The 262,751-nt window shown below is 43.4% G+C and overlaps 1 protein-coding gene and 1 long non-coding RNA gene across 3 annotated transcripts; one reads left to right on the top strand and one right to left on the bottom strand.

Moving 5' to 3' along the window:
* Positions 1-31,001: 31,001 nt before the first annotated feature.
* Positions 31,002-224,818, bottom strand: DISP3 (dispatched RND transporter family member 3). Of its 2 annotated transcripts, XM_033922857.1 has the most exons (24): positions 224,661-224,818; positions 213,379-213,462; positions 209,392-209,449; positions 142,620-142,781; positions 101,635-102,592; positions 100,192-100,411; positions 98,801-98,937; positions 96,639-96,773; positions 85,117-85,277; positions 81,167-81,306; positions 73,028-73,167; positions 71,727-71,888; positions 64,759-64,920; positions 57,963-58,085; positions 55,892-56,028; positions 52,615-52,796; positions 52,243-52,373; positions 51,212-51,387; positions 50,192-50,318; positions 40,859-41,004; positions 38,381-38,540; positions 37,961-38,074; positions 37,605-37,771; positions 31,002-32,501 (listed from the first exon to the last, which is right to left on the bottom strand). In XM_033922857.1, the coding sequence occupies exons 4-24, from the start codon at positions 142,620-142,622 to the stop codon at positions 32,142-32,144; spliced, it is 4,041 nt and encodes a 1,346-aa protein (XP_033778748.1). In that variant the 5' UTR covers positions 142,623-142,781; positions 209,392-209,449; positions 213,379-213,462; positions 224,661-224,818; the 3' UTR covers positions 31,002-32,141. The 2 variants fall into 2 exon arrangements, with proteins under 2 accessions (XP_033778748.1, XP_033778749.1); XM_033922858.1 differs by lacking the exons at positions 37,605-37,771; positions 37,961-38,074; positions 38,381-38,540; positions 213,379-213,462.
* A 2,635-nt stretch (positions 224,819-227,453) lies between these two features.
* LOC117349433 lies at positions 227,454-261,843 on the top strand. Its single transcript, XR_004537160.1, has 3 exons — positions 227,454-227,495; positions 242,802-243,382; positions 261,332-261,843. It is a non-coding gene; the product is annotated as an uncharacterized LOC117349433 (long non-coding RNA).
* The last annotated feature ends 908 nt before the right edge of the window (positions 261,844-262,751 follow it).

Raw genomic sequence — 262,751 nt, 5'->3', positions numbered from 1 at the left:
CATGATTACAGCCCCTCACAGGGCAACACTAGCTCCTGCAGTCTCTGCCTTTCAGCTTCTCACAGGGTTTTGCCACCTCCTGCATTCCCAGCCTTACAGACTCCAGCACTGAAACAGACTCCAGGATTATAACCCCGCACAGGATAGCACTACCTCTGACAGACCCATCATTAATGTAGTTCCCAGAATAGCAGCCCAGCCAGAGTGTATATGGAGTTTCCACAAAAAATATTAAGACAGTTGCTACTACCGTATTTCCCCCAAAATAAGACCGGGTCTTATATTAATTTTTGCTCCAAAAGAAGCATTAGAGCTTATTATCAGGGGATATCTGTCGGGGTGGAGTTGGGGAATGTCAGGGGGATATCGGGGAGTGTCAGGGGTGGAGTCGAGGAGTGTTTGGTGGGGTTTGGGGGATGAAGGGGTCAGCGGCAGGAGGGAGCAGGCATCCCTACTGCCATGGACATTTGGGGGTAGGATTTGGGGGTCTATCTTAACTGGGGCTTATTCTTGTGGTAGGGCTTATATTATGAGCATCTTGAAAAATCATGCCAGGGCTTATTTTCTGGTTAGGTCTTATTTTCCGGTAAATATGGTAGCTCAGCAGACAGCAGGGGGACACTGCAGAGCAAAGGCTTCTGGGGTAGGCCGATGGCAGCAGGATCATGTCACTAATGTTGATGGTTGCTGGCTGCCTGATGTTTTGAAATTGTGGTGCCAGAGGAGGTATGTGAGGGCAGGGGAGACTCAGAGAGCCATACCTGACTCCGGGGTGGGGGCTGAGCTAGAGGGAGTGAGTCCAAAACCCTGACAAACTCCCTCCAGTCCAGGAAACCGTCTGGACACCCGGACGGTCTTCTAAAAAGAGGACATGTCTGGATAAATCCAGACACCTGGTAACCCTAACCAGGTAACTACTTAGTTACCTGGATAAATTCCTTTGAAATTTCTTCCCAGGCTGCCTCCGTTTCAGAGGCACCAAAGAAAGATAAACATTATTTTCTGCTGCTTCTTTCTTTTCTAAAGCAATATTACACAAATCTTTGTAGATTTATACTCTAGACATTTTGCCTGGAAAATTTCATTCCTTGGTCTATAATTTCACTCTTGGGGGCTGCAAATATCCTTCTTTGGACTTGCCTACCCTTGGCATCTCTGCTGTCTTTACAACTCTTCACACATTAGCAATGCTCACTGCAGTCCCACCCTTACAACCCTTTAGACTCCAGCACTGATGCAGTCCCCAGGATTACAGCCCATCATAGGATACCACTGCCTCCTGCAGTTCCCAGCCTTACAGCCCCTCACAGGGTAGCACTAGCTCCTGCACTCCTAGCCTTACAGCCCTTCACAGGGTAGCACTGGTTCCTGCAGTTCCAGCCCCTCAGACTCCAGCACCGATGAAATCCCTAGGATTACAGCCTTTCACAGGGTTGCACTAGCTCATGCATTTCCTTGGATTAGAGCAGTAGTCTCAAACTTAAACCCTTTGCAGGACCACATTTTGGATTTGTAGGTTCTTGGAGGTCCTCAGAAAAAAATAGTTAATGTCTTATTAAAGAAATGACAATTTTGCTTGCGGCAAAACTCTTTATAGTTTATAAATCTTTCCTTTTGGCTAAGTCTTAATAATAATATTGTCATTTATAGCTAAAGAGTTGAGAATTCTATTCAAATTTTCTTGTATTTGTTATAAATCAGTTTCGGGTTTGTTACCAGGTTATCTTGTGTCTCATTTTTCTTTGAGTCACGCCAAAAAGACCACACGTAGAGTGCACTTGTTTTCATATCCCTCCATAAAATCCTGTCGTTATAAGAAGTTCCTTGAGGGTACCCTCTCATTTCAAGCTGCTAAAATGAATGTATGGCTTGGAAAAATTATGTTAGAGGTCTCTTCCTATCTTGATTTTAAAAAATTGTTAAAGACTCAACTCTTTGATAGGCTGGTATCTTAATGCATTCTGCTTCATTTTTTCAATCAAGTTCCTTATATTCAACTTAATGTATTTTATCTGTTCTATGTATTACTTCTTTCCCTGAGTCAAAAATAATAGGGAGTGAGGAAAATGCTCTCAAAAATATACAGAAGTGAGAGGTCAAAGTCAATGACAAAAATATAACTAGAAATAAGACTTCTCAATATATAAATCAAATAATAAGACTTGAATATAAATGTTGAAAATATAATGCAATTTTTCACATACACTCAGATTTGTGTAATCCGATCAAGAGCCGTAGCTCCTATAGTCGAACCCACCGTCCCATCACTGTGTATGACTTTGATGTGAAAGATAGTAAGTGGGGCTACAAGCTCTACTGATTAATAACTTTGTTCTCAATGGCAATGAGAGGAGAAAACAACTCCTCCACTTAGCTTTAAGATGAATTAGCAGGTTCCATTGACATGGGTCATGTTTCGAGGGTCTGTTTCAAGGAACCCAAAGGAGAAATATTAGACTTCAAATGCCAGAGAAATGGGTGCTTGTGTGAATCGGACGACAACTTGTGTTCATAAGTTGAAACGATCTCTTCTAATTGTTCATGAACATTTATATTCAACTCTTATTATTTGATTTATATATTGAGAAGTCTTGTTTCTAGTTATATTTATACTTTTTTCCCTGCCATGCCGGTATTTTCTGCATTATATTATAAAAGCTTTGTGTCTTTATCTGTTTTTAAGTCCATTATTCTAATTTGTATTTTATCCGTATCCCATATATTAGCTCACCTTGTTGTGAACCGCCTAGAACTTTTTCGGTATAGCGGTATATAAGAATAAAATTATTATTATTATTATATGATCCAGAAACTGTTTTATTTTACTTTTGTGATTATGATAAACATGCCGAGGGCCTCAAAATAGTACCTGGCGGGCCGCGAGTTTGAGACCACTGGATTAGAGACCCTCAGAAGATAGCACTACCTCCTATAGTTCCTAGGATTACAGCCCCTCATAGGCTAGCACTAGCTCCCACAGTCCTCGCTTTACAGCCCCTCAGGCCCCTAGCATTGATGTAGTCCCCAGGGTAACAGCTTTGCACTGATTGGTAATATCTATTGCCTGCAGTACTGGCCATTTTGTTCAAGGTAATGATTCTGTAAAATGAATAAAAGTACTTTGCATTTGGCTGCTGATCTCTTTATTGTGGTTTCTATTGGAATAATGTCTTCCTCATTTTCTTTTTACCTCTCATTGCACTGATCCTCAGAGGCTTAAGTTGTGTGCAGAGAGTTAAATGGAAGCACAGGTGCCTGGAGGTCCACGTAAGGCCTGTAGAAGGGCCGGACAAGCCATCAACCACCTGGCATACCCTAGGCCAATGTCCTGGAAACTTTCTCGAGCCGTGGCACATTAAAGGTAGTGGTCGTGGCTCAAGGCACCTGGAAGTGTGTGGATATCGCCGTGATGACATCACGCGCATGCGTGACATCAATCATGTTGATGTCCACGTCTGTGTGAAGGCCCTTCAAGCGGGCCCTGAGACGCCAGTGGGGGGTGCCAGAAGGGAAGAGGGCCAGAGAGAAGGATAGGAGCTGGCGCCCACTGATTGCCACGAGAGGCAGGTCCTGTAGGCAGTCAGCTGGTGCTGGCGCCTCTCCTCCTCCCCAGTGTACCGCAACACACCTGAAATCTCAGGAGGCACGCTAGTGTGCCTTGGCACACAGTTTGAGATACGCTGCCCTAGGCAAAGGGCACCACCTCTTTTCTCCTGTCTCTCCCAGGGCCCCACAGAGCGCTTTGTTGTTCAGATAGGTTATGGTTGAATTGCGTGTGGGGTGAGTGGTGGGGGGATGAAGGGGCAGGAGCTACCAAAGTAATTACCACATAGATATACTGTATATACTCGAATTTAAGGCAGAGCTTACAGGAATGGAGCAGGGAGAGGGACAGCGACAGAACTCACGGGGATGGGACGGGGAAACTGAGTTCCTGCGGGGATGGGGACAAATTTGTCCCCGTGTCATTCTCTAGTTTTATGGCTTCTCAATTGCTTGTTTCCTGTCTTTACCAGCAGGTGTCACACTCACACTACTGTAACAGTGCCTCTCTCATGCTCACATACTTGTAAAAGTGAAGGATTTCAATTTTGGTAGTTTAAAGAAATAAAACAAAGGAAATAAGGTGATACTTTTTTTTATTGGACTAACTCAATGCATTTTATGATATACTTATGGCCCATTGGGCTCTTTTGCTAATCCCTCTACAAAGCAATTTGACAGCAGGGAAGCGACTGATGAGGCAGTTACATAAACAATGCTTCCTCCCAACTCTCTCACTTTGAATCATGCAGCACCTCCACTACTGTGTCCTGTGCAGTCCAGCTGAACATTAACCCTTTCAAGACCATAAGGATCGTAGGCCAATTTTTGTGGTTTTGACGACATTTTTATGGTAAAAAGGGCTTGCAGATGCCAAAAAATTGATTTTTTTTTGTGAAATATCATTATTTTTATTTAAAAAAATCACACTTCTGGCTTATGGACAGTGTGGCAAGTGAATCTTTTCGTCAATCTGGCAATGATGCTAATGAATGAATGTCGGAACCAGTTTGTTTACATAAAGGCAGTATCATATGGAATCCGTACATATCAAATTTAGAACTGTAGACTATCCCAATCAAAATTTATAGGATTTTAAAGTTATGGGACAAATATGTCCCTTGGTCCTGAAAGGGTTAAACTAGGATCTGGGGATTTTATCAGTGGCAGAACATATTCAGAGATACCTGAGTCTCACTCATTGGTAGGGTTACCAGACGTCCGGATTTCCTCAGACACGGGGGTCTGGACGGCTTTTCAAAACCTGGCACTTTGTCCGTGGCCATGGGTCTGGATTTTCGTTCCAGAAAATCTGGTCACCCCCACCCATTAGGAGTGTGGCACACTCATTTGAAAGCCTTTTTACTCTCACACGCTTTCAGCTCGATTTCCCACTCATCAGAACTTCAGTGCCAGTGGCTTCCGGTGACATCCCTGACCAAGATGGAGGGTTAGAGAATTTGCTCTGACTCTACGCAGCGTTGGCCTCCCTTTCTCCCCTGTTTTCAGCTCTATTGGAGCGCAGATTTAAGAGCCCGAGATTCATGCGAGTCCGAGATTTGTGGAGCCCGAGATTTGTGTGAGTCCCCCCAAAACCTACTATACCCACCTGTCTACAACTCCAATAGCCCTTATGGCTGCAGGTGGCATCTATATGGCAGCTGAGTAGGGTTTTTTTTTTTTTGGGGGGGGGTGTTTGGTGGGTACACATGTTCCACCATAAATGAAGTGGTTGGAGTGGCTTATGAGCCTGGGTTCTCATCTCTATGGCTCACTAGCTCACCCCCCAGGCTACTTAAGACACCTGCATGCAGCTCTACAAGGTTTTCCCATACCATTTGCTGATGTTCCAGAGAAAGGTATGTACATTTTTAGTCTGATCTTTATGGGGTGTGAGAGGGTCAGTGATCACTGGGGGAGTGTGTGTGGGTCTTTACTTTGTCTCAGCAGTGGTTATCTGGTCACTTTGGATGCCATTTGGCACTTATACCTATTTTCACATCGTCTAACTCACAACGTATAAGTTTTGTCCAGGAAGTCTCGTAAAACATTCGATTATCCCTGTAGGACAACTAAGGGCCTCTTCTATTAAAGGGCGCTAGCAGTTTCTAGTGCAGGGAGCCGTGCTGAATGGCCCACGCTGCTCCCGACACTCATAGAGTTCCTATGAGCATTGGGAGCAGCGCGGGCCATTCATCGCGGTTTTCTGCGCTAAAAACTGCTAGCGCAGTTTAATAGAATTGGGGGTAAGTGTAGGTCAGCCCACATCCTGCCCAAATACCACCCTAACCGCTCCTCCAGATACGCCTCTTTCAGCTCTGGGCGCACAGCGGCATTCAGAGGCCTAAAATATCCCTCAATACATCCAGAAATTCGATTTGACTATCGGCACTTGGACAACCTGTCATTTTGGTCGTCCAAGACTTGGGCAGGTTTTTAGATGTGTTTAAGGTTTATGAGCTCCATAATGTCCAGCTTTTGCATCTGTCATTGACCACTGAGAAAATGAGTGCATGGACTAGTCTGATCTTTATTTTAATTGTTATTTCCTTGCCTTTAAATACCTTATCAAGAGCCTTCATTATAGAGTCATTGATTGCTATTCTGCAGAGTATTTCTTCACTGCTAATTGCTCCCTTGTTTACCAAAGAGCCCAAAAGATTAAAACTCTTTACAACTTCTATTCTATCACCTTCAAGCTCAAAATCTTCATCATTTTCCTTATTCATAATCTTTGTTTTGTTTATATTCAGTCATAATTCTATGTTATGACTTTCAGCTTTAATTTTTCTCAGCAGATACAACATGTCTTCTTTACTAATGGCAATGAGCATCGTGTCATCTGCATAACGCAGGTTGTTTATATTTCAACCACCTACTTTAAAACCAGTGCTCTCTTCTTCCAAACTTGCTTTTCTGAAAATAGTTTTGCTATAAAGATTAAACAAATAGGGCGACAAGATGCGTCCTTGCCTTATGCCATGTTTTATTGGGAACCAATCAGTGTTGCCATATTCAGTTCTCACTGCAGCTTCTTGACTTTCATAGAGGCTCTTTATAAACTAAATTATATGTTTTGGCATTCCAATTTGCACTAGAGTTCTCCACAGTTTATCATGATCCACAATCAAAAGATTTGCTATAATCAATGAAGGCTTTTGATATTCTTTACTCTTCTCCAATATCCATCTAACATTGGCAATAATGTCTCTAGTTAAGAACATTAAGTTCCTCAACCTTTTCTGAAACCAACCTGAACTTCAGGTAGTTCTTGCTATTGTAAACCGTTTAGATACCTGTATGATAAACAGTATATCAAAAATAAAGAAACTTGAAATGTATGATTGTAACCTTTATTGTATTATTTTCCGCAATATTTTGCTGACATGCGGAAGTAATGAAATCATCTTATAGGTTGTTACAATCTTATGCATTGCCTTTCTTCAGTATAGGTATAAAAAGTGATCTTCTCCAATTGGTTGGCCAAATCTTTTCCTTCCAAATCTGTTGACATAGTTGAATGAGAGCCAAGATAGCACCTTCTGAGCCTTTAATTAATTCAGTTTGAATACTGTCAATGCTAGGTGACTTCTTGTTTGATATTTAACCTCTTTTTTTAATCTATCTGGTTCTTCAGCATCAGTGTACATTTTAATTTCCCCAATGTTTCCCCTCCAGAAGAGGAAGAAGGCCAAAAATTTGTCTTGGATATCAGAAGAAACTTGGAAAGTAGCAGAACAAAGAAGACAAGCAAAAGGGAAAAGTATCACAAATGAATTGAGTGTTTCAACATCAAGTTTGGCAAGATAAGGAACGATATTTTAAGGATATATGATAGAAAATTGAATCAGAGCGTGCATATGGTAAAAACCAGATTGGCTTATCAGGACGTTAAGAGATTGACGCAGACATTCCAACCTCGATTGGGAATGTTTAAAGATGCCAATGGAATGATACTGAACAATCCAGAAAGCATTAAAAATAAATGGAAAGAATATACGGAAAATTAATACAATGAAATCAAGGTGGGAAACATTGGGGAAATTGAAATGGACACTGACGCTGAAAATGTACCTGCATATTTGTACCAGATATATAAGTTCTATATAATGTGCAAATTATCTGTAATCCGCCTAAAGCTCCAATCTGATTCAGTGGGATATAAGACTACATATATGTAAATCATTTTGGTTGTACTCACAGATGGGCAATACATCAAATCCATGACATTTTACCTTTATCTTCCATGCTATGCACATAACTGATAATATTCTATAAGTTATGCACTCCACCTACATGTACCCAACTTGCAGTTGCACACTAAAGTATTTATGTGCTTGTGCTACCTTATAGATAGCAAACAGTTAAGTGCCACTATTCTGTGTACTTACTGTGCCCAGTTATAGACTAAGATGGTTAAGGGGCTGGAGGAGGAGTTGCCGTACAGCGAAAGATTAGAGAAACTGGGCCTCTTCTCCCTCGAACAGAGGAGATTGAGAGGGGGCATGATGAAACATTCAAGGTACTGAAGGAAATAGACTTAGTAGATAAAGACAGGTTGTTCACCCTCTCCAAGGTAGGGAGAACGAGAGGGCACTCTCTAAAGTTGAAAGGGGATAGATTCCGTACAAACGTAAGGAAGTTCTTCTTCACCCAGAGAGTGGTAGAAAACTGGAATGCTCTTCCGGAGTCTGTCATAGGGGAAAACACCCTTCAGGGATTCAAGACAAAGTTAGACAAGTTCCTGCTCAGCCAGAATGTACGCAAGTAAGGCTAGTCTCAGTTAGGACGCTGGTCTTTGACCAGAGGGCCGCCGCATGAGCGGACTGCTGGGCACGATGGAAATCTGGTCTGATCCAGTAGTGTCAATTCTTATGTTCTTATGCCTTTACTGTGCTTGAGTCAGCAGATCACATATAAGGAAAGCCTGGCATCCGGAGACTTGTGTTCCACTTTGTGCTTTCGGCTACTGATTTGTGACAAGCAGATGAGGGAACAGAGCCCCCCCCCCCCTTTCCCTTTGCAGCCTTGTCTTCCAAAGAGATTTATTATTCTCTTTTTTTTTTTTTCCCATAGTCTTCTCTTCCTTCTGACCCTGGATTCCTTAACAAATGTCCCCCACAGTCGCTCATCTTGAAGTCTGCTCTGATGATTCAGGCTTCAGTCCACTCATGGCTAACCTGCATGATGATCACAAGACTACCAAAAGTATTGGAAAACCAAGTTCAATAATCTTAATTAAACACTGAATTTTCTATCTTAAATTTTGAGCTATGAATTTTGTCACGGTATATGCACCCCAGGAAGCCTGCATGTTGTTATGAAGTACCCTATGATGGGTCATCCAACCAGTTCCTAATGCTGTCACCACACCTTTAGCTCTGTCATGCAACATTTGTATTACTCATAACATGCTGTAATGAATACAACCTATTTCATTCTTTTTTAAAAAAAATGTATTATTTATCAATTTTAAACATACAGAGGGGCATAATCGAAAGGAACGTCTAAGTCCGTTTTCATCTAAGTCGGAAGTCGTCCAAAGTACAAAACAGCCTAGGACACATTTTCGAAAAATACGTCCAAAATTTTTTTTGTTTCTAAAATCATCTAACTATACGTCCTGCAGATCTGATCGTCCAAGTCACTAAATCGTCCATCTTTATACCACATTTTCGTCCAACTTTTCGTCCAAGTCCAAAACGCCTAGAACAAGCCCTGTTGGATGTGGGAGGGGTCTGCAAAGTGATGGACTGAACACCCAGACATGCCACCTAAATAGTGGGGTACCTTACAGGGCACTGCTGTGAACTTTACAAAAAGGGTGCCATGTCTTCTTCTTACTACAGCTCCCTTATAGGTCATGGTGAGCCCCCCAAACCACTTCCAGAATCCCCTAGATCCATTTATCTACCACCCCAATAGCCCTTAAGGCAGCAGGAGCCACTTATATGGCAGTACAAAAGGGTTTTGGGGTGTATAGGGGAGCGAACATGTTTAAGTATCAATGCAGTGATTACAGGGGCTTATGGGCATGGGTCCTCCTCTCCATGGGTCCCTAACCCACCCCCAAGACGGCTTAAGCCGCCTCTGTGCTGGACAACTAGGCTTTCCTATGCCAGGCTGCCAGGTGATGATAGTCTGGAGGCTGAATTTTAAAGGTGTGATTACGATTTTTATGGGGTTGGGGGGTGGTCGGTGATCACTGGGGTAGTGTATGTGGGTCTGTATTATGTGTTTGCAGTGCTTTTCTGGTGACTTTAGGTGGGTTTTTGAGACTTAGACCATGTTTTAAATGGTCTAAGTCACAATGTCCAAGTTTCGTCTATGCCGGGCTGTATGCTGTACGACTAAGTCTAAGCCAGCCCACATCCCGCCCAACTCCCGCCCTCAACACTCCTCCTGAAATGCCCCATTTAGCTTTGGTCGTTCAGTGGCATTATGAAGGCCTAAGTCATTTAGAAATACGTCCAAAACCCGTTTTCATTATCGGCACTTGGATGTATTTTGACAATATTCATTCAAGTGACGACTTAGGCTGGTTTTTGGACGTTTTTCTCTTTCAATTATGAGCCCCACAGTATCAAGAATTAATCTTGTACTGAAAAGAAAGTATTAGCTAAGAACAAATAATACAAACTATATCTAGAAAGAAAATACATAAGCTAATCCATCTCCACTCCACATAATAATTGAGATCTTTAATAGCTAGAACGGAGAAAAACAAAAACTTGCAAAAATCTTAGGAAAACTGAAAGTTCCAACATCTGAGCTAGAATTTAATTTCAAAGAGTTCAAAAACTTCAAACCCCTTCGAGATGCTTTAGGCACAGAAATGTGGTTAAGTGTGAAGGTTCAAAAAATACATATTTCAGGGATTTATATTTAACTACACATTTACATGGGTATCTTAAATAAAATGTACCCCCTATAAGCAAAACTCCAGGTTTTAACATCAAGAATTGTCTTCTTTGCTTTTGAGTCTCACGCGAAACATCTGGGAAGATCTGAGTTTTTAAACCCAGAAACTAACCTACCGCATTTCATTCTTAAGCCATTATGTTTAAATATATTTATTGATTTTCAAATCATATAATCAAGAATACCTATTCTTAAGCCATTATTAAGATGGGCTTGGGAAAATCCACTGATTATTTCTAGGATCAGCAGCATAAAATCAGTTTTACTCTTTTGGGATCTTGCCAGATACTTGTGACCTGGGTTGCCACTGTTGGAAGCAGGATACTGGGCTTGATGGACCTTCAGCCTGTCCCAGCATTACAACTCTTATGTTCTTTCTCTATGGAAGTGGAATAAAACTCATTTCTGTCTGTTACTTTTGTACTATTTCTGCTGTGTATAAACCATAATGCTGCTGTCCAGTTAAGAACCCCACTGCAATGTAACAGCAAGCATTTAATAACTGTTAAGACATAGTACTCCATTAAGGTTATTATTATAGGTCTACTGAATAACATTTAATAGTTCTATAAATTGCAGGTTTATTTAACACAACTAATCAATTGAATGCATTAGTACATTACCTTGAGCTAAGCTGACACAAAGGAATTTATTTCAGAACATGCTTGGACTGCAGTATTTCCCAGAGTTCATTTTGTTTTCGCTAGAGTAATGAGAATAGTAACATTTTTAGGTCAGATGAAATAGAGCATCAGCGTGACAAGTCCAGCTACTCCTTCAGTTACTGAATAAAGAAGCAGTCGCAGAGCACATACCAACTGCTTCTAGATTACCTGGGGGAAATCATTAACCTACTAATTTGAAATCAATTTAAAACACATTTGCATAATCACATGAATATTGTAACTTGTTAATTTAGTAACTGCTATGCCAGAGCATCTTTTATTTTATTAGCTGGATATTCCAGGTGTATTTTATTTTTGATTTCCAACCGTATTGGTAGTTGCCTCTGTTGGGCTATAGCATCCCCAACTGTTAATATGACTTCCTTATTCTTTGCTCCCCATCCCCTGAAGTAAGCAGGCAGACTGCAAGGGTAGTTTGAAAAATTTGGTAAAAAAAAGCAACTTTTGCATGACGGAAGCAGCGTGAGAATGAGGGGAGCGTCGACCCTGTATTTATTTGGCTGGCAGGGCTTCTGTATCTCCACCAGCAAATGTAAAGGGGGTGCTGCAGGTCTGGAGGGAGTCCAAACCCCCAAAGCTCCCCCTGTCCCTGTGACTATACCACTGGTGGGCAGAGCCTGGGTTCTTTAATTAACACTTGGGGCCCATGGGTCTATTTTAGCAGGCAATAGAAAAGCTGCTAGTCACTCAGTACCCCCAACTGTTCAGATTGACTCGGACATGTCCACTTTTTAGAGGACTGTCCGGTCATCCAGATGACTTTTCCAAACTCGTCACTTTGTCCGGCTTTATGAAAAGCTGTTGAGATCGAGGCCGAGTCTGGAGGGCATCTTCGTATGTGCTGATGTAACACAGTGATGTCGTGCATGCATGTTACATCATCATGTCACATGATAAATGGCTTAGTAAATGATGGCAGATAAAAACCCTCCCTTTATATTACTGATTTAATTTATATTTTCCTTCTTCTTAGCTGTTTCTAGGCCAGAACCCAAAGCTCTGCCCATTACTGTGCTTAGGTTCCATCTACTGAAGTGTCCATCAAAGCTCACTCCAGCCCATCTAAACCATCGCAGCCCATCCTCAACCAAATGGACATATACAGACCGTGCAAATCTGCCCAGTACTGGCCTTAGTTTTTCAATATACTGTCTACCATTATTTTCTGATGCAAGATCCTCTGTGTTCATCCCACACTTTTTTGAGCAGATGTCCTCCAAACGCGACCCTGAAGAGATGAAGTTTGCGTGGGGCTGAGGGGCAGAATGGGGCGGGGCCATGCATCCTCTTTTTTCCAGATGCAAAATCTGGAAACCCTACACCAAGTACCCCTTGAAAAAAAGGCCTGTTGTATGCAAAATATTTCCACACTCTTGTCCTCCCCTGACATGTCTTGAAAATTTGATGTGGATAAGGCACTGAACATGAAAGCCATTAAAGATACAGAAACACACACAAGAGATTTTATAAGCCCATAAGCTTTCTTTTTCTATGGAAAATAAGCTACTGATCTTTTTCCCCCTCCTGCCCTCAGTATTTCTGCTATGAAAGTGGATCTGCTGCTTGTTAAAGATCAGGTGTTTTCTGAGTCAGACTGCAATATTCCTCTTACGCTCTGCCTTTTTATCAGTGCACAATTCAATAGATTTTAATCCTTCGATTACATTTCAGACAGAACAGTCTAATTCTTTCCTGGCGCTGCACTGATGATATTAAATCAGTAGGAAGTGAGCTGTGATATCTCATTCCATTTCAGACTGTGTTTTCTAATCTGAATACAATTATACTGCACAAAACAATATATATTAAAAGCAGATTATAGAGTTCACCTCCCACAGCAACGCCATCAAAGCTGATTAGATGTAAAGCACACCGTTGACTTTCGGGACATGGTATGATAATATTAACAACCCCATGCAATTAAATGAATTCATCGAAATTCTATATATATCAAGCAGAAGCAAAAGGCAAAGTTGTAACATTTTCAATAAATATAAATTGCAAATTTAGCATTTGTTTTTTCCTGGTCTCTGTTGCTAACATTTCTTTTCTTACCTATTTATTTAATTAAAACATTTATATTATGCTCTATCAACATTTCTAGGTGGATTCCAACAAACATACATCATTTATTGTGTCCATCAATACATTACTTACTTATGCTTTCTCAAAGGCTGTAATGAAATATCCTTCACCTTAGTTCCCTGGTCTTGGAGGAGTGGCTCAGAGGTTAGGGCTGCAGCTTTAACACCCTGCGGTTGCAGGTTCAAACCCAGCGCTGCTCCTTGTGACCCTGGGTAAGTCACTTAACACTCAATTGCCCCAGGTACGTTAGTCAGATTGTGAGTCAACCGGGACAGATAGGGAGACATACTTGAGTACCTGAATGTAAACCGCTTATGTTATAAGTGGCATATAAATACATAAATAAGACTAGGGAAACAGGGTGGAGAAGTAGAAGTCTTGATCTGAGAGACAATCAAACTGCGCAGAGTCACCATTCCCGGCGAACAACTTAATTTTAGGACAAAGGCTGGAAGGAAGGGGGGGGGGAGGGGCTCAAACTCAACACAGAAGGAAGGGGGCACTAACTGGGGACATAGGAAGGACGGAATAGAAAGAGAGAATTGTTGGGCATGAGTGTGTGAGTGAGAGATGGTGCACATGGAGGCCACACTATCAAAAGGATTTGAAGAGAATGGAGTCGATCCAGAGAATGGCCACTAGGATGGTCTCGGGACTTAAAGATCTCCCATATGAAGAACGTCTGAGCAGACTGCACTTGTACTCTCTCGAAGAGTGCAGAGAAAGGGGGGACATGATAGAAACATTCAAATATATCACGGGCCGCATTGAAGTGGAGGAAGAAATCTTTTTTCTTACGGGTCCCACGGCGACAAGAGGGCATCCGCTAAAACTTAAGGGGAGAAGATTTCATAGTGACACCAGGAAATCCTTCTTCACCGAAAGGGTGATTGATCGATGGAATGGTCTTCCACGTCAGGTAGTCGAGGCCAGTAACCTGCTCGACTTCAAGAGATGCTGGGACAAACAGGCGGGGTTACTACAGAGTTATACTTAAAAGATGGATTCTCAAAGGAGGGAGGGTTCTTGAGTGGGCAGACTTGTTGGGCCACCAGCCCTTTTCTCACCAGCCCTTTTCTGCCATCATACTCTATGTTTCTATGGGGTAAGGAAGAAAGGAAAATTGGGCAAAGAGAGAGGAATGAGGTAGCGATGCATGGGGAATAGAAGGATGAGAGGGAGAAATATTGGATATGGTAGTGGAGAGGAACCAGAGGGACAGATTGAAGGGGATGCAAGGGGGGAGAAATGTTGGACATAGTGATGGAGGGAGAGAAGTGGTATGGTGCTGGAGAGGGGTGATAGAAGGAGAAATGGGCATGGGGCTGGTGGGCAGTGGTGAAAAATGCTGCACATGATCCGGGGGATGAGTGAGTGATAAATGTTGGATGTGACAGTAGAGGGGATGGGAGAGATGCCTGGACCTCTCAAGACAGATGGACAGTGAGAGAGAGAGAGAAGGAGACTTGTTTCCTATAGGGGTGGAGGAGAGAGGAAGAAAAGTTGGACTCATGGAGGGACAGAGAGAAATGTTAGTTGGGGAAGGGAATGAGGTCCGGAGGAGAGGAAGCTTGCAGGAGGCAGAAAGTGTTGGACTTGTGGAGATAGAGAGAGTGAGAGATGGATAAGGAGGGAAGGGGAAATGTCACACTCAGGGGATGAGGCAGAGAGTAAAAAGTTGAACTCATGAGGGAGAGAGAGAGATGTTGGTTGGGGGAGGGCAGCTACTAAAATACAGTGGGCTTCGGCACAGAGCATATGAGAATAGACTTAAAGGTCTCTCAATATGTACTGTATACTTTGGAAGAAAGGTAGGAGAGAGGAGATATGATAGAGATGTTTAAATACCTATTTGGCATAAATGCGTAGAAGGCAAGTCTCTTTTCATTGAAAGCAATGGAATGAGGGGGCACAGGATGAAGATGAAAAGGGACAGACTCAGGAGCAACTTAAGCAAATACAATACTACTTCATGGAAAAGATGATGAATTTGTGGAAAAGTCTCCTGGTGGAGTTAATGGAGGTGAAGACTATATTTGAATTCAAGAAAGCTTGGGACAAGTACATAAGATCTCTAAAGGAGAAGAAGGGATAGGCCGAATGGTCTTTATCTGCCTTCATCTATGTTTCTATGATGCCAACTGGTCTCTAGAAAATTATTTGTGCCTCCCAGATGTGCCAAATAAAGCAGTGACTTTAAAACCATGCAGAATTTAAAATTTCAAATCATTTATTTAGAGTATTCTCCAAATAAAATAACATTGCAAGAACATTTGAAGGGTTATAGTTCAAATAAAGGTCACATGGCTACACTACAGGATACACTGCATGAACTATTGTGCTGTCACCAAGGGCTTTTGGTGCCAAAACCAAGATTTACATGTGATAGAATGTCAAATGTCCTACAACTCTTTCAATCACACAAAAATGTGCTTGCTGCTGCTTAACTCTCTTTCATTCCTGCTACTGCAAGACTTTCCCTCTCCCCACCCCAAAGGTTTATAACATCTTCTAAGAGCAACCTTTGGATACAGCTCTTCACAACATCAAAGAAGCAATAGAAAGACTGACAGTGTTAAAAAGAAGCTTGAGTTGGATAGGACTGCAGAATAGATAAACACACCATTCATATCCTGCAGCCAAACAAAGGTGGGGGAAGGGATAGGATTATCATAGAGCTCCAGAAAAAAAAAGAGGACGGATTGGGACCTCTGGGTTTTACTTCCATTGAAAGCAATAGAACAGGGGTCCCCAAAGTCCCTCCTTGAGGGCCGAATCCAGTCGGGTTTTCAGGATTTCCCCAATGAATATGCATTGAAAGCAGTGCATGCACATATATCTCATGCATATTCATTGGGGAAATCCTGAAAACCCGACTGGATTCGGTGCTCAAGGACGGATTTTGGGGACCCCTGCAATAGAAGGACAGATTGAAAAGTAACGGAAGTAAAACCCGGAGGTCTCAATCCATTCTCCTTTTTCTGGAGCCATATTGCAACCCTACACAGGTCACAAAATAGAAACATGCAAAAACTGCTCCCAGCCCACCGTCTTCTCTTATTTTCACTACCAAAGTGGGCAGAATGGGGAGGACCAGGGCAAGTGGCGCAGGATGCTGCTATAGTTTGGTTCGGTCCTGCTTCAGTGATGCTATAAGGACTGACCTAACCAACAGTCACCCCCTTCCCAGATACCTTCCACTTTCAGCAATTTTGCAAATATGTGATTTATATAGACAGTATCAATCACATATTTGCAAAATATAATCAATATAATCAATGTAAATTTTAGCAAAGTCTTCAGAAAGTGCCTCCAACCAATCAAGTGTTTCTAAGGCTGAGTTACTCTATTGGCATATTCGTCCTCATCCGATCTGCTTTGTGCTCTATGTTCTGTGCTTATCTTGTGATATGTTTGCTTCAAAATAAATATAAACTTTATAATTCAAATTAAATAATTATATTACTTAGCTTTGTTCTGCATCCAATTTGCGTAGATGCTATATTGATTCTTCATGAGTGTCGGGAAGGGACCTGTCAATTCGAAATGTTTTGCCCTATGGCTTTCTCAAGAAAAAGTCCCCCTTTCAATCTTATTCCACACCATTCCGAATCTAGATAAGGCAGTGAGTGAGCAGCTTGGATGCGGGCTAGCTGGTCTTTCTACAGATCCCTATGGCTGGTAAGTCATAAAATAAAATTCCCTATGGCAGTCAGCTAGGGCTTATTCCTATAAGAGAACTGACTACAATGGATCAGTCTTCCCTGCCTCACAGATAATAAGAATTGTCATTCCCTCTTGATTGAACAAGAATTCTGCCTGAAGTTTCTATTTTGCACATCCTTCAGCCCAGCCTCTGTAGTCTTATTTATTATTTTTCTTTTGCCAGTTTTCAGAAATGAACATTTTCCAGCATCAACAAGTTCCATACCCCCCTTCTTGACTGTAAGTAATGCATGAACTATGCCATCTGTGACTTAAGAAAAGTTAAACTCTACTCATGCGTTCTTTAGCTCAGAAAACATGATCTCTCAGCAATGAACATAAGAACATAAGCAGTGCCTCTGCTTGGTCAGACCTGAGGTCCATCATGCCCAGCAGCCGCTCATGCGGCGGCCCATCAGGTCCAGGACCCTTCTATTCCCTTTTCCTTCAGAAAATTGTCCAATTCCTTCTTGAACTCCAATACCGTACCTTGTCCTATCACTCCCTCTGGAAGCGCGTTCCAGGTGTCCACCACCCGTTGGGTGAAGAAGAACTTCCTAGCATTGGTTCTGAATCTGTCCCCTTTCAATTTTTCTGAATGCTCTCTCGTTTTTGTAGTTGTTGAAATTTTGAAGAATCTGTCCATCTCCACTTTCTCTATGCCCTTCGTGATCTTGTAAGTCTCTATCATATCCCCTCTAAGTCTCCGCTTCTTCAGCGAAAAGAACCCCAGTCTCTCCAATCTTTCAGCGTATGAAATGTTTTCCATACCTTTTAACAAACGTGTCGCTCTCTTCTGAACCCTCTCGAGTATCGCCATATCCTTCTTTAGGTACGGCGACCAATATTGGATGCAATACTCCAGATGCGGGCGCACCATCGCCCGATACGACGGCAGGATAACTTCTTTCGTTCTGCTTGTAATACCCTTCTTGATTATTCCTAATACCCTGCTGTGTCCTAGATTTTCTATTTCTCTGTGTGATAGTCACATTAAAGTCTAAAATTTGATTACATGTTCATTATAACAGTCAGTGCTTTTAAAAAAATGCCAGCTCACGCATGCTCGGAGGTGACTTGAGTGGAACAGGGAGGGGCTGGGTGGGGCTGAGGGATGGGGGTCATATGTCTGGATTTTACTCATCTAACCCTACATATGTGAGAAGTCTACAAAACCACCTAGTTTATATAAGTTCCATAGGCTTTTAGGTACCCTTATATAATAGACTCCACAATCCAAAATCCTGAAGGGAATAGACTTAGTAGATAAAGACAGACTGTTCACACTCTCCAAGGTAGGGAGAACAAGAGGGCATTCTCTAAAGTTGAAAGGGATAGATTCCGTACAAACGTAAGGAAGTTCTTCTTTAGCCAGAGAGTGGTGGAGAGCTGGAACGCTCTTCCGGAGTCTATTGTAGGAGAAAACACCCTACATGGTTTCAAGACTAAGCTGGACAAGTTCCTGCTAAACTGGGACGTACGCAGATGAGGCTGGACTCATTTAGAGCACTGGTCTTTGGCCTAGGGGCCGCCGTGTGAGCGGACTGTTGGGCACGATGGACCACCGGTCTGACCCAGCAGCGGCAATTCTTATGTTCTTATGTTCCAGCCCTAATAAAGCTCAAATGCCATCATACACATTTACACCTCCTCCCAAAAAAGTATATATGTGCATATACATGTCTACAAAATATAGGGCCCTGTCACTAATTTGTGCTAAGCACTAACTGGTGCTTACCACATGTTTACTTGTATTTATTGGGATTTATTAACTACTTTTATGAAGAGATTCACCCCAGGTGGCGTTAAATTCACCCACCTCAGGATGTGCCCAGGCGTCCAGCAATGGTTTTGAAATTGCAACACTTTACTTTTTGGTAGGTTTTGGAATCAGCGTGCTTTGTTTATTAGTTTGGAGGTTTGGAGGTGGAGAGTAGGCATTCCCTATGCTAATTGGAAGGAGTAGGACAGTTAAACAAGTTGTCCCCGAACCGATTATCCAGTCCCCAAATGGCACTACTACCAATAGACCATCTACTTCTGGCTTCCATATGAGAAAAAGAGTTAGGAGTGATTCAAGTGAACTCTTTGTTTCTCCTCTCAAAAGTCCCATCAGTCCCATTAATTTTGTCCAATGGGCTTTATATACTGATTGCTACTTGAAGTTTTTTTAATGATGTTGATGGATATCTATGTATTTGATAAAGTTTTTTATGTGTTCATAGATTTTACATCATTGCTCAAAGGAATCTCTATAAATTATATATTTTTTAGTGTCTTACATACTTTATTTTATTGGTTTTAATGTATATATTACCTATTCGTATTATTTTATTGGAGCATTTATCAATTGCTCATTAAATGATCTTTGTGACTGGTTATTATTGATTAATTGAAAATTTTTTTTATTGTTTAAGCATTTTTGAAAATAGATACATTTTATACCTAGTTTATGTGGTTTTATTGCATAAAATGCATTCCTAGCAATGATGTATATACCATATGTACTACATATTTTTATTCATAGGTTGGGAAAAGCATGACGTTTTTATTAAAGGTTATTAATCTAGTCTTTGCTGTTTTCCAAAATTGTTTTTATGTTTTATATGTCTATTGATTTGTTCATGTTTATATACATAACTTATAGACTCCTGATGCAGGCCGGGTAGTCCGAAACGTGTCATGTCGAGTCATTGAGTCATTGTATGAATCCGTACAACTTTGGATGAATAAAGGCATTTGGATCTATCAGATGAGTTGAAAGACACTTCTTTGGTGCACCATTCTGATTGGACAATTCCACTTTGGTTTTGCTCTTTCATATGATCAAGAACATCTTTGCTGGTGATCCTAGCTGTCCATAGGATTTCCTTTTACTATGTGTTATATCTATGGGTTAACAAATTACATAAGGACGCACAACATATAAAATGTTCATATAATGATTCAAAATGTTGTGTGAGGTGGCAAGTCAAATGCGTGCAAGACAAAAGCACGCAGACAATTTCACGAAGACAAGTCAGCGCAAGACAATTGCGTGAAATGACACTTTAGTGCAATGACAATTGCACGCATGACAATTCAGCGCAAGACAATTGAGCGCAAGACAACTCAGCACAAGCAAACCGTTGTGTGATCGTGGCACCGAGGTACCCCCCTCTTCAAACCCAGCATGCACCTAAAAAGAGGGAGAAAAATCATCGGACTAATGTAGCAGTATAGAATCGAAAGGTACAAATCAAAACTGCTTTTGATACTTTCACTGGTAAAAAAAAACAAAAACCAAACTCCTTCACAGAACAGCTCAGGTTTAGAAAAGGGCAAAGTCACCCGGAGGCACGTTCAAGGACTTGGCTGACAAAAGACGACTTGAGTTCCAACGCTGTCACGTCTTCTCCAATCTTCCCATCAGGGGAACAAACAATACAGCCTTGAAAAGTGCAGCCACGCTGTTAATAAGAATATTTTTGAAACTGTTTCATGGTAGTCGTATTATTAAATTTCAATTCACTGATTTTAACTCTACCTCATTCATTGTATTTGGTCTTTTACTACTGTTATGCTGTTAACAAAATAGTACGTTTATGATGAATAGCTGCTGTATACTATAAAGGTGGTTAATAAATCCCAATAAATAAACTAACCAATAAACTCCAATTCTTGTCAATTATCAGCACTGATTAGTCCTAATAATCAATTAAGTTGTGCACATACAGAATTTGGCCTAGATTGCACAAAATTTGGTATACACTTTCTTACTACCCAATACAGTATGGAATTTTTATGTTTTCAGGCGGACTTTTTCGGTCACCAGGCCGCGCAGTGGTATAAAACTATTAGTGATCTGGTTAAAAAAAAGCCTAAAAATGGTCTTAGGGATATTTGGAGCATTGAGATTAAGCATCAAATTTCAGCATCTCAGTGGCCACAAATTTGGTCTTGGAGAATAAGATGTACAATGTCGGCATCTATGAGGCAAACTTGGTTTTTTCTTTTACATAGAGCTTTTTGGACCCCTGCTAGATTACAAAAATTAAATAGTTCAAAGTCTAATAGATGCTGGCATTGTAATCTTGATGTAGGGACTTTGGATCATCTTTTGTATTACTGTCCCCATATCTTAGCCTTTTGGAATTCAATCTGGGATCAAATAAATTGTTTATTGGAAAATCATGCGCTATCTTATGATCCTGTGATATTTGGAATGTCAATGAGAAAAAAGAGTCAGATATCATCGTGTAACAATAAACTTCTATTGATCATGACAGGAGTTGCCATCCAACATATTACTAAAAACTGGAAAGACCACAGTAGACTTAGTTTCAATTTCAGGTGGAATTCGTTGTGTCACCTTTATAGAATGGAAAGCTCATTGGCGGTACAGAATGAAAAGTATAATAGTTTTATAAAAATATGGGAGCCATTAACATCTTTTTGTCATGATTAAATGCAATTTTTCTATTAATTATGCACCACTTAGTGTTGGGTGGGGGGAGGGTTTCTACTGGAGGGTTTATGATCTTACAATTAATAATGGGCTTAGAGGGAGGGAGGGGGGAGGGTTGCATTTATGTTTGTAAAATATACTGATAAGATGTTCAAGTGCTCTAATTAATATTGTTATTATGAATTTTGTACACTTGATGAAAGTTTAAAAATGAATAAAGAATTTTTTTTTTAAAAAAGGTATACACTTTCTATGCATGTAGGTTTTAGATGAATGTGGTTAAGTAAGTCTGTAAAAATCCTTTTGCATGTGTAAAAAACTAGATACAGAAAATGCTTTATAAAATTAATCCCAAAGGGTAGGTTTACCAGACGTCCGGATTTCCCCAGACATGGTCTCCTTTTCGAGGACATGTCCGGGCGGCTTTCCAAAACGCGGCACTTTGTCTGGGTTTTGAAAAGCTTCCAGCTAGCAGCGACGTCGGGAGGAGCATCTGCGCGTGCGCGGGTGCAACTCGGTGATGTCATGCGCACACACACGTGAATGTGATGTCATCGTGTCACACCAACAAACGCGCAGATGCCCTCCTGACAAGTGAGCAGGTTGAGGGAGCAAAGCTGGGGGCAGAAAGGGCGTGACTTGGGTGGAATGGGGCAGAACTGGGTGGGCCTGGGGGTGGGGCCATGGGTCCAGATTTTTGTTCACATATGTGGACACAATGACACCTCTTTTATAAAGACAATACACATATACATGCCTGTGTGCATTTTTTTTTTTTTTTTTAGTGCCTATTTGTGTAAAATGCTGTTTTATGCACAACACAGGTTTATAGAATAAGCCTCCTGTACTTTTAGGACGTTTGTTGCTCTGTGTTAGGCCGTAATGACAGTTCAGCTGCACATCATAGATCACAACAGGCTGACACTGTTTTAATTTTGCAGAACTCATTTCCCTCAGCAGGGTGTAAATGCTTCATGGTTATTTACAATCAAATAACAGGGCCATCCCTGGGCGCAGTGGCACAGGGCACATCTTTGAGGCTGTCGCCAATGACATATGGCGGTAGAAATGTTATTACTGCCCACTTGGTGAAGGTGGTAAATTCTCTACCTACGAGACAGGATAATGAAACTCAGTGCTCTGAATACAGACGCTTAGAAAGCTGAAACTGCACAGGCTGGAGATGCTTGGATTTAATCACCGGAGAAGCTTTAGTCACGAGCTGAAGCAGTAATTCTTAACACCAGTCCTTGGACCCCAGAAGCCAGTCATATTTTCAGCATATCCACAATGAATATGCATGAGATGGATTTTGGATGCAAAACATTGGATGCAAATCTAATCTCTTGTATGTTGATATCCTGAAAACCAGACCAGTTTGCAGCCCTCGCGGACTGGAACTATTCAACGCTACACTAAGGTTGTCGTTCCAGCTGCCTTTGGAGCAGCGGATTAAACTTTTCGCAATGAGAATCCTGTCTATCACTAACATAATCAGTGGTACTAAAACAGAGAGGACCAGGGTCCAGCGCTACACCAAGGGCAGTGTGAGCAGTAAGGTCTCACAGGGAATAACTATGAAGGGGTGCCAAAGCTAATCCTAAGATAAGTGTGGTTTATTTATTTATTAATTTATAATACTTATTTTGAGCACTTTAGAGCACTTTTTGCTTTTCCATTCTGTACTCAATGATTGATATCTCCACCTGTAATCTTGGTTATTGAGATCTTTGATGATTTACCAAGCAGGTATCTGAGAGTACAGTTTGATTATACCTCTTGAATCTAATAGCTGTTTCATTTTGATCTTTACATTTTTACTGAGCATCTAAGGGGGAAAGTTATCAATGTGGACTACCATTAAGCATGAGTTAGTGGTAAAATAACATATCTTAACATTAGCCAATATTTATAATGCCACCATGAACTGTATCTGGGCAGGCCTGGGCATAGGATGGGAGCAGAGGAGAAAGCTAGTCAGCTGCAATCATTTTTGATGCACGCCACCTAACTTGGCTGGCTTTTAGAAAGGTTAGGAACTATTTATATGTGCAAAAAGCTAGAAATAATGACCCCCATCCCCCTTTTCCGAAGCCACGTTGGGCTTTTATATCACCAGCCATGGCAGTATTAGCGCCGACGCTCATAGAATTTCTATGAGCGTCAGCGCTAATACTGCCGCAGCCGGCGATAAAAAAAAGTCTAATGCAGCTTTGTAAAAGGGGAGGGTGGGGTGGGGAGGGCGGATATTAGGAAAGTCACTATTTACTCATGCATTGACCTGTGGAATGCACAGATTTGAAAGGGGTGTGTTCTGGGCAGTTCGGGCAGATTTTTGAAGTATACGTCTGTTTCTTCTTTTGTAAGAGAAATACATGTACAGTATAGTAAAAATGTTCCCTTTTGCAATTATATCTGCTCCAGGGCATGCACAGCTTATTTGCACCTAAGATTTGGAAGAATAATTGTGGGATGGGGGGGGGGGAGCGGCTGAGCTCACTTTTTTGGTGTTCCAAGGGGGGAGGGGGCTGAGCTCACTTCTTTGGTGTTCCAAGGGGGGGGGGGGCTGAGCTCACTTCTTTGGTGTTCCAAGGGGGGGGGGGGCTGAGCTCACTTCTTTGGTGTTCCAAGGGGGGAGGGGGCTGAGCTCACTTCTTAGGTGTTCCAAGGGGGGGGGGGGCTGAGCTCACTTCTTAGGTGTTCCAAGGGGGGAGGGGGCTGAGCTCACTTCTTAGGTGTTCCAAGGGGGGAGGGGGCTGAACTCACTTCTTAGGTGTTCCAAGGGGGGAGGGGGCTGAGCTCACTTCTTAGGTGTTCCAAGGGGGGAGGGGGCTGAGCTCACTTCTTTGGTGTTCCAAGGGGGGAGGGGGCTGAGCTCACTTCTTTGGTGTTCCAAGGGGGGAGGGGGCTGAGCTCACTTCTTTGGTGTTCCAAGGGGGGAGGGGGCTGAGCTCACTTCTTAGGTGTTCCAAGGGGGAGGGGGCTGAGCTCACTTCTTTGGTGTTCCAAGGGGGGAGGGGGCTGATCTCACTTCTTTGGTGTTCCAAGGGGGGAGGGGGCTGAGCTCACTTCTTTGGTGTTCCAAACCACCTCACATAGCAAAATAATTGTGCTGTGAAGCATTACCCCCTTTATTTGCTCCCCTCAGACATGCTGCTTTGCAAAATCCACCGTTTATACTTGAGAATGCCGGTACTTAAACGCACAAGGACACAAGTACTGATGCTTTTATTGTGTGCATGTGTTTTTTGTAAAATGTCTGATTTCACTCTAAGACTTACCGATGACATTTATTCTCTCTGCAGCTTTATACGTATTATACAAAAGGTTGTATGTTTAGTAAGCCTTTTGCAAAATATGATGCAAACCACGAAGGTCCCAATTTGGAGTCCCTCTTTTCCAGCCCAGATGATTCTACACAAAATCAGGCTTCAGGTCTGGCTGACCAGCTAGCCTCCAACTGAAACAAAATTCCTGTAGCCCTGATGTTCACCAATCTCCCCCCCCTCCCCCCCCCGTGACACTTCAGTTTGTTTGAAAAAAGAAGAACTCCCCCCCAAATAAAACATGCTTATTCTAATCTGATCCCCTTGCCCCTTCCTTCTGGCACTTCATTTTGATAAAGAAAAAGCTGCAGGATCACCATTCCCCTTCTCACCCCTCCTGACTCCCTCCTGCCCACATCTGACTTCCTCAAACTCACCCCCTAATGGGAGCCAGTGGGAGGTATCCTTAATATTCATTTATTCACTCTCAGAACTTCACTGGTTCCTTCTCAGAGTGACGTGAATAAATGAATATTAACTGAGCCGGCTGTCAAAGTAAAATTACTGTGCAGCCAGCAGGAGTGAAGAGTGATTCCAGCAGATGATCCTGTTACGGGTGAGTTTGGAAAGGTTCAGGACTGTCTCTAGGAGCTAGATCAGTGTCTCGCAAACTTTTTTGAGCCGGGGCACACTAAACCTAATATCCCCGGCTCGAGACACCTGGAAGTGCGCTAGCATTGGTGTGATGACATCAGTGCGCTGATATCAGCGCATGCGCAAAGGCCCTTCAAATGGGTCTTGCGCCAAGAGGAGAGAAGGGCTGGCAGAGAGAAGAAGACAAGAGCCGGTGAGAAGAGCTGGAGAGAAGGGCCGGCAGAGAGAAGAGGTGCCGGCATTGGGAGATTGCTTACAGGACGTGCCCCTCTTCATGAGAGGCACGTCTAGTAGACAGTCAGCTGGCGCCGGCATCTCTCCTCTTCCCCAGTGTACCGCGGCATACCTGAAATCTCAGGAAGCACACTGGTGTGCCGTGGCACAAGTTTGCGATACACTGGGCTAGATTCTCAAAACTTTGCGATAAAAACTGATGGGCCGATGTCGCAGACATTATTATAGCAATTTCAAAAGTGCTGAGTCATTCTCAGAAAAATCTCACATGCAAATGAGGTTGGTGGAGAGTGGTGAAGGTTCACCAAATTTACATGAGATGAGTCGTTGGTGATAGTGATCGGCACATGTGCAGAATAGACCATGGTTGGTATGGGTGGATATCAGGGGCGGTGTATCAATCATAGGCGTGCCAGAGCTATTGGATGAAAGGAAGGGAGATGCAACATTGGCTTTCAACAAGCGAGCATAAGCCATGCCTTTTCTCCCCCCCAAAACTACGATAATTCATGTAACTCTTGTAATTTGTTTTTAATGTCAAATTTTATCATGAACCACAGCCAGAAACACAGAAGACGTGCCTATAATACACACGCTCAAGAAGCATGCTTTTGTCCATCCCCTTGTCCACCCCCTCAAAAAAAAAAAAAATAAAAGACTATCATTTATGTGAATCATGTAATTTTTATTTTGTTACACTAGCCACAGTCAAAACACACGACAAAGATGCACTTTTCACAGTAGTACCGGCACCCCCGTACCAGTCGCTGAGTTTTGCTCACCAAAAGCCGATGCTGCGCTTGGAAAATCACTCGCCAATGATGAAGCATCGACCAGAATGCTCATTTAAATACCGATGAGTCCATTTGCATGGCAGAATCGGAGACTGTAGGGAAGCGCTACAATACATGTACGCTAAACCGGCTGGAATCGTTGTAGACGACATTAAGTTTTGAGAATCTGGGCCTAGGTCTGGAATTATAGGTGCCTGCTCCCCCTCCACCCAACGTGTCACCTCACCTCTGGAACTGAGCAGTTTATTGGATGGTTTAACGTGATGAGGTGGGTGCATATAGGCTTTCTCTGCCTACCTCCCTCGTACTGAGTTGGCATGGGGTAGGCAATCTCATATATGTTCTCTTCTGTTCGTACATAGTAACATAGTACATGACGGGCAGATAAAGATCTGAACAATCCATCCAGTCTGCCCATAAGTTATATCCATTAAAAAATAAATGATTAGATTAACTTGTCTCTTCTTTGATATTTCTCAGCCATAGACTGTAAAGTCCACCTGGTATTGTCCTAGGTTACAACTGCTGAAGTTGCCATCTAATCAAGCCATTGTGACATCACTGCTGAGGTTGGCTCTTATTGATGGAATGAGGCATTATGACATCACATGCTCTGGTTACTAGACACATAGCAACAGTAAATGATGGCAGATAATGACCTGAATGGTCCATCCAGGCTGCCCATAAATTATACCCATTAAAAAAATACATGATTAGATTAACTTGTCTCTTCTTTGATATTTCTGGGCCGTAGACTGTAAAGTCTGGTATTGTCCTAGGTTCCAAATGCTGAAGTTGCCGTCCAAGCTCACTCCAGCCTGTACATGCTCTCATACACTCCCTTCTTTAGCACTTTGAAATTGGTACAGATGGTTGCTGGCACCCCTCATCATAAAATGTGCCAAGCAATCATCCTGCTGCTCCCTACCCTAAAGAAGGCACTGGGGAGATCATAGAGGTGCAGCATGAAATCAGGATGAAGTGGCATGGTGGGGGTGGGGGGTGCAGGAGAAGGGGGGGTGACACAGCAGTGGGGGGGGGGAGTCAGAGAGGTGTTCATTGCCATCAAAATGAAGTATTTGAGGGGCAGCAGGGGAATTAGGTGAGGTTTAAAATATTTTTTTAAAGAGAACTTAGTGCCGGGTTTTGAAAAGCGACCTGGATGTCCGGAGAAATCCGGACATCTGGTAACCCCATGTGTACAACCCCCCCAATCCACAGCCAATATTCTATAAATGATGCTGGTCTTTTGGTGCCTAAGCTAAGCAAAAAACACTGTTTAAATGACATTTTATATGGATTTTCAAGGTGCCTACCGGCGCTTACAATCTGGCGCTGGAATCACGCCTCTGTAGGTGCTTTACGGTGCCTAACACCACTGTAGGAGTGGCTAACACCTAACGTGGCATTAGGCACGATTCATGTCCAAGGTAGGTGCCAGAAATGTAGGCCTTGAAAACCCTAGCACACATTTCCGGTGCCTATCTTTGCCGGAGGCACGATTCTCTAAACCAGTGGTTCCCAAACCCTGTCCTGGAGGACCCCCAGCCAGTCGGGTTTTCAAGATATCCCTAATGAATATGCATGAGAGAGATTTGCATATCATGGAAGTGACAGGTATGCAAATCTCTCTCATGCATATTCATCAGGGATATCTTGAAAACCCGACTGGCTGGGGGTCCCCCAGGACAGGGTTTGGGAACCACTGCTCTAAACGGTGCCATCATGTGATTAACAGGTCTAAGGCGACTGCCGACCACGGCGCTGTTTAGGAAATCCAGGGATATGGCGCACGGGCATTATCTTATAGAACAGTGTCATGCACGTAGGCACCTAACTGTCAATTAATGACACACTCGACACGTGAGAGTGGTGTGTACCTATAGACACCATCTTAATGAATTGCCCCACTGTCCTTTTCTGAGACTTAGACATGGCCAGTGTGGACAGTTACAGTAACTACTGCATGTTTCACAATATAACAAACTGGTGATGCTAGAAATCTATTTCTCAGTGGCATTAATCTACCATTGAACCTATTCAATATGGACTCTCTAGAAGGAATAGTGGCTTCTACCCCCGTCGCCTGGAACAGAGATTTCATACTGTTTCCCTGCACAGCAGGTTCACATTGGGCTCAGACAACACTTCCATGAGAGATGCATGACTTGCGGGTTATTAGGATCAGTCATGCACCCGTTTACTTCAAGGGGAAAAGGGGGAGTGGCATTCTGTCTGCCTAATGACATTTCATAAGCAAGTTAAAAACACGATAAAAACCTGGTTATTTTAAAGATCAGTGTTAGCATAGGATGAGGTATTTTTAAATCTCAAAGACGGTTTTTGTATTTCACTGAAGTATTGTATTGATTGTGATTTGTTTAATGTGTTATATAGCTAGACCTTTTTTTATTGTATTTTATATGTTACTGTATTTTATATGCTACTGTCATATTATTTTATAGTATTTTTTATTTTATGACTGTAATACTGTAATTATGGGGCCTTTTTACTAATGCTTAGTGCATGCTAATTCCATTAGCGCACACTAAAATGCTAAAAAGATGAATGATGATGTTACGACGGTCTTATTTTGGTCGCGCCATCAGAAGACAGAGATCACTGGAGAAGGACATCATCGTTTGGGAAGCTTGAAGGAACTGGGTGAAGAGGGCAACCTGCAATCAGATGGCTGGACACGTTGAACACAACCATGGGGATGACACTGGAGGACCTTCATCAAGTCACTAGGACTCGAGCACGAGTCGATGGCACCTAACAACAACAACAAAATGCTAGGAAGCTCTTTCTTAACTTACCAAGTTCTCCCTATTATCAGAATCTTAGGTATTATTCTGGATTATAATTTAACAATGAAGAGTCAGAGACACTTTGGTGTGCAAATGTTTCCACACTTTATGGAAACGGCGTACCATAAGGTCGTATTTTGACGTTTCATCATTCAGATTGTTAGTCCAATCCCTGTTATAGGGGAAAACACCCTCCAGGGATTCAAGACAAAGTTAGACAAGTTCCTGCTGAACCAGAACGTACACAGGTAAGGCTAGACTCAATTAGGGCACTGGCCTTTGACCTAAGGGCTGCTACGTGAGCGGAATGCTGGGCACGATGGACCACTGGTCTGACCCAGCAGTGGCAATTCTTATGTTCTTATTCTTAGTCAATTAGATTATTGTAACATAGTTTACTTGGCTGGTGCTAAAAAATTTTTTCAAAGACTACTTATAATTCAGAATGCAGCTATACGCTTGATCTTTGGGTTACAAAAGTACGATCACATTACTCCATTTATTCATGAGCTGTCTTGGCTGCTGGCGGAGGCTCAGGTGATATTTAAATTCGGTTGCATCTGCTATAAATTACTGTTGGGTCTTATTCCCAGATGTTTAGTAGATTCTTCTACTTTTGTTAATGTAAAGCGTCCAAGATGATCAGTTACGTTCTTCTCATTCCCTTCTGTCAAAGGCTGTAAATATAAGAAATACCATCAACGTCTTTTAGCCTATCAAGCAGCTTCTTGGGATAAAGATTTAAATTCCCTGATCTCTAATGCTGGGTCATATCAACATTTCAGGAAAAACTTAAAAACCTATTTATTCACCAAATTTTTAGGCAATTGACTGTATCCATCTTGAATGTCTCTTTACTTTTGTAAACCGCATGGATCTTTACTGTTATGCAGTATAGAACAAGGCTTTTATGTTATGTTATGTAGTGTGTGCTATCAGAATTAATGCATGCTAAGCTTTAGTAAAAGGGCCTCTATGTGTGTTAAGCAGAATAGAAATGAGTGAATAAATAAATAAATAAAAATAAGATGGGCCAATATTCAAAGTGATTTCACCAGTCATGAGAGGCTCTTGGCTGGTTAAATCATTTGTATGGGGTTATCTGCTGATATTCAGCGCCAATTAACCAGTTAAAGCCTCTGAATATCATCACAGTCTGCTTTCTAGTGAGCAGCCCGGGGCAGAGTTGGCACTTATGTGTTTAAGGGCTGATATTCTGCACTTAGAGGGAAAGTTGTCATTGGTCAGGATTCACTAACCTGCCCGATCGGGCCCGATCTGGGCAGGTCCGACGAATTCATCAAACTCCAACATGCAGATGAGGGTGATTGGAGGAACGCCCCCATCTGCAGGCACGGATTGCGCTATAGCGATCCCGGTGCATGTGCAGACCATCTGTAGATCGTCTGAGCATGTGCGGGACCTCCATGCTGTCGGAGTTAGTTTTTTTTTTTTTCTTCTTCTATTTTTTTACACTGAGCGCAGAACCTGAAAAGTGCTGGACCTCAGGGCCGGCATTAGATTTTTTAAAAATAAGTGATCGAGGAACTTTTGGGGAGCCTGTGGTTTTAAACCGCTTAAGCCCACGGGTTAAAACTACGGATTTGCAGTGCGGGGAAGGGTGGGAGAGTTGGGGCAGGCAGGCAGGGTGTTCGGGTTCGGGGCTGGAAGAAAGGCATGTTCGGGGCAGGCAAGCAGGCACGTTCGGGGCCGCAGGAGGCATTTGGGGCAACAGGAGATCGGGGCTGACAGGGCAGAGAGCAGGGCTGCAGAAGGCAGGGCAGTCGCAAAGGGCTTCAACGACTGGTCCTCAGAAGTCGCTTTTTTTGATCGGCCAGCTCAGTCGGTGGTGCAGGGTTTTGTTTAGTGAATCACATCCCTGCCTACTTTGCATGCCATTGCCCTCATTTGCATGCGTGGTTCCGAGGATGGTCGGAAGACAGGTAAGTGAATTGGGCCGGGGTTGCAAATTGATTGGTACACGACTGGTTTGCTTTGTGAATCTAGCCCAATGTGTGCTGCTGTTAAGATGCAAAGTCTCATTGCGTAAAATAGGCCCCTGCGCTAAAATAGAACGACTTAACTGTAGCACGCATTGACAAATTACCCCCATTAACCACCGAGGTTAAGCAGACAAATTGGACTGCATAAATATTTATCCTGATTCACTTAGGCGGCTAAGTACTGAACATCACACTTAAATGGAAAAGAGATAGCCAGCTGCACAAACCTGGATATTAAATCCCGCTGCCTAACTTAGCCCTGCTGTGAATATCTGGAAATAATGCCTGTGGTGGGCCAAAAACCGTTGACTGTCACTGGCTCAATATTTACCCCATAGATTTTGTAAATGTATTTGCTTTGAGAATCGCATTAGGCAGGATTTTATATGCTGTGATCTGGCTTGAGCTCATATTGGGTAAACTGGAATAGAAATGCAAAAAAATCAGTACAATTCACAGAGCCTACCATTGCGTTCTCTCAGGCTTCCGCGGGTGCCATCATGATTATTGCAGTTGTCTGGATCTTACTGCCACTGAATATGTGGAACCGACGTTTCAGCCACTGTGCTTTGGCTTTCTTCAGGGTGAAGAAAGCCACAGCACGACGGCTGAAACGTCAGCTCCACCTACTCAGACGTGGCAAGACCTGGAAAACTGCAACGAGCGAACCTGCTGTGGTTGGAAAGTGTCACGGCTTTTCAAGTCAGAGTTAAAAGGGGGAAGAAAAGTCGGATCTCACTGCACACGTGGACGGGGTCAGGGCTGCATCACAAATGCGGCACTTACAGGTGAGCGAAGGAGTCAAAACATTGTGCCATATCTTCAGTACACAGAGGCCCTGAAGCCTGCTCATTGTCCCATTGTTTCAATACTCACATTCTAAAGAACAATATAGAAAATACTGTAAAATGTATCTGAAGTGGAAAATCTCTCTTCTTCTGCCCGTCGGAAAAAAGAGGTTTACAAAATGTCTGCCTACAAATGGCTGGCACTCTAGGGACTGCCACGGGGCAGTGGGAGTCTAAACCCACTTTTCAGTAGCACCAAGTAAAGACTAAAGCTGACAGCTGCAGTGAGAAAAACTCCCAGCAGGGCCTTGAGGAGAGAAGTCCTGCTGCGGGTGAAAGTACTCGGCCCCATGATACTGAGCAGGGCTGTGCTTACAGTCAGGGTGTACAAGACAGAAACGCCGGTGTTCAGCGCGACAATCTTCCCAAACTTGGCAAATGGCGCAATGATGCAGAAGAAGAGAGGGATAGTGGCACAAACCGTGGTCACCGCACTGGATACAATGGCAACGCCCACATGCCGAACAGCTTCCAGGGCACGCCACTGACGGCAGGAACTCGGATCCTTGCAACAGGGAAAGAAACAGACATCAGTATCAGTGAAAAGTATAAACTTGGGGGTTCAGAAAGATTTAACTAGACAGGAGGAGGCTCCTGCCTGATTAAATTACAGCACATGGGACACTCCCAGATTTTTTGTGGCACTTAATCACCATGCCTAATGACGCCTAACTTAAGTGCCGATCTGCGCGGTTGTCAATTAATTGCTAGGCATCCTTTATAGAATCACACCTAGCGGCATCTAAGCAGACTTAGACGTCACTAGGTATCCTAAAGGTAGGTTTTATCTGACCTAATTTAATGGCGATGCCTAGGTCTACCACGCCTATTCTCCTCACCTAACTACACCTACTTTCAAGTAGGCACCATTGGGTGTCTCAATTTAGATGTCGCTAGGTGCTGTGCGGATATCCGTGCACAACTATAATTATCAATTAAAATATTTTTTAAACGGTTTTTAATAGCATTGTCAATTACCAAGAAAAGAAAAAAAAAATTACCACCAAACCCCACTACACAACTTGTCAAAACATACGCCAAAAGTGGGGGGAAAATTATAAACGTCATCAGTGGAGTTTCTATAAAAGACATCTGTCTTATATGTGCCGACTGTTGATATTTTTTAATGCAAAAAATCTTATGAATAGGATGAAAAAAAGACCTCAGATGGCTCATGTTGTTACACATGGGATTGTATCAATCAACGGTCACATTTTTGTATTGAACGCCATTTTAAGTGTGGTACTGCACATACAGAGGACATATAGAATGATTAAAACAAGATATAATGATAGATTAAAGTTATAATTCAGTGACTGACCTGTATGAACAGCATTTCTATCTTCTGATCCCCCCGGCAAAGCAGAGTATGAAAAGTCTGTTGGTCATGTAAAGATGCAATTGCTACTTTGGAGCATATGCAATTCAAATGTCCATATGTTGCCTCTTATTGGGATAAGATATGGACAACAATTTCACATTTGTTGTCTATAACTGAGCCATTGTCTTATCCGATAATTATATTAGGAGGTATTGGGCTATAGTCTTCCTTTAATACCTATAAGATACAGTTGTTAAAGATCTTACTAATGCTAATGCTTAAAACTATTTTCATTAACTGGAAAGATTTTTTTAAATTAGAATACAATATGTGGTGGGATATGTTATGTCTATATAGTAAGTATGAGAAATTATATGTTTCAAGTTTCAAGTTTAATAAAATTTTGATTTGATTGCAAAATCTTATTTCAATGCGGGAGGGGCCTTAGGCACCTGGACCAATCAGGTCCTAGGATCCTGTGGATTGGGCAGGGTAGGGGCGGGCCAGCTGGCCGGACGTGCGAAGAGCTGTCCTGTCCAACTTGCTGGTAAGGTCAAGGGGGGTTCCGGGGTGGTGATGTTCGCTGGGGGGGGGGGTCCAGCAGGAGGGGTTAGGTACCCTCCTGCCAGCGATCTTATGGGGGGCCATTGGGGGGTCGGCAGGAGGGGTTGGGTACCCTCCTGCCGGTGATCTTAGGGGGGAGCCGTTGGGGGCGTCAGCAGGAGGGGTTGGGTACTGTCTTGCTGCGATCATCGGGGGGGGGGCCTTTGGGGGGTCGGCAGGAGGGGTTGGGCACCCTCCTGCCACGATCACTGGGGGGAGGGGAGACTTTTGCGACCTTAGCCGCAGCCACTATACTAATCACGGCAGGGAGATCCTTGCCACGATTAGGTACAGCGGCCGCGTCTAATTACCATGTAGGCCAGCATTTTGCTAGTCTACATTGTAAGCGTTTCCCGTTCTGCTAGGGAGATGCGTAGGTCCGCCTAGGTTCGCTTAAGGCTACCGCCCAATCGTCATAAGATCAGTAATTTATGTATTGTTTATATTATATATTTTTTATATTTTTATCTTAAATTATTCATCAATCAAGTTTTACTTAGCTTTATAGTTACTTTATTCGACTTGGGAGCGCCTCTACCAAGTCGCTCCCAAGGCGACTCCCAAGTCGAGTGAAGTAACTATAAAGCTAAGTAAAACTTGATTGATGAATAATTTAAGATAAAAATATAAAAAATATATAATATAAACAATATATAAACAATACATAAATTACTGATCCTATGACGATTGGGTCCGGTGATTATTATCATTAGAACTTATGGGACATTCTAAACCCTCTGAGGATCGTTTATAAAGGGCATTGCAGTAATCAATGCAAGAAATCACCAGTGAATGAGCTGTTAACGGGTATCTGAAGCATTATTTCTACTTGTTCATAAGATTTTTACATTAAAAAATATCAACAGTCATCACGTTTAAGATAGATGTCTTTTATAGAAACATCACTGGTGTAGTTTATAATTTTCCCCCCACTTTTGTCGTTTGCATGGTCAATTACCAATCCATTTAACCAATTTTTTAAAAAATTAAATTATTTGTGAATTTAGGTTAGATGTCATTAGGCCATCCATGATTATTAGGGCGCCATTTATAGAATCTGGCCCTTAGTGCCAGGGCAGTCTGGGAGTGGAGCCAGGAATTACGGGGGCAATGACAATATTCAGAGCTGGTGCCAAATAGGCCTGGATAGCTATGCAGGTATGCTACTAAAAATGAATCATACCCACATAACTTTCAGCAGCTGCCAGACTCATTTATTCAATGCTGGAACCCAAATAGGTTCTGGCATTAAACATCTGGCTCTAAGGAAACATCTGCAGACTGAATATTAAGATGCTAGATATGATCTCTGCCTGGATATAAGTGTAAAGCATTTTGAATGATATTTTATCTGGAAAATGGTATAGAAAATGCAATAAATAAATAAATATAGTGCTTTGACACCCCCCCCCCAACTGAAATCTGATTGCAAAGAGGAAATATCGCCACTTCTGATGTGAATATTTTGCTATCCCTGCTTTAATATATGGCTCCAGGATCTAAATTAAACTAAAACAGCTTGATATACTGGATCTTCAGCCAGAAAGGAGCTCGACTCGGTTAACAGTAACTAAAAAAAACTTTAAAAAGTAACAATCAGAAAATAACAAAAACTTTAAAAAGTTGCCAATCACTAGTTTCCAAAGTGTTTGGCAAATAAAATAGTTTTTAAAGATTTACGAAAAAGTTGAAAAGGCAGATAGGAGACAGTTCCAGAAGTGCAATGAGCGCAGAAAAAATATCATCACCACATCTGATGTAAGCATATTGTCCTCAGCCCAACTGGTTAAAAAAATGGTCCACGGGAAGTCATCATGCCATTGTATCGAGCGATGGTGCGTCCACATCTAGAATACTGCGTTCAATATTGGTCGCCGCACCTCAAGAAGGACATGGCGGTACTTGAGAGAGTCCAAAGGAGAGCAACGAAAATGGTAAGAGGGCTGGAACACTGCTCATACGCCGAGAGGCTGGATAGGCTGGGGCTCTTCTCTCTGGAGAAAAGGAGGCTCAGGGGAGATATGATAGAGACCTTCAAGATCATGAGGGGCATAGAGAGGGTGGATAGGGACAGATTCTTCAGACTGAAGGGGGCAACAAGTACGAGGGGGCATTCGGAGAAACTGAAGGGAGACAGGTTCAAAACAAATGCAAGGAAGTTCTTTTTCACCCAAAGGGTAGTGGACACTTGGAATGCGCTACCGGAAGAAGTGATCAGGCAGAGTACGGTACAAGGATTCAAAAAGGGATTGGATGGATTCCTGAGGGATAAAGGGATCGTGGGATACTGAGGGAGGAGCTGGGATGTAACACAAGTATAGGAAGTTACCCAGGTAATGAGTACAAACCAACCAGGTCGTGCATGTGCAAGACCGGAGGGCTAGGACTTCGATAGGAAGGCAGGACTTAAATGGGAAACCAAGGTGGCAAGGGAGCCCCTTCTGATGATTCAGACAGGTCTTGACCTGTTTGGGCCGCCGCGGGAGCGGACTGCTGGGCAGGATGGACCTGTGGTCTGACCCGGCAGAGGCACTGCTTATGTTCTTATGTTCTTATGTTCACTCTGGCACATTTTTCACTGAAGGGCTCACAGCTGCTCAGCAGTCACATACAAATCCAGGACAAACCGAAGCCAGGAAAGGCTGACACAGAGCACACAGAACAAGAAACTATTCTCTTCAGGCTGCTCACTATTGACATTGTTTGAGACTTTGATAATGTACTGCATGTTGTGCTCACACACGTGAATTTTGAAATTTGGCGTGCTAATAATTTTTGAGGTGGTTCCTTTGAGGGCTGCTGCAGTGTTTGTGATTTTACCTACTTTGGTCCTATAAGTGGAGGGTTTTTTTTTGCCATATGAAGCTGAACTGAGGCTTTTTCTCCACTTTTTCTGTTGCTTGACTGAGTGGATGTGTTTGCCGTGTGCGTGTACACAGTGCAGTGGGTATACCTTGCCTTGTCTTGGGGGGGGGGGGGGTCCCTTGCGGTTCCTGATAGGACTTAGTTTGAGAAGCTTGAGTGAGGAAAGAACCCCATCTTTGCCTGAAAAGGAGAGGGGGGATGAAGAAGGGACCCCACAGAGTGTCTGCATGGGGAAGAGGTGAGGAGGGGATCCTGCCTACATTTACAGTGAAGAGAGGACCACACCTGTGTCGGCAGAGGGAAAGAAGTTGTGGATGGGGAAGAGGCTCACTTGTGTCCAGACTCCAGAGGCATAGTAAGGGGGGAGGGGGGGCGCGGTCTACCATGGGCGCCGTCTTGGTGAGGGTGCAGGCACCCATCCTCCCCTCTACCCCTGCTCATTCCCCGCCCCAATGCCAGGCGTGTGTGCCGCTTCCCTTCCCCCATGCCACTGCAATGTTCCTGGCATGTCGCGCCAGTGTCATTTCTTCATCTGATGTCACTTCCTGGACCCGCACCTAGGGGTGCGACAGCAGCTTGGGGGTTGCTTCTCACACCAGGAACATTACAGAGGTATGGGGGAAGGGAAGCGGCGCGCAAGCTGCAGGAGGGAGCGGGGAAGAAGTGTGTGGAGGTGGGGGGGGGGTTGCGCCTCTCACCCTCACTACACCACTGTTTGTGTCTGCACAAAAGGAAGAAGGTGGGGAGGGGATACTGCCTATTTGTAAACAGGAGAGGACCTCGCCTATGTTCTGCAGCGGGAAAGCAGCTCAGCCTCACCTGTGTTTGATGGAGTGGGAGGTTCTCTCCGGCCAGCAGGTATCCTTCAACTAAATGGACACAATAATCCACGGAGGAGCCCACAAGGATAGAGAGAGAGATTGCTTCAACAGCCCCCATTTCCCACCCGGACCAGTACATGATGGCCACCACCAGGCACACGACACCTGTACACAGAATCAGCAGTCAGTATAAGAAACCCACCGGCAAAACCCACCTTAGCACCAACTAACAAGTAAGATTATAACAGTCTTGTCATGTAGAAACTGCCCCCGAAAGAAACTGCAGGATCGCACAAATGCAACCAAGGGCAGATATAATGACAGGAAAACAAAATAAAGGAACAGTTTTCATACCTAGAATAGTGAGAAGAACAGGCAGAAGGAGCATAAGATGAGTAGTAAAGACAGCTACGGCTGTCACACAGATGAGCAGGGAAAGAATCAGGCCATACAAGGCACTCTGCACACCTGCAGGAGAACAAGAGACAGTAGGGGGAGCTATAGAGCCGATGTCAGAGTTAGAGGTTTTCTAACACATAATTCATACACCGAGTCTCACCCATTCCTGACAGGGCACTGCTAAGAGGAAGAGCACAATAGTCTTTATCATCGCACTAATGAGGATGCTGATGGATAAGAACTGAGAGCATGTCTGTGAGAAGGAAGGATTAGATTATTCCAGAGGCTTAGGGATCATCTCTGTAAGGGGCATGGGCTAGTGGAGGCACTAAAGGAGTGAAAGGAATAGCTGACAGAACAAGAAGAGAGACCTGCCTATAATTTCCATGAAGATTTGTTTCCAGTGCTGGCAGGTCTGGAAGCCATGGAGTAAGGCTGAGCCTTCAGGAAGTAGGTGTAGTTCCTGCTGGAGAAATCTTTCCCACTTCAGGTAATCCTCATAGGTTTGAAAGGAAGATTTCCCTTTGTAGGTGGTCTGAAAAGAAATAGCAGAGGCTAAGCTGGATGGGGTATTCAAACACTCACTCTATCTACCACGGGTGCACAACCTCCGGACACCCAACCCTGGCAGCGGGAGAGATGCCCACTCTCTCCTGTCGCACTTGCACAATCCCCTGCCTCTGGCCCCCCTCCCCCCACCGCAGCAGGAGGGATGCCCACTCCCCCCTGCCATCACCTAACCCCCTGACAACTCCCCTGTGCCCTGATGACCCCCTGCCTACCACTGTCAGGGGTGGGTGTCCAAAGGTTGTACGAGCACAGCAGGAGAGAGTGGGAATCTCTCCTGCTGATCTTCAATTTGGGGATTTGGTTTTTTAAATTTTTTAGGGGGTGGGGGGGGGAAGCTGTAAAACTTTACTTTCCTGTCAGTGCCTGAGCCAATCAGTGCTCAGGCACTGATCAGAAAGTAGGACTACAACAGCTCAGACCTGTGAGCAAATTTTGGCCGCAACTGTGGCACAAGATTAGGGAATCACTCGGAGTCGGCGATTATAGAGAATCGCTCGGAGTGCTCATTTTAATATTAATGACCTCATTATACTACATTTTCATGGCAGTACTGGAGACAGAAAACTCAGAAAAGACCTCGGTTAGCCGTTTTGATAATCCGCAGCTAAAATATATGCACGCTAAACCGACTGGAACTGGTTTAGCGAGCACGTTAAAGGCACATTTTAGTTTTGAGACTCTTCCCGTCAGTTCTTTGCTGACAGCAAGCAGCCAGTCATACCTGCTGTTTGTGCCAGCCCTGAGCCTTCCCTCAGATGCACCTTTCTGGTCCTGCAAACAAGAAGTTGCTTCAAAGGGAAGGCTTGGGGATGGTATGAGCAGTGGGTATTAGTCACTGTTCACTGCCAGTGAAGAACTGAAGAATTTAAAAGGTACCAGGGGGTTGGGGGAGTGGAGACTCACGATTGTCTGGGGGAGAAGGGAAGAAGAGATGCCAGAGGTTTTCAGCTGATGGAGCTTGGGAATCCCCTGTGCCGGTGTTGGGTGGACCTGAGTCCAAAGGTGGGCCTGTACACAGGGGGGGGGGGGAGGATGGGGGGAGGGGAAGGTATTTGGGATTGCTAAAGGTATTTATCAATAATATTGCAATAATATATGCATACGCATTGTAATAGTTATGTGAGGAAGGGAGGGAGAAAAGGATTGGTAATTGATTAATTTTGTGCATTTTAAGTGCATTATGTATAATGCTCATGTTTAATATAGTTGTATTGCACTGTCAAAATTTGAAAATCAATAAAGAATTAAACAAAACAAAAAAAAAGGACAGGAGAGAGCTGTCTCTAAGGGCTAGACGCACTAAAGTCTCCAATCGTCGCTACACCAATCGTATTTGCCGACCTGATACACAAAACGGCTCACCTCGTGTTTTTCCCTGCGATCGCTCCTTCTCTGATCCAGCCATGCAAATAAGGTCTAACATGGCACAAAAAATAGTGATCGCTCCTACTGACTTGATAAAATGACTGATCTGCCTGTTGGGTTTTTAAAAATTTCTTCTTAATGGCAAAGTTGTTGTATGTGTTACACATGCACAATATCTGCCCAATTAAAAAAAAAAATTGCCGTCCCCACCAACGAAGATGTCCTCCCCGAAGGCACCCTTCCCGGATGAACCAGAATGGAGGCAGGAGGAATGCCCACTCTCTCCTGTCACCGTGAAACCCCTCCCTGCACCAGCCAAAATTGGCAGGAGGGATGCCCACTACCTCCTACCATCAAAAATCAGCAGGAGGGATGCCCACTCCTTCCTGCCACCAGATGCACTCCCTGGACCAGGCCCCTCCGAAATGTCCCCTCCCCTTCCAAAAAATGAATTGGCAGGAGGGATGTCTGGTCCCTCCTGCTCCGAGGCCTGCCACTCCAAAATGGTGGGCCTTCCCATTCCCGGTGCATCATGTGATGCATAGGAAGGAGTCTAAGGCCCTGATTGGCTCAGACTCCTAAAGCCCCAGAACCTTAATAGAAAATTCTACCTCCAAAAGCATTCCTCGCATGAAGAAACAATCCAGTCATCACCAGTGAGTACTATAGCACTTCTTAAAAAAAACTTGTTCCCTATATTCACCATGAACATTACACCATCTCTAAATATTGTATTCTCCCTCAAACATCACAGGGGTAATTTTACAATAATTTCTGCTGGCGAGACAGTATTTTACACACACAAAAGAAATCACTTTTTAAAAAATTAAATAAGTGTGAAAACGTATGTATATACAGTTCTCTTTCTCTGAAATATAATGAATTATAAACTCATGAGCATAACATTATGGAACTCACAGATTCAAAAGCCATAGATATCCAGCGAACTTTCCCATCGTTCACCCCCACAGTGCCATGTGACAGCTGCCCTGGAAGAAGGTTGGGTTCTGGAATGTTCTTACACTCAGGATGTAACATCTGCAGAAAGGAGGAAATGCTGTAACCTGAATCAAATGAGAGGGGAAAAAAGAGGGGAGATGGATGAGAGATTTTTGTTTATTGAAAGTTTCTCTACTGCTGTTAATGACTGGGGGAGTCAATTTAGAGTGGTTTATATGAGCTTTGTAATGATGTTACAATACATGAGCTTCTGTAAAGTGTTACAATACAGAGTTTGTGTTTCCTGGGAGACATTAAACCTTATCAATACATTATCAATACATTATTAAACCTTAATCAATACTTGTGCTTTTTTAAAAAATCTTTATTGATTTTCAAACTTCGACAGTGCAATACAATTAATCGAACATAAAATACTGCATAAAACGCACTATTAATTACACAAATAATACATAAAACAATCATTTTCTCCCACCCTCCTCCCAATTATTAATACAATATGACATATGATGTGATTACAATATTATAATTAAGTAATTTTAATCCTCAAAATACATTTCCCTCCCCCCACCCACCCACCCTGGATGTGTAAGGAAATCTAAGAAAAGGAGAGATCTATGACCCTTATTGCGAGGTAACAAATGTAGTCAATGGGCTCCACTCTTTATTAAATGAACTACTAAACCCCATACATTCCGCATTCATTCTCTCATATGTATATGTGGTATACACTTTTGCCCACCAAAATGTGTAATTTATTCTGTCGTGACTCTTCCATTTATGTGTGACCATTTGGATGGCTATTCCCGTCATGATCAAGAAAAGACTTGTGCTTTTGTAAAGGTGTCACAATACAGAGTTAGTGTTTTCTGAGTTGGTTCTCAATAAAGCCCTCTTAAACCATAATCAGTCCTCTTTCTTAAGAACATGAGAGCTGTCATATTGGGACAGACCGAAGGTCCATCAAGCCCAGTAGCCAACCCAGGTCCCAAGTACCTAGCTAGATCCCAAGTAGTAAAACAGATTCTATGCTGCTTATCCTAGGAAAAAGCAGTGGATTTCCCCAAGCCACTTTTCGTTTCATTTCATATCACTGAAATGAAACATGTCAAAGAAAAGTGTGGAATAACTTGTAAGTTTCATGGCTCCACATCATTTTCTTCTTGGTCAGGCTGAGAACTTTTCAGTGGCCCCCTCGTAAAAGACCTTACTTGGTGCTAACTGGCACCAATTATTAGTTATGTATGCAACTGTCCTTAGTCAATGTTTTAGAGCAGGGGTCTCAAAGTCCCTCCTTGAGGGCCGCAATCCAGTCGGGTTTTCAGGATTTCCTCAATGAATATGCATGAGATCTATGTGCATGCACTGCTTTCAATGCATATTCATTGGGGAAATCCTGAAAACCCGACTGGATTGTGGCCCTCGAGGAGGGACTTTGAGATCCCTGTTTTAGAAGCTGTGCACCTAAAATCAATAATAGCATGAACGACATTTGGCAGAACGCTCTAAATCACTATCCACTAATAATAATAAAGCATGGTCGATACTATTGGATTACTGCACTCAAGACCTTTGAACTAATAATATTTATTAGACCTTTACCTGCATAATATCATTCATCTAATTGATTTACTCATTTGCATTTCTCATTGGTGTTTAATATCTACTGCATTCTCAGGACTCATCAGTGACCCCTTCAACATTTATGATAATTGGTTTTACATAGCTTTTGTAATCTATGGTTTTCTATCTTTGCTTAAATTATGGTTTCCTATGCACATCCATTGCCCTACCAACTTTTCTGTCTTGCTATTTATTGTGGCTTGAAGACTGTATTGTATTATTTAATGCTTTGTGTTTGATACTGATATATTATCTTATTGTGGTGATGTACTTGAAAGGAGCTGTCACTTCTTTTCTTGTTGGGCTTTCTCGGAAGCCTGTTGTTGTTTATTTTATACCTATAAAATCAATAAAAATATTTTGAACTAGAATAATAGCATGCAACTTTTAGGGGGTGTGGACATGGGTCAGCATGTGTGGGTTAGAAGCGTGCCCAGGATAAGCCCATGCAAGTTATAGAGTTCTGTTGTTTATGTGTGTAACTGATATTATTTATGGACACGGAGTTATGCCTGCCTTTGAGGTGGTATAACTATACCATACCATAGTTTCTTATAGCCCGCAAAATTTCAACAGCATTCGATAGTGACCACATAAAGGGTATTTAATATCAACCCCATCATTTTCAATGAACTGTTAATATTTCAGGCTGCAGATAGCAGCTATTCATGACGGTTATCATTATCTGCTTTGAAGAAGCAGAATCAATATTCGGGCAAGAGCAGGACCCATAGGCAGCCTGCAGATACTGCGCATTTGCTGCAGGAAAGGCAGCTCAGCCCTAGAACAGCCTTAGTCTGCAGATTTACAGGGACCTGGGTCAAGGACTGATTCAATTATCACAAAGGAATCCCCTAAGACCTGAAGTCTGAGAAGGTATCAGTCAACCAGAGAGGCGCATATAAGCCCTGGACTTGTACAGTGCCACAAGCGCATTGATTATCATGATCACACTTCAAGCCCTCTTGACACTCAGCAATGACATAATTACGGCTCACTAGCCTGCTTCCAGACCATTCCACCCACAAAATAAATGATACCAGAACAAACACAACTTTAAGAAAAGAAGACTGTTACAATTTGCTTTCCTCTCTCCTGCCCTCCCAGAAAATAGGAGTCAACTCTATGGATGCTAGTGGCAAGCATTTTCAGTGTGTCCAGGGAATGGTAATTTGTATTGTGTTTGGAACTCCCAATCATTCCGAAATGGCACCTATGCCCCAATCTACTGCAGACATACGTACTTTTATTTCTGTCCTGATCTCACAGGGCGGAGAAAGAATCAGCACCTACAGATGATCCACTATATTAAATTGTAGCAATGAGACCTTTGCTATCTGCTTCAGATGATGGACAGTATAGCCCATAAATGACACCTTAACAGAAGCGCCTAAGTGCAAAATGCCATTTAAGTTTCCAAGTTTATTTGGGGTTGTTGTTTTTTTTTTTATTATACTGTCTATCCCATGTATCTAGACAGTTTACAGTATGGTTAATACAGTAAAAAATTAAAAATATAATCTATAACATTGGGGAAATTAATAGACAGACATGCATAAGCGGATTCCTTTGAGGGCGGATGTTCTGCGCTTCTCGAAGGTCACCTCTTTGGGATTACACAGAGGGGGTAATCTGTTGCTGCAGAAAGTTTCTCTCTTGGCTAGAAAATGTATTCTTTCCCTGTGGCGCCAGGAGCATGTGCCCAACATTACTATGTGGAGAAATGAAATGTTTACTTTGCTTAAATTTGAATATATGGATGTCAAGAGGGCCGGTCTTGGTCAATGAAGGAAATTTAAGGCTATCTGGGCTTGTCCCACCGGGCTAGAAGTTCTCTTCTGAACTTCTGACACTGGAGTGTTTGTGTGTGTGTGTGTGTGTGTGTTGTGGTGGTGGTGGTGGTGGTGGTGGTGGGGGGGGATAGGTTTCTTTCTGACTTTGTATGGATCTTTTAGGTCTCCGTGAAGGACGAACACGGATGATCTTATTTTGTCATGTTTGGTTGTATTATTGTGTTTTGTATATTCTGCTGTTTCAATAAAGAACTTTAAAATGAAAAAAAAAAAAAAAAATAGACAGACTTGACTGACTTGAATTCAGGAGGAAAGAGGGGAGAGGGAGGCAAAGTTACAACGAAAGTACATATGGAAAAGGGTATGGGGAAGGATAAATACAATAGGTGAGGGTATCTTTCTTTTCTTTAAGGGTGAGAAGATTAATCCATGATGAAAGCGTCTTGAAATAAAAATGTTTTTAGTTTAGATTTGAATAACGTTAAGGAAGATTCTTGTCCGAGTTCATGGGGCATCGAGCTTTTAAAAGAAATTTCAAGGTGCCTAAAAAAACAGCGCCAGAATCGTGCCATCGGAGGCGATTTATGATGCCTAACGCCACTGTAGGCATGGCTAACAGCAGAAGTTGCTTTAGGCACTGTAAAGCACCTCCGTAGGCGTGATTCATGCCAAAGGTAGGCACCGGACACATAGGCCTTGAAAACTCTAGCCTACATTTCCAGTGCCTACCATTCCCGAAGGTGCGATTCTCTACATGGCGCTATTGCGTGATTAGAAAGCAAATGATGTGGAACTAATGATCTTGATAAGAACTTTAATTTGAATACGGTGCAGAGATTGACAAAATAAATTTTCAATGATGCAAAATAACACAGTATATAAATTGTGGTATAGACCCGACACAACCTTCTTCCGGGGTCCTATGGCAATAAAATAAAATACAGAATAAATAAAGACCACAAAAATAATAACACTGCTAGGGGTGAGCAACCTTGAAAGAGACCTGGGGGTGGACACAACATTGAAAGCATCAGCACAATGTGCGACAGCCTCAAAGAAAGCGAACAGAATGTTGGGTATCATTAAAAAGGGTATCACGACCAGGACGAAGGAAGTCATCATGCCGCTGTATCGTGCAATGGTGCGCCCACATCTAGAGTACTGTGTCCAGTACTGGTCGCCGTACCTCAAGAAGGATATGGCAGTACTTGAGGGGGTCCAGAGGAGAGCAACTAAACTGGTAAATGGTATGGAAAACTTTTCATACGCTGACAGGTTGAAAATGCTGGGGCTGTTCTCCCTGGAAAAGCGGAGACTTAGAGGAGACATGATAGAAACCTTCAAAATCCTGAGGGGCATAGAGAAGGTGGACAGGGACAGATTCTTCAGACTGTGGGGAACCACAAGTACAAGGGGTCACTCGGAGAAATTGAGAGGGGACAGGTTTAGAACAAATGCGAGGAAGTTTTTTTACCCAGAGGGTGGTGGACACATGGAACGCGCTTCCGGAGGTTGTGATAGGCCAGAGCACATTACAGGGTTTCAAGGAAGGTTTAGATAGGTTCCTAAAGGATGAGGGGATTGAGGGTTACAGATAGATGTAGAGGTAGGTTACAGAAATGGTCAGGAACCACTTCACAGGTCACAGACCTGATGGGCCACCGTGGGAGCGGACCGCTGGGCGTGATGGACCTCTGGTCTGACCCGTGGTGGCAAGTTCTTATGTTCTTATAATAATATGGCGCCCTGAGCTAACTTTTTTTAGTGCATTCATCTTGGGACTTATCTCTCTTTATATATTTCATTTTTTTTGGGGGGGGGAGAGTAGGAGATGGTTTGGGAGGGCACCTGGCATAGGTGGCAGGAGGGAGTGGGCATCCCTCTTGCTGTTTTGCTGCTAAGGAGGGAGGTGGTAGGCATGGCAGAAAGGAGTGGGCTTCTTCTGCCATTTTTTCTCATGTGGGGGGGGGGGTCGCCATGTTAGGAAGAAATGGACATCCTTCCTGCCATTTTTGTTGCTGTAGTGGGGTGGGGGTGGGTTCCCGGTGCTGGTACCAGTGCCGGTTCATCAGGGGAACATCAGGGAGGGCCGTCAGTGAGGGTGGAGTGCTTCTTTTTTAATTTTTTTTTAATGGGGCAGATATTGTGCATGTGTAACGTGCACGGCATCTGTGCCCGTTAAAACAAAGGGCTAAACTATGGTTGGACAGGTAAGCGACTGGTCTAGACCAGTCACATTTTTTGGATCGCTAAAAGCGATTACCTTTTTTTTGTTCATCGGGCAGCCATGTTAGAGCATCAACTACTTTACTAGTTTACATGGCATTTCAATATTAATGAGCTTATTTGCATGGTGGATCGGAGAATGAGCAGAAAACCATGCGGTGAGCTGTTTTCAACCGTTTACTGATTCATATTATTTCTAAATGCCATTAATGAAAAATACACCAATATACTGTATGTTTTGTATGTAAAATTTTATTACTTTGCTGGCTGGAAAGAGTTCCTAGACTACCTGTAAGCAGCTTATTAGCAAGAGAGTCTATATAAAACTGATATGAAGGATCTGAAATGATCTGTGAGGAGAAGGTTGCACAGGAATCCCGTCACAAAAACTCAGAGTGAAAAAAAATCATTGTACATAGCCAACTACAAATAAAATGGGCATGAAAGTGAAATAAGATACAAGCCTTGAATCAAATTGCAAGCCCTCACATACAGCTTTGGAATCAGATTTGCTGCATAAAATCTGAACCAGCTGGTTGTTAAAGCCATGAAAATGCCTTCATACTGATAAGCTAATTTATAATAACCAGTGTATGCCAAGATTGTACATCCTAAGTGCTGGAGGAGGTATGGGCCTCACAGGAATAGATTACTCATGCAGCTGGCTCAGTTTTATCACCATAGTCAGACAATCAGGTGGAGATAATGTATGAGAAAATTGCCAGAAACAGCATTCATCACAAACTGGCACAAGTTTTTATGAAAAATAAAAAGAATGAGTGGTTGTCTGCCACCATAAGAAGAAACAGAAGCAACAGAGAAGTGTCTTTAGAGATTTAAATTACAGTTCTGAAGGGAATCCTCTAAAATGCTTGGAAATATACCTAACACAGTAAAGCAGTAAGTGACGTCAGAAAAAGGACCCGTACATTCCATCCAATCTGCCCAACAAGGTGGCCAGAGCTATGCCTGTCACTCTGTGCAGGCCCCAGTCACCCATGTTTAAATACTGATTGTCAAGTCTCCACCATGCCAATCATAAAGGCAGCCAAATATGATGAGGATGATACGTTGTTAAAATCGAGAACCCAACCATAATACTGACAATATTCAACTTACCAGTCAAGAAGTCGTCCCCTTCCCTCCCAAGCTGCACAGCACCCCCCACTCGCAGTATGTGACAATAAAATGATCTAGAGCAGTGGTTCCCAACCCTGTCCTGGAGGACCACCAGGCCAGTTTGGTTTTCAGGATAGCCCTAATGAATATGCATGGAGCAGATGCGCATGTCTGGCACCTCCATTATATGCATATCTCTCTCATACATATTCATTAGGGCTATCCTGAAAACCTGACTGGCCTGGTTGTCCTCCAGGACAGGGTTGGGAATCACTGATCTAGAACACTGGATTTGTCAAAGCTTCACCTGCCTTTTGCTATTTGCGGGACACAGACCATAGAAGCCTTGTTGGGCAGACTGGATGGACCGGGTGGGTCTTTATCCGCTTCCATTTACTGTGTTACTGTGTGTTAAAAAATATTCACCTCGTCAGCTTAAAAAACCTTCCGCCATCGTGACTCTTCTGTGTTCAAACTAAAGAACTTCAAAATAGTTTCAATAAATTTACCCCTCCTTTCACTAAACTGCGATAGCAGTTATTAGCGCAGGGAGCCACTCTGAATGCTCCGCGCTTCTCCCGACACTCATAGAGTTCCTATTAGCATCAGGAGCAGCGTGGAGCATTCAACGTAGGTCCTTGCGCTAATAACCGCTATTGCGGTTTAGTAAAAGGGGGGGTGGGGTTAATGATTTATCTGTGTTGCAAAAAATAGTTACTTAGATGATAACACACACAAAAAAAATGGTCCCACTGACGATGGTCAGCATTTTGTTAGAAGGGGCATCAGGGTTTACAGGAGAACTTATTCAAATTGGTACGATCATTGTTCTGTGCTCAAACCAGTCATTCTAGAAAGAGAAATTCATAGACTCATTTAGTTTATTTCAAGATTAAAGACAGAATGAGCTTTTAAGCAGCACAGGTTGGTATTTGATGAGAAAGTTTTAGTTATTGCGGCCCTGATTCTAGGAACAGTGCTCTAAGGTAGGCGGCGGTAGGCCTACCTTGTTAATAAATGGCGCAGTAATTGATGGTGTAATTTAAAACCAATTAAAAATTGATTTAAAAAAAAAAAAAGATGGAGGCCTAAGAGCGCCACCAAAATGGCTGCCATTCTCCTGTTAGCAGAGGCACTTTATGACACCTAAACCGGAAGTGGCTTTAGGCATCATAAAGCGCTTCCGTAGCTGCAATTCATGTGAAACGTAGGCCTTTATTTCCGGCACCTATCTTTCACCAAGCCACCATTCTGGAAATAGAGCCACTGCATGATTGACATGCGATTGGCGGCCGACAACGATGGTGCCATTTATAGAATCCGGCCCTGTGTTTCTTTTTTTTGCTGTTTTGTTTTTTCATTATGAATATGCTTTTTTATGATTACGAGTATGTGAAGTTTTTGGTATCCACCTGGGTAATTAGGTGAAGTATAAATCAGTTAACTAAATTATACTAAACTCCAACTATTTGCATTCCTACTGGTAAAATACTTGTCACCAAAGTATGGAGTGTACATTTCCTCTAGTCAGTAAATGATTAAAATACCACCATGTACATGCCTCCTCGCTTAGGATTACCAGAAGTCTGGGAAACCCCCGAACATGTCCTCTTTTTAGAGGACTGTCTGGGTGCCCGGGCGGACTCTCCAAAACCCAGTAGTTTGTCTGGGGTTTTTGAAAGCTCCAACCTCCCAGCTATGTCTGGAGGTTGGAAAACAAAGACAAGGCTTTGCCGGGGAGGGGGGGGGCATGTGTCCGGGTTTTTCCATACAAAAATCTGGTAACCCTATCCTTGCTGCCTACAACTAGAAGCCCGCTTAGAGAATGACTCCTCGTCCCCCATATGCTTCCTGTGCTGACATGAAGGCTGCCAATCAAGTGGAGAAGGCTTCCTCCAAGGCAAGGCAAATGATGGGTTGTATCCGTAGGGGTTTTGTCAGCAGGAGACCTGAAGTGATAATGCCACTGTACAGATCCATGATGAGACCTCATTTGGAGTATTGTGTTCAATTCTGGAGACCACACTACCGGAAAGATATGCGGCGAATTGAGTCGGTTCAGCGAATGGCCACCAGGATGGTCTCGGGGCTCAGGGATCTCATGTATGAAGAAAGGCTAAATAAATTGCAGCTGTACTCACTAGAGGAACGAAGAGAGAGGGGGGACATGATTGAGACGTTCAAATATGTTACGGGCCGTATCGAGGTGGAAGATGATATCTTCTGTCCTATAGGTCCTTCGACCACCAGAGGGCATCCGCTAAAAATAAGGGGAGGGAAATTTCATGGTGATTCCAGGAAATACTTCTTCACAGAAAGGGTGGTCGATCATTGGAACAGTCTACCTCTGCAGGTGATTGAGGCCAGCAGCGTGTCAGATTTTAAGAGAAAATGGGACATTCACATGGGATCTCTGAGGGAGTAAAATCAGGGGGGTGGATCATTAGAGTGGGCAGACTTGATGGGCTATAGCCCTTTTCTGCCGTCATATTCTATGTTTCTATGTTTCTATCTCACATTGGACACATACCTGAGGGTAAGCATTGAGCTCCTCCCGGCTTCACCAGTTCCATGTTACTTGCAATTGCTTTGCATACCCTGCACAGGTTACCAATTTCTTTAAAGAGGTCAAAGCTGTCATCATATATAACACTGCCCTTTTAGAGGGAGAAAAAGAAGACAATATGAGTCACAACAACTGCTAACCTCAACAAAGAGGACTAAAATAACCACTGACCATAGCATAATGCTCCAACCCCCACGATACTATACAACTATCCCTCCATGCATTCTGCCTGATCAGGTTGTCCTGGGTGAGGTGGCAACTATAATCCAGATACAGTGCAGCGCCTAATCTGGATTCACCCTCTGAATGTAAAATACAGAGATGGGATAGGTTACAAGAGAGAGAGAGAGAGAGAGATCTAAATTCACCATGGGATAGAACCAGAGTTACTACTCATACACACATACTGTCAAAAGGAAGTAAAACCACTGAGGAAGCGCATAACAATCAATGCTACAAACATAACAGGGTGGAGAAAAAAAAGCCTCAGAAGAGCGCGGCAGTTATAAACACAATCAATGCAGTGCTGCCATAAAGTCAATCATCGTAGTAAGATAGAGACAAGCCTTAACTTTTTAGCTGTCGTCGAAACATCCCTAGTAGCTGTTTAGCAGATCAAGAAACTGTTTTATTTTACATTTGTGATTACGATAAACATACCAAGGGCCTCAAAATAGGACCTGGCAGGCCGCGAGTTTGAGACCACTGGTTTAGCTATTCTGTGATAAACGGGTATATCAAATTTGAAATAAACCTGAAAGTACAATGGGTGGTTTTAGATATTACAAATACAACGTAATAAATGGGTATGCTTGCACACAGAGTACTAGCCACACGCAAGTACATTGCTGCCAGGATTCACACACATGGCTTTTCAGAATAGTAGAATTCTTTCAAGTAGCCACGCTTTTAAGTTTTTAAAAATCATTTGTTTGACTTCACAGTGCGTGTCTTGGTAAAAAGCATGAGGAAAGGTTTGTATACCACTTCTCCCAGGACATGGTTATCTGGATTCTTGGTGTGGTTGATTCCAAGGATGCCAAAAACAACAAAGACCATGGCTCCTGTGTCCACCAGAGGCCGTACGGCTGGCTTTCCACAGCCCGGAGTCACACAAGGGTTAAATCCTGATGTGAAAGACACTTTCTCCTTCAGGATGACTGCAACACAAAACCCAATAACATTTACAATCTGTAACTACAAAGAGAAGGACTCTCTGAAAAGAAAATATATAGGATTTTGTTCTCATATGGTGTCCAATGGAAAATTCTCCAGTAACTCAGACATTAGCACAGACTTAAGTATATGACTCTCACATATACCAAAACTATCACCTCTTTTCCCTCATTACAACCAATGACTCTCCCACCACATACAGCAACCAAAAACCTTAGCCCCCGTGCCCTTTCCCCTGAACTCCACTTACCCTGGGGCTTAGGAGCGAGGTTCATTCCTGTCAGAGTATCCGCAAAACTAACCCATTTGAAGAAATTGCCCCAAGAGTAGGGTTACCAGATTTTCCATCTGGAAAATTCAGACCCCCTAGACCCGCCCTCAGGCCTACCCAGTCCCACCCACCCCCCACCCCGTCATGACCCAGATCCCATCCCCAAACCCGCCCCAGCCACACCTCCAATCCCACCCCCGCTGCCTCTTCTCGTTGGGCAGCACATCCTCACATGCACGGGTGAGATGCAATGACATCATGCACACACATGTGTGACATCATCGAGTCATATCTGCGCATGCACGCATGCCCTCCTGCACGAAGGAAAGCTTTTCAAAACCCGGACAAAGGGCCGGGTTTTGAAAAGTCATCAGGACCCCTGGACATGTCCTCAAAAGGAGAATATGTCCAGGGAAATCCAGACATCTGGTAAATCTACCCAAGAGGAACCTGCTTTTAATCTTTACCCTATAGCACAGATTATAACTGTCCCCGTGATATAATTCAGGTCTAGTTCCTTTACCCACATTTTCCCCTGTTGTATTCAGTGGCCCTGCTGCTCAGTTACCTTTCTCTCTAGGAATATAGAAGGTGCCTCTGCTTGAACTGTTCGGTCCAGCGCTCAAAAGACAGCCAGGCGGGCTCACACATACTCGGCCATGGAAAGGGGGCTTATGTGATTGAGCAAAATACAAATTCCTATAATAAAGAAAAGTTATGTTACAAGTCATATCAGCTGAAATACCAGGCAGCCCTACCAGGTGTATCCTACCCAAATCAGCATATCAGGCATATCAGGCATATCAGCCACAGCACACAGGTCTAGGTAGCCATGAAGTATTTACAGACTTAGCAGAGGATCAAAGCAATTATGGTCAGTTTGTGACCTGAAGACGAATGAATCCTTAAGAAACATGTCTCTCGTTTTGTGAGTGATTACCGCGTCAGTTGCTGCTTTTCATCTGCCACATAGAAACTGAAGTCAAACTTCCAGCCCCGCCTGCTGTCACAGGTTGATGATGTAAGCAACCATTTCCTGGTGCACACCTTTTTGGATAGCCCTACGGTGGACACACAAGCAGTCAACTTCTTGGTGAAGTTACCGAAAGGAACGTTATACACCTAAACAATGAATTAATGAAAATATACGTTAAACCTACAGCATAGTTAATGGTGGCAGATAACAAGATGAAAGAGTTCTGAGGCATTCTTGCAAGGTTCCCTTCTCACCCAAGCCAACACTAATAGACCGGTCACCTTTTGGATTATTCCCATTGCATCACTGGTGTAGTAAGGGGGGGGTGGTCTGTCCCAGCTGCCGTCTTGGTGAGGGCGCAGACACCTGTCCTTCTTTCTGTACCCCTGCTTCTTCCTCACCCCCCGCCACACATGCGCACCGCTTCCCTTCCCCACAAACGTTATTTCTGTAACGTTTGTGGCACGGACAGCAGCCAGCAGCATCGGCTCTTCCTCTGATGTCACTTCCTGGAGCCATGCCTACAACTCCACCCAGACCCACACGCAAGGGCCCCATTCTAGCAGCAAGAGGGAAGGCCTTCCTAAAATGTCATTTCTTGCTGCCGCTGGAAGGAGGAGGCTGCTCAGCAGGAGATCCCAGCTCATTGGTAGGAGCACAGGAGATGGTCTGCAAAAGCAGGAATCTCCCACCTTTGCCAGGTCTGTGCATGCAATGTATCAGCTTTTCAGGTTGGCCTGGGTGAGGTGGCAACTGTAATCCAGAGGCTATTACCCTAATCTGGAATCACTCTGTGACTGTAAAATCTAGAGATGGGATAGGACATAGTGCAAAGCTAGATCTAAATTCACCATGGGACCAAACCAGAATTGTCATGTTATCAATGGCGTAATAAGTGGGGGGTGCGTGTTCTCCTCCCTGCCTCCCCGCTCCTTCCCGAACCCCCCACTGCTTGCGTGCACCCCTTCCCTTCTCTGCGCAAGCAGCATTAGGAACATGCTGCCCGCTTTGGGTGTCTCTCTCTGACAACACTTCCTGGCCTAGGAAGTGATGTCAGAGGGATAGCCAACACGACTTGGGCAGCAAGTTCGTGATGTTGCTTGTGCCTGGAAAATTAAAAAGGTATGGGGGGAAGGGGTGCCACTCACCCTCGCTATGCCACTGCATGTTATCTAGTTCAAGTTTTAGGCTTGTCCTGAATTTCTGGTGCATTATGGACCTGGAGCACCAATTATAATAATTAGATCTGTGTGCCAAATAAGGCAGGCTAGCGCATATCAATAAAAAAATAATTGAAGTTCAAAAGCAGGACTGGCTACAATGTCTCCCTCCTAAAACTAGGGAATTTGGCAACTGTGCAAACCAAATTTGTCTCTGAATTTATTGAAAATCATCAAAACTGGGGACAATCTAGAAACATCACTGCAATGTCAATGCTTTTCGGCCCGATGCACGAGGGATACTCAAAACGCTTCTGCACTTTTATTTTTTTTTTTTAACACTATTTATTAAATATCTTAATTAAGCAAAGTACATCAATTTTCCACATAATCACCCCATTTTGCTTGACTGACTAGTCACGTGACATTCTATGACATGCCCTCTCACCACTCCTCCCGCCCCCAACCATTTCCCACAAAAATATGAACGTACGGAAACTTTTTGAAGAACCCTCATACAAAAAAAAAAAAGCTGAATTCCCAAATTTAGATTCATAAACCCTCCCCCACTCCTGTTATATGCGTTAGCAGTTTTTTTAAATCACAGGCCATGGCGGTAAAAGTTCTGACAGGTATAGGAATTCTATGAGCGTCAGCGCTTTTATCGCCATGGCCAGTGATAAAAAAATGCTAATACGGCTTCATAAAAGGGGGGATCAGTTAGGTGCCTAACTATACCCCCTAAACTCAGCCATAGGCCCTCTTTTATCAAGCCCGATAGCACAAGCCGCTGTGGTAAATGCCCCGAAGCATATAGGGATTTAAAGGGCTTCAGAGCTTTTGCTATGTGGCACTCGCTACCTCGGCTTCATAAAAGAGGACCTAAGATTTCTATTGAAAATTCACCTAAATTTAGGTGCATAAAAGTTATCCTCCTAAATATAGGTCTATCATTCATTTGCCCATATTTTTTAACCCAATGTAGGTGCTTTGTGCTGAAAATCAATGCTGAGCTCCTAACTTTTTTCCTCATCCCTAAATCTGCCTCCGTTGCCAACCCACTTTTTAGCTTCCTAGACTTTGAAATTTAGTGAAATTGTGCACACAAATTTAGGAACATTCCTATTAAATTTTCAAAAAGGCCAATTTAGGGCCTAACTCTCAAACCCCCTCTTTTACAAAGCTGTGCGGCACAATGAAGCCCTATGGGCTTCAGGGCAGCTACTGCAGGTATTTATGTAGGTGGGTATATAGGCCATAGAGCTATGTGCTCAATCCATTAGATCGCTAGACAGTCTTTGGAACTTCAGAAAAGCCGTGAAAACCCTCCTCTTTACAAACCCAGCTCTTTGAAGACCCACGTCTACACCCCAGACGGATGGATCTCAAAGACACCATCTAATATACCAAACAAAATCTCGCTAAAACTCGCATGCCACCGCAAAAGTAACCTGAATTACTACCACATTCTCTAACAACAAAGATGCACCCACCTGCAAAGAATAGCTATTTTACCTCCATGTTATATCTACACTGAAAGTGCTGCAATTTAAACCGCCCTATGTCCACTGTCTGTATTTTTAAGTCTGCATGTTATGTCTATACTGTAAATGCTGTCTAAACCCCTTTGTCCATACTGTACATACTGTAAAGTCTGCATTTCTCACTAAAATTTGTCCTACCCATACTATGAATATATTCTTGTAACCCGTTGTGGGCTCCTTTTGGGGCAAAAATGCTGTCTGTAGCAAGTGCCAAGCTTTGGAATGCGCTGCCTGGTATTCTGCGATTTTGTGATGAGAGACTGAATTTTAAGAAAACGTTGTTAATGCTATTTGCTGCTGAAGCCTTACCATCCTGTAAATGTTTTTATGGGATTTTGTCTTTCCATCTTGTTGGATGAATTTGAAAAAAGGTTTTAATAATGATACTGTTAGTTAATGTTTTATTGTGTTTGTTCTGTCGAAACATGTTTTCGTATTTTTAATATGTATGCATGTAATTTTGTGAACTGCATTGTATTTATGCGGAATATAAATTTTTAAATAAATAAATGAATGAATGAATAAACAAACACAAACCTGGAATGATGGGATTTCCCCGTCTCTTGGGAGTACTGGTTGCCATGACATCGGGGTACTAGCATTGAGGGAGAGTCTGTACACAGTTGGATGATCTTTGACTTTGCATCTGGTGACATATACAGTACTTTGATGATCTGGAAAACAACATACATTTATTTTATAATGCATCCCCTGATCTCTTCAGTAAAAGGCAGGTGGGCAGGCAACCCTTAACATCGCACAGAACATGTATGGGACAGGGCACACAGGAATGCAAAAGATAGGTCAGGCAGGCAGCCACCTGCTTACCAAGGAATTACATGGCACAGGACAATAGGCAGACATAGTCTTTACCAGAGGATTGCTTGGGACAGGGAAGGCAAACAGTTAACCTCAACATCCCAACATCACCCAAGATTTGCATGGGACAGGGCAGACAGACAAGCAGGCAGGAACTGGCTTTACCTGGGACTAGAGGTCTGCACGGGAACGGGGATTGCGGGAATCCCGCGGGTCTTGCAGGGGTCCCGTGGGAATCCCCCCTAACCCACGGGACTTCCATAGGGACCCCCCTCTGGCCCACGGGACTCCCACGGGGACCCCCCTCTATCCAACGGGACTCCCACGGGGATGGAAGGCTTTGGAAGCAGGGTTCGTCCATATAATATAATGGACACGTTAGCCTTAGTAAAAAAGGGAGTTTATAAGTTAATTACCTGAACAGAAAACAAAAAAAGGGTTCCACCAAAGAGATTCCACAAGGAAAACAGCAGCGCAAACACAAAAGAAACTGTGGAATTGATGATCCTGTCAGAAGTAATTGCCGCTTTTTATGGGGATGGGCGGGGATGGAGGTAATTCCTTGTGGGGATGGGTGGGGACGGAGAGGATCCTGGTGGGGACGGGTGGGGATGGAGAGGATCCTAACGGGGACAGGTGGGGACGGAGAGAATCCTGATGGGGACAGGTGGGGATGGAGAGGATCCTGACGGGGACGGGTGGGGACAGAGAGGATCCTGGTGGGGACGGAGAGGATCCTGATGGGGACGGGTGGGGACAGAGAGGATCCTAAAGGGGATGGGTGGGGACGGAGAGAATCCTGGCGGGGACGGGTGGGGATGGAGAGGATCCTGGCGGGGATGGGCGGGAATGGGTGGGATTTCTGTCCCAGCACAACTCTCTACCTGGGACTAGGGTTACTAGATGTCTGGGAAATCCCAGACGTGTCCTCTTTATAGAGGACTGACCGGGTTCCCGGACAGACTTTCCACAACCCAGCAGTTTGGGTTTTGGAAAGCCCCGAGCTCCGGCTACGTCTGGATAGGGTTGCCAGATTTTCCTTTTGGAAAATCTGGGCCCTTAACCCTGCTCCCCAGGCCCATCCTAATCCCGCCCATCCCAAGCCCGCCCTAGCCCCGCCCCCCGATGCCTGCCTTGTCGGGCAGGAAGTCCGCGCATGCGCGAATGCTACGTGATGGTATCACATGCGTGTGCATGACGTCATCAGGTAGCGTCCGCGCATGCTTGGACTTCCTCCCTGCCCGACACAGCTTTTCAAAACCCGGACAAAGTGCCGGGTTTTGAAAAGCTGTCCGGGGAAATCCAGACGTCTGGAGGTCCTTCAACAAGCATGCGCAGTTGACATCAGATTGCATCTGCGCATGCTGGAGGCCCTCCAGACAGGGCCTGGAAGTCGGCATAAAAAAGATGAGGCAGAATGGGGCATGACTGGAGGCAGAACGGAGTGGGTTGGAGGTAGAATAAGGCAGGGGCTGGGGCAGAAAGTGGCGTGGCCATGCATCTGGTAACTCTACTTGGGACTGCATGGACAAGGCAGACATTGGCTGCGGAAGGGAATTATATGAGATAGGGCAGGCAGACAGGCAACAGATGCAGACTGGAGCTGCATGAGATGGGGCAGCGTTGGTTTTATTAGGGGGCTTGCAGGAGACAGGGTAGGCCGATAAGCACCGACATCGCCAGGAAATTACATAGGACAGACGAAGCAGACAGACCTTGGCTCCACCTAGTGGGCAGGAAGGTACAGAGCAGGTGGAAGGGAGCTTCACTTGCACCCGTGTGTACTCACCCTGTTCTCCTGTCTTGCTCGTGCTCACTGCATTGTCCCAGTGTGGGACAAATCCCCTCTTCTTTTTCTCCGAGGATGTCCGAATGTTGTTCTGGAGACTGTGAGGTTTCTCCTGAAATAAACCTAGCCCGCCCAAGGAATGTATTAATAGAATAACTGGAAAATAGGCGCCCGCCACCCGATGAGCACAATTACAGCATAGTAACACGGCACTGCAGCTTTAAGAGTACATTTAGGCCACACAAACAATATGTTCAACTTCTAGTGTTATCTCGAGAACTCTACCACCAGACACTTTGGGCTCCTTTTACTAAGGCTTTAACGCGCAGCATAGCGCAAGCTACATTGCCCTGCGCACTAGACCTTAACGCCAGCATTGAGCTGGCATTAGTTCTAGAAGCGTAGTGCGCGGTAATTTCCTGCGTGCGCTAAAAACGCTAGTGCACCTTAGTGAAAGGAGCCCTTTGTGGCCCTTTTACTAAAGGGTGTTAATCCCTCAATACACAGGCCCATATTCTATAAACAGCACCTTAAATTAGGCACCTAACTTAAGTGGAAAAAGTCATTTAAATAAGATTAAAAATCATTAAAAATATATATATATTGGTGCCGGCCTTCATCATAGCTACAGAGGTGCTTTAAGATGCCTAACACCACTGTAGGTGTGGCTAACTCTGGAAGCAGTGTTAGGCGTTGTGAAGCGCCTCCGTAGGGATACCGGATGTCCGGATTTCCCTGAACATGTCTTCCTTTTCGAGGACATGTCCAGGGGTCCGGACGGCTTTTCAAGACCAGGCACAGGAATTCACAAAGCAGAAGTGATGCAAATTTCCTAAAGCCGACACGGGAAATCAAAGACTGTCCACAAAAATGATAGGGGTGGGGGTTGGGGGGGGGGGGAACAAACACTCTGTACAATGTAGTTACGAAATGTCATATTGCCACCAGGCCAGCATCAGAATCCCAGAATTGCTGCTGTTATTTCTCGTCTGTAGTTTGATATTTTCCCTTTTATCATTTAGTTCAGGTTCATTATTGAATATTTTCCCGTTCTGTGTCTATAGAAAAATGACCTTGATGTCCGATTAAAATGAAAACTCTGTGGAGATGGTGATGTTCAAGATGCAGGCTTTATTTAAAAATATACAAATTCAAATTTTTTTGAATGCTATTTGGCCTCAAATTAATACATTGTTGGAAAATCATGTAGCGTATTATTTGGAATGATGATGAGGAAAAAAAGTCAAATTTCACCAGAGAATAACAAGCTTTTATTAGTCATGACAGGGGTTGCCATTCAGCATATAACCAACAACTGGAAGAATCATAGTAACCTTAGTTATACATTTTGGTGGAATACAATTTGTCATATATTCAAAATGGAAAGAGCAATAGCAATACAAAGAGGGACATATACTAAATTTATAAAAATATGGGGGCCATTGACAAAATATTGTAGTGAATAATCATCAGTTTTTCTCTTCTTCTTTTCTTTTTCTTCTTTATGGCACATCAGGAGGGGTGGGTAATGGAAATAATATTACATAATATGTTATAATATGTTATATAATGTGTATATGGTGATTGGAAAGCAGTTGAAGGGTGGGTGGTGGGGGAGGGGGTAAAAATATTATTAGAATTTTATGTAGTAGATATAAAAGTGATATTGTGTAATAATTTGTTGTAATTTAATATTTTGTGCACTTGATGTAAAATATGAAATTGAATAAAGAATATTTAAAAAAGAACAAAAAAAACAAATTCATAATCCACATAAAATATATCTAGGACCCAAATCGTTGGGAAATATGGACCCAACATGGTTCATGTTTCGACAATGTTGTCTTCCTCAGGGGTCCCTAAAAATCCTGGTATAAAAACACATGGATTAAAAACTGAAAACAATAGAGAATTGTAACTCTGCGCGGATGAGGATTCCTCAAAAAGCTTGTTTTCTTGATGTCCGATTACCGTACTCATTTGTTGTCCCCTGAAATTCTTTTGAGAAAATACCTTAAGGAAGTTCTGGGGATACCAAATTCAGAACAAATGATGTTATTTAACTGTTACTATGTTCCCAAGTGGCAGGAAAGTAATAAGAGAAAAAGGGGTAGACCAAATAGTTACTACAGATTTTGATCTTACGGGGCTTATAGAAGACTCCCAAGATTTAATACAAACCAGGTCTTCTCTTTTGATAGTTTGCTCCACAGAAATGGATAAGGCATTAATTATGAAAACATACTTCAAGAATAAAAATGCCATTTTCTGTGGAGCAAAGATTTCTATATTTCCGGACGTGGCCAAGTCAACACAACTTAGACATAGGGCCTTTTGGCTCTTAAGTCTAGGGTGTTGGCTTTGGATGCACTGCCACATACTTTCTTAAGTTTCCGTGCAAATTTTATTGAAATTTCAAGATAAGGATTTTCTTTTTTTTCTTTTTTTATAAATTCTTTATTCATTTACAATAAGTGTAACAATTTACAATAAGTGTAACAATAAGTGTAAATTTACAATAAGTGTAACAATATATCCAAACAAATTAAAAATAAATATAACAATTTCAATTTGAGCAATTTCTTAAATTACAGGAAGAAAGTAAAACGAGCTGATTATGTATTATGGAGGATAAAATTGGAATATTACACTGTATTTGATTTTTTGTGAATAATTTCTAAATGTTTTCTTATTTAGTATGCTTTATTTGGGTATCTCCTCTCTAAACGTGGACTAGATGGAATAATGTAAAAATTTAATTTAAATCTTTGAATATTTTTCCTGTATTTCCATATCTTGCATCCTTACGGAATGTAAAAGTACAAATATCTCAATTTTTTTAAAAAGACCTCGATGAATCAAAAGCTCAATGGAAATGTGAATAAACTGCTATGTCTTTATTGATGAATTTTTCTGTTTTAGTCACACTGGGGTTTGACTGGGATTACACGTGGTTTCTCTTCCTCACATGCAGGGCTGGTTCAAGGAACTGGGGTGCCCTAAGTCAACCCTTGCAATCTGGTATCTCTCTTCTCTCCTCCCTACCAGGGATCCGATGTATCCCCCCCCCCCCATCTCTCAAGTCTCCCCATCCTGCTGGACCAAGTGAGGCATTGGCTGAGGATATACTGAAGCCAAAATCCCAGTCAGGAATCTATCCCTCTAAAGTTTGAAGGCAGAATGTACTGGGACTTTAGTGTGATTTATCATCAGTGCCCTGGACCAGGGCCTTGCCTGATCCATAGGTTGAGCCGGCCCTGTCCACATGCAAACTTCCTCTGACACACACATATATACCAGAGGGGATATGATAGAAGTTTGTAAAAAAGTGGCACAGTGGAAGAGAATTTTAAAGGGGGGCATGAAAGTCTCCCATTGTGTGTTAATTAAGAAAATGCCTACAGAGTAGTCACTCAGTGGTATTCTAGCCTATTTTAATATTTGTTTTCCACTCTATCTTTAATATTCTAGGTAAATTATAACCCTTAGACATAAATTAATACAACCAATTCCATACACTCTGCTTAATAAGCCTTTTAAAACATTTTAAAGCTCCTTTTTAAATGCCTTCAAGATTTTTGACAATCGTGTTTCACATGGCAGACTATTCCACAATGCTAATCCCTTAACATAAAAATAGAATCTTTTTAATTCGTCTAGAAAACTAAATAAAAAGAAGGCACATCCAATTTATTCAAGAAAGAAGAACATAAGGATCTTGTACTGGCTGGTACAGATGAAGAAAGGAGGCAATCACTGGTAATATATGATTTACTACTATGAATATAGAAAAAGAAAAACAAATGTGGAACCAGATACTAAAAGTAAAACTTATTCCAACAATGTAAGCACAATGGTTGCATTGCATTAATGGTGACCAGACCCTACACGGGCCATGTTTCGACTTATCTAGCCTTCTTCAGGGGTCCTCAAAATGCAGTCACAAGCATTCAAAAAACAATAAATCTGTTAGATAAATGCTCTCATGGAAGTCATGGATTGAGAGCATTTATCTAACAGATTTATTGTTTTTTGAATGCTTGTGGTGCCATGCCTGCGCATGCACAGTGCCTGCCTCAGCTGATCACGGACCCACAAAGTTTATAGCGGATCCTCCCACCTCCGGTCACTGTGCGTATGTATGTGCCTACATATAAAATTAAAGACCACCCCCCACAGCTTCCAAAAACTCTAAGCCAACGTCGTCGTTCCCAAAAGCTCTAATTCAACGTCGTTGCTCCGGCAACTGATGCCCTATTACTTTAAAAAAAAACAATCCCAACAACTCCACCCTCAAATGAGAGAAACAGACACAAAATCTTCAAAAGGACAAACAGCAGAGGTGTTCACGCCACTCTCCTAACCAATAGTGAAGTAGAACAGGCGTGGTTTGAACTGGGAAATACGAAGGAGGAATAGGAGGAAAGGTTGAACAGTTCAAGGCAGAAGGACGGAAACCAATAAAGTTCACTCAGTGCTGCTGGACAGGGGAGGTAAAAGGAAGGGAAAAGGGCTACTGCAGGATAGGGGGAGCAGGGAAGGGGTACTGCTGGACAGGGAGGAAGTAAAAGGAAGGGAGAAAGGCTACTGCAGGACAGGGGGAGCAGGGAAGGGGTGCTGCTAGACAGGGGGGGGAATAAAAGGAAGGGAGAAGGGCTACTGCTGGACAGGGGGAGCAGGGAAGGGGTGCTGGTGAACATGGGGGAAGTTAAAAGGAAGGGAGAAGGGCTACTGCTAGACAGGGGGAGTAAGGACGGGTTCCTACTGGACAGGGGGGACAGACAGAAAGAAAGAAAGAAAGAAAACAGACAGCAGGTAGGGAGAGAGAAAGAAAGAAAGACAGACATAAAGAAAGAAAGGGGGCAGGGAGAGAGAAAGAAAGACAGACATACAGAAAGAAAGAAAGAGAAATAAATAAATAAATGCCTAAGTCTACACATCTATTCTAGCACCCATTAATGTAACGGGCTAAAAAAACTAGTTTATAATAAAATGACTACAAAGATTCACATTTTGGCAGACCAAAAATCAGTCTAATGGCCGAGTTTTGAAGTAATTGTAACCGACCTATCAACAATTTGGTACAATCAGCTAAAACAGAGTTGCAGTAATCGAATCTTGCTAAAATTAGTGTTTGGACCAACACCTGGAACCTCCGGTGCAACAGTAGAGGGATAGAAACAGGGCATTCTTTTATTTATGAGTCTACAATAAAGGTTTTAATATTTTCCACCATGCTTCTATGTCTGCTATCCATTACGGTTAAATAAGAAACAATTGTATAAACTGTCAAACAACACAAAAACACAAAGACAATCCATGAAACTATTGGCCAGCATGTTGAAAACAAATTATAGACTGTTTTCATGCACATTGTAATTAAGCTGTTCAATCTTTTTGCAGAGGATTTGTTCGAAGCACCAATATAGGAGGTTTCAAAAGCAATTTGGATGTGTTCCTAGAGGGAAAGACCATAAATATTATCAGCCAGGTAGACTTAGTAGAGTCATTGTTCATCCCTGGAAATTAACTATGGGAAACAGATGTGGTTTTGGGGATTTGCCTGGAACTTGCAAGCTGAACTGGCCACTATTGGAGACAGGATGCTGGGCTTGATGGACCTCAGTCTGATTCAGCAGGGCTTTTCTTATGTTATTATTTTCACCTGTCATGTCTCCCCAACCCTTGAGTCATTTTGGCTAGCAAATAGTGGGGAATGCAGACTCTTGGGCATAAAGGGATAAAGTAGGACTATATGGCACAGATCCAGATACTTGGCCACCATAATTACTGTAGGACATAGCTTGAATAGACTCCACTTTCTCAGCAGTAAATGGATACCCTGCTGGTTCCAAATTTGAGAGCCACGGAAGGAGGTATAAAGTAAATGAAAACTTGGAAGTGGTAGCAGCAGATGAATTGTAATAGGAACAATAAAGGAGATGTTACTACTCCAGGGATTCTGAGCTGCGATACCAAGGACATTCTGGAAAGTGGTAAAGACCCTCCTCTTCAACTAAAGTTACAACTGCAATCTACCCTTAAACTCCCTCTTCCTTCTACCCTTCCTTCTCCATTCTGAACCAGTACTTAAATTGCTGTATAATCCTTGTACTTAAACTACTGTATAATCTTTGTATTGCCTAATATCCTCCACTGTGAATGTTTGCTTGTAGGCCGTTCTGAGCTACTGGGAGGATGGGATAAAAATCGAAATAAATAAATAAGGCGGGATAGCAGAATGTGCAGTGCCAGAGGAAAACAATGGAGAACCAATGGTTTTAGTCTGCTTTTATGAGGCTATCTGTGCAGCCTGGATCCTCTTCTTATTGGATGTACAAAAAGGAAGAAACTGGGGGAGCTTTCTAGAAAGATCTGCTGACATTACCACTGATTTACTGCAGTGTTCAGCAGGCCATGAAAGTCTTCCAGACTGGCCTGGGGAAAGGAAGTAGAAATCAGATGCTGGACACCAGTGGATGAGGAGGGAAGTAAGGGATCAGTTACTGGACACCTTTGGGGAGAGGGAAAGGAGGGGAAGGAGAGATGATGGACACCTAGGAATGTAGGGAGAAGAAGGGATGCTAGACATGGGAATGGGAGATGCTGGACCGGGGAGTGAGATGTAGGGAAGATGATAGACAAAGACCAGACCACACACAACTGAAAATTTGCCTAGGGTGTCAGATACCCTTGGACTGCAGGTATAGTCTCATCTGAGAAAGTCCTAGTCAACACCGAGATTTTCAACTGAATAGAAAATAGCATTAATATCCTTGCAGGTAGGAATTCTCACCTGAACATGTAATGCAGGAAATTCCTTCTGCACTCAGATTGTACTTGAGATCCAGTAGCACCTGTATGTTGGTATCTGGTTTGAATAGAACAGGTGCTCGACTGGCTGGCTGGAGCCGACAAGCAAAGAATATGGAGAGAATTAGGATTGAAACAAAGAGCCCTGAAAGAAAAAAAGAATGCCAATGTATCCATTCTCCTTAGCGCACATCAAAGCCTTGCTGCTCAAAGGTGTATAGCTCTTGATTTAATTATTCATCACTATTTCACATTTTAATTGGAGGTTATGTTAAATACCAGGTGGGAATGGGAAGACTAAGGTTTGGGGAGAGCAAAATGGTCAATCAGATAGTAGAGGTGATCTGGTCTGGTGGAATTAGTAGGCCAGAATTGGCTAGACAGGCAGATATAGAGCAAGTTATTTCAATGTAATAATATTTTAAACTATAGTTTAACTCTTCCCAATTTGGACCTCATGGCATTGTATACAGGAAGGGCCTTTTTGTGTGGCTAACTTTGGGAGGTAGCTGGAGAAATTTCCCTTTTTAAATTCCATTTCCACCCTCCTACCCTTTCCACTGCTGTCTTGCTACATTTTTTGAGGGCACATAGCCACATAGAATTTAGTCAGATGGCCCTTGGACATTGCTAAAACCTTGGCTGGTCAGCATTGAAAAAATAAATATCCAAGTTGTCTAGAGTAGACAATAATAGAAGATAAAACTGACTTAATTGGTAAAGCCAACATATGAGAAGAACCTGCTAGACTGCCACGTGGCTCAGAGATATATAACTCTGAAGAGGGGGAGGTCACCCCCTCTTAAAATAAGAGTTTTTCATCCAATCATAGCTTGATATACAGTATTGTCAGGTTCGACTCAAGAAGGCAATTGTATTCATTGATTGATTCAAATTCATTCATTGATTCTAAATGATACTTTAGAAACTCTAAAACTTGAAACAAAAACTTTAAACAAAAAGGAGTTGCATCCAGATTGCACTGAAAATATAAAGATGCACTTAGCTCATATGCAAAATAACTTCTCAGGGTCCCGACGTGGCCCCGTTTCGGCGACTGCTTCAGGAGACCCCGCCACTCGAGAGTTAAAATTTTTGCACAATGTCGCAATAGTGGAAAGATTCAAACTGTGATCTAAAATGCAACAGCACAAAACAAGTGAAATGCATTAGGTACAGGCGTGGAAACTCAAAAAGCTACTGTATCTAAGCATAATTCAAAAGTATTACCAGCTGACAACAGGAAGGAAAGCACAAAAATAAGAATAGATACATACCGGTCAAAAGCTAAGAAAGTTCTGAGCAACAGAGAACGCCCGACACCCGCTCTGGTATGTATCTATTCTTATTTTTGTGCTTTCCTTCCTGTTGTCAGCTGGTAATACTTTTGAATTATGCTTAGATACAGTAGCTTTTTGAGTTTCCACGCCTGTACCTAATGCATTTCACTTGTTTTGTGCTGTTGCATTTTAGATCACAGTTTGAATCTTTCCACTATTGCGACATTGTGCAAAAATTTTAACTCTCGAGTGGCGGGGTCTCCTGAAGCAGTCGCCGAAACGGGGCCACGTCGGGACCCTGAGAAGTTATTTTGCATATGAGCTAAGTGCATCTTTATATTTTCAGTGCAATCTGGATGCAACTCCTTTTTGTTTAAAGTTTTTGTTTCAAGTTTTAGAGTTTCTAAAGTATCATTTAGAATCAATGAATGAATTTGAATCAATCAATGAATACAATTGCCTTCTTGAGTCGAACCTGACAATACTGTATATCAAGCTATGATTGGATGAAAAACTCTTATTTTAAGAGGGGGTGACCTCCCCCTCTTCAGAGTTATATATCTCTGAGCCACGTGGCAGTCTAGCAGGTTCTTCTCATATGTTGGCTTTACCAATTAAGTCAGTTTTTTCTATTACCTAATTATTTTTCTGACTTCACTTGTTACATTGTCCCTGGTTATTGGAAAAATAATAGAAGATATGCAATGGAAGCAATAGGGAGTCAACTGATAAGTATGGTAAAATCTGATTTTATCTGTCAATTTATTTTCCGTGAGTCCTGCCAGATCATCTCAGATGAATGGCTTATGTTCCCCTGCCAGCAGATGGAGCCATAGAAAAAGGAGCTGGAGGAATCAAACTTTCTCTGAAGATAAAGAAGTCAAATGTTATAGGTCAACTCAGTTGTTGACCACCTTTTGACTTGTTTGTAGGTTCCCGGCAGAGGGAAGGCCGCCAAGCAGCCTGATCAGAGCGCTGCCACTGTTTTTGGAGGCCTCGGAGATGCAGCACAAGGAGATGGGTGACAGATGATTGTAGTACATGAAAAAAAAAAATAATACATTCCCCGAAAATAAGCCCTAGTACGTTTTTTGCAGCACAAATTAATATAAGACCCTGTCTTATTTTCAGGGAAACACGGTAGCTCTCATGTGGATCTACAACTACTGGGAGCAGTGGGACGAGATTAAAGGTCCCGCGTGTCATTCCCAAGCACAGGTTTTGTATACCTGTTTAAAAGTTCAAGCTTGTCAGTTATCAGTCAATGGGTGAAAGAGTAGCTTAATGGTTAAAGCAATGGGCTGGGAAGCAGAGATCCCAAGTTCAAATTCCATAGTTGCTGCTTTAGCCAAGCCATTTAACCTTCCAATGGCCAGGGATGGTGTTGGCAACCTCACCCTGTTTAGGGTTTGTTATTGAAACTGTCAGGCTTCTATCGTGAAGTTGAATGGTGGGCGTTTCTACACTGATGATGGACAGTTTTGCATATTACAAATACAGGGTGCTCAGCTGAGCACTGACGTCACAGGAAATGAGAGTTTTTTCCTCTGAACCAGGTATCCTGCCGACTGCGTCGAGAGTTTGTATACATCTTGTTTTTTGAATTTCATAACAGTTTCACCTTGTGTTTTTGTTTAGGAAGGATTTATAACTGAATCTTACACACAGCGTTGCGGGTTCTCTGAAGAAGCCAACTAAGCCAATTCGGCGAAACGCGTCAGAACCCTGCCGGACCATCGCTGTATGGACATTTAAGTTAAGTCTGATTAAGTTCACTATTTTTGAAGCTTTTATGCATTGGATATTTATTCACTTTATGGACATATAATAATATTACACCGGTTTTTAAGAAACACTTTTAATCACCTTTCTACCAAAATCGGTGGTGCAATGATAGATTCCGTGAAAAATGCTTTAGGGGTTTGTTCCCCACGTTGAGCTTTTTCCTATCCATCCGTGGATTCTGAGCACCATTCGGGTTTAAAAGGTGTTAAAAATTTCTGTGCATTGTTCCCTTTTTGTTTTTTGTGGGGAGGCTTCTAGAGACTACATAAGCTATTTGCAGCTTGCTGTTTGTGAGCAAACTTTGTGAGCTGTTTGTGAGTCAAAAAAACCCATTATCAGTCAATACCAACGACTTCGGAAATACCCACCTATATCATCTTTTTATCTGTGATCTAGAATGTACTGTAATTTCTTCTACACTACACCCGATTTAACCGATCGAGTTGACATATATTACCTCTGTAAAATGCATTATCTTCTGTTATATGTATTATTTTCTGTAATAAGTATTATCTTCTGTGATATTGTAGTATCATAACTCATTACTGTTCCTGTAACTTTCTCTTATCCTGAAATGTAACTCTACTGGAATGTCCCAGATATTTTCTATATTGTAATCCGCCTAGAACCGCAAGGCACAGGCGGAATAGAAATCCCTAATGTAATGTAATGTAATGTAATATAGGAGTAGCTAATTTGCTAGCTCATTATCATATATAGACGTTTAAAAGATAATACTTATCATAATATCTGTAGGTTACTCTCAGGGGGGAAACATACTTATCCCTGGAGTACGAGATACTCACAGAATCAGTTTTTGTAGGGAAAGAAACTCATACTGCAGAAACTATTATGTTTTACCGTGCTTTGTTCACTATGTTTTGCCGTCTTTATCAATCTTTGCCATGCTATCTTTTACCATACTACGGGTTCCTTTCACTAAGCTGTAATAGCGTTTGTAGCGCACGCTAAACCCATGCTACGCAGCAAGAACTAACACCGGCTCAATGCCGGCGCTAGCGTCCGGTGCGTGCTAAAACCGCTAACGCAGCTTAGTAAAAGGAGCCCTTTGTCTGAGAACGCAGCACAGTGGTTAGAACTGCAGCCTCAGCACCCCGAGGCTGTGGGTGCAAACCCACGCTGCTCCTTGTGACCCTGGCAAGTCACCTATTCCCCCATTGCCTCAGGTACATTAAATAGATTGTGAGCCCACCAAGACAGACAAGGAAAAATGCTTGAGTACCTGAATAAAAATTCATGTAAACTGTTCTGTGCTCCTCTGGGAGAATGGTATAGAAAATTGAATAAATGAATAGTGTGAAAAGTTTCACCTCTGATAGAGCTGGTATTGTGACATCATAATGCCTCAGTCCACCAGTGCCTAAGAACCAACCTCATCAGTGATGTCACAATGGCTTGATTGTCCTTTACTTTTACCACATTTTGATTTCTAGAGTGGCGCAGTGGTTAAAGCTACAGCCTCAGCAACCTAAGGTTGTGGGTTCAAACCCACATTGCTCCTTGTGACCCTGGCAAGTCACCTATTCCCCCATTGCCTCAGGTACATTAAATAGACAGACAAGGAAAAATGCTTGAATACCTGAATAAAAATTCATGTAAACTGTTCTGTGCTCCTTTGGGAGAATGGTATAGAAAATTGAATAAATAAATAATGTGAAAAGTTTCACCTCTGATAGAGCTGGTATTGTGACATCATAATGCCTCAGTCCACCAGTGCCTAAGAACCAACCTCATCAGTGATGTCACAATGGCTTGATTGTCCTTTACTTTTACCACATTTTGATTTCTAGAGTGGCGCAGTGGTTAAAGCTACAGCCTCAGCAACCTAAGGTTGTGGGTTCAAACCCACATTGCTCCTTGTGACCCTGGCAAGTCACCTATTCCCCCATTGCCTCAGGTACATTAAATAGACAGACAAGGAAAAATGCTTGAATACCTGAATAAAAATTCATGTAAACTGTTCTGTGCTCCTTTGGGAGAATGGTATAGAAAATTGAATAAATAAATAATGTGAAAAGTTTCACCTCTGATAGAGCTGGTATTGTGACATCATAATGCCTCAGTCCACCAGTGCCTAAGAACCAACCTCATCAGTGATGTCACAATGGCTTGATTGTCCTTTACTTTTACTACATTTTGATTTCTAGAGTGGCGCAGTGGTTAACCCTTTCAGGACCATAAGGATCGTAGGCCAATTTTTGTGGTTTTGACGACATTTTTATGGTAAAAAGGGCTTGCAGATGCCAAAAAATTGATTTTTTTTGTGAAATATCATTATTTTTATTTAAAAAAATCACACTTCTGGCTTATGGACAGTGTGGCAAGTGAATCTTCTCGTCAATCTGGCAACGACGCTAATGAATGAATGTCGGAACCAGTTTGTTTACATAAAGGCAGTATCATATGGAATCCGTACATATCAAATTTAGAACTGTAGACTATCCCAATCAAAATTTATAGAACATAAGAACATAAGAACATAAGAAGTTGCCTCCGCTGAGGCAGACCATAGGTCCATCCTGCTCAGCGGTCCGCTCCCGCGGCGGCCCATCAGGCCCATTGACTGAGCAATGGTCTATACCTATCTATACCCCCCAATCCCTTTTTCTTCTAGGAATCTATCCAAACCTTCTTTGAAACCATTTAGTGTTTTCTTGTCTACAACAGCCTCTGGGAGCGCGTTCCATGTATCCACCACCCTCTGAGTGAAAAAGTACTTCCTAGCGTTTGTTCTAAACCTGTCCCCTTTCAATTTCCCCCAATGCCCCCTTGTGCTTGTGGTGCCCCTTAATTTGAAAAATCTGTCCCTGTCTACTTTTTCTATGCCCTTCAGGATCTTGAAGGTTTCTATCATGTCTCCTCTAAGTCTTCGCTTCTCCAGGGAGAAAAGTCCCAACTGCTTCAATCTGTCGGTATATGGGAGATTTTCCATTCCCCTTATCAGTTTGGTTGCTCTTCTTTGTACTCCCTCAAGTACCGCCATGTCTTTCTTGAGGTACGGCGACCAGTACTGGACACAGTACTCCAGATGCGGCCGTACCATTGCACGATACAGCGGCATGATAACTTCCTTCGTCCTGGTTGTAATACCCTTCTTAATGATACCCAGCATTCTGTTTGCTTTCCTAGAGGCTGTGGCGCATTGCGCCGATGCCTTCAGTGTTGCGTCTACCATCACTCCCAGGTCTCTCTCCAGGTTACTAACCCCTAGTGGTGTTCCCCCCATTTTGTATGTGAACATCGGGTTCTTTTTCCCCACGTGCATGACCTTGCATTTCCCCACGTTGAAGCTCATCTGCCATTTTTCGGCCCACTTTTCCAGCTGCGTTAGATCCTTTTGGAGATCCTCGCAGTCTTCCTTGGTTTGAGCCCTGCTGTATAGTTTGGTGTCATCTGCAAATTTAATGACTTCACACTTAGTTCCCGCCTCTAGGTCATTTATGTAGATATTGAACAAGAGCGGTCCCAGCACCGACCCCTGCGGAACTCCGCTCGTGACCCCTTTCCAGTCTGAGTAGTGGCCCTTTACGCCAACCCTCTGCTTCCTGTTTCCTGTATAGGATTTTAAAGTTATGGGACAAATATGTCCCTTGGTCCTGAAAGGGTTAAAGCTACAGCCTCAGCAACCTAAGGTTGTGGGTTCAAACCCAAGCTGCTCCTTGTGACCCTGGGCAAGTCACTTAATCCCCCCCCCATTGCCCCAGGTACATTAGATAGATTGTGAGCCCACCAAGACAGACAAGGAAAAATGCTTGAGTACCGGAATAAAAATTCATGTAAACTGTTCTGTGCTCCCCTGGGAGAACAGTATAGAAAACGGAATGAATAAATACATAAAAGCGACAGTATTGCTTCTTTTTCATACCTACAATAATCCAGCGACTCTTCACAGTTGACCAGAGAACCCAGTGTTGCAGTAGCTGCTGTAACTGTGTGATCACGAGCCCTCTACTGCTCCTCTCCTGCTGCTGCTGGAAACTCTCAGGCAAAACAGAGACCAATGGCACATCTCCCATCTCTGGGGTAACTACAGGACAAAGCAGAAGCAGAAAGTCAGGGGCTGAAGACAGAGCATATGCTGGAGACGGCTCAGTACAAGCTGGAGACGACATTTGACAGGCTGGGGGTGTGGGTTCGATATCAGAAGTGGCACATTCCAATTAAGAAATGAATTTATATCAGAAATTGATGGAAGAAAGGGTTCATAGACAATAGCGCGAAAGACAAAAGTGTGCGGCGATAATTGAGCGCAGCGCGCGCAGCCGCGTCACTCTAAATGACAGTTTTTAGGGGCTCCGACAGGGGGTTTTGTTGGGGAACCCACCCAGCTTACTTAATAGACATCGCGCCGGCGATATGGGGGGTTTGGGGGGTTGTAACCCTCCACATTTTACTGTAAACTGAACTTTTTCCCTAAAAACAGGGAAAAAGTGAAGTTTTCAGTAAAATGTGGGGGGTTACAACCCCCCATACCCCCCACAACGCGGCGCGATGTCTATTAAGTGGGCCCCCCCCATGCCCCCCCCGTCGGAGCGCTAAAAACAGTAATTTAGAGCGGCGCGGCGGCACGCGCTGTGCTCCATTGTCTGGGCGCGCCTTTATCCCGCGCACTTTTGACCTGACACCGAAGAAAGGGTTCATAAAAGTATGTTATAACTCAGAAGCAAATTAAAAGTGAGGCATGAACTTTCTGCATCCCAAAGTCTCAAGGAACTCGAAGGATCTGAAAAGACACTTTGAAGCGAGCAGAATTACAGCAGATTTGAACTTCTCTCATCTCCCACACCTTCCACTCGTTCTCAGTGCTACCAATGCGTATTTATTTATTCACTTTTCTATACCGCTCTCCCAGGGGAGCTCAGAACGGTTTACATGAATTTATTCAGGTACTCAAGCATTTTTCCCCGTCTGTCCTGGAGGGATCACAATCTATCTAGTGCACCTGGGGCAATGTGGGGATTAAGTGACTTGCCCAGGGTCACAAGGAGCAGCGTGGCTTTGAACCCACAACCTCAGAGTGCTGAGGCTGGAGCTTTAGCCACTGCGCCACATACTCCACTCCACACACTCTTCCATAATACTATAAATTCATGCCGACAGAGATATAGTGTGCTCATACCCTGAAACATCCTTTCTTTGACTGACGTCCACATTTGTGAAACATACCGGGTTCTTCCTCCACAGATAGCAGAGGGATATCATCATCTAGATACTGGATTCCTTCAGGGGCAGGTGTGGATGCTGAACCCCACAGTGGATCATCAGAAATGTACCTGCTGCTCTTAGTCCCACATTTCTCCCTACAGCTGCAAAGAGGAAATGATGGTAACCCAAATGTATGCAGAGGTAAAACAACGAAGGTGACTGACTGGTGTTCAATCTCATTTATTGATGAAAAGGTCTCGACATGATCACATTTCGGCCCCAAAAGGGCCTCCTTCAGGGGACTGAATTTATAAGGAGACAATGTTTGTGTCACTGCTCAGTCTTCAGTTCTCAAACCTATATTCCGAATTGAATAATCAGAACAATGACTATGTTGAAGTGAAACGGCGGTCAAAAATATTCCACAGTTGCTGCCTGCGATATACGCCGCTCACAGTGTGAAAGCGAAACCCAAATGTACAACATAAACATTTGTGCCATTGTGTTCAAAAAGAAGGAAAACAGGAGTCTGAAGATGGAGCCGATACCACAGCTCATGTGCTGAATGCTGGAGACTGAATTATATCCCTCATAGATTATGCTTAGAAGTTGGCCGTTGCCCAGGGTTTATCTGTAACATGATGGGTTTAAAATGGAAGATCTATCTATGTGAAAATAAATGCAGACACCTGACTGGACAGAGCAGAGAGAGTATTTGGTTTTCTCTCTCATTATTGTCTGTTTCTGACTGTCTTTGAAGCAATTACCTGATCCAGGAGCATAGTCTGTCTGTCTGTCCCTTGGGAAGTCTTCTAAGGACCTTTAATTGCTTCAGGAGAGAAAGAATCCAGGAAGCAGATATAAAGCATAAGAGAAAAGAAAACCCCCAACAGGCCAGTAAAGTAGACGACAGAACTGTGCAATCGCCCACTGGGACAGGAAAAGGTATCAGGTGAGATGCTTAGTGTGCTATGTTCTCATTTCTTACTAGGAATCTTAGTGGCACTAATAAAGCCCACACTTCCCAAATGTAAATTTGTTGTGAAAACCCTCAGAAGTACCACCTAAATACTCAAAAGTTGTAAGAACATTCAGTGGTCGGTTAGCACGGCGAACAGCTAAACGAAGGGATATCGGCCCTGAGAAAACCCTTCGGGTGAAACATGTTGGCATTATAATTAGAGAATGACACGGTGACAAAATTCATCACTGTTCCCGTCTCCGCGGATAACCGCGGGAAATAAACCCATGTCATTTTCTAGTGTCTATTTCAACCTCGGCCCTTCTACACCAGCATTCTTCAAAGCAAAGCTTGCGGGTCAGTGGTTGTGGCCATTCATACTCTGATTCTTATGGGAGCCAAGGATAATGAAGCCATTGTGATATCACTGATGTGATTGGTTCTTAGGCACCGGTGGAATGAGGCATTATGACATCACAATATCTGCTCTGGATACCAGAGACTGTCATTCTGTAGTGTCTGTTTCAACCTCAGTCCTTCTACACCAGCATTCTTCAAAGCAAAGCTTGTGGGTCAGTGGTTGTGGCCATTCATACTCTGATTCTTCCCTCTCTCCTTAAAGAATGACATGAAGATGGTTTCCCGCGGTTATCTGCGGGGATGGGAACGGTGATGAATTTTGTTACCGTGTCATTCTCTAATTATAATCCCCGAAATTTAGACCACAACACAAGCTAAGTACCTTAACATCTCTTATAAAATTAAGCGGTGAAAGTTTAACATTTGATAATTAATAATAAGACCCGGTGAGGAAGTAGTACGTAAAGCCTGATACAATGAAACTTTTGAGTATTTAGGTGGTACTTTCGTCTTTCCATCTTGTAGGATGAATTTAAAAGAAGGTTTTAATAATGATATCGTTAGTTCATGTTTTATTGTGTTTGTCTTGTTGAAACATGTTTAGCATTTTTTAAAATATGTATGCATACAATTTTGTAAACCGCATAGTTTAAAATTGCATTTGTTGCCGATAGAATTAAGGGCTCCTTTTACCGATAGAATTAAGGGCTCATTTTACTAAGCTGCGTTAGCGGTTTTAGCGCACGAGCATTTTAGCGCACGCTAAACCCGTGCTACACGGCTAGAACTAACGCCAGCTCAATGCTGGCATTAAGGTCTAGCACGGGCAGCAATTTAGCGCGCGCTATTCCACACGTTAAAGCCCTAACACGGCTTAGTAAAAGGAGCCCTAAGTTTGCGATTTTGACGTTACCTCATAAATCTCTATTTGAGCTGCAACCTCCGTATCTTTCGATTTTTGTTTTATTTTATGCTCCCCGTCAATTATTAAGATCATTGAATTGACAATAGAGTAGCTTTGCTCCCGCCATTTTGAAAGCTCACTTGGCATCAACTTGGAACGGAGCATTTTCTTATTTGGTTTCAATTTTATGGAACAGTTTACCATTAGAGTTGAGGAAAGAAGAATATTTAATAAAAGATAGCTAAAAGCCCATTATTTTCAATTCGCTTTCCCTTGTTCAGCTAACTGAAATCCTGTGTTATAATTTGTATTATGAAGTACAGTGGAACCTTGGTTTACGAGCATAATTCGTTCCAGAAGCATGCTCGTAAACCAAAGCACTCGTATATCAAAGTGAGTTTCCCCATAGGAACTAAGGGAAACTCGCTTGATACGTTTGACTGTATTTATATTGAGTATGCAAGTATATTTTAATCTTGTGGGTTTTTTCTTCTTCTTTCCTGTTTTTAATGGAGTTGATTTCATTATTTAAGATTATATTGTAAACTGCTTTGATCTCATTTGTAGCCAAAGGAGTATATTAAGAGTTTTTAATAAATATAAAGATATTATAATTCAGATTTTGCAAAGGACAGTAGTAGCTGCACAAGAGTCAGCACATTTACAAGGATATAGGACTCCTTTTACTAAGCTGCGTTAAGGGCTTTTGCGCTCTACATTACCACACGCGGTAATTTCCTGCGTACGCTAAAAACGCTAGTGCACCTTAGTAAAAGGAGCCCATAGTGTCAGGTAATTATACTTGAGCTCTTTCCTAGGATTCACTGCATAGCACTATTTTACGCTGGATGGTCTTTCCTAACATAAAAGGAGAGAGGGTTGATATTTCAAGGGTTCCGGGGAGATAACTTGAGAAATCTTACTGTTTCTAAACCCTCACTAGTCCAATATGTACCTGGTTTCAGGCCCATACCACCTAAATGTAGATAAGAGATGTATACCATTCTGCTACAGCATACCCTGCCCTTATATAAGCCTCAGACTTCCCTAGGGTGTGATGTGGATTGCTGTTTTGATTTCTGAGGGAAGCAGTGCTGTTTTTTAAGGCTCAGCCTTTAGGCCTAATTAGTTTATGTCCGGTGTGAAGCCTCATTTGAATTTTCAGTTAGCTATTTCAGTCCTGCATTAACATAGTTTGTGGCCCTTGCACATTCCCTACGGAAGTTTTTATGCCAATGATGTGGGTGGAGGAGGTTTGAGCATTCGTGCTCTACCGAAAATAAAACCTGAGGCTTTTGCTTCCGTGGGGATAGTGCTCTCAATTAAAACAGTGGAGTCAATATAGAATATTTATTATTATTTATTACCTAGTTTCACCAGATTAAATATAATATTTATTATCATATAAATTTTGGTTTCCACAATTATTTAGAGCACTATGCACATATGCACAGGTCAGGGGATGTCTCATGCTTAATTTACCCTGTTTGGGTTAAGACGGCTCACAACTCTTTTATAGGCTTGTGCTGATCATTGAGAGTCGTGACAACTGAGGAGCTACATATTATTTGCATTTATTGCTCATTTAAATTTAACACTTATATAGAGTGGGTCCCCCAATGTCATGCAAAATTTCATGAAGGGATTTTTTTTAATATTATATATTATATCCTTTCTCCGCTGGGTTTTGGTTCTTGGACACATCACTTCACCCTACACTACAACAGGAACCAAGCTATGGATATGATTATTACATTTACTATACTGCCTTTGTATAATGACAGACTAATATTAAAACACCAAAATTAACACTGAAAAGTAAAAGCATAAAACAAAAGATGATCAGACATAAGGAGACCAGAAAGTGTCGATACAAGTTCCAGCACAAGCCCCAGGCATGGCCGACTGCACTGTGCCACTTCCCACTGCCTGTAATTATTTCTGAAAAGCCAAATTAAATAAAAGAGTCTTTTAACGCCGCTCTAAATTTCAATAAAGAACTCTCTGTTCTAACAGACAAAAGCAGGGAACTCCACAAAGACAGAGCAAAAGAAAGAAAGGCACTATCTCTAGTTGAATCCAGTCTTGTGCGATAAAGTAAAGGGAGACACAAACACAGCTCAGAAGAATCCAAAATGAAATATAAAGTGCAAGAGCTGAAGACATATATGGTGGAGTTCCTGTAGGAAGTGCTTTGCATGTAGGTAATGACTAAAATCTTAAACTGTACACGGGGAGCAACGGGGAGCCAATCCTACAGATTAAGAAGCAGATGACATGGCATAATAATCGAACAGCTGTATTTTGAACTGACTGTAATCTCTTCAACTGAAAGTGTGAAATTCCTGCATAAGCAAGTCGAGATGCCTTGTTCTCATTTACTAACTGGTATTAATCGTTAATGTGTTTTAGACACTTAGGGCTCCGCTAGATTCACAAAGCAAACCGATTGTGTACCGATCAGTTTGCGACTCCTTTACTATCTAATTTCCCTCCGGCCTGATTCATTTACCTCTTCTGCGATCTACATCGAATCCGTGCATGCAAATGAGGTGAAACGCATGCAAAGTAGGCTGGGACGTGATTCACAACACCAAATTTCCGATCCAACTGGGCTGGACGATCACCTGAAGAAGTGACTGCTGGGGACCAGTCGAAAACGTCTTTCCAACTGGAAGCCCTGCTCTCTGCCCTGCAATCTCTCCTGCCTGCTCGCCCTGAATGCCACCCTGCTCTGCCCTGCTTCTTATCTCTTGCTGCTCGCCCTCATGCCGCCCTGCTCTGCCTCGATCTTCCCCGAATCTCTCCTGCTGCATCACCATTCTCTTGCCCTTCCCTGAAGCTCTCCTGCCGCATCGTCGTTCTCCTGCCCTTCCCCGAAGCTCTCCTGCCCTTCCCTGCCCAGCGAGCTCGTGGTTTTAACCCGCGGGTTTAAAGTGGGTTAAAACCACGGGCTCGCAGGGCTAAAAACTAACAAAAAAAGTTTTAAGCTAAAAAAAAAAAAAAGTTGCGTCTCAGACGGGCATGCGCAGACCATCTACAGATGGTCTGCGCATGCGCGGGGATCACTATAGAGCTATCCGTGCAGGCAGATGGGAGTGTTCCTCCGATCACCCCCATCTGCATATTTTTCATTCCTGAATGCATCGGATCTGCCCGGATCGGACCCGGATCAGGCCCCATCGGGCAGGTTAGTGAATCCCAGCCTTAGTTCAGGCCTTGACAAATATTTTTAGGATTTAGGAGGCAGCCCAAAATCTAAAAATCCAGCAGCTTCCTCCTTCCTCCGGAATGTAGTGGGGGGAGGGGGGAGGAGGAGTCTCTTCTAAGGTCTAATGCAGCACCTTTAGGGCCCAATTTAGCAAGGCTATTTTTCCATTCAAGTCTAAGGGAGAAGAAAGCTTAGAAAATCAGGCTCATACCTGGCAGAAATAGTGCCTGCAGCCTACCTCCCCACTCAGGCCTAGATTTTCAAAACTTTGTGTTAAAAACCTATGTGCCGCTGTCGCAGCCATTATAGTAGCGATTAAAATAAAAGCGAGTCATTCTTCCCAAAACGCTCATGCAAATGAGGTTGGCGGAGAGTAGCAAAGATTCACTAAATTTGCATGTGCCCATCGCTGGTGATAGCAATGGACACATGCGCAGAATAAACGCAAACCCCCCTAAAAATCCCCAGCAACAAATTGAGCCACCGAAGACAAGCAACCCTCCACCTGACAGCGGGAGAGATGCCCACTCTTTCCTGCCGCTAAACAACACCCCCTCCCGGCAGCGCGAGAGATACCTACTCTTTCCTGCCACCAAGCAACATCCCCTCAGTAGTGGGAAAGATGCTCAATCTCTCCTGCTGCCAAGCAACCCTCCCTCCCCCCATGCCTGCAACAACCCACCCTCCCCCTCCTTACCTTACTTGGATGGCTGGCCGGAGGGATGCCTATTCCCTCCAGCCAGCAGACCAGCCTCTTCATAATGGCAGGTCTTCCCCTCCCCGGTGCAAACTGGAATGCATTTGGGGAGAGGCCTGAGGCTCTGACTGGCCTAGGTTGTTTAAGGCCCCTCATATGGGAGGGTCTTTATGTGTTTGGGCCAATCAGGGCCTTAGGACCCTCCCCAGATGCACCGGCGAGGAACCTAAGACTCTGAATGGCCTGGACACCTAAGGCCCCACCCATAGGAAGGGCCTTAAATAACCTGGGCCAATCAGAGCCTTAGGCCCCTCCATGGTACATCTGGGGAGGGGCCTAAGGCTCTTATTGGCTTGCCTATGGGTGTGGCCTTAAACAACCTGGGCCCATCAGAGCCTCAAGCCCCTCCCTGGATGCACCATCTCTGGCGCATCCCAGGATGCACCAAGGGGAAGAAGGCCCGCCTGCTGCGTCTTCTTGCCGTGGTGTTTGCTCTTAGTGTTCTCCCTCTCTATTGTGTTGTGCGAGTCTGAGCCATACAATGCAAGAACTTTCACATTAGTTTCTGATTCTCAGCCCTCACAAGTCCAATGTGAGTGTTCCTGTATTGCGCAGGGCAGAAAGGATGCTGCTGCTGCTCCAATGGCAGCAGCAAACTGGGCCACAAAAATCTCATGCACTAGATGGAAATTTCTGGTCGCCATGGTGACCTGGTGCCAGGATTTGTTGAGCCTTGGTTTCTTTTGTAAATGGATCCCTTTGAAAATAATGGGGCTTGCATTAAATAATTTGTTAATTCACATAAATGTAAGTTAATGTGTACTAACGCGTATTAATAGGTTAACACAGTTAATAAATGAGGTGCTAAATTGGTAGTTCACATAAACAGAGAAATATCTGTTACACTTGGCTAGTATTCGACTTGAGCTATCAGTGAAAAGAATGAGCTTAACCCAAATAGATACATTCAGACCAAATGCATGTGCACTGTTCATTCAGAACTACCTGCAGCATGGGATCTTCCCAGCATGCACTATGCTACCCTGACCTTAGAAGAAGCCCTTCCCAGCATGCACTGTACAGAACTGACTGCAGCACAGGCCTTTCCCAGCATGCACTGTACAGGACTGACTGCAGCACAAGCCTTTCCCAGCATGCACTGTACAACACTGACTGCAGCACAGGCCCTTCCTAGCATGCACTAAACAGCACTGATTGCAGGAGGAGCTCTTTCCAGCAAGTATTGCACAGCACTGACTGTATATGGGTAGGGTTTCCAGATTTTCTGTCTGGAAAATCCAGATCCCTAGACCCGCTCCGAAGCCCGCCCAGTTCCACCCATCCCCGCCCCGGTTCCACCCTGTCACGCCACAAGCCCCGCCTCCAATCTCGATCTCACCCCCCCCACCCCACTGTCTTCTTTCATCAGGCAGGACATCCGCACATGTATGGATGCCCTCCTACATGAAGGAAAGCTTTTCAAAACCCGGACAAAGAGCCCATATACAGTCAGTGCTGGGTAGTACATGCTGGGAAGAGCCCTTATGCAGACAAGAGAGGCCCTTCCCAGCATGTATTACCCAGCACTGACTGTATATGTGCTCTTCCCAGCATGCACTGTGCAGCAATGACCACAGCAAGGGCCCTTCCCAGCATGCTGTTTAGCACTGACTGTAGGAGGGGCCCTTCCCAACATGCAGTAGCACTAACGGCAGAAAGGGCTCTTCCTAACATTCACTACACAGCATTGACTGTATCTGGGCTCCTCCCAGCATGCACTGTGCAGGACTGACTGCAGCAGGGGTCCTTCCTAGCAGGCAGTGCAGCATTCATTAATCAGCTCTGACTGCACTAATCAGTACCAACTGCAACAGGGGCTCTTCTCAGCATGCACTATGCAGCACTGATTAGCTTCAGGCAGAGGGAAAGTTACACAAGCAGGAAAAGAAAATGTTATAATAACTGAATGTTGAAACCAGTCCCTACTGGAAGCTCTCTGGAGTCCATTAAGGCAATATCTACTTCACCTGGCATAACAAGAACTCTCCAAAGGCAAAATATAGAGGCTCCAGATTCCAAGGGCTGCTGGCATAATAAAAAGGACTGCCAACCAGCAACAGGAGACGATAAGGGACATGAAGAGGCCAAAGTCATGGACCGCTGGAATCTGTAGAGCCAGAGAGAAAAAAGGACAGAGAAAATTCTAAAATGACAGGAAGTGGCTCGAGTGTCTCCCAGCGCCAAAACATTGTTCCTAGGCATTAGTCCGGAATAGGCTGCCCAGCTTGGAATAATAGCACAACAACTTTATTAATGGCTTTGAACAAGATTCCATTTATTTTGTGAGCCACAAGGTCTAGTTGCCCAAAATGAAATTTGAGTCAAGCTGGGAAATACTATGATATGGAATGGGATGATTCATCGCGGCTGTTTCATCATGGGACATTTCCGTGTGGATGCGATGACACGGCCGCACTGAATCGTCCTCTTCTTGATGGAGAGGTGCCGGATCGCGGACAGGGAGCAGAGGGGGAAGGAAGAATTCTAGGGGGTGTGGGATATCTGGACCCCTAGACCCGCCCCCCAGACCCACACAGTTCCACCCATCCCCACCCCCCAGACCCGCACAGTTCCACCCATCCTCGCCCCGCCCCGCCCTCTGCTGCCTGCTCTCGTCAGCAAGGAACACATCTGCGCATGTGATGACATCATGCACATGCGCGTGTACACGTGACATCATCGTGCAGCATACACGCGTGTGCGGATGCTCTCATGCCCGACAATGATTTGTTCCAAGCTTTTCAAAACCCGGACAAAGTGCTGAGTTTTGAAAAGCCATCTGGACCCCTGGACTTCTGGTAACCCTAGTGTGGCAGGCATTGCCCCCCCCCCCCCCAAATGCTGAATAAGAATGCAAGACCTGAGTCCCTTCATGCCACAGGGCCACTTGCACTCCTAGGAAGCGTGGAAGGGGCGAGAGCGGCATTGTTTGAAAAGGCTGTAAATATAATAAAAATTATGACTTATTAAAGAAGTTCTGACTTTTAATTTTAAATGTAGTGCCAAATTCCAATTGACGCAAACAAAAAAGAGTGGCCATGCAGTTAATAACGAGAAATTGGAAGAACTGGGACAGAGTGAACTTTTCCTTTTGGTGGGAAACTCTTTGCCAATACTATAGATACAAAAGAATGAATGCTGAACAACTGGGACATAATAAAAAATTTAAAGAAACATGGGGTCTATTTGTTAAAACTGATTAATCGAACAAGCTTCTTATTCCTAATTGATTTCACACACATCCAGGGAGGGAGGGAGGGGGGAAATGTACTTTGTATCAATATTTGTTTGGAAGTAAGTGCTGATTTAATGTATTATTTGATTGTATATTGTTAGCACTTTTTATTTGATTTGATAATTAATAAAGAATTATAGCGCCAAACACTTCTGACTGCAAATTTTAAATTAAGAAAGCACTGGAGATGATGTAGAGCAGTGGTCTCAAACTCGTGGCCCGGGGCCCACATGCGGCCCGCCAGGTACTATTTTGAGGCCCTCGGTATGTTTGTCATAATCACAAAAGTAAAATAAAACAGTTTCTTGATCATATGTCTCTTTAGCTATAAATGACAATATTATTATTACGACTTAGCCAAAAGGAAAGATTTATAAACTATAAAGAGTTTTACCTCATGCAAAATTGTAATTTCTTTAATAAGACATTAACTATATTTTCTGAGGCCCTCCAAGTACCTACACATCCAAAATAATAATAATAATAATAATAACTTTATTTTTGTATACCGCAGTACCAGAATAGTTCAGAGCGGTTTACATGACAAGAGACTGTACATCTACAGCGAAATTTACAAATAAGTCAGTCAATCAATATAACTTAGCGAGTCGGGAGCAGGCAAGAAGGAGATAGAGAGGTTATAAACAAGTCAATCGGCGTGGCTTAGGAAGTCGGGTGCAGGTAGGTGGGAGGTGCAGGTAGGGAGAAGGCAGGTAGGTGGGTAGTGCAGGAAGGTGGGAGGTACAAGGCATAGTTAAAAGTAGAGTTACAAGGAGGGCGGGAGTCAGAGATATTTGTCAAAGAGATAAGTTTTGATTGACTTCCTGAAAGTTTGGTAGGAGGGATAATTAGAGATGAGAGTGGCCCTGCAAAGGGTTTGAGTTTGAGACCACTGATCTAGGATAATTCAGCAATTCAGTGCTAAAACAGCCACGCTACAGTGGCCGAGATGAAACTGCCATCATGCACCGTTCTAGACCCTACTGTAATGTGATGTGATGAGTTTCCCAGTCCTCTGTTGATGGCACACCTAGCCAGTGAGATTTTCAGGTTATCCACAATAAGTCTGCATACCTTGAAGATACAGGGTATGAAAATTTCTCTCATGTATATTTAATGTGGATATTCTGGAAAACCAGAACAGAAAAGTGTGCCTCCGAGGCAGGGGTGGGAAACGCTACATCAGTGACAATGCAGCTTTAACCAACACTGGTGACATCACAGAGCGCTCTTTGGGGATTCTGATGCCCAATTACGTTAAGCTGTCTCATAATCCCCAATACTAGATTCGTCTTATCCATTTCAAGGACAATTTTAAAAGTCAATTCTGTACATAAAGTGGTTCTTTATGCGCAGAAATAGACACTTCTAAAGCTGTGGAGGAAGTTAAGCACATTCAGCCTCTACATAATTTTGCATAGATGCCCTCCAGATGCAGCCCCAAACAGAGAAGGCTTGTATGAGGCAACGGTTGGGGGGTAGAACAAGGCAGGGCTGTGGATGGAATAGGATGGGCTGGGGGCAGAACAGGGCGCGGCTGACCTCTTTTGTAATCCGCCTAGAACTGGAGGAGGGGCGTGTGGTGCAGTGGTTTAAACTACAGCCTCAGCACCCTGGGATTGTGGGTTCAAACTAGAGAATGACACAGTGACAAAATTCATCCCCGTCCCCGTCCCCGTCCCCGCGGATAACCGCGGGAAATAATCCCATGTCATTTTCTAGTGTCTATTTCAACCTCAGTCCTTCTACTCCAGCATTCTTCAAAGCAAAGCTTGCGGGTCAGCGGTTGTGGCCAATCATACTCTGATTCTTATGGGAGCCAAGGATAATGAAGCCATTGTGACATCACTGATGTGATTGGCTCTTAGGCACTGGTGGAATGAGGCATTATGACATCACAATATCTGCTCTGGATACCAGAGACTGTCATTCTGTAGTGTCTGTTTCAACCTCAGTCCTTCTACACCAGCATTCTTCAAAGCAAAGCTTGCGGGTCAGTGGTTGTGGCCATTCATACTCTGATCTTCCCTCTCTCCTTAATGAATGACATGAAGATGTTTTCCCGCGGTTATCCGCGGGGACGGGAACGGTGATGAATTTTGTCACCGTGTTATTCTTTAGTTCAAACCCCATGCTGCTCCTTGTGACCCTGGCCAAGTCACTTAATCCTCCATAGCCCCAGATACGTTAGATAGATTGTGAACCCACCGGGACAGAAAGGGAAAATGCTTGAATACCTGATTGTAAAAACCGCTTAGATAACCTTGATAGGCAGGATATAAAATCCTAATAAACTTGAAATAGAACTGCAAGGTTAAGGCGGGATAGAAGTCACTAATGTAATATAATCCTCTTTTCCCTGCAAAAATCTGGTAACCCTAGGTTTGGGGATACAGGGAAAGCCCTTCCATGGCCAGGTGTAATTTTAGGCAATGTGTAATTTTAGCAGTTATCTGGCCTTATTTGTTTTAAGGAGCAGGTCTCGGGCTGTCAGTTGCATGCTGTATTATATTGTGGTTTCTTGAGTTTTGTTTTAATTATGCATGTATTGCCGCCACCCGCAGAGATGCTGGATATGCGGGCTACAAGTGTTTTAAATAAATAAATGGCTTCATGTTTGTGGTTTAGGGATCAGTGAGAGCCCTCCCCCGGACAGGAGCATCAGCGTAAATGGTCACATACCTGTGAGAAGATATTTGCAGCATATGCCGCTGCGGTGGTTAAAGATGTAAAGAATGTCGCTTTCCCGGCGGTTTGAACAGTGTGAATCATCCGGGGCTGTGGGTCCCTGAAGTGTGTAGCTTGGCGATAGGTGTTAACGAAAACAAAGACATCATCCACACCTGGGGGGGGCAGAGAGCAGAGTCAAACACCGGAACCGATTCAATGGGTGTCACCTCCCACATTTGCTTCACAGTTGCATGAAAAGGGACCCGGAATCATGACCTTTGTGTATTTGTAAAATGTATTTTCTGTTTGATTTTGTACTCTTGTACGGTGTCAGGTCAAAAGAGCGCCGGGACAAAGGCGCGCCCAGACAATTGAGCGCAGCGCGGAGGTGCGCGCCGCTCAAAATTACTATTTTTAGGGCTCTGACGGAGGGGCGGGGGGGAACCCCCCCCCCACTTTACTTAATAGACATCGCGCCGCATTGTGGGGGCGTTGTGGGGGGGTTTGGGGGGAACCCCCCCCCACTTTACTTAATAGACATCGCGCCGAGTTGTGGGGGCGTTGGGGGGGGGTATGGGGGGTTGTAACCCCCCCCACTTTACTTAATAGACATCGCGCCGCGTTGTGGGGGCGTTGTGGGGGGTTTGGGGGGTTGTAACCCCCCACATTTTACTGAAAACTTCACTTTTTCCCAGTTTTTAGGGAAAAAGTTAAGTTTACAGTAAAATGTGGAGGGTTACAACCCCTCAAACCCCCCATAACGCCGGCGCGATGTCTATTAAGTAAAGTGGGGGGGTTCCCCAACAAAACCCCCCGTCGGAGCCCCTAAAAACAGTAATTTTGAGCGGCGTGCGCCTCCGCGCTGCGCTCAATTGTCCGGGCGCGCCTTTGTCTTTCGCGCCGTTGTCTATGAACCCTCTTGTACAGGTTATCTGCGGAGCTGCCATAATCTATGGGCCAATCTCATGGCCCATAGATTATATTACAGAATATATTACACCACAATACAAAAAAAAAAATATTGACAAGGACAGAGTGAGACTGTAAGAAGGGTGGTCTGTTCACAGCATAAAAGAGCGAAGGGTGTAAAAAGTGTAGTTACTTACCTGTAACATAGGTTCTCCGTGGACAGCAGGATAGTCAGCCACATATGGGTGTTGTCCCAACACCTCCCAATTTGCGGATAAGCTCTCCAATAGCTCAGAGAGATTTTTTTTTTTTCCTCTGAGCACGTGCAGTGCCCGGGCCCCACTGGGCATGCCCGAGCCCTACCCATTTCCCCCTGCTTCCCCCTAATCCCCAGGATGTTCCTAGCTGTGGCCGGGTCGGCCGTATGGGGAGGCGGGTGGGTTGTGTGGCTGACTATCCTGCTGTCCACGGAGAACCTACGTTACAGGTAAGTAACTACACTTTCTCCTAGGACAAGCAGGATGAGTCAGCCACATATGGGTGACTCCCTAGCCGAGGGATGTACCGACTGGACCTGCGCCTTAGTGCTTTGTGCATCCCTCGCCTGGCTGTGGAGGCCGAGCCGGGCAGGGTAATCAGGCAAAGCAGGTAAAGTTGTAGAAACAAGGTTTTAGATAAAGTGCTGTGTTAACTGAGCAATAATACTCACAGAACAATGAACTGGTCAATGACAATCAATGAACAGTGAGAAACCAACTGGTCAACAGTGACCATTCGTACTTGCATGTGAGAATTCATACTTGCCTATTCCACATTCAGTCTAGACAGGAGTGCTGGAAGACCTACTTAACTCACAGAACAGCGAAAACTGGTCAATGACAATCAATGAACAGTGAGAAAACCAACTGGTCAACGGTGACAATTCATAATTGGTCAATAGTGACAATTCGTACTTGCATATGAGAATTCATACTTGCCTATTCCACATTCAGACTAGACAGGATTGCTGGAAGACCTACTTAACTCACAGAACAGTGAAATTGGTCAATGACAATCAATGAACAGTGAGAAAACCAACTGGTCAACGGTGACAATTCATAACTGGTCAATAGTGACAATTCGTACTTGCATGTGAGAATTCATACTTGCCTATTCCACATTCAGTCTAGGAAGGAGTGCTGGAAGACCTACTTAATCAATATCTATAACACCCTACTTGAACAGTGTTTGTCGATATTTATAACACCCTACTTGATCAGTGTTTGTCAAGGCTGTGCTAGTGGTTGCTGTCCCTCCCGGGAGGGAAGAGCCACTTCCAAGACTGCTCAGCCGAATGCATTTGGAGCGTGGAATGCTATGTCGAGGCAGTAGTGCTTGGTGAAGGTGTGCATGGAGGACCAAGTGGCTGCATCGCAGATGTCCCCTATTGGTGTGTGGTGCAGAAGTGCCGTTGTGTTGGCTATGGTTCTGCGCTGGTGGGCGTTGGCTCCCACCTGCGGTTGATGCTGCGCTTTTCTATAGGTGAAGGGGATGCACTCTTATATCCAGCGCGAGCGCCTGCGTTTGGTGGCCGGAAGTCCTGGTCTGTTTTGGTCGTAGGAGACGAACAATTGAGGCTTGTCTAATCTGCTGCATAGTCAGGGCCCGCACATAGTCCAGGAGGTGTTGCTGAGGTGGCAGTGTGCCTCCCTGTGGGGAGATGTAGAGTGCCGGGAGGCACGCTGAAGCCACCTTCGGCAAGAATCGGGGGTGGGTTCTGGGTGCCACCCTGTTCTCATGAAGGAGTGTGTCGGTAGACACGATGGTCAGGGTTTTCCCAGCCAGGAATACGGGATCTGCCTCCCCCAAAGGTTTGAAGGGGTCGAGGTGAGATGATGCGGCACCAAGTTGAGGTCCCATCCGGGCGGTGGTGGTCTGGCCGGTGGGTGCAGATTGGACAGTCCCTTCATGAAATTTTGTGATTACTGGATGCCTCGACACTGGTTTGCTGTCTAGGCCAGCGTGGTATGCCGTGATTGCACTTAGGTGGACCTTGATGGAAGTGGGTTTTAGGTCCCCCTGAGATAAGCTCAGTATGTACTGCAGGATGTCCAGTATGGGGCAGTTGTAGGGGTCTCGCTGCATGTCTGTGCACTGGTAGTGGGACCTTCTCCCTTTCAACCCATAGCGTTTTCTGGTTGAAGGTCTTCTGGCTGCCATAAGAGTATGCTCCACGTCTTGTGGTAGGTTCATCCTCTCATCATCCATGCGGTCAGGGCTAAGGAACGCAGGTCGTGGTGGAGGGTAAGGTTCCCGCGTTGTGTAATGAGAACTGCACTGATCGGGAGAGGGGAGAGGTGGGTGAACCGCTATCCCTTGCCGGAACGGGAACCATGGTTGCAGGAGCCCGAACAGGGCAATCATGATCACCGTTGCTCTGTCCTGAAGAATCTTCTGCAGGACTTAGGGTGTTCCAACTCACAGACAGACCGTCGGGGCTGAGACGGCGATGGGTTGATCTCTTTGCGCAGAAGGTCGAGTATTTTGAGTTCGGTTCGGTTGCAAACAGGTCGATGCTCGGTGTGCCCCAGGTGCTGAAGATCTTCTTCATCGCCGCTGGGTTGAGACACCACTCATTGGGATCCAGCTGGTGGCTGAGTCTTTCTGCCAGGTCGTTCTGCTCCCACAGGAGGTAAGTTGCCTGGATGGGGCATTGAATGGAGTTGGAGAACTCCCACATGTGGCAAGCTTCCTTGCATAGCGAGGTCGACCCTGTCCCTCCATGTTTGTTGATATAGTGCAAGGCCACCTGGTTTTCTGTTTGGGTGAGGACTGCCCTGCCTGTTTGAAGGTTTCGAGGGCATTCCCTAAGGCCCTGAGCTCCAGTAGGTGGGTAGTCAGAGGTTGGGTACACTGGTCCCAGTGACGTCTGAGGTGCCCTTTCAGGGATCACATGAGTGCTGACGATGAGCTGCTGGCAGGGATGCACTGGGCCAGGGATGTCATGGCGTCGATCTGGTAGTCCCGTAGGACGGCCTTGGTCTGCGTGGTGTTGATGACTGCCCAGATGAACGATATCCCCTGGGTGGGTATCAGGTGGGATTTCATGTAGTTGATGAGGAACCCCAGTTCTTGGAGGAGGGTTATGGTGGTTGACGGGGCTGCCTGCTGTCGAGATAAGATAGGACGCGCACCCCTTGAAGGCGAGGATGTGCCACTGCCACGCACTTTGTGAACGCTCTTGGAGCCGTTGAGAGTTCAAGGGGCAGGACCTTGTACTGGAGGCGTCTGTCTTGGCTTTAGAAGCGACGATGCCTCCTGTGGGCTGGGTGCACGGGATACTAGCCAATACTCGGGCTGTAACAGGGCCAAGACTGTACCCAGAGAGTGCGTCTGGACCTTGTGTATGCATCTGTTGAGCTTACAGAGATCCAGGAACGAGCGTTGTCCTTGTCCATGGTGACGCGGGGGTTCCTGGAGTAGAAACCCCTTGGTGATCTCCTCTGTTCCTCACCGCCTCTATTGATTCTGCCGAAGCAGGTCCTCTCCTTGCTGCAGGAAAGTTGGGTCGTCAGATGGAGGGTGCCCCGCCCACTCGGGGAGGGAGGGCGGGAGTGGAGATGAATTCGGAATCCCTGCTTGATGATGCTGAGGGCCCCACTGGTCGATGGTGATCCTGGGCCAAGCCTTCGCAGACAATCTGATCCTGCTGGGCCGGAGGGTGATCAAGGTTCTGTTTTTGACTTGGGGAGAGGGCTGCCCTTGGATGCCCCTGCCCCTCGGGCGGTGCTTGTTTGCGTAGCAGTTATGTTACTGTTGCGAGCGCTGGGGCACAGACTGCTGCCAGTGTGGACTGGCTCAGTTGTGAACTGGAGTCTCTATTTTATTTTATTTATTTATTTCCTCTCACTGGCCTCTTGATAAAGCCGCATCTGGAACTGGAGCGCAGCAATTCGTGCGCTCAGCATTGTGCCCTCGAAGGTCTTTTTCCCCGTGGAAACCAGGGTTTTTTAGGTCCTTCCCTGACGGGGGTTGAAGGGAGGGGTCGTGCTGCCCTGTTTCTCTTAAGCTACCGCAATGTCCATGTATGGCTGCTGCGGGTTGTCGAATCCCTGGGCTGGGAAGATCTGGTACTTCAATCCCAGTCTCCTTGATGTTGGTTGCCCTGAGGAGGGAGTCAGCCAAATCTTGTCTCTGCAGTCCAGGAGGTTCTTGTGGACTGGAATTGCCACTGCCTGCGTGAAGTACTGGTACTGGTAGTTCAGGCCTTGTAGTACTCTGTCTTGGGTACTTGTTGTCCACCCACGTGGATCTTGAGAAAGGCTGTGAGTTTCTGGAGGGACTTAGGGTGAGTCCTCGTTTGTGGGTTATTTTTTTTTTTTTTAGTAAATATTTATTTATTTTTGTGGGTGGTGACTCGGGGCGTGGCTGGAGGCTGGTGTGTAGCTTGTTCCTCCGCTGCTTGGGTGCATGGCATGCCGCTGAACCGCACCATGTTGTTGTGCGTGGCTCCCTCTAAAGGGGGACATAGTGGGGAGTGTAGCCCGCTGAGAGAGGAGTGGGTCAGCAGGAGGATTAACTGTGGCTGCTGGTCCCACCCCTGGTGGTTCGCAGGTTCATGTGCTGCTCTACTTGACTGGTTGGGTGGCTCCATGTACACCACCGCCCTTCTCTGTCCTTCTTGAGAGGGGGGGAGAGCCTGCAGAGAAGGGGCAGGATGCACCCCTTCATCTGTGCCAGTGCTCCTGGCTGCGTTTCCCACTGTGCCTGGAGGCAGAGAAAGAGGAGTGATAATGCCTCTTGAGTGGGCTTCTGCTGCTGTACTGCCTATTGTATATTAAACTGTACAGCGCTGCATATGCCTTTCAGTGCTATAGAAATCATGAATAGTACAGAGTCCCTCATGCTAGCTGGAAAAGCACTCTGCCTAGGTTTTATGAAGAGCAAACAGCTTTTTAGACTGAGGAGTTTCAAACCCCCACCTTTGGAGAGGCAAGGTCTGACATGCCGCATCTCTGAAGATATCAGCACCCTGCTGAGAAAGGCAGACTCCTTGTTCCCAACATGAGAGGGGGCGGGGGGCGGGGTGGGAAAGGTGTGAATTGTAGACTCTGCAGGACCCCAAGAGGGAAAGAAACATCGAGTTGTTTTTTTTGGGGTTTTTTTCAGCATATCCTTTATAAGCTGAACTCTGGGGCAGCATGTCTCCTACTGGGGGGAGAGGTCTGCAGGTCCCCTCCAAGGGAAAGAAGCATGGGAGATTCTTTCTCCTTAAATTCAGATTCGGAGGAGGGTGGGGCAGAGCCCTCGGGGCTGCAACAGATTATCAGAGGTTTTCCCCAAAAACAAGCAGATAGGACTTACCTTTGAACCCCAATCGGCTCCCTGCAGAGGCTGGCTGTAAGAGGCAGCATGCCGTCTGGAGGGTGAAAGCCCCGATCTGTCGCTTGCAGAGGCTGTGGATTTACGCAACAGCATGCAAGACTCCTATCGGCTGCCCTGCAGAGGATGGCTGTAGGTGGCAACATGCAGGGATTCCTGGAGAGATCTCTCGGTCTGGCGAGACTCCTATTGGCTGCCCTGCAGAGGCTGGTTCTAAGCGGCAACATGCAGGGACTCCGGGAGATATTTCTCTACCGGGCCAAGTGCAGGCGGGGGGATTAGCTGAGCCAGGGCATCCTGGAGGCTCCTTGCCACTGTAGCTTGTGGATCCCCCGCTGCTGCATTCTGATGAGGATGGCTGCTGGAGGAAGATTCTCGGGCCTCACTTCTCTTCATGCCTGGCTGTAAGCAGTAACATGCAGGAACTCCTGGAGAGATCTCTCGGTCTGGTGAGACTCCTATCGGCTTCCTGCAGGAGCTGGCGGCTAGCGACAGCATGCAGGACCTCCGGGAGAGATTTCTCGACCGGGCAAGTTGCAGTCGGGGGGGTTGACTGAGCCAGGATGTCCTGGAGGCTCCTCACCGGATTCGTCTGTGGATCCCCCGCTGCTACGCTCCGATGAGGATGGCTGCTGGAGGAAGATTCTCGGGCCTCACTTCTCTTCATGAAGTCTCTCAGTGCCCTCTTCCTTAGCTTGCGTGCACGTGGTGACATGTGCGCACAATGCAAGCCACACAGAAACCTCGAGCGCCGGATCCAATCAGTGGGCGCACAATTCATGAGGATCCAGTGTGTTCATCCTCCTCCTGCATCCCAGTTGTTTCTTTAGATGATTCAGGCATCTTCAAGTTGATGAGTAGAAAAGTTGTAATGGAGAGCTGTAGAAAAATCCGACCGATGGGAACGGGCGGAAACTAAAGACTGGGGATTAGGGGGAAGCAGGGGGAAATGGGTAGGGCTCAGACATGCCCAGTGGGGCCCGGGCACTGCACGTGCTCAGAGGGAAAAAAAAAAAAATATCTCTGAGCTATTGGAGAGCTTATCCGCAAATTGGGAGGTGTTGGGACAACACCCATATGTGGCTGACTCATTCTGCTTGTCCTAGGAGAACTCACAGCACTTTCACACGTCAGCCTTTAAAGTTAATTTTTCCCATCTCTGTTTTCTGAGTCATGTTCCCTTTTCACAATCTCACACCCACACATTGTTTGAAGCACACCGACTAAAGGCTCGATATTCAGTGATTTAAGTAGCTAGAAGAGGCTCTTACCAACTTAAATCATAGCTCTTGCTGGACAGTCCACTGAATACTGGCACTAACCACTCACTAGCCATGCTGAAAGTGGGCAGGAGTAGGGTATTTCAGGGGCAGAGACTGGGAGAAGCTGGAACTCAATTTCCCTGCGAGTTTTGTCGCTGTCCCTGCCCCATTCCTGTAAGCTCTGCCTTAACTGCACAAGTCTCCATCAACTTATGATTTTAAAGAGTTTGAGGCTTGTACAGATGAGGATGGAACTTGCAGAAATGGGACAGGGAGAGGTAAAGAACTCTCCGGAATGGAAAAATGAGTTCCCGTGGAGACGGGGGAAAAATTTGTCCCCGTGCCATTCTCTAGCTGGGAGTTATGCGTGTGCTGGCAAAATTCGGTGCCAGTGTCCACATAGCTAACTGGGCCTATAGGACCACATAAATAGCAGTCCTAATTTTGTCTGGTTAGCTATGCGGGTGCCGGCATTAGAAAAGGTACAGAGAAAGTTGACAAAAATGATCAAGGGGATGGGATGACTTCCTTATAAGGAAAAGTTAAAGCAGCTAAGGCTTTTCAGCCTGGAGATATGATAGAGCTCTATAGAATACTGAGTAGATATGAATCGCTTGTTTACTCTTTCCAAAAAATATTAGACCTAGGGGGCATATAATGAAGCTACTAAGTAGTAGATTTAAAACAAACCAGAGAAAATATTTCTCCACTCAGTGTGTAATTAAACTCTGGAACTCATTGCCATAAGAATAATCATACTGGGTCAGACCAATGGTCTATCTATAGCTCAGTATCCTGTCAGAGAATGTAATCAAAGCAGTTAGCTTAGCAGGGTTTTTAAAAGGTTTGGATAATTTCCTAAAAGTCCATAAGCCACTTTTAAAATGGACTTGGGGAAATACACTGTTTATTCCTAGGATAAGCAGCATAAAACCACTCGATCCTGCCCCTTGTGTTTACCTAAATGAAACTAGCTGCTATGACCTGTAGCGGTAGTATCGCAGTACCACAGTGGTTCTTGGGGCAGGAGTGAGAGAGGTTTGCTCCTGTCTGAAGAACCATTAGACCACCAAGGCTGGTAAATGGGCCTGGGGAGGGCAGCTGCTGAAGCTTGTGGGGAAGGGGGTGGGCAAGAGTGGGATTGGGTGGCACTCAGAGGGCCAGATGGTGCTCATAGGGGCGGGAGGGATAATATGTAGATTCCTCTTAGGTAGGTCCCAGCTGAATCTCGGCTGGGACCTGGATAAGTTCCAGCAGCTGACATCAGTCCAATCAGGCCCGGAAATTCAGTGCCAGTGCCCACACTTGGACAGTCCCGTTCTCCAGGAACAAACTTGTTGTAGCACTTTTGTAATCTGGCACTATCTCTAGAGCTAAGTGATTTATGAAGGGTTACCAGATATCCGGATTTATCCGGACATGTCTGGGTGTCTGGATGGATTTAGAAAACCCAGCACTTTGTCCAGGTTTTGGATGGCCCTGGCTCTGCCAGAGCTCAGGCCACATCTGGGGGGGGGGGGGGGGGGGGGGGGGCCTCTGAGCATGCACGTATGTGAGGCGATGTGTGTGACATTGTGCCACATCCACACATACCCAGAGACCTTCCAGATGCGGGCCTAAGCTACGGGAATAAGAGCAGATGAGGTTGGACGGGGGTGAGGCTGGGGAGGAACAGAGCGGGGCTGAGGCAAAAGGGGGCAGGGCCACGTGGTCTCTTTTTTTTCCGTAAAAAATATGGTAGCCCTAACTTTATGACCGCTGTTTCAAGTTTCTTAAAAAAAAATTTAAAACCACTCAATCAGTTTTCTAAGCAGTGTACAATATAAAATTACATCATACACCATTTTTCACAGCCCATTCTCCACACAATTATGTAAGGAAGAGTTTGTACCCTACCATAAAGTTAGGGTTATCATAGGCTCCAGAAAAAGAAGGACGGATTGAGGTATCCAGGTTTTACTTCCATCACTTTCACTGGAAGTAAAACACAGATGCCTTCAATCCATCCTCCTTTTTTTGGAGCCATTTGGTACATAAAGTTGATCAGACTATGAGAAAGTAGAAAAATGCAGTCAAATTTTAGAAAAGCATAGCTATGAAATCCTGAGTGTGAGCAATTCTTGTGGGAAGGCACAATGTGACTAAACGTGTGAACTTTAAGTCAGGGGTGTCAAAGTCCCTCCTCGAGGGCCGCAATCCAGTCGGGTTTTCAGGATTTCCCCAATGAATATGCATGAAATCTATGTGCATGCACTGCTTTCAATGCATATTCATTGGAGAAATCCTGAAAACCCGACTGGATTGCAGCCCTCGAGGAGGGACTTTGACACCCCTGACTTAAATAAAGATTACAGACGCTGCTTTGGTTTCCTACCTTGTCACCTACCAGTGGTTCCCAACCCTGTCCTGGAGGAACACCAGGCCAATTGGGTTTTCAGGCTAGCCCTAATGAATATGCATGAAACAAATTTGCATGCCTATCACTTCCATCATATGCAAATCTCTCTCATGCATATTCATTAGGGCTAGCCTGAAAACCCGATTGTCCTGGTGTTCCTCCAGGACAGGGTTGGGAATCACTGACCTAGAGAACAAGAGATGGTGATTTCTAACCCAAAGATCTTAAAGAAAGACTGTTCAGTTACAGACTCGGGTTGATATTCAAAGCCAGTTAAGTTAAATTCATGTAAACCAGGGGTCTCAAAGTCCCTCCTTGAGGGCCGCAATCCAGTCGGGTTTTCAGGATTTCCCTAATGAATATGCATGAGATCTGTATGCACACACTGCTTTCAATGCATATTCATTGGAGAAATCCTGAAAACCCGACTGGATTGCGGCCTTCAAGGAGGGACTTTGAGATCCCTGAGTAAACCATTCTGAGCTTCCCTGGGAGAACAAGAGCCACAGGCAGGTCAGGTTTTCAGGATATCCACAATAAATATGCATGAGATGGATTTGCATTTCATGGAGGCAGTGCATGCAAATCCATCTCATACATATTCATTGTTGATATCCTGAAAACGTGATATGGAAAACTGAATAAATAAATAAGCAGTTAAGAGAACTTCCTACATGGAAGGCTACCTTAGTGGTAGTACTGTGAGACTGCTGCTAAGGGGTCATCACAGCCAGTTTGATTCCAGAGAGAAGACAAGGTGAGAGCAGGAAGGAACCGCTCCTGCCCAATACCACTAGACTAGCTGGTATTACCCCTAAGTAAATCCCGGAGGTGGCAGAGGGTCTGGAGGTGGGTGGAGGGGGATCTGAGCAAGGGTCTTGATTTTAAAACAGGGAAGTTCTTGTGACAGGCCCTATATCCAGGATCTGACCAATATTCACCCGGCCCAGAGAAATGTCATCTGTTCCCACTGAATATCAGTCGGGACCTCGATAAGTGCCAGTGGTCAGGCATGCCTGGATATGATTGCATATTCATTGTCAGTGCTCAGATGCAGCATTGAATAGCCAGGTTTAATTCAGCTTGTGGTTGTCAACCTTTAAAAACACACTGGCTGGTCACTGACTGGTGCTCTTCCTGATTTATTCTTTTCTGAAGTGTGTGCATTTGCCAGATTTCCTCTTTAAAAAAAGAGGATACTTGACCCACTCTGTTCCACCTCCAGCCCAGCCCTGTTACGCTCCTAGCCGAACCTCTTGTCTTCACCCCGAGGTCCGGAGGCCTCCTGCGTGCACGCAGATGTCGACACGATTACATCACATGCATGCACGCACGCGTGCATATAATGTCTGCGCATGTGAAGAAGGTCTCCAGACACAGTCCCGAGCTTGGGAACTTCCAAAACCCAGACAAACTGCCATGTTTTGGAAATCCCTCCGGACAGTCCTCTAAAAAGAGGGCATGTCCAGGTTTTTCCGGACGTCTGGTAATCCCAGGCATGTGCCAGAATTGAGAGTCCATGGGAAGCAAGGCAAGTGTATGATCACAACCTTCATGCTGCAGGTACCCACCTAAAAAAAGAGAGAAAAACAAGAGCTGCTTACCGATACCAACAATGACAAATGCAGCCACTCCATTGAGGATTCCAAGGTACTGAATTTCAAATATCACATGGTACAGGAAGAGAGACACCAGGCAACTGAGTCCAATGCTGGCAATCCCAAAGAAAGACAGGAATACTGCAGGAGAAAAGGGAATCAGTGAAAAAGTCCTAGATCCACCTAACCATAGGTAGTGAGTGACTCAGCTGTTTGAGGAGGCGAAAGTAGGGCAGGATGGGTTGGGGCTGGGGTGGGGCAAGTCTAGAGCATGGCAATAGGGTGATTTGCCCCTCAGTCTCTCCCTCCCCCCCCTAGTCCTTCTTTCTCTTTCCTCCCATTAGTCCCATCCCTCACTATCGTCCCACCTCATATCCTCACCCCTTAATTTTCCTATCTCTTTCTCGCCCTCCATCCTCCCTTCACTCACTCACTGATACCTCCATAGGGCCACTGCCTGCGTGAGTCCATGGCTAGAAGAACAAATGGGAAGGGTCCTTGATGCTGTCTCCCTGACTCTGGAGGTTGTGCGTATATTACACACGCACAACAGCTGCACCCTTTAGCTTAGCTGAACATGGGAGAGCAGCAGTGGTGGCAGGAATGGGATGGAGCTGATAGGCATGGGGAGGGGAGGAGCTGTGCCTAGCGCATGCTCTTCTGAGCAGGTGCCAGGCATTGTTCTTCCCCCTTTTACTGGGACTGTTCTGCACGAATCACATGCAAATAATTTGCAGGCTATTGTGCTGAGCATCACCCGATAAAGAAAAATCGCTGCCAACCTGGTGTAGGAGCCCTTGTGCATTAGGACCTCAATTTTTGTACAGATCTGGTCCCTGCAGCTCATCCCTCCCTGCCCAACCTAATTGTGCACAGAGCTCTGATTCCTAGAGTCCTCCTCAAGTCCTGGAGAATTCTGGCTCCCAGAAGTTCCCCTGCACAAGCTCTGGCTCCTGCAAGCCATCTGTCCTCAGTCCTTGACAAAGTCTGGCTTCTAGAGACCCCTCTCTCATCAGTCATCAGAATCCTGATTCCTGGAGACCTCGTCAGTACCTGCCTGGCAGATAGGAGAGCTGAAATAGGGCGTTTGCCCTGGGCTCCCATCAGTGATATGGTGAGGGAGGTTGGCACCTGAGATGGTGGTACCTAACATCACCATGCCATGTGCCCCCAATTCTTTCCTACCACTTGAGCACCCCCTTGCACCACACATACCTCTTTAAATGTTCATCAGCATGAGCAGCGTCTTCCACCCCCTGCTCATGACAGTGTTAGCTCCCTTCTGATGTCATGTCCTGGTCCTGTAACCAAGAAGTGATGTCACAAGGGAGCTGACGCTGGTATAAGCAGCAAGTAGAAGATGCTGTTCAAGCCATCGAACATTTAAAGAAGTATGCGGGGTGGGGCGGAGATGAGGAGAGGTGCTGGCACCCTCCATGAAGACGGCACCTGGGGCGGTCCTTCTCTCCGCCCCTTCCTTAGTACATCATTGGCTCCCATGCCCGAAAATGTCCCAAGCCCACCCAAAACTGAAGGTAGCATAGCCTACTGGCAAGCTCTGGGCCCCTACATGTCTAACACTGACCCCCAAGTTCCAGCTCCTAGAACAAGAGAATGACACGGTGACAAAATTCATTACCGTTCCTGTCTCTGTGGATAATCGCGTGAAAAATCCTGTGTCATTCTTTAGTGTCTGTCTCAAACCTCAGTCCTTCTACACCAGCATTCTTCAATGCAAGGCTTGAGGGTCAGTGGTCTGATTCTTAAGTGAGCCAAGTATAGGATAATGAAGCCATTGTGACATCACTGATGAGGTTGGCTCTTAGGCATTGGTGGAATGAGGCATTATGACATCACAATATCTGCTCTGGATACCAGAGACTGTCATTCTTTAGTGTCTATCTCAACCTCAGTCCTTCTACACCAGCATTCTTCAATGCAAGGCTTGAGGGTCAGAGGTTATGCCCATTCATGCTCTGATTCTTCCCTCTCTCCTTAAAGAATGACATGGAGATGGTTTCCCGCGGTTATCCGCGGGGACGGGAATGTGACGAATTTTGTCACTGTGTCATTCTCACCTGGTATCTCTTCCTGCAGAGCATTGGCAGTTAAGCTGTTAACTCTGCTCGTTGTCCTTAATCATTATCTTCTTATAAGCCAGGACCTACCTGAACAAGAAGTGAGGATGTATACCAATGCTGCGATGCAGCTGCTGCTGATGAATGCAAGTAGCATGTCATTACTGAAGGTCTGCCTGACTTCATAATCGAAGAGATCAGTCCCGCCATACAGCACATGCACTTTGCTAAGGGAAAAGAGTACAATGGGTAAATTCCAAAAAGTCTATCAAAACCAAACGCTTGCTTGGAAGTTATGACTCTAGGAAGGGAGAAAAAAAAGACAACAATTTGCAGGTGTCTACAAGGACCTGAGGTCCAGTGGTGTACCATGGGCGGGGCAGGGGAGCTTTGTAAACCGGCCAGATACACGATGATGGTCGGTATATTAAAATGTAAATAAACTCGGAAAATTAATTCTTAGTGTTAAGATCCCTGGGGATCACCCTCTGACAATTCAGATATAAGTATGCACACATGCCTCTATCTGCTTTGGGGGTGGGCAGTTTTCAAAACACTGATTTATGCCGTTAAAAGTTTTACCTATGGAAATTGACTTTCAAATAGCTCTCCCCTGGGGTGCCCAAGTAAATTAAATTCTGTTCACCCGCATTCTTAATCAGATCTTATATTATATCAGAGAGGAAACAACCGGCTATATAGTTGCAACATACATCTTTCAAGCGCTCAAAAACTGGTTTCTGGAGAAGACCGTCCCAAATATGAGTGGTTGTGTGAAGGAGTGGGGGATGGAAAGGAGGACCAATGCTGGCACCCCCACCAAGATGGTCCTCCCTTACTACATCACTGGCCATAGAGGTAGGGTCTCAGGCCCATACCCCACTCTAGCTACTATACTTAAGGTGGAATATATGAGCCTTCCAAACCCCAACTTAATCCCGCTGTACCTACATATAGGTGATACCTGCAGGCATAAGAGCTATTGGTGTGGTGTATATTTGGGTGCAGTAGGTTTTCAGTGAGGTTTGGGAAGGCTCACCATACAATTTAAGAGGGTTATAATGAGATGCGTACCTGGGACTTTTTAAGTGAAGTTCACTGCAGTGCCCCCTAGGGTGCTCCACTTCTCTGCTGGGATGTCTGTGTGGCCAGTCTACTGAAAATGCTGGCTCCTCTTACATCTCAGTGGTTTGTTTTGTGCGATTTTCTTTTGAACATGTGTTTTTGATGAAAATGGTTCAAAAAGATAGACACACTGAGTACAAACACATATGAGAAATGGCCATTTTCAAACAAAAAGATGGACATTTTCTTGTTTTGAAAATGGTTATGTTTGCTGTTGGATTTTTGTACGTATTCCGCAAAATGTCCACACTCGGATTTAGATGACATGTCGAAAATGCCCCTCCACACCACCTAATTTGGAAACAAGGGCAAGCGGTGTATAATACTTACACGTCGTAGAAGCTCTAATCGCTTACCTAGTGGATTCTTTTGCCAGCAGTGGTACGTATGTAACTACGAATTCCTGAAACTTCCGCTGCTGCTCCTCCCACCGGTCCTCCAGTGAGTAATAACTGGGCAGTGGTGCCCCAAAGAGGATCTCACTGCGCAGAAGAGTGCTTTGCATATTCTCTGCTGTCATCCCCTGATCCACAAACCAGTAAAACTCTGGATGGGTCATTGCCAGTTTCAGAGAACCTACAAGATAAGGGCAAGTACACCAACATCTTCCTATGAGAACTTAGGACAAAAGAACTCTGGATGTAGAAACCAAAATTGTTCAAATAATCAAAAGATTAGAGAGTGATGACTTTTCTAAGACCAAAAAACCCATAAGAGCCTTACAATGCTGCTAGCACCATATACTATACATTCTACAATGGTTGGTGCTTCATAAAATCTGAGGACAAGCTTACCATGACAACCAGAAATCAATATGAGGTACCCACAGGCATAGTTTAGAGGGTGTGCATGGGTTGGCTTCCCCCAAAATGTTAACAGTTTCTATGCTGAATTGGTCTCCCTTTTCTCTCACCCCAATATGGCTTCCTTGTGCTTTGCCCTCCCCCCAACCCACCCCAATTAAGATGGCACAATATACCTATGGTGACACCTATGACCCACCTGGCCAAACAGGACCAGCAGCAGAATCTGGCAGTGTCTACAACTTCTGGGGCCAAAGAAGAGGAGTGTGGGCCAAGAGGAGAAGGAAAAGCAGAAATGGGCAGGAGAGTGAGATGGAGGAAGAGGTGACATCAGCACCAGTACCGACCAAAGAGGAGGTGCGGTCAGTGGTCCGTGCAGCTAAAAATAGAAATGCCATGCTGGAAGGAGAAAGCTGCTGCCTACTAAACACAAGGTGAGTTTCAGAGTGAGAAGAAATGGGAGACTGCTGGAGGGTTTAGAGATAAGAGAAAGGTACGTTGTAGAGGCAGGGTGAAGGACTGAGAAAGAAAACGACTGGTATAGCCAGAGTGATAACAGAACTACAAGGAAATAGCCAACATGGGATGGCCACTGCCACCCCCAACTCTCCAGTTTGTTGAGAGAGCTCTGGGCCTGAGACACTGGCTTTTAGAACATAATAAATTATGTCAAGGTTTGAACTATGGCGCTCAGTGTCATTTCACTAAACCACTAACAAACTGTGCCATAGAAACCTACCTACTTTGAGGTACAATAACAACAAGTGTCAAAGACCTGGAGTGCTAGAATAATCACTCTGTAGCACTCCCCCAGATCTGAAGCACAATGCCAAAAGCAACTTCAGAGGCAGTTGGAAGCCATTTTGACTGTACTTGGAAAAGCCTTAATTTACAATTTTGATAAAACATATGAAATAAAACAAAATGTTCCTAATTCCCTTCTATATGGACTTTTTTTTTTACTCCTCCGATATCACCTTCCAACATGGAACTTACCCTCAATGTCAGCAAGGTCCTGTCCCATGCCATCATAGAATATCTTCCCTCCTTTTTCTGTGGGGAAGAAATATGTAAGGAGGGAGCTGGGTGGTGAGCAGTAAGAGTAGGGCCCCAAAGGAAGGTCTTTCAGGACCTCGTGAGGCTTCCAGCAAAACTCCCGAAAGCGGGGGTGGTCCATGATTTTCCTCTCAATATGGTGAATCGTTAGCAGACGCTCCTCTGTGAAGATGTTCCTTTCAGCATCGCCCTGGGCCAAGAAAATAAGCTCAAGGCGCCAGTGTGCATGAGTCTGGGCGCTGGCACTAACGGAAATGCCTGGGTAACTCCAGCGTGGGTGATGTAAGCTTTCATTGGCTCTCCTCTGACCGCTTGCCTTTAGCGTGGGGCTGCGCTTCTTCCTCACAGGGCTCGTTCTCTGATCGCCTGCTTGCAGCATAGTGCTGTGCCGACTCCTCATTGAGCTGCCTGGACGGGAGACGTTAAGGTGAAGTGCTTGCAGCCGCTCAGAGATCAATTGCTGCAGAGCTTCAGAAGTGAAGTCTGCAAGGTCACGTCGGTTCCGACCCCAGGAACCAAACTGGAACTTCAGTGCTAGGCTGAGGGCATCAAAGCGCTGTGATGCTTCGTGATCCCTGACCTCAAAGGCGCTGTAAGAGATGTCGATATCCAGAGGCGGGTAATGAAAAAACATCAGAGCTGCCAGGACAGTAGGAACTGCACAACCCAAGAAAAGTATCAAACCGGCAAAATACACATTTGTGAATATCCATCCAACTAAGCTCCAAAACCCAGTGATGGAGGCCACCTGCTTGGTAGGTTTGGAGAGACCTTTGTACATTCCACAGAACTGAGCAATCCCAGGGCTTTTCTCAGAGCTGAAAGTTACATCTTCTTCCTCCTCCTCAAACCAAGCATCTTGAAGCAAAGAGTTATTGTCCATATCCATGTCCGACACCTGCAGGATTACAATAGCAAAGATAAGAACACAAGCATTCAAAGGAATTCCAATCCCAGAGCGGTGTCCCTTTAAAACCCTAGTACCTCCATGCAGTGGTGTAGGGAGGGTAGGAGATGCCCGGGGTGGCACCCCACCATTCCCTCCTCTCCGCCCTCTTCTTTTGCACCCCCCATTCCATACCTCTTTAGATTTTTGCCAGCCCGAGCAGCTTCTCTGGCCTGCTGGCTGTGCTGGCATCGGCTTTCCCTCTGATGTCACTTCCTGGCCCTGCAACCCAGAAGTGATTTCAGAGGGAGCCAGGTCAGTGCGAGCAGCAGGTCAGAATAGTTGCTCACGCTGTCAAAGGTTTAAAGAGGTTTGGGAGGTGGGGAAGGGAGGTAATGAGCATGGCGGGCAGGTGGGGGGTGGGGAGGTGCTGGCACCCCTACCAAGATGGCACCCGGGGAGGTCCCTCCCCCCCCCCTTACTATAGCACTGCCTCCAAGACTCAGAAAAATTCAACATCAGCTAGGCCCAGAGGGAGAGGAGAAGCACTCACTGCCCCAGGCAGGCTGATATAGCACATCTCTGAGTTCAACATTCAGAGTTGCCACCCAGTTTCAGAAGGAAGACTTTGTGGCCAGTCCTGCTTTTGAATTTACATTCCAAAACTGTGTGGGATTTATAGTCCTTGATTCTACATTTTGAAATCAGCACTGTGGCCTTCTGGTAAAGTGCACCTAATCAGAAATCTAGGATTAGCTGTTAAACTCCCTCCTGGAATTGGGTTATTTGGCAGCTCTGAACACTGCTGCCCCAGAGTAAGAGAGAGATTGTGAAAGACAAGGCTAACCCCCAATCTCTTTCCTTCCCCCTCTTTCCCATCTCCATATATCCTAAGCAAAGAGCGCCTGCAGTGCTTCCAGTGAGCAGCAAAAGGCACACTGTTCTATTTAAGATTTAGGCTCGGTTGAGCCTAACAGACCATGACAAACTTATTACAAAGCCAGAGAAGACTCAGCAAAGACCCAGTTCCAGTACAGCATTTCTGAGAACAAATCAAACACTATTTCAACTTCTTGCATACCACGAAAAGGGAGAAATATTTAGAAGAACAGGAAACTATCTGCTGAAGGATTTGTTTAAGAAGAAGGGCAAATTTAGTTAACATAACATAACATAACTTTATTCTTCTATACTGCCTCAATCAGATAATTTCTAGGCGGTTTACAAAGAAGAGAGCTGGACAATCAGCGAAATACAAATAGTTAACAACATATTTCCTATATATACACAATGTAAAATTTTTGTTATCAATAAAGCTTCAGTTAAGAAATGAATTAATTTCTTTTCGAAATGCGCCATAGGACAGCACGGCTCCACTAATGTAATACCCAACCAGGACTGTTGCTTACTTGCTTGAAATGCAAGAGTCCTGTCCAAAAAAGATCTGTATCTGCAGCCAGTAATTTTAGGATAGGTGAATAAATTGCAATTCCTAGTTATCCTCGTAGGGCTGTATAGTACGAAATGGGATAGAAGGCAGCTTGGGGCCAGTCCCCAAACAAGCTTAAAGCAAATGCAAGAGAATTTAAATATTACTCATGCTTCCACTGGTAGCCAATGCAATAGTCGATAGTAGGGACTAACATGGTCATTTTTCTTCAACCCAAATATTAATCGGACAGCCGTGTTCTGAACTATTCTCAATTTTCTCAGGATTTTCTTAGGAACTCCCAAAATAAACAATGTTGCAATAATCCAGCTGGCACCCTGTGGATCTAATGAGCCACCAATAATTAGCTGAAGGACCAAGCAGTAGGAATTCTACCTAGTCAAAGCCCTAGCTCCTCTAATTAACACCATTACCAACAAGACAGGTCCTCAAGCTCCCACAGCTGGCTGGTCTGCAGAATTCTTTGCACATTACCAAAAGGATGTGCAGAGAATTGAGTCAGTTCAGCGAATGGCCACCAGGATGGTCTCAGGACTCAAGGATCTCCCGTATGAGGAACGGCTGGGTAAGTTGCAGCTTTACTCACTCGAGGAACGCAGAGAAAGGGGAGACATGATCGAGACGTTCAAATATATCATGGGTCGTATCGAGGTGGAAGAAGATATCTTCTTTCTTAAAGGACCCACGGCAACAAGAGGGCATCCGCTGAAAATCAGGGGTGGGAAATTTCATGGCGACACCAGAAAATATTTTTTCACCGAAAGGGTGGTTGACCGCTGGAATAATCTTCCACTACAGGTAATTGAGGCCAGCAGTGTGCCAGATTTTAAGAAAAGATGGGATTGGCACGTGGGATCTCTTCATGGAGGAAGTTAGAGGATGGGTCACTAGTGTGGGCAGACTAGATGGGCCATGGCCCTTTTCTGCCATAATTTTCTATGTTTCTATGTTAATTCTCTAGAAATATTGTTCCTAAAATATCACAATACATACTGTACTGTACATGATAATACACAAGACCTAAGGACCCAGCTACACAGCTTGTCTTTGCCACTTCAGCGATCATGTCTAACTATAACCTCAGCTATCACATCTCTCCATTCTTATACAAAGGTAGGATAATTCTAACATTTACACACCAATTGTGTGCATACATCATTAGAATAATGAAACATAGATGCACATATGTGCTTAAATGTATAATTCTGCCTAAGCACTATTTTGTAAATAGCTTACACAGGAGCCCTTTTACAAAAGCTTAGCATGCACTAGAAATCAAATGGGCTTCTTAGAACTTAGCATGTACTAATTTAATTAGCACCCTCTAAGCTTGAGTAAAAGGGCCCGGTAGCATGTATTTTACTGGTAGATGTGTACACTTAGGTGGAGTCTGGGTAGAGCGTAGACGGGACATACATTTAAGCACGTAATTTATAGACACAATAAGCAATGCAAGTATCTCCAATATTTAAGCACAAACACTTACATTAGTTCTAGAATAAACACCTATATGGGCACTCTAGAATTACTGTATATATGTGAATTTAAGCCCATTCAAATATAAGCTGAGATAACATTTTTCCACAAAGAAGGGGGGGGGGGGAGAATCTTAACTTGTATATAAGCCAAGGGTTTATATTATTTTCCCTCCCCCCCCCCGGGTGACCAGCATTTCTCTCCCTCTTCCCTGTCTTTCCTCCTCTCCCACAGTGACTGGTAACTATCTCTCTCTCCCCCCTATCTCCCTCCCTCTTGTGGTGACTAAAGCTTCCAATGCTAATCCAGTTAGACCTGCAGTGACCGACACTTCTCTCTTCTCTCCCCTCCCTACCCCTGCTGTTATCAGCCTGTCTCTCTGTTTCCTCCCACCTACCTCCCTGAAGTGACTGGAAGGTCTAGAGCAGGGGTGACCACACTTTTTGGGCTTGCGAGCTACTTTTAAAATGACCAAGTCAAAATGATCTACCAACAATAAAATTTAAAAAAAACACAAAGCACACTGTATGCATAGAATTGTTAATTATCATTCCTATTCCGGGGGTTTTTCAAAGAGGTCAAAGCAGATGACTCTATGCACTGTCACCTCAGTAACAACCGTACAAAAATAGACAAATACCCACCCCCCTCCCTTTTTACTAAACCACAATAGCAGTTTTAAGCGCAGGGAGCTGCGCTGAATGCCCAGTGCTGCTCTCGACGCTCATGTGCTAAAAACCGCTATTGCGGTTTAGTAAAAGGGGAGCATAGTGTAAAATATAGACAGCAGATATAAATTCAGACACATTTTGATCACTAAATTGAAAATAAAATCATTTTTCCTACCTTGTCTGGTGATTTCATGAGTCTCTGGTTGCACTTTCTTTTTCTGACTGTGCATCCAATCTTTCTTCCCTTCTTTTAGCCTGTATGCTTCCTCTCCTCCAGACCTCATTCCCTCTCCCAACTTTTCCTTCCTCTCTCCCTGCCCTTTCTTTCTCTCTGCCTCCCTTTCTTTTTTTTCTGTTTCTCTCTTCTTTCCTTCTGTCTCCCTGCCTGCCCTTTTTCTTTCTTTCTCCCTGCCCTCCCCCAAGCCACTGCCACTGCCACTGCCATTGGGGACCAGGACCCAAACCGCCACCAATAACAGACCCCAAACCACCACCAATAACAGGCCCGAAAGCCGACGCCACCCCAAGCTGTCCCTGCTTCAGCCAACCAGCACTCCTCTCCCCGACGTCAATTCTGCCGTCGGGGAGAGGAAGGCTGATCGGCTCAAGATCGCGATCGACCTATTGGGGGAAATGCTGCCGGGTCCTGCCTTCGCGGAAACAGAAAATAGGCAGGACCCGGCAGCAAGAAGATCAAATGCTTCTCTAACCTGTCTCCCGCCTTAGCCCTTAGCGAACGCTTGCTTCAGGGCTCTGGACATGTGCGCGCCGGCTTCCCTTCCCCCCCCCCGGACATAACTTCCGGTTTCGGAGGGACGAGAAGGGAAGCCGGCACGCACACGTTAGAGCCCGGAGCATAACTTCGCTGCGGGCTGAAATCTCCAAGCCGGGTTTTTTTTAATGTTCAGCGGCAGCAGCAGCAGCAGATGACAGCTGGGCGGACCGTCCAGCTAATAGGCCCTAGGGAGAACATTGGAGAGGAAGGCTGATCGGCCCGGTAGATCAGGACGGCAACACGAGTCTATCACGGAGCCCGGGATGGGCTTCGTGATCGACTCACGTTACCTTCCTGAGCTACCGGTCGATCGCGATCGACGTATTGGGCACCCCTGGTCTAGAGCAAGGGTGTCAAAGTCCGTCCTTGAGGGCCGCAATCTAGTTGGGTTTTCAGGATTTCCCCAATGAATATGCATGAGATCTATCTGCATGCACTGCTTTCATTGTATGCTAATAGATCTCATGCATATTCATTGAGGAAATCCTGAAAACCCGACTGGATTGCGGCCCTCGAGGAGGGACTTTGACACCCCTGGTCTAGAGGCTGATACTGACGCAGAAGTAACTATAAACAGGGACCAGTCAGGGGCACTGAGCATCTGTGAATGCTCAAGGTCTGCCAGCTCCCTGAGCATGCATAGATGCTAAAGGCCCTGACTGGCCCTGTTTGCAGCCATTTCTGTGTCAGTGTCAGTATCTAGGCTTGCTGTTAAGTAGAAATGGGCAGGGCAGAAGGGGAGGACAGATATATCGACTTGACTATAAGCCGAGATCCCAATTTATAGGCTTTTATTTTTTACCCCAAAATCTCAGCTTATTGTCAAGTATATATGTATTCCCAGAATGTCTATCTACATTCTCAGCTGACATGTGTCTCTCTGACCTCTTTTACCATGTCTCTCTGCATCCTCAGCTGTTACTTACACACAGCATGTCTCTCCACATTCTCAATGTACAGTTTCCTGGATCTTTTCACTTTGTATGTCTCTCTGCATCTTCAGCTGTCAAGTACGCCTCTGTATCCTCTCTCTCTCCATCCTGAATTGAAACCTTAATGTTCCAGTGCTTGATTTTCTGTTTTCTAGTCGCTAAATAGACCTGCAGTCCAATCTCTGGCACCTGCTCCCCACAGCAGAAAGTAGAAGTGAAAGAAGAGCCGAGGACACAGCACTTCATGTCCCTCTTCATCTCTAAAGAACGAGGTTCTTAGAAGCGGCCACATCCAGTAATATAAATGTTCCATCCTGAATCTTTTCGCACTCATTGCCATGCCCAATAACACAAATCTCAGAACAAAAAAAGAACTTCAGAAAATGTACAAGGTGCCCAGAATTTTTATTCAATAGGCACTTTACGCAGTACCCTCGGCAGGAGATTTTTGCCGCCTGTTTCAGAAAGTTTTTTTTTTTTGCTGTATCGACTATTGTATATTTGTAACCTGAGCATCATGGACACCCCCTGAGTAAGAAGTGTTTTTTGAAACCCGGCCCGTGTTGGGTCCGCACCCTTTTAACCAAGAACCATGTTTTGTCATCATATATTTTATATATTTTTTTTATGGACTTGAATAAAAATTCTGGCACCTTGCACATTTTCTGCAGTTCTTTTTCGTTCTGCTTGCTGTTCCTTCACTGCAGATTTGTTGGTTTCTTTTTGTTTTGCAATACAAACTTCCCATATTACACTTCTTCTGTATTCGCGGTTTCAGCAATCGCGATTTCGTTTATTCACGGTTTTTAGCTTGCTGGCTCCTCCCCCCAAATTACATCAGCTTGCATAGAGAAATCACTGATTCTACGGGTTTACATAGAAAATCGCTGATTCCCAGCACTTTCTTCACCTTGTTTTGCTTCTCCTTCAGGAACAGACCAGATCTCCCACCAAGTTATTCATGGTTTTACCATATTCATGATGGTTTTTAATAGAAAACAGCGAATAACATATGAAAAAGTTATTTGTGGTTTTTCTGTATTTGCATTTCTGTTAATCCCCTCTCACAGCGAATACGGAGGGAGAAGTGTATTGCTTTTCACACTTGCTGCCATATCCAGTAATACTGATTGCCCATTCTGATGCTTCTCATACTCACTTCTATTTCCAATTATACAGATATCCCATACTGATGCTTTTCAAACCCACTGTCACGTCCAGTTATACAAATTTATCATACACTCATACATTCAGGAATGCAGACTAGAGAATGACATGGGGGACAAAATTTTTCCCCATACCCACAGGAATTCATTTTCCGTCCGGGAGAGTTATTTTCCTGTCCCTGACCCATTCCCGCAAGCTCTGTCTTCATCAGCATCAAGCCTCAAACACTTTAAAATCATAAGTAGCAACATTCTAGAGCTCAGATTGTGATGTCATAATGCCTCATTCCACCAATGCCTAAGCTCCGTCCTCATCTGCATAAGCCTCAAAGACTTTAGAATCATAAGTAGCAACATTCTGGAGCTTAGATTGTGATGTCATAATGCCTCATTCCACCAATGCCTAAGCTCCGTCCTCATCTGCATAAGCCTCAAAGACTTTAGAATCATAAGTAGCAACATTCTGGAGCTTAGATTGTGATGTCATGATGCCTCATTCCACCAATGCCTAAGCTCCGTCCTCATCTGCACAAGCCTCAAAGACTTTAAAATCATAAGGGTTCGAGGCTTGTGCGGTTAAAGCAGAGCTTACAGGAATGGGGCAGGGACAGTGACAAAACTCGCGGGGACGGGGAAATTGAGTTCCTGCGGGGACAGGGACAAATTTGTCCCCGTGTCATTCTCTAATGCGGACTCCACATTCCGATGCTTTCCATATTTGATCCTATGTCCAGTAATTCAGATTCCCCATACTGATGCCTTTCATGCTCGCTCCTACGTGCAATAAGACAGATGTATTTAATCACCTGTTTCCTCTCCTCCCCCTCCCCCCTCTCCCCAACCCCTCCTACCCCTTCTCTTTCCTCACCCCCCCCCCTTTTTAAGTCGCCTTGAGCCTACCTAGGTATGAGCGACGCAGAAATAGAAGATTAGATTAGATTTCCCAAACTGATGCCGCCATGTCCAGTAATGCAAATTTCCCATTTTAATGCTTTTCACACTGGCTACCATATTCAGTAATACAGATTACTCATCCTGAAGCTTTTCATACTCACTATCATGTCCAGTAATGCATATTTCCCATACGGATGTTTCTCACATTCACCCCTATATCATATAATGTAGATTTCCCATATGGGTGCATTTCATACTCGCTGTCACATCCACCACCATGATTGTCCAGTTTACACAAATGCCCCCTATGAATGCTTTTCACACTTGCTCTCACTATCAGTAATGCAAAATCCCCATTCTGATGCTTTTCACACTCGCTGCCACATCCAGCTACACAAATTTCCCATTATGATGCTTTTTGGGGGTAGATTAGTCCTGAGGAAACAGAATGAGAAATGATCTAGGTAAGCTTGAGTGGTTTTCTGGTGTTCGGCAATTAAAATGTAACGCAAAAAGGTGCAGAATCACGTATTGGGGGGGGGGGGGGTGCAGAAATTGGAGGAAGCGATCTGCAGTGGAGGGGGATTTATTAGTTGTTAGGTCTGTGTCTAAGCTGGTAAAAACCTGAACGTGGCAAAGTTCTTACCCAGTCCTCCAAACTCATTTCCTCCAAATTAAGACTGGCATTTTTGTCTTTAATTAAAGAAATAGATATTTTTTTTTTTTTAGAAGCATTTGTCTCGCCTTCTGTCGAGGCTGGTGCATGTATTGTGCTGCCCGGTATTGTGCTATGGGGAGAGGCCGTGACCTTGTTCATGCCTCACAATGTGGATGAGGGATAAGAGGAGATCTGTAAATATTAAATCCCACATTTTTCCGCCAGTTCATAGTTTCCCATTTCAGGTTCTCGCTTCCAGAGCTGGATCAATTACCCGCCAGATGTAATCTTCGCAAGTGCTGAGCTGTGAAAGCGAAAGCTGCGAGGCTGCTACTGGCATCACGAGTGGTGCTTTTCTATACTAATTGAAAATGTCCGACAGCAACTCCTCTTCTTCTCACTGAAGTCTGCGTCGGGGGATGTGTTGGTGCCTGATATCTCTTGCCAAAGCTCCTGGCTGCAGAGACTTGTACTCCATGTTAGCGCAATTCAGTAGGCAACAGAGCACGGGGAAGATAAAGGGAAGCAGACGAACTGTTAACAGCTTTATTCCATTCATGGGTGAATGGAATAAAGTGCAGGAGGCTCGGCACAAATCACTAGTGTGGATTCTGTGCGCAGTTTTCTGCATTATTATAGCTGTCCTATGATCAAACTGTGGGCAAAGGATGGAATAGGCATCAGTGCCCTGCTCATTTAACTCCAATGGCAATTAGGGTATCAGCTATTAAACCCTAATGGAAAGATGCGCATTCACAACTGGAAGACTTAACACGAGGTTTTCTAACACTGGGACTTTAGTGCATATTCCGAGGTGGAGTAAAAGTTTAACTTGGGGAGTGACGTTTTCTTTTCTCGTGCCAGCAGGAAGTAGCCACAATTTATTTTTCTCTGTTTTGTCGAATGGGATTGGTGGACAAACTGAAAAAAAAAAAAAAATGGCAGGGAGATTCAGGAACTGAGATGGTCACATCACTGAATGCTGGATGAAGACAGAAGTGCCGTGGCTATCAAATGAAGGGTGAAGCTCACCTGCAGAAATGTTTATGAAGCCATGCTAAAAATATTTATGTACAGAGTAGCATTCCAGACACACCTGCCTGCATGCAATCGCCCTGTGGTGATCAAAATGGTGCACAAAATACTGATTCTGCTACTGGTATGTACATGTTTCCCTGGAAACTGGCATGCTCTCCTGCATTTCTGCACATAAGAGCATAACAGTTGCCATACCTGGGACAGACCAAAGGTCCATCAAGCCCAACCGTTTCCAATAGTGGCCAACCCAGGTCCCAAGTACCTAGCTAGATCCCAAGTAGTAAAAACGATTTTATGCTGTTTATTCTAGGAATAAGCAGTGGATTTTCCCAAGCCATCTCAATAATGGCCTATGGATGTCTCTTTTAGGAAATTATCCCCCCAAAATTTTAACCCTGCTAAGCTAACTGATTTCACCATATTATTGCAAAAAAAAATAAATCCAGAGTTTAATTACACATTGTGTGAAGAAATATTTACTCCGGTTTGTTTTAAATCTACTACTTAGTAGCTTCATCGCATGTCCCCTAGTCCTAGTATTTTTGGAAAGAGTGAACAAGCGATTCACATCTACCCTTTCCACTTCACTCATTATTTTATAGACCTCTATCATAGAGAGTTGCGTGGGGACAGAAATTCCACCCGTCCCTGCCAAAATCCCACCCATCTCCATGAGGAATCCCACCCAACCCCACCCGTCCCCGCGAGGAATCCCTCCGTTCCCACCCATCCCCATGAGGAATCCCCTCCGTCCCTACCTGTCCCTGCGAGAAATCCCCTCCATCCCCGCCCATCCCTATAAACTTCAGAAATAGTTATTTCATTTAATTATGCTACTGAATTAAAGGCTCTGGTAGAGACCCATTTACAAATAAGCAAAGAGACTTTATTAATTTGGAAATATTAATTGGGAAGAATACATACTTTGTAAACGGGTTTCTGCCAGAGCCTCTAATGTAAATATAAAATATAAATACTAAGCTGATGAGAACCCCCAAGCTGTCAGCTGAGGACTTCCTTTGCAGTTGGCCGGGGGTCCCTTTTGCCAAGCTTGGCAAGCAGCAGTAGCGTCCCTGAGTCACAGATGCTGGCACCTCAGTGGCTCATGGATGTTGCCAGCGACTGCTGTGCTTGGTGGAGGGGAGTTCTGGCCGTCTCTAGAGGAGGTCCTCTGCTGGTGGTGCTTGGGGATCCCCACCAGTCACAGCAAGGGTCAGCAAGTACTTCAACACTGTAGAAATGAAACCAGAAATGCATTTCCTTTTCTTTTGAACACAATACAAAGACATCTGCTATATACATTTCCCAAAGCTAACATATTTTAGTCAATAAATTTATTTTTTAACTTTGTTGTCTGGAGACTTATTGTTCCATAAAGTTAGTCCCAGTTTCTTTTTTCCGCTTTCCCATCTTCTGTAAATTTTTCTGTTGCTGTCCATTGGTTCCTCCTACCATGCTCCAGCATTTATCCCTTTCTCATCTTTCGTGCCTGCCCACCAGCCCCATGCCCAACATTTCTCCTTCTATCACTCCTCTCCAGCACCATGCCACATTTCTCCCTCCATTCCCTTCACCACTATGTCCAACATTCCTCTCTCTTGCATCCATTTCAATCTGTCCCACTGTTCCCTTTCTACCATAATATTTCTCCCTCTCATCTGTACCTCACTCCCTCTCTATGACCAAAAATTCTTCTTTCTTCCATTCCCGTGTACACAACCATCTCTTTCCCTCCCTTCCTCTCTCCCAAGTCCATGCCTTCTGTGTCCAAAAACGCATTCCCTCCCCCACCTCAGCATCTCTTTCCCTCCTTTCCTCTCTCCCAAGTTCATGCCTTCTGTGTCCAAAAACGCATTCCCTCCCTCACTTCAACATCTCTTTCCCAAGTTCATGCCTTGTGTCCAAAAACGCATTCCCTCCCCCCTTTTGTGTTCTGCCTCACAGCCCTCATCTGCAAGCAAATTACCAGCAAAATGGAGCTCGAGCCACGAGGCTCGTCTTCTATTTCCTGCCTGCACTGCCCCAGCACACATAGCCGACCGGAAGTCTTCCCCGATGTCAGCGCTGATGTCGGAGGGAGGGAGGGAGGGCTTTACTTAAGCCCTCCCTCCAATGTCAGTGCTGACATCGGGTAACACTTCCGGTCGGCTGTGTGCTGCGGCAGAGCAGGTAGAAAAAAGAAGACGAGCCTCGCGGCTCGAGTTGCATCGAACCTTGCAGGATCCCCGCAACCCTAGGAGGCGTCCCCACGGGATCCCTTGACCCTAGAGGGCGTCCCCACGGGATCCCCGTGACCTGAAGGGGGAACCCACGGGATCCCTGCAGCTCCTGCGGGATTCCCGTCGTCCCCGTTCCCGTGCAGCTCTCTACTCTATCATATCACCCCTGAGCTGTCTCTTCTCCAAGTTGAAGAGACCTAGCTGCTTTAGCCTTTCCTCATAGGGAAGTCGTCCCATCCCTAGATCTTTTCCTGGGCAGTGATTCCTAACACAGAACCCGGCATCACATAGCCATAGTTCAGATTCCTCTTTCCCACATGCATCACTTTGCACTTGCTCACATTAAACGTCATCTGCCATTTTGACACCCAGTCTTCCAGTCTCTCAAGGTCCTCTTGCAATGTTACAACTTTGAACACCTCTGTGTCTTCAGCAAATTTAATTATCTCACTAGTCATTCCCATCTCTAGATCATTGATAAATATGTTAAAAAGCAGCGGTCCCAGAACAGACCCCTGGGGAACCCCACTATTTACCCTTCTCCATTGAGAATAGTGACCATTTAAACCCACGCTCTGTTTTCTGTCTTTCATTCAGTTCTTAATCCATAATAGGACATTGCCTCCAATCTCATGACTTTCTAATTTCACCAGAAGTCTTTCACGAGGTACTTTGTCAAATGCCTTTTGAAAATCCAAATACACTGTATCAACCGGTTCACCTTTATCCATATTTGATTTCACAACAGTATCGGATACAATTTTTTCCTATGTCCATTAGGGATATGTGTGAGGAGCTTCAGACACAACTCTAGTACACGAATCAGTACATTTTCCTCCGAGTCTCTCTTTATTAATCTGTCAGTGGATCCTTCTCCTTCCTCCCCTTCCCCCACTCCCTCCTGAGACATCTTTGGCAGTAAATAGGAAAAATATGGATGGTAAAGCTATTTGTATCCTATTCATTTTGGAGAAAAAAAAATGTTCTGGTTGCACTTGTTCTATGAGAAGAAGATCAGAGGTGCAGACTGCTGTATTTTGACTCCTAATGCCAAAAGGGTAAACTAATTACACTGCCTTACAGAAAGGTAGAGAGCTTCCAGAGGTTGTGGTTAGAGCGGATGGCGTAGTTGGTTTTAAAGAAAGGTTTGGACCGGTTCCTGGAGGAAAAGTCCATAGTCTGTTATTGAGAATGACATGGGGGAAGCGACTGCTTGCCTTGGATCGGTAGTATGGAATATTGCTACTCCTTGGGTTTTGGCCAGGTACTAGACCTGGATTGGCCACCATGAGAACGGGCTACTGGGCTTGATGGACCATTGGCTATTCTTATGTTCTTAGTCTAAGCGGTTTACAATAATAATATATTAAAAACAAAAAAAAAATTAAAAACACATAACAAGGGAGGCAATAAACAAAAATAAAAATACAACCAACATACAAACAAAAATGGGTACAAAGGGGATAAAGAAAGGGAAGATTACAATAAAAACAAATAAAAGTTGGGGAAGGGAAGTCAGAGTGAAATTCTACCCAAACAAACGATTTAACCTAAGAAGTCGAAAAGTCAAGAGCGGAAAGCCAAAGAAAAATAGTATGGTTTCAATTGCGCCTTAAAAGTCGCAAAAGATTTTTTGATGCAGAGGTAGTAGGGTAAGGAATTCCAAAGGGTAGAAGCCATAACAGAGAAAGAGGAATTCCTATGAAAATCGAGAAATAATTGCCGGAATGAAGGGACAATCAGTAACTGTTGCTGAGATGAACGTAATGTTCTTTGTGGTGAATATGGGACCAGAAAACTGTACAGGAAAGAAGGAATACCACTAGATAGTATATGGTAAGAATGTTGTATTTGAAAGGAATACGATAAGACACCGGAAGAATATGTTCTGATTTTAAGTGGCGTAACGTGATCAAACTTAGAACAATGGTACATTAATCTGACTGCAGTGTTCTGAACTAACTGAATGACCCCTAGGCCGGTGGCATATATGAGCCCGGGGCCGATTATATTTTTTAATACCCCCTCCTCTATATAAAAAAATATATTTTTACTTATAATCCACAAGTCACACAACAAGGGTGCACCTAGGAAAAGGCAGCATTTTAAACACTGTGGTGAGCACTAGAACATCAATATACCCATTGTAAAACCAAACAAGCCAGACTAATACAGATCAGTCCTGTACAGTCACTGCTAACAGGAAACCATGTCTTTTTCATACACATAGAACACAGATACACTCTCATCCAGTATGGAATAAGATATCACAAACTAAAATTAGAAATATGTAGAGAAAAGTGAAACTATCTGCCAAGAAGCCAGATTCTGCATAGTGCAACACCACAGAATCAGAAACAGTGACAAATGTTCCCTAATACTGTGCAAAATATAAAGATAGATGTAAATTTGAAAAAAAAAATGAGAAATAACAATCGCCACTTTAGAAATTAACAAATGGAAATGAAACAAAATACCATTTTATTGGACTAATACATATTTCAGTTAGCTTTCAGAGGCCTCCTTCCTCATGTCCTGACCCGAGGAAGGGGATTTTGGTTTCTGAACATTTGTAAAAAAAAAAAGTATTCAAATTTAGGCCAATAAAAAGATTACCTTATTTACATTTTCTATTTATAAACATTTCTCAATACAGCTACAATATTACTTTATTCTAAAGCAACCCCTCAAAAAAAAATTTTTTCTACCTTTTGTCATCTCTGGTTTCTGCTTTCCTCATCTTCTCTTTCCTCATCCAGCATCTGCCTTCTTTCTCTGCCCCTTCACTGTCTGACCTCTCTTCCTTCCTTATAGCATCTTTTCCTCTTTCAATGCCTCTTCCATAAACTGTCTACCCCCTTCCATCTAGTCTGTGGTCCTTCTCTCCTTTATACATGATTTATTTCAGCTTCAAACCTTCTCCATTATTCTCTCTCCTCTCTGTCTCCTCCCCTCCCTCCATGCTCTCTTTTCTCCTTTCCTTTCTTCTATCTACCCCACCCCAATCCATGGTCTGGCACCTGTTTCCTTCCCTTCCCTCCCCACCCATGTCCTAGGATCTCTTTCATCTCTCTCCCCCTCCATGGTCTGGCATCTCCAATCCTTCTTTTCCTTCCCTCCTTCCCTTCCTTGTGGTCTGGCATCTCTCTCTCCTCTCCCTTCCCTGGTCTTCCTTCTCCTCTCTTCCCTCCCTCTCTCTCCTCCTCTCTTTCTCTCTGTTATCTCCCACCACCAAAAACTTGCTTTCCATTGTTGGCAATTGCAGCCTTCATAACTCGCTGCTCTGGCCGGCAATGAGCCTTCCTCTCTGTCTGTCCCTTCTTCCTGCTTCCACAAAGGCAGGACCGGGCATAGAGAAAGGCCTGATACCAGCAGAGCAGTGAGTTGTGAAGGCTGCGGCTGCTGCTGTCAGAAGGGATAGATGCCAGACCTGTGAGTATGACCCTATAGGCTGCACTCAGGGTGGACCGCCCCCTGCACCCTTGGAACACCACTGTCTACATTTAAATATGATTGCGGTAGTCTTTGCCAGGTGGGTTGTTTCCCATGCTAGTGCCCTCTACACATTTTGCACAGCTCAACACCGGCGCTAGTCTGGTGCTAATTGGCTCTAGCACCAGCGTTAAATTCTGAGCATCGGTCTGCTGGTGAGCAGGGGGTATCATATTTGGTGTCAGAGGTGGATCAAGTTCCCTACTACCAAAGCAGTATTTCTTTGTTGTTGTTAAATTTCTAATGTGGAGATGGGAAATCTAACCCATTCAGCGGCAGCAAGACAGCAAGTACACATTTCTGCAAAAGATGGCAGAAGAACAGCATGATTTACAGAGCAGATGGTGCAACAGAGTAGAAGTTCTTGCAAAAAATGGTCTCTGCCACATTAGATGTAGGGAGAAATATAATGCTTTTCTGGCTGTCACACAATCAACCTGCTTACAGAACCTTGGCCGATAAAGCAGATGTGACCAATCCTGACATAAAAGTTGCATAAATTGCCTAGAAATCAAGGTAGAAACTTATAAGTAAAACTGTAAAAATTGCACATGAAAAATTATCTCTGCAGCTAAGATGGTATATAAGTTCAATATGTCCATCTGAGGTAATGGACTAAGTGTTCTTCCAGTAGGGCTGTCAGAAGTTCCTCTGTAGAAAGAGTTTTTATACCTCTAGAACAGGGATGTCAAAGTCCCTCCTCGAGGGCCACAATCCAGTCAGGTTTTCAGGATTTCCCCAATAAATATGCATGAGATCTATTTGCATACAGAATGGCTATTTTGGAGCTATATGGTGACACCAAAACTGATATTGATCTACCAACTGCTCAGTCCCATGCAGTACCCAGGCTGGTGAAGCTGTTGACTGTCTTGCAGTTCCTTGCTATGGGAGCCTTCCAGCATGACCTAGGGCAGGGGTGGGGAATGAAGGCCACAATCCAGTCAGGGTTTCAAGATTTCCCCAATGACTATGCATGAGATCTATTTGCATACAATGGAGGCAATGCATGCAAACAGATCTCATGCATAGTCATTGGGGAAATCCTGAAAACCCAATTGGATTGTGGCCTTCGTTCCCCACCCCTGTCTTAGGGGGTTCCAACAAGTGTGGATCGTCCACAGTCTCTAGATATTTGATCCAGATACTGTGAGCCCTGAAAAAGTGCTAGGCAATATATCAAGTTCCTGGAGCAGGAAGCCCAAACTGCGGGAGATAAAACAGGACTTTTTCAAAATTGCTGATATGCCTAATGTCTTGGGCACCACTGATTACACCCATGTGCTATTCATCCCACCACTGGAAAGCAAAATGGCATATCGCAACCACAAGATAGGCTACTCCTTGAACATCCAGAAGGTCTGTGATGCTAAGCTGAGGATCCTGAATGTTGTATCCAAGTTCCCTGGGAGCTCTCATGACTCATTCATCCTCACAAACTCAGCCATTGGACTTAGGCAACCCACACACTACCTGGCCTCCTTCTGTAACCACTTCCCAACACCTGGATGAGCCTGACTCGTGCTGGGGTGTAAATCCTCTGGCATACAAGGGACAGGAGCACTACTGGGTAACATCATTACGCACTCCTCATCCTATCAAAGTTTTAGAAAACTTGTAAAAACAAACTTGTTTAACCGATTTGTAACGTAAGAACTCTTAAAGCCCTTTCTCTTTAGACTCTAACCGTCTTGTAACCTAAGAACTCTTAAGCCTTATCTCTGTATTCTGCTTACATGTATTTGATGACTTTACATTGTGCCTATTTTCGCTGATTGTCCAGCTCTTCTTATTGTAAACCGCCTCGAACTATTATGGCTTTGGCGGTATATAAGAATAAAATTATTATTATTGCTATTTTCCTTTGCAATAGCTTGTAACTGAAAGTATCCATAGAATTTCACACTCCTTTCTATAATGTGATATGGACTACCTCCTCAAATTAGGTTGTGTTTATCTCTTCAGATCTTTCACAAAACCTTAAAAACCACTATGTTTCATCACTTTTTAGGCTATAGCTCCAATGAATGTTAATGAATCTTCCTTTGTGAGCTAATTATGTAAACCAAAACGAGCTCCTATTTTTAGGCAATGATTCGGTATATAAGACTAAGAATTAGATTAGATTAGAGAGAATAAACCTGCCTTTTTTCCTGAAAGCATAATAGATCCTATCACCATCCTAATTGCTTAGGGTGAAGCCTGAAGGAGACTTATTAATACTTTGGGATCTTTTCCAGATAAGCCCCGCCACTAATGGAAAAAGTGCACGTGCCGAAAATTAAGCCCCGCCACCTTTTGCCAGCACACGCAACCTTAACCAGTGAAGTTCTCAGCACAACGCCCCCACAACTCGGCGCGAGCACCCAAAAAATATTATAAAAAAGAGGATATGAAACTTAACATTATAAAAAATAGGATAAACTGTCGACCATTTTTTTAAGGGCTCTGACGGGGCTCAGATCGCGCCTCTTTTTTATAATCTTTTTTGGGTGGCGGGGATTAACTTTTTGGCGGGGCTTATCTGGAAAAGATCCATACTTTGGACCTAGAACCATGAGATTAGCAAGCATGTTTCATTTAGGCAAAAAAAAAATTTATGACCAGTCAGTGACCATGTTTATTTGGAAGAAACATGATAATGCCTCAGAGCTGAGATATGATCCAGGCAGTGACAGATGGCTGCAACTGACAGATCACGCTAAATGCTGTTGGGAATTAATGTGCCTCAAGCAGAGAAATATCCCAGTTGGCTTGGTGTTGCATATTAGTAATTCTAGCTAAGTCTGTTTGAATGACTAACGGACAGTTCTAGAAGCAAATAAACTGTATGCTGAGGTTCTCTCTCACAATAAAGACAAGTTCCAGGAACAACAGAGATGGTGTGAAATTCTGCTGCTCTGGCAGAATAATGGAATTAGATTTCCATGCTTCAATTCTGGTTTATCGAGACTTGTTATATATAGCACCACATCTGAGCATAGGTCAAGGTAGTTTACATTTTAGAGAAAATAAAGCAGAACTCCAATTTTTAATGGAAAAGAGAGCATTCAGCCTAACAGTTCAAAGCTAAAACAATCCTCTCTCACATATACAATCGACAATTGCAACAGCTGTCACAGTCAATTAACAAACAGAAAATTCACGGTTAACAGGTTGACAGGGTTCTCAAATTCACTAGATCTCAGGTCAAATTCACAGTCGGGGTGCTGAGCACACTGGTAAATTTAAAACCTACCTCAAAACATTTCTGTTCAAAGATGGCATACCAAAACTACAGCTAAGAATACTTTCCAAGGAAAAAATATAAATAAAAAAAATATAGAGAACCGCTTTTAAGAAGCGACCCCCCTTTCTTCCTGTATTCTCCTCCCCCTCTTCCCTCCCTCTTATTTTTATTTTATAATGTAATTATAATCTCCTCCCCCCCCCCATTCCTCTTGTATCCAACTTGTCCAAACTTGGTCCTTGTCTTGGCTTCAACCTGCCTTATTTTATTTCTATTTTTTAATGTTTTTATTAATTTTTAATATTGTAAACCGGCTAGATACCTGTGATGGTTGGTATACCAAATTATAAATAAACTTGAACTTGAAACTTGAAACTTCTATCCTTAAAAATGCTGAAGCCTAGTCCAGAGGAATGAGGCTAGCCAAAAATATGCACTTGTCCAAGCCGATGCCAGTTTAGCTTTAAAAGGGGTAGAAGGTATACTCAACTTATGATCGTATAAGGAGCAAGGAGTTCTACTCGAAACATAAGAGTCAATCAATTCTGAGCCCCAAAGCATGTTCTAAGGCTTCTACTATTAAAATTAATCCAATAGCAGACCAGATTCTAATGACATGATCAAATGTATGTGACTTATCAAGAAAATGAATTGCCACAGTCTGGAAAACCGAGAGTGGCATTATCAAAAAAGCCACAAACCGAAGAAACATTTCTTAACCACATTGGAAAATTATTCACTGATAGACAGCTGGTAATTTAATTACCCCCCCCACCCCAGATATTTAAAGGGACCTATTATTTTAATAGGTGATCCAAACAAAATAAAAGTCGTAGAAGGGCAAGCTAAGTGATCATTTATCCAGCAAACTGTGGCTTTCTCATGTCTTGCTGCGCCCTAGGCTTGGATTCGGATAGCTTGTTCCAAGCAAAGGGTGCAGCAAGGCATAAGGGACGGAGTCAGGAGTTGGCAGCCGAAGAGAAGGGCACAGAAAGGAGCGACTTACTAGCTGAGCGGAACTCATGGGGAAGGGGGGCTCATAGGGGGAGATAAGTGAAGAGAGATAGTGAGAGGCAGCTGAGTGAGTACATTTGTAGGTAAGTAAGAGGAGTTTGAATTGTATTTTGAAACAGATGGGAAGCCAATAAAGTGACTTTAGGAGAGGGGTAATGGGAATAAAGCAGTTTGGACAATTTCCTGGAGGAAAAGTCTGTTATTGAGAAAGACATGAGGGAAGCCACTGCTTGCCCTGGATCGGTAGCATGAAATGTTGCTACTCCTTGGGTTTTGGCCAGGTACCAGAGACCTGGATTGGCCACTGTGAGAATGGGCTACTGGGCTTGATGGACCATTGGTCTGACCCAGTAAAGCTATTCTTATGTTCTTATTAAGTATCAACTGATGATCCAAGAACTGACTTGTTACAGCAGCCAAATAATGTTGCAACATCAGGAGAAAAGATAAGTTGCAGAAGACTAAATACCAGGAGAATATCATTGGCATAAAATAGGAACACAGAATGAACTCTTGTATTACAAGGGTTATTATTAAAAATATTTTTATTGAGTTATAAAGCATAACCGACAACATTACACAGAGCTGAATGTAAGCAAACAAATCCTACCCCTCCCTTGAAACCATACATCCAAAAATGTACCATAAAATCAAAGAACTGTCTGGGGCCTTTGCTGTTATGACCCCAAACCCTCACAAACTAATGTCATTAATCCAGAACAATTAAATCCCTCTCTCCCCCCACCTCCCCACCCCCGCCCAGGAGCTCAATAAGTGCCAGCAGAGACATTAATCACTTCTTGTAAAACAGGGGTGTCAAAGTCCCTCCTCGAGGGCCGCAGTCCAGTCGGATTTTCAGGATTTCCCCAATGAATATGCATGAGATCTATTTGCATACACCGCTTTCATTGTATGCTAGTAGATCTCATGCATATTCATTGGGGAAATCCTGAAAACCTGACTGGATTGCGGCCCTCGAGGAGGGACTTTGACACCCCTGTTGTTTACAGGGATTCAGTACTTGACTGTGTGCCTTGGGGGGATGACTGCTGTAAATAAGGATCCCATATTGATAAAAAATCTTTTGTTGCCTTTTTGGACAGGATCTGACCCCCATATGATTCCCATAGCATTAGGGCAGGGGTGTCAAAGTCCCTCCTCGAGGGCTGCAATCCAGTACTAAGGTTACCATATGACTCCAGAAAAAGGAGGATGGATTGAGTCATCCAGGTTTTACTTCCATTACTTTCAGTTGAAATAAAACCCAGATGTTTCAGTCTGTCCTCCTTATTTCCATTGCTTTCAATAGAAGTAAAACCTGTATGTCTAAATCCATCCTCCTTTTTCTGGAGCCTTATGGTAACCCTATCCAATAGCAAAAGCTCAGAAGGGAAGATTGTAACCAATGATTAAATATAAATGTTTTACCCATTATATATGATTTACCCAAAAAGAGCTTTTCACTTGCTCCTTGAGTACCCAGTGAAGATTTATTAAAGACAATCCACTCAAAGGAAAATATGAATACTAATTGCAGATAATTAAGCAATGTCACCCAGAGAGCTTTATTTATCTACAGTGCCAGAGACCATGATAAAAAGAATTCTCACTGGCTTGACATTTGAGACATTGGAGGGTGTCAGCACAGCCAGCAAGAAAAGCCTGCCTTTGAGAAAAACAGACCCTATGCACGGTGTGACAATGACACTCCTGAAGTTCACATTTCAGGAACTAAAATAGGTTTAAAAAATATTAGGCAAGAGTCGAGAGAAATTCAATCCTGATGGCACCCCACAAACTAGAGATAAAGTAGCCGTTACAACAAAAAAATGATCGGTCAGACAAACCAATCCCAAACTTGACCCCTCAAACCTCAATAACAGTTGATGCCGATTACATCAAAAGTGGCTGCCAAAACAAGAGAGACTGCTAATGCCACCCATCCACTGTCTAGATATCAGAAAACATTAGACCTAAAATTCCATCATACCCAGATTAGACTATGTAGGAAAATGTGTGTATAAGGGTAACACGATGTTAATATGAAACTTTTTATATGTAAAAATATTGTATTGATAAGTATTGCCTTTTTATATAATATTATGGCTACCTGCTATTTTTGATTAAAAAAAGTTTTTTCTGCATTTGGAAATATAGGAAGAAGGGTTTTTGTATGATTAATTAACACATTTTTTAGCACTTGTGGATAATCAATTGAAATGGTAGGGAGGAGGGTTAGAGCATAAATGATTATAACACTAAGTTCAGGATGTGGACCTGGAATGCTATATAGATCACAGGAGGTCCTATGATCTGACCTTCTAAATAAGTTATGACATGCTCACCTCCGTTTCTAAGCAAGAATTATATAATAATTTCAAATGGAAACTTTATTTAATTGATCGTTAATATTTGCTTAATAAATTCTCTTTAAATTCATATGAAATAGTATTAAAGCAATAGCTATTTTTTTTAGCACTTTCAAGGAATTTTTTCATATTTTTACATATAAAGTTTCATATCAACATCATGTTACCCATATACACACATTTTCCTACATACCCATCCACTAGCATACCCGTGCAGTTTATTAACATAAGAGCATAAGAATTGCCGCTGCTAGGTCAGACCAGTGGTCCATCATGCCCACCAGTCCGCTCATGCAGCGGCCCTCTGGTCAAAGACCAGTGCCCTAAGGAACTGTATCCAAAGATGTCAGAGGTTATTAGAATTTCTTTGACCTTTTCTCCTGTGAAATGAGGTCTTTTGGCCAAAGTCTCTTGTTGAGAATTGAGAAAAGAGAAGAAGTTCTGGTTTGAAAAATCATCCACTTGGATTATAATCATCGTATGATGTAAAAGGAAGAACTGGGAGTGCCACGAGGGAACAGTGTGATTCAGCTAAGTAGTGATTGAAATTAGAGAATGACAAGGGGAACACATTTTTCCCCGTCCCCGCGGAAACTCATTTTCCTGTCCCGTCCCAGTGAGCTCTTTTCCTGTCCCTGCACCATTCCTGCAAGCTCTGTCCTCATCTGCACAAACCTCAAACCCTTTAAAATCATAAGTAGCAACATTCTAGAGCTCAGATTGTGATGTCATAATGCCTCATTCCACCAATGCCTAAGCTCTGTCCTCATCTGCACAAACCTCAAACACTTTAAAATCATAAGTAGCAACATTCTAGAGCTCAGATTGTGATGTCATAATGCCTCATTCCACCAATGCCTAAGCTCCAAACTCATCTGCACAAGCCTCAAACACTTTAAAATCATAGTTCTTCAAGGCTTGTGTGGTTAAGGTAGAGCTTATAGGAATGAGACAGAGACAGGGACAGCGACAAAACTCACGGGGACGGAATGGGAAAACCGAGTTCCTGCGGGGAAGGGGATAAATTTGTCCTCTATCTTTTCCCTCTTCTTTACTAACGCGTAGCATGGGTTTTAACACCGGCGGCAGCAGTATCTGCTCCGACGCTCATAGAATGGTGGTAGAAAACTGGAACGCTCTTCCGGAGGCTGTTATAGGGGAAAACACCCTCCAGGGATTCAAGACAAGATTGGACAAGTTCCTGCTGAACCGGAACATATGCAGATAGGGTTGATCTCAGTCAACCTGGTCTTTGACCTGGGGGCTGCCACGGGAGCGGACTGCTGGGTGCGATGGACCACAGGTCTGACCCAGCAGCGGCAATTCTTATCTTCTTATGTACCTCTTAACTTCATCCCATGCCCTCTCATTCTGAAGTTTCCTCTTAATTGAAAGAGACTCATGCGCATTTATGCCACATTGGTATTTAAACATCTCTAAAATATCTCCCCTCTCCTGCCTTTCCTACAAAGTATACATGTTGAGATCTTTAAGTCTGTCCACATGCGAGTTATGCGGAAGACCACCAACCATTTTAGTAGGTTTCCTCTGGGCCGACTCCATCTTGTTTATATAGAAACACAGAATCATAGAAACATAATGACAGATAAAGGCCAAATGACCTATCCAGTCTGCCCATCCACAGCATCCTCTGTCTCCTGCCTGTCCCACACTTTCTTGAATTCAGTCTTGTCTCCCCCACCTCTACTGGGAGACTATTCCACGCATCTACCACCTTTCTGGAAAAAATAAAAAAAAATTTTCCTTAGATTACTCCTGAGCCTATCACTGGACAAAGTTGGGAGGAAAACAAGCAAAAACTATGTTAATATGACCCCCAAAAGTCTTTATTTTGGCTGGTAATGAGAAGATAATTAGGTGCAGAAAATGATTTTAAATGGGGGTGGAAATTGACTGTTAAAGGTTGGTAAGAGCCAATTGGTCAAACATTTGCCTAGACCCAGAGAATCCTGACTAGATAACCTCTTGAGGTCCCTTTGACTCCTGTTTTTCTATGATTCTAGCCTTTCCTTAATGAGGCTAAAAATAACTAAATATGAAAACTCCTTTATTGATTTTGAAAGCCTATGGAAGGATGCTTCATGCTTAGATTCTAAATAATGTTATTTGTCCTCCCCAAAACATGCACAAACTTCCCTCAGATAAATTGATATATGTACTTGATTTCTCTGGGGAAGTTTTTTAAAAAATTATTTCTTTTATTTCGCATTGTTTCAGGCTCTTTTCCCGTTTTACCAGCAGCATCTGCAGACAAAAGCTGACTGAAGCCGTGCATGTCATAGCAGCTGAGGGACATCGAAAGTCATCATGGAAGACAGACATCATATCCTAGTCACAGGAAATGATGAATAAGCACAACGTTGCAACATAAAGAGAAATGGCAAACTGTCCTCTATTTAAATTTGTGAAATTATTAACAAAGAATGCACCTGCAAATGGTGAAGGGAATGACATTTTGCTGATATTTCAGTTGCTATATTTAAGTTAATGTTATCTGGATTTTTGTTCAAAATTAAACTATTCAGGGTCAACCCAAAAGTATCAGATGCTGTAGGCAAACTTTCTGCCTCGTACCACCCCCAGGGGTGACTCAAGGCCCTACCACTCCTCCACTCATGGTTCAACGTTTCTCCATCCCTCCCGCCCCCCTATGGTCCCCACATTACCAGCATCACTCCTTTCCCTCTCTACTCCCTCCCCCCTTGACCAGCATTTTCACTTCTCCTCTCCCACACAGTTGTCCAGCATCGCCCTTTCCTCTCTAACCATCCCCCAATTGGCCATTACCTCATCTCTCTTTCCCTATCTCCAACCTTTTCTCTCTCTCCCTTTTCCTGCACTGGTTCAGAGAAGACAAAGTGCTGCGGGAACTTTGTAAGTACAGGTCTGTGCTGAACTCCTAGTGCTCCACAACCGCATGTCCAGATATGAAATCTGCACTGGAGGAAAGCAGGATAGGCTAGTGTGGGAGGCCCAGCATGTTCTATCATTTCTAGGCTAGCTCTTTCTTACTTTTTACTTCCCCTCCCCCAACGTTTCTTTCCTTTTATGGTTCTCTTCTCTATTCTAAAATTATTGAATTGTAGTTCTTCCCTTTTTTTTTTTTTAACTTGTGTATCCATTAGTCTGTAAGTCTGTTGGTCTAACCCATTATTTTAATATGTAAATATTATGTTTAACTGTATGTTTATATTTTTTACCAAAAACTTGAAACTTGTAGGTGGTGGAAGTGTTAGGCTCAGTAAGGGAAAGGTTCTTGCATGTGCTGGAGCTGGGCTACTTTCCACCAAATTCTGCTGCCCTAGGCAGATGCTTAGACTGCCATGCGGCAGGGACCTCCTTGTTATTAGTACGAGTACATTTATATCAGGAAATAACTGCAGATCCTCCAGACCTCCAAGTTGCAAAGCTGTTTATAGAATAAATGTTTCGTGACAAGGATGAATCATATTGTACAGTATGAAAGTAAACTGCAGCAGATAATTTTTCATGTTTTAAATATGAGGGGAATGATGTTAGGCAGAAGGGATTCATTCATACCAAAAGGACAGCAAAGACTATTGACAAAATCATAAAACGAAACGGAGAAAAATAAACCTCAATTGAGAGCAGCCGGGACTACACAAGTGCCCTCAGCCGCCCTCATCATCACAGGTTTATTAAAAAACTCCGTACCATTATAAATAACTTTCATACATCGAAGTATTATATTTTTTTCAATTTTTCAATCTCTCTTATTCGATATTTATGATATTTTTCAAAGTGTCACCTATTAAATCTGTCCAGAAAAAAAGGGGGGGGGGGGAGAAATCATTCCCAAACACCTTCACTTTGGCAATCGGCTCAGCTATAAGCATACAAAAATCGTTAAGCTGCGTGACTTGTGAAACCGAAGTATCATATGTATCAGAAAAGATATCACTCATCTGGAGATGTGAAACTTCCTAGTCCCGACAGAAAAGACTTTCTGTTTCGCCAAAAAAAAGGCTACTTTTTTTCTTCGTTTTATAACATTTCTGTCATTTTAAATTTCGCCAGAATTCTATTGTTTTAACGGTTTCCTCTTATGCATTTACTCTTTGATCTTCTCTCTTCTATCTACCAAAGAATTTAATTCAATGCTGTCTTGTTAAAATGTTTATTTCTATTCCCTCTTCTATCTTTATTTTAATTAATTTATTAATCTCCAGGTACTTTAGTTAGATTGTGAGCCTTCGGGACAGAAAGGGAATTTTTTAAGTACCTTTATTATTTTCATATTTTTAATTTTAATGTATATTTTCTGTAAACCGCTTAGAACTTAACAGATGTAGCGGTATATAAGAAATAAATTACATTACATTACATTACTTCAGGGGATCCATGTTATTCGGGTTACTCCACGCTTCTTAGCAAAACAAAATTACAGCTGGCTCCTCACAAAATGGACGAAATGGGCTGCGAGACGCGCCCGGCTCGTTCAAAAAAGACGAAGGATGAGGGCGGCTGAGGGCACTTGTGTAGTCCCGGCTGCTCTCCATTGAGGTTCATTTTTCTCCGTTTCGTTTTATGATTTTGTCAACAGTCTTTTCTGTCCTTTTGGTATGAATGATCCCTTCTGCCTAACATCATTTACAATACGTGCTGAATTTAAATTTTTGTGATTAAATACGATTGCACCTCTTGATATACTTAAATATGAGGGAAACGTATCAAATGTTTTCCCTTTATAGACATACACGAAGGAAGAAGAGCTCTGATCAGCCTGGTCCCAAACCTATTCAGTCAGCCACATTTTGAAATATTAGAAGCAGGATATGTTGATTCCCTCTGCCCATTTGTCCTGTCTTAATCCACCCTTTTCTCTCTACAAAGGTCCCACATGTCTGGTGCATTGATGCTTTAATTCCATCAGTCCTTAGGCTGGAAATTGATTCCAGATGCCCATCACCCTCTCAGTAAAAACATATTTGAAACTGAACGTTTCCATTTCAGAATCATAAGAACATAAGACTTGCCATACTGGGACAGACTGAAGGTCCATCAAGCCCAGTATCCTGTTTCCAACAGTGGCCAACCCAGGTCCCAAGTACCAGGCAGAAACCCAAAGAGTAGCAACATTCCAGAGCTGAGATTGGCTCTCAGGCATTGAGGCTTTATGACATCACAAAGGCTTGATTGTCCTATACTTAGCTCACATAAGAACATAAGACTTGCCATACTGGGACAGACTGAAGGTCCATCAAGCCCAGTATCCTGTTTCCAACAGTGGCCAACCCAGGTCCCAAGGACCTAGCTAGGTCCCAAGGAGTCAATCTGATTTTATGCTGCTTCTCCTAGGAATAAGCAGTGGATTTCCCCAAGCCATCTCAATATTGGCCTAGGGGCTTCTTACTTTTAGGAAATGATCCAAACCTTTTTTAAACCCTTTTAAACCTTTTTTAAGCTAACTGATTTCACCACATTCTCCAGCAACGAACACCAGAGTTTAATTTCATACTGTGTGACGAAATATTTTCTCTGGTTTGTTTTAAATATGCTACTTAGTTGCTTCATCGCACGTCCCCTATTTTTCGAAAGAGTGAACAGATGATTCACATCTACTCTTTCCACTCCACTCATTATTTTATAGACCTCTATCATATCACCCCTGAGCCATCTCTTCTCCAAGCTGAAGAGCCCTAGCCGCTTTAGCCTTTCCTTATAGGGAAGTCATTCCATCCCTTTTATCATTTTTGTCATCCTTCTCTGTACCTTTTCTAATTCCGCTTTATCTTTTTTGAGATATGATGACCAGTATTCGAGCTGCGGCCTTACCATAGAGTGATACAAGGGCATAATAACATTTTCATCTTTATTTTCTATTCCTTTCCTGATAATTCTTAACATTCTATTTGCTTTCTTAGGAGGAGCCGCACATTGAGCTGAGGATTTCAATGTATCCTCAACAACGACACCTAGACCCTTTTCCTGGGCAGTGACTCCTAACACCAAACCCAGCATCACATAGCTATAGTTCAGATTCCTCTTTCCCACATTCATCACTTTGCACTTGCTAACATCAAATGTCATGTGCCATTTTGACACCCAGTCTTCCAGTCTTACAAGTTTTTCACAATCCTCTTTCGATTTAACAACTTTGAACAACTTTGTGTCATCAGCAAATTTAATTATCTCACTGGTTATTCCCATCTCTAGATCATTGATCATTCACACCACAAGCCTTCCAGTCTTGCAGTTTTTCACAATTCTCTTTCGATTTAACAACTTTGTGTCATCAGCAAATTTAATTATCTCACTGGTTGTTCCCATCTCTAGATCGTTGATCATTCGCACCACAAGCCTTCAGTGTAAGAAAGAACAAACGTCTCCACGGCACTCTTTTGTGGATAAAACTGGCTCCAGAGCAGCACAGGATAACCCATCCAAAAATAAGACTGCTTACCACCTGCCTCATAAAACCCATATAGGAAGAGCTCCCAGGGAAACAAGACATCTTGTACCAGCCAACAGGTACCAATACACGTTACTTCTTAAATTCAAGAGCTTGCAGACAAAAGTGTCACTAGGGTGTCAGGTGCTACCACCCCCCCCAAAAAAAACAAACAAAAAAACTTGCCTCCCTTTTGCCATCCCAGTTTTAGGCAAGCATTTTTGGGCTCCCTTCTCTTCTTGCTGACTATACTATCTCTGATGTTTCATCCTCCAACACAGTTCAGTGAGAAGTTTGACCTGCGCATGTGCCATAATATTCAGTTTGAACTGCATTGTATTGAAAAGAGCGAGAGAAAGAAGTGCTGGTATGGTCAGCAGAAAAATCGTTACTCTTCTATTGGGCTGCGTTCATGAAGGCTCCTCTCTAGCAAGGCTGAGCAAACCTCACCCTGGGAATGGTATGGCCATTGCTGATGCTGCTCCCTCTGCTCTGAAGTCCTTCCACCTGGTCCTTGCCAAGAACTTATCGGGGGCCTCGTAGTTATCCGAGAACCACAGGAGGTGGCTCTATGCTAGAGGAAAGCTCAGGGAAGAGGCAAGTGCTTTGAGGCTTGGGAATGAATGAGAACTCAGGGAGGGAGTTCATGGATGGGGTGAGTGTTTGGTGAGGGAGAATTGGGAATGGGGTGAGTCTAGTAGCACTAAAAGTGAAAAGTAGTAGTAATGGAGTCCTTGGGGAGGTGATATCAGGGATTAACTTAATGCTTGAGTTTGGGAGGAATAAGGATTTAGATACTGGGTAGGAGAACAGGGATTTGGGGATTAGATGAGAGAGTGGGAGAATATGGGACCTGAGAGTGAATGGGTACTGGGTAAGGGAAGAGTGGACAGTTAGGTGAAAGGTAAGGCTACAAATATGTTAGATAAACTGGATGCTGCCAAGATTGGGTATAAAAACACAAGGAGGGGTAGAGATGGTGTGAAGGATGGAAGGTTTGATAGCCAGAGAAAAGATACAGAAGACTATGAAAGATGGGGGAGGGAATGGGGGAGGATGGAAACTCAAAAGCTGGGGGAAAGGGGAATAGGAAGCTGGTTTCAGAGAGACAAAAGAAAGGAGTTGGAGGTCAAGAAGCAGCTAGGGGTGGTGAGGGAATAGAAAGCAAAGGAATGTGAAAATCCAAGGAGAAATGGGAGTATGGGTAACAACATTATTTCTTATAGTGATAGATTCAGAAAATTATTACTTTGCTTCAGGATATTTCTTGTTTAAAATTGCTAATTTCCTCTGCTATATCTTTGTGCATAATTGTTAATTAAAAAAACAAATGAAGTATCTTGGGTTTTATTGCAGTTTGTTGCATATGTTGCATATTCTAAATGTTATCTGATTTGGCTTTACATAGCTTACTAGGTATAGTGTAGGCAGAAAATTTTCTTTTAATCAAAGCAGTTCTTTCTCTCCTATGACTTTTGGCACCAATTTAGATGGCAAATATTTATTCAGCACATCTCATTTTAACATAAAAGATCCGCAAAGCTAAGTTAAGGACAGTTTGGATTTTAGTAAGCACATTCAAGCTGACTCAGATTTGATTTGGTAGAAATAAACTCGGGCAGAGTGGAGGTGTTCCTGGTGGAGATCTGGTTCAGTTGGTTTTCCAGTAAAAACATAGACACATGATGGTAGATAACGGCCAAATGGCCCATCCAGTCTGCCCATCTGCAGTAACCAATTTCTCTTCCACTCTCTAAGAGATTCCAAGTGCCTATCCCATGCTTTCCTGAATTCAGACACAGTCTCTGTCTCCACCACCTCTTCTAGGAGACTGTTCCACCCTTTCTGTAAAAAAGTATTTCTTTAGATTACTCCTGAGCCTATCACTTCTTAACTTCATCCTATGCCCTCTCATTACAGAGTTTCCTTTCAAATGAAAGAGACTTGACTCATGCGCATTTACATTACATAGGTATTTAAACATCTTTATCATATCTCCCCTCTCCCACATTTCCTCCAAAGTATACAGATTGAGATCTTTAAGCCTGTACCCATACGCCTTATGATGAAGACCACACACCATTTTAATAGCCTTCCTCTGGACCGACTCCATCCTTTTTATATCTTTTTGAAGGTGCAGCCTCCAGAATTGTACACAATATTCTAAATGAGGACTCATCAGAGTCTTATATAGGGGCATAAATACTTCCTTTTTCCTACTGGCCATACCTCTTCCTAAGTCTCCAATACTTCAGCCAACCTCCACAGTATCCAACATCCCTCTCCACAAAATTACAAGTTGTTCCACATGCTCTCATATATTTCAATTCTGGAAAAATGTGGCCTCAGATAATTTGGAACTCTATGAGCGTCGGAAGCAGCATGGATCATTCAGCGCGGCTCATCCCGCTACAGCAGTTTGATAGAAGAGGCCTTTTATGAATTCTATTGCATTCTATTTAAAATACGGTTTGGAGAAACTCCTGATTATATGCCACATCTCATTAAATTTTCTAATAATCCATCTTTGTACTGTGTTCAATTCTGGTCGCCGTACCTCAAGAAGGACATGGAGGTACTTGAGAGGGTCCAGAGAAGAGCAACTAAACTAATAAAGTGCATGGAGGACCTCTCATATACTGACAGACTGAAAAGGCTAGGGCTTTTCTCCCTGGAAAAGCGGAGACTTAGAGGAGACATGATAGAAACCTTCAAGATCATGAAGGGCATAGAAAACATAGACAGGGACAGATTTTTCAAATTAAGGGGATCAACAAGTACAAGGGGGCACTCAGAGAAATTGAAAGGGGAGAGGTTTAGAACAAACGCTAGGAAGTTCTTTTTCACACAGAAGGTGGTGGATACATGGAACGCGCTACCGGAGAATGTGATAAACGGGAGCACGCTACAGGGGTTCAAAGAAGCTTTGGATAGGTACTTGGAAGACAAAGGGATTGAGGGGTACAGACAAGAGTAGAGGTAGATTATAGGGATGGGATTAGAGGTAAGTTATAAAATTAATCAGGGATCACTGTTCAGGCACTAGGCCTGATGGGCCACCGCGGGAGCGGACCGCTGAGCAAGATGGACCTCTGGTCTGACTCAGCGGGGGCAACTTCTTATGTTCTTAAGAAGCAATGTTACTTTTCGGTATCCAATCATTAGGAACATTAGATACAACAGAACTTTTAGCGCCACATGGGCAGATCAAGCAGCAAAACTGTGGAAAGCATTACCAACTAATATTAACCAGCAATCTAATAGGTCTCTCCAATATACATGCACTATATGTGCAATATATTGCACTATAAGTATAGTGGAGAGACCTATGCACATTTTTCACTTTGTGCAAGTTTGCACTTTATGTTAAAATACGATTGCACAAAGGTCCGGGGATGTAACACGCTTAAAAAAAACCCCTGTGGGTTTTCAACTCAACATGGCAGGGCTTGTCCCAATAAATTGAGTTGTTTTAACTGAGGAACTTGCACACAAAAATTAATTTAATTTTGAGACAATTATTAATTTTCCCGTGTTGGGGATATTTTGTGTGGATCTCCCGATATATTTTGGCAGTTTATGAAGAATTTGACATTGGACTTACGAAAGAATGGTATCATTTTTCCATGGAAGGAAAAGAAAGGAATGTAGACAAGCAGAACACAAAGGACTGAACCAGCCAGATTTGTTTCTGTCTATCAGGAGTAAATCCACTTGTGGTGGAAGCCTCTTATGGATGAATAAGCTGTGTGTAGGTACTCACATAAGCTAGAAGGGAAAAGATTCCGTACAAACGTAAGGAAGTTCTTCTTCACCCAGAGAGTGGTGGAGGTCTGGAACGCTCTCCCGGAGGCTGTTATAGGGGGAAACACCCTCCAGGGATTCAAGACAAAGTTGGATAAGTTCCTATTGGAACAGAGCATATGCAAGTAAGGCTAGACTCAAATAGGGCACTGGTCTTTGACTTAAGGGCTGCCGCGTGAGCAGACTGCTGGGCACGATGGACCACTGGTCTGACCCAGTAGTGGCAAATCTTATGTCCTAAATAACTTCTCTGAGGCTAATTCGTAGATTGAAGCAAAGGGCATTCATGAAGTGTGTATGTCAGTGGCTCCCAAACCTGGTTCTGGGTTTTTAAGGATATCCACAATGAGTACTCATGAAAAAGATTTGTATGCACTGCCAGTGGCAAACTTAGGGTATGTGACACCCGGGGCCGATCATTTTTTAACCAACGCCCCCCCCCAATATAAAAAAATATTTTTATCAATTTTATTGATTTTTATATCCCGTCCTCCCTAGAGAATTTTGAATGGGTTATAATTTAACATTCACAGTGTTATAATATAACATTACAAAGGGTTACAACCTCTCCAACCCCACTCCAGCGCTGTGGTGTAGACAAAATAAATAAAAAAGACTTTTCCTCTCTTTTTTAGGTCCTAGTTCATGCTTGCTGTCTAACACGGTGTCAGGTCAAAAGCGCGCCGGGACAAAGGCGCGCCCAGACAATTGAGCGCAGCGCAGAGGCGCGCGCCGCTCAAACTTACTGTTTTTAGGGCTCCGACGGGGGTGTGTGGGGGAGGAACCCCCCACTTTACTTAATAGACATCAAGCCGCGTTGTGGGGGCATTGTGGGGGGTTGTAACCCCCCACATTTTACTGAAAACTTCACTTTTTCCCTGTTTTTAGGGAAACAGTTAAGTTTACAGTAAAATGTGGAGGGTTACAACCAGTGTTCCCTCTAAGGTGAGCGCATGAGCGATCGCTCACTATTTTCAGTGGCGTCGCTCATACGCTTTCTCCTGTCGCTCACTCGAGGGCGGGCAGAGGTGAGAGGAAGGGGCGTCGGCCTGTATTTTAAAGTTGAAAGATGCAGCGGCGGCTCCTCTCAAGATCCCCGACTGCATCGGACTTCCGATGCAGGTGGGGATTCGTGAGAGGAGCCGCTGTCATGTCTTCTATGTCGTACCAAGGGGGGGGGGGGGTCTGCCCCGGTTGTGCACCCGCCCTAAGGCTGCAGTCAGAGAGGAAGTTCAGGCCAGCCAATCACTGCCTGGCTGGGCAGAACTTCCTCTCCGACGGCAGAATTGACGTCGGGGGATTGCTGGTTGGCCCGGTGGGAAGCAGAGAGAGCTTGGAGCAGGTGGGGCCTGTTTCCCCTGATGGTTGCGGCGGTGGCTTTGGGGGATGTTTCCCCCGATGGTGGCAGCATTAGCTTTGTGGAGGGTAGGGAGAAAGAAAGGGGGCAGGCAGGGAGACAGAAGGGAAACAGAAAAAAAGAAAGGGGGCATCAAAAGAGAAAAAAGAAAGAAAGGGCAGGGAGAGAGGAAGAAAAAGTTGGGGGAGGGAATGAGGTCTGGAGGAGAGGAAGCATACAGGCTGAAAGATTGGATGCACAGTCAGAAGATGAAAGTGCAACCAGAGACTCATGAAATCACCAGACAAGGTAGGAAAAATGATTTTATTTTAAATTTAGTGATCAAAATGTGTCTGAATTTATATATGCTGTCTATATTTTGCACTATGGCCCCCTTTTACTAAACTGCAATAGTGTTTTTTAGCGCAGGGAGCCTATGAGCGTCGAGAGCAGTGCTGAGCATTTAGCGCAGTTCCCTGCGCTAAAAACTGCTATTGTGGTTTAATAAAAAGGGAGGGGGTATATTTGTCTATTTTTGTATGGTTGTTACTGAGGTGACAATGCATAGAGTCATCTGCCTTGACCTCTTTGAAAAAAACCCAGAATAGGAATGATAATTAACATTTTCTCAGCATATAGTGTGCTTTGTGTTTTTTAATTTTATTGTTGGTAGATCATTTTAACTTGGTCATTTTAAAGTAGCTTGCAAGCCCAAAACGTTTGGGCACCCCTGAGCTAGAGCATTGAAGCTGTGTATTTCTATTTTATCCCCCCTTTTACAAAACTGTGGAGCATTTTTTAGCGCCAGCCATGGTGGTAGCAGCGCTGATGCTCAGAATTCTATGAGCGTCAGAGCTGTTACCACCGTGGCTAAAATCCACACTACAGTTTTGTAAAAGGGGGAGGGGTTAGTTTGTGATGACATATTCCATACTAGGCGAAGGTGTTTTCTGTGTTCTGTGTGTTCAAAAGACATAGTTTTCTGTTAAGATTGACGGTGTAGGATTGATCTGTGCTGGTCTGGCTTGTTTAGTTTTACAATGGGTGTATTGATGTACTGCTCACTGCAATATGTAAGATGCTGCCTTTTCCTAGGTACTCATGTGTGACGTGTGGCTTGTTACTAAAAATCATGTTTTTCGTACAAATGAGGGGGGTGCCAAAAAATGCTAGGTACGCCACTGTATGTAAAGATACCAGAAAGCTGGCGAAGCAAAAACTTTAAGTAAATTGTTATTCTTCTAAGTTTTGAGTATTTAATCCTCCCATAATCTCATGGGCACTCGTTTCAAGTTTCAAGTTTATTGAGATTTTGATTTAAACGCAATATCAAATATTTTCAATGCGTATAACAAAAATAAATTTGGGGAAATAAATAAAACCATTTGAACAATAAACATACAAACATATCCATAGATGATTAAAAATACATAAGGAGTACAAGGATAAACTACATTTGTTTAAAAATTAGTCCTCCGTGCCTGCTCATAAATTTGTGGAGCATGTAACTTGTTGCTCATACATATTTTTTTTTGCACACACCTCATCAATCCTTAGAGGGAACATTGGTTACAACCCCCCAAACCCCCCATAACGCTGGTGCGATGTCTATTAAGTAAAGTGGGGGGGTTCCCCAACAAAACCCCCTGTCGGAGCCCCTAAAAACAGTAAGTTTGAGCGGCGCGCGCCTCTGCGCTGCGCTCAATTGTCTGGGCGTGCCTTTGTCTTTCGCGCCGTTGTCTATGAACCGTCTAACACCAGCTCTGGCAGGATATACATTTCAAATCTGACATATTTATTATTCAAATCATGTTGATTCCAGGCTCTGGTTTCTGTTTGTCTTCTGTTAACTTGCTCACCAGAATCTCCTGCCCATTTGACGTTTTCTTCTTTCTCTGTACTCACCATCCATCTTCCATCTCTGTACCTTCTCTTCCGCTGTCATATCCAACATTTCTGTTTCTTTACCACTGTCCACCATCTCTCTCTCTCTCCCTGCCTTGTGGCCTGGGTCAGACCTTTTATTACCATCCATGCAGCATCTCTTCCTTCTTCCCCTCCATTATCATGTGAAATATTTCTCTCTCTCTCCCCATGCACCATCTCTCCCTGCTCCCTACCCTATGTCCAACATTTCTCCCTCTTTCTTCTCTATCCATGTCTCTCTCCCCTCCACCATATACAGGATTTCTCCCTCTCACTCCTTTTTACCTCTTTGTTACATAGATTTCCCTTCCTCTCCTTCACCCCATGTCTTTCCTTTCCCCCCCCCCCGAGCAGCAACTTTCCATCCTTCCCTCCTATCCCCCTGTACAGCACCTCCAGACCCGACTGACCCCCCACCATGAGATTCTTTTGTGGCCTGCTCCAGCAGGGCTTCTCTCTGCCGCATCATCAGTGGCATCATCAGTGATGCAGCACAGGGAAGGCCCCAGTGGGCCGTAAGAAGCCTGTTCAGAGCGTTCTCTCATTGTCGGCAGCCTTAACTTGCTGCTCTGCCAGTGTCGGGCCTTTCTCCTGCTTCCACGAAGGCAGGACCCGGCAGAGAGGAAGGCTTGACTCCAGCAGAGCAGTGAAGTTCCAAGACCATGACGCCAACCTTGAGAGCATCCCATTATGGTCTGCACCTAGGGCAGAACACCCCCCTCTTGGTATGCCACTGTGCATTAACTCCACTGCATGCAAATCTCTCTCATGAATATTCATTGCAGCTATCCTGAAAACCTGACTGGGGTGCCTCCAGAACCAAGTTTGGGAATATTCAAACCTTAGCAAATATTTATTTATTTACATTTATGCTTTGACAAACAAACTAGTGTTGTGAACCCCAAATAGCTCCTGAATAAACCCCTTTATGTCCACTGCCATTTAGGAAAACACAAATATCTGTGGCTATTAAAGTCTGTGGGTGAGCTGAGCCCACAGAGGCATGTGCAAAGCATTGCTCAGAGACATAAAATGAGAAACTCCTTTACTGTACAAGTTGGGTTTTTTTCCCACATAAGGGTTGCTAAATTTGCATAATTAATAATAGCATCCATAGGTCACATCTGAAGAAGGGAACCAGATGGTCTCATAACATTTGGGGGTTGATATTCAATGTGATTTAACTAGCCAGAAATGGTTCCTGGCCTGTTAAATTGTCTGTCAGCACTAACCGGTCATTTTCAGCAGCATCTAATCAGTTAGCATCACAGAAAATGACCAGTTAGCACTGAATTGAAAACTGACTACTGGAGGGGGAGAGGTGCATTCCAGGGGCAGAGTCAGCATTTGTCCAGTTAATGAAAGATTAGGCTCTTACCTGGATAATCTTGTTTCTATTACTTTACACAGGAGTCTGTACATTAGGTAATCAATCCATGCTCGCGAACCACTTGTAGAAGGGTATCAATCATATCTTTCAGCTCCTTCTCCTTCACCAGTAGAGCATAGCTCCCTCTTCAATTGGCCAGCCGGCTGGAGAGTCAATAAACAGATCTGAAGAAGGGCGATACAGCTCGATCTTGTGACCCTCTCGAATAAGATCTAGAACCCAGCGGACCAAGGAAATTTGCTTCTTCTTTCTCCAGAATGCCGACAGTTTCTCGCTAATGTGTGAGACCACGGCAGCCGACCTGGAATCATTGTGATTTCTTGGAGGTTGTACTGCCACTAGACCCTGAAAGTTGCTGGTGTCTAGAGTTGCCAAACCACTATCTGGACCCTTGATAAGATCTCTGAATGGAGGAACCTGCATAGAATTGGCGGGAACATTGCGAGGAATGAAAATTGCCTCTGCCTCCCCAGTGGGTCAGCGAGGTCTGCTAGCAGGCAGAGATTTGGGGCAGTGATCTGCCACCCTGGCCATAAGGTTGTTGAGGCCCTTATCAAATAGCATCTACCCTTTGAAGGGCAGTCTGTTTGAGATGGCTTTGGAGACTGAATTGCCAGCCCATTGTCTGATCCAGAGCACGTGGTGGGCAGAAACTGAATATGCCAACACCTTGCTCATGACTCTAATGATGTCATATACAGAGTCTGTCACATAATCCACCCCCTCCTTCTCCTCCTCGGCCGGACTTTGCCATAACCTGGTGTGGCAAGCACATATCACAAACGAGGCTGCCACCGCTCCCCAAAGATGGCGCTTTGATTTGCCTCTTACGAACCACGTCCACCTTGCAATCTTGTGCATCCTTTAACATCACTCCTTCCTCTCTAGGGAAGGAGGTCCATTTAGTTACTTGAGCCACCATGGATTCTCCTTCAGCTGACTAAACAGCTGAGCCATAAGGTAAAGTTTGAACATAGTTTTGGCCATCTTTAGGGAGCCTTCTGAAGTTTCCCATTATTCGGTGACCAGCAAGGTGATATCCGGATGCGAGGGGAAAAAGGTGGTCTGAGCATTTTGCCACTCATGAGGTGGATGGCTTCTGAGGCTCCAACTTCAACTCCCTGAGTGCATCCGTTATGACATGTGGGACAGTAACCGACTTGAACAGTCGCCACACCGACGGATTGTCTCTCTAGTCATGAGCAACGATCGCCTCTTGACTCCTGGTCCCTGAAAAGGAACCAGAATCCTCCAGGAAGAAAGCTGAGCCCAGGGACAATAAAGGCATGGACTCTGATCTCCAGTCCTACTCTGCTTGGTCACACAGGCTGAGAGCCAGCTTCTTGCATGGCAGAGAGGCCTTCTGAAGAGGCATCTCTCCCTGGTCCTATAGTGGCAGATCCCAAGAGTGCATCCCTAGCCCATCAAATAAACCTTCCACAGAATATTCACAAATTCTGGATAAAATCCATGAACAGGAGGCCCCCCCAAGGACCCCTGCAGGACCTCAGACTGACTTCTCAAGGGCTCCACAGTGTCCGCACAGTTGATATTTTGCCTCTTCGCTATTTGAGGACTCCGGGATGGATTTTCTCCCTACTGCTCAGCCCCTCTGAAGTTCCCCAGCCGTAGAGGACTCAAAGGAGGTTAAGCCCAAGGCTCCTGCTCCTCCTTCGCGTATGCTGCGGCATGCGGTACATGGATTCTCCTCAGCTAACCATCCAGGATAAAACTGGGTAGAGCAGCCTGAAGAGTCCATCCCAGTCAATTCTGAACCAAACCCAGGGGTTTTGAGGCAGATGGAGGCTTGAGAAAAAAAGATGGCTGCGCCAGAAAAATTGCCCCAAAAATGGCCTGTGGGGGCTCCCCTGAAAGTTTTTGAAAAACTCATGGCAAGAGGTTTTGGAGGTGGAAGACCCTTCTATGGCCACAGAAATCCTTAAATTCAAGTTTATCACCCCCTCCCCCTGATTTTCCCCATAGAGAATAATGGTCTTTACTCACAGTGCTTGTGCTGCCTGCCTATGTCAGCTTTGCTTCAGCCTGACTGAAGTGAAGAAAACATTCTGCCTTGAATCCTTATGGAACAGCCCAAACCTGGAAATTTTTGGGATGCCAATCAGATCGGAACTGACTGAAGGCTCAAACCCCCACAAATCCTCACAGCACGACAGAGGGAGAATAAAATGCAACCAGCTTCCTAAAACCCAAACGGATTCACACAGGGGCCCCACAGCTTGTGCTCAAGCCTCTAATAAATCAGAAGGTGAGCAGGGGGAAACAGACCCTGAGCCTCAAAGTAACACAAAGCAGGCTGGCTCATCATGTACACCCGGAGGCTGCCCTGTAAGCTGCAGCCTGCCCTCGCCTTCTGGCGTACCTCTGGCCCCAAAGCCTCCCGAAAATGGAGTAAAAAGACCCAAAAATAATAATAATTTTTTAAAAAATGAACAGAGCAGTTCATAACACCTCCTCTTGGTTTACTTATAGAAGGAAAAACTGAAGAGGGAGCCATATTCCACTGGTGAAGGAGGAGGAGCTGAAAGATGTGATTGAGATGCCTTCTGAAAGTGGTTCGTGAGCATGAATTGATCACCTAATGTATGGACTCATGTGTATATGTAACAGAAGTGCTGATATTCTGAATTTAACCAGCCAGGTTAACTGCATAAACAGGATGGCATAAAACTCAGTCCTATCTTAATGTAATAACCCATTGCTGGTTCAGTGTTGAATATTGTACCGGCTAAGTGTTATCCAGCAAACTTTGAATTTCAATGCTGATGCCTGGACATGGCCCAGCATTGAATTTCTGGGTTTAGCGTCGATGATGGTCAGCATAACACCGATCGCTTGCCTGAATATCGGACCCTTTGGGATTATTCTTACACTGGTGTACTTGAATATGGGGTTTGTTTTCTTTATCCCCTAGATTCTATATATGGTGCTGATATTTCAGCATGGATCCAAGTAAGTTGGTTAACAAGAAAATTAGCTATCAATTAATTGGCCTTAGCAATCAATTATTGAAGTTAACTGGCATTAATTTGGATTTATGCACGCATCTACTTGTGTATTATTCTGTAATACCAGGTGCCTTAATCCCATAGCATGCAATTCAAAAGGGGCCATGGCCAGGAGAGGGACATAATTGGGTTAGGGCATTCCAAAAATTTGAGTTGAGTTGAGTTCTGGCATTTTCATCAGGTTCCAGCTGGCATAAATACTGGCACTCAACTTTAGGCATGGGAATCATTTCTAAGCTCTATAAGTGGTGGTGAGCCCAGAATGCCCTTTATAGAACAAGGTTTAGTGCTCTGAGTGCCATTTATAGAATCCCCCCTCCTCCCATGTGCCTTTCCAAACCTGAGCTCAAAGTATGTTATCTTTCAGATCCAGTAGGCATTTCCCTATCCCATTGGGCTTACAATGCAAGCTTGTGTCTTAACTGATGGACAGTGAAGTGACTTGCTCAAGAAATCACAACTTTAAGAATCCAATTTTCTCCAGGACCAATAGGGTCCTTGGAATTTTGCACCACATCCTCAGTAAGGAATCAGGCTCAGTAAGGAATAAGGGAAAAATTTAATAAAGGTAGTAAAGGAGACTGAGAAAAGGTGAGAAAGAGCAGTAAAGAGAATAAAAAAGAAATTGTAAGGGAAACGAGAAAAGCAATAATATATTGAGGAAAAGAAAGAAAGAACTCACAGGGACTCGAAGGGCAGGAACTGATCGTGGACTGCGGTGAATTGTGCTGGTGCTCTTACCATTGTTGCAGGTTAGATCCTCGCTAAGGAATTACTCCCAGGCCTCATGGAGCTTCGGGGATCTTGACCGAGAGCTATGGACGCTGCCTGAGCACAGAACCTCCTCAGAATTCATCACGTAGGAGCCCTGTGTTCGCCGTAAAACCTGCACTGACAGATGTTCTGAGGTAGGTGGGGAAAAGTGCAGAGAAAAAGAGAAGAGAGAGTAGTCAGTTCAGTACGAAGGACTTCATTCCCCCCCTCCTTCCCAGGCAAGTCAGTGTTGATCCCCCTTCGAGTGCCTTTCCCCCAACCTAATTATTTATTCATTTAGATATTAAGATTTGGTTCTGTGCCTTTTCCAGTTGTAGCTCAAGGCAAGTTGCATTCAGGCACTGTAGAAATCCTGATTGCCTGAGGCAGTCCCTGCAGCCCCACTCACCAAAAACACATTTTCATTTTTAAAAAAAATTTTTAAACCAGCTTCCTTCTTCTTTCTTGTATTTCCAACTCAATCAAAACCAGAACTGGGGTCAGATGCCCAAAGTCCTCATTTGCAATTATCCAGGAAGCTTCTCTCATCCTCTCCAATTTTTTTATTTTTTTATTTAAATTTTATCCCCACTCCACTCAGTCTTATCACCGCAGTGATGCTTTTGGGCTATGCACTCAGGCTCCTTCCAGGATCCATAAATAATCCAACAAATGCCCTTAAATAATCACCATGATGCTCCTTCCACAACCCTAACCAACCTAGACAGGAGAAGACTAGGATGGCACTGGGGACCTTCTGCAGGGCATTGCCCAGCACCTGCCATCTGAGCCACCAGACTGGCTTGTTTATTTCTCATTTTTCAGTCTCCTGTTGCCTTCTGGCTAAAGATTAGGCACATATGCCTAGTATTCCTGAATTTAACTCATCTTTAGCTACTGGAAAAGGTGCGAGTTGCATCCATTAAATAAAAAATAAAATAAAATATGACTTCCTCATCATCACTCATGGACCTTACAGGAACAGAGTATCACCACCACCACTACAAGACAAGTGTGTAAGGGACCCAAACGTTTAAATGACAATTTCACACAGTGTAGTAGGAACCCTAGGAAAAGCAGATAATTCACCAATGCACCTTCATTTTCAAATAAAACGACAAATCGACATAGCACTAGCAAAGAAAGCAGTTCAATAATATACCAGCAACTTAACAGAAAACTATACATTTCAGCAACCTTACAAACAGCCAGACATCAGTTCAGTCGGTCAAAGTCAGCCTAAGCAACCCAAATAAAAACGTTAACGCCAAAAGCCCACAACTTGGTAACCTAACACTAAAATAGACAGCAAGTGGGGGGGAGGGGGGGATCAGACGCCGTCACTTCACCCAAGCAACTTGGCACCCTAGCAAAGTGCAGCTGAAGACAAAACAGAGAACCCGGAAACTCATTACCAGAAGCTGGCTGTATCAAACTGTCGTATACGCTTGAGCCGCTCGACAGAGAGACTGTCTCCTAAATCCTAAACTGCTCCTTGAGTCTGAGACGCCTGAACCCCCGGGCTGTCACCTGTGCACGAGACCACCCTGTTACCTGGACACCCCCCCCCCCAAATCGCCACCTCTACAAGAGACCCCCCCCCCCCCCGAGGAAGACTAAAAGTGGGGAGCTTAGCCGAGATATCCCGGAGAAGGCTGTCACCTGGGCAAGAGACACAGGCGTTAGACTGTTCCCTCCCCCCAGCAGCCGGAGCTCCGAGCGCAGCAGAGCCAGCCTTAAGCTCGGCTTTGTTATGCTCTGAGCTGCTACCACTGAGTGCGGGGAGGGAGGACGGCAGCAGTTAGTCTTCGGAGTGCGACTTAGATTTCGGGCTGGGTTGGCCTGTCGGTGACTCGGGCTGTACTCGACGGCTGTAAATGGGCAGCAAAGCTGGCACTGGGGCCAAAATTGGTCCGGCTCACTCCGGTTTTTCATACCAGCAGAAGCCCGTCTCTTCCCTCTGTGGAGCGGTGCTTGGTAGGGCCCAGCTCGATCGGCCGTTTGGTCCAGGTTGCTCTCCAGCGTGCTGAATGAAGCTAAGCAAGATGCGATTCCTAATTTCATGCTAGTTACTTCTACTGGTTTGTGCTTCCATATCATGTGGGTGCATAAAACTGCAACTTGTTTATTCTTTGTTCTTGCACCGCGAATGTGCACATCCCAGAACGGAATCCTTCTCATACCTATTCCAGGAGCCTCTTATCCTCAAGATTCCTCCCGTTCCTGGAAGTCCCATAGCAGGATTTCACCCACTCTCATACCAGGAGCTTCTCATCCTTTGGAGTCCTCTCTTTCCAGGAAGTCCCATCCCGGGATACCATCTACTCCCACAGTCAGGATGCTCTGGATTCCTCCAGTCTGTGAAAGTCCTTTCCCGGGACATTCCCCACTCGCATTCCAAGATCCTCTCATCCTCAGAATTCCTCTTGTCTCTGGAAGCCCCATCCCTAGAAATCTTCTATATTCATATTAGGAACCTCTCATCCTCAGGGATCCTTCCCTCCCTAGCAGTCCCATCTCTGGGCACCTCTCACTCCCATTAAAGGAGCATCTAATTCCCAGGATTCCTCCCATCCATGGAAGTCCAATCCCGGGATATTTTCAACACCTGTGCTTGAAACCTCTAATCCACAGGATTCTCCCAATTCTTAGAAACCATTCCAGGAGTCTCTCCTCCCCTATTCCCCTTCCAGAAGCCTTTCATCACAAATATTCTCTCCTCTCCCAATCCTAAAACTCTCCCTTCCCAGGAAACTATAGTACTGACTCCCATTCCAAGAGCATCAGCATCAAATTGCTAGATTTCTTCCATCCCCATCTAATATATTTCCCCCTCCAAGATTCTTCACATCTAGTCATGTTTTGTGGTTGTCCCTGGCTTCGGTTGGCCAGGGATAGCCGGCCGGCCCTGACCAGCCGGCGAGCAGAGCCGGGCATTCTTGAGAACAAGCATTGATTAAGATAAGTAACCAGCTGTCAATCTTTTTCAAATCAATGGATAGGTGCATTTCTGAATAAGTATGAAAAATGTTGAAGATATTATAAAGTATAGATTAAGTAGGAAAATATAAGGAAAATACACAAAAAAACCTAAATTAAACTTTAAATAAATAAAAAAGTATGAAATAAATCAGGTTTTTTGGGCCAATGACTGGAGCATGGAGCAAAAAGACTACGCTGACTATTTCAGTCTATGATAGGACTATGCGTAGGTTCCAATTCTGAGGCCTTTTTCTTGAGTAATAAAGACATTGGACAATGATGCATGAATGGTATATGCACTTTTCCGATTGAGTGGATTATAGAATATTGCGTTATATTGTGAAAGAAATATTGATGCTTCCACTTAATGATAAATTATTACTATATTTTTAAGGACAACTGAATAAAACTAAAATTTTACATCACAAATTGCTGAACAACGCTGAGTTCTACATCATGTCTTCCATGTCAACGTTTTTATGCGCCTATTTGTTTAAGTCTTGAAGCACCCTTCTGAAACTTGATAAAGACCTGATTAAAGAGTGTTCAACTTCAACACCTTCGGAAGTTGAAAGCAAATTTGAAAGCTTCTGAATTAACGACTGTGTAAAGAAAAAATATTTTGATCTGTTCCAGTGGCATACCTGGCTAGGCGGGAACCCGGGACAGAGCAGCCCCCTCCTCAGACAGTGGTAAGGCGCATGGATAAGTCACGGGGTTGCGGGCTGTTTACCACGATTTGCACTCAACGAACGTCAAATTTAACATCGGGACTACTCTTGTAAAGAATATGTATGACAGACATCTTAAGACTCATCTGTCCCAGTTCTGTTGGCATGTACACTCTTTTGCGGGCCTTGTTTTGCAGTAAGCCTTTACCCCACATGAAGCACTTGTTAGTGTTTAATATGATTTTGAAAAAGAGCAAAGAACACATGGAAGTAGGGTAGTCCAAGAACTTTCCTGTACACAAGTTAACACCCTTCTATTAGCAAAGCACCAACAGATAATAGAGTCTCTATATTTGGAGTCCCACCCCCCCCCATCCCAATTTTCAGGCATTTTTTTCAGTTTATTTTACACATTCGTTTTAATAATTTTTTAACGTGCATTAAAACATTTGAATGCACATTAGTTCACTTAATATGGATTAAAATGATTTAGCACACACAACCCCTCCCCCCCCCTTTCACAAAACTGTAGCGCGGTTTTTAGCACAGGCCACGGCAGTAATAGCTCTGATGCTCGTAGGAATTCTATCAGTGTCGGAGCTCTTACCGTTGTGGCCGGTGCTAAAATCCACACTGGAGGGGGGGGAGGGTCCATTTGTCTGTTGGTCTTGTTCGTGTTCTGCTCTCGTTAACTGTTTTAATTTTGATCCCCTCAATTTAATTGTATTGTACATCGACTAGAATGTTAATAAATGTTAATAAAAGATTAATCAAATTTTTAATAAAACCTTGAAACCTTGAAAACCTTGTAAAAGGGAGGGGGGGCTGTTAAATTCTTGAAGACATGCTAATGAACCCAACATACACTAATGAATGCACATTCCTAATGTGCTAGAAATTCTGGACCTAGAAAAATATACCACACATGCATCAAGCAAAGGGCTGTTGTCCACAGCTAGTTTTCTTGCACAGAATCCTGCTTCTGAGGTGCCATTTGTAGTCAGTATGACCCAAATTCTATACACGGCACCGCTAGTTAGTTTAACATTTAAATTGGACCCGGGCTTCTAGCTGTTTATGATACACTGTGGACTTGTTACTTGATCTACAGTCTGAAAGCTGTAAATTGCATTACAAAGGACAGCGATTTAAAACCTGCAGCGAAAGCTAAGTGAACAAATTTTGAGTGTCTGTTCAACGTTGTTTTGTTTGAAGTTCTGCTACTGCCATCCTTGGTCCTTTATTCTAACTTTCCTCCGGATGACTACTCCCCTTAATGATGGGTATCCCTGAACTTGAACCTTGAAATTTTTACTTGATGCCCAGGTTTTCTGTTTTTCTTCCCTATAGGGTTTTCTCTCTGACAGTTATTTCCTGGAGCGGACCAGTGATAGTCCTTAAGTCTCCCTTCTCTAAGTCTTTGTACTTCAGGAAGCTATATCCTGGATTGATTTTTCACTCTCAAAAATTACAAAGATTAGGGGACACTCGAAGTTACAGGGAAATACTCTTAAAACCAATAGGAGGAATTTTTTTTCATTCAGAAAATAAGCTCTGGAACGCATTGCCAGAGGATGTAGAAAGAACCAATAGCGTAGCTGGTTTTAAGATAGGTTTGGACAAGTTCCTGGAGGAAAAGTCCATAGTCTGTTATTGAGAAAAACAGGGGGGAAGCCACTGCTTGCCCTGTATTGGTAGCATGGAATATTGCTGCACTTTGGGTTTTGGCCAGGTACTAGTGACCTGGATATGGCCACCGTGAGAACGGGCTACTGGGCTTGATGGACCAGTGGTCTGACCCAGTAAGGCTATTCTTATGTTCTTATGATTTTGAAGTCCTTTGATAAAATACCACGTGCTGTTTAACAGACTTAAGGCTCCTTTTACTAAACCACAGTAGAGCTTTTTATCAAGGACCAGTGAGATAAATACTCTGATGTTTATTAAATTTCTATGGGCAATGGAATATTTACCTCGCTGGCCTGCATCTCTATCATGGTTTAGTAAAAGTCTGCATTAATGTAGATGCACTTAGCGCCTACTAAATGGTGTGACCGTAAAATCACAAATTAGAAAATGCCCTAAAAAAAGTGCCACGTTAAATCTGAACTTAGTGCGTGGGGAAGTCTTTTTTTTTTTTAATTCTTTATTTATAATCATTTCAAAACATGAAACAAAGAAATTTACATTTAGTTTCAAGAACAAATACAAGGAAAATAATAAAGTATATAGCCCTCATCAAGAAGATTGGATTGATAATACAAAAAAAATAATCATAAACAAATCATTACAATTGTGACTATACTGTAATACTGCTTCTATCTACCCTGAACGTAGGAAGGTCTTATGTTAGCTTGCACTTAGACCAAATACTGCCTTCTAGCACTCTACCAACAGAATCAACCAAACATCTTTCTGCTACAGAGACTTTAATTACTCATCTGTTGTATTAAAAAATTATCTCAAATCAAATAGAAACAAGCCATCTGTCATTGTATCATTAAGTTATTCACAAACAGCAACTGCAGATTTAGAAGCACATTTTGTAAAAGTTATGTTAGCACATATATGGCAAAATATATTTATAAAATTAGGCCTGGCGTAAAATATTATGTTGGAATCAACACACATACAATAGCGTAGTAAGGGGGAGGGGAAGAACACCCCAGGTGCTGACAGTGGGGGTCCTGGCATCTCTTTCCCCCAGCTTGGGGGTTTCTTAAATGCATCCCCCCCTCGCCTTTTCTAGTTGTCACTGACAGTGAACAGGGTCTCCCCTGCTGATCTCACTGGCCTCAGTCCTCCCTCTGATGTCACTTCCTGTTCATGGGATGTGACATCAAAGGGCAGACCCACCTGGGGTGAGCAGCGGGTAGGAGATCTTGCTTGCTGCCAGTGACAACTAGAAGAGGAGGGGAGGGGGAGAATACATTCAAAAGACTCCCCAGGACTTCAGATGACATAATTTGAGCAATGGCTGCTCTTGCCTGATGCTCCGTTCAGCCCCTACATCAAAGGAGTCATTTAGCAACTTAACCATTGTGAATCCTTCTCAAATATTTCTAACTCACTAATACTGAGCATTAAAGATAGCTTATCAACATCAATGGGATGTTCGTAAGTGCCCAGCAATGATAACATGATATTTCCAGGCAGTGGCATGTGAAAAAAAATAGCAGGCAAGGTGGCAAAGTATTGTTCCCCACTCAACAAGAAGATGATGATACCTTGGCCTCCTTCATGGTAGATGTGGACCTGGATCTTTTGGTTGAACATATGCCCATCACATAGAAAGATTTATTTGCCCTGCTGCAGGACTTAAAGTTAGCTCTACAGAAGGATACCACTGCTTGAATGGGCGAGATCAAAACACTAATACAGGACTTACGGGGAGGCCTTGAAGTCCTAGGATTGAGAGTGGAAAAAGCGGAGCAATAATTAGAGAGGAACATGCAGATCGAATCACAGCCACAGTAGCACAAGTGCATGCCTCTTCAATCCAAGTAGAAATTCTGCAGAAGAAAGTAGATGACCTGGAAAACTGGGCATAACAAAGCAATCTTAGATTTTGGGAGATCCCGGAGGTGGAGTGAGACAACAACTGCAAAGGGATAATTTAGGATATACGAGTGTCTTTCTATTCTGCAGAACCATCCTTCTTCACTGGCTATTTCCTCAGAGGATATTAAGAGACTCCCCACCACTGGAGGGAGATGACAGATGTCTCAACCCTAGGCACCTCTGTCTCTCGCTATACCACTGCACATATACTTTTACTATAGGCATTGCTGAGGGTGTGCTCTTGATAAATGCTCTTGATGGAGAGCAGGCAGAGTCACAAGGTATGCACATTGGGGGAAATTCTATAATTTGGCACTAAGAAATAGGCACTGCAATGGGGCAAATTTAGAGCTATTGTAATTCCATAACAATACTTAGGTACCTACGTTATTACAGAATCCTAACTCAGACCCACTTTGGTGCATCAAAAGTTAAAGTATGATCACTTATGCTAGGTCAATGGCTGGTATCAGTGAACATGCCTAGGTGCATGTTTTTGGTGACATGCCTATGCCACGCACATGCCCACACATGTGCACATCATTACAGTTATATGCTATAGTGCTTAAATGCTACCTTATAGAATAGTGTCTAGTGTATATAAATGCATCACTGCTAGTTATTCCTGTCAATGACGCATGCAAATAGTGCATACTTCTAGGCATCCCATTTATGGAATTGCCCTGAGTGACCAAAAATATGCTACCTATGTGCCTGTGTACTCTACATGTGGACAGTTACACCTGCTTCTTGGCAAATGTAATATCCATGCTTTCAACATAGGCTATTATGCTAGTTTTGCGCTAGTATTTATAAAGACACAAAGATGTGTCTTTATATAAGAGGCATGTAAGGATATGGTGGACTATAAATTACAACAGGTGTACACCTGGCAGGGCCTCCGCGTGTGCGGATCGCCGGACTTGATGGACCGAAGGTCTGATCCGGTGATGGCATTTCTTATGTTCTTATGTTCTTATGTTCTAAGTAGGCACCTTATTAGAAAATTAACCTCATAAAGTCTCACCATTCGTTGAACAAATCATGACCTACAAATTTCTAGTTTCTTAGAATTACACTTTTTTTTGTAAATTATACTTTCCTGTCAAAGTTAAAGTACAGCGTGCCCACAAAAACACTCCTTGATTTTAAATGGTTACAAAACCAAAATTTCTTAGATTATTTTTTCACCTTTGAGGCTACAGTTTCATCAACTCATAATGTTTCATATGATATCTGTTGATTACATACACGCGATGTGTGCCCCCACCTGTTACTCGGCAAACATCGATGCGATAATCGAGCTCGGACCAGACTCTCCGAAGCCTATTCGGCGTGATCGCGTTTATAGCTTCAGTGATGCGTTCCTGCAGATCATCCATCATTGCGGGTAGTGGAGGTACGTACACTTTGTCTTTCACGTACCCCTCAAAGGAAAAAGTCACAAACAGTGATGTCTGGTGCTTGGGGGCCACTTGAGGAACGCCTGGTCATTTTGTCGCATTGCATTGTCTGAAGGTTGAAACTTCTGCACCAATTGCAGCAGATATGGGTAAAAGTGCAAGCGATTGTGCAAGGTCTTGCTAACCATGCTTTTTGAGACTTGTATTTGCTGTCATCTTATTTATAAATATATTCCAATAAGTTTTGATTTTGTAACCATTTAAAATCAAGGAGTGTTTTTGTGGGCACCCTGTATAATTTTGCATAGGGTGTCTAAGTAGAAATTCAGACATCAAGGCCAAGATATGCACCATACCCCACGTATTTTGCAAAAGACTATTTTAACTGTATTTAACTTCACAGGACCCATTGTCAATGGGTCCTGTGGAGTTAAGTACAGTTAAAATATACTATAGTATATCCAGAGCTGAAGCCCTGAGGTCTTGGTGTGGGTGAGGGAGGAGCTAGGACAGAAAGGATCAAAGATCTCGGCATGATGGTTCTGTGGCATGGCCACTCTACTTATCCATGCCTTGTAACAGCCTTACTCCTCCCACCTCTCCAGGGTTATTGGTCTGGCCATCCACATGCCCAGGAACTAGTACTCCAGCATCCCCCTCCTCTCCTTGTTTACATTCATTGCAGCCGATATGCTGTAGTGTATTTATAGATTCTTTTAGAATTCAGACTACTCATCTATACAGAATGAAACTACTTATTCAGTTGCCTTTGATGAGGTGTGTATTATTACAGTGGCAACAGCATGCAGATCTCTCAAGGACTATGCATTTTACTGTTTCTTCTGATGCTTAAAACTGAAAGAATATTTTAGACTGAATGTACGTATGTGTGTTTTCATCTCTCTGTGTATAGTTACAGTTAAGTCTCTCTGCTTGCTGTCGGAGTGTGTTTATCCCAACATACAATGCGATGGTTGGCCAATTGGCCCATCCATTCTGCCTGGATAATCCATTCAATGCTACTACTACTACTATTAATTATTTCTATAACGCTACCAGATGTACGCAGCGCTGTACAGAGTCACAAAGAAGACAGTCCCTGCTCGAAGGAGTTTATAATCTAAATCAGTGTCCCACAAACTCTTCAGCGCCGCGGCACACTAAACCTTGTGCTTCGGCTGGAAGGCATCCGGACGTGCGCAGAGGCCCTCTGGCTATGACCCTGAATGTGTCGCTTCACCGGTGGGGGATTTTAGAGGAGGGGAGGTGTGGGGAGAGGAGGAGGGTCTTCGGCGCAGGCTGACTGCCTATAAGACGTGCCTCTCACACTTTCTTTTTTGTAGACAAGATATTGTTTTGTCGGAAGTCTTTGAATAGTGCTGCTAAGGATATATCCCAGCTGAGAGTGGTGGGAGCCTGAGTGCTTTACAATATTGCTCCACATTCAAGTCAGTTTTGCTGTTTTCCCATCTTGATTAAATGAACATACCAAATGTTCCTGTGCGTAATCTTTTATTCATTCTTTTCTGATCTGAGGAAAGGGGTTTTAAATTAGCATTATGTTAGTCAAATATTATGCCATCACTTTATATTCTTTTGTGCGATTTTTAAATTTTTTTTGCCACCTATTTATTTCTCCCTGTGCCTTTGTCCCACCCTTCTTGTCTGCCTATATATCTGAACTGCATTTGCTCCTTCCCCCTAAGCCACCTATTAAGATGTTTCATTGTCTTGTATGGACATTGTGAGCATATTTGAATGTTCTTGCATGCTGCCTATTATGGTACTCTGCTGACACCATATTTCTGTTATATGAATATTCTACTGTGCATGAGAATTGGAGCATGAAAGATGAATCTCCTGCTAATTCTTCAACTGGGAGCCTCAACCCTGAAGAAAAAGTGAATAGTACCCAGGTATGGATTTATACATTTGCCTATTAGACATTGCTTTGGGTAGCAATTGGAGAATGACATGGGGACAAATTTGTCCCCATCCCCGCAGGAACTCAATTTTCCCATCCCGTCCCCGTGAGTTTTGTCGCTCTCCCTGTCCCTGCCACATTCCTGTAAGCTCTGCCTTAACCGCATAAGCCTCGAACACTTATGATTTTAAAGTGTTTGAGGCTTGTGCAGATGAGGATGGAACTTCCAGGAATGGAGAAGGGACAGAAAAAGAACTCACGGGGATGGGACGGGAAAATGAGTTCCCATGGGGACAGGGAAAAATTTGTCCCCCTGTCACTCTCTAGTAGCAATATCCTGAGGGCAACAAAGTTTGAAGGGGTGAATAAACATGTGGCTAAAGGCGAGCCAGTCAATATTGTGTGTCCGGATGTTCAAAAGGCATTTGACAAAGTACCTCATGAAAGACTTCTGAGGAAATTAGAAAGTCATAGGATAAGAGGTAATGTCCTATTATAGAATAAGAACTGGTTAAAAGATAGAAAACGGAGAGTAGGGTTTTATTTTATTCATTTGAAATACATCATTTAATATTCTGAGTGGTATACAACCAAACAAATTAAGAATACATGACCTATAATAAAAAGACAAACATAAAACCATCAATCTGAGAGTCATAATCACATCAATAAACATACGGAATTTTAAACCATATTGAGTCAGCTCCCTGGATCTGAGTCATCCTCTCTATCAATTAACTGCTACATCAGAGAAAGCAGCTTGAAATAAATAAGTCTTCAATTGTTTCATAAACTATAATAAGGATCCTGTCATTCTCAAGACTGCGGGCAGTCTGTTCCATAATTTTAGACCAGCTATAAAGAAGATTGAAGTCCTGTGTTCTTCAAGTTGCACGAATCTAAATGATGGTTCATCAAACAGATTCAATTCTGCTGATCTTAATACGTGCACTGGTTTACGTAGGTGTAAATATGAGGAAATAATTGGTGACATTGTATTTGTCAATACCTTAAACATAAGAAGGAATATTTTGTTTTGGAACTGAAATTCTATAGGCGGTCAATGTAACTTCATCAGAACTGGTGAGATATGATCAAAACTCCTTAGCCCAAACAAAACTCGGGCATTGGCATTCGAATCCAACTGTAATGCTTCAAGGTCTTTTTTGGAAGTCCCAACAATAGCCTATTACTGTAAAATAATCAAACACAGGAATAATTACACCTTGAACAACCAACTAGAAATTTTCTGGAGTTAAATAATCTCTCAACCTTCCTATCACCTTTACTTTCATAAAAACAGTGCCTGAGCTGGAACTGCTGCTTTTTAACATATTTATCAATGGTCTAGAGCAGGGGTAGGGCACTCCAGTCCTCGAGAGCCGTATTCCAGTCGGGTTTTCAGTACTTCCCCAATGCATATACATTGAAAGTAGTGCATGCACATAGATCTCATGCATATTCATTGGGGAAATCCTGAAAACTCGACTGGAATATGGCTCTCGAGGACCGGAGTTCTCTACCCCTGGTCTAGAGAAAGGACAAACTAGTGAGATAATTAAGTTTACTGATGATACAAAGTTGTTCAAAATTGTTAAATCACAAGAAGATTGTGAAAAATTGCAAGAGGGCCTTGTGAGACTGGGAGACTGGGGAAAGATTCTCAAATATTGGCGGTAAAATCTGACGGGCTGCTGTTGCAACCACTACTGTAACGATTTTAAAAAGGTGAGCCATTCTTTAAAAAACTACACATGCAAATGAGGTTGGTGGAGAGTCACAGAGGGTCACTAAATTTGCATGTGGCAATTGCTGGTGATAGCTCTGATTGGCCCAGGTTGCTTAAGGCCCCACCCATAGAGGTTGCTGGCATGCCAGATGTTTGGAGAATCCCTACAAAACACAAAAAAACTATGGAACAGATGTTCTTGATGACAGTGTTTAATGTCCAGTCATAGGATTCAAAAAATCCACATGAAAAAACAATATTGTCATCCAAACTCATCCAAAGCGAAAATCATTGGTATGGACCCTTATAGCACAATCCATGTTTTGGCTCGTAAAACCTTCCTCAGGGGAACCAGATGGTTGGTGCACTATGTTAACAATCGCTTGCGAGGATGAGAAAAATAGGATGTCCGATCATCTCGGGAAGACAAAATTACTGTGGAACGACTGGGTTTTGTTGTGTGATGTCAAATGTTTGGGCAATAGTTTAATTATTACAAAGCTTTGTTGAAAGGTAGGGTGCTGGGTGTGAACTAAGTAGGGGATATTATATGCTCAACTGCCTCAGATGGTGGCGTACAAATAAGGGAGATAGCAAAAGTGCCCTGGAAGAGGGGAACAATCTCATAAGTAGTCATGTTCTGTAACTAAGGGCATGGGTAATGGGTACTGCCTTTCTGTGGTACAATGAAAGCTGTTTACAATTATAATATGCAGGTATTTTCTCTATCCCTAGTGGGGTCACAATCCAAGTTTTGGACCTGGGGCAACAGAAGATTAAGTGACTTGCTTAAAGTCACAAGAAGCTGCAGTGGGCATCAACCCCCCATTTTCCCAGATTCTCAGCCTACTTAGGTCACTGGATTCCAATCGTCTTGTCCTATCCTCACCGGCAAAAGCACATTATGAGTCCATCAGAGAAGCAGCTTTTTTATTTTTTTTTTTTGCCTAGTGACATCATTATAGAATAAATTCTTCCAGTGGATGTTAGATTAGAATTCTCCTTTAGAAAATTCAAGAACATCTTAAAAGCGCACTTTTTTGAGAAAGCCTATTTCAATTACCCCCCCTCCTTTACAAAGCTGCGCTAGCGTTTTTTGTGCTGGCCGCAGCAATAAGAACTCCGATGCTATGAGCGGCGGGTTCTTACTGCCGCAGCCAGTGCTAAAAACATTAGTGCAACTTTGTAAAGAAGGGCCTAAAACTGCTGACAGTCAGATTTTAGAAGACAGTGCTCATATCTCTACAACTATTTACAACTTCCTATTCTTACTTTGACTTTGTCAGTAAATGTCATCCTTTTCCTATTTCTTAATTTTTAGTGATTGCAAACCACCTTCTCATGCTGTCAGGAAAGATGGTATATTAAGAATTAAAAAACATAACCATAAACCAACTCGATGAAGATATACAGGTATTTTCTCATGTGTGATCATGTCTGTCTGACGGGGTGGGCAATTCAGGAGTACTTCATGGTGGTCAGGTTAAGGAAGAACACTAAAATTTCTTGGTCAGGATGGATTAGAGAATGACAGGGGGACAAATTTGTCCCCATCCCTGCCCCACTCCTGTAAGCTCTGCCTTAACAGCACAAGCCTTGAACACTTATGATTTTAAAGTGTTTGAGGCTTATGCAGATGAGGATGGAGCTTGCAGGAATGGTGCAGGGACAGGAAAAGAACTCTGCAGGGACGGGAAAATGAGTTCCCGCGGGGCCGGGGGGAAAAATTTGTCCCCCCTGTTATTCTCTAGGCTGGTGGTTGTTTATCATTTTGGTCAATAAAGCTTTTTACTAATGAGAGCAGACACCACAACTAGAGGTCTGCATGGGAATGGGAATCGCGGGAATCCCCCCTACCCTACAGGACTCCCACAGGGACCCCCCTCTGGCCTACGGGACTCCCACAGGGACCCCCCTCTAGCCAATGGGACTCCTACGGGGATGGAAGGCTTTGGAAGAGGGTTCGTCCATATAATATAATGGACACATCAGCCTTAGTAAAAGAGGGGGTTTATAAGTTAATTACCTGAACAGAAAACAAAAAAAGGGTTCCACCAAAGAGATTCCACAAGGGAAAAGCAGCACAACCACAAAAGAAACTGTGGAATTGATGATCCTGTCAGAAGTAATTGCTGCTTTTTATAGGGATGGGCGGGGATGGAGGTAATTCCTTGCGGGGATGGGTGGGGACAGAGAGGATCCCGACGGGGACAGGTGGGGATGGAGAGGATCCTGGGGGGGACGGGCGGGGATGGGTGGGATTTCTGTCCCCGCGCAACTCTCTAACCACAACAAGCATGCACAAAAACTTCAATAATTGATCCCTTTATCATGATCCTAATTGACAAAGTTAGATATATCAAAGTTTAGGATAAGTCTGGAGATCATAACTCCTCTGAAACAAACTAGAACCAAGTCTAAGAATGGGGTCTTTGATCCTAAGCAAGCATTACAGCAGAAGAATTACAATGACTTTTCTTCATAGAAATCTGCAGTGCAGACAAAAAGTCAGCACAGTCTGTAATCGGGTATGCTATTTTTGGAACCCATTTTGAGCCTTTGTACAGAAAGACGGCATAAAAAAGGAAAAGATGACATAAATATAAATACAAAACCAAAACTGATTCTTTACACAAAATAGAACCTACTACTACTGATGTTTTCTTTTTACGGGCCCGGCTGGAGACAGAGCAGGAAGATTGTGAAGCAAGTTAGTCCAACCAGCAGCACTCAGCTCATTTTACAAGTATCATAAATCTAGTGCTTCCCCAGTTCCAGGAGGGAGATTTTTGGGCCAGTCCTGGATTTATGAAGTATTTACACTTGTTTTTATAGTTTTCCTTCCTGAAGAAGCACCATTCTGCGAAACTCGAGTCAGGGGTGGGGGGGGTTCGAGGATTTTGAGACAGCACTTTATCATTATTTCTATTATGAATTAAGTTGTTCCGGTGCCATCATCACCAAGAGGCTTCAGATAAGTCATTACCATATGTTTATCAATGGTTTAAAAAGTGTATTAATTGAAAGCTGGTGGTAAGAGACAGTGAAGGCTGCAATGATCTCATTAGCAACCGGCGCAGTGTTACATCACTTGGCGGTTTGGTTGTGGCTCTGAGCTTTTCACAAAACACTCAGGAGTATTTTATTTATAAATGTTTACTTGACAAGGTGATTATAAGTTGAAGCTGGATTTATGAAAACCTTATCCAGATATACTGTGTGACCTGAAGCACTGATTTTGATGGGTAGAATTGGGAACTTCAAATAATGCTCTTTTGGGATGCACTTCTAAAACCAGCTGCAGTCAATGTTTCCTTCCTGGAGCGCGATAACTTGGCAGCTCTGCCCATGCCTTTGCTTTTAATTCCACCTGGGTAGCTTTTGTCAGCACCAGTTCTGAACAAACAAGTGGACTTGGCTTTCCACACGCCCGTACAGGCAAAGCAGGGGTAGCCTAATGGTTAGTGCAGTGGGCTAAAAATCTGGGAAACCGGTTTTAGTCCTGCTGTATCTCCTTATGATCCTGGGTAAGTGGCTTAACCCTTCATTGTCTGAGGTGTATATAACTTAGATCATGTGCTCACTAGGGACAAAGAAAGTATTTGCACGTAGTATGCATAAACTGCTTTGGTTGTACCACAGAAAAGCAGTATATCTACTACTATTTATCATTTATATAGTGCTGGCAGGTGTATGCAGCACTATATATTTAATATTCCATAGACTGTCCCTGCTCAGAAGAGCTTACAATCTAATTTGGACAGATAGACAGGACATCATAAGAATAGCCTTACTGGGTCAGACCAATGGTCCATCAAGCCCAGTATCCCGTTTTCACATTGGCCAATCCAGGTCCCTAGTACCTGGCCAAAACCCAAGGAGTAGCAACATTCCAGCATCTCAAAGAATAGCAAGATTCCAGAACCCCAATGAGAGCAACATTCTAGAGCTGAGATTGTGATGTCATAATGCCTCATTCCACAGTGCCTTAGAGCCAACCTCATCAGTGATGTTACAATGGCTTAATTGTCCTATACTTGGCACACATAAGAGCATAAGAACAGCCATACTGGGTCAGACCAAAGGTCCATCTAGCCCAGTAGCCTATCCTCACGGTGGCCAATCTAGGTCACTAGTACCTGGCCAAAACCCAAAGAGTAGTAACATTCCATGCTACCAATCCAGGGCAAGCAGAGGCTGCCCCCATGTCTTTAATAACAGACTATGGACTTTTCCTCCAAGAATTTGTCCAAACCTTTCAGCTACGCTATCCACTAGCTTAACTAGCTTAACTAGTCTCTGATTGGAAAAAAAATTCCTCCTATTGGTTTTAAAAGTATTTCCCTGTAACTTCATCGCTTGTCCTATACTCTTTGTAATTTTTGACGGAGTGAAAATTGATCTACTTGTACCCTTTCTACTCCACTCAGGGTTGGGGAGTTTCTGGCTGAAGGAATGATATAATGGGTTAAGGTATCCGACAGTGATTGGGAGTTAAAAGTTGAAAGCAGCTTCAAAAAAGTGAGATTTCAGCTTGGATTTGAATACTGCTAAAGACAGAGCATGATGTATTGACTCTGGTAGTCTGTTCCAGGCATACGGCACGGCAAGAAAGAAGGGATGGAGTCTTGAGTTGGTGATGAGGAGAAGGGTACAGATAAGAGGGGCTTGCCTGATGAATGGAAATCATGGGGGGGGGGGAGGGAAGCATAGGGGGAGATAAGTGAGGAGAGATATTGAGTAGCTACAGAGTGAATGCACTTGTAAGTCAGTAAGAGGAGCTTGAACTGTATTCAGAAACAGATGGGGAGCCAATGAAGTGACTTGAGGAGAAGGGTAATGTGAGTGTGGCGGGCGGATCTCACGGAATATGAGTCATGCAGCAGCATTTCAAATGGATTGAAGAATTTGAACGCACTATGCTCAGGATATGATACACACTCATTCACCTGCCCTTCCCATTCTGGTAACAAGCTTTTGCCTTTACTCGAAAAGAGGTTGGTCAATTCTTCAAAGCTGAACAGAAGAAAAGGTGCCTAGTTCTTTCCAAATCTGACTAAAGAGCTGGACCTATTTCATTCTTAAACTAATCTAATCTAATCCTTAGGTTTGTATACCGCATCATCTCCACGTTCGTAGAGCTCGACACGGTTTACAGTAGGAGAAATAGGAAGGAACTACAACAGAAGGTTAGAGGTAGAAGTGTGAAGAAAATTAGAGGACTTGGGATGCCAAGATATAAGAGTTTCCTTGATTCCTAAGTTGGAGGGAGACTTACATTTTTGGAGAAAAGCCAGGTTTTCAGATGTTTGCGGAAAACTTGGAGAGAGCTCAAGTTCCGAAGAGGGGAGGTAAGGTTGTTCCAGAGCTCAGTGATTTTGAAGTGGAGGGAGGTCCCTAGCTTTCCTGTGTGGGAAATGCCTTTTAGCGAGGGGAAGGATAAATAAAATGCAGATTAAAGATACATCATGGTAATCACGAACTCTACTTCACTCTAGTAGAGACAGGAAAGACAAAAGGTACATTTGCAGAAGTAAGAAAAATTTATCCAACAAACCAGTTACTGCATAATACCCCGAGCTGTACAAGCACAAATAGTCTTTCATGAAAGCTAAGAGAAACAAAAAAAAAATGTTCAGATTCCAGCTGTTCATTGTAAATTGTGTTTAATGTCTTATTTTTCTTTCATGGTTTGTTTAAAAGACATTTACAACAGCTCCTCTATCTTTCCCCCTGTTTAAGCTGAGGAGTAAAGCCAGAAGGCACAGATGTGGCATTTCTTTGTTTTGTGAAAAGCGGAGGTTGTTTCTGCCTGGTTTCTTTTATTCGTTTTTGTGATCTTGCATGCTTCATTTCTTTGGCTCCAGTTTGTTCTTGAAATGTATGTATAAAATTATATGAGCATAAGAAATTCATTGAACACATGAGTCATGGAGTTTTTACATAGCAGCGTAGTAAATGAGAGCAGATGAAATCCAAAAGGACCCATCCAGTCTACCCAGCAGCGGTTTACACAGTTTTAATAGAACCTCCCCACTAAAGTGAGGGGTTTTTGAGACACCGAAGGAAAACTAAACTAAATCTTGGACTTATATACAGTCATCCCTGAGAAACGAGGCTCGACTCGGTTAACAATAGTTGTAGTTAATAGAAAGAATTGACCTCATGGAAACTTATCTGCTAGAAAACACCGAAACAGAGGGCTCCTTTTACGACCTTAACGCATTTCCGGTCCTATTAACTCTCCTCTTCCCCCCTCTTAAATTCAATCAATTTGTACTTCGCTTAATCTATTGCAAACCGCAAAGAACTTAACGGTATTGCGGTATATAAACTGTTATCATTATTATTATTATTAACGCCAGCATTGAGCTGGCATTAGTTCTAGAAGCATAGCGCGCGGTAATTTCCTACGTGCGCTAAAAACGCTAGCGTACCTTAGTAAAAGGAGCCTAGAGTAGTTTGCAGAATTTATTTTTGAAAAACTTGAAGGGAAATGCAGGATCTTATGTGAGAAGGTAGGTCGTTCCAAATTGCTGTTAGTAAACAGGAGAAGGAATGAATGATTTTATGATAGATCTGACACCTTTTACAGTGGGAAAAGAAAGTTTAAATACATGGATAGTTCTGCAACTTGAAGATCTCGAAGGATTTAAAGCTAGAGGGACCAATGAATCAAAGATACTATGTAAGATTTTAAAAACTATGCAGGCACATTTAAACTGAACTCTCAATCGAAACCCAGAGGTGACACATGGTCATAGTTTGTTTTACCAAAGACCAATCTTGCAGCAGTATTTTGAATTAACTGGAGTTTTTTTTTCATTTCCTTTACTCAAGCCCACGTAAATGGAGTTACAATAGTCCAGCTGTGCCAAAATGATGCATTGGACCAAAATTGCAAAATGATGTTTGATAAAACAGGTGAAGGACACTTTCAATGTACGCAAACTGAAGAAACAATTCTTAATCAGATGGTTTACCTGACAATGGAAAGAGAGGGAGGAGTCTAAAAAGATTCCCAGCTCTCTAGATGAAGACTCAATTGGCAGAATATCGCTGGAATTAAGGGTCATTGAACTAGGTAGGTTTGCGACTTCTGGACCAAACCAAAGTAATTTTCTTTTTGTTGTTTTTAATTTCATTTGAACCAGAGATGACCACAACTGTTAATTTGGATAAGCAAGAATTTATGTTGGCTGTAAGATTAATCAAATTAGGGTCGACTTCAAGCAAAATAAACATATCATCCACATAAGTAAATAACGATTTGACAGGGCTTAGTTTATATAATTTTAACGTAGTCATGTAGATATTAAAGAGGATAGGAGATAGCGGGGAAACCCTGGGGAAACCACAATCCAGTGACCATGCAGAAGATGTTGTGCTCCCAAAGTTCACTACATAGGACTGCAATGAAAGAAATCCTTTGAACCAGGTCAGAACTTAAACCATCATGTTCTAGTTAAACTGCTTTAAGATATGGGCATGGAGGATAATTACATCAAAGGTTGCTGAAAGATCAAATTGTAATAGTATGGCATAGCGATTCTGGGATAATAGGCTTTGTATCTTAGAAATCATGATAGTAATAAGGTTTCTGTTCTAAAATTAGAATGGAATCCATGCTGAAAGGGCAACAAAATGGGAAATGTATTTAGATTTCTTGAAAGTTGTTTGGAAATGATTGACTCAATCAGCTTAGTTACTAGAGGAATGCTGGCAATAGGACGATAATTTGTCAGAGCAGCGGGATTTAGATCAGTACCTTTCAGTAGTGGGGTAAGGACTATTTGGCCCATAGATGCAGAAAAAAAGCCGTTAACTAAAATATGGTTTATCATAATGGTTAACCAGGAAAGAGCTTAACTGGAGATTTTTTGAAAGATGTAAGATGGAAACAGGTCCAAGGAACATTTGCTTCATCCTAGTCTATTGCATAATGTTCTGACCTGAAGTTCAGTAGCAGGTACAAATTCTCTCCAGTATCTATCTACTGGGATATCGGTTATTATTTCCAAATTAAATGATATGTCCTTCTGATCTACATTAAGGAAAGGGGTTCTTATAGTCTTAATCTTATCATCAAAAACTGAAAGTTTTGCAATTCATTTTTTCCAGCATCCTACTAACTTCTTAATGCCATCAGAAAAGAATGGTTTTGTTGAGCATGAAAATATGAAAGTGTGGAATACTGGAGTAAAAGGTTTGATGGGCAAGAGTGAGAATTTTAAATTTTATTCATTGGGTGATAAGAAATAGCACAGTACAGGGTTTCAAGGATGACCTGGATAGGTTCCTGGAAGACAAAGGGATTGAGGGGTACAGATAAGAGCAGTGGAAGGTTTAGAGATAACTGTAGAGGTAGGCAATAAAATTAGACAGGGACCGCTGACCAGGCAATATGCCTGATGGGCCGCCGCTTGAGCGGACCGCTGGGCTGGATGGACCTCTGGTCTGCCCCGGCGGAGGCGACTACTTATGTACTTATGTACTTATGTACTGGCAACCAATCACATTGTTTCAGCAGCAGAGTCACATGGTCAAAGTGACTTTCTTTACAAAGAATCCTAATGGCCAAGTTTTGTACAGATTGCATCTTTCACAATAGGCAAGACATGAATGAGGATCAGGAGAGCAAGCACAATACCAGCTGCGGAAACCCTGAGCGAACATCTAACCCAGCTCCACGGGAATTTGGACTTGGAGGATGAGGTGTGCAACGTCAGCATCTATGAGACAAGCATGGTTTTTTTTTTTTGTTGCATAGGATTTTTTGGACCCCAATTTGTTTGCAAAAGTTAGACAGTTCTAAATCCAATAGATGCTGGCATTGTCATTTTGATATAGGGACTTTGGATCATCTGTTATTCTATTGTTCTTTGATACATAATTTTTGGAAGTCGATATGGGGTCAAATTAATGTTGTACTTGAGTCAATCCCATTGACTTATGAAGTTATAATATGTGGAACACTATTACATGTTAAACCCCCTATGGATCGTTATAAATGCTGGCTTTTCTTAATTATGACGGGAATAGCCATGCAGATGATAACGCGTAATTGGAAGAACTATTATTGCCTTAACTTCCCTTTTTGGTGGGCAAACTTATGCTCCAGGTACAAATATGAAAAAATGAATGCTGAGATATTGGGGCATAGTAATGTATTTAATTTGGTGTGGGGCCCATTGGCATCTTTTCTTGCTTTTATATAGTTGTTATTTCTCTTTAATTTTTGTCTGATTTCCTTCACATCCAGGGTGGGAATATATTACTACTTTAAATAAGAGTGGGTTATTGGAAGGATACTTACACTTATATTATTGATTAAGTAAAGGGGGTGGGGGGAAGATTACTTTTGAATATTTGTAAGTTTAAAGTGCTTTTCTTGATTTGTTATACGTTCAGATTCATATGTATTGCACTGTTACTACTTGAAAATCAATAAAGATTTATTTTTAAAAAAAGCCTACCAGAGACTTTTTTTTTCTAAATATAATTTTTATTAAGTTTTCTGGAAATACATACAACACAACAACAGCAAAAAATGAGAAAATAGCACAACCAGTAAGGTCTTCCGTTTTATTCCATAACAAAGACCTAAAGGATCCAAATCCCTCACCAAAAGATCCCCCTCCCCCGAACCCCCTACCCCATCCCAGCACTCCAGTGTCAAAAGTTCAAAAGCGAACTTCTGGCTCTATGGGGCAATCCCTCCCAAACAGGAGCCCAGATTCCCCTAAATTTCCTCCACGGACCAGGACCACCCCATCGGACATCCAGATACAGTGCTCCCCCGCAAATTCGCAGTTGGCGGTTCGCGGTATTTTCTGACCACGAATGACCGGGCAGGGGAGGCAGGAGAGGGCAGCTGGAGAGGCAGGAGAGGGCAGCCGGAGCGCTGGCGGGTGAAGGAAATCACTCGCGGTATGCTCCGACCACCTCTTCCTATACTAAAATCGGGCCTTACCAATCAGGAGCTGCAGGACTTGAATTCTGTGATGAGACTTTACTTCCAAAATTCCCATCTGACTTTCTCCGGGCAAAGGATCTGGATTTATTAAAGCATATCAAAAATCACACAAGACCGTAGAAAAGAATTCTTGTCTGTGCGTGAAGAAGTTAAAGTTGTTGGGCTTCCTACTTATTAGCATACCTCTGTAAATGTATTTTTTTAAAAACTTGGTATTTAATTATTTATATACCACTTATATCCCACTGGTTTACATTCAAGTACTTTATCATATTTCCCTATCTGTCCTGGTGGGCTAAAACTCTATGTAGTGTACCTGGGGCAATGAGGGGATTAAGTGACTTGCCCAGGGTCACAAGGAGCAGTGATATCTGGGGGTTAAGAATACCTTTTTTGTACCATCATAACTGAAAGCCTTTCTAGATCTTAAAAAGATTTCTAGTAATTAATAGAACTGGAATAAATAGAATGTTTGGGTTGGTTAGCGTAGTCAGCTTTCTTATATAACTGGGGGGGGGGGGGAGGTGTTCCCTTTCTTCTGAATCCTCTCCATGGGTTTATGGACACCCCTTGTCTAATGGTGGTCTTAGAATGAAAAAATATTTTGATCTCTCTTAAACAATTTTTTCTTTGAGTAATTAGTTTACTTTTCTGTATTGCTGTAACAAGTGTTTTACTTTTATGTTATCGCAAATTATATATATATATGTATATATGTGTATATATATATATATATATATATATATATATATATATATATATATATATATATATATATATACACACACACACACACCGGTATACTGTATATATATATATTTATACTGTGATTGCACAGAATGAAGCTGAAGCACAGCAGAAGCTAAAACCTCAGAGCTCTGGGATGTGATAAACAGCAGCTGAAAGTGCTGAACAAGCTGGCGCCAAAATATATTTCAACCGAGAAATAAAGTGAGATTTCCTGTGCTAGAACTCTGGCACCACTTCTTCAGAAAGCCATTTCTGCCAATATGTAATTCGGAATCTAGTTTTGTACAGGTTATGTGGGCTGACTGTGTATCATTCAATAACATTCTATCACAAGGCACAGAACATTGATAAATGGCCATAATAATGCCATACACATTTCTCAAATGCCAAGCTGAAGAAAGTCAAAGAAAACTGTTCTGCAGTGGACCTAAAGGGACATGCAGTAAACCCTTCTGCATGTAAATGCAGAGAAAAAATGAAAGATTAGGATCTTACCTCGATAAATTTCCTTCTTGTTGAAGTGTCTAGTAGTCCTGAATGCTAGGGTCATACATCTGAACCTGCAAGTTGCTTGCAGCGTGATAGCACTCATCTTTCAATTCCACCTCCTTCCCAGTAGGCTTCCTCCTGCCCCCTCAGTTTGTACAAAAGCAGTCAAGAGCCACTGTAGTGGAAGACCTCACCAGAAGGAAGGCAACGGGGAGAACTCCCCAACACTATACTTATGTTCTGCTCCGAAACAAGTATAACATTATCAAAATTGTACAAAACTGTGTGCAACCAGCGCTAACATTTATGGAGCTTGCAGCTACTCACATGTCCTGCTAAGAAGCAGAAACTCAAATTTGATATCTCCTTTTGGGGGGGGGGTTTTCCAGCTTAGCTGAGAGGCAGAGAAATTCTTCACAGCCAGAAAGGCACTCAAAAGGAGGGGCTTCAGGACTACAAGACACATGAACAAGAAAGAAGATGATCAAGGTAAGAATCTAATCTTTCTTTCTGGTGCATTGTGTCTAGTAGTCCTGAACACTAGGGATGTACAAGGCAGTCTCCTGAGTTTAGGGCGGGACTACTGAGCCTGCCTGTAATACTGAGGACCTAAAAGCGGCATCCTTCATGGCTGCTATATCTACTCTATAGAACCTAGTAAAGGTATGAAGAATAGACCGAGTTGCTGCTCTACAAATCTCCACAGGGGAGACCACCATGAGGTAGCCACCCCTCTGATGGAGTGTGCCCACATACGCAGAGGAAGTTGCCATTTTAATCATCTGGAGATTAAGGCCTTGGACGCAGACCTGCCTTTCTTAGCATGACTGATCAGAACAGAGAGATGATCAGAGACTCAAAACTCATTGGTAACTTCCAAAAAACCATATGCACAAGCTTTAGTCACATACCAGCCTAACCACTGCCTGTATGCTAGCTTCAGCCAGTGCGCACATAACCATCCTTGGCACCTCTCATACACACATAAGCAAACCTGCCACTGCCTAGCAGTGAAGGAGGGGGAATAGGACAATCCAAACAAGGAAAGCATGTGTTTTGGTGAGGGCTTAGTGGGATCAACATTATCAAGGAGAGGGCGGGCAACACAGAAACGTACAAAAAGAAGGACCAAAAATGCACCAACCAGAAGGCATAACAGAAAATAACAACACGGAGAAGGGGCCTACTAAACACAAGATCCATGAATAAGAAGGGAATACAGATCGCAGACCTAATACAAGAACACACTCTGGATTTCCTGATGATAACTGAATCCTGGCTCACAGATAACAGTGGAGTCATTATAAGAGAGGCATGCCCCCTAGACTTCCGCATCATGCTCAAAAATAGAACAGGGAGTAGGAGGAGCAGTAATACACAATCCTAACCTAGGTGTCCAGCAAATGAAAACCACCCAGCCAGCAGGAGCGGAATGCTTACTTCTGAGAATAGGGAACACAAACACAATGGGCATAATGGAGCTATATGTTACTCTTGACCTAGACATAGAAGGATGACAAAACATTTTGAACCTTATCACAGAAACCAACTTAAAATTCTCTACATTCTGGGTCTGCGGTGACTTTAATCTACATGTAGACGACCCAACATGTCAAAACCCCCAATGGATAGTCCAACAACTGGAAGGACTGGGCCTACACCAAACAGTAAGGGAAAAAGAAACCACTCTAAAGACATACCTTAGACGTACTATTCGGCAAAGGAAGAGGATATAGGTGACTGCAACCCCTCCACAGTGAAATTGCCATGGACTGACCACTATTTAGCACACTTCAGCATAAAACAACCAAAAGATTTAAAAAAAACCCAATCAGAAGCCTCTGAAATGACACCAACAATGGGAAGAGGTTTCATAGATGGCACCAAATGCAAAACCAGACTGGAGACGCACCTCAAATTTATCAATGTTTGATTCCTCCCTAAGATAGGAGGGCAGGGAGTTCCAGATTTGGGGTGCTGTAAAAGCGAATGAAGCGATACGACGCATATGGAAGGTCTTGAGGGAGGGGACAAAAAGTAAGTTTTGAGAAGAAGATCTTAGAATTCTAGCGGGAGCATGTGGAATCAGTAATTTATCAATTACTGTCTAGATTTATCAATTACTGTCTAGATTTGAGTGTTTTAAAAGTGAGATGTAATATACATATGAGCAACCTATCCAATTGTGCTTGAAAATTCCTTTTTAGTCAGGCCTGTGGCACCCCAAATAACTGGAAATATTGCTATATCTTTCTGCCACATTTTCTTGGTCTCAGACTGCATTTCTGGGTGGACTTGGGCACTTTTATGTCTCGCCATACAATTCAGAGAGCACAGTATTTGTTTAGAAGTGACACCTCTATGCTCAATGCCGCTCTAGGGTTTTTCTCTTTCACTACTATGTCCTTGCATCCAGCATTTCAATCAGTCAGGATGTCCCAGGTGATCACCACCTCTTCATTCTCCACAAGTCTCTTAGGATCGCGAACCTTCCCTCGCCTCTCTGTGACGGTCTTCTACTTCCCTGGTTTGTCTGGAATGAGTGTACAAGTTCCTTTCAATTTCCAATTTTGTAATTAATGCGTACGCCGCCGAGATCTATGCGTTAGTCCTGAGAGGTATAGCAAGTTGTAATAAACTATAATACCAGTATTTACAAAGTTTCCAACAAATAGGATATGCCACTTTGTTGTGCCTTTCTGCATAAAAGGTTTCTGCCATCAGAACTTGACAGGCTTAATATGTTTCAGGAAATGAGTCTTGAGCACCATTTCCTGGGATTCCAACAGGCTGAGATTCAAAGTGCTTGCTATTTTTACATTTGATGGATGCTCTTAGTCAGCGACACATGAACCAAACTCAATAGAAGGGGACATCAGTGGAGCCTGAAAAGCACAGCACGGTGCATGAAACAATCACGCCTGCCAGTTAGCACTCATTTCACGCTTCAGAAGATACTCATGCCACCGGGTTCCATTTCAGACCTCAGCCACAGTCTGATTTACATTCTGTGAAACTGAGAATCCGGGGTTATTAAATTAAGGATTTTGCATTGGTTCAGAGCAGAGAATGACACGGGGACAAACTTTTCCCTGTCCCCACGGGAACTCATTTTCCTGTCCCGCCCCAGAGAATTCTTTTCCTGTCCCTGCCCCATTCCTGCACACTTTGTCCTCATCTGCACAAAGCCTCAAACACTTTAAAAACAGGCCTTGTTTGAGGCTTGTGCAATTAAGGCAGACGTTTATTTATTTATTTTAATAATTTCTATTCCGCATATCCTACAATTTTATGCGGATTACCAATTACAAGGACGTCGGGGGTGTCAGGCGATGTCGGGGGAGGTTCAGGGATGTCAGGGGGAGAGATGTAGGGCTCCGCGGCTCAGCTGATCCTGGCAGGGGGAATCCCCATCAGCTGAGACACCAGAAATCCCCAAAAAAGCTCAGCTGATGGGGATTCCTCTGCCACGATCAGCTGATGGGAAGCCCATGGGTTTTGGGTTTTTTTTTCGCTCTTTGGGTAATGGCAAGGGGTCATGACCACTGGGGGAGTAAGGGGGGGTCATGCCTTAAATCCTACAGGGGTCTTCTTGTCAGTTTGGACACCTTTGTGGAACTTAGACGCAACTTGAACAGGTCTAACTGCAGGCGTCTAAGTTCCATCTAGGAAAGCTTTGATTATGGCAGGGGTTTGTCCAGGTTGAAGCCCGCCCAATTCCCACCCATTACACACCTCCCAACATGCTCCTTTGCTCTCTGGACGCACAGCGACACAGAAGTGCTGCTGCACATCCAGAAAATTGGTTTTGATTATCGGTACTTGGCGGCCATCACTGCTATAAGGACGTCTAAGTGCTGACTTAGGCTGGTTTTTGGATGTTTAAAGTTTTGATTCCGAGCCCCATAATTTATAAATGTCTGGATAAGAATGATTCTTTTGGGTTTTTATTACTAGTATTGCATTGTACATCATCTTTCTAGTGCTTTTTACCTGGTAGATCCAGGTCTCTCAGATTAAGAATAGTTTTGCAGTGGATCGATTCCTTTCTATGGAGTGGAGGCCTCGATTTGCTGGTTCACAGCTATGGGATGTGGAATTATATAGAACCACGTGTCTGCCGCCACTTTTTCCTCCTGCTATCTGTGCAGCGTTCTGTGCAGGTGAGGAATTCTGTGCAAATACTTTCCCCCAGCAGTACTGACCCACTTTAACAATTACAGAGGCAACCCAAACATAAAACAGACAGAAAGAGAGGTGCCCCTCTAGGCAACATAGATAGACACATAAGCACCCTCACACATGTTTGCAGAGAGCTCGGGAGAAAATGCTTTTGCCTGTCTTCTCCTCTTATTTTCTGTAGGAGGTATTCATCGTGTGTTAGTGCTTAAAGGCAGCTTTAAAATCGTGCAGTAAAGAAGAATATGGGAACTGAAATATATTCATTAATTAGGTTAATAATGGCAGCTTTTAATGTCTTCTCTCAGTCCTTGTGACATGTTATTTTAACACTCCGTGCACACTTCTGACATCTTCAGTGATTAAATTTCTGCTAATTGTCTGCAGCTAATGTTCATTTAATCTGTACTGGATACCTCCTGAGAATCCCTTTTTGTGGGAATTCCTACCTCAGCGCATCCTCTTGATAAAAAAAAAAAAAAGTTTCCTTCCTACAGGACAACTGTCACATCTGATGAAGGGATCTACCTCCAAATCCCATTCTCATCTAATCTAATCTTCTGTTTACATACCGGGTCATCTCCCAAAGGAGCTCGACTCGGTTCACAAATGATTAAGATCAGAGTGACATAAAATGTAGGCCTAAAAAATGAAAATGCTATTAATGCAACATTTCCAGAAAAAAATCACTGATAGTTAGCTATCCCCCAAAAGAATATGCGACGATTACAACTAATGCAAAACACTCCGGTCAGACTAATCTTCGGTCTAAAGAAGTTCGATCACGTGACGCCATACTTCAAACAGCTACACTGGCTGCCGATGGAAGCTCGTGTAAAGTTTAAGTTCGCCTGCCTCTGTTTTAAAGTTTTCTACGGTCTAACCCCTAAATACATCACTGACCTATTCTCTTTCTCAGCCAACAAACACAAGAGAAGCTCCCACTCGCACTTCGTTTCTCCCCCGGTTAGAGGATGCAAACTAAAAAAACACCATGAGCATCTTCTCTCACATCAGGCTGCTCTATGGGGTAAAGACCTAGAACAACTCCTATTGCCCACCACTTATGAGGTATTCATGAAACGCCCCAAAACTCACCTATTCCTGAAATACCTAGACAGCTGACCCACTTCCCTCCTTCCCCTCTCTTGCCCTTTCTCCCCATTGTTCCCACATCTCTTAAGTTAACTCAACTTGTACGTCAACTCAACTTGTACTCCACTAATCTTCTGTAAACCGCATAGAACTTAACGGTATTGCGGTATATAAACTGTTATTATTATTATTAAGATTAAGGTATAAAATTAAATAAAAACTGAAAGAATAAAATATACTATTACTGTGGCACTTCAGTAGGTAAGCCATTATGATACTGTGTGAACAGCCAAGTTTTTAGATCTTTCCGGAATTGTTGAAGCTGACCTATCAATCTGACAGAGTCAGGAAGTCTATTCCAAATTTCTACCAGTTTAAACTCCATAGATTTGCTAAGCTTCCCAGCAGATTTAAGTCCTCTAACAGAGGACTGTTTGTTGGTCCTTTGAAAGGTGTCATAGTCCGTTAGGGCTGCAGGGTACACGAGGGCCGTTCTGGGGTCTGAGCAGTATCACTCCCAGTCACGCTTTGGTTCCCTAGTTTGCTTTTTATTTCTCACACTCTCAAGGGCCGCTGCAATAAAGTACCGCTTCTTTGCACAGTTTTCAGCACTGCTACTAAAAGATGCTCTTTCATCTGAAGTGTGGGAAATCATTTTTGGCTACATGTCCATATACTTCAAAACAACATCACACCTTTTGTGAGCTTCACCTAACTAGTTTCAGACATTGTTGATTTTGCATGAATGACAAACCATTAGACTCGTGCATATTTTAACTAGAGAAACAAAGTGTTCTGCAGCTCAGACATGGGCCTACCAAAACTCCTCATTTACTTATTAATGGGCTTTTTGCCATTTTTTAAGCTCTCTGTCTTTTTCATAAATAGGATAACATCTCTCTCTATAAAAGAATTTATGACAATGGACTAAGGTTACCCACATTTACCACCCTCATTCTTTAATGCTACAAAGGTGGGTGGCAACTGTATCCTTGAAGATAACGACATGGGGTGGAGGTAGGATGGCAGAAAAGGAAAAGGGGAGATGCTGACCTCCTAGGGGGAAGGCAGACAGAAAGAAAGGGGAGATGTTGGATACCTGGATAGAAGAGGTAGGGAAGACTAGGTGAGATTCTGCATACCTATTGCAGGGGACATGGAAAGACGACAGATTCTAAACATCTGTGGGGGGTGGGGAGAAAAGGAAAGGAGATGCAAGACACCTGTGGGGGAGTAGGGAAGAGAAAGTGAGATTCTGGACACCTATTGCAGGGGGTATGGAAACTGAGGAGATCCTAAATATCTGTGGAGAAAGGTTAGGGAAGAAGAGGAGAAACACTGGACACCTGTGAAGGGACAGGGAAGCAGAGAGAAAATGGTGGACAATTGGAGAGGTAGGATAAGGGAGATGTTGGACACGGTGGTAATATGGTTTTGATCTTCTGTTGGGAGGGAGGGGGTCATGGTTGAAGGCTTGCCTAGGAGTTCAGAATTCCATGGCCTGCGTCCGGTCTGTATATTAGCTTCGGTCTGTCTATTAGCATCAGCACTGGCAGTCATTACTTATGTGTAGACCAAGAGATGTGCCTATGAACATGGCATCCGATGACTGGGCTGGAAGGAAGAGGCTGTAACACAGTGGAAGCATTTCAATCAGTATAGCTATTCAACTGGGAAACAATGGGACAGACAGACCACACAGAGTTGGGTAGGGAGGAGGGGGGGGGGGGCGGAGGATGCCTATGATCAGACTGAATGATCAATGAATGTCAGTAAACAATATCTGGCCAATTTTCTCAAATATCTATTCAACCCATCATCCTTTCTGCCTTCCAGATGGGTAGATTGCCCCTTTGTGAATAAATAGATTTTTGAGGGCGTGTGATCTTTTCAAAGGGTTTTCCACAACACTTTACAGACTATTTCTTCATGGAATAGAGAGCGGGATTCAAAGAGCTTTTCCTTTTCGGCTGTGCTTGTGAACTCTATGTTGTGACACATAATTAATACAATCTGGCTTATTAATTGTCTATAATTAGCCAGGACATGTTGGCCTTGGGCACATCTCTTTTGTGCAGGAGTCAATTAAAGCTTTATAAATATTCATGTTGCTAATCCACCCTGAAACCGCCTTCAACCCATGACTCCTTGCCCTCTCCTATCTCTCTTCCTATGAATCAGGAAGCAAAGGAGGCTTTAATAGATATGAATGTGTCAGAATAAAATAAAATATGCCTTTCTATAGGAGAGGCAGTTCCAGCACATAAAAAAAATGATTCACTGTAAAGCAGTTAGGAAATTGCATCTTTCATGCTGCTCTTCCAAACCTCTCATCTCCTGGTCGCAGACATGCAGAGAGCCAACACAGATAGACCAGGTTTCCTTCTTATTTGAAATACTGTACTGCCCATCAACACAACCATCTGAGTGGTCCACAGTCTAATCAGCTACTCTAGGTGTTTTCCCTATCTGTCCCAGTGGTTTCACAATTTTACCATGGTACCTGGGGCAACGGAGGGTTGGGTGAGTTGGCCAGGGTCACAGAGAGTGGCACTGGGATTGAACCTGCAACCTCAGGATGTGCGCGCACACACACACATATATATATATATATAGGGGTGACATATATATATATATATATATTTATATATATTAATAGTGACGAGACTAAAGCGTGCGGACAAAGGAGCTCGGACAAATGTGCGCAGGATGTCAGTTAAATTTAAAGCGCTCCGAGGGGGTGTGTGGGGGAGAACCCCCCCCCCCACACACACACACACTTTACTCAGAAGTGTTGATGTTGCCGTTGGGAGGTGGGGGAACCCCCCCCTACACACACACACACACTTAGAGAGGAAACTAATTTTTCCCTAAAACAGGGAAAAATTACACTTTCCTCTGTAATGGGTTCCCCCCACGAACCCCCCCAATGACAGCACCAACACTTCTAAGTAAATTGGGGGGGGGGGTTCCACCCCCTCCTTGGAGCGCTTTAAATTAAACTTTTAATCCGGCATGCTGATGTCCTGCGTGCATTTGTCCGACCTCCTTTGTCTGAGCGTGATTGTCCCACGCGCTTTCATCTACGTACCCATAGGTAGCTAGATATAGATGCGAACATGCACAAATATACACTTACGCAGAGGAGTTGGAAATAATTCCATAAGGCGTACCACACTCCTATTGCTGCTGGGTTGACTTATAATAAATTCAGATGTATATTTCCTTTTTTGTTGTTGTTGTTGCAAATTCAATTGTGAAACCTAGTGACTGAACCATGTAGCTTTCTGAAAAGTTGCCATGTAGGGTAATACTTAGAGCAGTGGTTCCCAACCCTGTCCTGGAGGACCTCCAGGCCAATCGGGTTTTCAGGCTAGCCCTAATGAATATGCATGGAGCAGATTTGCAAGCCTGGCACTTCCATTATATGCAAATCTTTCTCATGCATATTCATTAGGGCTAGCCTGAAAACCCGATTGGCCTGGAGGTCCTCCAGGACAGGGTTGGGAACCACTGACTTAGAGGACACATCTATAAAGTGGGCACTAATATTTATACACCAATTATGTCGTAAACCCCACATTCTATAAAGTGGGGTGCCTAACTTGCAACTTAGCACATGCAAGTAATAGAATAAGGTTAGTTAATTTAATAATGAGGACCTACCTTGGTGTTAATGAGCAATAATAGGCCATAAATGGCACCAGTTAGGAGTTACATGCTGTGGCGTAGCGAGGGCGAGAGGTGCCCGGGGCGGTGGCACCCCTCCCCTGCCCTCATCTCCGCCCCTCCCCCGCTCTAGTTGTTCACCGCACGAGCAACAACGTCAACCACGCCGGCTCTCCCTCTGATGGCACTTTCTATGCGCAGCACCCGGAAGCGCCATCAGCGGGAACCAATGCAGTCGCGAGTTACCCTGGGCCATTTTCTTGGAGCAGCATGCCACCTTGTGCCAGCTCGTAGCGACACCTATGAGCCCTTAGCTTTCTCTCCATCCCTATTTCACGTCCTTCTCTGCCCCCTGTTCTCCCCGTCCTTGCTCCTTCCTGAGCTTTGCCCCCCCCCCCCAACTCTCCAGGAACACACTCATAGCTCTCTTTACACCCTCCTTGCCAGGCACTTCCCCTAGCTTGCTCTCTTCCTTGATAGAACCTTTTTAGGATATTGTTAAAGACTTCTTTATTTAATAAGTCGATATATTAACATTTTTCTCTTAACTTCATTATGTTTTCATCATTTTTTAAATCCTTTTATCTCTCTTTATCACTTGCATTTCTATCTATATGGCATGCTTTTTATTCTGATGTATTATTGAAATGTATGTAGCTCCTTGTATTTTACCAGGATATTTTGATGGAATTGTATGTATTGTTTCCTGTGTTGTGAGCTGCTTAGAAGCTCCCCGGTATGGCGGCATACAAATAAATGTTATTATTATTATTTATCCCAGCCCCTGTGCAAATCAAGGGGGGACAGGAGGAGGAAAGCATCTACACATTGGACTGAGTCATTCTCTTCTGTCATCTGGAGTTAGACTGTCGATTTGAACTGCACCGTTTAAATCTGCGGCCAGGCTGAAAATGGTACTGTAAATGCTTTCTTCCTCCTTCTCCTTTTGCCAAAATCAGCATGGGGATAGGGTGCGGAGAAAGGAAACCACGCACTCACTGCCACTTCTGCCTCGTGCTCCCTACGCAAATGTTGCACTGGGTGGAAATCTCAAACCATCAATTGAATGTTTGGGTATTGTCCACATGACCACCCCTCAAGATCAGAGACAGCACGGATACACACACAAGCAAGAGACAGAAATATGTGCCCTCACACACTGGAAAGAATTTCATGCATCGCACCCTATCTTCTCTCTCTTGTTTTCTAGACATGTAGAGTGACAGTCCCACAATAAGTGCCCACAGGAGGTACGGTCTAGTATTTCTACGTGCGGATCCTTAAAAAAAAAACCATGCAGGAAAGAAGAATGTGCCAAATGAAATATAGTCATCAATTAGATTAAAAACGGCAACTATTCACACTTTCTCCCAGCCCTGACAAAGATTTATGTTAACACCCTGTGCACAATTCTGACATTTTCAATGATTAAACTTCTGCTAATTGTCTGCAGCTAATGTTCATCTAATCTCTACTAGATACATCTTGAGAATCCCTTTCGTGGAAATCTCTGCTCCACAGCATTCTCAGTCTAGATATACAGTGGTGCCTCGCATAACGGACGCCTCGCATAGCGAACGCTGCGCACAACGAACTTCAGGTCTTGCTTCCCACAACGAACTTCGTTTCACACAACGAAGTCGCCCGAGCTGCATCCTTCCGCGCAGGCACTGCGCTTAACTGCCCTCTCTCCGCTTGGCTCCCTGTGCAGTGGCGGACCGTCGGCTCGCAGGGGCCCGGCACCTACTGCTGATGCGTTGGGGGGGGCGGAGCTACTCTCGCCGCTTCCCCGATGCTAGGAAAAAAAAAACATTGTTGTACAGAAACCAACTGACCTTATTAAATTGACTTTTCTTTCATGCATCTGGCAATTTGTTAAGCTTTGCTCTTGCGTTCTTTTGTATCCGATGCATGCTTACACTTCTGCATTAAAGCTGCCCTGTACTTGAGATACTATATGGTTACAAGGGAGTCAAGTCTGTCTCTCTGTTTTGGGCTCCAGGAGCCAAACAGCAGCTAAACATGATGTTTTCTCAAACATACACTGGGGTGTCAGGGTAGCCTTTGAGATGCTACACAAAAGAAATGCAAAGGAATGACTGTTTTTTTCCAATGGGAGACAATAGAAAGGGCAGCAAGTCAGTGCACCAAATGTAAATTAAAGGATGTAAATGAACAGTTAAGTCCCAGTTTTTGCCGCTGAGACTCTGCCCTCTCTCACTGTAAAATTAGACTCTAATTAGTCTGACTTTAAATTTAAAAAATGTGTGTTGTTTTAAAAAACAATTATGTTTTTAGATGTATCTAAATAAACATAATAACAAAAAATTTATCTTTTTTTATGTCATCTTAGCATATTTTATGCTGCAGAACGAATTATTTTTTTTAACATGTATTGTTATGGGAAAACGCGTTTCACATAACGAACTTTTCGCATAACAAACTTGCTCCTGGAACGAATTAAGTTCGTTGTGTGAGGCACCACTGTACAAGTTTTCTTCCTGGGGTTTTGGCCAGGTACTTGGGACCTGGATTGGCCACCGTGAGAACGGGCTACTGGGCTCTTATGTTTTTATGTGAGCCAAATATAGGACAATCAAGCTATTGTAATATCACTGATGAGGTTGGCTCTGAGACACTGTGGAATGAGGCATCTTGAGAAAACAATCTCAGCTCTGGAATGTTCCTCTAATTTGGGTTTCAGAATCTTGCTGTTCTTTGGAGATGCTGGAATGTTGCTACTCCTTGGGTTTTGGCTATGTATTAGGGGCCTGGATTGGCCACTGTGAGAACGGGTTACTGGGCTTGATGGACCATTGGTCTGACCCAGTAAGGTGGTTCTTATGTGTGCCAAGTATAGGACAATCAAGCCATTGTAACATCGAAGTGGTCTTGATATTCATGGAATTAGAAGTCATAGAAAAAAAAAAAAAAAGAAAGAAAAAGTCTATCAATAAAAGCAGGCAAATGGTTGGAAAGTACCTTAAAGGTTAGAAAAAGTATTTTAAATGTTCAGGATGTGTCACAGCACCTCAATGCACTCCAGTGCAGCAAAACAACCATTAGGGAAAATCCTGGGTGGCTTCCAGGATTTCCCAGCAAACAGAAAAACTTTGCTTCTCTAACAAACAGCTTTTTGGATTTTTTTTTTTCTCCCAAAGTTATTTTCACTAAGCCTACCTAATGCAGGCTCCAGGTAAGTGCTCTATAGACTTTAGCAGTCCAAGTACTCCAAAAACACTTCAAATACAGAAGCCTCCAGCTAAAGAAAAAAACAAAACAAAAACCAGTGCTGGGGCCAGGAGAATTGCCTAAGGTTTGCTTTACATTGTAGCTCAATAATCAGCTCCAAAAATAGTAGCAAACCTCTCCCTCATTAGGGTAAGACTCAGCTTCTTAACCAGTCCGGGCTGCAAGGCAAAAACCAACCTCTGCAGTCAGCACGCAGCAGTGAACAAATCATAAAGAAAAACAGTTCTTTTCTTCATGACACAGACTGGTGCCCCACCCCATATCAAGTCCAAACAACTGGGGTTTTGAAACACAGGGAACTGGACCCTGTTTCAGTCCAGTTCAGGTAGCCCAGAAAAAGAAAAATGTCCTCAAAGGGAAAACAACAGCAGTAAAAACAGGGTTATCCCAAAAAGAGTCCCAAACACAGAAAACCACACACACCAATGTTCTCAGTAGTGTTTAGTCACCACACTTACGTCCATTCTTTCTGGTTCTTGGAACAGACCTGCAGGAATCAGCCCTTCCTCCACTTCCATTTGTTTCTCTGGTGAAGCTGCCCCAGCCTCCTCTATCTCCATAGGGACTGGGCCATTACCCTGATTGGGGCTGGACACCTCTTCCGGAGAGAGAGGCTTGTTCCTCTTCCCGAATCTCTCTAACAGAGTAGCAAAATCTACTGGCTTTTCATGTGGGGAGCAACGCCCACTCTGGCTGAGCTGGATCTCACCTGGGTCTCTCAAGGACTCCCCCAGTGGACACTAGGGAAATGAAAGGGACCACAGGGGAGCCTGACTGGTCACAAGGGGAAGGGAAGGGAGGGGAGATGCTTTGGCTTTCAACAAGCGCGCATAACACATGCCTTTAGTATATGCACCCAAGATGTGTGCTTATGAGATTTTTTTCCCCAAAAACTATTATACAACTATAAATTTATGTGATTTTTATTATTATAATTATATTATCATGAGCCACAGCCAGAAACACATGCCTGAGACATGCTTTTCATAGTACTGGCACCTCTGGACCAGCTGGTAATTTATGGTGTGGTGAGAGAGGAGTTGAAAGCACTCTCGAAGAGGTGAGCTTTTAACTGGGCCTTGAACACTGCCAGAGATGGAGCCCACCATAGGGATTCTGGCAGCTTGCCCCAAGCATACGGCACAAGAAGGTGGAAGGGACGGAGTCTGGAGTTGGCAGAGGAAGAGAAGGGCACAGACAGGAGGGACTTAACCAGCTGAGGGGGAACATAGGGGAAGATAAGTGAAGAGAGATAGTGAGGGGCAGCTGAGTGAGTGCATTTGTAGGTCAGTAAGAGGATTTTGAATTATATTCAGAAACAGAGAAGCCAATGAAATATGTTTATAATGATTAGAAAAACACTGAAATTCATGTTGGATAATGGGTGTGGCAAACAGCAGTTACAGAAACAATAACTAGGAAAAAGCTCCGTGGTACGCTTTTCCCCTTGTTGCCCTAAGAATTTGCTTATTTTGCATAATGGTTAATCTAGAGGTGAGTGTGGCAAACTAGTCCAGATGCTGAATGAGTTGATACACATCCCCCTCCATATTAGCGGGGGTTAGGGGCACAGCCGGCCCGTGAATAATGTTAGGGTTGACACTGACCCACTCCAGTTCCCGGACCTCTTCACTGTACTTACTTTATAAAGCCTGGTGGTCTAGCGGTGAAGCAGGGCAGGAGTGATCTTCCTATGCTCCTGCCCCGTGCAGAGCTGGAAGCAAAAATGGCTGCCGTGAGCTCCCGCGAGACCACAGGAACTCACGGCAGCCACTGCTGTTCCCAGTTCTGCGCAGGGCAGGAGTGTAGGAAGATCGCTCCTTCCCCGTTTCACTGCTAGACCACCAGGTTTTAAAAAGTAAGTGGAGAGGCCCAGGAGGCAGGGGCACCCAGATGAAAACCGTGCGTAACCGAAATCGTGAGTATAACATAACATAACTTTATTTTTCTGTACCGCCTTAATCAAAAGAATTCTAGGCGGTTTCCACAAAAGAGAAAAACTGGACAATCAGTGAAATACAAAATAATAAGAAAAGGAATACAGCCTATTATATTAAAAAGACATTAAAATTTTAAAATTAATGGAGTAAAATTAATTATCTATATAATAAAACCGTAGGCGGCGCATGCGCAGTCTTATCGGCGTGCTTCCATGATCCGTATGTCCGTGGCCGCCAAGACTGCAGCATGCCCCGCTCTTACTACGGCCCCACTGCCCTACACTCTCCAAAAGGACTGGACTGTACGAGTCCCCAGCAGAAGCGCGTCAGCTCGAGCCACTTCTCATCTCTGCCTTGATTACACATAACAATAAAAAATGCCCCAGACCTTAACACCAGCCAGAGAGCAAGAGGAGCGCCTGCGATCCACTGTCACGTGAGCCCTGCATTTGACACATAGGAAGTGTGCATGCGCGGCTTACGATTCTTTGAAAGACGCGGCGGTGGCTAATCTCACGATCCCCGCCTGTGTTGGACTTCCGACGCAGGCGGGGATCATGAGAGGAGCCACCGCCGCATCTTTCAACTAAAAAAAAAAACAAAAAACCAAGGCGGATGTCGGCCCGATGGCTGGAGTTCACCGCTGAGTCCGGTGAGGAGTGCTTCCCTCAACAGGAACCGTCGGGTCTAATTCAAATACTCCCAGCAGGTCGGGAGGGGGCGGAGCAGGCTCGCACGCCTGGCGCGGACCAGACAGGAACTAGACTCCCTGCAGGAGCCATCCTGTTGGCTGGAGATCACCGGACTGGACAGGGGGAGCAGGTAAGGGGGTGCTGCAGTACAGGAGGAGCGGGGAAGAGGTGATTCTGGACAGGGAGGGAGGTAACAGGAAGGGAGGCCTACTGCTGGATAGGGGAAGCGGGGAAGAGGTACTGCTAGACCGGGAGGGGGGGGGATAAAAGGAAGGGAGAAGGGCTCCTGCAAAGGAGAATAGCTACTGCTGGATATGGGGAGCTGGAAATGGGGTGATGCTGAACAGGGGGAGATAAAAGGAAAAGGGCTACTGCTATATAGGGGGAGCAGGGAATGGGTGGGGGTGCTGCTGGACAGGGAGGAGGTAAAAGTAAGGGAGAAGGGCTGCTAGCACCCGTTAATGTAACGGGCTAAACAACTAGTGTTAAGATAAAAGCACAGATTAAGAGATAAATTTGTCAAATAATACTGTCTTAATTCCTTTTCTATAGAGGGGGATGTAGTTGCCACAGCCAATAAAGGCTTTGGATGAGAAAAGAGCCAGCCTATAACCTGCTTCTTAAAATAGAAGTAGTCTTGAGTTAGGTTAAGCCTTTCTGGGAGGGACTGCTCCTTTTAACGTAGTGTGCCCACTGTAGTAATCAAAATTGTGCAGAAAAATTGAGCAAAGTCTAACAGACTTTATTACACTAGTCTTGTTGCTTTGTTATCTCTCTCCCCACCACACACACACTCTGAATTTTCTCTCAGTGACTAATTAGCCTCTGGATTTGAATAAATATACTTTTCCTGGTTAATAGCCCTTTAACAGGAAAACAGCTGGAAGTATTTATTGAGTTTCTCACACAAACAGAATCTGATGGTGGATGAAGATCATAAGTCCTATCGTTTCTGCACATTTACTTCCTGGTGCAAAACCGCAGACCTCAATTGATCTCTGACTTACACCTCGCTTATTCAGGACTAAGGAATCTTTTGGGCTGATATTCAGTAAACTGCTGAGTGGCAACTTTGTCAGTCACATTACAGACAAGTTTATGTGCATTTTCAGTCATACGGAAATTAGCTTAAATTGAGCAGACTATAATGGGGGCGATGGCTGCATTATTCAGCTGACTAGTGCTGAAATGAGATGGTTCCAGTTAGCTGCTCAGCAGTTGTAAATTTTCAAAACCTACTCCTAACCAAAGAAATTTCATGATAAAATGCTGCAATCCTTTGCTCCCCAACTTAATCCCTGGGACCTGGTGCACCATCCATTTAATTATTTCAAGTTAATCAGCACATCACCAGCCCTAAATTCCTCTTTACATTTAGAAGAAGAAACATATGAACATAAAAATAGCCTTACTGTGTTGCACCAATGGTCCATCTAGCCCAGTATTCCATCATCACATTGGCCAATACAGAGGAAGTAAGATGGAAGTGACATTTTACATGTCAGTTGCAAATTTAAACTGTTCTGATTTTTCATGGGTTTTTTTAAAAAAAATATTTCTCCACTCAACGTGTGATTCATAGCCAGAGAATGCAATGAAAGCAGTTAGCTTAGCAGGGTTTAAAAAAGGTGTAGGTAATTTCCTAAAAGAGAAGTCTATAAATTATTATTAAGATGGCTTGGGGAATTTCACTGCTTATTTCTAGGATAAGCAGTGAACTTTTTGCCTTGCCAATCCGTTGACTGCAGGGTGCACTATTTTTCACGTCGGATCCCTGAAGAAGGGGCTGTCGCCCTGAAACCCAGCTTGGTAGGCCCGCGATTGGACATAGAACTTATGATATCACCTGGAACTGCCATTGAATGCTGTTGGTGTTCTTTCCAGCTAAGTACAAAAATGGTTTTTCTTGTTTTGTACTTTTTTGCCTGTGGGTCTCCGGTCTGGCATTAGAGGGGCTTGTATAACTCATTGAAACTGTGTGCTATTACTGCTAGTAGATATAAAAGTTTATGCACGTTTGATTTATTGCACATGTCACACACTTGGAGCGTTTCCATGAAGGTGTGTGGCTGATTCCTATTTGGTCTCGGACGTTATTATCATGAGCATTAGAACCTCTTTACTGAGTGTTCCTCAGAGCTCATAACCTCACACTGATGACGCTCCTTCACTATTTCATTAATAATATATATTATCATTTATTGAGTGATTTTTGCAGTGTCAACCGTCCAGGAGTCATACAAGCTTCCCAGGCAAAGCCCTAATTTTGTTGCATTGTGTATTTACTATACTGCCAGTAGCATAGCGAGGGAAGGAGACACATGTGCCCCCTCCCCCCCCCCCCCACACACACACTCTTCCCTGTCATGGCCACCCTCCCTTCCGCATATTCCTTCCCTGCCAGGCACCTCCCCCTCCCCCAGCATATACCTCTTCAGATGATCACCAGCAGTGAGCAGCATCTTTAACCTACTGCTTGTGCCGGCTTCAGCTCTCCCTCTGACATCACTTCCTGGTCCTGCAACCAAGGGAAGTGATGTCAGAGGGAGAGCTGAGGCCAGTGCATACAGCAGGTAAGAGATACTGCTTGCTGCTGATGATCATTTGAAGAGGTAGGTATGTGGGCAGAGAGGAAGAGAGGTACCGGCACCCCTGCCAAAATGGTGCCCAGGGCAGTCCGCATCCCCCCACCCACCTCCCTCGCTACACCACTGTATACTGCCTAAAAGTGTTACCACTATAAAGCAGTTTACAGACTAAACTATAGCCAGAAAATAGATCCATTTTCCAAATAGGGCAGAATAAAAACATTTTAACATAGTAAATGACAGGAGGTAAAGACCTGAATGGTCCATCCAGTCTGCCCAATAGTCACATGCATTATAAATTCATGATTAAATTGTCTTTTGATGGGTTTTTTTGGCATAGACATAGACCAGCAAAGTCTGTCCAGGACTGTCCTTAGGTTCCAACTACTGGATTTGCCATCCAAGCTCACTCCGGCCTATCCAAACCGCCTTGTCATTTGTGGGATACAGATGTAAAGGTCTGCCCAGCACTGTCCTTGTGTTCCAAATTACTGGCGTTTCCATTGAAGCCCTCACCAGCCCATCCTAAACCAAATTACCATAAACAGAATACAGACCATGCAAGTCTACCCAGCACCGGCCTTAGTTCTCTAATCTATACCATTCATTTTCTAATTAGAGAAATAGAAAAGGAGAATTAAGATAACGGTAGAAAAAAGAGAGTCATGGCAAACACGCTATCATCCCCATACTCGAATACTACAGAATCTACTCCCCATCAGATGCAGCTATAAAACAGTAACATAACATCCATAGTAAATGACAGCAGATAAAAGACCTGAACAGTCCATTCAGTCTGCCCAATAATCACTCGCATTATACATTCTTGGTTAAACATTGTCTTTTTTCTTTAATATTTCTGGGCAATGGACCATAGAAGTCCAGCTGATACAGTCTTTAGGTTCATACTGCTGGAGCTGCCATTGAAGGTCACTCCAGCCTATCCTAACCATCCTGTCACTGGAGCTTCCATCAAAGCCCTCCCCAGCCCATCCTAAACCAAATCACCATATAGGGGACACAGACTGGACAAGATTGTCCAATACTGGCTTTTAGTTTGGTTTTGGGGTTGTTGTTTTTTTTACTACTTTATTTAATATTTGTTACATATAAAAATAACAAAATACAAGAAAATTCACAGTAACATAAACCAGTTTAAGGAAACAAAGAAAACCAAATCTTTTTTCTTTCAGAGATACAGTCCACATTATTGGAGTCGCTTGATACACCAGCAAAAAACAAATATATTACTGAAATCATTTCTCTATGGGAATAGGCAAAAGTTGGCCATTTTCTTTTCTATGTCACAAATTATCCTCAACCATTAATTTTCTAATTAGAGATCCTCTGTGTTCATCCAAGGCTTTTTTTCATCTCCACCACCTCCCACGGGAGGACATTCCAGGCATCCACCACCCTCTCTGTGTAAAAGAATTTCCTGACATTTCTCCTATGTCTTCCACCCCACAACCTCAATTCATGCCCTCTAGTTTTACCATTTTCCTTTTTCTGGAATAGATTTGTTTCTATATTCATACCTTTCAAGTATTTAAACATTTATTTAAATACCCCTGTCCGTTCTCTTCTCTACAGTATACATACGAGTATTCAGGTCTTCCAGTCTCTTTTCGTACATCCTTTTGGTGCAAGCCCCATACAATTTTTATTGCTTTGCTCTGGATCGCTTCAAGTCTTTTTACATCCTTAGCCAGATATGGCCTCTAAAATTGAACACAGTTCTCCAAGTGGGGCCTCACCAATGACCTGTACAGGGCATCAACACCTTTCTTCTACTGGTTACACCTCTCTCTCTACAGCCTAGCATCCCTATAGCCACCATCTTAGAGAAAACAGAAAAGGCGACCTGTAGTGCTCAAATCCTTTACTGTTATGAAGACTCAACATGTATGTGTTTCGGCCGTAAGGCCTGCCTCAGGAGTCTTAAGTCACAGTGCAAAACAGCGTATCATGTCTGTTATCTTATGTGTAAAAAATACTCAAATCAGGTTATCAGTACAACGCATGAAATCAGCAAAGATGCCAGGTGAAAGTGCATTTGCCATGTGAGAAGTATCAGCATCGCCATGGCACGTTCAGCTATGCGGCACCCCAAGTGTTACGTTTTCAATTAAATTGCGATACACAGTACTTTCTTCTTAGACGCTTAAGTGTTTCAGCGCCATCTAGTGGATTGTTATCTACACCCCTGACACAGGCTTCAGTGTTGAAGCTGAAACACAGACCCGTGTCGGGTCTGAAAGGATTTGCAAGATAGACTGTGGGTCTGCAATGATGTATAATATGGACTGATGGTTATTTATATATATGTGTTGTACTCAATAAATGATTAAACTCAATTCCGTCTCAGATTGACATTTTTTTTTTTATTATTATATAAAATATTTGATTAAACGCTTATCCAACAGTCAAAGCGTTGAACAAAATTTAAAAATTACAGAAAGACAGACTTATCTACAATATTAAACATATAACCATTAAACATATAATCATATAATATTAAACATATAACATACAAACCAGGACTAAACAAACATTAATCTTTGAAACAATAGGGAAAAGGGAGGAAATACAATTTTATAGCAAAAGTATATTAGAGAGAAACACAATAGGAGGAAGGAATTAAAATCATGAATAGGATTAGAAAATTGGTGGCCTGAAAATAAAAAAACATTTGGATTTATTAAGATAGGTAGCTACCTCATTAGCAATTATATGCATCCTTGAAAAGAAAACACTTTAAACTGCTCTTAAACTTCTGCAAATTGCTTTCAGCTCTTAGATATAAAGGAAGAGAGTTCCAAGTCGAAGGGGCGGTAACTGAAAAAATAAGGGAGCGACGAGCACCAATTATCTTCAGAGATGGGACACTGAAGGTATGCTGGGATGCTGATCTTAAGGCTCTAGGGCAGTAGTCTCAAACTCGCGGCCCGGGGGCCACATGCGGCCCGCCAGGTACTATTTTGAGGCCCTCGGTATGTTTATCATAATCACAAAAGTAATATAAAACAGTTTCTTAATCATTTGTCTCTTTAGCTATAAATGACAATATTATTATTAAAACTTAACCAAAAGGAAAGATTTATAAACTATAAAGAGTTTTACCTCATGCAAAATTGTTATTTCTTTAATAAGACATTAACTATTTTTTCTGAGGCCCTCCAAGTACCTACAAATCCGAAATGTGACCCTGCAAAGGGTTTGAGTTTGAGGCACTGCTCTAGGGGGATCATAAGGGATCAAGAGTCTGTCTATAAATGCCGGAGAGTTTGTTTGTAAAGTTTTAAAAGTCAAGAGGGCGATTTTATGTTATTCTGTGTAAAACGGGTAGCCAATGTGCTTTTTGTAATAGCGGAGTGACATGATCATATACGGTTCCCTCCCCACTCCTCCGTATACTCACCGTGGGGTTGTTTGTCTAATTAATACTGAACTCACAGTGCCGTGGGAAGAGTGTGGCGCAGTGGTTAAAGCTACAGCCAGTGGCGTAGCGAGGGTGAGAAGGGCCTGGGGTGGTAGTGCCCTCCCCCACCCTCTTCTCTGCTCCATCCCGACCGCCCTTCCACGCGCGGGCCCCCCTTCCCTTCCCCCATACTTCTTTAATTTTCCCAGCACAAGGAGCATCATGAACTTTCTGCCTGCGTCGTGTTGGCTCTCCCTCGGATTTCAATTCCCAGGTGCGGGACCTGGAAGTGAAGTCAGAGAGATCCGACACCAAGTTCGTGATACTATTCACGCTGGAAAAATTAAAGGGGTACAAGGGAAAGGGCACATGCATGCAGGGGGGGTTGGGAAGGAGCGGGCTTGGAGAGGAGGACGGGTATCGGTGCCCTTACCAAGACGGTGCCCGGGACGGACCGCCTCACCCCCCACCTCTCTTACTATGCCACTGGCTATAGCCTTAGCACCCTGAGATTGCGGGTTCAAATCCATGCTGCTCCTTGTGATCCTGAGCAAGTAACTGTGAGCCTGCAGGGACAGACAGGAAAAAATGCTTGAGTGCCCAAATAAATTCAGGTAAACCGTTCTGAGCTCCCTGGGAGAACAGTATAGAAAATTGAATAAATAAATAAATGTATAGAATAGTCTTCATTTTTGGGGCATTCAAATTTATCCTTAAATGTCTTCTTTGTGGAAACCCCATGAAAAATAGCCTGCCCTGAAAAGACAATCTGAGGCACTTGGAAATGGAATAAATAAGATGACATGTGTGAACTTTCTGCAGCTGGAAACTATTAGTCTTTTGAAGCTATCTGAAAAAGGTGTTTAAAATGCCAGTGGAATCTTTGCCTCCTGTTGTCAAGGCTTTATTTTAAGGAATGCTGAGGGCGTGCAGTGGAAAAGGATTAATCGCTGTTGTCCACTACGTTAGACATCGTTTCCACTAGGTTTGATCTTTACTGCGTACCCGAGCCTTCTTGTGCTGTTGCCCTCCAGAACTATTTTTACCGCTGAATTGTCTCTTCCATGCATTAATCTTTAAAAACATATATACACAAAAGGATTGAAGATGTTTAACCATTCAGATGCAGATCCTTCCTGGATTTATACGCAAGCGCTTTAAAATGGAGATTAGAGAATGACATGGTGACAAAATTCATCACCGTTCCCGTCCCCGCAGATAACCGCGGGAAACCATCTTCATGTCGTTCTTTAAGGAGGGAGGGAAGAATCAGAGTATAATTGGGCACAACCACTGACCCGCAAGCTTTGCTTTGAAGAATGCTGGTGTAGAAGGACTGAGGTTGAAACAGACACTACAGAATGACAGTCTCTAGTATCCAGAGCAGATATTGTGATGTCATAATGCCTCATTCCACCAGTGCCTAAGAGCCAATCACATCAGTGATGTCACAATGGCTTCATTATCCTTGGCTCCCATAAGAATCAGAGTATGAATGGCCACAACCACTGACCCGCAAGCTTTGCTTTGAAGAATGCTGGTGTAGAAGGACTGAGGTTGAAACAGACACTACAGAATGACAGTCTCTGGTTTCCAGAGCAGATATTGTGATGTCATAATGCCTCATTCCATAAGTGCCTAAGAGCCAATCACATCAGTGATGTCACAATGGCATCATTATCCTTGGCTCCCATAAGAATCAGAGTATGAATGGCCACAACCACTGACCCGCAAGCGTTGCTTTGAAGAATGCTGGTGTAGAAGGACTGAGGTTGAAACAGACACTACAGAATGACAGTCTCTAGTATCCAGAGCAGATATTGTGATGTCATAATGCCTCATTCCACCAGTGCCTAAGAGCCAATCACATCAGTGATGTCACAATGGCTTCATTATCCTTGGCTCCCATAAGAATCAGAGTTTGAATGGCCACAACCACTGACCCGCAAGCTTTGCTTTGAAGAATGCTGGTGTAGAAGGACAGAGGATGAAATAGACATTAGAAAATGACAAGGGTTTATTTCCCGCGGTTATCCGCGGGGACGGGAACGGTGATGAATTTTGTCACCGTGTCATTCTCTAATGGAGATGTCTCATATTTTGTCTTCGGATTTATGTACTGCATTTTTGAAGAAATTCACTCAAGGTGGAGTACAGGAAGAATGTCAAACAAAGGCAACAGACCGCCAGAAGCAGTAGCCTTTGTTTGACAGTTACAGAAGTAAAAATATTCACGTAACAATACAAGGTATGGCATAGTGGGCTACATTACAATGTCGACACAATAAAACATAATAATAACTGCATAGGGTATAAATAAAGATGGAACATATACACCCCCCCTTTAAAAAAAAACCCCCGTAGCTCATTTTTTAGCACCGGCCGTGGCGGTAATCAACTCCGACACTCATAGGAATTCTATGAGTGTTGGAGCTGTTACCGCCATGGCCTCAGCTAAAAACTGCGCTACGGTTTTGTAAAAAGGGGAGGATAGATAGGAAAGCTGGAGTAACAGGAGTTAGAAAATAAAGAGGCTAAATTAGAGTTGCACGTTAAGCCAGAAAAGTGCATGTTGATTATTTTTTTATTATTTGGTTTCATATCGCGTCTCCCCAGAAAAGCTCAGAACGGATTACAAGTTTAAATCTCTCTCTCTCTCTACACTTCTTCCTCCGTATTCGCGGTTTCAGCACTCGCGGTTTCGCTTATTCGCGATTTTTCAAAACCTGACTCCTCCCCCCCATATTACATCATGAGTAAAGTAACGATACTGTACTGTACCGATGAAAAAGTTTAGCGCTTACTCAGAAAATCGCTGCTTCAAATCTTTCACCCTCAAAATCACTGCTTCCCAGCTTCCCAGTATGCACAGAGAAAAACTCTGCTTCCCAGCATGCACGGAGTAAAATTGCTGCTTGCCTGCTATCAGCCTGAAAATCGCTGCTGTCTTCACCGATATTGCCTCTCCTTTAGGAACAGGTTATTCGCGGTTTCAATACTAAAAACGCTGGCTGAAACAAAAAACCACAAATAACATATAATAAGTTATTCGCGGTTTTTCCGTAGTCGCGGCTATGTTCTGACTGTAACCACCATGAATACGGAGGGAAGAGTGTATCTATCTATCTATATATCTACAGTGCTCCCCCATGAATTTGCAGTCCACGGTTTGCGGTCCCGGTCATTCACGGTATTTTCCGACCGCGAAGGGGAGGCAGGAGAGGGCAGCCGGAGCGTGTCAAAGCAGCTCCTGATTGGTGAGGCCCAACTTTAGTACTGGAAGAGGCGGTCAGAGCATACGAATGATTTCCTTCACTCACCGGCACTCCGGCTGCCCTCTCCTGTCTCCCCTGCCTAAAAACCGTATTCGCGGTTTTTTGACATTCGCGGGGGTTCCTGGAATGGAACCCCTGCAAATATCGGGGGAGAACTGTAGCTATATATACAGTATATATATATATATATATAGATATATATATATATAGATATATATATATCTATATATATATATATATATCATAAAGTGTATTTATATGAAGCAATGGCAAACAAACGATAGCATTGCAAAACATTGTCGGACAAAAAAAATGGCAGAATATTCCCCATCCTTTACAAAGCCGCGCTAGTGTTTTTAGCGCTGGCCATGGCGGTAACAGCTCGGACGCTCATAGGAATTTTATGAGCGTCAGAACTAGTACCGCGGCGGCCGGCACTAGAAACGTTGGCGCGGCTTTGTAAAGGAGGGGAACAGTTGACAGAGCATGGTAAAACATAATATGACAAAACACTTGATCTAGAATAGAAGAAACAACTGGAAATTTTCACAGAAATAGAGCTATAAGGCAAATACAGGGCAATTTCCATTGTAAAGCATAGAAAGAGAGATTGGGCATAGAATCCCTAGAGAAAGACTACAATAGATAAACAGTGAAAGAAAAACCGACATTAATTCTAGCAAGCTATTTCAGTACATATCAATGCGGTATACCCTAGCCTTCAAAAATTGTTAAACTGGCTAGTTCACAATGGGATCCAATTTTCTACCATTGCAAATAGAAAGCTTTTGCATGCAAAATAAGTTTCTCATTGTACTGCCTGATTCTTACAAGATCAATAGTTAATCCAACGCCTAGAAGTGTGATATTAGTAGGTGTCAATGTTTTGTCTCTTTCCTGAATTATGTTATTTCCTTTCCTATTCCTGAGACTTTTAAGTTATTGCAAACTACATTGACCTGAGCCCAGAAAATGCAGTATAACAAATTGTAGGGTAGGAAAGGATAAGCAAGTCCTGCTATAGTATAAGCAGCTGATTCTATAAAGTCTGCCTTAAGTCAGGCAGTGATATAAGCATTGATTCTATAAAATGTAGATGCCTGTTATAGAATACCACGCAGCATCCTAACATTTAGACGACCCCAATTTATGCCAGGGTTTTCTATGCCTAAAGTTAGGCACCAATATCAGAGCCTAATGGCACCTGATTCACAAATAGGTGCCTAATTTGAATACATGCCCAGGATCTGCCCCCCCCTAACCACGCCCACTTTTAGAGTAGGCACTTTGGGCTAGGCACTTAGGGCCAGATTCTAAGCCTTACCTAATTGGTAAAATACCCTTAATAATTGGGAAAAAAATGAATTAGGCGATAGGCACAGGGACTGATTCTGGAGAGGACGCCCATTCTCAGCAGCCGCCTAAGCGGCTTTTGAGAATTGCACACGGGTGTCCTATATAGAATCATGTCTGCCCTAACGGACAGATGCCTAACCCTGCCTAACTACTCCAATTTTCTAACCTATATCCCCGTCACAGATGCCATTTAGAGAATCGCATTGCCACTGAGCTGATGACGGCAAGGGAATTTCCCTGCCACAATCAGCTGAGCAGCAGCAGCAGCAGCTGGGAACCCCCGAACATCACTGCAAGTTGGCCGGCATGAAGGATGCCCACTCTCTCCCATCGCCACCCCTGACACCCCCCCCCCACACACACACACACACTGTCTGTGGAAGAATTGATGCCCAATCCCTCCTACTGCAACCCCCCCAACATCCCCAGCAGAAGGGATGCCCATTCCCTCTTGCTAGCACCCCCAGAACCCCCAGTCCCCAAAGCCCACCTGGACCCCTCCGTATCTTTAAGAGAATGGCCGCCAGAGGGAGGCCTACTCCCTCCGGCCAGGAGGCTCTCCTCTTCAGAATGGCAGGCCTTCCCCTTCCTTGTGCATCCTGGGATGCACCGGGGAGGGCCCTAAGGCCCTGATTGCCTAAGCACTTAAGGCCCCTTCCATAGGAGGGGCTTTAAGCGCCTGGGCCAACCAGAGCCTTAGGCCTCCTTCCCAGTGCATTCTGGGATGCATTGGGAGTGGCCTAAGACTCAGAGTGGCCAGATACCTAAAGCCACTCCCATGGGCATGCCCAGTTGAAGCATCCCTATGCACCTCCCTCAATTGTGACAACCGCCTACAGTGTAGGCGGCTGCCTCGGGTTGTTTTTGTTTTTTAGAAAACGTGCATCCCAATTGGCTGGTTAGACTGCAGTATGATGCCTACTGCCGCCTACAATCAGGACACCATTTATAAAATATGGCCCTTAGTGGGCATTTCTATAGGCGGAGTGCAACTTAGATACCGCTAAGTATGATTCTCCAAAAACTTAAGATGCCTGAAAGGTAGGCCTTTAAAATTCTGGCCTTCATTTCAGATAATTCTGTACATGAAACCTAAGTGTGACGGACATGTGGCCAGCACCATTTTTCTAGGCGCTGGCCGATGTAGGCACCGTTTATAGAATCGGCCCATTACTTTTTATAGAATTGAGCTGTTCGAGTTAGGCGTCTACCTTTCAATTAAGTCCAATTAAAGCTGATTGTGAGGTGTTGAGGGCCAATTTATACACTGATTAAGCCTATTGCTCATTTAAATTAGGCACCGATATCGGCACCTAAGTTTAGATGGACTTTATGGAATTAGGGCCTTACTGTATCACATTCATGGGAATACAGGCTAGATTTGCTAGCATGCACCAATGCTATTAACAATAAATCAGACCCGCTGCAAAACATGGACCTGTTGTCCAGAAAAATCCACTTACTCAGGCAGCAACCCCGCTTGTCTTAGTAGGGGAATTCTGATTGAGGTGCAAAGGGAGAGAGAAAAGACACACCAGGTACACACAACAAGGATCATACAATGTACAGTAACTGAAGCTTCAGGGAGATTTCTATCTGATGCCTAAAGCGGCTTCATCAAGAATGTCTCACCGTGGACCACAGCACTGGTGCCTTTTATTGAGAAGTTTGTAAGCAAAATAACAAGCAAAGGTCAAATCATTGGTATAGGTTACATATGCCACAACTCAAAGGATCAAAATGCACATGGTTATATGGTCAATGGACATGAGGCACATTATACAAATAAATCTCATAGAATTATGTCACGAAACCTTTTACCTTCTGGCAGGGACCGGATCAGTGTTTAGAGCACCCACCAGGCTAGAACCTATATTCTGTCAGGGGAAGTGCACTAAAGTTACCCTCTGTGTATCATATGCATGTGGTTGTTTAGCTCTGCATTGACTTGCGAGTTCAGTGTCCCTCAGTAGGTCACGGGGCCCCTAACTTGCTTGCTTAATTCCCTTGTTCTCACCCAGCTTGCAACATTTTTTTCCAAAGACTTTCTGCAGATGTTGAGGATGATTACTAACAAAACAGACTTCTAATGCACGTCTTTCCTGACACTTGCCCAATATGCTTTTTGAGGGTCGAGTGCAAACTTTAAACATAGCTAGCCATGGCAGATCTTAGCTGATTTAGCAGAGCAATATTCTTTATGGCTCTATTTCACTATATATGTTTTCAGCTGGGGGTCTAATCCTCACATAGTCCCTTTCAGGGTGCACAGCCTCATGTGCTACAGTACAGAATGCTGAGCTGGTGTTCCACAAAGAACCATTATTTGGAAAACAACATTTGACACACTTAATAAAATTCCTGATTTCACTACATCATCTCTGCAGTTTTCCTTTTTACTTTTGCAGTACAGAATGTGCAATAAAGCACTAATGACTTCCAAGTGTATTCACTCTGCAGCTCCTCAATATCTCTCCCCTCTTATCTCCCCCTATACTCCTCCTCCCTCCAGGCAAATCTCTCTTATCTGTACATTTCTCCTCTATTGCCAACTCCAGGCTATGTTCCTTCTCCCTTGCTACCTGGAACAGACTGCCCGAGTCAACATGTCAAGCTCCGCCCCTGACTATTCAAATGCAGACTAAAAGCCAATCTTTTCAAAGCTGCTTTTAACTCCTAGCCCCCCCCCCCCCCCACTCGCTTGTATATTACCCATGCCTAAGCAACTCTCTAACCCCCTATTTGTCCTGTGTATCTGTTTGATTAGAATGTAAGCTCTACTGAGCAGGGACTGTCTCGTGAATGTTTTAATGCACAGCGCTGCGTACGTCTTCAATAAATTGCTCAGTTTTCAGGCAGGTAAAATGAACTTATGGTTAAGTACTATTATCTCTCAGGCTCACTAATACATGTCCTTTAGGAAATTGCTAAAAACTGATTTATTTGATAAATTTGTAAACTGATGTTTTAGTATTCTGATTGATAAATTGCACATTGTTTTTATAGTTGTATATTTTAGTGGATCTTAATGTACTTTTAATTGATTGTATAATTTTTAATGTATGTGAACCGCCTAGAACTATGTGGTAGGGCGGTATATAAAAATATTATTATTATTAAGTAGTGGTAGTACACATTTTAGTAAACCTAACTTATAGCAAGAACACACTGGTTTTCTGGACCACAATTTCACCTTTATTCTTAGATATTTGTGTTCCCCACTTGAAATTAGAAGGCAGTCTAATATTATCCAATTGATTTGAGCTTCCTCAGTAATTAGTGCATTTTTCCTTGTCAGTTAATCCAATCAGCAGCAATCAGACATGATGCTCTGGGAATGGAGTATAGTTAATTGTCTTGCAGGGATGCTGAAAGAGAAGAAATTCTCTCTCCTGGAGATGCTACTGGAAATGCACATTTATCCTCATATTCTGTATGTGGTGCCTTACATTGTGTGCGCAAATTGATGGGCACAGCTTAATTGTTTCACAAGTCTAATTGGCACCGATAATTGGCAATTAACACCTCATAATTGATGCTAATTTGAACTAATTAAAAGTTACATGCCCAATTTAGGGCTAGATTCACGAACCTGCCCGATTGGGCCCGATCCGATGAATTCACGAAGCCCCAATATGCAGACGGGGGCGAGCGGAGGAACGCCCCCCTCTGCCTTCCCGGATCGCTCGATAGCGATCCCCGTGCATGCACAGACCCTCTGTAGATGGTCTGCGCATTTGCTGGATCTTAGGGCCAACATAGATTTTTTTTTTTTAATAGGCGATCATTTTAATGGAGCCCGTGGTTTTAACCCGCTTAAGCCCGCGGGTTAAAACCACGGACTTGCAGTGCAGGGAAGGGAGGGAGGCAGGCAGCATGTTCAGGGCAGACAGGTAGGCGTGTTCGGGGCTTCAGTATAGGGGCTGACAAGGCAAAGAGCAGGGCAGCAGAAGGCAATCCAGCCAGAAAAGGGCTTCAGCGACTGGTCCTCAGCAGTCACATTTTTTTGATCGGCCAGCCCAGTCGGTGTTGCAGGGTTTTCTTTAGTGAATCGTGTCCCTGCCTACTTTGCACGCCATTGCCCTCATTTGCATGTGCGGATCGGAGGATGGTCAGAAGAGAGGTATGTGAATCGGGCCGGGGTCGCTAACGGGTCGCAAACCGAAAGCCTGAAGTCATAATGCCGTTGTACAGGGCCATGGGGAGACCTCATCTGGAGTACTGTGTGTAATTCTGGAGGCCACATTACAGTAAAGATGTGCGCAGAATTGAATCGGTTCAGCAGACGGCCACCAGGATGATCTTGGGGCTCAAGGGTCTCTCATACGAAGAGAGACTGAACAAATTGCAGCTCTACACTCTTGAGGAACGTAGGGAGAGGGGAGACATGATCGAAACATTTAAGCACCTCACGGGACGTGTCGAAGTGGAAGATGATATTTTCTTTCTCAAGGGACCCTCGGCCACAAGAGGGCACCCGCTCAAACTCAGGGGCGGAAAATTTCATGGCGACACCAGAAAGTATTTCTTCACAGAGAGAGTGGTTGATCATTGGAACAAGCTTCCAGTGCAGGTGATCGAGGCAGACAGCGTGCCAGACTTTAAGAATAAATGGGATACCCATGTGGGATCCCTACGAGGGTCAAGATAAGGAAATTGGGTCATTAGGGCATAGACAGGGGGTGGGTGGGCAGACTTGATGGGCTGTAGCCCTTTTCTGTCGTCATCTTCTATGTTTCTATGGTGTGCTTTGTGAATCTAGCCCTTAGTAAGCATATTCCATAAAGTGCTGCGTGCCAGTTCTAGGGTGCGAAAAGAAGCGCGTTCAGGGGAAAAGCATTCATAATATGAATGCGCACAGTTATAGAATACGCCCAATGCATGCACAGATTAGGCACAGGTATTTAGGCCTGCTTTTCCTTGGCCTAAATGGGCAAACCAAAAGGTTATAAGAACCACTGGTGCTTAGTATAGGGTTATCAGATGTCCGAATTTCCCCAGCTATGTCCTCCTTTTGAGGACACGTCCGGGGGTCCAGACAGCTTTTCAAAATCCGGCATTTTGTCCGGGTTTTGAAAAGCTTCCCGACATAATCACGTTGGGAAGGGGCATATGTGGACGCAACGCGGTGATGTCATTACGTCATGTCCGCGCATATGCGGATGCTGTCTGGGGGTGGGGCAGAGGCAGAACTGGGCTGTCCTGTGGGTGTGACCACGGGTCTGGATTTTCCCAAAGGAAAATCTGGTAACCTTAACTTAGCATGATTCTATAAGGTGTACATACCTTTCATAGAATCAAGCTAAGTGCTGTTCTAGTCGGGGCTGGTTTTTTGGGGCACCATATTTAGAATATGGCCCTTACTGGAGAATAATAAAGCACAAGTTTTTCTGTAGGTCTGTAAAACTATCTAAATGTGGATGAATAAGTTCTCCTAGGACAAGCAGGATGAGTCAGCCACATATGGGTGTTGTCCCAACAGCTCCTAATTTGCGGATAAGCTCTCCAATAGCTCAGAGAGATTATTTTTTTTTCTCTCTCTCTCTCTCTGAGCACGTGCAGTGCCCGGGCCCCACTGGGCATGCCCAAGCCCTACTCATTTCCCCCTGCTTCCCCCTAATCCCCAGTCTTTAGTTTCCGCCCGTTCCCATCAGTCGGATTTTCTACAGCTCTCCATTACAACTTTTCTACTCATCACCTATATAAAACCAGGCTAAGCATGACAGAGTCACTGGAGGTGGTCGCCACCAAAAAAAAAAAAAAACAACTACCAGGGCCTCCATCCATTTAGAGGGGGACAAGAAAAAGAACTGGGCTTATCTCGTGTGAAAAGAAAACAAGCAGCCCTGTAATAGAGAAACAGCGGGAATGAGTTATTAGCACAAACCTGGATTGAGAAGACCGAGATCAGAACTGACTTCTATATTTAAAATACCCCTGTTTCCTTCTGATTCACTCAGGCCTTTTCAGGTCTATCAGAATATCTTTGGCTCAATCTTGTACCCTTCTGGTAGGTCACCAAGTCCCTGACTTATCTGCTCTGAAAGTATTTTAATTTCCATATAGATGTTCACACGCCGCTTTAAGAATACTTCATTAAAACAGTCTGTGATCAATTAATCATTGAGCAATTCCAATTTTATGTTGACTGATGTGATGAGATGAAGGAAGCACTAGACTTGAATATTAAAAACATTCAAGTTCCCCTAAATCTGTAAAAGATATTCAATAATGCAAACCAAACTGAGCCCCTAACCAGTCTTTTCCCCGAACTGCACATACACTGAGATTCTATCAAGGCTTGGAACAACCAAGGGGGAAACATAAATTTGATTGTAAACCAGCTGGGAATAGAAAAATAATTAGAGGCCCTTTTACCAAAGTGTGGTAAGTTCTTGCACTTAACCATAGTTTAACAGCAAAATTAACATGCATCAAATGCAAAAGCTGGGGTTTACCCAGCATGTTCTCTGTCGTTACAGCACCAAAAAGTTCTTTACTGTATAAGGCTGTAAACAATTAGCACAGATTGATTTTGAAAAAAAAAGATAGTAACTTAGTAATTGACGGCAGATAAAGACCCAAGTGGTCCATCCAGTCTACCCAACCTGATTCAATCAAACAATTTGTTGGGGGGTGAGCAGCCAGGTTTGCTCATGGGTGGGTAAAATGAATATGACAAAAGGCACATGACGTAAAAGGTTCCAAAATATTATTTTTTATTAATTATTCATATTAATTCTCAAAAGGTTATTACGTCACCGGAAGATCTTTACAGATGCCAAAACGCTGGCCTTCCTGACAAAGATCTCAACTCGATAATTCTTTGCTCCCCAAAATGTATCTTTTGTCCTGCATGACATCATTACTTGTCAGCCAATCCATTAACAGAGGCTGTCCTTAAATTTGGACAAAGAACTTCCTTTTAACATGAAATAAAAGTTCCAGAAATCATATTTTTGTTTACATTCATTTCTAAATATACATAAACATTTTATAACATAGCCAGAAACTTTAAATCTAAACCTGCTTATCTGTTTCAAGAGAGCTTGCATTCAAAAGTGTTGAAAAGTTCTTGTCTCTCTCTGTCAGCACAGAAAAGGAGGAGGAGGAGGGGCTATTCCCCCTGCTCTGAAAAACTGGTTTAGTGTTTCTGATTCTAACTATTTCCAGATGTTGCCTCAGGATTTCTCCTTACAGTTTCTTGCATCTTTTTTTTTTTTCCAATTCTTTATTCATTTTCATATCTCATAACAAGTATACAATAATCATTCAATATTCATACAATTCACTTGTATACTTCATATAATATTAAATCTTATATTATCCCCCCTCCCCCCTTCCCTTCCACACATATCAACATATCATGTTATTCTTCTATAAAAAAAAAAAAAAGTGTCTAATCATTCGAATATTCAATCAATGGCCCCCAAATTTTTTAAAACTTGTTATAATTTCCTTTTTGCATAGCAAGAATTCGTTCCATTTTATAAATATAACATATAGAATTCCACCAAAAAGTATAGTTAAGTCTTGTATAATCTTTCCAATTTCTAGTTATATTCTGAATGGCAACTCCTGTCATAATCATTAGTAATTTATTATTATTTGCTGAAATTTGACTCTTTGCTCTCATCATTGTTCCAAACAAAATTGTATCATATGACATAGCAACTGGATTTTCTAGAAAATAATTAATTTGAGACCAAATTGACTTCCAGAAGGCGTTAATACAAGGACAATAAAAAATTAGATGATCCAAAGTCCCTGCTTCTAGATTACAGTGCCAACATTTATTAGATCTAGAGCTACCAAACTTTTGTAAACGTACTGGGGTCAAAAGAGCTCTATGCAACAAAAAGAACCAAGTCTGTCTCATAGATGCCGACACTGTACATCTAATTCTCCAAGACCAAATTTGTGGCCATTGAGAAGCAGAAATTTGATGCTTAATCTCAATGCTCCAAATGTCTCTTAGACCCGTTTTTTGTTTTTTATTTGTAAAACCATATATCAATTTATACCACTTAGCGGCTTGGTGACCCAAGAAATCCGCCTGGAAACATAGGATTTCCAAACTATATTGAGTATCAAGATCTTTCCATTCAGGGAACCCCTCCTGAATAGCCTGCTTCAGCTGCAACCATTTAAAACTTTGTGACTTAGTAAAACCATATTTATGTTGCAGCTGTGAAAAACTAAGCAGCTTTCCATTTGAAATAACATCATTTAAAGTTCTTATTCCTGCAATGATCCATTGTTTCCAGAGAATTTTATGACCGCCTATTTTAATCTTGGAGTTTAGCCAAATGGATTGATTTAATGATTTAAAAATTGGAATAGGTGATAATTTAGTAACATATCTCAAAGTCTTCCAAGTATCAATCAAAATTCTATTCCCTTTGTATCTATTAGGCATTGGTATACTCAAAAAATGAACCAAATGTATAGGAAACATGAGTCGCCATTCTAAATACAACCAGTCTGGGACATTCTCCATGAGCTCTGGAAGGACCCAATACATACCCTGTCTTAAAATATAGGCTTGATGGTACCTATAAAAATTTGGAAAATTTACCCCCCCTTCCACAATTGTTTTTTGTAACTTTACTAAAGCAATTCTAGGTCTTTTCCCCAACCAAACAAATTTTGTAAGAATACCATTCAACTTTTTATAAAATGACCCCTGAAAAAAAACTGGTATCATACTCATTTGATAACAAACCACAGGCAATATCATCATTTTAATTGTTTGAACTCTCCCCCACCAAGATAAATATAAAGGATTCCATTGCTCACACATTTCCGTTACTTTCTTTAATAAAAGTTTTTCATTTTCCTTTACTGTATCCTCAATATTACTTTTGATATTGATTCCTAAATATTTTAATCCATCTTCTTTCCAAACAAATGTAAATGAATCAAATAATCCTTTGGTACAATGTACATTAAGTGGTAGCACTTCCGATTTGCTCCAATTAATCTTGTACCCAGAAAACTTTCCAAATTTTTCAATCAATTCAAGCAAACATGGAATAGTAGTCTCTGGTTTCCTCAAATAAAGCAGAATATCATCCGCATAAGCGGAGAGCTTATATTCCCAACTTGAAAACGGAATTCCTTGTATCTCCTTTGCCTGATTAATAGCTATCAACAAGGGTTCCAGAACAACATCAAAAAGCAAAGGAGACAAAGGACAACTTGTCTAACCCCCCTTTGTAAACTAAATCTATCCGATAAATTATTATTAATATATAGCCTAGCACCAGGGGAGCTATACAATGTCTGAATCATTTGAATAAAACCAGTCCCTATACCAAACCATTCTAATGCTTGATACATAAAAGACCATTCAACTCTGTCAAAGGCTTTTTCTGCATCCAAAGAAATTAAGAATGCCGGATCCTGAATATCTTTTGTTAAATTTAAAGTATGAAAAGCCAGTCTGGTATTATTGGAAGAATGTCTTCTTGCAACGAATCCTGTTTGGTGAGTATCAATAATAAAAGGGAGAGCTTTGGCCAATCTTAATGCCAAAACTTTGGCTAAAAGATTACCATCTACATTAATTAATGAAATAGGCCTGTAGTTTGATACCAAAGTATGATCTTTGTTTGGTTTTGGTAAGACAATAATTAATGAATCTGCCATAGTACCTGATATACAACTTTTATTCAGTTGGTATTGATATAATTTTAACAAATAGGGTAACAAAGTATTTTGAAATAATTTATAGAACTCTACCGTATATCCATCACCACCTGGAGCGGATCCAATTTCTTGCATCTTTAAAATATATAAAATATTGGAAATTAAGTATACACCATTCTTTCACATATCTTTCACATATCTTTCATACATCCATCATTCATTCGGGGCCCCTTTCATCCACACAATATATTTCATTCATATTTAATGCAAGAAAGCTTTTCTTCTATGCCCAGTATTGGAATATAAAATCAAGCTATCCAGCCCAAGCCCATCTGGTATCAATTAGACCCATGAGGCTCAAGGCGGGAAGCTGAACAAAAGATAGACAGAGAGAGAGAGAGAGAGAGAGAGAGAGAGAGAAAGAAACATGGAGGCAGTTTCATACCTCCATGTATTATATATATCCTGATTTCCTCTATGGTCTGGCTTAATAGTGAAGTACATAAAAAGAATATTATGCTTTTCCTTAATATTAATCTGTAGTGTGTTTTTCTGGCCTTGGCTACATCCATATTCAGATTTTTATTCACCAACTTTTCATACACTTCTATTGGGCGCGGCCTTAACTAACACATATGCTTGTATCTAACTAGAGTTACCCAGAACCATACGAAAAGCAGGCGTTTTGTAGAAAAACTCCACAAAATACTGCACCATCATGTCCTGCACTGTCCATTCCATTAACATACCACAGCTATCACCCCCTATAGTCCACGAGCCACTATTCGAGGAGGGGGGGGTTCTTCTTCTTCTTAGCTATTTCTGAGCAAGAATCCAAAGCTCTGCCCAGTACTGTTCTTAGGTTCCAACTACTGAAGTCTCCGTCAAATCTCACTCCAGTCCATCTACTCACCATCACAGCCATTGAAGCCCATCCTCCCCCAAACAGCCATATATAGACACAGACCGTGCAAGTCTGCCCAGTACTGGCCTTAGTTCTTCAATATTTACTATTATTTTCTGATTCTAGATCCTCTGTGTTCATCCCATGCTTTTTTTGAACTCTGTCACCATTTTCATCTCCACCACCTCTTGTTATATGAGAGCATACAAGTCTTAAAAGGCAAAGTATATTCTAAATTCTGGTCAGAAGCCAGCCGTTATATAGGGAATTTGGCATTTGTAATGCAAAGGGATCACATGAATGTATAAAAATAGATTCATTACAGGTGCATAGGTGAGTTTATTCTTCCCTGATACTCTCAATCACCCCTTGACCATCGATTGCCTAGTATTTATCTATCATAATAAAACCCTTAGTGCGCATGTGCACTTTAATCTCCGTGCCTCCATGCATCGTGCTTCTGTGCTGTGTATGCGCAGTACAATAATTTGCCTGCTGCTGATCACCCATGCCTGCCTCAGCTGATTTCCTGCCTTCTGCCCCAAACTCTGACGCAGGCTGATTTCCTGCCTTCTGCCTACGCTGCCGGGACGCCGCCTCTTCTCACCCCTGGACCAGCAGTGGCAGCAGCCGCGGTTTCATCAAGCAGCCGCATGGCCTTTGCTAGGCCTGCCCACTTGGATAATGTGAGGCGGGCCGGCCTAGCAAAAGCCCTGAGGCTGCCCGGGCTAGCGGATGCTGGACAGGGGGAGCAGGGAAGGGAGGGAGTACTACTGGATAGGTGGGAGATAAAAGGAAGGGAGAAGGGCTACTGCTGGACAAGGGGAGCAGGGAAGGGGTGCTGCAGTAGAGAAAGAAAGAAAGGCCTCAGCGCCCCATTGTGCTAAAAGTTTACACATCTATTCTAGCACCCGTTAATGTAATGGGCTTAAACACTAGTTAAGGTTATAAACTGGTATAACCCAAGATACAAGTGAATTACAATGTTTTTTTTTCCTTTCAGAGAAATACACATTCATCAAAGGGGTCATACATAGTTGTAAACGATCTTACTAGTTCCAGAAGAATCCTAGCCTAATAATAGTACCACATTAAAAAGTGCATTTCTAACGATGGATTTTTTTGGTTCATAGACAACGGCGCGAAAGACAAAAGCGCGCGCCGACAATTGAGCGCAGCGTGCGCCGCCGCACCGCTCTAAATTACAGTTTTTAGGTGCTCCGATGGTGGGATTTGTTGGGGAACCCCCCCAGTTTACTTAATAGACATCGCGCCGGCGTTATAGGGGGTTTGGGGGGTTGTAACCCTCCACATTTTACTGTAAACTGAACTTTTTCCCTAAAAACAGGGAAAAAGTGAAGTTTTCAGTAAAATGTGGGGGATTACAACCCCCCACACCCCCATAACGCCTCCACAACGCGGCGCGATGTCTATTAAGTAAAGTGGGGGGGTTCCCCCCACGCCTCCCCGTCGGAGCACTAAAAACAGTAATTTAGAGCGGCGCGGCGGCGCGCGCTGCGCTCAATTGTCTGGGCGCGCCTTTGTCCCGGCGCGCTTTTGACCTGACACCATTTTTTTGTTGTTGTTGTTTGATGATACATAGATACTTAACAAAATCAAAATGAAATGCTTTGGAAGCGATGTCAAAAATTAGTACAGCGGCTGTTGATATCTGGCCCCTGAGTGCTTAGAAATGTTTTGTTCTGTCAATAAAACATTCTCTGTTCTTTACCTTTCCAAACAGCGAAGAGTTTATAGTTCTTCACCTGCCCAGACAGTCTGCAGCCCTTCACCCCGTCCACAAGAACTTAAGAGAAAGTACATGAGTGAGGAAACAAATTGACTGAGGGGATTCTGGCTATTACAGATAGTCCTGCTTGGCTTCATTTGTTGAAACAGTCTAAAATATCCTAATGGAAGCAAAATATGAAATTTTGGGGTATACCTACTAGAGAATGACATGGTGGCAGTTACCCGCAGCTAGCCATGGGTAGCTGCGGGTAACCTGCTGAAACGGTAGGGGGGGGGAAGTGCTCACTGCGGGCACGGGGACAAGGCCATCCACTGCCCCGTGAAGCGGTGAATGGCCTTGTCCCCGCAGTTAAGGGAAGGAAGGCACATGGTCACTGATCGCGCGCGGCCCCTCCCTCCCTACCTATGGCCAAATCTATCTCCCTCCCTCTGGTTGCATCAGAGGAGAAGCTTCCACCCACACACACGTGACTGCAGGCAGGTAGGCTTCGCTGCTTCAGTAAGTTTTTTACGAAAGCGCCGTGAAGGTAAGGTTGGAAAGTAGGGCTGGAAGATAAGGTAAGATTTGGCTGTAGATAAGGGAGGCAGGGAGGGGGGCTGCGCGCAGTCGGTGACCATGCGCCTTCCCTTCCTTAAGTTACTAATGTGCCGCAAAGGTAAAGGGGAGGGAGGGAGATTCTCTGGCCGCTGAAGGGCGGTGAGGTGGCGACAGGGAAGAGTGGATGCTGTGGGAATGGGGCGTGAAGGGGACGGCGGGGATGGGGCGGTGAAGGGGACGGATTTTTTTCCACGTGTCATTCTCTAATACCTACTAAAGGATGCTAAGCCCTAATGTGTAATTAGCGTGCATGAAAACACTTACTGCAAAGTGCTTGCCCTGGGACTGCTACCACGAAATTTTGCTACAATTTGGATTTCTGCCAGGTACTTGTTTCCTGGATTGGCCACTGTGTAAACAGGTTATTGGGCTAGGTGAACTATTGATCTGGCTAGCTCAGTGGACCTTAAACGTGTTCTGGGGGACCCCCAGCCAGTCAGGTTTTCACGATATTCCTAATGAATATGCATGAGAGAAATTTGCATGCTTACTACCTACTTTATAGGCAAATCTCACATCTGCATATTTATTAAGTATATCATATTTATTTATTTTAGGTATTTCGATACTGCCTAGCAAAGTTATCTAAGCAGTTTACAATTAGGTACTCGAGCATTTTCCCTAACTGTCCCGGTGGGCTCACACTCTATCTAATGTACCTGGGGCAATGGAGGACTTGAGTGACTTGCCCAGGGTCACAAGGAGCAGCATGGGATTTGAACCCACAACCTCAGGGTGCTGAGGCCGTAGCTCTAACCACTAGGCCACTCCCTCCTCTTGAAAACCCGACTGGTTGGGGGTCCCCAGGACAGGTTAAGAACCTCTGCTGTAGTCTTTTTTTTTTTTTGTCCAGAAATTACAAGATTCCCATAACCTATTCTGTAAAATATAATTTCTAACATTTAAATGCTTCTCTGGTCCTGTTTGTCATATGTGAGAGCTCAAAAGTAAATGCCTCAGGTGTCAGGAGACCTGGGGTCCAGAACATATGAATAATTTTAGCCCATGCAACAAGAAAAACAATATGAAGAAAATAAGTCAGAAGAGTAATGGGTTCAAAGAGAGAACAGCAGAAAAGAAGACTATGGATGTGTGCAAAAGGATCATTCATTTTCCAGGGTGTTTAACAATACTGTGACTTGTAGAGGTTTATCTTGGCTCTTCAGCTGTGAAATGCTTTATGCTGTAGTGTCTTGTGAACATTAGATATTTCCTAAGACAGCAAAATGAAGCAGGGGGGGCTTGACTTAGCATGAAAGCAACAGCACTGCCACACATCACTTTCATGGAAATCCATCTCTTCAGCTTGCCCATGGGTGAAATTACATTATATTCTGTTTTGATAATTGGATGTTTAAAAAAAAAAAAAAAACCTGCCTAGTTTGTTAGTGGAAAAGAGTTCCTATCCTTGACTGCAACATCCTTAATTACAAGACGGAGGGAACTCTCCAAAAGGGGGAAAAAAAGCTCTGGCAGGAAGCAAGTCTAGAAAGAAGCCGAGGAGAAAGAAAGGGAAATAAATGAGACAGGCAGGAGACAGAGCAAAGAGGAATGAAGAAGCAAAGACTTAACTGAGATAGACAGGAAGACAGAGCAAAGGGGAATGACGAGAAAAGAACAAAAAAAAGTGAGAAGAGACAAAGACTTAAGTGAGACAAGCAGAAGTCAGAGCAAAGAGACGAGACTAAAAAGAGAAGAGACAAAGATTGGATATTATACAGAATGAACTATATAACCCATGATCTCACTTTGGGCCAGATTCACTAAACGCACCGATCATGTCCCGACCAGTATGTGATCGTTGCCCAACCCAATTCACTAACCTTGTGACTGATCAATCTCCCGCCCGATCTGATCTGCCCATGCAAATGAGGGGAAATTGCCCGCATAAGTCGGAAGGCAGCGATTCACTAAACGGAAGAAGAAACACCGATTGGGGTTGCCGATCCGAAAAGAGGCGACTGCTGAGGACCAGTCGCAAATATCATTGCCGACTCTCCTGCTCTTTGCTGCCCTGAAATCCTGCTCTCTGCCGCCAAATTACTCCCCATATTTCGGCAAAAAGCGCAGTGCAGGGCAAGCCCGTGGTTTTAACCCGCGGGTTAAAAGCTTGTTCTGTTCCATATCTGGCTAAAGCGTGTTCTGTTCCATTCCACTCAAGTAAACTGTCACCACCTCTCCCTCTTTATTTTGACCTTGCTTGTGCCGAGAGCAAGCGCTTGCGCGGCTCATATCTACAGACATCCATGATAATCTGTGCTCTGCAGCGATCTGTGGGGGTCGATTTGGGGCGTGTGTCCGATCGCATTAATTTGCATGAGGACTCGTAGTGACTCGGATCACCCAACAATGGTGAGTTAGTGAATCTAGGCCTTTGTACCTAAAGGGACACTTCAGTGCACAGAATTACCTGACAGACAAACTGGTTGTAGCAGTGCCAGCCTGCAAGTGCTTTGCAAAGAGACTAACTAGAGCAGACATGTCAAACTCTGGCCCGCGGGCCAAATTTGCCTCGTGTGGTACTAAAATTTGGCCCGCCAAACAATTCCTGCCATCGCTGAGATTTGGCCCGCCGTTCCTTCCCTCTCTCCATCAAGTGCAGCGCAGCCCCCGCCAATGTTAAAAGGAGCCGCGTCGAAATCAGAGCCCTGCCGCCGCAAGCACGTTCCCTCTGCTGCGGTCCTGTACGTCAGAGGAGGGGCAGGACCGCGGCAGAGGGAACGTGCTAATGCAGCGGCATGGCTCCAGTGTCGACGCGGCTCCTTTTAACATTGGCGGAGTTGCGCTGTACCCGATTGCTGCGCCTGGAGATGGTTGTGTGCTGTTGGGCCCCTCTTTGGTCTGTGCAGTCTTTTAATACCATCCCATCTAGCTTCTTTATCGCTATCTAAAGTGTTTCCAGAATCACTACTGATTCCAAAGCTGCATTCCCAGCTTTTTTAATGTTCCCAGTTTGACCAGCTCCTTCAAGGGTAAGGATCCACCAATTCCACATCCTGGCCTAACTTCTTTGAGTTTCCCAGGGTTTGGCGCCAATCCCTTCGATTCTGCTAGACACGGTGGGATGTGAGCCATCAGGTGTGTGTGGGAGGATAAGGAGACATCATGGACCAGGGAGTCAAACGCTTCTCTCTTGATGACGATGTGATCCAGCACCTGAAGAATTGTAGGCTGTAATGGAGGTGACAACGCAGCCAGCTGTGGAACAGGCGTGATCATTCCCTTCCATTTGGTGTGAGGCATCAAAGAAGAAGAAAACTTATTCCAAAGACGTCCCAAACAGCAATTTCTGAGGTAAAACTCAAGCTAGAATGGTAGGATACTGTCAAGAACCAGCCACCATTTTGGCTCCTCCTCCTCCCAGTGTTAGAATTTTAAATTTTACCCTTTATTCAAACAGGAACCAAAGAAGGTGTTTAGGAAGAGGAGTTATATGATCATTATGTTTTGCAATGCAGAGACTCCTAGCCACTGGGTTCTTTAGGGTTTGCAAGCAAATTTAACTTGATGATACTTGTATATACTGTATTATGTTACAATAGTCATACCTGGCATAGAATAATACAAAGTGAGAGGAAAAGTCTTTTTTATTTGTTTTATTTACATCACAGAGCCGGTGTGGGGTTGGAGAGGTTGTAACCCTATACTTCTACTTAGATTAAGGAGTCCTTTTACACTTCTCCCTCCATATCCACGGGGGTTAGGAGCAGAGCTGGCCCGCGAATATTAAAAAAACCACGAATAATAGGCCGGTTCTGCCCTTAACTCCCGCTTCCCCCTGGCTATTTTAAGCCCTGTAAGCCCCCCCTTAAGCCTTACAGGGTGGTCTAGTGGGTTTTCGGGGCGGTGTCAGGTCAAAAGCACGCCGGAACAAAGGCGCACCCAGACAATTGAGCGCAGCGCGGGGGCCCCCTGCGAAGACAGCACAGGGGAGGTCCACCCCCCCCCCCCTTTACTATGCCACTGGGTAGGAGCTTAAATCACTTTGAATATCGGCCCCATGCTAGGGTTAACAGATTTTCCATCTTGAAAATCCGGACTCCCCTAGACCCGCCCCGTCACACCCTGTTTACGCCCCATCATGCCCCTGGGGAAATCCGGAGTCTGGTAACCCTACCCCATGCTCTTTACCCCCATATTCATAGCAGATGCAAGCATGCAAACACTTGTAATGCACATAAACTTTGGTCTTTTTCAAAAAGAAACAAAGTGGGTAGATTTCTCTCTGAAAATTTGCATGATGTATACGGGCTAACATCACCGACGTAGTTTACAACTCAGCAGGCTGAAAATCAGCTCATAAATGACACTGACAGGTACAGCTGGTTAAAGGGACTTTAGTGAATGATATAATGATGCTGCAAGTAGATGGGAGAGAGAGATTAGGCAGGGAGACAGTTAATAAAAACTAAACTGTTACAATCAATGTTCTGATGAAGCATTGAGGAAGATTGACAGTTTTAATGAGCTGCCTTAATCCTCTCCCAACCTTAGGCCCCCAAATTGATTAAATGCATAATTCACTTAAAAAAACTGACAGCGTATCAATGCCTATTTCTGGAAATCATACCCACTTTTAATTTTAAGGCTTTTTACCTGAATTTTAACTAAGACCCAAACTAATTAGATGCTGAAAGTGAGAGGGAAGCAAAGTGTGCAGGCAGGCCGCTTTTCCTGCTGGTTGCTGCAGTGTGGCGGCAGCAGAGGGCTCACCAGAAGGGTTGGCGTGTTTTTTGATTTACACCTTCCTTCAGCAGCTCGGGGCATTGTTGCACGGATTAACCTGCAGCGCTGGCAGCAGTGGCACCAATTGTGAAGGCTTGTGCATCTTTCAGAAATATATTCATAATTTCATCATATAAGAATCTATTTAAAGTGGAGAGTATATCTCACATGTACTTACCTCATGCTTGGACAAGAAACTGCTGAGCTTTTGGGCTTCTGACACTTAAGGACTTTCCCTGGGAAAGGAAATATCAATGTATTTATTTATTAGAATTTATTTACCACTTTTTTGAAGAAATTAACTCAAGGCAATGTACAGCAAGAATAAGTCAGTCATAGGTAACGTGACCATTTATTTTGTTCCTCAAAACGGGCCATCTACTAATTTTCAGTCCCACTCCCAATTCCACCCTAGCTGCGCCCCAGTCCTACCCCCAATTTTTCATGTAGAGTACACACATCTTATTAATTCATAATGGTAACCATAAAATAAACAAACACAAAGCACACTGTATGAAGAGAAAATGTTAATTATCATTTATATTTGGGGGGGGTTTCAAAGAGGTCAGGACAGATGGCTTTAAAATATACAGTCACCTCAGTAACAACTATAGAAAAATAAGCAAATATAGTGCAAAATATAGACAGCAGATATAAATTCTCAAAACTGAAACATTTTGATCACTAAATTGAAAATAAAATCATTTTTCCTGCCTTTGTTGCCTGGTGAATCTCTGGTTGCACTTCCTTCTTACTGCACTTCCTTCCTTCTGGTTGCACTTCCTTTCTTTCTTTCTCTCTCCCTCCTTCCTTCTGGTTGCACTTTCTTTCTTTCTTTCTCTCTCCTTGCCCCCCTTTCTTTCTTTCTGTCTGTCTTTCTCTCTGCTCCCCCATAAGCTGCCACTGATACCGCCGCAGATTTCTCCTAGCCACCGCCACAGCAACAGATCAGATGCGTGCAACGACTACACAAGCCTCTCCCCCCCCCCCCCTCATCAATTCTGATGTCAAAGAGGAAATTCCGGGCCAGCCAGGAATTGACGTCGGGGGGAGGGGGGAAGGCTTATGCAGCCGCTGCATGCCTCTGATCTGTTAATTTGACCCTGTCTCTTACTTCTATCCAGCATCTGCCCCCTCTCTCTCCCCATCCAGCATCTGCCCCTTCCCGCCCTTCCATCCAGACTCTGTCCCATCTTTCTTCCCCCTTCCATCCAGAGCCTGACCTCCTCTCTCACCCTTCCATCCAGTGTCTGACCTCCTATCTCCCCTTCCATCCAGCTTCTGCCCCCTCTTCTCCCTTCCATTCAGCATCTACTTCCTCTCCTCCTTCTATCCAGCATCTGCACCCTCTCTCTCCCCTCCCCTTCCATCCAGCACCTGACCCCTCTCTTTCTCATCCCCTTCCACCCAGCACCTGCTCCTCCTTCCATCCAGAGTCTACACCCTCTCTTTCCTTCCATCCAGTTCCTGACCCCTCTCTTTCCCATCCCCTTCCATCCAGCATCTGCTCCTCCTTTCATCCAGTCTATACCATCTCTTTCCTTCCATCCAGTTCCTGACCTCCTCTCTCCCCGTCATCCAGCATCTACCCCTCTTTTCCCCTGCCATCCAACATCTGCCCCTCTCTCCCCCTGCCATCCAGTGTTTGCCCCTCTCTCACACCCTTCCACCCATCATCTGACCCCTCTCCCCTACCCTTCCATCTAGCAACTGACCCCTCTCTCTCCCCCTTCTATCCAGCATCTGACCCCTCTCTCCCCTCCCCTTCTATCCAGCACCTGACCTCCTCTCCCCCTACCATCCAACCCTCTCTCTCACCCTTCCATCTAGCATCTGTCCCCTCCCCTTCCATCCAGCACCTGACCTCTCTCTCTCCCCTCCCCTACCATCCAACACCTGACCTCTCTCTCTCCCATCCCCTTCCATTAGCACCTGACCTCCTCTGTCCTCCTTCCCCCATCTGCCCCCTCCTTTTTTCCATTCAGCATCTGCTTTCTCTCCCTTTGTATCCAGCATCTTCCCATTTTATCCCCTTGTCTCCCCCTTCCATCCAGTACCTTACCTCCTCTCTCCCCTTTTCCATCCATTGCCTGACACCCTCCCTTCTCCTTCCATCCAGCATGTCTCCCCCCTCTCTCCAGCAGCAGCAAAACAAAGAAAAAGGCATTGCAGTGCCATTCTCATTATCTTCGCAGCTGCCAGCCTGTTTCCTTCTGACATCACTTTCAGTTCCGGGGCAGAGCCAGCAGCCACGAGGATGAAGAGAGCAGTCCTATTGTGATGCCTTTTTTATCTTTGTTTTGCCACTGCCAAAACAGCAGTAGTAGTAGCAGGATGTGGGGAGATTTTGGAGGGACCATGGCCCCTGTGCCCCCTCTCCTCCCCTCACCCATTCCAGCGCCTATGCTTTGCAGGATTTCTAACAGAGAGAAAGATGATTGCTTAACAATTTATTTATTTGATTTTTTTAGCCTGTCTTCCCAAAGGAGCTCAGAATGGGTTACAAATCAGGTACTCAAGCATTTTCCCTATTTGTTCTGGTGGGCTCACAATTTATGTGATGTACCTGGGGTAATGGAGGATTGGGTGACTTGCAAAGGGTCACAGGGGGCAGTGTGGAGTTTGAGCCCATGGCCTCAGGGTAGTGAGGCTGTGACTCTAACCACTATGCCATAATCTCCCCTTCCTTTCTGTACCTTCACAGGGTGTAGGTTCTGCAGTTATGCATTGACGATGGCAGATAGAAATGGTCTGACAGATTGCAAGGAGCAGCAAAATCCAGCATGTTGCCATGGGAACCAAGGTCTGTTTACAATGAGCTGGAACTTATTTTTATTTGTCTCCTTTCCATGATAAACTATCCAATTTCTGCCAACTGTTTGACATTGGGTGAAGCTCTTGTGTTGGGGGTGCCCATAACTGTGGGTTATCATGTTGTGAAGAACCATGAAAGGTCATGGGTCAAGCCTAGTAACTAATGCTCAGAGCCCTTCACTGATTACCAATTGAATATCAAGTCCACTATAAAACCCTCTTACTTGTCTTCAAGTAGAGTTACCATACGATTCCAGAAAAATGAGAACTGATTGACACATCCGGGTTTTACTTCCATTGAAAGCAATGGAAGTAAAACCCGGATGTCTCAAGCCATCCTTCTTTTTCTGGAGCCATATGGTAACCCTATCTTTAAGGCTCTGACTGGTAGGATGTCTCCTGTCCTAGCGACGACACTACATATCCATCAACTACGCAGGCACTACGGTCTTCGAACTCTAAACTCCTTGATATTCCCTCTTTTCGCAAAATCCACCTTGAGGAATGTGGAAATTTGATATTTTTTTATTTATTTATTTTTTTCATATTAGAAGGCCTCATTGGGGGAACATGCTTCCAGAGCAAATTTGAATGATAACTGACCTCAAAACATTCAGTCTCACTAAAAATACTTTTGTTTAAAGATTCATGTTGATCTGAAGTACAGCTACTACACTATGGAGGAATGGTTATGTAATAATCAGTATCACTAGAACCATCATGCTGTGATTTTAGAAATGTATAGACTATATTGTGTTGTCTTGTTAACTGTGTATGAACATCTGTGATCTGCCTAAAAACTGACTGATCAATAAATAAATCATGAACCATGATGAAATGAGGCCAGAGGCTGCTAAGTGTTGTGTTGAACCATTAAGCAGCAATGTTGGAGGCGGTGACGGGACTAAAGTGCGCCAATCGCGTGCGGACAAAGGAGCTAAGACAAATGCATGCAGGACGTCAGCGCGCCGGATTAAAAGTTAAATTTAAGCCGCTCTGAGGGGATGTGGGGGGGAACATAAGTGTTGGCGCTGCTGTTGGGGGGAGCCCCCCCCCCACTTAGAGAGGAAACTAATTTTTCCCTAAAACAGGGAAAAATTACACTTTCCTCTGTAATGAGGGAGGTTTCTCCCACCCCCCCGAACCTCCCCAACGGCAGCGCCAACATTTCTAAGTAAACAAGAGGGGGGTTCCCCCATACAACCCCCCTAGGAGCGCTTTAAATTTAACTTTTAATCCAGCACTCCGACGTCCTGTACGCATTTGTCTGAGCTCCTTTGTCCTCGCGCGATTGTGCCACACACTTTCATCTATGTTTGGTTTTTGCCTTGTCTTCTCTGGACTATCCTACCTGAGAGCAGCGATGAGTCTCGTTGAGATGCTGGGTGGGGCCATTTTGATGGTTCTGATATTTTAATGGTCCTAGAAATCATTCCTGTCAGAAGCAAAGAAAGACAAGTAGGCAAGTACATCCTCCAGGCATTGTACAAAGCTGTGTTTCACTGATGGAGTCTGGGGTAGATGTGTTGTATGTCAGTGAGTGAGTGAGTGGATGCAGCAGTTAAGACAGGCAGATGGACTAAATCAGGGTTGTCCTGGGGCCGCACAAACGCTGCAGCAAGACAGAGGAGGGAGCCGGCAAGACAGTAAACACCCAGGGGCAGAAGAGGAAAACACTGCATCGCCCTCGACCTGGCCTGCACAAAATACTTCACGGGGCCGCCAAGTTGTTCACCCCTGGACTAAATGAACAAATCAAATTTAAAATAAAACTTGAAACTTGACTCAGAGCGAGCCTTGCTTTTCTTCAGCTGGAGCTGCTTGAGAATCTCCACCAGCTGCAGAAATGGTGCACCCAGCTACTAGTAGACCCGAGGCAAAAGCAAAGGGGCCTAGAACATCCTAGAGCAGCCCATGCTATGCGCCTGCGTTGAGGCAGAGGATTGGAGAAATGCAGTCCGAGGTTTAAAATTCTGAATAATGTCTAAACATATTAGTTATCCTTCTAATTTCCAGATATGAAAGTAAACACACACAAACCCCCCCAAAAAATAGAACCCAGAAAAAAGCCATACAGTTGTAATTCTTAACCTATTGAGTCCTGAACATATCTGACAGAGACCCCCCCCCTACACACACTGAAGCCAAAATATGTGCAAAGTTTGCCAATGGCTTAATCTAGCCCTGATCACAGCAACAGATGTCAGTTAACAGTACACAGAGAAAAGAAGCTGGACTCATTTTAGAGCACTGATCTTTGACCTGGGGGCTGCTGCGTGAGCGAACTGCTGGGTACAATGGACCACTGGTTTGACCCAGCAACGGTAATTCATATGTTCTTAAGCAGGAAAACAACAATGTTCCACAGAACACAAACAGCGAAAAGCGAAAAGAGACAGGTAGGGGATAAGGTCATCACTAGAGCCACATTGTTTCAAAAATGTTTTTTTAAAAAGACCCTTGAGAAGGACCCCTGAGGAGGACGGTTAAGTTGAAACACGGCCCATGTCGGGTCCATATTTTGCAAGTCAATATGGATTTTAGAGATTGTATAAACACAAAGGTGTTGGCTCAATAAATCCCTGCATCACGAACATCAGTTCTGCAGCTTCCTTCTGTTGCTCTTTTGGTTGCACCATATTGCTGTGGAGCAGCTGGGTTGCCCTTTTGTTTGGTGCCACATTCTGGTTATGAATTTTATTGTATATATATATGGTGACAGTCAATTTTTTTAAAAAATACAACCCCCAATATAATTCAGTCAGAATGTTTCACAATAATTTAACAAAACAAGGAAAACTGCAGACACACATACAATAATGCAGAACGAGTTTATTATATCAATAAATTAAATGCAGTTAAAAACAACACCTTAAAACAAACCAGGGGGCCCGACACGGTCCGTGTTTTGGTAAACACGCCTTCATCGGGGGTCCCAGGTTGAAAAAGGGATCAAATGAAACCGCAAACAAACTAGAGCCTGTGTAGTAGCCCACACACAGATTGACCTCCGGCGTTCGTCTTTACACAGGCTATGAAAGTTTCTATACTACAAAAGCTGGAGCTCGTCCTTCCATAGAAATGCATTGGGGTATTTTTTTTTTTTGGGGGGGAGGCTTATTTCTTTACAGCCCCCAGTATGATGTAGCCAAATTTCAAACTCAAACTTCATTCCAATCCTTTACATTTTCAGAGTTATTTTGCCCCCCAAACTGACAATTATTGACCCCTTTTGTATAATTCTTTCCAACTTCTGTTTTGATGGAAATAATAAAATCATACTCCTGATTTTCAGTGATGTGCTGTGGGGGAGAAGAGCATGTGCCAGGAGCCCATTGTGAAATAATTTAATGAAAATATAAAGGTCTCCATTGAAGCAGAGCTGAAGGGAATCCCCAGAGAAGAAACCGCCAGCACATCTCTGTTAGTATTTGCAATAGGAGATAGAACAGCTTTTAAACTGGAAACTGGGGGAAAGCCAACAGTTGGAACAAGTTATCTTTAAAAGAGTGTGTGATGCAGTGGTTAGAGCTACAGCCTTAGCATCCTGAGGTTGTAGGTTTAAATCCCTCGCTACTCCTTGTGACCCTGGGCATTGCCCCAGGTACACTAGATAGAGTTTGAGCCCACCGAGACAGAGAGGGATATATTACGAAGTACCTGAATGTAAACCATTTAGGATATAAGTGGTATATATAAAATAAATATCACCATAAGGCCATGTGAAGGAGTGGGCTGTGCATCCAGCTCCCTCCAAGACCCCAGGTGTTTCAAACTATATTTTTTATATTATCTGCATGGATTACCGCTGCATAACTGATTTTATCGGTTTGCAAACCCTGCATGGACAGAGTCTTGCAAAAACTGAGTGGCGAGATGGTCAGAAAATCACTGGAAAAAAAAAATAGAAAAAGTGCACTAAACTGATAGAGGACAAAATGGCTTAGCCCTCAGCTACGTTAGTAACTCAGTTTGCAGCTGCAACCTTGGCCGAAATCACACAAGCTTTAGACTCCCGCTTACTACAACTGTCCTCGCAATTAAAAACTGTACTAACGGCTACTATGCGCCACTCGGCCGAAGTAGAGACTAGAGTGTCCACAGTAGAGGACCGCACCACCACGATGGCGGGCCAATTGGAATCTCCACAAACCCTGATGCAAGCACACGATGAAAAACCTGAGGACTTAACATAAGAACATAAGCAATGCCTCCGCTGGGTCAGACCCAAGGTCCATCGTGCCCAGCAGTCCGCTCACACGGCGGCCCAACAGGTCCAGGACCTGTGCAGTAATCCTCTATTTATACCCTTCTATCCCCTTTTCCAGGAGAAAACTGTCCAATCCTTTCTTAAACCCCAGTACCATACTCTGTCCTATTACGTCCTCTGGAAGCGCATTCCAGGTGTCCACCACTCGTTGGGTAAAGAAGAACTTCCTAGCATTCGTTTTGAATCTGTCCCCTTTCAACTTTTCCGAATGCCCTTTTGTTCTTTTATTCTTTGAAAGTTTGAAGAATCTGTCCTTCTCTACTCTCTCTATGCCCCTCATGATCTTATAAGTCTCTATCATATCCCCTCTAAGTCTCCTCTTTTCCAGGGAAAAGAGACCCAGTTTCTCCAATCTCTCAGCGTATGAAAGGTTTTCCATCCCTTTTATCAGACGTGTTGCTCTCCTCTGAACCCTCTCGAGTATCGCCATATCCTTCTTAAGGTACGGCGACCAATATTGGACGCAGTATTCCAGATGCGGGCGCACCATCACCCGATACAAGGGCAGGATAACTTCTTTCGTCCTGGTTGTAATACCCTTCTTGATTATACCTAGCATTCTATTCGCTTTCTTAGCGGTCGCTGCGCACTGTGCCGTCGGCTTCATTGTCATATCCACCATTACCCCCAAGTCCCTTTCTGCGGTTCGTTGCTATTCCAGGGTCTGTGTCGGACCATCAATTTATCACAGTATTAGAGCGCCGGCTCTCAACAAAACTACTTATGCGTCAAGCCCTAGGTCCCGCACGGCTGGAGCGCGCACATTGCCTGGCCCCAAAAACCACGTGCGAGTGTCAAAGAACAGGTGTAATATAGGCACACATGTTTATTTATGTTGTTTACTATAATTTATTTGCTGCCTTTTTGAAGGAATTCACTTAAGGCAGTGTTACAGCAAGAATAAGTCAAACATGGGCAATAGACAATGACAGCAGTAAAATATAGCAAATAAGCTAGATTGCAATGTCAGCACAATACGCAATAAAACATTTAATAGATAGCAGAGTATAAGCAAAGACAGCACATATAGATAGGATAGAATAGTGAAATAGAAAATAATAATAATAACTTTATTTTTATATACCGCCATCCCACAGTTCTAAGCGGTTTACAAGGGAACAGACTATATACAGACAGCGACATTACAGCCAACTTTCGAATTTACATTGGCTTGTTAAGTTTAGTCAGGTTTATCTGGAAGTGAAGTGTTTTGGAAGTACATCAGGTTGAGGTACATCAGGGAACTAATTTTTTTTTTTTTTTAATCAAACATCTTTATTGAACAGAACGAAGAACACAGTCTGGAAAAATAAAACAATCCGAGCAAGAACACAACACAATAATCTGCAGAGCAAAAGATAACAAATTGAAATTTTCACCCCACCTCCCCTCATGTCCCCTCCCTCTCCCTCCCCTCAAGAATCAGGTGTGTAGTAGCGATGAATCATATGGGAACTAATTTAAAGAAAGTTGCACATGAAGTCAGAAAAGTGCACGAATATACCGGTACTGTAATCTCAGCTAGGATAGGAATGGGTAAACATTTGCTACAGCATGGGCAGCTGGTGTGCATGGAACACATCCTTCACATCCATATTTCTAAATTTACCCGGTCTTCCCTGAAATAATTTTTAAAACAGAAGTATGCACATCTTTTCCATTTGAAAATTTACCAGGAAAAGCCTGCATGTTCTAATTCCACATACATTCATTTAGGCAGCAGGAAGGCATGTAAACGCACTTACATATATATAAGTGGTTACTTCAGTGCATAAATTACCTCTTATAGAATTCTGAGTAGCCAACTGGTCTTTATCTACCATCCTCTTTTCTATGGATGCTATGATTTGATGGTGCCTACTTTGCCAATGGGCATTCATTTGGCTGGAGCTTGAGAAGAGCACACAGGTATATTTGTGTGTAAATTACTGCATTTTATCATCTATGCAATTGACATTCCATCCATATCTGTGCCGGGTAATATTTTTTAAAAAACTACTTTAAATTGAGAAGTTGGGTAAACTTTGCTTAGATGTTTCTGGAGATAATTTCATACAGGTGTTGCAATCCCTAGTACTATCTGGGATCAATTACTGTAATACTGCTTTTCGTTGCGAATGCCTGCTACTTGTCAACAAGTTTTGCAAGTTACACAAAACTCTGCAATACATCTTTTGTATGGACTGTCTAAGACCAACCCTACGTCCTCCTATTTGATCTCTTTCTATTTGCTACCAATAGAATATCGAGTGAGATTTAAATTACTATTGTTGGTTTACTTAAGCTTAAACAGGCATCAGAATATTTACAGACTTGTTTGAAAGTTTGTGTGGACATTGCATTCCACTACCACAAATGGACTAGTTGTGCCTTCTTGACAACAACTGTAAGGAAGAGCTCCTTCTCATGTGCAGGTCCTCTAGAATGGAATAAGTTCCTTGCAACTATTTGACATCAAGAAGAACTTACATGTATAAGAAACGGTTAAAATGACATCTGTTTGTTTGAAGACAGCAGACCATTGAGGCTTTAGCTTTTGGACTTCTCTAGACCTTGCCAGTTTGTAATCTGTGTTTTTGTTTGTTTTTTTAATTATGATTGTGGGTTATCTTGTTATCCAATTTGGATAAAGGCGGAATATAAGTTAATAAACAATTTAGGTGGCCTTAGCGGTGGGCGCGACCTTCTTCTTAAAATTCCCCTGTAAATGCCTTATTTTCATTTGCAAGTGACAAATATGTGTTTCTGGACCCAGTCCAGTTAGATGATTTTCTTAGAGATAAACCTTTGCAGATAGTTTCTTAAATTATTATTTCTTTGCTGGAGAGTGTAATTGATGATTTAAAGAATGTGCCACATCTCATAGCCTGCCAAAAGATGGTGATGTTAAACTTTGTTACTTTACATAAGAACATAAGAAGTTGCCTCCGCTGAGGCAGACCAGAGGTCCATCTCGCCCAGCGGTCCGCTCGCGCGGCGGCCCATCAGGCCCACTGCCTGAGCAGTGGTCCCTGACTAGCTCTATAACCTATCTCTACTCCTATTCCTGTAACTTACCTCTACTCCTATCCCTACAACCCATATCTACACCTATCTACACCCATACCTCTACTCCTATCCCTACAACCCATATCTACACCTATCTATACCCCTCAATCCCTTTGTCCTCTAGGAACCTATCCAAACCTTCTTTGAAGCCCTATACAGTGCTCCTGTCTACCACGGCCTCTGGAAGCACATTCCATGTATCCACCACCCTCTGGTGGATACATGGAATGTGCTTCCAGAGGCCGTGGAAGACAGGAGCACTTTACCTTTTTTTTCTTTTAAGCTTTGGTACTCTCGGCCATTTAATGTGGACTTGATCATTGATAAATTTCAGCCAACTATAAGCAACGCCTATAGTGATGCCCTGTTATGGAATTACCCTTATACCCCTGTCATTTAATAATCTTAGCACCTAAACATAAGCACCATTTAGTCACCAAAATTCTAGAATACAGTACATGCACTTACATGCATAAATTAGACACTAAAATGCAACAGTTATAGTGAACATAGTAGATGACGGCAGATAAAGACCCGAATGGTCCATCCAGTCTGCCCAACCTGATTGAATTTAAATTTTTTAAATTTTTGTGCTCATATTAATGCCTGCACCAAAAATGTGCCGACCTGCGGAAATGCCAACCTTGCACTCCGTTCTGTAATGAAATCTGGATGCCTAGATGCCATTATAGAATTTGCACTATGCATTTAGGTGGCCAAATTTGGGTGACCTTTATAGAATTGCCCCCAAATGTCCAACTTTTTAGGTCACACCTAACAAAAATATAGATAATTGTAAGAGAAGTTCAGAGAAGGACTATGAGAGTGCAGAGTTTCTAACATAAATCTCATGAGGTGAGGCATAAGGGCCTCTGTATATTTACCTTGGAGCTGAGGAGACAGGGGGCAGAATGAGATAGAAATATTACAGAGGAACATGTGAATAGCCTTACTGGGTCAGGCCAATGGTCCATCAAGCCCAGTAGCCCGTTCTCATGGTGGCCAATCCAGGTCACTAGTATCTGGCCAAAACCCAAAGAGTGGCAATGTTCCATTCAGAATTCTAAAGAACAGCAAGATTCCGGAACCCCAAAGAGTAACCAAAGATTCTGGAACGCCAAAGAGTAGCAACATTCCATGCTACTGATCCAGGGCAAGCAGTGGCTTCCCCCATGTCTTTCTCAATAACAAACTATAGAAAGATGACATAGAAAGATGACGGCAGAAAAGGGCTATAGCCAATCAAGTCTGCCCACTCTACTGACCCACCCCATTAAGTCTGAGTGCTAATGACCTAGATCCTTAACTCGACCTCCGTAGGGATCCCACTGGATGTCCCATTTATTCTTAAAGTCAAGCACGCTGGTGGCTTCGATCACCTGCACTGGAAGCTTGTTCAAGTAATCCACCACTCTTTCCGTGAAGAATTACTTTCTGGTGTCACCATTAAATTTCCCTCCTCTGAGTTTGAGCAGATGCCCTCTTCTGACCGAGGGTCCTTTGAGAAAGAAGATGTCGTCTTCCACCTCGACACGTCCTGTGATGTATTTAAATGTCTCAATCATGTCTCCCCTTTCCCTGCGTTCTTCCAGAGTGTAGAGCTGCAATTTGTTTAGTCTTTCTTCATACGAAAGACCCTTGAGCCCGGAGATTATCCTAGTTGCCATCCGCTGAACCGACTCAGCTCTAAGCACGTCTTTACGGTAGTGTGGTCTCCAGAATTGCATACAGTATTCCAGATGAGGTCTCACCATGGTTCTGTACAGTGGCATTAAAACGTCAGGTTTCCGGCTGACGAAGCTTCTATTGATACATCCCATCATTTGCCTTGCCTTGGATGAGGCCTTCTCCACTTGTTTGGCAGCCTTCATGTCTGAACTGATGATTACTCCCAAATCTCGTTCTTCTGAAGTCCTAGCTAATGTTTCTCCATTTAAGGTGTAAGTTCTGCATGGATTTCCGCTACCGAGGTGCATGACCTTACATTTCTTAGTGTTGAAGCCCAGCTGCCATGTCGAGGACCAGTTTTCTAACGTAAGCAGATCCTGCGTCATACTATCCTGCAGATTGCTTTCACTTACTATATTACATAGTTTGGCGTCATCGGCGAACAATGTTACTTTACCCTGAAGCCCATTGGTCAAGTCCCTTATGAATATGTTAAAAAGGAATGGACCAAGGACCGAGCCCTGTGGCACTCCGCTGGTCATCTCCGATGTCTCAGAGAGGGTGCTGTTGACCACTACCCTCTGAAGTCTTCCACTCAGCCAATCATTGACCCATACAGTTAGTGTCTCACCTAACCCCATCAATTTCATCTTGTTTAATAGTCTGCAGTGTGGGACGCTGTCAAAAGCCTTCCTGAAATCCAAGTACACTATATGTCCAGAGACTCCCCCGAGTCAAGCTTTCCTGTTACCCAATCAAAGAAACTGATGAGATTGGACTGGCATGACCTACCCTTAGTGAATCCATGTTGACTGGGATCCCTTAGATTCTTCTCATCCAAGATCGTGTCTAATTTACCTTTAAGTAGTGTTTCCATGAGTTTACACACTATTGATGTGAGACTCACTGGTCTGTAATTCGCAGCCTCCGCTCTGCAGCCCTTTTTGTGCAGAGGAACAACGTTAGCTGTTTTCCAGTCCAGGGGGACTTTCCCCGTACTTAGGGAGAGATTGAAGAGCATGGCTAACGGTTCCGTCAGGACATCGCACAGCTCTCTGAGCACTCGTGGGTGCAATTTGTCTGGTCCCATGGCTTTGCTCACCTTGAGTCTTGACAGTTCGCTGTAAACATCAGCTGGTGTGAACTCAAAATTCTGAAATGAGTCTTCCGTGCTTGACTTTGCTTCCAGCTGTGGACCGTGCTCTGGTGCCTCACAAGTAAAAACTGAGCAGAAGTAATCATTCAGTAGTTTGGCTTTGTCCGAATCTGCTTCCACATAATTCCCGTCTGGTGTTCTAAGGCGTACTATCCCGTTTGTGTTTTTTTCCTGTCACTAATATACCTGAAGAAGGATTTGTCCCCTTTCTTAATGTTCTTTGCTAGATTTTCTTCCACTCAAAGTTTGGCCTCCCTAACTGCTGTTTTGACCACTGCAGACCTTGCCCTGTATTCAATGTTAGCTTCTCTTTTCCCCGTATGCTTGTATGAAAGAAATGCTCTTTTTTTCTCCTTGACAAGGGACGAGGCCTCATCAATGAATCATGCCCAAACCTTTCTTAAAACCAGCTACGCTATCCACTCTTATCACATACTCTGGCAATGTGTTCCAGAGCTTAACTATTCTCTGAGTGAAAAAAAATTTCCTCCTATTGGTTTTAAAGGTATTTCCCTGTAACTTCATCGAGTGTCCCCTAGTCTTTGTAATTTTTGATAGAGTGAAAAATCGATCCACTTGTACCCGTTCTACTCCACTCAGGGTTTTGTAGACTTTAATCATATCTCCCCTCAGCCATCTCTTTCCAAGCTGAAGAGCCCTAACCTTTTTTTAGTCTTTCCTCATATGAGAGGAATTCTATTCCCTTTATCATCTTGGCCGCTCTTCTTTGAACCTTTTCTAGTGCCGCTATATCTTTCTTGAGATAAGGAGACCAGAATTGAACGCAATATTCCAGGTGAGATCGCACCATGGAGTGATACAGAGGCATTATAACATTCTTAGTCTTGTTAACCATCCCTTTTTTAATAATTTCTAGCATCTTGTTTGAAATAACAATATACAGAAGCAAGAGTACATTATTCTCATCTCACTCGTGAACCCTTCTCCAAACCTCCTTTCTACCAGGAGAGCTTACAATCTAATTTTGTACCTGAGGCAATGAAGGACTGAAAATCTTGCCTGAGCTCATAAGCAACAGCAGTGGGATTTGAACATTGGTTTCCCAGGCCACAATCCAGTACTCTGACTCCTCCACTGTTTATGTTTGCTCCAGGCAATAGCCTAATGAACTTTCTTTATTGATTAGAAAGATCAGTGATCTCACTTATCTACTGTATCCCAAAAAGCGATAACCACATTTTATCCAGATATTCCTTTTTTTTTACAAAATATCACTCTCATTATCTGATGGGGCACAATTACCACAAGACCACTGTGGGATTAATAACCTTGCAGTCTGGATATTAAGTTACTCAATACTAGTAAGACGGTCTTTTCAGTTTGACAGATGGATATTTAACTCTTCTATCAGGCAGGGAAAAATTTGCATTGTGAAAATCACGCACACAAAGATAATTCAGAGCTAATTCTATCCCTGGAAGAACAAAGAGAGGACCAGTCCCCCTTTTTCCTCTCATTCCCATTTTCCATGCTTCTTTTTGCATAGGCAGCAGAATGAGGTGGGCCATTGGGACCATGATCTAACCACTAGTTTGCACAACACAGCATTAGCCACTAGAAAGGCTGAGGCGAACTAGCGATTTGAGCGGTTTGTCCCCTCCAACCAAATGATGTTCCATTGCCCCTGCTGCTCAGGCTAGCATACCCCTCCCAGCTCAAGAGGAATATCCATTATCTGAAGAACCTATAATACTGTGATTGGCTTTCAGCCACCACTGAGGATTTGCAAAAACATCTTAAGAGCCGCTTTGCTATTCCGTGTGACTGGAATAACTTGGAACCTCCTGTGCAGTTCAAATCAGACTTCAATCACTTCAGACGTGAAGTCTCTCTCGTTCTCTCTTACTACATTGCTCTCCCCTCTGCTTTTATATCGTTTTTCATAATTTCCTCGACTGCTCCTTTGGGCTTCCAGCTCAATCAGCTGGTTTGACTTTGCCATGAGCCTCCAGTCACAACTATCATTGAAAGGTCACTTTGGTCAGCCACAAAACTTAGAGACTTGAAGAAAGCGACAGGTATATTTTATTCAGCATATGCGGACCCCTGAGCCCCCAAGCTGGCAGCTTCAGAAGTCCCGAAACCAGGAAGTTACAGTGATATTTATACATTTTTCTGGATATACAACTGAATGCTAGAAAAAACTTCTCATGCGTTACTTTACTTAACAATCATTGGTCCTAAGCAGGTCACTAGCAGGTCACTTATCTAAGCCCTGCAGTCTTTCTGTTACATGTCCAGGAGGGCGGAATACGATATTGTGTATGCTGAGATAACCATAAGAAGCTAAAACGCCAAAGCTAAAGCACCCAGTTAAGGCAGGCTAGAACATGAGATAAGCCAGGTCTGCAATTAAACATAATTCAGCATTTTATTAAGGAGAAAACTTAGTTCAAGACTCAGGAAAACCAGCCCCAGACTCCTTCATCATGACTTGCCAGACTGAAAATGTGAGGCCTTTGTTTTATACCTGAAAAAGGTGTATTTTTCAATTGTTGTAAAGACATGCAGGGCCGCCATCAGGGCAGTACCACCAGTCCTGCATTCAGGGGCCCGGAGCTGACAGAGGGCCCGGGCTCCCCCAGGGTCCTAGGCCACAGTCTAGGGGGAGGGGAGGTCAGCCCCACGTGGACAATAGAGAGCTGGACGGGGGACCCGCGGAGTTCAATACATCTCGAGCCGCGAGGCTCGTCTTCTGTTCCTGCCTGCTCTGCCGCTCACATATAGCCGATCGCAAGTGTTCCCCGATGTCAGCGCTGACGTCGGAGGGAGGGCTTAAGTAAAGCCTGCCCTCCGACGTCAGCGCTGACGTCGGAGAATACTTCCGGTCGGCTATTTGTGCGCGGCAGGGCAGGCAGGAACAGAAGACGAGCCTCGCGGCTTGAGCTTCGTTTTGCTGAGAAAGTTGCAAAGATGGGCTGGGAAGCAAACGCGGAACACAAAAGGGGGGGAGGGAGTGCGTTTTGAACACAAGGCATGGACTTGGGAGAGAGGAAGGGAGGGAAAGATGCTGAGGTGGGGGAGGGAATGGGTTTTTGGACACAGAAGGCATGGACTTGAGAGAGAGGAAGGGAGGGAAAGAGATGCTGAGGTGGGGGAGGGAATGGGTTTTTGGACACAGAAGGCATGGACTTGAGAGAGAGGAAAGGAGGGAAAGAGATGCTGAGGTGGGGGAGGGAATGGGTTTTTGGACACAGAAGGCATGGACTTGGGAGAGAGGAAGGGAGGGAAAGAGATTTTGAGGCGGGGGAGGGAATGGGTTTTTGGACACAGAAGGCATGGACTTGGGAGAGAGGAAGGGAGGGAAATAGATGCTGAGGTGGGGGAGGGAATGTGTTTTTGGACACAGAAGGCATGGACTTGGGAGAGAGGAAGGGAGGGAAAGAGATGCTGAGGTGGGGGAGGGAATGGGTTTTTGGACACAGAAGGCATGGACTTGGGAGAGAGGAAGGGAGGGAAAGAGATGCTGAGGTGGGGGAGGGAATGGGTTTTTGGACACAGAAGGCATGGACTTGGGAGAGAGGAAGGGAGGGAAAGAGATGCTGAGGTGGGGGAGGGAATGGGTTTTTGGACACAGAAGGCATGGACTTGGGAGAGAGGAAGGGAGGGAAAGAGATGCTGAGGTGGGGGAGGGAATGGGTTTTTGGACACAGAAGGCATGGACTTGGGAGAGAGGAAGGGAGGGAAAGAGATTTTGAGGCGGGGGAGGGAATGGGTTTTTGGACACAGAAGGCATGGACTTGGGAGAGAGGAAGGGAGGGAAATAGATGCTGAGGTGGGGGAGGGAATGTGTTTTTGGACACAGAAGGCATGGACTTGGGAGAGAGGAAGGGAGGGAAAGAGATGCTGAGGTGGGGGAGGGAATGGGGTTTTGGACACAGAAGGCATGGACTTGAGAGAGAGGAAGGGAGGGAAAGAGATGCTGAGGTGGGGGAGGAAATGGGTTTTTGGACACAGAAGTTATGGACTTGGGAGAGAGGAAGGGAGGGAAAGAGATGCTGAGGTGGGGGAGGGAATGGGTTTTTGGACACAGAAGGCATGGACTTGGGAGAGAGGAAGGGAGGGAAAGATGCTGAGGTGGGGGAGGGAATGGGTTTTTGGACACAGAAGGCATGGACTTGAGAGAGAGGAAGGGAGGGAAAGAGATGCTGAGGTGGGGGAGGGAATGGATTTTTGGACACAGAAGGCATGGACTTGGGAGAGAGGAAGGGAGGGAAAGAGATGCTGAGGTGGGGGAGGGAATGGGTTTTTGGACACAGAAGGCATGGACTTGAGAGAGAGGAAAGGAGGGAAAGAGATGCTGAGGTGGGGGAGGGAATGGGTTTTTGGACACAGAAAACATGGACTTGGGAGAGAGGAAGGGAGGGAAAGAGATGCTGAGGTGGGGGAGGGAATGAGTTTTTGGATACAGAAGGCATGGACTTGGGAGAGAGGAAGGGAGTGAAAGAGATGGTTGTTACACGGGGAATGGAAGAAAGGAGAATTTTTGGTCATAGGGAGGGAGTGAGGTACAGAAAGTGGCATACCAGGGTGGGGGGGCGGTCCTCCCCGCCCTGGGTTTACGTCCCAAGGGGGTGCACAGCTGGCCACCCTCCAGTGTTCTCCCTAGGCCGGCAAACTGCGGCTCTTTAGCCACTTGAGTGCCACCGCCGCCATCGGGAACAGGCCAGCGCCAAGTTCTCCCTGCTTTTCCCTATGGGGCCGGCCAACTCTCGCCACTCGTGTCAATTCTGACGTTGGAGAGGACGTTCTGGGCCAGCCAATCGCTGCCTGGCTGGCCTAGAACGTCCTCTCCGACGTTAGAATTGACGTCGGGTGACGAGAGTTGGTCGGCCCCGCGGGGAAGAGAAGCAGGGCGAACTCGGCACCAGCCTGTTCCCGATGGCGGCAGTGGCAGTCTATTCCCCAGTGGCGGTGGCAGCATTTTCCCAATGGTGGTGGCATGGGGAGGGCAGGGAGAAAGAAAGAAAGGGGGGACAGAAAGCCAGAAAGAAAGAAAGGGAGCAGGGTGAAACAAAGAAAAATGGGGCACGGAAAGAGAGAAAGACAGACATACAGAACGAAAGAGGGTGTGGAGAGAGAAAGAAGGGGGCAGGGTGAGAGAGAGAAAAACAGACATACAGAAAGAAAGGGGGTATGGAGAGAGAGAAAAAGAAAGAAGGGGCAGGGTGAAACAAAGAAAAAGTTTGGGGAGGGAATGAGGTCTGGAGGAGAGGAAGCATACAGGAGGCTGAAAAAGGGAAGAAATATTGGATGCACAGTCAGAAGAATAAAGTGCAACCAGAGACTGATGAAATTACCAAAGGTAGGAAAAATGGTTTTATTTTCAATTTAGTGATCAAAATGTGTCTGCTTTGAGAATTTATATATGCTGTCTATATTTTGCACTATGGCCCCCTTTTACTAAACCGCAATAGCGTTTTTTAGCGCAGGGAGACTATGAGCGTTGAGAGCAGCGTGGGGCATTCAGTGCAGCTCCCTGAGTTAAAAACCGCTATCGCGTTTTAGTAAAAAGGGAGGGGGAATATTTGTCTATTTTTGTATAGTTGTTACTGAGGTGACATTGCATAAAGTCATCTGCCTTGACCTCTTTGAAAACCCGCGGAATATAAATGATAATTAACATTTTCTCTGCGTACAGCGTGCTTTGTGTTTTAAAAATTTTATTGTTGGTAGATCATTTTGACTTGGCCACAAAGGTAAGGGGGAGGGAGGGAGAGGAACTGCTGAAAGACATCTATTAATCCTTGAAGGCTTGACTGTGCAGGGAATTATTTTTGTAAAATCATGTTTTGTTATGTGACTGGCATTATTTAGACTTTAATTTCTATGAATGAATAGAATGAAAATGATATAAATTACTTGCTTGTTTTTATGTGCATGTGCTGAAGGAAAGTGGAGAGAGAGTGGGCTGAGGACACTGAAGGGAAATGGGGAAGAGAGAATGGGGAGAAGACGCTGATTTATAAATTGACAATTGTACAGAATATTGTTTCTTTTTTATATTCATCCATAGCTGCATGTTAATGATGTGCTCATATGCACTTATTTATCATCATAACATATACATCATCATTAACATGCAGCTGTGGATATGTAAGGACAGGCTGAGGAGGATGGATGGGAAGGAAGGAAGGTGCACATATCAACATATCGTACATTTTTAACATGCATGATGCAGCTGTAGGCAAGCAGAGGAGGATGGGATCATACAGATGTGTATGTTCAGATATGCGCGCAGATGTGTATTTTTTTCTGATATATTTATTAAGCTTACAGTATTTATAAAAACACATTTAATACTTGTTACAAAAAATATTGTGCAATTGTGATCTACTTCTGGCCTACAAAGGTCAAAAGAAATCCTTAACTGAGATTTTACATTCAAAAGTGAATTATAGCTACTAGCACTATTATTTATTAGTTATTTATTCAGATGTTTGTTAGTTTGTTATTAGTTCAGTATTAGACATATGTTAGTTTAGAATAGATAGGTATAGATTAGTTTAGTTTAGGTTAGGTTAGGGCCCTGCTGAAAGAGTCTACCTTGACGTTGCAGGCTTACAAATCTTTTGGTCAAAGAGTGCGGCAGCAGAGAAAAGTATGTGTGTATTCGGCCCATGGAAGAAGGGGGGGGGTCGGGGGGGGGAAGGAGTGCATGGGGGGCCCAATTGGATTGCTCAGTAAGGGGCCCAGAAATTTCTGATGGCAGCCCTGAAGACATGCAACTCTCCAACATACGTGTGCGTATGAGAGGGACATTGTTTAGAGTTCATTAATACTGATATTTAAATAGACATTTTCACAAAGCACAACGGCAGCAGGAGTTTCACACATGGACATTTTTATGCAAATTTAACCTTTCCATTCGGTACAGAGAATCTCTTTACTATCCCAAGATGAAGACAAATTGAAATAAGCAGCTAATAAAAGTAAAATATTGAAAAGGTCAAAGTCCAGTTTGCACAGAGATGAAAAAGCTGTTCCTTACCATGACAGCTGCCGGTGGGACATGAGAACCTCATGCAAGCTTTGGTGGTTCTCTACCTCTGCTGAACCAGCAACAAGCCTCATCTTTACCAGGAGCTGCCTTGTGCTCCAGGGGAAGCAGCGTCTATCCAGGCCTGCCAAAAACTGATCCAGGGCTTGTTTTGCAGAACTAGTTCAAGTTCAAGTTTATTAAAATTTGATAAATCGCTTATTACATACTAAGCGAGTAACATTAAAATATAAGATAGGTCAAGAGTTCATTATACATCATTAAAAAGGGTTAAAAACAATCTGACAAAACAAACAGACTCAGATACATAGGGGAATGGAAAGTAAGAGAGAACAGTTACAATATTGATATTTATCATAATTATGAAGAAAAGAAAAACCAAATAAGGGAAAAACATGAGGAATAGGATTGGGATTGTTAGAAATGAATTATACTGGTCGCCATACCTCAAGAAGGACATGGCAATACTCAAGAGGGTCCAGAGGAGAGCAACGAGGATGATAAAGGGTATGGAGAACTTCTCATATGCCGAACGGTTAGACAGGCTGGGGCTCTTTACCCTGGAAAAGCGGAGACTGAGAGGGGACATGATACAGACTTATAAAATCATGAAAGGCATAGAGAAGGTGGAGAGGGACAGATTCTTTAGACTAGCAGGGGCAACTAAAACAAGAGGTCACTCAGAAAAACTGAGAGGAGACAGATTCAAAACGAATGCAAGAAAGTTCTTCTTCACTCAACGGGTGGTAGACACCTGGAACGCGCTTCCCGGAGAGGTGATAAGCCAGAGTACAATTCTGGGGTTCAAAAAGGGACTGGATGACTTCCTGGAAGTGAAGGGAATAACGGGGTACAGATAGAGGTTTACCTCACAGGACACTGAGCAAATAGGGTATGGACTTTTTAGGTTAGATAGGGAACATTTTCAGGTCATGGACCTGGAGGGCCGCCGCGGGAGCGGACTGCCGGGCGCGATGGACCCCTGGTCTGACCCGGCAGAGGCAATGCTTATGTTCTTATGTTCTTATTTAAACATTAAATGCATCTCTAAATAAAAAAAGTTTTTAAATTATTTTTGAATTTGCAGAGATCTTTGACTTCTCTTATATGTAAAGGCAAGGCGTTCCAGGTTAAAGGGGCCATTACAGAATATATGTCGTAACGTCTGGTTCCAATAATAACTACACCATTGCTGAATGGATGGGCCAACTGGTCTTTATCTACCATCCTCTTTTCTATTGATGGTCCAGAGAGATATTATGAAGTGTGACTATTTCTACAACAATTTGATTAAAGTGACACTGTGCAAAGGCTTTCTGTAGACTGTCATGTACAGCAGTTATGTAATTTCCTCTCTTCTATTGTCTTTTGTAATTGCAGTATATATCTGATGCTGAGTTAATGACTGCTATTGTAGAATTATTTCTATTGTTTTATGTAAACTTGCCATGTACAACTGTAACGCAACTTGCCATTTTTCAAAATGACAATATTAGAAACACTGTGACTGATTGCTTTTGCATTATCATTTCTATTTTTATACATAAAGTATACTTGATATGTGAAAAGTAAGCTCTACAAGGTGTGGTAAACATATTGAGGGGCATTTTTGAAATCCAGTGCCAAATATGGTCTTTTTTTGGTTTGGGAAAATTGCCCTACTTTAACTTGAAAAAATGTATTTTTAATAGAAAATGCCACAATAAACATCGGTACAGTAACCACAGGCTTTTGTGCTCAGTGCATCTTTCTACAAGAGTCATTTCCAAACAAAAATATCGGTGGGAAAATCACACAAAAACAAGCCATTGGGATGCCTGGAAGCCAGCAGTCTTATTTATTTATTTAATTTTCTAAACCATTCTCCCCAGGGAGCTCAGAGTGGTTTACATGAATTTATTCAAGTACTCAGGCATTTATCCCTATCTGTCCTGGGGGTATGAAATGACTTGCCCAGGGTCACAAGGAACAGTGTGGATTTGAATCCGTAACCTCAGGGTGCTGAGACTGTAGCTTTAACCCCTGTGCCACATACTCCTCAGCCACACAGACATCCCAGCAGATTGGTTGGGCACTGTAGTGATTGTCACATGGAAAGGTCCTAGATGCACATCACATCATAACCATCCAGAAATAGCAAAAAATGTACTGTACCCAACTGTATACCACTAAAATATCCCTTATGCCTGCAGATATCACCACTACGTGGGTTAAGTATTTTGTGGTTTTTGGGGCGTTCACCCTTTTCACCACCAGTTAGAGTGGGATATGGACCTGGGTCCCCTTTTTCTACAGTCCACTGCATCAGCCACTAAGCTACTCCAGGGACCTGCTTGCTGCTCTATGAGGAATGGCCATTATATCTGCAGCTGTCATAGATCCTGATATATAGTGCCATTTTCACCTTTGGGGTGAGGGGTATGAAGAGGTCAGTGAAGGGGGGGGTCATACCTTTATCCCTCCAGTGTCCAGTTTAGACACCATTTTGACACCAAGACATTATTGAAATAGGTCTAGCCAAAAACGTGCTATTATTTTGCCCTGGATGTTTTACAATGTTTCATTATTGCAGAAAAACGTCCACATCATAAGACTACCCTCCAACACGCCCTTTGAGATGTAGACGAATTGCATAGAAAAATGTCTTAAAAATCGGTTTTGAAAATAGCGATTTGGACATTTTGCAAAAACAACCCAAAAAAACTCATCCATCTGCCACTTTATGCCATTTTTTGGATTTTTTTTTTTTTAAATTTCAAAAATGAACCCCATTGTGTGTGTGGTGGAAAGCCAGCAGTGCTAATCTGAGCGATTATGTTTCGCAGCGAGTGAAAGTACCTTAGAGAAACATAGAAACATAGTTTGACGGCAGAAAAGGGCCAGCAGCCCAACAAGTCTGCCCACACAATAACCCCACAAGTCTACTCAAGACAACACCCCCCCCCACCTGAAGTATCTATCTTTTAAGCAAAACTCTGTGGTACCCCCACCTGTTGGTCCCATCGACGCTTGAAGTCAAGCACGCTACTGGCCTCGACCACCTGGCGAGGAAGACTATTCCATCGATCGATCACCCGTTCGGTGAAAAAGTATTTCCTGGTGTCGCCATGGAATCTTCCCCCCTTAAGTTTTAACCGATGCCCTCGTGTCGATGTGGGACCCTTCAGAAAAAAGATTTCTTCCTCCACTTGAAACATAGAAACATAGAAGATGACGGCAGATAAGGGCCATAGCCCATCAGGTCTGCCCACTCTACTGACTCACCCCCAAGTCTACTATCCTAGGGATCCCACTCCTGGTGACAGGTTCCCTTGGCTTAACCCATAGAAACATAGAAGATGACGGCAGATAGAAGATGACAGCAGGAGTGGTAATTTTTCCACTGTGAAATGCTGGCTGCATCAGAGCATAGCAGCAGAAGTACACCCAGTGTGGAATTATAAACAAACACAGTTTATACAGTTTTCACTGAGGCATCTACATCGTTAAAGCTAAAGGCTCCTTTTACGAAGCCACGTTAGCGGCTTTATCGCACGCACCTTTTTAGGGCGCGCTAACCCCCGCGCTAGCCGATAAACTACCACCTGCTCAAGAGGAAGCCGGCAAATTAGCGCGCACTATTATGCGCGTTAAACCGCTGACGCGGCTTTGTAAAAGGAGGCCTAAGTTTAATACAGGCAAGCCTTGGTTTGCGAGCATAATTAATTTCAGATACATGCTTGTAACCCAAAGCCCTCATGTATCAAAGCGAATTTCCCCATAGGAAATAATGGAAACTCAGACGATTCGTTCCACAACCCCATAACTTTAATGCAAAATAATATAGGTACTCGTATTGCAAGACCTCACTTGTTTAGAACAGTCACTACACTTCTGCAGCATCAGAGAAAGAAGAACCATCGGCTCAGTTGTGATGTGTGCCATTGTATAAATCCATGGTGAGACCCCATCTGGAATACTGTGTACAATTCTGGAGGCCGCATTACCGCAAAGATGTGCTGAGACTTGAGTTGGTCCAGCAAATGGCCACCCAGATGGTCTCGGGACTCAAGGCTCTCCCATATGAGGAAAGGCTGAAATCATTGCAGCTATACTCACTCGAGGAACGCAGAGAGAGGGGAGACATGATCGAGACGTTCAACTATCTCACGGGCTGTATCGAGGTGGAAGAGGATATCTTCTTTTTCAAAGGCCCCACGGCAACAAGAGGGCATCCGTGGAAAATCAGGGGCGGGAAACTACACGGTGACACCAGGAAATACTTCTTCACCGAAAGGGTGGTTGATCGCTGGAATAATCTTTCACTGCAGGTGGTCGAGGCCAACAGCGTGCCTAATTTTAAGACAAAATGGGATCGTCACGTGGGAGACGTTCAAGTATCTTACGGGCCGCATCGAGGCGGAGGAAGATATCTTCTTTTTCAAGGGTCCCACGACAACAAGAGGGCATCCGTTGAAAATCAGGGGCGGGAAACTACGAGGTGACACCAGGAAATTCTTTTTCACTGAAAGAGTGGTTGATCGCTGGAATAGTCTGCCACTACAGGTGATTGAGGCCAGCAGCGTGCCTGATTTTAAGGCAAAATGGGATCGGCACATGGGATCTATTCACAGGGCAAAGGTAGGGGAGGGACATTAAGGTGGGCAGACTGGATGGGCCGTGGGCCCTTATCTGCCGTCTATTTCTATGTTTCTATGTTTCTATGATCTCTTCACAGAGAAAGGTAGGGGAGGGGGGAGGGTTATTGGGGTGGGCAGACTTGATGGTTTACATCTTACTTCAGTAATCGCACATCTACTGTAATTTTTAATGATTCTTCTTCTTCAACTTCACCAATATCACATGGGGTTCCTCAAGGATCAATTCTTTCACCTTTACTTTTTAATATATTTTTGGCACCTCTTTTGACATTATGTCAATCTATAGGATTTCATGTTTTTGCCTATGCTGATGATATACAATTATTGTACCCCCTAAATAATAACAACATAAATGAAATTTTGACAATTAATGGGAAACTTGAGCAAATTCATCATTGGCTGGACAAAAACAGGTTGGCCCTCAATATCAAAAAAACAAATATCATGCTGTTTCCTTGTAAGGAAAACTTTTCTTTAATTGCTCCTATTTTGATTCAAAATATACCTCTTCAATTAGTTAAAAATACTAAAATTCTAGGAGTAATTTTTGATAATAAACTTAATTATCATGATCACATTAGTAGTATTGTTAAAACCACCTTCTATAGATTGCGGAAAATTCGATCCATTTCTAAATTCCTCTGTCCCAGAGCACTTAATATTCTTATTCACTCTCTGGTGATGTCTAAAATCGATTATTGCAACTCATTATTTACAGGAATTGCGTTACAAGAAATTAAACGTTTACAAATTATTCAAAATGCTTCTATTAAATTAATAACAAAATCTAAAAAATTTGATCATGTGACACCACTCCTTAAAAGGCTCATTGGCTTCCAGTCATACATAGAATTACACATAAATTATGTACTATTATCTTTAAAACATTAGAAAATAAGACTCCAGCATTTTTATTCAGACTACTTATCCCATATTCAGTTAAAAGAACTTTAAGATCTAGTGAACGGAACCTTTTATCAATTCCTTCGTTAAAAGTTATTAGCACAAGAAGACAATTTATCTTCTCATGTACAGCTCCCCAGATCTGGAATGCGCTTCCCATGTTTTTACGGGAGGAGAAGGTGTTTGGGAAATTTAAAAGCGAATTAAAAACCTTTTTATTCAAAGACGCATTTGCAAATTAATTAAATTTTATTATAAAGTGTTATTCTAGCGAATTATTTTTCTATCTTTTGTTTTTTTTAATTTCCTTATGTATTTTCCCTGTATGTTCTTTCTTTACTATAAAAAATGTATTTCACCCCCTCTTACCTTTTGTTTACGTTATAATTAATTAACTGTATGTAATGTTTTCGTTTCCTTACATGTATATTTTATTGTACATCGCTTAGAAATCCGATTAAGCGATTCAACAAGCAAACTAATAAACTTGAAACTTGATGGGCCGTGGCCCTTATCTGCCGTCTATTTCTATATTTCTATGTTTCTATACTGTATGTACTTGTATTGCAAGACTTTGCTTGTATATCAAGTTAAAATTTAATAAAATGTTTTACTTGTCTTGCAAAATACTTGCAAACCAAGTTACTTGCAATCCAAGGTTTTACTGTACTTGGATTTGCAAAATGAAGCAAGTTATTTAATTGCTTGCTTTGCTGGCTTTAAAGTTAGGGTAAATGACCGGAAAGGAACACAGAAAACAGGGGGTTTATAGCTCACATCTGAATGTGCCAGCAAGGCAGTAGCAGTCATATATACAGTAGACTAACCAACAAACAGGGACCTTTTCTATTTCCTATGTGACACGCTTCAGCTCCCTAGAAAAATTCAAATTGTTGCTCTTCAATCCTAGTCATTCCTGAGACTTTAGGTGAATCATATTTCATAATAATGAAAGACATAATAAATATCATGGTTAATTATTTATGGACCATTTCAATGTTTAATTGACGAAAACTAGTCATTACAGTCAATGAAAAGCTTAGGATCCTGCAAACGATATCTGCGAGGAGGTCAGGAACCAGTTCTTCAGGGCACGTACTGGGAGCTTAACAGCACCCCTGGGACACCAGATGTCTCAAAGCATTTTATTATCATGCATAATTCACAATGAATTTGAAATAAGGTGATTTCAGCTTCTACACTAGACATTTACTCTATGAAAGAAAAGATGGCCATTTTTTTTCACTCCTCTAATGAAGATGGGGAGGCAGCAGGTAAAGGGATAACATAACACATCAATTCACTTATATACCACAACTGTGATTCAGTACAGTTTACAGCGTTTAAAAGAGAAACTGCGCATTTGCAGAGGAATTACAATTCAACTATTTAGAAATTTTCTCAAATAGATACATTTTTAACAATTTCCTGAAATTTAAATAGGAATTAGAACATGAAATCAAATTACTAAACTTATTATCCCAAAGGGCTGCTTGATAAGCGAGAATTCCATTGAAAAATCGCTTATAAAGATAACCCTTTACTGAGGGGGAAACAAAAAACCTGGAATCGCGAGTAAAGTGTTTTCTGTTAAATTTGAAATGATCAACAATAAGTTTCAACTTTATTTAAAATTTGTTTAATCACCCTATCATATATTCAGGGTGATGTACAGTTCTAAAAATATTTTATAACAGTACACAGGGGAACAAGAAGTTCGTATAACAAATATATGACTTTCAAACCAGACGGGACTAGTAGCGTAAATAGGAAAGAAATACAATAATTGGAGACAGATAAGACAATAAAAGAAAATTACAGGAGGAGGGGTTTTTGTTTTGTTTTTTTAAAAACAGATGGATTTTGCTTTAGTTTTGGTGTTTTTACGATGTCTAGCAGTCGAATGCATCTTTAATATAGGTAGGTATTAAGCCATACAACAGTGGTCTCAAACTCAAACCCTTTGCGGGGCCACATTTTGATTTTGTAGGTACTTGGAGGGCCGCAGAAAAAATAGTTAATGTCTTATTAAAGAAATGACAATTTTGCATGAGGTTAAACTCTTTATAGTTTATAAAACTTTCCTTTAACAGTTAAAAGGAAAGATATATAAACTATAAAGAGTTTTACCTCATGCAAAATTGTCATTTCTTTAATAAGACATTAACTATTTTTTTCTGCGGCCCTCCAAGTGCTCTATTTTTTCTGCAGCCCTCACATTTAAAGTTTAATATCTTTTCTTTCTCAAAACTGGCACATTTCAATCACTAAATTGAAAATAAAATCATTTTCCTACCTTTGTTTGGTAATTTCATCAGTCTCTGGCTATGCATCCAATATTTCTTCTCTTCTTTCAGCCTCCTGTATGCTTCCTCTCCTCCAGACCTCATTCCCTCCCCCAACTTTTTCTTTCTTTCTCTATGTCTGTCTTTGATTCCGTGTCCCATTTTTTGCTTTGTTTCTGGCTCTCTGTCCCCCCCTTCTTTCTTTCTTTCTTCCTTCCTTCCTGCCCTCCCCCACGCCACCGCCGCCGGGGAATAGGCTGCTGCCGCTGCCGCCATCGGGAACAGGCCAAGATCTCCCTCTTTCTCTTCTCTACGGGGCAGACCAACTCTCACCGCCCGACGTCAATTCTAACGTCAGAAAGGACGTTCCGGGCAGCCAGGCAGCGATTGGCTAGCCAGAACGTCCTCTCGACGTCAGAATTGACGTCAGGTGGCGAGAGTTGGTCGGCCCCGAAGAGAAACAGGGAGATCAAATAACACGGTGCTGGCCTGAGAAGGGAAGGGAAGCAGGTTGGGCACCACTGCTCTAGACGAGCCGCACTCTAGGGAGAACAGTGGACCGCCCCCCCCTTGGTACGCCACTGGAGCAGCAGCATGTCTGGCCGGCTCTTCCGTGGATAGCGCAAGGAGCCGCCAACCCGCGGCTTTGAACGGAACGAGCCGGCCAGACACGCTGCTGCTCCAAAAGGAAGATAATGATCCAGTCCAGACCGTGGGCAGCAAATAAAATCTGGAGAGCCACATGCGGTCCGTGGGCCGCGTGTTTGAGACCGCTGCCATACAGTGCTTTATAGCAAATACAACCAAATTTAAATAATATTCTTGCTTCATTTTGCAACCAGTGTAACTTCCGGTAGTAATCCGAAACATGATCAAATTTCTTCAGATTGAATATCAGACACGAGGCTAAGTAAATCAAGTTGCAATAATCTAAGGTACTTAGCACCAAAGATTGAACCTAAAGCCTAAACGCATTAAAAGTGAAATAGGCTTTAGTAGTCCAAAGTTTCCAGAACAAGAAATAACATTTCCTGACCACAGAATTAATTTGAACTTTAAATGATAACAGGGTCCTATTATGAATTCTCACACAGTCACCGGGTCAATGGAAGTGGCAGCCAGTTTGGCACTGTATACTCTGACCAGTAGCTGGGAAGAAGAAATGGCTTTGTCTTTTTTATTGGTTTATTTGGGTTTGGTTACAGTTGTAGCTCAAGGTGCATTACATTTATACTGGGTTTTACTAATCGACAGTAAAGGTTTCTATCATGGGTCGGCGAGTTAAATGCTCTGAAATTCTTAGTATTCCTACGAGTATCGGAGCATTTACCTCACCGGTCCGTGGTAGAAACCTCTACCGCCGTTAAGTAAAAGGAGACCTTAGTTTTTAATTCAATGTATGTTACAACCTGTTTCTGTCATTCACTTTCGTTCATGTTATTCAAATTCACCTCCCTTCCATACTTGTGATATTCACTTGGGACCCAGTTCTATAAATGGTGTCCAAATTCAGGCACCAATAAAAATTAGCACTAAGCACTATTCTGTAAACGGCGATCATTTATAGAATAGCATTTGGCACCAGGATCTGGGCACAAGGATTTACAAGAAGTAAAACATGGTGTAAATTCTCACACCTAAATTAGGCACAGAGCCGTAAAACTGTGTGCAAATTCCAAGAATGCCCCTCCCACGGCCACGCCCACTTTTCAGATCTATGTGCAAAAATTACACAACACCGATCATGGTTCCTAAAAATGTGCATGCAAATTGTAATTAATGCCGATCAGCGCTAATAATGATTAGTGCCCAATTATTGTCACTGGCTCATTTATCGATGTTGACTGTGCATGCTAGGATCGGAGCATCAATGATATCTGTGGCTGGCGTAGAATTATGGAATGCCTTACCTGGTATCCTGCGCTTTTGTATATGGAGGATGAATTTTAAGAAAATGCTGAAAACTCAATTATTTGCCAATGCCTTCTTATGCTAAGGTATATTTCAGTTGATAATCGCCTTTTAGAATTTTTTTGACAGCAATGTATGATTTAAAGCTTGCTTGTATTTCTGAATTGATTGAATTTGCGCTCTATCCCTGTTTATAACAGGGACGATTAATGATGTTGTTTAGACATGTCTATGTTATATGTGATAATTGTAGGGAAACAAGATTTTATGTATGTGATATGGAAACCGCATAATTGTATGCGGTATATAAATTTTTTAAATAAATAAATAATAAATTGCTTGCGTACCCATATTTGCATGTGTGATTTTGAGAGCTATATATAGAATTAGGGTGATTATATAACGGAGGAGAAATAAAATGAAATATTTTGTATAAATGTTCCTCTGGCTCTCCCCTGGAGTGAAACCTCCCCTGGAGGCTTTGCTGATTTAGTCTTTCCTCACTATACCTCTTAAAATAGTTGATCAGGCAAGAGGCAGTATGCAAACTCTAAATGTAAGCCTGAGCATGCTCTTGTAACCCACAAGTTTCCATTGAGATAGGCTGGAAAGAATTAGGCAGCTTTCAAAGCTGGTTAATGAAATGATCCAGTAGAAAAGTGCAAGTGTCTTCATTGCTGCTGACAGGAATGGAATGGGTTTGCTGCACTTCCAACAGGAAGCCTGACTTGGACCAGCACCGAGGAAGGGGTTCTGGAAGTTTCTGGAGTTTAGGTTGTAAAGGCAGAGGATCAGTGTGTGGAGCTTGTGAAAATGGAAGGGGGAAACACTAGTGAGAGATATCCTGATAGAGGCTATTGGGGAGTGTCAGTATGCCTAGACACCGAGGAGGGAATGGAAAACATGAAAAAGGATCTACAAAAGTTAGAGAAATGGTCTAATATCTGGTAACTAAAATTCAATGCAGAGTAATGCATTTGGGGATTAATAATCGGAAGGAGCCATATATGCTGGGAGGTGAAAGGCTGGTATGCACGGATGGGAAGAGGGACCTTGGGGTGATAGTGTCCGAAGATCTAAAGGTGAAAAAACAGTGTGACAAGGTGGTGGCTGATGCCAGAAGGATGCTGGGCTGTATAAAGAGAGGCGTAGCCAGTAGAAGGAAGAAGGTGTTGATGCCCCTGCACAGGTCATTGGTAAGGCCCCACTTGGAGTATTGTGTTCAGTTTTGGAGACCGTATCTGGCGAAGGACGTAAGAAGACTTGAAGCAGTCCAGAGGAGGGCGCCAAAAATGATAGGAGGTTTCCGCCAAAAGATGTATGAGTAGAGACTGGAAGCCCTGAATATATATACCCTAGAGGAAAGGAGGGACAGGGGAGATATGATTCAGACGTTCAAATACATGAAAGGTATTAAGTAGAACAAAATCTTTTCCAGAGAAAGGAAAATGGTAAAACAAGAGGACATAATTTAAGGTTGAGGGGTGGCAGACTCAAGAGCAATGTAAGAAAATTCTACTTTACGGAGAGGGGGGGTGAATGCCTGGAGTGTGCTCCCAAGAGAGGTGGTGGAGAGGAAAATGGTGACAGAGTTCAAAAAAGCATGGGATGAACACAGAGGATCTAGAATCAGAAAATAGTAAATATTAAAGAACTAAGATCAGTACTGGGCAGACTTGCACGGTCTGTGTCTGTATATGGCCGTTTGGTTGAGGATGGACTGGGGAGTGCTTCAATGGCTGGGATGATGTAGATGGGCTGGAGTGAGCTTTGATGGAGACTTCAGGAGTTGGAACCTAAGCACAGTACCAGGTAGAGCTTTGGATTCTTGCCCAGAAATAGCTAAGAACATTTTTTTTTTTAATTGATTCAGGTTGGGCAGACTGGATGGACCATGCATGGAGAGTGACAGAGCTGAAGAGGTGAAAATGCTCTAATGGAAGATTAAGAGACACTAGGGAAGAAAATGGCTGCTGGACAACAGCTTAGAACCTTCCAATACATACTCATGGCTGCTGGCCTGCCCTCTCTGGCATCACTTCTTCTGGGGCAAAGTCGACAGCTGCGGATATGTATGGTAAGGTCCCACAGCTGGTTTGTTTCAGCTTGCCACTGCTGCTGCTTTTTCAGGAAAACAGCAGCAGCTGTTGGGATACGAGGGGGCAGATGCTGGTGGAAGAGGGGTTGGGGAGAGAGAAGGGGCAGGATCTGTTGGAAATGGTTTGGGTGGAGGGAGAGAGAGGGGAGAGATTTTGATAAAGAAGTAGAGTAGAACGGGTACAAGTGGATCAATTTTTCAGTCCGTCAGAAATTACTCAATGAAGATACAGGGAAATACTTTTAAAACCAATAGGAGGAAATATTTTATCACGCAGAGAATAGTTAAGCTCTGGAATGCTTTGCCAGAGGTTGTGGTAAGAGTGGACAGCACAGCTGGTTTTAAAAAAGGTTTGAACAATTTCCTGGAGGAAAAGTCCATAGTCTGTTATTGAGAAAGACATGGGGGAAGCCACTGCTTGCCCTGAATCAGTAGCATGGAATGTTGCTACTCCCTGGATTTTGGGTAAATTCCAGAGTTTAATTACACTTCTCCCTCGTCATTCACGGGGGATACGGGCAGAGCCGGACCGCGAATGCCGAAAAACCGCGATTATCCAGCTCTAACCCACCCCCACCTCCCTGCCGCCTTCCCGGCCTTACCTGGCGGTCTAGAGGGCTTTCGGGGCAGGAGCGATCTTCCTACGCTCCTGCCCCGTGCAGATCGCCATCAGGAAATGGCTGTAGGGAGTTCCCGACGTAGTCTCAAGAGACTATGGGAACTCCCAGCAGCCATTTCCTCATGGCGATCTGCACGGGGCAGGAGCGTAGGAAGATCGCTCCTGCCCCGAAAGCCCTCTAGACCACCAGGTAAGGCCGTGAAGGCGGCAGGGAGGAAAAAAAGATGGATTTTTTTTACATTAAGACTGTTTTTTTATTTTCCCCCCTCCCCAGAAAAAAATCGCGATTATATGAAACCGCGAGTGCAGGAACCGCGAATGGGGAGGGGGAAGTGTACACATCGTGTGAAGAAATAATTTCTCCAGTTTGTTTTAAATCTATTACTTAGTAGCTTCATCGTATGCCCCCTAGTCCTAGTATTTTTGGAAATAGTGAACAAGCGATTCACATCCACCTTTTCCACTCCACTCATTTTATAGACCTCTATCATAACCCCTGAGCCGTTTCTTCTCCAAGCTGAAGAGCCGTTTAAGCTTTTCCTTATAGGGAAGTTATCCCTTCCTTTTTATCATTTTCATTGCCCTTCTCTGTACCTTTTCTAATTCTGCTATATCTGAGATATGGCGGCCAGAACTGCGCACAGTGTTCGAGATGCAGCCATACCATAGAGCGATACAAGGGCATTATAACATTTTCATCTTTGTTTTCCATTCTTTTTCTGATAATTCATAACATTCTATTTGCTTTCTTAGCAGCTGCCGCACATTGAGCTGAGGGTTTCAACGTATCCTCAACAATGACACCTAGATCCTTTTCCTGGGCAGTGACTCCTAACATAGAACCCAGCATCACGTAGCTATAGTTCAGGTTCCTCTTTTCCACATGCATCACTTTGCACTTGCTCACATCAAACGTCATCTGCCATTTTGACGCCCAGTCTTCCAGTCTCACAAGGTCCTTTTGCAATTTTTCACAATCATCTTGCGATTTAACAACTTTGAACAACTTTGTGTCATCAACAAATTTAATTATCTCACTAATTATTCCTTTCTCTAGATCATTGATAAATGTATTAAAAAAGCTACGGTCCCAGCACAGACATGTCATAAACGCTGCTATTTTGATTTTTTTATTTTCAACTTGTTCTTTCACAGCACTTTCTGCCCTGACGCAGCCATAGAAGCGAAATGCTGGCGTGCCTTGACGGCAAGGGAGACTGAAATCATATCCACGAACCACAGCATCGTGCACCCGACAGCACAGCGTAGCCAGATAAGTTTACTGGTTCACTGGCTTTCTTGAATAAATGTTCAGTTAAGGATTTTTCATAGCATTCATTGTACCAAAATTTAAGGTTAACATTCTGAGGGGTTTTGAGCCTATGAAGTAACGTCCCTTTCTAGCACTGCCACAAGATTTGTTCTGGTGGCGTGCAGGGATCTGAGGCTTTCCCTGTATGAACAAGCAGTCTATAATTAAATTAAATTGATTTCTTTACTATCTAATAAGTAAGTTGATCTGGGAGAGGTATATTGTTGGACTAGATTTTTCTCTTCTATTAAGACCCTTCTCCATTGAGAATATTGCCCATTTAAACCCACTCTCTCTTTTCTGTCTTTCAACTGTTTTGACTCCTATGCTACAAGTTGTCCATCAGTGGAATGGGCACAAGAAGAATGTACCTCTCCACCTCTATGCAAACTCACTGACTATGTCCATCATCTCCGAGGACCAGGTACTATGCAGACTGAAAGAAGCAGTAACAGCACATAAGACTTCTCGTTAACTATTTATGAAGATTTAGTTATTTCAAATATAAATAATCCATGACTGCAAAATGTTTCTAGTATGGTTATTAATATTCATGATCTTTATTTCATCGTTTGAATGTCACTCAGAACAAAAAAAAGGAAAAAGATTCAATTTGTCAGTGCAAAGACTTTACATTCAGTAAGCAAAAAATATGTTCGCATTCTAATAAGCAAAGTGCCAGTGTGGATTAAAAGCAAATAGGGACTCTCTGATGACAGTAAGAGAAATTTTAATGGAGAGTTATGACACAACCTTGGGGAGGAAAGCCCCAAAGTGACTTAGAACATAAAACCATTACACCAGGAACAAGATTGCCCATAGATTAGATCCCTTGAAGGACTCCTCAACTTTAGGAACGCAATAAAAACATACTTGTTCATGATCGATAGATTACAAAGACATGCACAGCAGAACCTCAATATTTGCGGGGGGGTTAGGGGCCGAGCCGGCCTGTGAATATTGGAAAATCATGGATAATTTCTAGGGCTGGCTCTGACCTCCTCCCCCCCTCCTCAAGTCTCGAGACTACAACGGGAACTCACGGCAGCCATTTTGATGATGGCTTTGCATGGGGCAGGAGCGTAGGACGATCGATCCTGCCCCCCGTCGCCGCTAGACCACCAGGTAAGATCTGGGAAAGGTCAGATGCAGAATTTTGTTTTAAAAAAAATCACGAATAACTGAATCGGCGGGTACCGAAACCACGGATTCGGAGGGGGAACTGTATTTTGATACAAAATCCTCAGTATGTGTCGCGTTAGGATAAAAGCTTGTACTGAAAAAGCTTGTGCTGTAACAATGAGAAGTCTAACTTGTAAACTCTACATACACAGCCTTTTTACAAAACCGCAATAGCGTTTTTTAGTGCAGGCCAGTGCACTGAATGCTCTGCGCTGCTCCCAATGCTCATAGGAACTCTATGAGTGTCGGGAGCAGCACAGAACATTCAGTACGGAGGTAATTGCTCCGACGCTCATAGGAATTCTATGAGTGTCGGAGCAGTTACCGCCGCTGCCGGTGCTAAAACTCGCGCTACGCGTTCGTAAAAGGAGGGGTCAAATATCATAGTAACATAGTAGATGACGGCAGATAAAGACCCGAATGGTCCATCCAGTCTGCCCAACCTGATTCAATTTAAATTTTTAAATTTTTTCTTCTTAGCTATTTCTGGGCAAGAATCCAAAGCTTTACGCGGTACTGTGCTTGGGTTCCAACTGCCGAAATCTCTGTTAAGACTTACTCCAGCCCATCTACACCCTCCCAGCTATTGAAGCCCTCCCCTGCCCATCCTCCACCAAACGGCCATACACAGACACAGACCGTGCAAGTCTGCCCAGTAACTGGCCTAGTTCAATATTTAATATTATTTTCTGATTCTAAATCTTCTGTGTTCATCCCCCGCTTCTTTGAACTCAGTCACAGATTTACTTTCCACCACCTCTCTCGGGAGCACATTCCAGGCATCCACCACCCTCTCTGTAAAGTAGAATTTCCTAACATTGCTCTTGAATCTACTACTCCTCAACCTCAAATTATGTCCTCTGGTTTTACCATTTTCCTTTCTCTGGAAAAGATTTTGTTCTATGTTATTACCTTTCAAGTATTTGAACGTCTGAATCATATCTCCCCTGTCTCTCCTTTCCTCTAGGGTAGACATATTCAGGGCTTCCAGTCTCTCCTCATACGTCTTCTGGCGCAAGCCTCCTATCATTTTTGTCGCCCTCCTCTGGACCGCCTCAAGTCTTCTTACGTCTTTTGCCAGATAGTCCTTTTTTCTACCATTTTAATATTTGTGACCTTGTTGTAATGCATTTGCATGGCAGAGTTGGAGGCTGCTAGGGAGCTCGGAAAAGACCACGGTGTGCCGTTCCGAGAATCGCACGGTAAAATACTGCTACGCCAAACCGACTGGAGCCAGTTTAGCAGCCATCCTTAAAGGCATGGTAAGTTTTGAGACTCCGACCCTTAGAAACTACAATCACAAGAGCGTGCTCACTTTCCTGTTGCTTCCGCTAATCTGCTTTGCTCCATACGGAGATATCCTGATTTTGCTATCACGTCAGAACCGCATGTGCCACTCCACGGGGCCATCGCAACAAAAGGCACAAGGCTTCGAGCACAGCAAGTGCAGCTTTAGCGCACAATTTTGCAGGTGAATAGATGCCAAAAAGGTTTTGTGCCGAAGCTAACATTCGCAAAACCTTGCCTTAGATACCAGCAGACAGAATATATTTAAATCCATAGTAAAAACTTACAAGCTGGCCACAATTTGGGGGGCTTTAACGGGTCTGAGAAGATGGTCAGCTCATCCTTCTGCAGTAGCATTTGCCCGTTTCTTCTTTTTTTTTCTCCCAAAAGAAAATGGGATATATTGTGTACAGTATAATCTCGCTATAACTGACTTCAAGGGACCTGGAAAAACAGTCCGTTATATCCAGAGTTGTATTTTTTTTTTTAAACTTTATTTAGGTCAACTTGAAACAACGTTCAATCAATGAACAACAGACACTGCACAACCATATCAGCAACATCAAGAACAAAACTCAGCAAATCAGCAACATCAAGAACAAAACTCAGCAAAACATTGGTACGACTTGAAATGATTGCAAAAACCAGAACACTAAAAGATGTTCTAAAGCATTATGTCATACTGTACTGGAAAGAACAATACGCTGTCATTTTCTTCTGGGCTGCATTTTGATACTATATCACCGGCACGCCACACGCCTTGTAGGCGGAGCCTGCATGTCTGTTATAGCCGAAGAAAACTACAGCTCAAAGCGGCTCTGGGGGACCAAATTGGCTGTCCGTTATTTCCGAAAGTCCGTAATATGCGGGTCCGCTATATGCGATGATTTTCTGTATGTTTATAATGGCGCACGGCCAGGATCAGCGGACCTCGTCCGCTATAGGTGAGGTTCCGTTATAAGCGAGTCCGTTATAACGAGATTATACTGTACTAAATCTAGTGCTTAAAGATCCCTTGTTAAATATAAATAAACCTGAACCAGATGCAACAACTTTCAAATCTTAATCGGCTAGTTTCATTGGTGCTCAGAGAAACACCAGAGTTTGAGTCCACTAAGTGACCCACTGTAGAAGCAGCTCTGATTCTCAATCACTGCACGAACGTCTCTTCTTCTGTTCTTGCTATTTAATCAGTAGAAAAACTACCAAATAAATATTAATTGTGCTCAATCAATTCTTATTTTAAAGGTGGGACTTAGCTGAAAGAATAAACGCAGATTCTGACGCATTTCGCCGGTTGGCTGCTTCAGAGATACCCAGTTCTGACTTAAATTTTTGCTCACAGGGCCGCTCCTACAGCGGGTTATCAGCTCACATAGTGGACTCATACTCTAGCAGTTCTCTGCGCACAAATGAAACTAGCCAAATAAGATTCGAAAGGTCTTTTTTTCTGCCAGCATACAGGGCCTGCATTCTTTCTGTGGCTTTCCAAGAAGAGAGGAGGTTAAAAAAAAAAAAAAAAAGAAGACAGAACCGAGGAGGTGATGTGCTGGAAAATATGAACTAAAGTGCAGAGAACTCTGCTCAAAAAGCAGCTAGAGCCATGCACGCATCTGAATAGAATAATATTGCCCATGCGCTGGAATGCTACTCGGCTATATCGGTATCAATATTGCATTCCAGCGCATGGGCAGATGTGAACTGATACGTTTTTCTGCTCTTATCTGTGCACCACTCTAGTTCCTTTTAGCACAGAATCATATGCACATATGCAAATTTTGTGCAGGGGCCTATTTGTATACAATTTGGTTACTGTATCGGCGAGCATAAATTCGACGTTATGCCTGTGTCAGGAAGCTGTGTGCTAAGCTATCAGTGCATGCACAATTTTAGTGTAATCTTACCGCATCGGTCCCCAAATTGTGACAAGGTAGGACTATGATTTTTCATCCCATTTTCAGGTCAGCTATGTATTTGCACAGTGCTTTACTGTATATGCACATTATACAGCCATATAAGTATTTCACAGCAGTATATCAGAAAGTCACCTTATTCGCTCTTTCTTGTATGAGAAAATGCTTAATTTGATGGTGGGGTGATTGTGAAAATTGCTGGTACTATGCATTTGATCAGCCTGACCAGACATTCAGCTATAGCCTCTCTTTTCACTGACAGACACTTGACAATGACTTGGACTATCTATTGCAGATTGGATACTAACTATTCTCCTTCCAGTCTACCTAAGAATGGAAGGAAAAGGCTCTTGAAATCTAGGAACTGCTTGACTTATTCTGATAATTGTTCTGTGCCCATTCCCCACCTATCATCTTCCTGTATTCATCTTCTCTGACAGATATTCCATTTCAGATAAATATTTCTGTCAAATGTACCAGAATTTAATGATCACCAGTAAGAAGTCCAAGAGAGTGTGAGCAGTTTAATGAATTAAAAATGCTGTTTGCATGGGCAGAATATTGAGATTTGCCAACTGAGCTAGCAGTAGCTGCATGCATGGACAGAATATTTAGGTTTGTACACTGGGCCAGCAGTGGCTCATACATGGATAGAATACTAAGATTGCAGACTGGGACTGGCAGTGGTATGTACAGACAGAATATTAAGATTTGCAGAAGGGCTGGCAGTGACTATACTAAGATTGCATATTTGCACTACCGTGTTTCCCCGAAAATCAAATAGTGTCTTATATTACTTTTGGGTCCAAAAAAATACACTAGGGGATGTCTTATTGTTTTCAGGTACAACAATCATCTCTCCCTTCCTCTCCTCCACCCCAATTCTTCCTCTTTCCTCTCTCTCCCCCCCTCCCCATGTGCAGAATCTTTCTATCCCTCCCTCTCCCATCCTCCTGGTCAGCAGAACCCCACTGTGAGACTGACCTACCTCCGAGGCATCCAAAAACAGTGACGGCGTCGGTGTCAGTGCTCTGAATGGACAGCTTTGCGGCCTTCCCCGCCAGGGCCTTCCCTCTTCCGTGTCACTGATGCCTCAGAGGTATGTCAGTCTCACGGTGGGAGGGTCGGGGTGGGGTTCTACTGCACAGGGGGATGGGAGCCCAGAAATAGTGGAAGCCTGGACTTTTTTTTTTTAAACTAGGGATGGAGTCAGAGTGTCAGGGACATTCAGAGGGGGGGGGGGGAGATGTGGGGTTGATCTTAAGGTAGGGCTTATATTAGGAGCATCTTTAAAAATCATGCTAGGGCTTATTTTCGGGGTAGGTCTTATTTTTGGAGAAACACGGTAGCAATTGAAATGCTAAATAACTGATGGCTGCATAGCCTTGTTAGGGCTCAACAGAGTAATATAAATCATTCGTAGTGCAGAAATCCAAGAGCCACAAAGAACCGATTTCCTTTGACTAGCAGTGCTACTTCTCCTTATACTGGCAAGTGTGTTTGGTGCCATTAACTCATGTTTAAATCCCAGCTTTTTGAGCATCATCATCAAGTTTTCACAGCAGAATACAGAAGTAGATTGCGTGGCCTTTCTTCTGCGCAGTATAAATTCAATACTGCAGCATCAAATGCGATCCTCTGCTTCCAACACTACCCATCTGCTGCTGCCTCTGGCGGTACTTCGTTAATCTGACGTCTCCGCTGAAACCTGTCCACCTTGGGAGGCTCTGCCGGTAGCGAAACTACCGACAGCATAGCTTTCGGCTTCTCAGATGTGCACAAGCCCCTTGGACCACGTTAGGTGTGGTCAACTCGTGTTTGAGTCCTAGTAACTTGAACTGGCAAGTTTACTATGGGCTTTATAACTCTTTTGTCACATTGTGCCTACTTTGAACTTAATGGCTGTTGTTCAACTCAAGTTTCAAGTTTGTTTAAAATTTGATTGATCGCCCAATCATATATTCAGGGCGATGCACAATTCTAAAAACAGTTTTTAACAACATACAGGGGAACAAAAAGTTCCTATAGCAAATACATGACTTTCAGAACAGACGGGACCAGTAGGGTAAGTGGGATAAAAATACAATAATTGAAGGCAAATGAGACAATCAAGGAAAATTACAAAAGAAGGGATTTTTTGATTTGTTTTGTTTATACAAAAGGAGGGGTTTGGGGTTTTGTTTTGTTGATTTTACAATGTCTAGCAGTCAAATGCATTTTTTAAAAAAAATTCTTTATTGATTTTTAAATAATAACAGTGCACTACAATGAATTATCAAGAGCAAATCAGCAAAAGCACTTTACACATACAAACATTTTAAAACAAATCATTTTCTCCCCCTTTCCCTTAACTAGCAATAATTAGAAATATATACTTAGAACTATAGTTTCCATAAACTATATACCATACATAATATTATTATCCTCCCTCCCTCCCACCCTGGATGTGCAAGGAAGTAATCTAATAAGAAAAAGTACATGTCAGCTAATGTGACATGCATCTTTACAAAGAAAGCGTTTTAATTGACTCTTAAATCTGTCAATGTTTCTTTCTTCCCTTAAGTAGATTGGCAAGGAATTCCACAATTGAGGGGCCACAACAGAAAAAAATGTATTGTCTTCGAGTATTAACAGTTTCATGTGAGGGAACGGTTAGCAAATGTTGGTCATTAGACCGAAGTATTATAGTGGAGGCATAGGAAATTAGAATCCTGTCGATGAAAGCTAGGAACTTATAGAGTTGAGCCTTAAGTGATAACAGCCATATTTTGTAAATTATTCTGTGCGATGCTGGGAGCCAATGAGATTTTTTTAAGATGCATGAAACATGATCAAACTTTTTTGCATTCATGATAATTTTAATAGAAGCATTTTGAATTAGCTGAAAATGTCTGATTAATTCTCGGTCCATGGTCTGTGCTTGACCCGTTTCCTAAGAACACTCCACCATCAATTCCCTATCCATGTCTGGAGAACATACCTGGAAAAAGGATGCTGATAAGGTGCAGGCAGTGGCATAGAAAGAGGATGAGGGGGGAGGGCGGAGCACCCTGGGTGCTGTATTGGCAGCACAGCCCCCAGCATCTCTCCTCTCCCTCCCTTGCCGGTGATGGGGGAGGCTCTTAACTGCATCCCCGGTACCTCTTCAATCCTGCTATTCTGACGGCAGTAAGCAGCAACTCCAACCTGTTGCTCAAGCCAATTTAGAGCTCTCATTCCTGTTCACAGGACCAGGAAATTACATCAGAGGGAAGACTCAAGATGGGTAAAAGACCATTGCTCACTGTCGGTGAAGAATAGCAGTAATTAAGAGGTACAGGGGGAGTACAGTTAGGAAATCTCCTTCATCGCTAGGGGGGGGGGGAGGTGGAGGGTTTAAAGTGGGTTAAAACCACGGACTCGCAGAGCTAAAAACAATAAAAAAAATTTTTAAAACGGCCCCGGCTCGGACGGGCATGCGCTGACCATCTACAGATGGTCTGCACATGCGCACGGATCGCACAACAGCGATCCATGAAGGCAGATGGGGGCGTTCCTCCAATCGCCTAAATCTGCATATTGGGGCTTTGAGAATTCATCAGACCTGCCCAGATCGGGCCCAATCGGGCAGGTTAGTGAATCTGGCCCTTACTCCAGCCATAGAGCTAACATGTGAGGGTACTTAAAAACAGCAGGAACACATATAATTGGTAAATTAGCTGTTAACCAATAATTGGTTATAATTGGTGTTAACTGGTGCCTATTACATGCATAATGGCCATTAGCTGGTAATCTTCAAATGGAGTGTATAAAATTCATTGTGGACAACCCCAAGGTGGGGGGGGGGGATGGACTCAGGTGGGTCAGGAACGTATCTAGTACTTATGGGCACAGGTTATAGAATTTTATCCATTAAGGTAATAAATTACTCACATTTCAGCTGCAAAAACCTGAGGGAATGCTATAGTTCAGAGAGTGAAGAACTTTTGTATATGAAAGAGGAGCAGGACTTTGGCATGAACATATGTGATGATCTTAAGTGGACAATCAGGTAGAAAAGGTGACGGTGAAAGGTAGAATGTTTGCTTGGGTGCATAGCGAGAAGAAGGAGCAATAGGAAAAAGGAGGTAATGATGCATCTGTATAAGACTCTGGTGAGATTTCATTTAGTATACAATTCTGGAGACCACACCTTCAAAAAGATATAAATAGGATAGAGTCAGTCCAGAGGACAGCTACTACCGTGGTCAGTGGTCTTCATTACAGAGTTATATGGAGACAGACTTAAAAGGAGGGAGATATGACAGAGAGTTTTAAATAGCTTGAGTCTCTTTCAATTGAAAAGATCTTCTGGAATGAGGGGGCGTAGGATGAAGGTGACAGGAGACAGGCACGGAAGCAATCTAAGAAATACTTTTGCACAGAAAGGGTGGTGAATGCGTGGAACATCCTCCTGGTGGAGGTTGTGGAGATGAAGACTGTATTTGAAGTCATGAAAATTTGGGATGAGTACATATGTAGGATCTGTAAGGCAGTGAAAGGGAGAGTAGATGGTAAGAATGGGAGGCTATATGGTTTTGATCTACAGTACCCGCTCTGAATCTGCGATTTCAGTACCCGCGGATTCGGTTATTCGCAATTTTTTTTTTTTTTAAAGAAACGCTGCATCCCGGACCTTCCCCAGAACTTACCTGGTGGTCTAGCAGCGACACGGGGCAGGATTGATCGTCCTAAGCTCCTGCCCCGTGCAGAGCTGTCATCAAAATGGCTGCCGTAGTCTACAACGGGAACTCACGGCAGCCATTTAGATGATGGCTCTGCATGGGGCAGGAACCTAGGACGATCGATCCTACCCCAGTAAGTTCTGGGAAGGTCCGTGATGCAGGAGGGAGGCAAGGGTGGTTCAGCGTTATCCGCGATATTTCAATATTCGCGGGCCGGCTCTGCCTCTAATCCCCGTGAATATTGAGGGGCTGCTGTAACTTCATTTTTCTCTGTTTCTATACTTTCCATGTAAGTGGGAGACATACCCATGCTCCATCCAAGCAAAATATACAGTACACTGTGTAAGTTAAGTAAACATTTTCAGAATAGTGCTTGATTTTTTGATGTGAAAGGACTTGGAATTTAGTAGCCTTTTCTGCCACTGGGTAGAAGTATTTTCGTGATTGTGGGGTTTATTTCGTGTGGCCCCCCTCTCTTTAACTGTGGACTAAAGGATTCCTTTGTTTTTATAATTATTTGATTACATTTGCAAGTTTTCTGTTGTTGCTTGAAAGTAAATGAATATCTAGTATAATCTATAAATATATTTAAAAAAAGAAAAAGAAAACCTCTCATTAACAATGGAGGACGCTCAAAATAGATTACCAGCGGAGGTGACAGGAGTCAAAATAGTGCCAGAATTCAAGTAGGGACAAGAAGGGCACAAAGTGGCAGAGGTAGGAATGGGACCAAATATCACATACAATTTATGACAGTGACCAGAATAGCACACAGTATTCGAGGTACGGCCACACCATGAAGCAATACAAAGGCATTATAACATTTTCATCCTTGTTTTCTGTTCCTTTCTTGATAATTCCTAGCATTCTATTTGCTTAGGCACTGCTGCACACTGAGCAAAGGTTTCAACATATCGTCAACTATGACACCTAGATCCTAGATGCTTGGTTTTCAGGCAGGTACTATTATCCCTCAGGCTCACTCATACATATCTTTTAGGAAATGACTAAAAACTGATTTATTTAATAAATTTGTAAACTGATGTTTTTATTGTTTTTATAGTTGTACATTTTAGTGGATCTTAATATACTTTTAGTAAATTGTATTTTATTCATTGATTGTGTAATTTTTAATGTATGTGAACCGCCTAGAACTATGTGGTAGGGCGGTATATAAAAATAAAATAATAATAATTATTATTATCATTATCCTATTCATGGGCGGTGACTCCTAACGTGGAACCCTGCATCAAGTATCTATAGTTCGGGTTCTTCTTTCCCACATAATCATCATTTGTATTGAGTGGCAAACATAAGAATATAAGAATAGCCTTACTGGGTCAAACCAATGGTCTATCTAGCCCGATAGCCCATCTTCGTGGTGGTCAATCTAGGTCTCTAGTGCCTGGCAAAAACCCTGTAACTTTATTGAGTGTCCCCCTAGTCTTTGTAATTTTTGACGGAATGAAAAATTAATCCACGTGTACCCGTTCTACCCCACTCTGGATTTTGTAGACTTCAATCATCTCTTTACTAAACTAAACTAAACTAAACTAAATAAGTGCCCTAACCTCTTTAGTCTTTCCTCACATAAGAGGAGTTCCATTCTGTTTATCATCTTGGTCGCTCTTTGAAACTTTTCTAGCTCCTAAATTTCTGTTTCACTGAGTTATCTATTTCTGTATTTTCTTGACTTACAATAAATCATACATATTTTCAAGTTATTTTGTAATTTGCATGTGTTTATGGTTTCACTAGTCCGTGCCTTGGGAAATCTGTCCCTATTTCTTTTCTGCAATCTTCATTCACGTCCAAGGGATTGGCAACTTTTCAAAATGTTCCAACAAAAACAGCAGCTGTAAAAGCAAATGAGAACTAAACTGCAGGTTTGGGGTATCTAACAGTTTAATGAGTAAATTCCTCGTCTAACCCTTCTGTCATATACCTCAGATATAACGACAAGGATCTGAGTCCTGAGGATCCAGTCTAGCTGGTGCTGACTCTTCGGTTTCCAAGGAAACACTTGCTCTCATTTTCTAACCCCTGCTGTATTAATACTCCAAGATTCCCCCCACCTCCCTCAGCAGTCACATCCAGGCTGCAGCATTTCCTAATCACTCTTTCACCACCTGTCGCTCATATTTTTACCATCCCTTCAGATGAGTCTAGGAGCCAGCCAATAACCGACTTCCTCTCCAGACTCTCTGCCAGTGATACTTGGACCTTTCCAAACACAAGGCAAGATTGCATCTCCTTTTCTCAAACCACGTCGACATTTTCTGAATTTGCAAGCCAAGATGTGAAAGAGATTTTGATTTTCCATCTCCTCCTTCTATGTCTTTTTTAGAATATGCTTATTCATTAGTTATTCTCCAGGAGAAATCAAGGCAATTTTAAGAGGATGAGGTTCTCTGAGGGCTGGTAGTGATAATTCTAAATTTCCCTTATAAGAGTTTCTATGTAGTACTCTGGAGCCAATGTAAATATTCATACAGTAAAACCAGCTCAGGACATGACTTCTACACCAACATTAATCTGACAAAATCTCACCGGTATGCTGTAGCCAAAGAGCATGAAAATTACTGCCGCTTTAAAAATGTTGCAGTATTCCACAGCTCACTGCAAAATGTCCACCTTCCTGTCAATGAGTGAGTAGTGACTGACTCATGCACTGACAAGAAGGGAGACATATTTTTAAAAATGCATTCTATTCTAGTCCCTCCTGTAATTTCTGGTAGTCTAGTGGCCCACCTTCTTCTCCCTAGCCCCTAAAATAAAACATTAAAAATCCCTAGTGTCTAGTGGCTCCCTCCCTCCTTGTTACCCTCCTACCCCAACTTCCACAAAATAATTCCTGTAGTCTAGCAGCCTTCTCCCTCCCCCAACTTTAAAAGAAACTCAGTGCTTGGGGAGTAATGTTCAACTAGAAACGATCAGCGTTATTTTTAAATACTGACCATCACCTGCTAAATTAGCTCTAGATCAGGGGTGTCCAACCTTTTGGCTTCCCTGGGCCGCAATGGCCCCAAAAAATTTTTCTGGGGCCGCACAAATGCGCAAACGCTGCAACAAGACAGAGGAGGGAGCCGGTAAGACGGTAAACACCCATGGGCAGCAGAAGAAAACACTGCATTGCCCTTGACCAAGGCTGCACAAAATACTTTACAGAGCTGCATGCGGCCCTTGGGCCGCAGGTTGGACACCCCTGCTCTAGATATTTAATGCCCCCTCCCTTCTCCCTTCCCCAAACCCATGCCTTTAATACCCCCACACACACACCAGATTAAATTCCACCCATCTTGGCAGTCTCCCCCCCCCTAACTTAACTCTCTGGCTGTCTAGTGGGGGTGATGGAGGTAGAAGCAAACCTGGTCCTGGAGGCAACCCAGCCAGTTAGGTTTTCAGGCTCATAAATATTCATGAGATATTTGCATGCACTACTTCCACTGCATGCAAATCTCATGAACATGCTCTGTGGATAGCCTGAAAACCTGACTGGCTGGGATACCTCCAGGACCAGGTTTGGAAACCATTGATTTAGGGCTCCTTTTACTAAGCTGCGATAGCAGTTTTAGCACGCACAGAATTGCCACGCGCACTAGACTCTAACACCAGCATTGAGCTGGCGTTAGTTTTAGCCGCGTAGCAAGGTTTTAGCGCATGCTAATTTTCTGCGTGCGCTAAAAACGCTAGCGCAGCTTAGTAAAAGAGGGGGTTAGTGGAAGGATTTCTTGCCTTACCAATCTGTTATATGTTTTTGAAGGGGCTAATAAAAATGTGGCTAAAAGTGATTCGGTTGAACTGGAGGTGAATTTTAGAAAGGACATACAAATTGGAAGTGAGCTACGCAGGTCAGGACATCTCAAGTTTCATTTGTATTTTAGAACAGCCTGACTAAAATACACGACGGAACGGATGTTTATCCAACATACTTGTCCCAAGCTGTCTTGAATTCAGATACACTTTTCATTTCCATTACCTTCACTGGGAGACTGTTCCAAGCATTCGCCATCCTTTCTGAGGTTACGTCTGAATTTATCCCCGTTCACCTTCATTCTGTGCCTCCTCATTTCAGAGCTTCCTCTCAACTGAGACTATCCTCATGCACATTTCTGCAATGTAGATATTTAAACAATTTTATCATATTTCCCCTTTCCTCTTGTGAATTTTGTGTTTTTTTCAACTAACCTTTTATTTTAATTTTTTGTTGAGTCACTAGATTTGTCTGTGTACCACATTATAAGGGATACATTTGGCTATTGGAATCCACTCCTTAAGATCATTTGTTCCTAATTTTTGCAATTTTGATGATACTGGAACATAGCTAATATAACTTTTACAGATCATGCTTCAAAACTGGATAGAGACTGTCCAATCAGCATGCATTATTTCTGACCAATCAGGAGGCTGCTTTCATCAGCCAATCACAGTCCAGACATCTAAGTAACTGGGCTGCTATAAAAAGTGTAGGCTTTTTGGATTTCATACACTTTCTGCATCAGCCTTGAATAAGACTCAGACCCTGACACTGGAGGAATGTGTTTGTGAGTTCGTGTATCAGTGATGAGCAAGGAAGGATTTTCGTGCAGCCAGATCACCAACAAAGTTGGCCGCAGTCACAGCGCAGTAGTAAAGATTGTACAAAAGAAGAAAGTAATGGGTTCAATGGTAGGCAAGCCTCAGTCCAGTCATCCACATGCATCAACATCATGCTGACTGTGCACTTGACGCATTTCATTGATCAATCGCAAGTTGACCTCACCTCAGTTACTGAGTGAGTGGTCAGACAACTGTCATGTCAGTGTCACCTCACCAAGAGTTTGTCGATGGTACCTGCAGTTTGGTCTGCAGGGCTGCAAAGCACACAAGAAATCACTGATGACTGACTTATAAAGGCAGAACCGGATTGAGTGGACACAGAAGCATTCAAGCTGGACATGTGAAATGTGGGAAAAGATGTTTTTCAGCGATGAAAGCACCTTCTGTCTGTTTGGTAACCAGGCCCATACCTACCTGAGGAGGTTTCTGGGAGAAGTGTTCAAGCCTGAATGCCTCAACCTCACTGTGAAGCATCCTTTGAAGGTCATGGTCTGGGGCTGCATGGCTGACAGTGGCGTCTGACATCTGCACATTGTTGATGGAATGGTCAACTGAACCAAAAACATTATAATGCTGCAAAAAAGATGCACGGGCCATCAGCTCAGCAGCTGTTTCCAAGCTAGTTCCTATTTCAAGATGACAACGCACATTGCCAACACTTCAAACAGGTGATCAGCTGGAAGCGTCAGAACATAAGACTAGCTTTACTGGGTCAGACCAATGGTCCATCAAGCCCAGTAGCCCGTTCTCACAGTGGCCAATCCAGGTCCCTAGTATCTGACTAAAACCCAAAGAGTAGCAACATTCCATGCTACCTATCCAAGGCAAGCAGGGGCTTCCCCATGTCTTAATAACATCAAGTCAATCTCCAGTTCTGAATCTGATTGAGAACTTGTGGCACAAGGTGGCCTGAGAGATATCCAAGAGACATCCAAATCAAAAGATGAGTTGACTTAGTCACTCACTGCAGCCTGGAACTGTGTTGTCACCAATGATCATCTCATCAAACGGGTCCACTCAATGCTGACCCGGTGCAGATAGGTGATCAAGAACAAAGGGTGACCCATCAAATACTGAGCCACCACTAACACACAAAATGGCCTTTTTCAAGGCCACCTATACGAATATGAAGGATAGATGACACTCGTATGTACTTTTTTTGGCCAGTGAAGTACATTTACACAGAAAAATTATTAACATGGCAACTTTAACAAACAAACTCAGAAATTTATGGCCAAGCTAGAATAAAAAGTAGATTCTAATAACCACATGTATTCCTTATAATGTGATACACAGACAAATCTAATGAGTCAACAAAAAAATTAAAAGGTCAGAAAGTTGAAAAAATACAAAATTCACAAATGGTTCCAGACTTTTGCCCACTACTATATTCAGATCTTTAAGTCTGTCTCCATATGCCTTATGCTGCAAATCTCCAACCATTTTAGTAGCCTTCCTCTGGATCAACTCCATCCTGTTTATATCTTTTTGAAGGTGCAGTCTCCAGAATTGTACACAATATTCTAAATGAGGTCTTATCATCAGTACCACCTTTTTCCTATTGGCTATTCCTCTCCCTATGCACCCAAGCATCCTTCTAGCTTTCACTATCGCCTTTTCTACCTGTTTGGCCATCTTAAGATCATCACACCCAAGTCCCACTCTTCTGTCGTGCACAAAAGTTCTTCACTCCCTAAACTGTACTGTTCCCTTGATTTTCTGCAGCCCAAATGCATGACCTTGAATTTCTTAGCATTAAATCTTAGCTGCCAAATTTAAGACTGTTCATCAAGCTTCACTAAGTCCTTCTTCTTTTGTCTACACAATCAAGGGTGTCGACTCTATTGCAGATTTGTCCACAAAGATTACCAGACAGCCCTTCAGCAATATCACTTACAAAAATGTTGAAAAGATTTCAGATGTGTTACTCAGATGTAAGTTGCTTGATTTCAACTCTCCATATTTATTGTAAACACTCCATCATTATGGAGTTGAAGTCAAGCAATCTACATCTGAGTAACATATCTGAAATATTTTCCTTCCTATTTTACCAAGTGTTGTAGTCTGTTGATATAGTTAGAAGACTTACTTTTTGAATGTGTGGGAGTTATCAGTTGTGTAAATCTAAGCCTAACACAATCTGATGAGTATCATGCACTGATGTTACCATTAACACGTGGCCAATTAAAAAAATTATTGTGTGGTAAATTGGGTGGTAAATAAGGGGCTTGGCACTAATCTTGATAGATTTGGAAAAAGCATTGCTTTTCCCTGCAAGTAAGAAGTATGGAATCTATCTACTTTTTGGAATCTTGCCATTCATTTGTGAACTGGTCAATGTTGAAAATTGGATATTGGGCTTGAGGGACCTTTGGTCTAACCTACTATGGCAGTTCTTTTGTTTTTAAATGAGTCTTTGAAGAGCTATACATATACGGGGATGATTTTATAAAACATAGTAACATATACATAGTAGATGACGGCAGATAAAGACCCAAATAGTCCATCCAGTCTGGAACATTCGGGTCTTTATCTAAAGCTTCTCTTTTGATAAATCAGTGTTTCACCTATATAAATAAGCATTTACAAAACTGTCCAGGAATGTACACGCATAAAAATGTATATTACCGATGCACAGTGATACACAAACAAAACCAGTATAAGCATTCTTGGGGACAAGAAATGGGTGGGGCTTGAAAAAGCTGGGAGATTTATATTTATAATAAACTATGTATATATCATAAGTACATAAGAAAAGCCATACTGGGTCAAACCAATAGTCCATCTAGCCCAGTATCCTGTTTCCTCAGTGGCTAATCCTGGCAGAATCCCAAATAGTAGCAATATTCTATGCTATCAATCCCAGGGCAAGCAGACTATGGTCTTTTTTCCTGCAGGAACTTGTCCAAACATTTTTTAAACCCTGCTGTTACAACATCTCCCGGCAATACATTCCAAAGCTTAACTATTTATTAAGTGAAAAAAAGATTTTCTCATATCTGTTTTAAAAGTATTTCAATGTAACTTCATTGAGTGAACCTTTGGGCCTCTTCTATTAAATTGCACTAGCAGTTTCTAGCGGGGAGCCACGTCAGGAGCAGCGCGGGCCATTCAGTGTGGCTCTCTGCGCTAGAAACTGCTAGCACAGTTTAACAGAAGAGGGGGTTAGTCTTTGTAATTTTTGGAAAAGTAAAAATCAATTCACTTTTACCGTCCTACATCACTCAGGATTTTGTAGACCTTAATCTTATCCCCTCCCCCCAGTTGTCTCTTTTCCAAGCTAAAGAGCCCTAATCTTTATAGCCTTAAAAATAGACACAACAGATTTACCAATGTGCCTTCTAGCCTAAGACCCTGTTATAAATTACCCTCTACATCAGGGGTGTCAAAGTTCCTCCTCGAGGGCCGCAATCCAGTCGGGTTTTCAGGATTTCCCCAATGAATATGCATGAGATCTATTTGATGCACTGTTTTAATTGTATGCTAATAGATCTCATGCATATTCATTGGGGAAATCCTGAAAACCCGACTGGATTGCGGCCCTCGAGGAGGGACTTTGACACTCCTGCTCAACATGCACAAGGCTTTCAGCACAACTCTGCCATCTGCAGGATGCTGGCTGAAACCTGAATGAGCTTTACAAGCTACCGTGTCTAAAACACTAAATACAACTCTGCCACCTGCAGGAAGCTTGGAACTCAAATGAGTTTTAACAAGGTCCTGTATCTGAATGATGCCAGTCACCGAAAAAAAAGAGGAAATAACTACTACTAAGTTGTGTAGATGGAAAATAAAATCAATAGATCGAATCAAAAACTCCCCAACCCTGAGATATCCTCAGGGGAGACAAATTAGATTGTAAGCTCTTCTGAGCAGGGACCATCTATTGAATACATCTCAATTGTAGCTAGCAGCAGGCATCCTACTGTCATCTGGCAGTCAATCGGTATGCATGTTTTTTTTTTTTTTTAAAAAAAAGCTCCCCAAAGCAGGACGCCTATACTGTAGGCATCCCTCTTGCCAATCACAAGGAAGGGGTTGGCAAAAAGGAGTGGGCATCCCTCCTGTTGATTTTGCGAGTGCTGTCAGGGGTTCTCTGCCGCTGCTGGTTCAAATGATTGCCGGTAGGGAGAGGTGGGCTCAAAAGCATAATACTTCTGTGCAGCTCAAAGTGGATTAGTGGAAATCTTCATTATTAGTTTACAAAAATATACTAATTGATTCATTATATTTACGCTTATTCTGAGAGTTTTCTATACACCCTTCCTGACATGCAAGTTAAATGGGTTAACAGACTAAAATCTTTATGAGGGGGTGTCTCTTTCAGTGTCTAATATTCATTCTAGCTTACAAAGATTACAACCAGAAAAAGACTACCAGTACATTCGGGATAAATGGGAGAGAATTACAGCTTAATTTGGAACAATGGAATGTAGCACATACTTTAAGGACGACACCTGGGGTGATATCATGTGCATGGTTAAGAGAAATGTATTATAGGGTAACTTTACGTGCCTATTTTACTCGTGTGCAGTTGTTTTATAGTGGAGGTCTTTCAACTCCACACTGTGTCATAAATATGGGATGGGAAGTCATACTTTGGGACATGCATTTTGGTTTTGTCCCTTTATTCAGCACTTCTGGAAGTGAGTAACATCTTTTTTTTAAAATATATATTATCTTTATTAGCAATTGCAAAGGGATCATACAACCAGGATCACAACAAGCAGAACAAACAGATCAGGCATAGATACCAACTCTAGAAACCCATGACAGCAAAGGAGTCACAAAACAGGAACCCAATGGTCGGATGCCTGTCAGAATTAATTGGAAGATCTTTGCGATGTTCTCCGACCCATTTTATTTTGGATTTACCAGAGGCTTTTGGACACTTACCTAAGGGGCATAAGACGCTGTGTAGGAGGATGAGTTTATTGGCAAAAAAATATATTCTTCAATATTGGACGATCCCTGACCCACCAAAGTTTTGGCATTGGAGGAACCAGTTACATCAGTTGGCCATCTGGGAAGCTAGAGATGCTGGAAGGGCTAGGAAGCAAAAAATGCTGTTTTTGCAGATCTGGGATCCATATTTGCAAACATTACATCCTAAAGGTCGAAGTGCAGTTTTAAGTTGGGTATCCTAATTGGTTTTTTATTTAGTAGGATTGGTGTTTTGACGAGATGGGGTAGAGAGTACCATTGGGTGGTGAAAGGAAGGGGGGGGCTTGGGGAGGAGATGTAGAGAGTATTTATATGTGTTTGTTATATTATTATATTTGATGCATCATTATTGTATTTAGCATTTGTGTCTTCAACTGTATTTGATATTGTTTGCATCAATAAAAATTGTTTAAATCTAAAGGTAAAAAAGGAACAGGTAAAGAACAATTGTAAGCAATTATTTTACCTGTTAAGAGCACAGAATATGTACTGCATGCAGTCTCAAAAGAGCTCATTGAATTTGTCTGCATAATCGAGGGGATTCTACAAAGGGCACTCAAACTTGGGTGTGATCCTGAGATGTGAGCGTAACAAAATTGGGTAATGAGCCTATTAATGTCAATAATCAGGCGCTAACAATTATTGATGCTCATTGGCACCAGTTTGGATTCGTGCATGTATCCTGCTATGCACTATTCCAAAATTCCATGGTACGCAACCCAAAAGGGCGCGTGGCCACGGGAGGGTCAGGGGAACAAAGATTTGGACAATTTGATGCGTACACTCTTTTACAGGTTGTGAGACCCAAAACGGTCCATGTTTTGATCAACACGTCTTCATCAGGGGTCCCAAAAGACAATGGTTTCAATGGACATGCAGCAAATCTGCCTAATCTGTATTCTGTGTCGATAATGTTACACTACTGAAAATCCTAAGGCCCAAATTCTGTATAGAACGCCTGGGAGAGGTGTCCTATACAGAATCGGGCCTACACTAAACCCCGATTCTGTAACCGGCGTCCATGTTACAGATGCTGGTTAGAGAATCAGGTTAGATTAGACAGGGCCGCTACACTTATCGCGGCAAGGGATATGTATAGCGGCCGCCTGTCCAATTGCCGGCAGGAGGATGCCCAACTCCTCCTGTCGGATCCCCGGACCCCTCT

Source organism: Geotrypetes seraphini, chromosome 15 (genome assembly GCF_902459505.1).
Source record: "Geotrypetes seraphini chromosome 15, aGeoSer1.1, whole genome shotgun sequence".
NCBI lineage: Eukaryota > Metazoa > Chordata > Amphibia > Gymnophiona > Dermophiidae > Geotrypetes > Geotrypetes seraphini.
Note: the sequence above shows the minus strand (reverse complement) of the source record. Positions and strands in the feature narration are given on the sequence as shown.

What these genes read in the sequence shown, in the direction of transcription:
- DISP3 (XM_033922857.1), bottom strand. An exon ending in CTATATTCCTAGAGAGAAAG is followed by an intron (nt 51,388 to 52,242) that starts GTAACTGAGCAG and finishes TTTGTGTTGCAG; the next exon opens with TCATCCTGAAGGAGAAAGTG. An exon ending in AGCTCAATGCTTACCCTCAG is followed by an intron (nt 41,005 to 50,191) that starts GTATGTGTCCAA and finishes CATTTGATTCAG; the next exon opens with GTTACAGCATTTCCTCCTTT.